Genomic DNA, 271,479 nt, shown 5'->3' with positions numbered 1-271,479 from the left:
AGTGATGCAGCAATGGGGAGCAATATGGATTGATCTCTATGTCTGGGAGCGGGGGAAACGGTAAAGGACTGGGAAATATTTTATCAGTTAGTGGTTGCTGATAAAACGAAAAAAGGTAAATTACGCTGATCAGAAATCTGGTAGAGCATTGGGCCCTTGAGCTAGGCAGGGGATATGGGGATTAGGACTACAGATGGTAATGTAGGTTAAGTAGTAGCACCACTTGTTGAGACTGAAATGCTTTTGAAGTTCCCTTGGGAAAGCATAGGGATATAGGGAGCTGGGGGGAGGAGAGACATGTTAATATTGGAGTGGATGCAGCATAGGAATTAAGTGGGCTGGGCAGCCAATGGCATTTTGATCTTAAATTTTGTGTGATGTACAAATGGTGAGAAGATATCAACCAAATTTAGAACAGGAAAAGGCGGTAAAAGGTACATGTAGGAGAGGAAGGACAAATACGGTAGGAGAGATGCAGTGCACGTGAGAACTTTTAATGAGAGGTAAACTTTTGGGTGTGCAGAGATACAAGCTACGATCGTAAAATGTGGGGTTGAATTGATAAGGCTTCTGTAGTTTTGGGGGATGGTGGTAGCATAAAGGCTAGTGAGAGCCACATAGAAATATTGATTCTTACTGGGGGAACTCATCGTCGCACGCCCCCCACCCCCCACCCCACCCCAGCATTTAAGTGGTAAGATAGCCCAGTCAAAAACTGCACACAGATCAAGCATGAAAACAAGAAGAAGATGTACTGAACTGTCAAAAAAGAAGCGAAATAGTGAACGCTCCAAGCTCAAGATGTGCAACATCGAGCGAATTGGCAGAAGTGCGGCGTCGTGGTAGTCTGGTCATGGTGTCGGACTACGTATCTCCGTCGCACCACTTTTTTTTCACAAAATTATGAAGTCCGTCCGTTCATTGACGTGTCAGTTCTCCTTCTTGGCAATTATCATACTACACATTGGTTATAGGGTATGTCATGTGATAAGAATATATCAGTAGCGCAAGTAAATGTGATGAAAACCGAGGACACGCGAGTACAGCGTTTGCAGACACTATCAGTAACTGATTTTCCAGCACGTGTACAGTTCTGCAAGTAGTTCATTCAACAATGTGTCAATCCTCACTTCAACGCAAACGTGCTGTTCACGGACGAGGCTTCGTTTCAACGTGATCAGATTGTAAATTTTCCATTGCGAGGGCGAGTTGAGGCGTGTATCCACGCTAATGTATGGCATTTTGAACATTTCGTTTAGGAAAGTGTTTCATTCTGTGTTGATATGTTCTTTTCGTGTGTGTGTTTCTCATAACTAATGTACTGCAGAGTTGTAGAAATTGAGCTGTAACATGGAAATAACGCGTTTCCGGGCACATATCTGTATAACATACACTACTCGCCATTAAAATTGCTACACCAAGAAGAAATGCAGATGATAAACGGGTATTCATTGTATAAATATATTGTACTAGAACTGGCATGTGATTACATTTTCACGCAATTTGGATGCATAGATCCTGATAAATCAGTACCCAGAACAACCACCTCTGGCCGTAATAATGGCCTTGATGCGCCTGGGCATTGAGTCAAACAGAGCTTGGATGGCGTGTACAGGTACAGCTGCCCATGCAGCTTCTACACGATACCACAGTTCATCAAGAGTAGTGGCTGGCGTATTGTGATTAGCCAGTTGCTCGGCCACCATTGACCAGACGTTTCCGATTGGTGAGAGATCTGGAGAATGTTCTGGCCGTGGCATCAATCGAACATTTTCTGTATCCAGAAAGGCCCGTGCAGGACCTGAAACATGCGGTCGTGCATTATCCTGCTGAAATGTACGGTTTCGCAGGAATCGAATGAAGGGTAGAGCCACGGGACGTAACACATCTGAAATGTAACGTCCACTGTTCAAAGTGCCGTCATTGCTAACAAGAGGTGACCGAGACGTGTAACCAAAGGCACTCCATACCATCACGCCGTTTGATACGCCAGTATGGCGATGACGAATACACGCTTCCAATGTGCGTTCACCGCGATGTCGCCAAACATGGATGCGACCATCATGATGCTGTAAACAGAACCTGGATTCATCCGAAAAATGACGTTTTGGCGTTCGTGCACCCAGGTTCGTCGTTGAGTACACCATCGCAGACGCTCCCGTCTGTGATGCAGCGTCAAGGGTAACCGCAGCCATGATCTCCCAGCTGACAGCCCATGTTGTTGCAAACATCGTCGAACTATTCGAGCAGATGCTCTTGCAAACGTCCCCATCTGTTAACTCAGGGATCGAGACGTGGCTGCACGATCCGTTACAGCCATGCGGATAAGATGCCTGTCATCTCGACTGCTAGTGATACGAGGCCGTTGGGATCCAGCACAGTGTTCCGTATTACCCTCCTGAACCCACCGATTCCATATTCTGCTAACAGTCATGGGATCTCGACCTACGCGAGCAGCAATGTCGCGATACGATAAACCGCAATCGCAATAGGCTACAATCAGACCTCTATCAAAGTCGGAAACGTGATGGTACGCATTTCTCCTCCTTATACGAGGCATCACAACAAAGTTTCATCAGGCAACGCCGGTCAACTGCTGTTTGTGTATGAGAAATAGTTGGAAATTTTCCTCATGTCAGCATGTTGTAGGTGTCGCCACCGGCGCCAACCTTGTGTAAATGCTCTGTAAAGATAATCATTTGCATGTCACAGCACCTTCTTCCTGTCGGTTAAATTTCGTCTCTGTAGCACGTCATCTTCGTGGTGTAGTAATTTTAATGGCCAGTAGTGTATTTTCTTCCCCTACGTGTGAAGAATGTTTCGTGGAAGTTTGGCGATACCTTTTTGTTACATTCTGTACGCTCTATCAGCTCTTGTAACAACACTAAACACGAACAACATTCATACCCTCCATTGGACGTTCTAGCTGTCACAGGTAATTACAACTCTAGTCGTTTACCATCTCCGCCAGTGGCGTGTACTTGAACGAAGTTACGTTGATATTCGAGCAAGTTCTGTGGGTGCTTCCATTTGTTTCTCAGGCTGCGTGTTTTCAAAGCATTAGGCTAAAAGTTATACTTACAGTAGAAAATTCCAAACTGAGTCTTTTGAGAAAGCAAACCAATGGTCTGAGTGACATAAATCTTCAGGCAGTACGGAGTTACGTACAAGCAGTGCATGTGAGACTGCGCTTTTAAACAGCTTATCTTCAAAAAGAAACGACCACCTTACGTTGGTGGCGCTACCTTGAAATGAAGTGCGCTGTCGTTCGTGCCTCGTCCACAATGGAATTTTTTTATGGTACACATGTCGTCATTGGTATATGAAATCTCGGTAGAAAATAGAGAGCATCTGGTTAGTAGCGTTCTGACAGCCTGTCTCATTTTACAACAGACAAAAGGTGTGCGTGAGAGGGAGAAACATTTTCTGTTGTGTCTAGACAAGACAGCCTAGACACAACGAGAGGAAGCCGAAAGGCACGCGCTAAGCCAAAGCAGGGTGCGTGAGGTCTGAAACAGGATACGTAAAGAATGCTATAAAGAAAAGTACGTAGCTTCTGGAATACTTAACTTTAATCCATCCTTTTGGTACATCTGGAGATTGTGGCGATACAAGTGAGACTCTTTAGATACATGCAATGTTACTAATGGCGCCTTGCTAGGTCGTAGCCATTGACTTAGCTGAAGGCTATTCTAACTATCGGCTCGGCAAAGGAGCGAGGCTTCGTCAGTATAGTCGCTAGCTACGTCGACCGTATAACTGGGGCGAGTGCTATTCCGTATCTCGAGACCTGCCTTGTGGTGGCGCTCGGTCTGCGATCACACAGTGGCGACACGCGGGTCCGACATGTACTAATGGACCGCGACCGATTTAAAACTACCACCTAGCAAGTGTGGTGTCTGGCGGTGACACGACATTTTCTGCGTCATTGGAACTCATACATTCTGTCAAGTCACTGTCGAATCAGCGCCCGGCATGTCAGCAACGCCGAGTAAACCTCCCGACCGCGTGTTTGCAGTGCAGGACTGTCCTCTGGAATACAAAGGCGCAGTTCCACAGGGGCAACATTTGGGCAACATGTGGGATGCAGCTATGACGCATACTACAATTAGCGGATCGACCAGGGCGACACATGGCAACATGCCACATGTGTGCGGCCTCATCGCATGCCTCACTAGGGAAATTTCTGCCAGCAGTATGCGCCACCTGTCAACAATAAAGGACGTTTTGTCCCCTGCCGCCAGTTATCCGATAGTCCGCGAATCCGTGCGGCTTGCTGGATGCGACACGGACTAGTAGATGATTGACAAAATGAGTTCTTTTTTTGCAATCTATCATAATTCGGCTGAGTTGTGGGACAATAGAAGTAAACTACAAAATTTAGTGAATTTATATAACAACAGCTTGATCATGTCAGTCTCAATGATTCACAGGAATAGGATGTTTTTAATTCATAGATACACACGTGTAAGTGTGTGTGGTTCCCTTTAAGTTTTCATTTCGTTTCATTGCAATAATCCGTATTTCCTGTTTCTGTGCACACGTTAGTAGTGATCTTGCCAAGACACACATTCTTAATGTGACGTGAAAGACCTCATAAACTAATCCCGTACTTCTTTTGCTTCTAAAGCTGACAATCTGTAGTCTGCGTTGTAAATTCTCTGAGGCAATATCATTCTCGGTTACGAACTTCCATGATCCACGAATTATGCTTCCCTTTTTGTGTCAGTGTCAAATGTTCCTGGAGGCGAGTACAGTGGTTGTGAAGTGGAGCTTTTTCTCAAATAAATATGAAGGTAAAAGAACGTTGTGGTAACCGTTTCTGCATTTTCCACAAGTAGCAACAGTGGTTTTTCAAATACAAGAAGCGCTGAAGCCAACAATCCAAAACTGTTCTCCACTATTCTGCAAGCGCTTTTAGTGTCTTTAGTTGTGCTGTCTTCTACAAGAACCTCTTTCGTGGTAGCCTGAAAATGGTTTCATAACGTGTTCCTGTAGTGCAGTGGTTCCCAACCTCTGGGTACTTACTCTCTGAGGCGTCAAATGAAATTTTGTGAGGGGTAAAAACGAACGATTCGATTCTGTTTCAGTCACGAAACGAGATTTTCAAAAAATCATTACTATTGTCACAATTTTGTAAGATTAAAGTTGGTTATATAAGTTCGCAATAATTACTATTTCTCAATTAGCAGCATTAATGTGGTGAAGGTTACAGGTTCCTCAAATACTCCACTCACTACACACATATGTTGTGCTTTGTCCCGTATATCACTGATTACGTAAGTGATACATATATGTAAGAAATGCTAAATATCTCAAGAAAATATCTTCTCCAAGTTGTAGAATTTAGATGTTAATTGCAGTAGTCCAGAAATTGCTTTATCAATCGTTTCGAGACAGATATTTAAACTAATTTTAGCACGACACAGCAGTAACTACGTAAGTGCTACTATAGGGCCGTACATAATTATTATTACAGTGGTTAGACACAAAGCATTAACAGCCTGAAGTCGTACAATTTCTGCCAGTTAAGAAGTGCACTGAGTACAGTGCACACATCTGAATCTGATTTTAAATGGGGTTGTTAAGGTGAAGTAAGTGCCAAAATACAGGGGTGCAACTCAGGAGAAGTACGTTTTGTAACAAGTGTGTAGCCTCACTGTGGTTAATTTGCTTTATTTTCTGGAAAGGTGTGTCTAGCACTTGTAATGCATGACGAATTCCTCCTTCATTCATTCTAAAGCACGCACACACACATTTATTTTAAAAATAAAGGCGTTCCAAGGAAGTCTTTCATTCTACAGTTTAGTTAGGTGCTAAAGTTCATGATAATGTGAGGGAGGGGAGGGGCTAAGGTAGGAGTACTAGCTAATGTCTGATTGCACTCAGGGGTAATGCTTTAAGAAAAGTTGGGAATCATTGCAGTAAAGCTGTGTAATCAGCCGTGCCTACATACATCGGACACTTTTTGCTTCCCAAATATGTTTCACAACGATCATGAGGTTTTTTTCATTCTAAGGGCTTGTTTTGTATCTATTGTGGGTTGTTTACGTTGTGTGTTGTACTTAGGACTACAGCAGGTCATCCTTGCTGTTGTAGTCAGGAGTTCGCAAAATTATAGTGCGCCTCTTCCACGTATGGGACACGCATTTGCATCTTAGCATTACACAAAAAGCAGCAGGCCCATAATATCAAACACACACAGCTTGTGTTAAACAATTATATTTACCTTACACAATTTAATACAAGACAGCTTGAAGTTTAATAACCTCAAAGTTTAACAAGCTCAAAGTTTAACAACCTCACCTTAATTACAATAAAGCGTTTTTCAAACCCATATGAACATTTACTTGAACCAATGTGTAAAGCATTAAAGTTGCTCCTAGCACGAACACTTAATAAAACCAACTTGTCAAACTCCAACCCGCAAGACTAGGCTATAGAATGACTTTCCTTTACAATAACATTTCATACCAAAGGAACAACGTAAATAAATATTACAAAACTCAAGGAATAAAAAGGCAACTTCTCAAATCTTAACGCTCCCTACTGAAGGCAGCCGGTGCCCAAACCTTTGATTAAAGAATAATCAAGTGGATGGCAGTACAGATAAACACTAATTACAATAACAATTAATAAAAGAGACCCTTGGCATTTGAAGATTGGTTGGTAACATACACACATAAACCCTTGCTTTATAAACACTTAAACCTTTACAACTCACACACAAAGTACAAATAACATCCTGGATGATAAAAAAGGACAATTAACCAAGCGGGGCCTTAATGAATCTGATCAGGCACTAATGACAGAGTGCCACTCAACCTTACAGGATCAAAGTCATACTTCAAGCCCAAACTACATTCGCTAGAGTGGTGGAGGAACGGGCTACCAAGGTTAACGACCTTACAGAGCTAAAAACAAAGAGCGACACAATACTCAAAGACGTGACCGAGGAAGAAGGCCTCAACATGGAGCCGGTCATACGAATCACAGTTCCACTAGCAACGGCCAAGTTTTCAAGCCCTGAAGCCATGCCCCACCGAACCGGACAGAATGACACTGCGCTCCTCGTAACTGAGACATAAATCAACTACAACAACATACTTGCACTTACGCATTCATACTACACAAGACTTAAAATCATAACATTTAAAACAGGAAAGCTTGCCTAAAAAAGATTTTTGACTCTGAAAGTTGCATTCATTTAAACACCATAACACCATGCGATAGTAACAGCTGAGTTTATTTTAATGACAATACCGAGAACTATTTTCATGATACATGATGTGATTTTACGAGACAGCACTGCCTTTCGTCACTCGTCACCAATGTGTAGATAATTGTACAAGAGCATGGTTAGCACCACCATAATCGTACCGTCACACAATTATGAGCAGCTCACCGGTCTTCATTACATATATCTGCAGATCCTTTATCAAGTAGTAAGAAACCAAGGTGGAATGCCTAAGCCCCGTTATCCTAGCATGTGTGACTTAACTTGCCGTGGCACACTCGGGACCAAATTAACACAGATGAGCAGGCGGACGGTTAATTCAGGTGACGCTCCGGCAACCTCTTCTTCTCAACGTTCACTGCGTGGTGAGCACAAAACCAAACACTGTGCGTCGTGCCAGAACCCAACTTCCCCGCCGTCTCCGGCCACGTCACCCCACTTGTAACACGCGGAATGAGCGTGCGCACCAAGTAAGGCCAACCTCCCAACTCTGTAGGACCTCGCTAACGAAAGACCACACTGTCAGTTGGTGCCTCGACGCTGCAGGCTTCAATAGCCGGACCCGCAGTGAACAACTGACTCGCGGCCGGCCCAAGGAAAATCGAAAGCAAAGACGACACTGATGAGACAGAAGTACCGGTGCCAGCCACGCGACGTATCAATGTCTTTTTGTTTAGCTAGTGACTTCTTGGTCAGTTCCAGCAGCAAAATTCATATTATCACAAGTGCAAAATGGCTCTGAGCACTATGGGACTTAACTTCTAAAGTCATCAGTCCCCTATAACTTAGAACTACTTAAACCTAACTAACTTAAGGACATCACACACATCCACGCCCGAGGCAGGATTCGAACCTCCGACCGTAGCGGTCGCGCGGTTCCAGACTGTAGCGCCTAGAACCGCTAGGCTGCCGGGAAGTTTCATATCAGCGCACACTCCGCTGCAGAGTGAAAATCTCATTCTGGAAACTTCCCCTAGGCTGTGGCTAAGCCATGTCTCAGCAATATCCTTTCTTTCAGGAGTGCTAGTTCTGCAAGGTTAGCAGGAGAGCTTCTGTAAAGTTTGGAAGGTAGGAAGCGACGTACTGGCAGAAGTAAAGCTGTGAGGACAGGGCGTGAGTCGTGCTTGGGTAGCTCCGTTGGTAGAGCACTTGCCCGCGAAAGGCAAAGGTCCCGAGTTCGAGTTCCGGTCCGGCACACAGTTTTAATCTGTCACGAAGTTTAAAATACGTATCTTTCTTTCAATGGTTTATTCGTTATCTCTCTTCCATATGTTGTTGTGGTCTTCAGTCCTGAGACTGGTTCGATGCAGCTCTCCATGCTACTCTATCCTGTGCAATCTTCTTCATCTCCCAGTACCTACTGCAACCTACATCCTTCTGAATCTGCTTAGTATATTCATCTCTTGGTCTCCCTCTACGATTTTTACCCACCACGCTGCCCTCCAATGCTAAATTTGTGATCCCTTGATGCCTCAAAACATGTCCTACCAACCGATCCCTTCTCCTAGTCAAGTTGTGCCACAAACGTCTCTTTTCCCCAATCCTATTCAATACCTCCTCATTAGTTACGTGATCTACCCACCTTATCTTCAGCATTCTTCTATAGCACCACATTTTGAAAGCTTCTATTCTCTTCTTGTACAAACTAGTTATCGTCCATGTTTCACTTCCATACATGGCTACACTCCTCTATGTTAAGCCATCACATAAAGATACCCATAACAGTAGGCCTCACCGACCAACATCGATACCTTTCCACAGTGAACAATGAGCTGCCATACCCCAAGAAACCCTCCAGCACCTGTTTAGACGTATGCCTGCGAGAGTAGAAGCTGTCATCAAGGCTAAGGGTGGGCCAACACCATACTGAATTCCATCATTACCGATGGAGGGCAACACGAACTTGCAAGTCATTTTCAGCCAGGTGTCCAGATCACATAATGAGGGTGGTCAGAGAGAGGGGGTGGAGGAGATGACAGAGGAGGGAAGGAGGAGCTGGACAGGGAGAGGGGGAAAGAGGGATGGGCTAATATGAGACTGAAATGAATATTGGTCAATGCTGGGTACCCAGCAACTTCTCAATATAGTTCGGTGGAGAGCGATGCGCCTTCAATCGTGAACGAGACAGTGCGGCTTGCGAACGCTGTTTTAGGCTTTCAACATTTCTTGAACTGTACTTCAAGCTTAGACAATGCCAGCGGTGTCGTGTTATGCCAAGGAGGGTTCTCCACCGAACTGACGTGCAACACAGTGACATCATTCAAAAATTCAGCTAATCTCGCAAGTAAGAAAACGTTGAAGGCCTGCCTTCAGTAGTCGCCCAGCAGGTGACTGACGCCCACAAATTATCGCTCGTAGGCGTCTCGAAGAGAAGGCAGAAGAAGCTGTAAAGGCCCCTATTCGTTTTGAAACTTTCGTTATTCTTTCTTTTTCATCAATTGGGTTGGGACTGTCTCTAAACTTTCTACGCTTTTAGAACTGCGCGTTTATTTGTGTTTAATTTATTGGTTTCATTTTCCTTGTACGGTCGCCTAACTAGCTTTGTGGAATGTGTTTGCATTAACTACGAAACTACATACTCTAGTTGCAATCCATTGTCACTTCTTCGCAGTATCTAACAAGCTAAGTATTTAAACAGTCGAAATCGGGATGTATTCACAACTCATAAATCAATCAATGCTAAGGTAGTCGAAATCTGGAGACACAACGACCGTTAAATTTTTCTTTCACTTCCTATCTGCTTAGCATCTTTAACATCATCACTGCTTTGTGGCAGTGCAAGTGATATAGCCTCAGCAGAAGGCAGTACTTATCACTAAACACACCTGAAAGTCATATTTTTGAAAATGCTGTAGATACTCTTTTCAGTCAGAACGTTGTCTGTTTTGACTGAACCATAAAAAGCAGAAATACTCCATTTACTACCATTTCAGACTGCATATTTATTGGAAATGATTCTTTATGCTTCTATCAATTAAAATAAGATGTCAGAACAATGGGTTGCTCAAGGCCGTTATTTTTTTGTTTCACTCAGTCAGTAAGGAGAAAAGAAGTTAACAACTTTACCAGTCCTCGCTAAACTCCATAGCTGTGAAGCAGCACTGATGATTTTGCTTCTCTCTGTACTGTTATTGAAACAAACGCTTAATGAAATTTGTTCATACATAACAGCATAGAAATTATAAGTTGGATTACAGAGTAGTTTGAAGTCCAACACTTAGAACTTGTTACATGATAGACTAGGGTCCTACAGATTAATAATATCACGTCTTCAGTCACAAATTTTTATTTTATAGTGACTGTTCAACGTGTTTCATAGCTACATCTGCAGTGTCACGGATTGTTGAAGCATAATGGGCTTTACGTCTGCTTCAGTTTTTCACATAACAGTAAAAGAACGACACAGTTCTCAGATTTAACGAGAAAACTGTAATGCCGGCGAGATTAGTGAGACAGCTCTAGAGAAATGAGAGAAATAACGTTCTGTGACACATTCCCTGCGTTGGACCACATAAAATTCGTCTTTGGCATTGATGAAAAACTTTCACGCTTCACTTACATTAGATTTCAAAGTGTAAGAGTAAATGTGGAAGCATCTTCATTTTGTCTTCTCTGAGATTTCTTCTTGCCTTGCACTCAGGGCACAACAGCTACTCGCATGCCTTTTCAGCAGCACGAACTGCTAGTCAGCCTCTTGAGCGCACGCCATTGTGCAGTGCATCTGTCTCTGTCTCAAGCTCCCTATCCCTCTCTCTCTCTCTCTCTCTCTCTCTCTCTCTCTCTCTCTCTCACACACACACACACACACACACACACACACACACACACACACACACATTTCTCCAACTTGCTGCGTCCGGTACACATCCAAAGATGTACAATTTAACTGCCTTACCTGGGTAAGATTACACGCTCCTCTCCACAATTATAATTTCTTTAATGTAACTATTACAGATTTCTACTGATGCAACTGACGTAGAAAACCTATAAAGCAATAAAATTACAATAAAAATTTGGACTCCATAAACATAATAAACAGTATTAAACAAATAAAGTGACAGTCACGGCAAAACAGATATAAAGCTATATCAGATACGTTTTTGTTGACACTGTAGTTACGTCCCAAACTGCGCACCTTTTTGAGTCAACTGGAATGTTTGTGTCGTTCCTCATCACGAACGATCTGGCCTCTACGCGTCCATTACGAACGCCAACAGGAGCCCCTCAGCTCCGTTGTGCGCAAAGAAGGAGGACAAGGTAACGTCGGAATGGGCCTAGAACAACAGTGTCAACAGTGTTTTCAACTACCAGTGTAGAAATACTCCAACGCGCGTTGATAGTCGCAGGAGAGTGTGGGGTCAACAAAAGGACGACGTACGCATCTCACTTGTTAGAAGTGCGGTCTTACGCGTCCAGCAGGGAGGGGGTTAGCGTGCACGAACGTCGGACGCCTGTTATCGCTATTGAGGATAAATTGGGGACTGTTCAGCATCTGGACAAGATCCTCCAAGCCTCTGTCCGACTCTACGGTCAACATTCCGGCGATGTGTTCATCTTTGAGGACTACCTCTACCTCTTGAACACCTTCCGCCAGCAGGAAGGAATCAAATGAAATGAGTGGCAAGCTGTAGCCGCTGACATGAAAAAGACTGGGAGACGTTGAGAACGGGTAAAACTTGTAACACGTCGTCGCAGAAACACTCCTCATACACGATATGAAATCTATCTTTTTGAACTCCGTTTTCTGTAGAACATAGTTTATTTCCTTTTCTGTACATACAGACTTTTCGAAACCTATGTGTCGTCTTACCATGTTATTTCTGTAAAATATCATGCAACGTTCATATTTTTTCTATTCCTGATTAACCTATAGCATGTGCATTTTATGTAATTTGTTTCAATTGCTCACCTGGAATTACATTACTTCTTAAAATGGCTTGCCATGAGGTAAGTCTCAATGTTGTTTGGGTCATGGCCTTGTGTGGGATGATCTGCAAAAGTAGCTTGTGTACTGCCACATTTTAAAGATCTGAGGTGCTTAGAATATCTTGTTTTAAAATTTCTGCATGTTTGACATATGCAGACAGATTGGCGCGAACTACAGGATAACTGATAGATTCCAGATTTGGGAAATTTGTCTATGAAGATGTTGGAAACTTGGGAATTTGTGGAAAGTTCTTATGGAACCAAACTGCTGAGGTCATCGGTCCCTAGGCTTAGACACTAGTTTATCTAATTTTAACTAACTTACGATAAGGACAACACACACACGCCCAAGGGAGGACTCGAACCTTCGACGTGGGGAGCCGCGCGGCTGTGGAGATGTTCTTAATGTTTAGAGAGTATACTGTGTTGTATCTGCGGATTGATATTTGTAGTCCTTTTTTCTTCAGAATGTTCTCGACCCTGTGGGCATTTTTGTTGCTGTATGTCAGTATATATAATGCTGTTTTCTTTGTAACCTACTGGAAAAACGAAAATAGCATGACGTAGACAAACACGAATCAGGAAATACTATTTCAAAAATAAGCAAAATTCTTTACGACTACTTTGCAGATGACGTGCTGTCAAAACGATAAAAAGACATAAAAACAAATCATCTGAACAAATAAAGTAATTCAAAGAGAGCAATCGAAACAAATTAATCAAAATACCTAAGCTATAGTTTTTTGACCAAAATATAAAAATAGTCATGAAATTTGTGTGGTATTTTACAGAAATAAATCGAGATCCAGAGAAGATAGCATACATACGTCGAAACATGGCTGGGTAAATAGAAGAGGCACATTTTGTTTTGCATAAGGCGAGTTTAAGATAAAAAAAAATCAATTCTCAACCATGGGAAGAACGTCAAATGGATCTTCAAAACCAAACAATATGATTCCATATGAACTCAGGATACATACCGTCGAAGAGTTTGACACCCTTGACAACATTATGGACAGTATGCGAAGGAGGATTGAAGCACGTTACGATGCGTGGGGTCGAGTAATTCGGTAATCAGTGTTACTTAGTAGCAAATGGTTTATCGTGCAAACCCGTAATAACTGACCTTTAGCTCCAACGACAAACACTAATTGCAAAAACTGTGGCCACAAAGATGATAAATAACCTGCATGCATTTTACAATAGTGGATATAATCGAGCTCGTGTTTAGTTCATACCTGCATGTCATCTGTAATTGCGCGCCAGTCTGGCGAGATGTAAGTCCCCGAACTTATGAGCTACATAGTAAAAAATAAGAAAAAAAATAGCAGCGAAGTTCAAGGAACACTATTACGTAACAGCGTAACACGATGTACTGCGAAAGATGTCCGTCGATTAGTGATTTGGAATCTCTCTGCATTAACGAACCACAGTCGACGTGCAGCAAACAATTAGCCCCATTTACATACGTGAACAAATAACGACTGTTAACGTACTTAATGCAAACGCCACGCATTAATGATATTGTAATGACATGTGGAAAACATGTTTGTCTGGAAAACTGCACTAACTCTACACTTTTACGATGCAGATGTTCTCTAACTATTCAGGCGAGGCTGTTTTTCATTTCTGAAGGCTAACATCATTAATATACATACCGTCGATATTTTCATGAATGCTAATACAACAGATTCCTTAACTAATAGTTTACCCGGTGATTTTGAAGGTACTAACAATTTTTTGACAGTGCTACATAAGGTGTTATGATCGCGAGACTCAAGAGTAACTGCCAGTCATTCTGGTCTCTACGTTGTTCACCTATCGGAAATCACGTCATATAACATTTCTTGAGGCTGGTGATGCTACGTGCATGACTACATCTTGTGGGTATGAACAATCATGCATGGGCTTGAGGGTATCGACCTAACCAGCTCCCCAAACCTGTTTAGATAGAAATATTGATTGATTGGACTACCACAAAATACTTAGCAGGTGTTTAAACTATAAGATCTGAGCAGATGTGTTCCGATTCAATATGATAAGATTATTGTCCGCTCTAAAAAGAAACAACCATATTACGATAATTGTAACAAAGTGTGTAGTATTCGGAGGAGGAGCTTCTTGAGTAATCTTGAGTTAGGAGCATATCTTTTTGTAAAGTCTTTGATTAAAACTATTCGGAACTACCCACTCATAAACATATTATCTTTGTTATTTTTGCAAGCGGTGCTCTGCAGTGGGTTTTCGCAGCCTATTTTTGGAATACCGTGTTACACATTCCGTCACTGATAGGTACAACTGCACCTGGAGGTCGCATCTTTGCCGACCTAAATTTAATGCATTCAGCTACTCGTCATGTAAATGGGAGGAAGTATTATAGTCCTGACTCATCTTAGAAAATGTTTTTTGACATTTTCCAGAGTAAGCTATTCTGTGACGCATTATTTCTTTTCTGTAACGTCTTCTACAGAGATTTATGGCGGTTTGGCCTACTGAGTGTCAGTGGACGTCCTTTTTTTATCGAAATAGACTCAATCGCAACGTGCTTCTGCTTCCAGCGAAATGGAGGAGTAATTCTCTTATATCTGGACACGAAGACACGTGCTAGACTCTTCATGCTCTTTCCAGAGTGTGGACGTTCGTGCACTCTTACACTTACGACGAGGCTTTTATCAACACCACAGGGTCTTGCGTCAGCCATCAACCATAAAACACGTGAGAAGTTACAAAAGTGACAGAAGTACTTTAGGCACATATTCATGCGTCATTCCATTTGCAAATTTTTTCTACACCTCAAATCTACACTCCTTGAACCGTCAAAGAACACAGGGTAGTCACTGTGGGGGCTGTGAATCTAGACGTGAGATAACGGTGGATAGAATTTTTGAAGCAGGTTCGTAAGTTCGCTGACTGCGAACAACAAAAACACAGCTTCCAGTCTTGGTCCGTTACACATTTTTGTTCATCCCATAAGGTGCCTAAAAGCCCGACTGTCTGCACTAGGATATTAACTGAGTCTTGCAGCAATAGTTCATGTAGGAACTCTCTTTCCCTGCAGTTCGTTCATATGCACGTAATCAGTAGCCCAAGTGTCTGTCACGTGAGGGGAGGATATTAGTTTGACCGCGGTACTGCTACGAATTTTTCCTTGATAGGTCCTTGTGAGATGGGTATACAGTCAACCTCATATAGACATGAGATCCTTGAACAAGAAGTATTGGCTCCGATTTGGAACAGCCGACATCATTGGCCGAGAGAGTGATGTGTTAGCCATTGCTTCTTCGTACTGACGTTTACTAACATCATATACAGAGGACGACACAGCAACAAGTGGGGATTGTAATCGCAAAAATGCATTAGTTAGCATTTTTATGTGTTATAAAAAAGAGAAGATTATCTTCAAATATCTGCCTACAGACTTTAACAAATTACCAAAGAATATAACTTGCACATTACAGTACCTAAAACTACAGTAACGGCGTTTCAGGGATAAGACCCAGTCTGTTCAAAGGTAATTATCAACAGAAAACCTATAGAACTAATCTCTCGTTTCTGCTATCTAGGAGCAGACATATACTACAATAAAAGGTAAGATATACGAGGAGACACTAAGGTTCAGCGTTTTGAACCGATATGTGGTACTGTAAACATAACGTCGAATAACAAGACAATAAATGACATCAAATCAAAATTTATAATGTAATGCAACACCAGTCTTAACGTACAGGGACGAGTCTCGGGTACCTACACAGAAATACATGGAACAGATCCAAACAACATAAATGAGATTTCTAAGCAAGGGTAAATGACGCTAAAGATTAGACAGAAGTAATGACCTGGCGTAGCTTTCGCATAACTAACAGTCACTATCTATGAAACTTCCTGGCAGATTAAAACTGTGCGCCCGACCGAGACTCGAACTCGGGACCTTTGCCTTTCGCGGGCAAGTGCTCTACCAACTGAGCTACCGAAGCACGACTCACGCCCGGCACTCACAGCTTTACTTCTGCCAGTACCTCGTCTCCTATCTAGGCTGCGGGGCGACTTGTCCGGCGTAGCGGCAATAAACTATACATACAAGCCTTCCTTGTGTATCAGTCTACCTGTTAGTGAAAACAGTCTCGAAATCACAGCAGTAATTCTTGAAATTAGCCATGACAGACAAACAAAAAAATGCAGACGGAACTTGATACACACTGAAGTGACAGAAGTCATGGTATAGCGACGCGCACATATACAGATGGCGGTAGTATCGCGTAAACAAAGTATAAAAGGGCAATGAACAGGCGGAGCTATCATTTGTGCTCAGGTGATTCATGTGAAAAGGTTTCCGAAGTGAGTATGACGGCACAATGGGAATTAACAGGTTTTGAACGCGGAATGATAGTTAGAGTTAGACGCATGGGACATTCCTTTTCGGAAGTCGTTAGGTAATTCAGTATTCCGAGATCCACTGTGTCAAGAGTGTGCCGAGAGTATAAAATTTCAGGCATTACCTCTCAACACGCACAACTCCGTGGCCGACGGCCTTCATTTAACGACACAGAGCAGCGGCGTTCGCGTAAAGTTATCAGTGCTAACAGACATGCAACACTGACTGAAATAACCGCAGAAATCAATGTGGGGCGTACGACGTGCGGCGAAATTTGGTGTTAATGGGCTTTGGCAGCAGACGACGGAAGCGAGTGCTTTTGCTAATGGCACGACATCGCTTGCACCTCCTCTCTTGGACTCGTGACCATTTCTGTTGGAGCCTAGACGACTGAAAAATGAGGTCTGGTCAGATGAATCCCGAGTTCAGTTGGTAAGAGCTGATGGTAGGGTTCGAGTGTGACGCAGACCCCACGAAGCCATGGACCCAAATTGTCAACTAGGCACTGTGCAAGCTAGTGGTGGCTCCATAATGGTGTGGGCTGTGTTAATATGGAATGGACTGGGTCCTCTGGTACAATGGAACCGAACGTTGACAACTTTTAATCGCTTCATGTTATTTCAAAAAACAATAACTCAGATGACAGCATCGCACTATAACCATAATCTCTGAAAGCTATGTATCTATTGTATTTCTTCATTACTTACGCCTTTTGTATCTATTTTACTATGCAAATGTTTTTCAGAACGTAATATTCTCCACATTTACACAGTAAGTTAACACAGCGGCAGTACCTCATATTTTGTTATATTTGTGTATTTCAATGAACAGTTTACTATTTTGCCAATAACCTTATTAAAATGCTGACTGGAAGTATTAAAAAACTGTGCTAATTTGTAAGGGGCCAGTTGTATGTGCGGTGAGCGCACTGGTGCAAGAAAACTGGATTGATTATTTATGGACAAATCTTTATCCATTATTATTGTAAATTATCCGAGTGTAACAGAGTTTTTATAACATTTCTTTATTTAAATATTGTTGCAATATATTAATTTAGTCCAGAAAGTGGTCAAGATGAGTCAAATCATATCTTTAGCATGTAAGAACAGTATATTGTTGGTGGGAATGGCCTCCAGCCACTGGAAAAGCAGACAGTAGCAGAGAACTATAGGAGTCAAGTAGAGACTGGGACATTTGGAGAATAGTTTAAGGGAGTAATTCTGGACAGTTTATGTCGAGTGCTGAAAGGAAAGAAGACAGACCAGCCTATGGTAACATGCTTGATTCAGTCATATAGGTGATTGATTCTGGGTGGTCAACGGCCCTGCAAATTCTAACTTTTGAAGGGACTCTTGACTCATTAGGGGTCTCAGTGTGCTCCGCTTGCATTATGGAACTGAGGATAGACCGTGTATGAGTATCACTTGTGTTAAATTGTAAATCGTCATGTTGAACACTGAACTGTTTTGAGCTGGTGAATATTTTGTGTAATTGTGATGATGAAAGGGACGATATGGACATTGTTTTCGCATATCTTTGAGGACTGTTTAGTTTCTCTTAACGCTCTCAACGTAAATATACTACATTTCACAAGATTATCTTTGTCTGTGTTTTTACTGAATATCGTAGGACCACTTCCCGTTTATATAAAATGTTCTTTCTTGAATAAACATTATTCAACATATTCTGTTGGCTAAATCAATTACTGACGATCAAATAGAACCCCCGTCATTAAATTATTAATTTAACTTTTATTTTGTATTTCTTTGGCATTTATTAACTCGCAGTTTTAGCTAATGCATGGGCTATTTGACTGCAGGACACAACTGCAGCTCATTATTTGCAGCGTATTAGCTGCGGGGCATGAAAGCAGACGTGCGCGGTTCGACTCTACGATTATATCGAGCTACTCTTTTTAAACAGAACTGTGCCTTGCCCAAGTACCTAAAGTACGAGTAATCACAGGTAAACATACAACTGGTTTGCTTGTATGGGGTGCTGGTTTGAAGAGCAACTACACTTAGCAGTAAGCGTTAAAAACTGTCCCACATTCAGGCTTCCTTGTTTTACCTTTAAAAATGCATACCAGAGGATCAAAGTTGCCTTCAGCATAGCAAAAAGTGATAATTTTTATGGTTTCTCCTTTTCTTCAGAAGTTACTTGACACATTGTAGGAGAACCTGTTCCTGCTATAGCTTTGTCTAGCCTAGGATTCATCTGAAAGCCGGTTTCAACCGGCCTAAGCTTATTCAATAAAGAATTTGCTGTTAATGCATCCAGAACTAAAAAAAGCTGCAATTGCTTCTCTATTCATTGCCATAGCCCTGTCAATACAGAGGCCTCGCGACTTTCTCGTCGCTTGATTTGAGTAACGTTTCAGAAAGGACTGTATCCAATCCCAACGAGCCATTTGAATTTCTTCAGAAAATCCATAATGAATCTCATTTCTTTCTGCATACTGGAACATCAGCCTGCGCAGAGTTTCTCCAATTGGTGGAAATCCACACATCTGCAACTTCTGTATGTAGGTGGCCAATAGTTTCTCGTTGTCTTCATCAAGGCTACCTTGAAATAACAGTAATAATAACGTGATAAATATTCGACACTGAGAAATGTTTGCAGATATTGGAAATGTGTAGTTGGAGCACCATAGTTAACCTCGAACAACTTAGTCTTTAAATCGTTAATTTTTAATTTAATAACATATTATGGGTAAAAGGTCTACTCATTCTGCCCCCAATCAAGGAAAACATTACAATTAATATAATACTGCTTACTTTGCAGGCTCATAGCATGCTTCTTTTCATCGTTCTTTTCTCAGATGTCGTTTCAGAGTTCTGTCTGGGAGGCCATATTCTTGGAAAGCTCTAAAACAATTCATTCCACCAATCGTTACGTCTCCATTGTCACTCGTAGTGGTTATTCAGACCACCTACTCCAATTTGATGTTCTTAGACACGTTCGAGGCATTTGCTATGAAAGTGACGTCTGTAAAAGTGAGCAATAAAATTCGTCAGCATAACCTTAACAAAACAGTGGCATCTCTCTTGAGAATCGGGATGAGATATCACTTTCCGTGATTAGCACAATATGTCCACCGCATGGAAACTGTAGACGGCATCATAGCCTACACTACAAAGTAGCCAATGTGAGTTAACGAGCATTTCGCTCTTATTTAAGTATATGGCCGAAAGACTCAGCCTTCAGGAACTGTGAAACGAACTCTGTCGTCCAGGACCAGGTGCCACAAAGGACTCAGAGCCACCACGAGATGGGGAAACTCACAGACGTCTATTGTCTATGAGACCTAAGCGCTGCAGTGTGCGAGTGAGGCAGACGAGAACCTGCATCATAGGGAAACCCAGCAGAAGCCCTTTGTGGCCAAGGAGCCGTAGCAGAGTTAAATATCGCGGGCCTAAGATCGGCCATAAAGGGAAACATTTATGAAAACTACTTAATTCTGTAGTAATGCAGGAAATGAAGCCACAGAAATTTTAATCTGCCATTCTCCATACATTTTCATGGTGATCCCAATAAAACTTGAATATTGATCATATCTATTATAGTTAAGGATTTACTGTTAAAGTGAAATTAACAAGTTTTGTAACAAAGACCCGAATGCTAAAATCTGAACGCATTGGTCGATCTTAACGATCGAAATTTCGTATAGAAGTGCATAATTAAAATGACAAAAGTTTAAATATCAGATCTGTGACTTTATTTGTTTACAAGATGTAATAAATTTAAATGATTAGTATTTTCAGGTAAACATCAGATCATCATTTCCTCCACACAAAACACAATGAACAATGACAGCATGACACCCTCTTGAAACAATAAGTAATAGAATATTTGTTGTAAAGTTTGGTGCATAATAGTTACTTTTGGTCTTTATTTATATATCATAAAGCACATTGCTGCAAGGGTACTGGGCATGACATTCAAAGTTAAGAAGGAAATTGTATTGGTTTTACCTGAAAGAATTTAACGTTTATTGTGTAATGGATATTATCGTTACTTTATTTAGAACGCGAAAGTGGTCAGGCTTTCATTATTTAAATATGTTAAAATGTAAAATAATGTAGAATAAGCTGTAGCCATTGAAATGGACGGCTTCAGGAAAGGGAACTGCCCTAGTCAGTTGAGCGAGGATACTGGTCGCGCGAAACGCGGTCGGGGAAGGGCAGAGACAGTCCTGGTGGAGATGCGAAAGCGGACGGTCGGTCTTTGAGTAGCTAGGAAGTGAAATGACTTAGAAAATTTCTGGTGTGAACTCTAATTTTTCACGAAGATAACGGGGTGGAATATTAGACTTGTATTTCGCGATGAGATTGTGGATGATCGAACTGTGCCAAATGGATATGCGCTCGAGAGTAATAGTAATTCTAAATACGACCGTTTTGGCTATTAGTTTGCTTTCTGAATAAACAGTATTCTAACCAAAGCGCAACTGTGTGGCCTACATCATTTATGGGTCGTTAATTTAGTTCCCGATATTATTATTACTGTTACTATATGTTACATTAACTTTGTATTTCGCAAACTTGCCATTAGCCATACAATTTATCCAAAGGGTCGTAAGTGTCTAATTTAGGGCGTGTAATGGGACACGTGTGGTTCAACCCCTAGACGAGTTTGAGAGAAGACATTTCGGGGAAGAGGAACCCCATGTGAACCCGAACATATTTGGGATGTTATATAGTGGGAATTAGTTAAGTTCGGTGGCAGGAGGAACAAGACTTTTGATCAGGTGATTACAGGGTTATAAATACAAAATCAAATAAGGGTAATGCAGGAGTAGGTTTAATAATGAATAAAATATAGGAGTGCGGGTTAGCTACTACAAACAGCATAGTGAACGCATTATTGTGGCCCAGATAGACACAAAGCCCATGCCTACTACAGTAGTACAAGTTTATATGCCAACTAGCTCTGCAGATGATGAAGAAATTGATGAAATGTATGACGAGATAAAAGAAATTATTCAGGTAGTGAAGGGGGATGAAAATTTAATAGTCATGGGTGACTGGAATTCGTCAGTAGGAAAAGGGAGAGAAGGAAACATAGTAGGTGAATACGGATTGGGGGGAAGAAATGAAAGAGGAAGCCGCCTTATAGAATTTTGCACAGAGCATAGCTAACACTTGGTTCAAGAATCATGAAAGAAGGTTGTATACCTGGAAGAATCCTGGAGATACTAAAAGGTATCAGATAGATTACATAATGGTAAGACAGAGATTTAGGAACCAGGTTTTAAATTGTAAGACATTTCCAGGGCAGATGTGGATTCTGACCACAATCTATTGGTTATGAACTGCAGATTGAAACTGAAGAAACTGCAAAAAGGCGGGAATTTAAGGAGATGGGACTTGGATAAACTGAAAGAACCAGAGGTTGTAGAGAGGAGAGGGAGAGCATTAGGGAACAATTGACAGGAATGGGGGAAAGAAATACAGTAGAAGACGAATGGGTAGCTCTGAGGGATGAAGTAGTGAAGGCAGCAGAGGATGAAGTAGGTAAAAAGATGAGGGCTAATAGAAAAAGCAGTAAATGAAGCAGGCAAAAAGGAATACAAACGTCTCAAAAATGAGATTGACAGGAAGTGCAAAATGGCTAAGCAGGGATGGCTAGAGTACAAATGTAAGGATGTAGAGGCTTGTGTCACTAGGGGTAAGATAGATACTGCCTACAGGAAAATTAAAGAGGCCTTTGGAGAGAAGAGAACCACTTGTATGAATATCAAGAGCTCAGATGGCAACCCAGTTCTAAGCAAAGAAAGGAAGGCAGAAAGGTGGAAGGAGTATATAGAGGGTTTATACAAGGGCGATGTACTTTAGGACAATATTATGGAAATGAAAGAGGATGTAGATGAAGATGAAATGGGAGATAAGATACTGCGTGAAGAGTTTGACAGAGCACTGAAAGACCTGAGTCGAAACAAGGCCCCGGGATTAGACAACATTCCATTAGAACTACTGATGGCCTTGGGAGAGCCAGTAATGACAAAACTCTACCATCTGGTGAGCAAGATGTATGACACGGCGAAATACCCACAGACTTCAAGAAGAATATAATAATTCCAATCCCAAAGAAAGCAGGTGCTGACAGATGTAAAAATTACAGAACTATCAGTTTAATAAGTCACAGCTGCAAAATACTAACGCGAATTCTTTACAGACGAATGGAAAAACTGGTAGAAGCTGACCTCGGGGAGGATCAGTGTGGATTCCGTAGAAATGTTGGAACACGTGAGGCAGTACTAAACTTACGACTTATCTTAGAAGAAAGATTAAGGAAAGGCAAACCTACGTTTCTAGCATTTGTCGACTTAGAGAAAGCTTTTGACAACGCTAACTGGAATACTCTCTTTCAAATTCTGAAGGTGGCAGGGGTAAAATACAGGGAGCGAAAGGCTATTTACAATTTGTACAGAAACCAGATGGCAGTTATAAGAGTCGAGGGGCATGAAAGGGAAGCAGTGGTTGGGAAAGGAGTGAGACAGGGTTGTAGCCTCTCCCCGATGTTATTCAATCTGTATATTGAGCAAGCAGTAAAGGAAACAAAAGAAAAATTCGGAGTAGGTATTAAAATTCATGGAGAAGTAGTAAAAACTTTGAGGTTTGCCGATGACATTGTAATTCTGTCAGAGACAGCAAAGGACTTGGAAGAGCAGTTGAACGGAATGGACAGTGTCTTGAAAGGAGGATATAAGATGAACATCAACAAAAGCAAAACGAGGATAATGGAATGTAGTCAAATTACATCGGGTGATGCTGAGGGGATTAGATTAGGAAATGAGACACTTAAAGTAGTAAAGGAGTTTTGCTATTTAGGGAGTAAAATAACTGATGATGGTCAAAGTAGAGAGGATATAAAATGTAGACTGGCAATGGCAAGGAAATCGTTTCTGAAGAAGAGAAATTTGTTAACATCGAGTATAGATTTAAGTGTCAGGAAGTCGTTTCTGAAAGTATTTGTATGGAGTGTAGCCATGTATGGAAGTGAAACATGGACGATAACCAGTTTGGACAAGAAGAGAATAGAAGCTTTCGAAATGTGGTGCTACAGAAGAATGCTGAAGATAAGGTGGGTAGATCACGTAACTAATGAGGAGGTATTGAATAGGATTGGGGAGAAGAGACGTTTGTGGCACAACTTGACTAGAAGACGGGATCGGTTGGTAGGACATGTTTTGAGGCATCAAGGGATCACAAATTTAGCATTGGAGGGCAGCGTGGAGGGTAAAAATCGTAGAGGGAGACCAAGAGATCAATACACTAAGCAGATTCAGATGGATGTAGGTTGCAGTAAGTACTGGGAGATGAAGAAGCTTGCACAGGATAGAGTAGCATGGAGAGCTGCATCAAACCAGTCTCAGGACCGAAGACCACAACAACAACAGCTCGCAATATGATCATCATCTCTGACATTTTCTTCTTGTACTTTATACATACGCTCTTAAGCACTTGTAAATATCTGTGCGACGTCCGCTTTAGTTCTTACCTTGTACTTATTGGATTAAAAGAGGAGGAACAATAAACACAGTGACATACGTAGAGCTGCCCTTCCGTCACCCTATAGTTAGGTCGGTATTAGACTATAATATTTCTGTGAAAAGGAAATATGATCAAATATTCGTCAAATTTCTTTCACAAAGATCTTCGAAGTCGCACTAAAAGGGAGTATTACGCTGTCATCATATTTTTCGTCAAAATTCAAGATGGCGCATCGACTTGTTGTTATTCGTTGCAGTTACTTGTACCACAGTTGCCAAAAAAAGGGAGCATACTTGGATGAAGCCGTGAGTATTATTATGTCGTGATAGTAAAAGCAGTCAGCAAAATTTGTTACGAGAGCTTCAAGTGAAGGACTTGAAGTCTAATACAAATTACTTTCGAACGGATGAGACAGCATTGCAGTATTTACTCAGCAAAGAGGCTTCTCCATCCGGTCTGCCGAGCGTTGTTGGTAAGCGGGGTTCACTCAGCCCTTGTGAGGCAAACTGAGTGGCTACTTGACTGAGAAGTAGCGGCTCCGGTCTCGGAAACTGACATACGGCCGGGAGAGCGGAGTGCTGACCACATGCCCCTCCATATCCGCATCGAGTGACGCCTGTGGTCTGAGGATGACACGGCGCCCGGTCGGTCCCGTTGGGCCTTCATGGTCTGTTCGGGAGGAGTTTAAAGTGGATTTTCATATTACAAAACAAGATACTCTCTTGAGAAATGCTGCTTGTACAGTAGACAGGCTCAGCAAATCACTGCTATTTGTTGGTACAGGAGACAGCTACTGTAATTTACAATACGGCACTCGAATATCACAGTGCACAGTAACAAAAATAATTCCAGAAATGTATGAAGCGAATTATAAAGCACTGAAGATAAATAAATGTTTAGTACACTATATGGGCAGTAATACTTATTTTTATTTTTGAATAATTTAATTAATTGAATTAGCGTTCCAACTACTACAAAATTAATAAAAAGTACGAAACGGATGAATCACTTTTAACTTGTGGTATTCAGAGTTAAAATACAGACAAAGTAGAACGTAAAGCTATGAAAAAAATTTATTTTAGATTGTGATCACCTTCTCTATTCTGGTTTGCTGAAAACTGTCTGGATGTTCCCAGATGTAGAGGTGAATGGCTGTAGCTCCGATTGTGGGTATGAAGGCGCCTGCAGCATATTCCACCTGCTCATCAGCATACGATTAATATTATGCATTGTGCCGCTTGCTCACCCCCTACCACAGTCGAAGAAAACTTATTAAAAAGAATCGAAGGAACACACCAACTTCGAAGTCATGTTTGTAAGCATCGAGGTCTACAGGTTTTGTCCACAGCGAGGCTCTAAATTTATACATATTTCTTTAAGGAAAGGCGAGATTTGTCAGAGTTCTCTATTACACTCTCAAGCTTATTTGACATAAATATTTGACGTATCAACTTTGACAAAGAAATATGATAGTCTAATACCGGCCTTAGCGCGTGTCCTACATAGTGGTGTCACCATCTGTCACCACCTTTCGGAAATGATAACTTAAGGCAACTCGCTCCGATAGGCATCTCATCCGATCCATTCTATGCAGTGTTAATTTAATGTTCTTCGACGTTTCTAGTTTCGGCATTGTATTGTAGTTTCGCGTCTAACAAATGAATTTAAAAATTCTATAGCACAATTGTCCGTTGAAATAGCTGGCGTATGAGTGTGAAGTCTTCTAGTACCACTTTCACAGAACTCTCGAACAGCCCATTATCAGTTAGCTTATCGCTTCTTAGCCTGAAAATTTCGCATCTAAATCTGTACTCAGCAAGCCATATTACGGTATGTTGTGAATAGTATTTTGGGTGCCACTATCATTTGTCCCCTACTCTGTTCCAATCACGAATATTGTTGCAGGAAGAGCTGAATGCTCGTTATGAGCTTCAGTTTCTCTGGTTTTACCCTCATCGGCATTCCGCAGTCGTATTTAGATGAAGATATAATGTTTTCCGTCTGTTTACCAGACAAATACTCTTTGAGATCTAACTGTACGTGAAATTGAATGTAAAAAATTGGATTCACGAGAAGCTCCTTTTTAATAAACATGCAATGAAGCGCCAGAGAAACTGGTATGGCATGCGTATTCAAATACAGAGATATGTAAACGGACAGAAGACAAGTGTCTGGCGCAGTTATCAAATCGGTTACTGCTGCTTCAACGGCAGATTATCAAGATTTAAGTGATTGAACATGGTGTTATAGTAGGCGCATGAGCGATGGGGCACAGCATTTGCGAGGGAGCGAAAAAGTGGGGATTTTCCAGTACGACAACTTCACGAGTGCACCGTAAATATCAGGAATCCAGTAAAACATCGAATCTCCGACATCGGTGCGGCCGGAAAAAGACCCTGCAAAAACGGGAAGAACGACGACGACTGAAGATAATCATTCAACATTACAGTAGCGCAACCCTGCTGCAAATTGCTGCAGATTTCAATACTGGGCCATCAACAAGTGTCAACGTGCGAACTATTGAACGGAACATCGTCGATACGGGATTTCGGAGCCGAAGACCGACTCGTGTACTCTTGATGTCTGCAAGACACAAAGCTTTACGTGTCACCTGGGCCCATCAACAGCGGCATTGGACTGTTGATGACGGAAACATGTTGCCCGGTCGGGCAAGTCTCGTTTCAAATTTTATGTACCATATGGACGTGTACGGGTACGGAGACAACCTCGTGTATCCATGACCCTGCATGTCAGCAGGGACTTTTGAAGCTGGTGGTGGAGGCTCTGTAACGGTGTGGGGTGTGTGCAGTTGGAGTGATATGGGACCCCTGACAGGTGACACGTACGTAAGCATCCAGTCTGATCACCTGCATCCATTTATGTCCATTGTGCATTCAGATGGACTTGGGCAATTCCAGCTGGACGTGCGACACCCCACACGTCCAGAATTGCTTCAGAGTGGCTCCAGGAATACTCTTCTGATTTTGAACACTTCCGGTGGCCACCAAACTCTCCCGGTCATGAATGTTATTGAGCATATCTGGGATGCCTTGCAACGTGCTGTTCAGAAGGGATCTCCACCTCCTCGTACTCTCACTGATTTATGGATACCCCTGCAGGATTCATGGTGTCAATTCCCTCCAGCGCTACTTCAGACATTAGCCGAATCCATGCCAAGTCATGTAGCAGCACTTTTGCGTGACCCCTGGAGCCCTACACGATATTAGGCAGGTGTACCTACTTCTTTGGCACTTCAGTGTATTTTCGTGGTATCGTCAGATATATACTGAGTAAATGTGACAGTCGAAATGAAAAACATCTAGGAACTTCTGCGAAAGTTACGTAGACCGAGAAGTCTAATTATAAATAATGAGGTGACATATTTCAAAAGCCAGGGTTAGCATTGGTCCAATCGGTTCGAAACAAAATAGAGTGTTCCATAGCACTGGTCCCCTCTCATTTCATTGCTCTTCATACCACAGGGGTCGCAGGAGGAATGGTCAACATTCAGGGATATGACAGGAGCGCTCATTCGAGGTAAAACTCGCATATGGACATATGTCCTATCCTGAATGGTTAACGAGATAGAACACATTTAATGTATATTTGTTTTGGGTTAGTGGCGAGCACGTACATGTCTTACCTACCCAACCTATGAGACGTTCTATTCTAGCCCAACCGACCTCCTTGTTTCAGCCTCTTTGCTCGGCATGTCTTTCTGCCATTAAACTAGCCCGTTGAAGACTAATGACCTCAGCAGTTGAGTCCCATAGTGCTCAGAGCCATTTTAGCCCGTTGAATGTGCAGTTGTTCGTGATGTGCTGTGATGAAATACTGCGAGGGATTGAGAGTATAACAAGAGAGAAGCCTTTATTAACAGTATCTGTACACGGGCTGACTAAAATGCGACACATCTATACTAACGAAGAATATGCAGACAAGATATACACTCCTGAAAATTGAAATGTGAACACCGTGAATTCATTGTCCCAGGAAGGGGAAACTTTATTGACACATTCCTGGGGTCAGATACATCACATGATCACACTGACAGAACCACAGGCACATAGACACAGGCAACAGAGCATGCACAATGTCGGCACTAGTACAGTGTATATCCACCTTTCGCAGCAATGCAGGCTGCTATTCTCCCATGGAGACGATCGTAGAGATGCTGGATGTAGTCCTGTGGAACGGCTTGCCATGCCATTTCCACCTGGCGCCTCAGTTGGACCAGCGTTCGTGCTGGACGTGCAGACCGCGTGAGACGACGCTTCATCTAGTCCCAAACATGCTCAATGGGGGACAGATCCGGAGATCTTGCTGGCCAGGGTAGTTGACTTACACCTTCTAGAGCACGTTGGGTGGCACGGGATACATGCGGACGTGCATTGTCCTGTTGGAACAGCAAGTTCCCTTGCCGGTCTAGGAATGGTAGAACGATGGGTTCTATGACGGTTTGGATGTACTGTGCACTATTCAGTGTCCCCTCGACGATCACCAGTGGTGTACGGCCAGTGTAGGAGATCGCTCCCCACACCATGATGCCGGGTGTTGGCCCTGTGTGCCTCGGTCGTATGCAGTCCTGATTGTGGCGCTCACCTGCACGGCGCCAAACACGCATACGACCATCATTGGCACCAAGGCAGAAGCGACTCTCATCGCTGAAGACGACACGTCTCCATTCGTCCCTCCATTCACGCCTGTCGCGACACCACTGGAGGTGGGCTGCACGATGTTGGGGCGTGAGCGGAAGACGGCCTAACGGTGTGCGGGACCGTAGCCCAGCTTCATGGAGACGGTTGCGAATGGTCCTCGCCGATACCCCAGGAGCAACAGTGTCCCTAATTTGCTGGGAAGTGGCGGTGCGGTCCCCTACGGCACTGCGTAGGATCCTACGGTCTTGGGGTGCATCCGTGCGTCGCTGCGGTCCGGTCCCAGGTCGACGGGCACGTGCACCTTCCGCCGACCACTGGCGACAACATCGATGTACTGTGGAGACCTCACGCCCCACGTGTTGAGCAATTCGGCGGTACGTCCACCCGGCCTCCCGCATGCCCACTATACGCCCTCGCTCAAAGTCCGTCAACTGCACATACGGTTCACGTCCACGCTGTCGCGGCATGCTACCAGTGTTAAAGACAGCGATGGAGCTCCGTATGCCACGGCAAACTGGCTGACACTGACGGCGGCGGTGCACAAATGCTGCGCAGCTAGCGCCATTCGACGGCCAACACCGCGGTTCCTGGTGTGTCCGCTGTGCCGTGCGTGTGATCATTGCTTGTACAGCCCTCTCGCAGTGTCCGGAGCAAGTATGGTGGGTCTGACACACCGGTGTCAATGTGTTATTTTTTCCATTTCCAGGAGTGTATGTTTTCGGCTTTGCGATGGCAGCCCTCCTGCTACTGTCGAAGAATACCGTCGACATTTTCTGACACGTCTCATTCCTGATTGTAGACTGTTCACCACAATTTTCTGTACATGGCTTGAAACAGGTATTCTTCTAAGTCCTTATTTTTCTTCTGAACGTTGTAATTAATTAAATTATATATATATATATATATATATATATATATATATATATATATATATATGTGTGTGTGTGTGTGTGTGTGTGTGTGTGTGTGTGTATATAATTATTCATATTTTTTATAATTTTTGTTGAACTGAATTGAGATGGATGGAAATATTTAAAAAATCAGTGAATATATTTAAACCATGACAAGGTGGCATCGGACACACACTTTGAGAATTACGTCGCCGTACGAAGGAGGTTCGAGGGCCACGTTATTTCTGAACTAAAATGAGATAAATACTGAAAATACAGTTTACATATAATGTTGAAATTTCAGGATCATGGATTAAACAAATAATGAAATCACAATAGCGTTAATCGTAACGAAAATTACTGAAGTGCACTATGCTACTTACATTGGGAATACAATATTAATCGCTAGTGATATGTTGATTATCCGCACGTCGGTATCTCGTCCGTGCGCAGTGCAAATTTCCTTATATAATTACTAGTATGCGCGAGTAAGCGTCCTGCAGTACGCAACGACTTTTTATAAGATTAAAGAGTTTAAATTAGAGTGGCCAGTCTAACGCGCGAGGCTCTCCCTCGACTCCATTCCAGAACAGATAACAGAAGAAGTAATTAACGAAAGACTAGACATTCTTTCTGTGTCTCACCAGCGATCACATGCGACCGCGCACAAGATAACTTGCATTGGCTTTCATGCTTTATTAAACAGGGTTCTCTGATTAAGAAAGCCGGCCGAAGTGGCCGTGCGGCTAAAGGCGCTGCAGTCTGGAACCGCAAGACCGCTACGGTCGCAGGTTCGAATCCCGCCTCGGGCGTGGACGTTTGTGATGTCCTTAGGTTAGTTAGGTTTAACTAGTTCTAAGTTCTAGGGGACTAATGACCTCAGCAGTTGAGTCCCATAGTGCTCAGAGCCATTTTTTCTGATTAATAAAAAATAGATTTACATGCTATGGCTAAATATGTGGCTTTAAACCGCCCCCAAAGTTACGAGGCAAAAGATCGCATCTTTAGACAAGAAACTTCCTAAGTGGGATGACAAAAAAAAAAAAAAAAAAAAAAAAAAAAAAAAAAAAAAAAAAAAACAAATAATAAATACTTACACAATTCCTTAAACATAACAACATATACAGATACATCATGATTGCATTTATTTACATTTTGATAAATCAAGTTCTTAGCCGGTCTTTAAGTTGCCGAATTATGTCCCTTTGTTGACCATAGTCTGTTATTGTAGTCCGCGAGCATGCGCTTCACTGTAGGTTGCTGCCGCGCCGCGATCGTTGCTAGATACTCCGTCTCGCATAGTTGCCGGTTCCAGTCTCTGTTGCCGCGCGTACATTCTCGGATGTATCTCGTCGTGATAACGTTGATATGACTGCATACCAATGTTCCTTGTAGGTAAGTACTTCATTACTTTGAAAAGAAAATATTTTCCATTGGTTTTCAATGTTCATTGTACTGGTATAGTTTATGATTTATTCATTTCTTGTATCCGTTAGGTTCTTGTGCCGTCAATTTACGTCAGCGGTCAAAGTCCATTTGTCGGTGTTACTGCAGATGTGATACAGGTTTGTATTGTTCATTAAAGTTCATTACAGTGCACCTTTTCCTCGCTTTTGACGAAGGAAATGGTTCATTTTTGTCGTTTGATTGACTATTTTGTCGTTCACAGATCCGGTCGTACATAAGAATTGAAGTACGTAACTACAGGTGTGCCACAAGTGTTTAGTCCCGGAGAAGGCATGGAAATCACTTCCGACGTCACACTGATTCGGTTAGCCAATGTTCTAAGGTTAGTGTTCGTCATACGTTGAATTATTAGCATTTTGAAGTGATCCATAAGTTGCTCCTCCGGTCGCTTGCATGGCATTACATAGTTAGTTTCTCATGTTGATAGTGAGTGCGGGCGAACTCCGACGATAATTGCTCGCGACAGCTTGCGCTCGTCGTCAAACATAATTGGCATAATGTCTTTGTTCGAAGTCGTTTGGACTGCAAATTTCACGGTATCACGTCGTTGTCATTGTTCGCATTCACACACAAGACCTAACAACGCACTTGTTCATACACGCGAATAACTTCACACGTAAACACACTGATCACATTGTGTTTGAGGACATTTATATATTCTGGTCCTTTTCTACACTCTTGTCCTTATTTACAGGTATAGATCAATACATTGATATGGAAATAAAATTAAGTATACAATAACAACTATATTTCTCACTCATTCATGGAGGGTTTCATGTTAGACATGTACAGTATTATTCACATTTCTCCTTCTGTTGTGATCTAGTTTTCACAACTAAATAACATAATGAAATAAGTATCCTTGGTCAACAGGGTATGGAAAGAATTGTTTGCAAATCAAAAAGTCAACAAATATATACAAGTTTAAATTCACCTGAAAATTGAGAATATAAGACAAAATACATCATAACTAGAGCACTGGACCCTGAGGCGCTTATTAAACACAAATGTTACCGCGTAACGAAAAGGAAATTTATTCAGTAAATCTTAATCCAAGGTAACCAAGCAGTTAATAGGCCACTGTGTTTGCGTCACTCAGTGTCGTGTGTCTTTGTCTCAAATCGCTCTGCTCGAGAATTTCTATTTGTTCCGCAGGCGTGCGTGTGAATCGGTGTCACAATCTACACATCGTACTGCAAACTTCTTTAGTAGATGTGCCTTGCACAATCATATATACTTAATAACAAATAATATCAATTACCTTCTATCTTAATGACTATAATATTCAGCATCAGCTTTCCGCAATTATGTCTTCTTTCTTCAGTCAGGTACATAAATATTACTTAATTAATATTAGTTTCCTCCGCCTGTCATCATTCAGTGCATTCCCTTAAAACTACTAGTTACGTATAGTTATGTTGTGTTGCACTTTTTAATGTCTTTATGCGGATATAATTCTACAATCTTGTCATTTCTCCTGTTCTTTAGTAAGTACGCTCCTGGATGCGGTATACCGTGGATTATGTATGGACCGTCGTAGAGAAGTCTCCACTTAGCATTCCTATCCATCAGAGCTGAGGATTTGTGGTGAGTACGCAAAAGTACAAGTTCACCTTGCTTGTAGTTTAGTCTTTTCTTAGTTTGTTTACTGTAGTGTCCTTTTCTTATCTTACTTTCCCTTACAATGTAATATAGATTTCTCTTAGCTTGTCTTCTAGTGGGATTTCTTCGTGTTTCAACTTCGGTATTGGATTACTCCATTCATTTCTTTCTGCTATGTTAAACATGATTTCCATAGGTGTATAGGTAGTGCCATATATGTTTAGATTATTGTGCACCTCCTCAAATGAGTTCAATAGGCTTACCCATTTGGTTTTGCTTATTTGGTACGTAAGTCCTGATAAACCGATTGAGTTCCCTAAATACTCTTGCTGCTGGGTTACCTTGTGGTGCAAATTTACTAATGAATATGGGTTGTATGTTGTTGTCAGATAAAAATTTCCTCCAACGAAATCCTGTATAGTATGTGGCATTGTCTGATAGGATTTTAACAGGTTTTCCTACATGTGGTATGTAATCGTTCTTAAATCTCCTGATAATGGCATTTGCTGTTGCAGATTTCAGTGCAAATAATTTTACATGTTTGCTAAAAACATCATAAAATAAAAGTATATATTTTGCTCCTCCAGAGCTTGTAGGATGAGGTCCAGATATGTCAGTACTAATTATTTCCAATGGTTTGGTTGGCAGTATTGAATGTAGTTCTGTTCAATGTGACTGGTTACTTGCTTTTGCTTTCTGACATATGGTACAAGTTTTGAGTGTGTTATATACTTTTCTCCTCATGTTTGTGAAGTAACAGCATGAGCTTAAATTAGAAAAACATTTCTGAGATCCATAATGACCAAAGAGAAAATGTGTATGTCAAATAAGATATCCTTCATATTCCTGGGAAATACAAACGCGCCAGTTTTTACTCAAAATGTGTCTTCTGCAAAATAATACTTCTCTATCTAGTTTATATCTACTACACTGTGTGTGCTGAGGCTGATCTGTGATAACTTACCTAATGTTTGACCAGGGAGGGTCTGCCATCTGTAGTGTTTCCATGTTTGTACCCATGTCTTTGTAATACTGAGTATAATTGCTATTCTGCATTAGCAAAATTCTGTAATGATGGAGGTTCTCTGGTTGTGTTGTATCCTTACTTAATCCTTGTGGAAGTCGTGATAGTGTGTCTGCTATGACATTATCTGTACCTTTAATGTGAATTATTTGAAATGAGTATCCTTGAAGGGAAATCGCCCACCTGACTAATCTGAGGTGTAATAATTTACGTGATATAAGAATTGTCAACGCATGATGATCTGTGTGTACCCTTCTGTGCTTGCCAAAAATATAATAGTTAAATTTCTTGAAACCCCAGACTGTGGCTAATGTTTCTAGTTCTGTAGTTGTGTAAGATCTTTCACATTCGGTCAAAGTTCTGCTGGTAAATCCTATAAGTCTAACTTCTTCCTTACTATCTTTATTTACAACTTGGAAAAGACATTCTCCTAAACCTTAGTTGGAAGCATCACAAGCTAAACAGAATTCTGAGCTAAAATCTGGATGGCATAATATGTCTGCATTCATTAGTGCATGTTTAATTTTTTTAAAGCCTTCCTGACACTCCTTACTCCAATGCCAAGTCTGGTTTTTCTTAAGTAGTTTGAGTAGATGTGGGTTGTTTAGAAGTGGGTGAGGTAACATTTTTCTAAAAAGTGAGGTAAAAACCCAATTAGTGACCTTAGTTGTTTCTTTGTTCTAGGTGCTGGGAGATTCTTCAGTGCATCCAGCTTCATGGGATCTGGCCTTATGCCTTGTGCATTTATTATATGTCCTAGAAATTTTATTTGTTCACAAGTAAACTTAGACTTAAATAGATTCACTGTAACACCACATTCCATAAATCTGTTTAATAGCTTGTTAAGAATGTATGAATGCTCTTCCCATGTGTGGGTGGCTATCAAAAGATCATCCACGTAGTGTGTGACAGAATGTTTTAAGTCTTCATTCAGTACCGTCTCTAAGACTGAGATGAAAACACCAGAGCTGAAATTCGAGCCAAAAGGCAGTACACAAAATTAATAACTCTTTCCATTAAACGAAAAAGCTGTGTATTTTCTACACTGAGGTTCCAGTCTTGTTTGCCAGAAGGAATTGACCAAATCTAAGGAACTAAAATATCTTGCATCTAGAAATTTCTGCAGTTGCTCTTCAAGGTTCTGAGGCTTAGTTCTAACAGGGAGTATAATCTGGTTTATTGCCCTAGCATCTAACACAAGTCTAATGCTACCACTAATAGTGGACTGCAATATGAAGATGTGCTGGGCTCAATAATATTCCACTCCAGCATCTGTTTAACTCTTTCCAGACAACTGCTTTCTGTGAGTGTGGTACACTATATGATTTGTGGTAAAATACTGTATGAGGCTTCACTTCAATGTTACAAGAATTCCTGGTCTATTTGAGAAAACACTGGCGTATCTATGCAATAGTTCTGCTAGTTCACTTCGTTCATCCTCAGATAAGGCCGATGATTGCTGTACCTTACTCTGTATAGTTGTATCTGTCTCAAACAGGTCTTGCTTAGGTACTGTTGTTCATGTCTCTGTATCATCATGTTCATGTATTATCTGTAACTTGTATCCTGGACAGCGTTTATCATTGGTTACTTCTCTAGTTTCTAAGTGCATGGTGTACTGATTGCCAAAATCCTTAAAACTATATGTTTGTGCAGAAAAGTCAATTATAGCGTCCTTTTCACACAAGAAATCCAGTCCCGGTATAGCATCACATATTAAATTAGGTACAACTAAGAATGCCCAATTGATCGATCCATTCTCTACTTGAATTGGTATATAAACTTGCTTCTTAATACTAATAGGCTTGTTACCTACAGCTGTCAGTATGTTGCATCCTTGCACTGGAAACATCCACTTGTCGAGGTTCGTGCATTAAACTGTAAGAATTCTCATATAATACGCTTACAGCTGCACAAGTATGTAATGTGAGACTTGTAGTTATACCTCCTACTTTTGGTTTAGTGGAAGCAAGTACTACTATTTTGTGTGATGAACAGCAAATATTGTCATCATTTTCAGTGAGTTCATCTGATAAATGTTGACCATAATTATAACGTAAAAATAACACAGGTTTATGTTTGTAAATACTTCTTACTTTTTCTTGTTTAGTACTTACTGTGTCAGTCTCAAATAATTCTTTTAAATCAAAGTCGCCTCCATAGTATTCCTCAGCCACAACTTGGGGTCTAGTAATGGCTGTCATTAGTTTAAATGTCTGTCCTGTGTTCCGTCAGTCTGTCTTGGTGGAGGTGGGTTATTGTCTACTTCTATTATGTTTACACTCGGGTACTGTCTATTCCAGTCACCCGCATTCCTTCCTTGTTGCTGTGTAAAAGTTGCATTAGGTGTCTGTTGTGTTGTGTTCTGTACTGCATTGCTGTAATTCCTTTGCGGCGGTGGCTGTGATTGAGTTTGATGTTGCCATGCGCCATTGTTTACATTCTGAGGCTGCGGATATGCTGGATATTGCATTCCGTAGTTTGGGTTATTACTGTACCAAACCTGCCCCTGTTGGTTTTGGTTACCGTTGTAATTAAAATTTTGTAAGTTATTTTGCCAGTTTTGGCCATTTTCATAATTGCGGTTTTGTTTGTTCCGCCTGCCCTTGTAGCCATTGTCGCTAGGCGAAAAGGTGGGGTTAATGTTCAAGATGGGTGGTTGCATGTTAGGTACACTGTTGCCGAGCGTAATTTCCATTCGCTGCAGGGCCAAATTGCGGCGCAACATATGCTACAGTAGGTGGTGTGTATTGATGAGGTTAGCTGTACTGCTTGTTTTGGTGGGAATTATGACTGTCATATTGTTTGTTGTCATGTCGGCTGCTACGCTGATCTTCAGATAACAGATCAACAGTATGTAGAGCCTGGAGAAAATATTCTATGTCGTAATCCCGGATATGTAACAATTTCTCTTTGATATAGAACGGTAAACGTGCTTTCAACGCACGGAGCAGATCTCTAGACGCGACAGGTTCTGACAAGAAATGCGTCATATTTATATAGTTCTCAAAGTAACGTCTAAGATTTCCGTACTTTGGATTAAATGGTTCGGGTTCTACGATCTGTCTCCTTATTCTTTCCTGCACGGTAAGTGACCAGAATTTTGACAGGAAAGCATTTTCGAATTGCTGAAAAGTTTGGCATCTGTCTACCTCGTTATAGGCCCAAATAGCTGCGTTTCCTTGTATATAAGATATTGCAAAATCAATTTTCCTCCGCTCACTCCACGTGCGAGGAAATGCGTCTGTGTAATCTTTCATGAAAATTACAGGGTGAATGGTTTTCTTGTCTGAAGTAAAAGGTTGAAAGGTTCGGTGTTTTATAAAACTTTCTTGCTGTCTGTCAGATTAATCTATGTTTCCTCTTCTCGTCTTTCGTCTCTGACACATTTCAGGACAAGAAGACTGTGGGTCAGAATCATTTACGAAATTTCGGTTTTGTTCTAGTTTTCTGTATTTACATCTGTCTGAGTTGTCTGAATAAGTTCCTCTCTTATGTCTGTTACGTTTCTACAATTTATGTCGGTTGTGTGTTTGAATGTAACCATCACTGTGATCTGAATTGTCTGTACTGTCAACATCGTGTACACGTTTGTTTATACATATTCTTGTGTGTGCGGCATCAGGTACTTTGCTCGCTTTCGTTACAACATATTCGTCTACAGTCTGTTTGACTACTGCCGGTAGGTTTGTCCTAATGCATTCGTCAAGATGTTTGTCTTTTCTGTCAATCCACTCACGAAATTCTTCATTAATTTTTGAAAAACGTCTGTCTGTCTCTAATTTGATTGTCTGGTCAATTGTCTTTGTCATGGTTTCCAAATCTATCTCTACTTCTGCGACACGCTTCGTAATGTCATCATGAGCAGTGATGCACATTTCTACTTTTGTCGTCACGGTGTCACACGTCCTACTTAACTGTTAGACATTGGTTTTAAGAACATTGATTTTCATTTCATTATGATTTGCTAAAACTGTTAGTTTTGAAAACTTCGTGTCCATTTCATCGATCCTTCTATTTAAGTCAGTACAAATTTTGGTTAATTTAGCGTCATTACCGTCAAGTTTTTTGTTTGTTTCCTGAAATTTTTCCGTAAACTGTTTGTCATTGTTTTGTAAACTTGTATTCATCTGCTGAAATTGTTGCATGGCTACATTGAAAAATTGTGAGAAATTTACTGTTTGAACATTATCTGCCCCCGGTAAATCGTGAGAATTTATTGTTTGTGATTCAGTTTCCATATCTTGTGACTCTATGTTACTGTCTGTTGCTACAGCTGGATTGTTTAGGTTCTGTATTTCATTTACTGTTTCGCTTGTTTGAGCATTAGTGTTTTGAGCAAGCGTAATTTTATTCTGTGCTTGTTCATTGGATACGGAACTTGCAGTAGGCGAACTGTTTATGTTATCCAATCTATTTGCCATATTATGAGTCATGACCATATCAATAGCAAAAATTTAATAAAATTTTTTGAAAATTCAGTAAAGTAAATTCGTGAAATATTTTTAACTCGTCTCTACAGCAAAGGAGTATCTACAATGTTTAGCTTGTATGTAATTGTTATTCAAACAATGCATAGAGTTGATCTATTATTGACGATGTATCTACAAGCCATGTTGTCTCTACTAAGCTGTGTATCGGCCATATTGCAATAATTATTGCTGTACTTTGAAAATGTGAATAAAATAGTGAAAAGAAAATCACACTCAGTAGTAAAAATCACTTCTTTTTTTCTTTTTTTTTTAAAAAAACTTTTGCAAAACTTCACTACATATTGCGAGTTAATGAAAGACTGCGCCAGAGTCAAATGCGATAGATCTGATATGTGTGTCCTACCTTCTCTGTTGTGGTGATTGTTGTCACAGTCTGACCAGATTTTCCATTATTCTTTCTGGATTTAATATTCTTTCCATTCCTTCTTGGTGATTTCTCAGAGTAATGTTTGCGATGAAAGATGAAACAAAAAAAATATATATTAGCTCACAAATAACTTCCTGTCACAGTCGCCAATGTGAATAATTAAATATATATATATATATATATATATATATATATATATATATATATATATGATTATTTATATTATTTTGATTTTTTTAAAATTTTTGTTGAACTGAATTGAGATGGATGGAAATATTTAAAAAATCAGTGAATATATTTAAACCATGACAAGTTGGCATCGGACACACACTTTGAGAATTACGTCGCCGTAAGAAGGAGGTTCGTGGGCCACGTTATTTCTGAGCTAAAATGAGATAAATACTGAAAATACAGTTTAAATATAATGTTGAAGTTTTAGGATCATGGATTAAACGAATAATGAAATCACAATAGCATTAATCGTAACCAAAGTTACTGAAGTGCACTATGCTACTTACATTGGGAATACAATATTAATCACTAGTGATATGTTGATTATACGCGCCTCGGTATCTAGTCCGTGTGCAGTGGAAATTTCCTTATATAATTACTAGTATGCGCGAGTATGCGCCCTGCAGTACGCAGTGACTTTTTATAAAACTAAAGAGTTTAAATTAGAGCGGCCAGTCTAACGGGCGAGGCTCTCCCTGACTCCATTCCAGGACAGCTAACAGAAGAAGTAATTAACAAAAGACTACACATACTTTCTGTGTCTCACCAGCGATCACATGCGACCGCGCACAAGATAACTTGCATTGACTTTCATGCTTTATTAAACAGGGTTCTCTGATTAAGAAAACATAGATTTACATGCTATGGCAAAAAATGTGCCTTTAAAACGTGTTGTTCAACAACCTGTGCAGAAACAGCAACGCATTGTTGAAATTACGTCGTGTAGTCCTGTTACCAGCTCTCGGCGACTTTCGAGATATACCAGTGTCCCACGACCACGTGTATGGCGTACACTACATGTGGAAAACCTGTACTCATTTCACATACAGCGTGTCCATAATTTTCACATTGGCGTCAATTCCACACTTCAGTTTTGTCACTGGTTGAATGACAGTGGTCATTTGCTTCCATTGACACGAAGCCACGTTACACGAATCAGATGAACAACGAACGTACATGAATGCAGAAGAATCCACAAGCTATAATAGTAACTAATTTCGAAGTTAGTTTTTCGGTCAATGTTTGGTGCGGAACGATCGATGACGTATTAAAACGTCCAGTCATTTTTGAAGAGCGAAGAATGGACAGAATTACTTGCATTTTTTTGGAAAGTCGTTTACTGGTGACGTTGAACTTGCTCCTTTGGTCACTTCGGCTACTTCTAGGATGACGGAGCCCCTCCGCATTTTACCATAGGTGTGAGGGAACAGCCTATCTCAACCACAGTTACTCTAATCGCTAGAAGTGACATGATAGTACAATTTACCGCCAGCCAAGATCGCCAAACGTTACACCACTACATTTTTGTTTATGTGGCTGGATGAAGTCTGAGGTGTAGAAAGGAAAGGTGAATAAGGGAGACGAGTTGCTTGGTCACATCATGGACACAGCTGCCCTCATTAGGGAACTAGCGGAGGCACTCAGAGAAACAACACAATGTTTTCGCAAGAGTGCACAAATGCACTGAAGTTGACGGTGGGATATTCGAACATCTGTTGTGAAAGGTACAACAGCTGTAATGTGACATGCACGATAACGCGTAGAGGAGAGTGCTTTAATATATGTATTTTTCAATTGATATTTTGTAAAACGCATGTTTACTAGCTTTTGCATATATGTAAATCTGACAAGGTATTGAATAATACAGAAGGTAAATAATAATGCACATTAAACGTGTTCTCTCTAGGAAATCAATCGGAATAGGGCATATGTCTATTTGAAGTTTCTTGCTTCAAATGATCGTTGATGTCATATCCCTGAATATTGACCATTCGTCCTGGGGGTTCCTATAGCTACTGCTGAGAGAACCTTTTCCTTATTTTTTTGCTTTTTCTTTTCTTTTCTTTTTTTTAAAGAAAACACAGTTTCAGCCTTTGGACATAAACTGACAATATTTGAAGCAGAATGCCTAAAAATAATCTGACAGATGGATATCAGTATTATGTAATATGACCTGAGTATGTCATGCAAATGGCGTGAGACTGACAATGAACAGGGAGAAACGTGACAATATTAACTAACGATACTGCAAGAGAAAATTAATATTATGCTCTGTCTCTTGATAACAAATGTGTAGAATTTAAACCAGAGAATGTTTGGCATCTTTATCACATTAAATAAGACGATTGCTCACCTCAGACAGCAAGATATTTAATAAAACGCGTATGGCCTGTGAGAGTCTTTACTGTACCTACCTGTGAGTCAAGAAACATATATACTTACATGAAAAGTTATGACTAGATTGAAAAAGTCGGTGGAAAAAGTGCTAATATCCAGATTCGAAACAGCTGGTGTGATTAAACTATTTACTGTGTTTTCAAATGCACTACATGTATCACTGGAAACAAATGACTGCTAAGTATTGTTTTGCCTTTTGACTTAGTATTCTTATATTTTAATTTAACCAACATACAACATGCAACAATTGAAATTGACGCTATCGTGGTTTAGCGCTTTCTATCGCCGACCCCTTCAATTGTAAGCTGCAGAAAGGAAATTTTTAACGACAAACCACCAAGCACTTTCGATAGCTTAACTGTGTGGCGTATTTTAGGAGATCCAACCCCGTTAATGTACGGCAGCTTAGACATATGCATAAATGCCTCTGCCCCATCCCCCAATCACCAGTTTGCGTTATTTTTCCTACAATAAGTTCCATGGGTGAATGTATCCGACAATAGCATTACTTCAACGAAGATACAAAAGGTATTTGCATTATAAATACGGCACTACCAGTGATCCATCTGTCACACAACAATCTCCAGCTATTCATTACACCCCAGAAATAGTATTAAAAAATCTGTCACACAACAGTCCCCAGCTATTCATTACACCCCAGAAATAGTATAAAAAAAATAAAGATGTATTTAGGAAATTATTACAGGTCCCTACGTATAGTTCCCTTAGGGACAGCGAAGACAAACTTAGATTAATTACAGTGCACACACAGGCGTCTTAGAAAGTCCTAATAACTGATACGAAAGTACCCTCTGCCATGCACTTTATAGTACCACAGTGGTCTGCAAAGTAAGGATGTACAGCGACCGGGAACTTTTAGGCCAGTCCTGCTAGTGGTGCCACCAAGCAGGGCGACGCAGAACTTAAAATGTACTACGTTCTGCAGCTAGGAAGCGCTGCTGTCACGCGCGGATGTTTACGACTCAGCGTACTGGAATAAACGTCGAAGTTTGCGAAGGACGCGGGCGAAAGGCTCTTAGTTGATACATTATGCCGGCAGAAGCTAGATGTTATACGTAGTTCAGCCCATCGTCGGGAAAGCCGCAGCGTCCACATAGAGGCGTGGTGCATCGTGACGCATAGGTAACAATGATAAGATTTGCAATGCGTGTCTACCATACTGCACATTAAAGGTGGATGATGATACTACGGTACCATTCTACTAATGCACTTTAGCTCTGCGTCCTTTCTCAGCTGTGTAATAATCTGTACAGAAAATGTGGATCAGTCAGAGTAATTCTACTTCCACGTACTTATAGCAGTTAGACCGAATTACTGCCACTCTTCTTCGACGCACACATTCCTCTTGCTCTACTTGCCATTATTTAGTGTAAATATTAGAATTGCTGCTTTAGTTCTGCAATTACGGTATTACAATTAAATATTTTCGGCCACGCTAAAGAATTGGTGTTTACTTTACGAGCGTGCTCTCCGCATATTGTTTTGACTGGTAATCGATTAATGAGAATAGAAACCAGTGGGAGCCGTCTGCTGATTAGCTCGCTGTTAAAGCTGATACCCAGTGGTTGGACTAACATGAGCAAATTGCAGAATAATTTCAATGATTAACTAACCAGTACGATAAAAATAGACTTCGGGATGCATGAATAGTTTTGTTGCCGCCATTCTGTCAGATACCACGCAGCATTCTGTGACTCAGAGATCATGTTACGTTTGACAGAATGCAATTTTTCAGGCAGCTGGAAAATGGATTTAATTCCTTCTCTCTATAAGATTCATCCAATTTGACTTGCTATTGCTACATATACCGGAAGCAACGCCGCATGCTCCTTTTTTGTTGATTAATCTGTTGTGCGTCCGGACGAAACAAAAGATGCTTCGCTCTATCAGAGGATAGTCATGGTCTCAGGCATTTAAAATGTTTTCCGTGAATGTGATATAGCTACTTGTGACGGACTACTGGAACCATAACCGTCTGCGGTTATGAAGAAGTATAGAAATCTAGAAAAATCGTCAGTGGTTGAATGAAGTCTCTAGAAAAAGCACAGGATCTGGTTAGGGCAGACACGGTTTCTAGCTTATGCTTCCAACTACCGGGATTCAGTCACCAGGCTGAGAGAATTATGATGTGAGTCAAGAACTTCAACAGAGGATATGTTTACTCAGAGACTTGGAAATGATAGGTTGGAGGCAACACACTACTGAGGAATATATCAAATATCGTACGCTATGAACGGTACAATGTCACTGCGGGCGATGTATCATCGCTGGCGCTTATATAACCTCTGGTCGCAGGAGACAGTATAGCATTTACCCCAGCAGCATCGCTTCACCAAATGACAGTCAGATATTCTGCTGACGAAGACAAGCTTTGACTTTGTAACGATCAGACAGAAATTTCTTCAAAATAGTGCTTTTGAATTCACTTCCTATTGTGCCATAAACATTTCGGAACTGATGTTTCATCCACTTTCTTTGATTGTGAAAGCAAGATGAATCTCTTGATACTATGTGCAATATGTTAACTTCTTTGTTAGCTCATATAAGAATTACATTGTGAGGGTGAAAGTAGACATGGTTGTTTACCTTTGATTGATATTTTATTAGGCTGTTTCGCATTTCTAGTTTGAATTCTTATACAGTTTTTTACATGGATAAATGGAATTACTGTAATTATATGCAGTAATATAGAAACATTTTCAAGGTTTTATTATAAAAAACTGTACTGTATTTTGTCCTACACTTTTACATACTTTATTCATACAAAATTCGTTGTTAAGTCAAACTATTTGTACTCTTCTTTTACTTATTTGTTTGAAAGTAAAAACATATCTGAGCATCAACTTTTTGAAGCAGCTTTGCTTTCTGACAAATATTCAGTTCCTCCCAATTATCATTACATTTTATTTAGAAAGTTACTATTATATTCTGTACCTGTAATTAAGGGGGAACTTGTTCCTCCACTGAACACCAGGGCTTATTATTCTGCTATATGACGAGTATAACAGTGTCTTTCTGTAAGATAATCATTCTGCTGGCATATATTCTTCAAATTGATAAGACTCTCTTCTTATGTTGGTTATTTGCTTGCTGCTATATTTCTAGCTTTCATACCTCGTGATAACCATTATTAGTGATTTCTTTTTGTTCTTGTCTTGCAATCCTTATAATCGTTAACATAAGCTTTACTCCAGGCCCATCTTTCTTAATTGCGTAGAACAATTTAAAATAATTTAACTATGTATAGGTTACTGTTTCATAGTATCAAATATCTTGTGACGTTATAAGATTCGTTTTTTTGCTTTGACTTATGTAGATTACGTACAATGTCACTGATGTAGCCTACTGATCATCTGTTACAGTTAATTTTATATTCATCTTTCTTTACTAAAGTTATTTTAATGTTTTCTCCCCAGACTTTTAATCTTATTCTGTATATTGTTTGCCCCTCGTATGTGATGGTTGATTACGTTACATACTATTATTACTGTAATTACAATCCACTCTTTGTTTGTGTTGTTAGTTTCACGAATCAGTTGACATTTGTTGTTAAAACTATTTGTCGCAATTCGTTCTTCGATTGTTTGCCATACATATTCAGATTTTGACACAAAAATCTTCATCTTTTCACATCTGTTACAAGAAAATATTCAACCAGTGTGAAGTTTCTAATGCTTGTCTATGTCTTTTTCTTCAGAAGAACTTGATTTACTGTGATGTGGGACGGTTTAAACACATTAATTTTCATTACCGTTATTGACTGTAGCACATTCTGTGACTTCCCCATTGTTATAAGGGAAGTTTTACCTTCCGTCTGTACTACTTAGATTTGTTGGAAGACTCAGTAACAAGTGTAAGTCATTCACGAAACAGAGTCGTTTATAAAACTGTCCTTTGACCAATTTTTGATTATTATTCTACAGCCTGGAATCCTTACAAACTTGGATTAGTGGAGGAAATAAAGAAAACTTGAAGAAGATTTACGCACTTCTTCAGGGATGCGTATAGTCAGCATGAGAGTCTCATAACAATGCCCAACAAAGAGGCATGCTTTAAGGATAGGCGTTGTGCATTACGGAAAATTTTGCAAAATCAGAGGGCTAAAGTCTCTAACCGCCAGTAAACGCATCAAAATTTCCAACACAAATCTATTGTACGAACTGCAAAGGCAAATTTAGGGCACTGTGGATTTATTAACGAGGTTGTCGACAGGCTTTCTTCACGCTTAACGTATGTGAACGGAGTGGAAAGGGCGAACAGGAATGTGGTACGATAGTTAGTGAAATGTTGGCAGTTAGCCAACACTACGCACACTAATTGAGAGAGGAGGCCGAAATGCACGCGTTAAACTCATGCAGGCTAGCGTGACGTCTGAAACAGGATACGGAATGAATGCTATAAAGAAAAGTACGTAGCGGCTGGAATACTTAACTTTAATCCATCATTTGTATACATCGTTCTTGACGGAATGGTAGAAAGAATATAAACTGTAATGGCGCCTTGCTAGGTAGTAGCCATTAACTTAGCTGAAGGCTATTCTAACTATCTTCTCTGCAAATAAGCGAGGCTTCGTCAGTGTTGCATCGCTAGCTAAGTCGTCCGTACAACTGGGGCGAGTGCTAGTAAGTCTCTCGAGACCTGCCGTGTGGTGCCGCTCGGTCTGCGATCACTGACAGTGGCGACACGCGGGTCCGACATGTACTAATGGACCGCGGCCGATTTAAAGCAACCACCTAGCAAGTGTGGTGTCTGGCGGTGACACCACATTCCTCCCCCGCAAATCAGCGAACGGTCGTGTTATAAGGCTTCCGCCCGCTGTGGGGAGGACCCCATGCTGGTGTATGCGATGAGGTGGGGAGCCTAACAACAGGCGAGGCTGTGCCACCCGCACCCGGCCATTCGGTCCGAAGGGAGCTAGGAAACGCCTGAAAACCTAGTCCAGGGTGCACGCCAACAAGCGGTGTATGCGCCCGAAAAGAGACAGGAGGGGCCGAAGGGTCGACCTCCAACGCGTCGGAGTACCCGACGCGCGAAGACGCCATGTGGTCCGGAGCGGGCAAGAGCTCCATGGCGGAGGACATCTGGTCACGGGAAGCGATCGGTGGCGCGTGACCCAGGGAGGCGCCAGGCGGTTGCAGCGACGCGTCCACTGCGGGCGGCGCCGGCGGGAGAACAGGCGGCGGCAGCGGCGGCGGCGCGTCGCCATGGGGCAAAATGGAAGGCAGCGTCGGTAACACCTGGGGATGAGGCGAGCCAGTAGATGGGTCCCCCAGGGCGCTGACCGGACGGCACCGTCGCTGAAAGCAGACGGGGAGCGGCAGAACCCGTGCGGCGACAGAGGCGCAGCTGATTGAGATGCCGACGCACCTTACCAGAGGCCCCCAAAACCAAATACATCGCGCGGCCGAGGGAGCGAAGAATGCGCTCTGCGAGCCAACGCCGTGAACCTCGATAGTTGCGATAGAATACAACGTCGCCTGGTGCAAAAACAGGTGTCTGCCGCTGCACAGGAACCTGATGCGGCGGATGCAGCAAAGACATCAAGGTTCAATGAGGACGACCGTGGAGCAACTCAGCTGGCGAGCGACCATCTCGGTGCTGAGAGCGATACGAGGACAAAAAGAGCAACAACGCGTCCTCCCGAGAATGCGACTCTTTCAACTTCAACATCTGTGACTTGAAAGTCCTGACCAATCGTTCAGCGGCACCGTTTGACTGAGGCGAAAACGGCGCGGATGTCAGATGTTGAATACCATTGGCCGTGCAGAATGACTGTAATTCTGGGGACATGAATTGTGGGCCACTGTCGGAAACAGTAGTCTGTGGAAGACCTCCAATGCAAAAGATAGCAGATAACGCTTGGATGGTGGCAGATGACGTCGTGGAAGACATCCGGACAACAAAGGGAAAACTACTGAAAGAATCGACCACAAACAACCATCGAGCATTCCAGAATGGACCTGCAAAATCTATGTGCAAGCGTTGCCAAGGGGAAGTGGCTTTCGGCCATGCAAAGAATTTCCACGGCGGTGCGGATTGTTGTTCGGCACACGCCATGCAAGAAGAGCACATATTCGTAATCGCAGCATCGATTCCGAACCAAGTACAGTGCTGACGAGCAAGTTGTTTCGTTCGCACTATACCCCAATGTCCTTGGTGGAGAAGCCGTAAGACAGAGGACTGTAACGAACGTGGGACCACGACTCTGGACTGATCATTATCAGAAGGCAACAACAAAACACCACGTCGTACAAAAAGTCTCTCCTTGTGAGCAAAAAATCGGCGAACCAACGGATCCTCGATCCGCGACTTTGACAAAGGCCATTGCGTAGCAACAAAACGCAAAACGGTAGCAAGGAGAGGGTCGGCAGCTGTGGCTGTAGCTACACGACAAAAATCAATCGGAAACGATTCGCCCACGTCATCAGTTTCCGAATCAATGAACATGCAAACAAGTTTGGAAGAATCGAATGCTCTATCCTCAGCAACAGGCAAACGGGACAACGCATCGGCGTTTACGTGCTGAGCAGTGGACCGATACAAGATATCGTCGCGGTACTGCGAGAGGAAAATAGACCAGCGAATGAATTTCTGCGCTGTACGTGGAGGTACAGGCTTGTTTGGATGAAAAAGCGATGTCAGAGGTTTGTGGTCTGTGATGATGGTAAAATGACGACCATACAAGAAATCATGGAACTTAGTAACACCAAATACGAGAGCCAAAGCTTCTTTCTCGATCTGTGAATAATTTCTTTGCGCAGATGAGAGCAATTTTGACGCAAAGGCAATAGGGCGATCATGCGATCCATCTTTGTGTGCAAGCACAGCACCGATCCCGAAATCCGATGCATCTACCATCAACAAAAGGGGTTTCTGGGGATCGAATGGCGTAAGGCAAGTATTTGAAAGTACCGCCGATTTCAACTGGCGAAAGGCGCATTCGCATTCCGTCATCCAGACGAACGGAACACCTTTACGGCGTAAGCGATGAAGCGGAGCTGAAATGGAAGAGGCATGCGGAATATGTTTATGGTAGTAATTTATTTTTCCCTGCACACTCTGTAGCTGCTTCAAATTCTGCGGCGAAGGCAAGTCTTGTATGGCACTGAGGTGCTCTGGACTCGGATGTATGCCTTGGGCATTGAGTACGTGTCCCAAATATGGTAAGTCACGAGCAAAAAACACACATTTGTCCTTCCGCAAGCGAAGACCATGTTGTCCTGAAATAATGTTCTGAGATTGGCTAAATGTTCTTCTTCCGTCTTTCCGGAGATCACAATATCGTCCAGATAGTTCGCTGCAGTAGGGACCGACACACAAACAGTTTGTAAATATTGCTGAAACAATGCAGGGGCGGATGCACACCCGAATGGGAGTCTTTTGAAGCGATACAAACCAATATGCGTGTTAACCACCAAGACGCGCTGGGATTCGTCGTCTACTGGTATTTGCAAGTACGCGTCTGCTAGGTCTAACTTCGAAAAATATTTACCTGGGCACAGTTTATCAAAAAGATCTTCCGGGCGGGGTAAAGGAAAAGTTGCAATCACTAGTTGTGGATTCACTGTTGTCTTGAAGTCCACGCAAAGTCTCAGTTTTCCGGAAGGTTTTGGCAAAATTACTAAGGGTGATGCCCAGAGAGAAGCCTGCACACGTTCAATCACACCTTGTGATTCCAAATCGTTTAATGTTCTTGCGACCTCATCACGCAATGCGTGGGGAACAATGCGCGCCCTGAAAAATTTCGGTTGCGCGTTTACTTTCAGTTCCAAATGTGCTTCATAGTTCTTAGCGCAACCAAGGTCCGGTGCAAAAATGTCTGCAAATTCTTCACATAGACGAGAAACACTGTCGGAAGGCGCAGTCTGGTTCACTGATAGGACCTGATTGACTATTGACAAGTTAAACAACTGAAATAAATCTAAACCAAACAAGTTCACTGCAGAAGAAGAACGAAGAACGTAAAATGACACAAGTTTTGTTTGTCCCTTGTATGTTGCAAGAAGGCTGCACTGTCCTAACACACGGATATTCTGACCAGAATAGCTATGTAACTTAATATTTGCGGCACGCAACGGAGGTTTGCCCAGCTGTTTGTACGTGTTGTGATTGGTCAATGAAACTGCAGCTCCGGTATCGAGCTGGAATGATGTCACGTGGCCATGAAAGTCCAAGTCTAGAAAAAGTTTATTGTCCTGCTGACGACAAGAGCGACTGTCTCGTGCAATTTGAACTGACACTGGTACAGAAGCACTCGCGACTTGACGGCATTTCCGGCGACGTCGACGCACACTATTTGTGGGACGAACACAGTCACTGTTAGAGAAAGTGGCACTGGGCGGAGTGGAATTAACTACATGAATGTCCATGGGCGAAGGTTCACGAGCCTGAGTATTCTTGGTTCGATTCCGGCGCGAAGCAAAGGGCCTGGAATTGTTGTAATTGTCTAATCTGAGCTTTTTCAGGCAAACACTTTGAACATGTCCTTTTTTATTACAGAAAAAGCAAATAGCTTGGCGTGACGGGCAATTGTCACGCGAATGTCTAGTTGCACACCGCGGACATGGTTTTAGCACTGCATTTGCATGCTTGCGCGGCACACCAGGTATAGAGCGTGGCGGCAGCTGCGCGGACGGGCGCGAGGGCTGTTTATCGTTCCGTGCAGCTCGCCCGGCGGGCCGGTTAATGTGACACACGGCTGGCGAAGTTGCAAAAGATTCCTGAGCAAAGTCAAGTGTGTCTTGCCTATCCAATATGTCTATCACTTGTTGAAGGGCGGGATTAACTAGTTTCAAACTCTGTTCCCATATACGAACATCAGAAATGTTCTGTGCAATTGCATCACGCACCATTGTGTCTGAATAAGGGAGTCCACACTCACACTCAAAAGCACAATCCCGAGTAAGGCCTTGCAAGGTTGCAACCCACTCCCTATTAGTCTGGCCGGCCGTACGTTTTGTACAAAAGAACGTATACTTTTTTGCAACACCATTGACTGTTTCTTTGAAATATGCATCTAACGCCGACAAAATTTCTTCGTAGGACAGAGTTGCTACGTCGCGTCGGGGAAACAATTTCACTATCACACGGTAGGTGGACACACCTACACAAGAAAGCAAAAAAGGCTGCCGCTCAATACCTTGAATTCTGTAGGCGGCGAGATGGAATCCAAATTGGCGTGACCACTCTGTCCAGCTTTCCATCGCCGCATCAAATTGCCAAAATGGGGGTGCAACAGCATGTTGTGGCTGCGGTAGCGGTGGAGCGGCGGCTGCCGCATCGTTTTGCATTGCACGTTGACCCTGGACGAGCTGTCCAAGGGCATCCAATAACGCCTGCGTCTGCTGATTCTGCAAGCGATAAAATTCGGACAGTACATCTGGAGATTGTGGCGAAGCCATGACACAAGTAAATTAAGAAAGAGAAAGAAGACCGTTTTTAGCCTCGTCGCCAAATATGTAGTGTTGGCAGTTAGCCAACACTACGCACACTAATTGAGAGAGGAGGCCGAAATGCACGCGTTAAACTCATGCAGGCTAGCGTGAGGTCTGAAACAGGATACGGAATGAATGCTATAAAGAAAAGTACGTAGCGGCTGGAATACTTAACTTTAATCCATCATTTGTATACATCGTTCTTGACGGTATGGTATAAAGAATATAAACTGTAATGGCGCCTTGCTAGGTAGTAGCCATTAACTTAGATGAAGGCTATTCTAACTATCTTCTCTGCAAATAAGCGAGGCTTCGTCAGTGTTGCATCGCTAGCTAAGTCGTCCGTACAACTTGGGCGAGTGCTAGTTAGTCTCTCGAGACCTGCCGTGTGGTGGCGCTCGGTCTGCGATCACTGACAGTGGCGAGACGCGGGTCCGACATGTACTAATGGACCGCGGCCGATTTAAAGCTACCACCTAGCAAGTGTGGTGTCTGGCGGTGACACCACAGTTAGCCTCTTTCACACGTCGCACGGGGATTTTTGACGACTTTTTACGATACTGGACATTTAAAGTTTTCAAGAAAATTTCATCGAATTTATGAATAGTTGCTTGCAACTATCGGAAACATTTCTCAGTATCTGAATTAATGGCTTCTGCTTGTGCAGAAGAGCAGGATATTTTAAAATACACTATGTGATCCAAAGTATCCGGACACCTTGCTGAAAATTCGTGGCGCCCTCCATCGGTAATGCTGGAATTCAATATGGTGTTATCCCACCCTTACCTTTGATGACATCTTTCATTCTCGCAGGCATACGTTCAATCAGGTGCTGGAAGGTTTCTTGGGGAATGGCAGCCCATTCTTCGCGGAGTGCTACACTGAGGAGAGGTATCGATGTCGGTCGGTGAGGCCTGGCACGAAGTCGGCGTTCCAAAACGTCCCAAACGCGTTCTTTAGGATTCAGGTCAGGGCTCTGGGCAGGCCAGTCCATTACAGGGATGTTATTGTCGTGTAACCACTCCTCCATAGGCCGTGCATTATGAACAGGTGTTCGAGCGTGTTGAAAGATGCAGTGGCCAACCCCGAATTGCTCTTCAACAGTGGGAAGTAAGAAGGTGCTTAAAACATAGATGTAGACCTGTGCTGTGATAGTGCCAGGCAAAACAACAACGGGTGCAAGCCCCCTTCATGAAAAACACGACCACACCATAACACCACCGCCTGTTGGCACTACACACGCTGGCAGATGACGTTCACTGAGCATTCGCCATACCCACACCCTGCCATCGTATCGCCACATTGTGTACCGTGATTCGTCATTCCACATAAGTTAACGTTTTAACACTGTTCACTCGTCCAATGTTTACGCTCCTTACACCAAGGGAGGCGTCTTTTGGCATTTACCGGCGTGATGTGTGACTTATGAGCAGCCGATAGACCATGAAATCCAAGTTTTCCCACCTCACGTCTAACTGTCATAGTACTTGCAGTGGATCCTGATTCAGCATGTAATTCCTGTGTGATAGTCTGGATAGACATCTGCCTATTACACGTTACGACCTTCAACTGTCGGCGGCTTCTGTCAGTCAACATATGAGGTCGGCCTGTACCCATTTGTGTTATACGTGTCCACGTTTCCACTTCACTATCACATTGGAAACAATGGACCTAAGGATGTTTTTTTTTTTTTTTTTTTTCATCAGTCTACTGACTGATTTGATGCGGCCTGCCACATCTCAGAGTAGCGCTTGCAACCTACGTCCTCAATTATTTGCTTGACGTATTCCAATCTCTGTCTTCCTCTAAAGTTTTGGCCCTCCACAGCTCCCTCTAGTGTCATGGAAGTCATTCCCCCACGTCTTAGCAGATGTCCTATCATCCTGTCCCTTCTCCTTATCAGTGTTTTCCACATATTCCTTTCCTCTCCGATTCTGCGTAGAACCTCCTCATTCCTTACCTTATCAGTCCACCTAATTTTCAACATTCGTCTGTAGCACCACATCTCAAATGCTTCGATTCTCTTCTGTTCCGATTTTCCCACTGTCCACGTTTCACTACCATACAATGCTGTACTCCAGACGTACATCCTCAGGAATTTCTTCCTCAAATTAATGCCGGTATTTGATATTAGTAGACTTCTCTTGGCCAGAAATGCCCTTTTTGCCATAGCGAGTCTGCTTTTGATGTCCTCCTTGCTCCGTCCGTCATTGGTTATTTTACTGCCTAGGTAGCAGAATTCCTTAACTTCACTGACTTCGTGACCATCAATCCTGATGTTAAGTTTCTCGCTGTTCTCATTTCTACTACTTCTCATTACCTTCGTCTTTCTCCGATTTACTCTCAAACCATACTGTGCACTCATTAGACTGTTCATTCCGTTCAGCAGATTATTTAATTCTTTTTCACTTTCACTCAGGACAGCAATGTCATCATCGAATCGTATCATTGATATCCTTTCAGCAGGATGTTTATGAGTGTGTAAATCTCACGTACAGATGTATACACAAGTGACACACAATCACGTTACCATCATCGAAGTCCGTGAGTTCCGCGGAGCGCCCCATTCTGCTCTCTCACAATGTATAATGACTACTGAGGTCGCTGATATGGAGTACCTGGCAGTAGGTGGCAGCACAATGCTCCTAATATGAAAAACGTATGTATTTGGGGGTTTCCGGATACTTTTGATCATATAGTGTATTTTCTACTAACTTTCAGATCTACGACTATTAATCTTTCCTTTCCAAAGGTACATGAATGTATTCCATCTTTAGGTGTTTTTCCTGTCATAATACATCATGGAAACTGTATTTTGTTGTAAAATTCTGGTTTAAACAATTAAATTGCTGTCACTTTGATCACATATATATACTTTTCCGTCATTTGAGAATGCTATCTTTAGTTTTCTGTTAATATCTCTGCTGTCGATATGAAATGGTCAATCAGGCGTAAGACTTGCTCGAAGGCTTCTGTGAGTGATCTGTCCCTGTCCTGCGTTGCGCAAGATCAGGGCCACGGTGCAGCCGTCGTCTTTAAGCTAGTCTCAGCTTCTCCTTGCAGGAAGCGTGCTGTTGCTTGTGATCTTTGATTTGCAGTAGCAAACGTCATTTCCCACTTCACAGATTTTCAGTAACTCTGTCTTGAGACGAGCGCCAGGTAATAGGATAAGTTTCCTTAAAGAACCGCTACTTCCTTCTGATTCTCATTAATCATTTTTGCTTCCAGATCTTACGTAATGTATTTTAGAAATGCAAACGGCGTTACTTGTCATAACTGATCCATTTACGTAGTAAGTAGGAATATTTAAAATATGTTTCCCTGATGTTTAAGAACAGTGGGCACATTTTTTAGATCACTAATAGTTTAAATTTAGCCTTTATATTTCATTTGCAAGAAATACGGAGTCCTCTTCGAGAGCGGAGCTTCCTTCTTCATACATTTTCAGCCACATGCTGGTACTACGTAATAGACTGGAATTGTAACTTATCTTTCCTTTCTACGTGACTATTACTCTGAACCCTACAGCATATTAATTTGTTATTTGTTATTATGACGTTATGTGAAAATTATTTTATTGTCTGTGAAGACGTAGGATGCGTTATAACACATAATATTCGGTACATTTTTATTTTTAATTGAATTTTGTGTTAAAAAATCCAAAGTGAGCAAAAACGCTATGTCGTGCAATGTGGCATTTAGTATTTACATTGTTTCAAGTTATCAAACTAATTGAAGAACTAGCACCTGCAAGTGGCAGTCAAATGAAGACCGAGCATCCCCCACGCACGTTAAGACATCTAGCCCACTGGGAGACGAGACGAGCAGTTATTACCTCGTGGAACACTGTCGGCCAGTGACGGATCCACCCACGCACTTCCTCGTGCGACTGAAACCGACGTCCACGCATGTCTTTCGGTCGCCAAAGGTGTGAAAATCGCAGCGTGGAAGATGCATGATGTATGAAAGGTATTGCAGTGTTTCCCAATCAAATCGGTGAAACGTAGCGCTCATCCGTTAGTCAGTGTGGGGACGGGCGTTGTGCAACAGTATGCTTCCGTCCGACAGCATTTCCGGGCGTTGCAAATCCTCCAGTGTCTCCATAGCGCTGTGCATTGATTGTGGTTCTACGCTCGAGGAAGACGACGAGCAGAGAGCCCCTGCAGTCGAAGAAGGTCGTCATGAGCTTCTAGGAACTTGTGGGAACAGTTTTGGATGTGGGATAGGTGTGGAAAAAATTAAATGAGAGTGTGGCACTGTTGGCCGGGAGGCCACATCCGGGGAAGTTCGGCCGCTGAGTGCAAGTCTTATTTTAGTCGTCGCCACATTGGGCGACTTGTGTGCCGGTGATGAGGATGAAATGATGATGAGGGCAACACCACACCCAGTCCACGAGCGGTGAAAATCTCCAACTCGGCCGGGAATCGACCCCGGGCCCTCTGCATTGGAGGTAAGCACATTACTAGCTAAGCAGGCGGACATAGGTGTGGAATGTTTCCATTGTTGGCTTTGCCTTTATCCTGTGTCTGTCGCAATGCTGTCGGGTGGAATTATCCTGTATCACTATAACGTACGCCGCCACACTGCCAATCAGACGAATGCTACCAGTCAGTGATATTGGTTTGAAGCACTGCAACATCCGTGTGTTTTTCTCCGTGTGATTTTCAGACATGCGTAGACGCCGGTTTCAGTCGGACGAGGAAGTACATGAGTGGGTACAGTTGTGGATCCGGCAGCGGCCGACCGCGTTCCACCAAACTGGAACTGGTCGTCTCGTCTCTCAGTGGGCTAAATGTCTCAACGCATGTTGTGATTACTTTTGAATAGAACCATTCCATGGTCCCGTTGGCAGGATGCCAGTTTTCATGTCACTGCCCCTCATAAGTACCTTCTGAGAGATGTATTTGTACAATGTCTTTGTTGTATTCTGTAAGGAACACTTACTATCTCATGTGTTTCTCGTTGCGACCGTTTCTTTCAATTGTACTCTTTAGTAGCTCCCGCGCATCCGTTGATCGCAGTTTGACACATTTATTGCATTTTTACTCTACAGACGATACATCGCTTCCACTTAAATTTGTTTGTTACACGTTCCACATGCTTTCTCCTGTGTTCCTTTTTCAATTTGTCGGCTGTTGGAACTTCATAGTCGTGAATTATTTGCCTCTTACCAGCTTCCACAGATGAAATCACTTGATGGTTGGTTGGTTGGTTTTGGGGAAGGAGACCAGACAGCGTGGTCATCGGTCTCATCGGATTAGGGAAGGATGGGGAAGGAAGTCGGCCGTGCCCTTTCAGAGGAACCATCCCGGCATTTGCCTGGAGGTATGGCCGGACGCGGGATTGAACCGTCGTACTCCAGAATGCGAGTCCATGAAATCACTTGGGAATATAGGTAAGGATGTGTAGTTGTTGACAAAATGTATTATAGACACTGAAAGCTGGCTAAACCCAAAGATACGTTCAGCTGAAATTTTTGCGAAGAACCTAATGGTGTTTCGAAATGAAGGGCTAAACACAGTTGGCGGTGGCGTGTTTTTTTGCCGTTAGAAGTAGTCTATCTCGTAGCGAAATTGATGCAGACAGTTCCTGTGAGCTGGTATGGGGAGAGGTCATTCTTGGCAACTAAAATAATAATTGGATCCCTTCACCGACCTCCCAACTCAGCTGATACAATTGCTGAAATGTTCAAAGAAAACTTGACTTTAATTTCAAACACATACCAGATTCATACAATTATAGTTGTTGCTTAGAGTAAATTACCGTCGATATGTTGGCTAAAACGCTACGGTCGTAGGTTCGAATCCTGCCTCTGGCATGGATGTGTGTGATGTCCTTAGGTTAGTTAGGTTTAATTAGTTCTAAGTTCTAGGCGACTGATGCCCTCAGAAATTAAGTCGCGTAGTGCTCAGAGCCTTTTTTTTTTGTTGGCTAAAATACATGTTTAAACACGGAGGTACGCATAAAACATCAACGGAAATTGTGCTAAACGCATTCTCTGAAAATTATTTCGAGCAGTTAATTCATGAGCCCATGCGAGTAGTAAACGGTTGTGAAAACACACTTGACCTCTTAGCAACAAATAATCCTGAGCTAATAACGAGCACCAAAATGGATTCTGGGATTAGTGAACACAGCGTTATCGTAGCGAGACTAAATATTCCAACGCCCAATTCCTCCACAAGTAAACGAAAAACATATCCATTTAAAAAATCAGATGAAAATTCGCTTAACACCTTCCTGAGAGACAATCTTCACTCCTTCCAAATTAAAAATGTAAGCGTAGACCAGGTGTGGTTTGAATTCACAGAAATAGTACCGACAGCAATTGAGTGATTTGTACCAAATAAATTAACAAACGACAGAGCTTATCCCTCTTCGTACACAAAACAGGTCAGAACCTTGTTGCAGGAACAACGAAAAAAAGCATGCCAAATTTATCGAACGCAAAATCTCCAGTGCTGGCAATCTTTTAAAGAAGCTCGAAACTTGGAGCACATATCAGTACGAGATATGGTCATATGTAAAGTACGCTAGCGGCAAGACACAGACAGTCGACGCCTTCTCTGCGGGATAGCAATGGAAATACTATCGACGACAATGCTGCGAAAGCAGAGTTACTGAACACAGCCTTTCGAAATGTCTCCACAAAAGAAGAAGAAGTAAGTATCCCAGAATTCGAATCAACAACAGCTGCGAACATGTGTAGCTTTAAACAGATATCCTCGGACTAGTGAGGCAACATGAATCATTCAATAAAAGCAAGTCTTCTGGTCCACACTGTACGAGGCTCCTATCACGGTATGCTGATGCAATGGCTCCATACTTAACAACCATATGCAACCGCTCGCTCGACGAAAGATCCGTGTCCAAAAGGACAGTAAAGTTGCACAGGTCACACCAATATTCAAGAAAGGTAGTACGAGTAATCTACTAAATTACAAGCCCATACCATTAACGTCGATATGCAGCAGTATTTTGGAACTTATACTGTGTTCGAACATTATGAATTACCTCGAAGAGAACGGTCTATTGACACACAGTCAACACGGATTTAGAGAACATCGTTCTCGTGAAACACAACTAGCTCTTGACACACATGAAGTTTTGAGTGCCATTGATATGGGATTTCATATTGATTCCGTATTTCTAGATTTCCAAAAGGCTCCACAACTGTACCACACAAGCTGCTTGTCGTTAAATTGCGTGCTTATGGAATATCGTCTTAGTTACTTGATTGGGTACTTGATTACCTGTCAGAGAGGTCACAGTTCGCAGTAATCAACGAAAGGTCTCGAGTAAAACAGAAGTGATTTCTGGCGGTCCCCAAGTTACTGTTATAGGCTCTCTGCTGTTCTTTATCTATGTAAATGATTTAGGAGACAATCTGAGCAGCCGTCGTAGGTTGTTTGCGGATAATGCTGTCGTTTATCTTCTAGTAAACTCATCAGAAGTTGAAAAGAAATTAAAACGATTTGGAAAAGATATCTGAATGGTACAAAAATTGGCAATTGACCCTAAATAATGAAAAGTGTGAGGTCATCCACATGAACGCTAAAAGGAATCCGTTAAACTTCGGTTACACGATAAATCAGTCTAATCTAAAGGCCATAAATTAAACTAAATACCTAGGAATTACAATTATGAACAAATTAAATTGGAAAGAACACATAAAAAATGTTGTTGGGAAGGCAAACCAAAGACTGCGTTTTACTGGCAGAACACTTAGAAAATGTGACAGATCTACTAAGGAGACTGTCTACACTACGCTTGTCCCTCTTCTGTTGGAGTATTGCTGCACAGTCTGGGATCATTACCAGATAGGATTAAGGGAGAACATCGTGAAAGTTTAAAGTAGAGTACCGCGTTTTTTACTGCCGCGAAGCAGGGGAGAGTGTCACGGACATGACACAGGATTTGGGATAGACACCATTAAAACAAAGCCGTTTTTCGAATATTAGATGATTATCGTAAAGGTTTGTCGATGAACCCTCTGCCAGGCACTGAAGTATGATTTGCAGAGCATCCATGTAGATGTAGATGTAGAGCCATAGTAGGTTTTATTCGATTGAGAAGCAGTTGTGCCCAGCAACTGTATTTATTTCAGTTAGTATATGGCAGTCTATAGCAATCATTGGCAAATAATGTTTATTGCATATCCCGATTTCGGTCACTGTGTGACCGTATTCAGTACTAGAAGACATATAAAACCAGTAAAAATAAGATAATATGCATGCCTTATTAAATGTACAGTTGTATAAGCTTTAAATATGGGTCAGTCATAAACACATATCAGTAAATGTAAGTTAAAACATTAAAACCACATAAATGCATGTCAAAGGTTAAATTCACACTGTGGCCGCTGTTTACAATTTCAACACGGCTGGCTTCAGTGTACATCATACCAATCCAAGTGCCCTCTTTACCATCGCGATGCCTTGACATGTGCAGGGTGACAATTATTGAACGATATGAAAATAAAAAAACGTAACTTAGTTACAAACTACGTCGTGCAAACACTTTATTCAAAACGTAATCGTCACTGCAAATATTCAGATCTGGTTTATGACATGTTAAATATGCCTGCCATGATTGGCGATAAAGTGGCGCAGATGAATAGCGAAATTCTGCATGACCCTCTGAAGTATCGGAACATCGATGCTGTCGATGACCTCTTGAATGGCTGTTTTCAGCTCAGCAATGATTTTGAGGTTATTGATGTACACCTTGTCTATATTAAAGACAAGCCCCACAAAATGAAGTTGCATGTGCTCAGATCCGGAGACTATGGCAGCAATCCAGGCCCATGCCAGTGACCTCTGGGTACCCTAGAGCCAGAATGCGGTCCCCAAAGTGCTTCTCCAGGACATCAAACACTCTCCTGCATCGATGGGGTCGAGCTCCGTCTTGCATGAACCACATCTTGTCGAAATCAGGGTCAGTTTTGATAATGGGGATGAAATCGTCTTCCAAAACCTTCACGTACCGCTCGGTAATCACCGTGCCATCAAGGAATGTCGCACCGAATATTTCGTGACTGGACATTACAAACCACATAGTCACCTGTTGAGGGTGAAGAGACTTCTCGATGGCGAAATGCGGATTATCAGTCCCCCAAATGCGCCAGTTTTGCTTTTTGAAGAACACATCCAAATGGAAGTGGGATTCGTGGCAAAACCATACCATATTCACATACTAATTCCCACCATGCCCCGTGACCAACTGTGCAGTTTGAATCTCCTAACGCAAACCGTTCACAAGTTATGACAATTTTATTTCATTTAGTTCAGTAACTGTCACCCTGTATTAAACTTCTTTTACAATTCGTATGTTTTATTGTTTGTACTTATGTAAAAAAACAAATACGGTGGTTGTAATTGAAAACAGTAAATAATGTTTTACAGCTGTGTATAATGGTAATTGTGTGAACTATCTAGTGGAAACAGTTGTTACTGCAGGCTTTACATGGACCATAGTTTAAAAAATACAAAAAAGTTAATAAATTTTTTATTATAATCGTGTTACACACTAATCACAGTTGAAGGAATTGGAGCGGACAAGACCGATGTTATAAGTAATCATACCAGCAGCGGTATGTCAAAAGGACCAGAGACCTTTATGCTTTAAACTGATTTCTGTCGTAAGCTTAACATAATTATATATTACAATTTACATTGTTTGGCGATAAAACTAATAGACTTTCAACAACAGCATGCAGTAGTATGGGAAAGACATCATATTTGTCTCCAGAAGCTTTGTATACATATGCGATTTACGAGGAGTGTAATCATGACTATGTCGTTATTGTAAGATCCGTGCGTCTGTTGGAATCGGCGCACTATAGTCGAATCCCAGAGGTTTTTAAATAGTTTCTAAAATTGGGAGCTCCTCCTGGCCACCTGCTCATTAAGCAGCGTCCCGCGAGGCGACGCCTGATGGTAAAAAATTTCAAACTCTACCAACAGGTCCATACGTCTTACTTTCTTGCATGGATGGAGTATCCTCATGTGTGAGAACAAAACACCATGCCCACTTTCAAGAAAGCGGGCAGCGGAGTCGGATCTTTCTGCCGTATTTTTATGATGTAATGCGACATGATCGCTAAATCTAGCTTGCAGCAATCTACCAATACGTCTTACATCTGGATGTGCAATAAACACTATTTGCAGCTTATTGCTATACGCTTTACTACTTATCATCCACATGTTTTGGAATGGATAGTGCCAATCTGACCATTATAATGCTACTGGCCGCTAAGTTGGGCTCGACTTGCATAAAAGTTTTGTAGCCCCATTTCTGCCACATGTTTTTGATGTTGCCTAAATTTTGTTGCACTTATTTGTTCTACCGAAACATATTCCTTAAGTGGTATTGTAGAAATTACTTCTTTAGTGATACTATGACTGAATGAATTATATGTAACCTACCACAGTTCGGACGTGTATGAGGAATTTTCAGGCAGTTAATACCGAAATGCAAAAACTGTCTCTATTTCTAAGAGTTCATTTAATGATATCGTTTCAGTGGTAACAGATAATCCTACAGCTGGTTCCCATTTCAGCGCCAGTAGTTGATGTATATATAGTTTCAAGCTGACAACGGGTACAAGCTGTTGCTGTGATGAAATATCTGTAAATGAGGTCAATCACTTGTACTCTTGGCGGCTGTCTTGATACCATGACTATATATTTATGGTAAATATTGAGGTGTGTGTGTGCAATTTTAATGATGTAGGCAGTTGTTGAAAACAGAGATGATACTATTGTAAATATTGTAATTTTTGTTATTTAAGATGGATTCAGGTTGTTTTGTTTGGTGTTTGTATATTTGGAGTGTTTCAAGGATGTCTAGTTTTCTGCCTTTTGGTTGGATGTGTAGGATGCTGATACTTGTGTTGTTAACATGGTGTTTTGATTCATGCAGGTGAGGGGCTATTGCTGATTTGTAGTATTTGAGATTAAAATTGTTGTTTCATTTAACCTTGAAATTGTTCTTGGTATATTCATCCATTTCAGAGATACAGAGATACACGAAATATGCGCAAGTAATATACGATGCGAGTTGAAAATGTGGTTTACAAAGTGGCGCAGAGGCTTCTAGCTGAAAAGTGGGGTAACAGCTGCCTCATTCTACCTTCCTCAGCACCTTTAAAAATTCTACCATAATTTTGGCGTCTGAACATATTCGCGCTTTTTTGTGTTGAGAGAGAAAGAGACAGTGGCAGTGGGAACAAGACGGAAAAGTAATAAAGATTGTAGACAGTGGTTGTGGTATGCAAAGAGCGAAGGAAGAATGTGAGAGAAAGAGAGGGATACAGTGACTGTGGAACATAGTTGACAGTGACAGAACAGTGCCAGCCGTAGAAGATTAAAGAGAAGGATAAAGTGGAAGTGGGTGAGAGCTATTGATAATGAGAAACAGTAAGGAACAGAGAGATAGTGACAGCGAGAAGAGACAGCAAAAATGACGAGACATGAATGACGTAGTAGCAGTAAGAGAGCGCAAGAGGGAGAAGGAACAATTAGAGTAGACAGTGATAGGCGGACAGAACGAAGGATACTCTCGCTGTGAGACCGGAGACGGCGACAGAGACTTAGAAAGAGATAATGACAATGACTTGGGCTGAATGAGTGTGCGAGAATGAGCAAATGGGTGTGGATGGGCATGAGCGACTTACAGCGATGGACTAGTGGGTGTGAGCGAGGTACAGTTAGGGGAGCTCTTGGGAGTGAGCGATGAGTTATATGTTGAAAAGTGCGTAAATATGTTGACATACCAAAATATTTGGAAAATTTATCAAATGTTCTGAGGAAGGTGGAATAACGCAGCTAGTGCCACAATTTACAATCAGTCTTCTAAAACTGGAGCATATTAGCCTATGTTTTCGCTGGTTCATCTACATCTACGTGATTAGTATGCTATTCGCAATAAAGCGCCTGGCAGAGGGTTCAGTGAACCACCTTCAAGTTGTCTCTCTACCGTTCCACTCTCGAACGGCGCGCGGGAAAACGAGCACTTAAATTTTTCTGTGCGAGCCCTGATTTCTCTTATTTTATCGTGATGATCATTTCTCCATATGTAGGTGGGTGCCAACAGAATGTTTTCGCAATCGGGGGAGAAAACAGGTGACTGAAATTTCACGAGAGGATCCCGTTTCAACGAAAAACGCCTTTGTTTTAATGATTGCCACTCCAATTCATGTACAAAGTTTCCCCTACTTCGTGATAATACAAAAGGAACTGCCCATCTTTGTACTTTCTCGATCTTATCCGTCAGTCCCATCTGATGCGGATCCCACACTGCACAACAATACTCCAGAATAGGGAGGACAAGCGTTGTGTAAGCAGTCTCTTTAGTAGACCTGTTGCACCTTCTAAGTGTTCTGCCAATTAATCCCAATCTTTGGTTGGATCTACCTACAGCATTATCTACGTGATCGTTCCAATTTAAGGTATTTGTAATTATAATCCCAAGGTATTTAGTTTAATTTACAGCCTTCAGATTTGTGTGACTTATCGTCTAATCGAAATTTAACGGATTTCTTTTAGTAGTCACGTGAATAACTTCACACTTTTCTTTGTTCAGGGTCAATTGCCACTTTTCGCACCATACAGATGTCTTAACTAAATCATTTCGCAATTCGTTTTGGTCATCTGATGACTTTACAAGGCGGTAAATAACAACATCATCTCCAAACAATTTAAGACGGCTACTCAGATTGTCTCCTTTGTCGTTAATATAGATAAGGAACATAGAGGGCCTACAACACTTCCTTGGCGAACGCCGGACATTATTTCTGTTTTACTCGATGACTTTCCTTCTATTACTGCGGACTGTGACCTTTCTGAAAGGAAGTCACGAATCCAGTCGCACAACTGAAGCAATATTCTATAGGCACGCAGTTTGGTTAGAAGAGGCTTGTGAGGAATGATGTCGAAAGCCTTCTGGAAATCTAAAAATGTGGAATCAATTTGACATCCCCTGTCGATAGCACTAATTACTTCATGAGTTGTTCTGGTGTAGGCTGTATATTTTTCGTTTTCCATTGGTCCTTTTATTAATTTCCACTGGTAAATTACAGCTGAAGATTCTAAGGAAATAGTAATTAACCAAATGTACTTTTATCCAGGATGAATACTCTGAATTCACACAACTTTTATAAAATACGATTGAAAATGTAGCTGAATTTTAATACCTGCCACGGTCCGTCCAAGAAACCATCTTCAGCAAAGTGATATGTCTATTGTCAGTTCTGGAGCACGAAAGTTGTAACTTCCTAACTACCTAACCATCGCTGGCGAAATTACGTGGGGGACGATGCAGGATGAAACAGATTTACGAGATGTACACATTAAGTTTTAAGAGAATCGCAGTTAAGCACTAGAAGAAGAAGAAAGCAAGACTAACGTTTAGCATCTCGTCAGCAGCAATATCTTTACATATGGGGCATAAACTCGTGTCGGGAAAGAATGGGGAAGTAATTCAATTGTGTGACATCCCTGCGTTTGTATTAAGTGCTTTAGAGAAACCACGGATAACCTAAATCTGAATGATCGGATAGGGATTTGAGTCTCTGGTCGCTCCACCTACAAGCCGTGCCATATACCGAAACTCATACAGTGCTTTGCTAATCGTGCACCTTCAGATGGTTCCAGTAGTTTAAACACCAACAACAAAGGAACTGTCCATCGTAAATAAGAAATGACTTATTATGGACAATATAACACACGTGTGTGTAAATCCAAAACTGCTAACGTACGCTATGTAGTGCTAATTTTTTGTCGTTACTGCCTGAGCTCCAAGCCAATACAAAAGGCTACTGAATGACTTACGATAAGCCCTGTGTTCAAAATAATGGGTGGAAGATATTTGCGAGCTTATTTATTAAGGTACTAATCATAGTGCGAAGAGAAAGATGCAAAGTACTATGTTAGTTTTTGCAAACTGTGCCCCATTTTCAACGCACTAATGGATATGCTATGCTTTAGCGTAACACTTGATCGATGGACTTGTGTATTTAATGCGGCGCACGTTACAGTGATTTGATGGAAGCAGCGGGATTACTTAGGAAACACGGAACTAGATTAGCACTCTGCAGTTTTCCAGATAACTCTTGGATACAATAATATTCCTGATAACGACATCCGGGATCGGTACCACTTCAAATGGTAAACGACGCATTATTCACGCTTCAGACAATTAATGGCGATGTGTGCTAACTTACTCGTGAATTATCATAGCGCAACCGAACAAAACTGATTGTACGGGTATCTTTCCGTCATTAATTCTTAAAAGTAAACATCCTTTACGTCTTCCTGTGAATAACCCACTTCATGACGCCGTCTGTTTGACCGCGCATATACTAGTGAATTCATTCACCAGCTTCATGCTATCTGAATGCCTCCGCGTCATTTCTGGTGGTAGCTCCATGTGTTGTCCTATTCTCTGTTCTTGAGAAGCCAAAAAAGTCCTAACATCTAATTCTATTGTTAGCAGTTTATTTCTGACCACCTTGCACTCGCTTTCGTTTGAAAGTGGAACATCTGCAGTAGTTACACAGAGCCAGTGAACTTTTTCTGCAAAGGCTAACCCCAACTCCAGTTAGTCAGTTCCACAGTAGCTGATGAAGTTTGGTCGAGAGTTCCAATTTCGTGACATTCACACTATACAGATTAGGGTGGCAACAGCAATAAAATAAGAACTTGTTATTGAGCTGGACCAGTTTCAGGAAATCGAACATCTAACTGAAAACAGATTGAGCATGAAAAGCCGGCCACTGGTGGCCGAGCGGTTCTAGGCGCTTCAGTCTGGAATCGCGCGACCGCTATGGTCGCGGGTTAGAATCCTGCCTCGGGCATGGATGTGTGTGATGTCCATAGGTTAGTTACGTTTAAGTAGTTCTAAGTTCTATGGAACTGATGACCTGAGATGTTAAGTCCCATAGTGCTCAGAGCCATTTGAGCATGAAAATAATTATAGAATTCGGGCTGAGATTGATTAATTTCAGATTTTCATTTAGTTTCATCTACATCTAAAGAGTGTCCTAGGAGGAATGGGCAGTATTCAGGATATGACAAGAAAGCTCAATCGAAGAAACAAAATATGCCATTTTACGAATGGTTTCCTTGATTGCACACATTTAATGTGCATTTCTTTTTGAGCTGGTGGCGTTCACTTATGTTATTCGTTGTTACCAGCAGCATTTTAGCTTCATAAGGTATGTTCTTTCATTTTCAGCAGCCGTCGATTCTAAGCACAGAGGTTTTCGCAAGATGCTCTTATGAAATTAGGCTTTCAGTCGCTTCATTTGCCGAAAAATTTGTTATAGGAATTACTGATTTTTTTTGGAAGTACTATCCTACCAATAACAAACGAAGTTAAGCAAACAGTGAACTCAGGTGCTTGAGCACGGACTTACAGATAAAATTTTCAGTTAACGTCTAATTATTAATTCAAACATTGGGATTTTATCGTATGATCTCATCCTGAAAATGAGCTATTTACACGACATCGTCCAAACAGTACCCCTGATTTCTGTTCCTGGGAAGGATCAATTAATTTACATTCCGTCGTTTCTCGTAGGATTCTTCGTACCCCATTTATCACTTTCTGTTTGATTGTCCCCCCAACTTTTTTGAGGAGTTTGCGTATTGCTGCCTCAGCAGACTCATTCACTCATTTAATTCAGCAATTATATGTACGTTGCACCTTACATTAGCGACTCCCTCCTTCAGATGAATGTGCTGTTAATTCATTTTCAGGACAGTCATTGTTTTCGTGTGATTAACATACTTTTAAAATTTAGCTACTTATGCTATTAGGGTTATTGCAAATTTTGCTGATAAACATAACAGTAAATTAGCCTACTAATACCTATTTTCATTCACTGCTTTCATATGGCATCATATTTTGGGGCAATTCGTCATTAAGAGAGAAAGTATCATTGCACAAAAGCGTTAATCAGAATAATAGTTGGAGCCCACCCAAGATCACCTTGCAGACATTTATTTAAGGAACCCGGTATATTCACAGTACCTTCGCAATACATATATTCACTTATGAAATTTGTCATTACTAATCCATCCCAGTTCAAAAATAACAGCGAAGTGCATAGCTGCAACACTAGAAGAAAGGATGATATTCACTATTCTGGATTATATCTCACTTTGGCACAGAAAGGGGTGAATTATGCTGCCACAAAAATCTTTGGTCATTTGCCAAATAGTATTAAAAGTCTGACAGATAGCCAACTAATATTTAAAAGCATATTAAAAGAATTTCAGAATGACAACTCCTTCTACGCAATAGATGAATTCTTAGATGTGAAGTAGTAACAGTAAAAAAATGTTAATTAATTATTTTGTATAAAGAAAACTTATGTTACAGTGACACGTTCCACATCATTACGAAATGTTGTATTCATGATCTATGGAACAAGGATTAATGTATGTATGTATGTATGTATGTAGAGAATCCAAAGATATGTCAGAATATATGAATCCTCTCTGGTGCCCCAGGAGTAACTCTTGGGGTTCCAGTTTTTGCTGTGATCACTTGCTTTGTTTTTAAATCGTGCTGTGTAGTACTTTGCAGTATTACGCAAGTATTCTGCAATTATGGGTGTTGTTGTATGCATTCTTCCATATTTTTAGACCTGTGAGCTGTTTACGAGTACTTGGTGGTGAGCACTTCTTTAAATTATTTTTGAATGTTTTATAAAAGCCCTTTGACAGAATTAAGGTTAGTTGATATTTTATATGTAGTGCTCTGATATTTTTGAGACCCTTTGATGCAAGCTTCCTGGCTTCTATAAAATTTTCCCTGCTCTTACTATTATTTTGTTGCGTTCCAGATATTCTAAGCTTATTATTAATGCATCACAATCATCATTCCACCAGGCATGATTACATTTCTTTTTAAGATAATAGCTTCTTCTGCAGTATAAATGACTTACTTCTGAAGCTGTCCCCAACACTTAGGTAATCTGTTTTCCAAAAGTGTGTTGAAATAATTTTTCTAGAAAACTTTTCTATGTGAAACTCTTTGGGTTGGTATGGTTCCTTTGTCCTAAATATTTGTATAATCTAGTACTGAATAATAGATATGCAGTGTTCTGAATGAAAACCGACACTTTTAGCATATTTTACATTGAGTACTTCCATTGCAGAGTCTGTGGTTATAGCAACGTGATCGAGTTGTTTTTCACCACAAATCGGATTTAGTGATAGCCATGTAGTTCGTTTTCTGTGAAGTTATTTAAAGAATTTAGATTTTAGAATTCTGTAATGCAGTCTGCACAGACTTAAGTCTTTCTTCGTTTTCGTTGGTTCTTTTACGCGCAAGGAATTTTCCGACTATGGATCTGTAAAGACATTCTTTGGCAATGTGTGCATTAAAGTCTCCAAGTAGTATTCCTGTATCTTTCGATGGAATGCGATACGTTTTGCCAAAAATTTTCTGGTTGCTCTTTATGTGTTCTATTTTTCTCTTTTGTTGGTGGATATGTATTTAAAATAGTGTAAACTTTGATGATTTAAATGTCAGGGTGCAAAGTCTTTCATTAATTGTTTTAAATTCTGTTATTGAGTTTAATATGTTATTGTATACAATGATACCTTTTAATGATTAAGGTATATTCTTCATAGTTTTTTGCGGATTTCCCATTAAATATCCTGAATCTTTCTGAATCGAAGGGATGTACATCATTAATTCTTACATCCTGTAGTGCTACTTTTTCTAGAAAGAGTAATAAATTTTTAATTTTTCCTATTTTTAAGAGTTAATTTTCAGTGGAAGTGGCTAGGTTATGTATGTTTCTGTGTTTGATTTTATAGGTTTGTTGTCTAAGTCAGGTTTCAGGATTCTTCGGCCCACCCTTTGCTCAGTGCTGTAGGTCCGTAGAAAATGAATATGTACTTTTCATTTCCTTGGAAATAGTTACTCCCTTGGAGTAAAATATCTTACAAAGTCCATGTCCATTGTTGACTGCTTATTGAGTTAGGGGGGCAAGTCTCCTAGATATGATACTCAACGTTGTTATCTCTGGGGAAGTTGTTTCCAGCCGCACCTCTGATGAAAAAACGCTGATCACTTTGCCGATTGTTGCAGTCAGACGGAATGCGGATTTTTTTCTTGAGTTGCTCCGCCGTTCTAAGAACCATTCTTTCCGCTTTGACTGCTGTTGAAGACTTCACTGCAACCCTAGCATGGAGCCCTCACAGGGTGCTGTCACCCTGACCAGACGACCTCCGCCTTTTTACGAGGATGTTGCTCATCACCCTCCATCATACTTGCATGAGGAGGCCCTGCCTTGGGACCGGCATAGCGGAGTTAATAATTGTGTGATAACAAACAATCAACAAATAAACATAATTACCGTTTTCTGTGAGTAAGGAAATCTGGATGTGTTAAATAAGTGCTACATTTTCTACACAGAACTGTGGTGAAATTTTGTGCCAATATGACGTCATTAATACGGAGGAATGGTGTACGCAACTTTGAGCCAAATTCCGAACTTACGCGTCTCAGTGGGAGACAGTTGAGCGGTTTCGAAACAGGGGTCTCGTAATTGGGTTGTGCAGTGTAAAATCTATAAATGATTTTAAAAAAGTCTTCATTTCATACTGTACCAAAGTCCTACGCTCATATTGTAGTATGTTATGGAATTAACGATCAAACCAAAACATCTATTTACATGTCAATAGATTCACATCTTGTACAAAGAAAAACAAGTTTAAAATTCTTTGTCTTATCCACTTACTTGCAAAATATGCAAACACCAGCAATGCGTTTTTCAGCACAACCTTTCCTAATTATAGAACACGTTTGGCAAACATATGAACGAAAATCCGCCCATGAACCATGGACCTCGCCGTTGGTGGGAAGGCTTGCGTGCCTCAACGATACAGATAGCCGTACCGTAGGTGCAACCACAACGGAGGGGTATCTTTTCAGAGGCCAGACAAACGTGTGGTTCCTGAAGAGGGGCAGCAGCCTTTTCAGTAGTTGCAGGGGCAACAGTCTGGATGATTGACTGATCTGGCCTTGTAACACTAACCAAAATGGCCTTGCTGTTTTGGTACTGCGAACGGCTGAAAGCAAGGGGAAACGACAGCCGTAATTTTTCCCGAGGGCATGCAGCTTTACTGTATGATTAACTGATGATGGCGTCCTCTTGGGTAAAATATTCCGGAGGTAAAATAGTCCCCCATTCACATCTCCGGGTGGGGACTACTCAAGAGGACGTCGTTACCAGGAGAAAGAAAACTGGCGTTCTACGGATCGGAGAGTGGAATGTCAAATCCCTTAATCGGGCAGGTAGGTTAGAAAATTTAAAAAGGGAAATGGATAGGTTAAGGTTAGATATAGTGGGAATTAGTGAAGTTCGGTGGCAGGAGGAACAAGACTTTTGGTCAGGTGAATACAGAGTTATAAATACAAAATCAGATAGGGGTAATACAGGAGTAGGTTTAAAACTGAATAAAAAAATAGGAGTGCGGGTAAGCTACTACAAACAGCATAGTGAACGCATTATTGTGGCCAAGATTGACAGGAAGCCCACGCCTACTACAGTAGTACAGGATTATATGCCAACTAGCTCTGCAGATGATGAAGAAATTGATGAAATGTATGATGAGATAAAAGAAATTATTCAGGTAGTGAAGGGAGACGAAAATTTAATAGTCATTGGTGACTGGAATTCGACAGTAGGAAAAGGAAGAGAAGGAAACATAGTAGGTGAATATGGATTGGGCCCAAGAAATGAAAGAGGAAGCCACCTGGTAGAATTTTGCACAGAGCATAACTTAATCATAGCTAACACTTATTTCAAGAATAATGGAAGAACCCTGGGGATACTAGAAGGTTTAAGATAGATTATATAATGGTAAGACTGAGATTTAGGAATCAGATTTTAAATTGTAAGACATTTCCAGAGATAGATGTGGACTCTGACCACAATCTATTGGTTATGAACTGTAGATTAAAACTGAAGAAACTGCAAAAGGTGGGAATTTAAGGGGATGGGTGCTGGATAAACTGACTAAACCAGAGGTTGTACAGAGTTTCAGGGAGAGCATAAGGGAACAATTGACAGGAATGGGGGAAAGAAATACAGTAGAAGAAGAATGGGGAGCTTTGAGGAATGAAATAGTGAAGGCAGCAGAGGATCAAGTAGGTAAAAAGACGAGGGCTAGTAGAAATCCTTGGGTAACAGAAGAGATACTGAATTTAATTGATGAAAGGAGAAAATACAAAAATGCAGCAAGTGAAGCAGGCAAAAAGGAATACAAACGTCTCAAAAATGAGATCGACAGGAAGTGCAAAATGGCTAAGCAGGGATAGCTAGAGGACAAATGTAAGGATGTGGAGCCTTATCTCTTGAGGGGTAAGATAGATACTGCTTACAGGAAAATTAAAGAGACCTTTGGAGAAAAGAAAGTCACTTGCATGAATATCAAGAGCTCAGATGGAAACCCAGTTCTAAGCAAAGAAGGAAAAGCAGAAAGGTGGAAGGAGTATATAGAGGGTCTATACAGCGGGGATGTTCTTGAGGACAATATTATGAAAATGGAAGAGGAGGTAGATGAAGATGAAATGGGAGATATGATACTACGTGAGGATTTTGACAGAGAACTGAAAGACCTAAGTCGAAACAAGGCCCCGGGAGTAGACAACATTCCATTAGCACTACTGACAGCCTTGGGAGAGCCAGTCCTGGCAAAACTCTACCATCTAGTGAGCAAGATGTATGACACTGCGAAATTCCCTCAGACATCAAGAAGAATATAATAATTCCAATCCCAAAGAAAGCAGGTGTAGACAGATGTGAAAATTACCGAACTATCAGTTTAATAAGTCACAGCTGCAAAATACTAACACGAATTCTTTACAGACGAATGGAAAAACTGGTGGAAGCTGACCTCGGGGAACATCAGTTTGGATTCCGTAGAAATGTTGGAACACGTGAGGCAATACTGACCCTACGACTTATCTTAGAAGAAAGATTAAGGAAAGGCAAACCTACTTTTCTAGCATTTGTAGACTTAGAGAAAGCTTTTGACAATGTTGACTGGAATACTCTCTTTCAAATTCTGAAGGTTGCAGGGGTAAAATACAGGGAGCGAAAAGCTATTTACAATTTGTACAGAAACCAGAGGGCAGTTATAAGAGTCGAGGGACATGAAAGGGAAGCAGTGGTTGGGAAGGAAGTGAGACAGGTTTGTAGCCTCTCACCGATGCTATTCAATCTCTATCTACATCTACAGTGTCTTGAAATGAGGATATAAGATGAACATAAACAAAAGCAAAACGAGGATAATGGAATGTAGTCGAATTAAGTCGTGTGATGCTGAGGGAATTAGATTAGGAAATGAGGCACTTAAAGTAGTAAAGGAGTATTGCTATTTGGGGAGAAAAATAACTGGTGATGGTCGAAGTAGAGAGGATATAAAATGTAGAATGGGAATGGCAAGGAGAGCGTTTCTGAAGAAGAGAAATTTGTTAACATCGAGTATAGGTTTAAGTGTGAGGAAGTCGTTTCTGAAAGTATTTGTATGGAGTGTAGCCATGTATGGAAGTGAAACATGGACGATAAATAGTTTAGACAAGAAGAGAATAGAAGCTTTTGAAATGTGTTGCTACAGAAGAATGCTGAAGGTTAGATGGGTACATCACATAACTAAATAGGAGGTATTGGATAGAATTGGGGAGAAGAGGAGTTTGTTGCACAACTTGACTAGAAGAAGGGATCGGTTGGTAGGACATGTTCTGAGGCATCAAGGTATCACCAATTTAGTACTTGAGGGCAGCATGGAGGGTAAAAATCATAGAGGGAGACCAAGAGATGAATACACTATGCAGATTAAGAAGGATGTAGGCGGCAGTAGGTACTGGGAGATGAAGAAGCTTGCACATGATAGAGTAGCATGGAGAGCTGCATCAAACCAGTCTCAGGACTGAAGACCACAACAACAACAACAACAACATGAACGAAAATACGCAGATGTAATGGTACCTGAAACAACTATGTTATAACTAACGATGAAGCACTCTGGATCAAGTAATGCAACCATCTTTTAAATCTTTACAGAGTTATGAGGAGAAATTTTCACACAGCAAAGTGTTGCACTGTGCACTGTGGGGATAAATTAATGTCCAATAGGCTTTGTGACAGGCATAAAATTATTTAATTTTTGAATGTTACGCAAGTGAGTGTGTTTTTTAACTCATAATGTATGAAATATTCTACGAAAAACCGACGGAACAATCAGTTAATACAGTTATTTGTTTAGTGAAGTGACTACGAAATATATTAACTTAGTATCCAGCTGCGTTTATCAGGTCATAGCAGGACATCACATTGGAAATTAAAATCAATAAAGATATAGTAATAGTAAACTGCTAAACAGGAAAAATGTGTCATAAGCGTTAGGTATTTTGTAACTGACCTGGGAATCAAAGCTCATTTGTTGCACTGTGGATAGTGTCTCGGATATCACATATTAATTTGTAAGACGTTTCACACCTTCACTGTCATCATTCAAAATAGCAGCAAGAATCCACACAACTGGTAGCATTATGAAACATGTGCACTCTTCAGTAAGTGGGGTACTGGTCATTGTACGTTGTAGATATCACACACTAATGACTGCACTCGTTGCGAATCAGTCTACACAACAAAGTGCAGAGCATTACTCGAAGAAGAATTAAAAGGCTTACCACTCATTCCAAGGAATGAAAGGAGCTGTACCTAGTTAAGCTCTTTCTTTGCTATAGTACAACCGTTGTTTTCGTGTGACGCACATACTTTTTAAATTCAGAAAGCCAAAGATATGTCAGAATATTTGAATCCTCTCTGGAGCCGCAGAAATAAATCTCGTTGTTCCAGTTTTTGCTGTGATCAATTGCTATTTTTTGAAATCGTATTAGTTTTCTTCGTCCCAAATCATTAGCGTGACAACAAACATATGTTTTTGAGAGTGTTTATGTGTATGGGGCAAAAAGGGAAAGAGAGTTAGAAGTGAGGAATTGCAAGATGCTTAAGAATCATTTGTAACTTGTTTTGATGTGTGTTTGATGCGTAATTGGTGAAAAAAAAACCGATCATTTTACCAAAGAAATGTGGAGGACTGCATGTTAAACTGTGGCTCACTGAGTGGCCCGTAAATTCGTCATGGGTTACTGACTGCCAAGGTGTTCCATATCTCTATCGTCAAAGGACATCCTCTGGTCGCCACTGTTTTCCACTCGTGAATCACTGGACGGACTTTGCATTGAGGATGTCTGTATAGATACGGGAAGCGCAGTTTCGCTTGAAGTGTCTCAGGTGCAAAGTCTGTACTTCTGGACCATGTGGCATGGGCGTCCCTTCCAGTTAGGTGATAAATTTTATCAAATAATCTGCAGAATGCCAGCTCAGAATTAGAGGCGATAAGGTCGTAAGGCAATACTGGCAGGGACATCCAGAGGGATTGCTCAATCCTTTAAGAGGAAAACTCTTTCTTACACCGCGCTTGTTAATCCTTTACTTGCAAGTGTGAGTCTACTCTCTTATGTATGCAATTATGATTACGGTGTGTAGAGTGTAGCTTCGTGTGCGCATTTTTTTTAAAAAGACGAATGAGAAGATAGAGCGAAACCCAGTACTAGCACATAGCCCATTCTTCTCGACTGTCACCAAGGGGGCAGCTAAACTTCATGTACCCATCCAACGGAGCACATACCCTCATTCCATAAAAGACTGAGGAAAGTTTTTGAGATTTAATTGTGCAGTGTACGGCGGTCAGCAATGTTACGTTTTCAGATTAAATATTGATGATGAATTTTCTTACTATCAGCAGGATCTGAATCGACTGCTTCTGGTTCGAATGACTCCTCAACAAATTGTACTACAGAATTCGACTACATATGTGTTTCCCCATTATTTCTCTCTTCGGCAGAGTAGACGTTGTCCGGCAAGGGTGCAGCATCTTCATTTTGCGTTAGGCACTAATACTGGTTTGTAGCAACAGAAAACATAATTATTTAAGTAGCTTCCAGTTATTCGCACAAGACTGAACGTACTTCGCTTCGATACCGGATTAGAACTAGATGCTTCCATACGGGTACTCAATTACTGTAGTGGACAACAGAATCAACAGTTAATTATTTTGAGCGGCTGGTATCATAGCTCATGCTCGTGGATAAGTTCAGTTCTTTACTTTCTATAAACGTCTAGCTTTGGAACTTTGTGCACTATCAGATCATCCAATTGGTAAATCTTAAGGGCCAATATATGAACTGACCATTGTGGTATATGTTTCTATACTGAAAGACGGCATCCCTGTATTACACACTTTTTAATCTGAGCACTGCTTTCTTGATCATACAATATTGTTCTTCCCTGTTGGCTCGTGTACATTACTAACCTTTCCCTAAAACTTACGTAAATTTTTCTAACATCTGGCTCTATTTTACATCGTGGAACAGTATATATAGGTCGACAACTCCCATTAATGTGTCTTGGTTCTTCTCAGGTCTTCCTTCCATTAAAAAGCGCAAAATTAGAACTGTCTCTCTGGCGCCTTTATCTTTCTTAAAACCAAATTCGTTATCATCCAACAGCCACTCAGTTTTTTTTTTTTTTTTTTTTTTTTTGCATTCTTGTGTATTTCATTCTTAACGGCAACTTAGATGCAGAAGTTTTTAAGTCGATTCTGCACTACCTCTAGTACGTACCTGGCTTGCCATGTTCTGGATCGTGTGGATCATACTTTTCCGAAAGTCTGATGGGATGGTCTTCAATCACATACATTCTACACACCGACTTGCTTACTCACTTGACTGCTACTTTCCATAATGATTATAAAAATTCTGAAGAAATGTTATTTATGCGTTCTGCCTTATTTCTTCGCAAGTCTCTCAAAGCTCTGTTTAAGTCTGTTTCTAATACTGTATCCCCTATGTCTTCCCTAATTCATCACATTTCTTCACCTATCACATCTTCCGACAGTTCCTCCGCTTCGTAGAAACCTTCGATGTACTCTTTCCGCCTATCCGCTCTCTTCTCTGTGGTTGACAAAGGAATTTCTCTTTCATTCTTAATACTGACGCCTTTGTTTTTAATTGCACCGAAGGCTGCCATAATTTTTCTATGCATACGAGGGTTGGAATTGTAATAGTGGCAACTATTTATTTACAGCTCGTACAAAATAGATGCGTATTTCAAAGTTTTACTGACCTTCGAAGGAGACACCAGCATGGTGTATAACCCGTTGCCAGCGATGTGGAAGTCGTAGGATATTCGTAGCAGTGCCAGTTGTGTTCACAGTTCGAGCGGCGCGGTCTATTGTCCGACGAATTGGTAGCAGTTCTGAAGCGAATGCCGTGAAGTGTTTCCTTCAGTTCAGAAATAGAGTTGAACTCACTAGGGCTTAAGTCAGCGGAGTGCAGTAGGTATTATAGCTCTTACAGCACCATTAGTCAAACAAATCAGTAACAGCTTTCCCTGTACGTGTTGAACATTGTCCTGCAAAATGATGGTCAGGTTCTGAAGAAAGTGTCGTCACTTCTGTCTCTATGCTGTTCATTTTTGGATCACAACCTACGACCAGCTTAGAGACAACCTTCTTAGGCTGTTTGCAGATGATGCTGTCGTTTATCATCTAGTAAAGTCATCAGAAGATCAAAACAAATTGCAAACCGATTTAGAAAAGATATCTGTATGTTGCGAAAATTGGCAGTTGACCCCAAATAATGACTAGTGTGAGGTCATCCACATGAGTGCTAAAAGGAATCCATCAAACTACACGTTAATTCAGTCATATCTAACGGCCGTAAATTCAAATAATACCTAGGAATTACAATTACGAACACACTTAATCTGGTAATAACACATAGAAAATGTTGTGGGGAAGGCAAACCAAAGACATCCTTTTATTGGCAGATAATAATGTAACACATCTACTAAGGAGACTGTCTACACTACGCTTGTCCGTCCTCGTTTTGGAGTACTCCTGCGTGGTGTGGGATCCTTACCTGACTAATGGAGCACATTGACAAAGTTCAAAGAAGTGTAGCACGTTCGGTATTATCGCGAAACACGGGAGAGAGTGTCAGTGACAATAACGGAGTACATCGACAATGTTCAAAGAAGGGCGGCACGTTGTGTATTATCGCGAAACAGGGGAGAGAGTGTCTGTGACATGTTACAGGATTTGGGGTGGACTTCATTAAAACAAAGGCGTTTTTCGTTTCGGCGGAATCTTCTCACGAAATTTCAATCACTAACTTTCTCCTCCGAATGCGAAAATATTCTATTGACGCCGACCTACATAGGGAGAAACGATCATACCCGTAATAATAAAATAACGGAAATCAGAGCTCAGGCGGAAAGGTAAGGTGTTTGTTTTTTCCAAGCGATTTTCGAGAGTGGTATAATAGAGAACTATTGTGAAGGTGGTTTGATGAAGCCCATGTCAGGCACTTACATGTGATTTGCAGAGTATTAATGTAGATGTAGATGTAGGTGCCGCCAAGCTTAATGTCCCCATCAGTAATGTCATATGCCCTCTGTGGAGAGGTTTGGCCCAAGGTCTGACAATCAGAAATTTTACACCAACGCCTCTCTTCTCCTTGCTGGCAAATAGTGGCAATGAAAACTTTTTCCATCACCAGGATTGGAACCGGCTTTCCCTCTGGTCGAGCAGCACTGCACAAGCGTGCGTTGGTTACCTCAGTAACAGAGGTGGTTTAAACGAAGGTGTATTCACGGACTCAAATAAAATGAATCGTGTAAACTTTATCGAGTATGGCTTTTGTTTTCTATGTTATTGTATGGACATGCCACATATGTAATTTCTGCGCCATTTACCTCAGATAGATTTCGTATTACTAAATACGATAAGGAGTTTCCATTTGATGTGTAATTACGGAACAGATCACTTTTGCTAATTTCGAAACTAACATAATCACTCTTGCTAGATATAATGTTTCGTGGGTTACGATAAAGATAATAATAATAATAATGATGTTATTATTATCATTATTATTATTCTTATTATAAAGAAAGTTATTGGGTTAATTGACTGTTTCTTTTGTGAGCGGCACCACATTTCAAGATAGGGAAAGTTAGTTTTGTGCGATACTCTGAGCACAAATTACAGCCAGGTGCAGGCCGGATTGCAGTGGGTTACACATACCAGCAGTTGCCAAATCAAATAGAGGCCACTGGGGCGTAGAACTGCTGCAGAAGGCACACCCAGCAGTTTGCATGGCGCAAGTCACAGGCAGAAGAGGGCTGCTGGCCAACGTAGTGTGGCCCCAGAGGGGCACAGTCGAATATAAATAGGTGCCGTTTTCTAACGAGAGTCATTTCAAGTGTGGCGGCTCTCCTGGATGGCGGGGTGTATCACACCACTGGGCTACATGCAGCAACAGATGGGGCACCAGCGTTCCAGTGTTCCAGTCCATGGCGGGTCGTTGGTTCGACCCCCTGAGGCCAACGTAGGATCCATAGTCAGCCAACCAGCCAGCGGAGGGTCACTCAACGGCTCGCTACCGCGGGCAGTCTTTTCGGTTCCTAATACATGCTGGAGACATCCCGAGGCGAGGGCCGCAGATTCGGACGCCAGATCACGGGCGCTTGTTCGTCGCCGCGATCTCAGCCACGCTGGCAAGAAGGACGAAGCTGGCTGCCTGCAGTTTACACCGAGTGGCGCTGAGTCGGCATAGATGCAGATTGCTGAGCCAACTCCTTGCATCCTCACGATGCCACAACTCCACTGGCGTACAAGGCCGGCTCGACACAGCATTACATTACATGGACCGCTGGGGTGCCTCCTCAGCATTGTGGGGCCCTGTGACACAGACCAATAGGAACGAGGGCACTGTCACTAAAAAACAACAAACCACTTGGAATGTTCTCGCCGAGTTTTAATACGGTACCTCCTAGCTTCCATCAACTACATTTGGTGTCTTCCTGTTACATTTGGTCATCCTGATACATTTGGTGGCAGAAGTCGCCACTACACTTCGATTCATTTATGAATATTTTATGTATCATGAATGAAAAACATGCAAACCTTGTGTAATATTCCACAATATTAATCACGCAAGTGACTGGTCTTTGGCAGAGAGGCCTTCATCGGTTACAAAGGTAAATACGTGTGGATATGGATTTTGTGAGATTAAAGATTTTAGACAAGATGCATCCAAAGAATCACTCAAAGACTACAGTTATTGGCATTTGATATTATAATAAAGCGAGAAGACTTATTTAGATTAAAATATTACATAAAATTTGTTTAGCTTGGATTAAACATGTACCCATTGAGTTAATGAAATGCATAACAATAATTGCTACACGCAGAAAAATAAATTGAGCAAAACACAATAAAATGCGTGACTGAATTAATGTAGTCTTAAACGGAGCAAGATTTCTAAAGTGAGGCATAAGATGAGACTAAACCGCAGTTACACAACTGTAACTATACAAAGTAAACTTGTATGGCGAGCGAGATCACAGTGAATGAAATAAGTAAACCATGTAAGTAGGAGGGATAATTTACTAAGTAGCTTATATGGATTTATTTGCAGTTAAAAGCGGTCGGTAAGGGAACTTTTTCTGATCATTCATTAGTAAGTTTGGGCAAACAAGTTTATTAATTTCCTTTACTTAAAGGTCATTCATCTCCTTCCCTTTGTGGGTGTTGTGTAGGACTACATATTCCACCAAATATCCGTGGCCTTTATTAAGAATGTTGTCTGGAAAGATAGAGTCTCAGTTTCTATGTCTCCAGCTTCTATGATGATTCTTCAGATGGGTATACATTGCCCTGCTAAATTGGTTCATGCAGATTTTGCAACAGTGGCAATTGTTTTTGTGTATTCCACTCTTTTCCAGATTTGATGTACTATCCTTATCTTTGGACGAAGTGTATCCAATAATGTTGTGCACATAAATTGATGTTTTAATGTTCCTAGATTTGAGCTTTCTGGCAACATTCTAAAAACTTTTCGTAAGTGTGGAATTGCGAACCGTATACTGAGATTATGGGGTGGTGTATCGAGCATGGTGTAAAGAAGTGTGAAGGCACAAAAAACAAAAACAAGAAGCTCAGTGGGTTAGTGATAAGATACTGAACTCGTATCCGGGAGGACTGCAATTCATACCTTCTTCCAACCAACAAACCAGCTGTGTTTTCCCTGCACTCCCTAAATCACTTAAAGCAATTTCCAAGATTGTTCCCCTGAAGAGGACAAGCCACATTTCCTTCAATAATCCGAACCTGTGCTTCGCCTATAAGAAATTCGTCGTCAACGGGACGTGAAATCGTAATTTCCATTCTTCCTTTCTTACAAACCGGTCAGTACTTATTGCAGTGCAATTGCCACAAAGATATGAGCCTCTGATCTCTGGATCAAGTTGTGTACGATATGCATTCTACCTACTGTGGTGGCTACTCTTGCATATACTACGTGTATACAGTTAACAGTTGTTAACAATCTTTAAACTGTCTCATTACGTAACACTAAGTCACGTTACAAAAATTATATATAGAACGCGAAAATATTTACCTAACTTCATTCGAAGTTTCGACGTTCTACAAAGTGACACTAGCGCACCAAACTGTAGCAACACAATAACTGCTGAGCTACTCTAGTACTTAATCTAAGTTCTTTTCTGGCAACCAACAGACTGAAGTCCGAAGAAATTATTTGCAACCTACAATGATGTTTGATTTTGGTCTTTAACGAGAATCGGTTGCGAAACGTTAAAAATATTTATATTGATTGTTACTTCGCATCAGCTGATGCTACATACTCTTATCGTGTACTTAGCCACCGGACCTTGTTATGATGTCATCGAATCTGGGATCCTGTTATCAGTGAGTAGATTTATGTACATGCTTTATCTGGGAAAGCGCAAGATACGAGTTCTGTGTTTATAAAGCTCTCAGCCTTTCTCAAATATTAGTGTCAGTCCACAGCAGGAGAACAGGTATGTACAGACGTTCCGTAGTTAACAAATACGTAGGGTACAAGTGTGCACTTGCTTTCTAAACGCTTCCCATGTTGTTTATGTGCGCTTCAAATATTACTGTTTTGTGCGTCGAATGAGTAAACGTGTGACACATGTCAACATGTCAAATACCCGCTGTGGCTTACAACCAGCTGCATTCATTTCCTGTCATTTTATCTCTGTTTCATAATTTAGTTTAGTGAACGGTCGGAAAGGAAACTGATGTTGAATTTGATACTACCAAAGTCTTGCCTTACCAAGCGAAGGCCAATTAAGTGCAACAGTTAATCATATTACTGAGCTCTAAGGACGAAATTAATCAGAATAGTAGCTAAATATATAATATGTAACATTTCATTTATTTTCTGAGTATAAGCTCTTCATGTTCCACTGGGTATTAGACCTTTTGTACTGATACCGGGATAATTGAGGATTAACGAGAACTATGTTAATACCATTCACGAAGGCCGCGCGGAATGGCCGCGCGGTTAGAGGCACCATGTTACGTATTGCGCGGCCCCTCCCGCTGGAGGTTCGATTCCTCCCTCGGTCATGGGTGCGTGAGTTGTTCTTAGCATAAGTTAGTTTAAGTAGTGTGTAAGTCTAGCGACCGATGGCCTCAGCAGTTTGGTCCTTTAGAAATTCATACACACATGTTCACGAAGGTTTAGATAAACGGATAATCTCTTCCTCATTTGCGCTGCTGAGATTTGATAATGTGCAGCAGAAAAAAAAAACTGGTTGAAACTATTGCAAATTCAGTTAAAATCATTGTCAGAAAGACTGACTCAACGTACGAAAAAGTGAAAACAACTTTGGCGAAACTGAAGGCAAGGCCGGTACCATTTCAGGTCAAGTGGGAATTCCGCTGTAAAATGCAGAGGACACAGCAGACACGTGGAAGAGTAAAATGGTGGCTTTATGAAGGGGAGGGGGTGGGGTGGGGTGGAGGACTTGCCTGAAGACGTGATGGAAGAAGAAACAGAAGTCGAAGGGAAGAGATAGGAGATCTAGTGTTAGAACCAGAATTTAAAAGAGCTTTGGATGACTTAAGATGAAATAAAGCACAACATTCCATCCGAATTTCTGAAATCTCTGGGGGATTGGCAGCAAAAAGGCTATTCATATTGGTGTGAAGAATGTACAAAAACGGCGATGTACCATCAGACTTTCGGAAATACATAATCCACACAATTGCGAAGACAGCAAGGGCTGTCAAGTGCGACAATTATTGCACAGTCAGCTTTACAGCCCGTGCATCCAAGTTACTGACAAACTAATATAAAGAAGAATGGAAAAGAAAATTAAGGATCTGTAGGTATCTGCAAGAGGACGCTCAGTTTGGCCTTGAAAAAGGTAAAGGCACCAGGGACGCACTTTTGACGTTACGGTTGATAATGGAAAGAAGACTGAAGAAAAATCAAGTCATGTTCTTACGATTCGTCGACTTGGAAAAGCGTTCGACAGTGGTGAAAGATGTTCGAAATTCTGATAAGAATAGGGGTACGCCATAGGGAAAGAAGAGTAATGTGTTACAATACGATCAGTCTATTGTTCAGTTTATACATCGAAGAAGCAATGAACGAAAATTTAAAAAAAGGTTTGAGAATGAGATTAAAACTCAAGGTGAAGAGATATAAATGATGAGATTCACTGACAACATTACTATTGTCAGTGAAAGTGAAGAATAATTACAAAGCCAGCTAAATAACTTATGGACGGAGCATGGAGGGCGTAGGAAGGAGACTAGCACTGGCCAAAAGGGCATTGCTGGACAAGAGTCTATTAGTAACAAGTATAGGTCTTTATTTGAAGAAGAAATTTCTGAGAATTTACGTTTGGAGCACAACATCGCCCGGTAGTGAAACATGGACTGTGGGAAAACCGGAACAGAAGGGAATCGAAGCATTTCAGAAGTGGTACTGCATAAGAATGCTGAAAATTAGGTGGAGTGATAAGATACGGAATGAGGAGGTTCTCTGCAAAATCAGCGAGGAAAGGAATAAGGGACAGAACGGCAGTACATCCGCTAAGACATCACTGAATTACTTCCATATTAGTAGAGGAAGCTGTAGAGTGTAAAAACTGTAGAGGAAGACAGAGATTGGAATAAATCCAGAAAATAATTCGAGGAAGAAAAAAGAAAAGAACATCGAAACAAACTGAAATAACATCTGATTGACAACCTTTTCGACTAATTGCGTTTTTAAGGTACAGTGAGAGTGAGCGAAAGGAAAGATTGATCAAAATCAAACATAAATAGCTGCATGTAAAAATAATAGCTTAAGAGAACCATGTAAGTGGTCAGTTTGCTGCCATATTTAACACTGAGAAGATGTGCTGTAGTTGTATGACAGCAAGCGTTCGCAGTTATAAACCACGGAAGATAGAAATAAGTATACTAAAATAAGCGAAAGGTCATTCTTTACAGCGCTGAGAATGGCTATGATGTGGGATCTGAGCGGGGAACGGCTAAATGGGGGGTGCCCAGGGATCAGTGGGGCCACTCCTGCTGCTTATTTATATAAATGATATGCCTTCTAGTATCGCAGGTGATTCTAAAATATTAGTTTGCTGATGACACTAGCTTGGTAATACAGGATGTTGTGTGCAACATTGCCACTGTTTCAAATTGTGCAGTCCAAGACATAAGTTCAAGACTTGTAGAAAATAAACTAACTCTAAATCACAGTAAGACTCAGTTTTTACAGTTTCTAACAAACAATTTAACAAAGCCTGACGTTCTAATTGCATGGAATAGGCATATAATTAGTGAAACTGAACAGTTCAAATTTCTAGATGTTCAGATAATTTAACTGTCGTGGAATGCTCATATTCAGGATCTTGTTCAAAAACTTAATGCTGACTTTTTGCTATTAGAACAGTATCTGGAGTAAGTGATAGTCCGGTTTTCATTCCTTTATGACGTAGCGTATCATATTTAGTGGTAACTCTTCCCATTCTCAAAGGATATTTTTGCCTCAGAAACGTGCGGTTCGGCAAATAAGTGGTGTAAGTTTGCGAACCTCTTGTCAACCCTGTTTATGACATTAATCTGGGTTTTCTGACATTGGCCTCTCAATATATATATATTCTGTAACGTCGTTCCTTGTTAGCAATATCAGCTTATTCGCAAGAATTAGCAGCTTTTACTCAGTTAATACTAGGCAGATATCTAATCTACATTTGGATCGCAACTCCTTGACTGTTATGCAGAAAGGCGTTCAGGGTTATGCTGCACCCATTTTCAATAAGCTACCATAAGAATTCAGACATCTTAGCAGTAATCCACGCGCTTTAAAATCTACACTGAAGAGCCTCCTCATGGGGCACTCCTAATCTGACGAGCAGTTCCTTGAAAAATTAAGCTAATTCCTGTATTACATTGTTGATCACAATTATTTAAGCTTATAGCGTCTCATGTTTTTAGAATTCATAAACATTTTATTTTATCTACACTCCTGGAAATTGAAATAAGAACACCGTGAATTCATTGTCCCAGGAAGGGGAAACTTTATTGACACATTCCTGGGGTCAGATACATCACATAATCACACTGACAGAACCACAGGCACATAGACACAGGCAACAGAGCATGCACAATGTCGGCACTAGTACAGTGATATCCACCTTTCGCAGCAATGCAGGCTGCTATTCTCCCATGGAGACGATCGTAGAGAAGCTGGATGTAGTCCTGTGGAACGGCTTGCCATGCCATTTCCACCTGGCGCCTCAGTTGGACCAGCGTTCGTGCTGGACGTGCAGACCGCGTGAGACGACGCTTCATCCAGTCCCAAACATGCTCAATGGGGGACAGATCCGGAGATCTTGCTGGCCAGGGTAGTTGACTTACACCTTCTAGAGGACGTTGGGTGGCACGGGATACATGCGGACGTGTATTGTCCTGTTGGAACAGCAAGTTCCCTTGCCGGTCTAGTAATGGTAGAACGATGGGTTCGATGACGGTTTGGATGTACCGTGCACTATTCAGTGTCCCCTCGACGATCACCAGTGGTGTACAGCCAGTGTAGGAGATCGCTCCCCACACCATGATGCCGGGTGTTGGCCCTGTGTGCCTCGGTCGTATGCAGTGTTGATTGTGGCGCTCACCTGCACGGCGCCAAACACGCATACGACCATCATTGGCACCAAGGCAGAAGCGACTCTCATCACTGAAGACGACACGTCTCCATTCGTCCCTCCATTCACGCCTGTCGCGATACCACTGGAGGCGGGCTGCACGATGTTGGGGCGTGAGCGGAAGACGGCCTAACGGTGTGCGGGACCGTAGCCCAGCTTCATGGAGACGGTTGCGAATGGTCCTCACCGATACCCCAGGAGCAACAGTGTCCCTAATTTGCTGGGAAGTGGCGGTGCGGTCCCCTACGGCACTGCGTAGGATCCTACGGTCTTGGCGTGCATCCGTGCGTCGCTGCGGTCCGGTCCCAGGTCGACGGGCACGTGCACCTTCCGCCGACCACTGGCGACAACATCGATGTACTGTGGAGACCTCACGCCCCACGCGTTGAGCAATTCGGCGGTACGTCCACCCGGCCTCCCGCATGCCCACTATACGCCCTCGCTCAAAGTCCGTCAACTGCACATACGGTTCACGTCCACACTGTCGCGGCATGCTACCAGTGTTAAAGACTGCGATGGAGCTCCGTATGCCACGGCAAACTGGCTGACACTGACGGCGGCGGTGCACAAATGCTGCGCAGCTAGCGCCATTCGACGGCCAACACCGCGGTTCCTGGTGTGTCCGCTGTGCCGTGCGTGTGATCATTGCTTGTACAGCCCTCTCGCAGTGTCCGGAGCAAGTATGGTGGGTCTGACACACCGGTGTCAATGTGTTCTTTTTTCCATTTCCAGGAGTGTATTATTAAATTTCTGTTGCATTTCATGTACTGACATGTTTCATGACTACGAAGATTTGCTCTGTGGTGTCACCGCCAGACACTACACTTTCTAGGTGGTAGCCTTTAAATCGGGCGCGGTCCGTTAGTATACGTTGGACCCGCGTGTCGCCACTATCAGTGACTGCAGACCGAGCGCCGCCACACAGCAGGTCTAGAGAGACTTCCTAGCACTCGCCCCAGTTGTACAACCGACTTTGCTAGCGATGGTTCACTGACAAAATACGCTCTCATTTGCCGAGACGATATTTTAGCATAGCCTTCAGCTACGTCATTTGCTATGACCTAGCAATTCGCCACTATCAGTTACTATTGATATTGTGAATCATGTACCGTCCAGACCGACGTTCACCATTAATGGATTAAAGTTAAGTATTCCATCAGCTACGCCCTTTTTTCTAAATTCTAATTTACTTGTCCTATTCCAGACCTCACGCCAGCCTGCATGAGCTAAACCACGTGCCTTTTGGCCTCCTCCTAGTAACATGGTGTTGGCTCTCCTGCCAACCAAAACATTGGCGATCAGGCAAAACCGCGTTCTTATCGATACTGCCCTGATTTACTTGTGTAATGGCTTCGCCACAATCTCCAGATGTACTGTCCGAATTTTATCGCTTACAGAATCAGCAAATGCAGGCCTTACTGGATGCACTTGGACAACTCGTCCAGGGCCAATGGGCAATGCAAAACGATGCGGCAGCCGCCGCTCCACCGCTAAAGCCGCCACAACACGCTGTTGCACCAACTTTTCGACGTTTTGATGCTGCACTGGAAAGCTGGACGGAGTGGTCACGCCAATTTGAATTCCATCTCACCACCTACAGAATTCAAGGTAACGATCGGCAGCCTTTTTTGTTATCATCAGTCGGGGTGAACACGTACCGTGTGATAGTCAAATTATTTCCCCAACGCGACGTAGCAATTCCGTCCTATGACGAAACTTTGTCTGCATTAGATGCATATTTCAAAGAATCAGCCAATGTAGTTGCGAAAAGGTATACCTTCTTTCGTACAAGTACGGCAGGTCAGACTAATCGGGAGTGGGTTCCAACCTTGCAAGGCCTTACTAGGGATTGTGCTTTTGAGTGTCAATGTGGACTCCCTTATTCAGATAGTATGGTACATGATGCAATTGCAAAGAACGTTTCTGATGTTCGTACAAGGGAACAGATTTTGAAACTGGTCAATCCCTCCCTTCAACAAGTGATGGACATATTGGATCGGCAGGACACACTTGATTTTGCTCAGGATTCATTTGAAACTTCACCAGCCGTGTGTCAGGTTAACCGGCCCGCCGGGTGAGCTGCACAGAGCAATAAACAGCCCTCGCGCCCAGCCGCGCCGCTGCCACCAGGCTCTCAGCCACGTGTGCTGCGCAGGTAAGCAAATTCAGTGCTAAAATCATGCCCGCGGTGTGCTACTAGATATTTGCGTGAGAATTGCCTGTCACGCCCGGCTATTTGCTTTTTCAGTAATAAAAAAGGACATGTTCAGAGTGTTTGCCAGAAAAAGCTCAGATCGGACACTCACAACCATTCCAGGCCCTTTGCTTCACGCCGAATTCGAACCAAGGATACTCAGACTCGTGAACCTTCGCCCATGGATATTCATGTAGTTCAATCCACTCCGCCCAGTGCCACTCTCTTTAACAGTGACTGTGTTCATCCCACAAATAGTGTGCGTCGACATCGCCGGAAATCCCGTCAAGTCGCAAGTGATTATGTACCAGTGTCAGTTCACGTTGCACGAGACAGTCGCTCTTGTCGTCAGCAGGACAATAAACTTTTTGTAGACTTGGACATTAAAGGCAAAGTGATACAATTCCAGCTCGATACCGGAGCTGCAGTCTCACTGATCAATCAAGACAATTACAAACAGTTGGGCACACCTCTGTTGCGTCAAGATATACCCATGTTAGGACAGTGCAGCCTTCTTGCAACATACAAATGATACACAAAACTTGTATCATTTTACGTACTTCGTTCTTCTTCTGCAGTGAACTTGTTTGGTTTGGATTTATTTCAGTTGTTTAACTTGTCTATAGTAAATCAGTTCCAATCAGTGAACCAGACTGTGCCTTTAGACAGTGTTTCTCGTCTATGTGAAGAATTTGCAGACATTTTTGCACCAGGCCTTGGTTGCGCTAAGAACTATAAAGCACATTTGGAACTGAAAGTAAATGTGCAACTGAAATTTTACAGAGCGCGCAATGTTCCCCACGCATTGCGTGATGACGTCGCAAAAACATTAACCGATTTGGAATCACAAGGTGTAATTGAACGTGTGCAGGCTTCTCTCTGAGCATCACCCTTAGCAATTTTGCCAAAACCTTCCGGAAAATTGAGACTTTGTGTGGACTTCAAGGCAACAGTGAATCCGCAACTAGTGATTGCAACTTTTCCTTTACCTCGCCCGGAAGGTCTTTTTGACAAACTGTGCCCGGGTAAATATTTTTCGAAGTTAGACCTAGCAGACGCGTACTTGCAAATACCGGTGGACGAAGAATCCCAGCGCGTTTTGGTGGTTAACACGCATCTTGGTTGGTATCAATTCAAACGACTGCCATTCGGGTGTGCATCCGCCCCTGCACTGTTTCAGCAATATCTACAAACTGTTTGTGCGTCGGTCTCTACTGCAGCAAACCATCTGGACGATATTGTGATCTCCGGAAAGATGGAAGAAGAACATTTAGCCAATCTCAGAACGTTATTTCAAGTCTTGCGACAAAATGATCTTCGCTTGCGGAAGGACAAATGTGTGTTTTTTGCTCGTGACTTTCCCTACCTGGGACATGTACTCAATGCCCAAGGCATACATCCTAGTCCCGAGCACCTCCATGCCATACAAGACTTGCCCTAGCCGCAAAATTTGAAGCAGATACAGAGTGTGCTGGGAAAAATCGACTATTATCATCAATATGTGACGCATGCCTCTTCCATTTCAGCTCCGCTTCATCGCTTACGCCGTAAAGGTGTTCCGTTCGTCTGGACGACGGAATGCGTACGCGCCTTTCCCCAGTTGAAATCAGCGTTGCTTTCCAATACTTGCCTTACGCCATTCGATCCCCAGAAGCACCTTTTGTTGATGGTGGATGCATCGGATTTTGGGATCGGTGCTGTGCTTGCGCACAAAGATGGATCGTACGATCGCCCTATTGCCTTTGCGTCAAAATTATCCACAGATCGAGAAAGAAGCATTGGCTCTCGTATTTGGTGTTACAAAGTTTCATGATTTCTTGTATGGTCGTCACTTTACCATCATCACAGACCACAAACCTTTGACATCGCTTTTTCGTCCGAAAAAGCCTGTACTTCCACGTACAGCGCAGAAATTCATTCGCTGGTCTATTTTCCTCTCGCAGTACCGCTACGATATCTTGTATCGGTCCACTGCTAAGCACGGAAACGCCGATGCGTTGTCCCGTTTGCCTGTTGCTGAGGATAGCGCATTCCATTCCTCCGAGCTTGCTTGCATGTTCATTGATTCGGCAACCGATGACGTGGTCGAATCGTTTCCGATTGATTTTCGTCATGTAGCTACTGCCACAGCTGCGGACCCTGTCCTTGCTACCGTTCAGCGTTTTGTTGCTACGCAAAAGCCCTTGTCAAAGTCACGGATCGGGAAACCGCTGCTTCGCCGATTTTTTACTCACAAGGAGAGACTTTTTGTTCGACGGGGTGTTTTGCTGTTGCGTTCTGATAATGGTCAGTCCAGGGTATGGTACCACGTTCGTCCTATGTCTTACAGCTTCTCCACCAAGGACATTGGGGTATAGTGAGAACGAAACAACTTGCTCGTCAGCACTGTACTTGGTTCGGAATATGTGCTCTTCTTGCATGGTGTGTGCCGAACAACAGTCAGCCCCACCGCGGAAATCCTTTGCATGGCCAAAAGCCACTTCCCCTTGGCAACGTTTGCACATAGATTTTGCTGGTCCCTTCTGGAATGCTCGATGGTTGGTTGTGGTAGATTCATTCAGTAATTTTCCTTTTGTTGTCCGGGTGTCTTCAACGACGTCATCTGCCACCATCCACGCGTTATCTGCTATCTTTTGCATTGAAGGTCTTCCACAGACTACTTTTTCCGACAGTGGCCCACAATTCATGTCCCCAGAATTTCAGTCATTCTGCAAGGCCAATGGTATTCAACATCTGACGTCCGCGCCGTTTTCGCCACAGTCAAACGGTGCCGCTGAACGATGGGTCAGGACTTTCAAGTCACAGATGTTGAAGTTGAAAGAGTCGCATTCTCGGGAGGACGCGTTATTGCTCTTTTAGTCCTCGTATCGCTCTCACCCCTGAGATGGTCGCTCGCCAGCTGAGTTGCTCCACGATCGTCATAATCGAACGTTGCTGTCTTTGCTACATGCGCCGCATCAGGTTCCTGTGCAGCGGTAGACACCTGCTTTTGCTCCAGGCGACGTTGTCTACTATCGTCACTACCGAGGTTCACGGCGTTGGCTCGAAGGGCGCTTTCTTCGCTGCTTCGGACGTGCTATGTATCTGGTTTCGGGGGCCTCTGGTGAGGTGCGCCGGCATCTCAACCAGCTGTGCCTCATTCGTCGCATGGGATCTGCCGCTCGCCGTGTGCCTTCAGCGACGGTGCCGTCCGGTCAGCGCCCTGGGGATCCATTTACTGGCTCACCTCAGCCCCAGGTGTTACCGACGCTGCCTTCCATTTTGTCACAAGGCGACGCGCCGCCGCCACCGCCGCCGCCGCCTGTTCTCCCGCCGGCGACGGCCGCAGTGGACGCGTCGCTGCAACCGCCGGGCGCCTCCCTGGGTCACGCGCTGCCGATCGCTTCCCGTGACCAATTGTCCTCCGACATGGAACTCTTGCCCACTCCGGACCATATGTCGTCTTCGCCCGTCGGGTGCCCCGGCGCGATGGAGGTCGACCCTTCGGCCCCTCCTGTCTCTGTACGGGCGCATACGCCGCATGTTGACGTTTCCTAGCTCCCCGCGGTCCGAATGGCAGGGTGCGGGTGGCACAGCCTCGCCTGTTCTTAGGCTGCCCACCTCGTCGCATACGTCAACATGGGGTCCTCCCCACGGCGGGCGGAAGCCTTATGCCACAACCGTACGCCGATTTGCGGGGGAGGAATGTTGTGTCACCGTCAGACACCACACTTGCTAGGTGGTAGCCTTTAAATCGGCCGCGGTGCGTTAGTGTACGTCGGACCCGCGTGTCGCCACTATCAGTGATTGCAGACCGAGCGCCGCCACACGGCAGGTCTAGAGAGACTTCCTAGCACTCGCCCCAGTTGTACAACCGACTTTGCTAGCGATGGTTCACTGACAAAATACGTTCTCGTTTGCCGAGACGTCGTTTGCTACGACCTAGCAAGGCGCCATTATCAGTTACTATTGATATTGTGAATCATGTACCTTCCAGTCCGACGTTCACCATTAATGGATTAAAGTTAAGTATTCCACCAGCTACGTCCTTTTTTCTAAATTCTAATTTCCTTGTCCTGTTCCAGACCTCACGCCAGCCTGGGTGAGCTAAAACGCCTGCCTTTCGGCCTCCTTCTAGTAACACGGTGTTGGCTCTCCTGCCAACCAAAACATGCTCCTCAATTTAGTCCTACGAAACGGGACTTGCCAAATAAAATAAAAGAAGGTAGGCTTCCTATATTCGAAATTATGCACTGCTGCGTGTGAATGTACAAGGGGTGGCAGAAATTCTTACTTATGAAGACACAAAGGACTTACAGACAGTGGCTGCGAGTTATTTATCACCTTGAAACAGTAAAGTAACGTAATTAATTTTGTGTTTGTTTATAGGCACATGTCTGCACTTATTGAAAACATATCACTTCACTACCATAGGAAACCCCTAGACGATACAAAATACACTGGTTCAGCCTACTGACATAGCGGAGTATCGCGCGACAATTCGTTTTGAGCTTTTGAGGGGGAATAATGCAGCAAGAATCCGTGATGGGTTGGTGAAAATGTGCGACAACAACACACCATCTTATGACGCAGTTGTTAGGTGGCCAATATACTTCCAATGTGGTCAAACGAAGTGGCAGACCTTCCCTCTGTAATGAACGGGAATCTCAAGTCGAGTTGAAGTTCTTGTGTTCGAATACCGAGACAACAGTGGAAAAGTGAAAATCAGTCACAGGTTTTACAACGACTTGCACGACATTTTGAACGCTACGCAGTTCTCCGCCCACTGGGTTCCGCGACTACTCACACCCATTTGCAAGAAACCGGAAGCACCGAGGCAGTAGCGGAAATGTTGCAACCGTCTCACACCAATGCATATAATTTCTTTAGCCATCTAAGCATCATGTGGTGGACGTAGCATTATGACCTCGAGACATTACCAATGGGACAACTGTTTTTAACAAACGATTGGTCCGTCGATTGTTTCTGCGTTCAGACGTTTTTTTAAGTCGAATGAAAGAACCGAATGAAACTAGTCTCTACGGTCATATCAGCTGCATGAATGACTTCACTCACTCAGCGGGTTTAAGTGGTTTCACTCAATGCGACACAACTGACCGAAAAATGTCTTTATCGGTTGCGGCCGTTACATGAATGTTTTCACTCACTCACCGGGTTTGAGTGATTTTATTTAAATACTGGTTCAGCCTCTTCGGTTATACATGAGTCATGAATAGGACTGACACTTTTTTGGGACAAATAAAGTATTTTATTTCAAGGACATGTGAATAAAAAATATATATCTAAGAGTAAAGTATTTTCAAAATGTATATATTTATTTACTCAAAACGAATTTTCGTTCTTGTGGCATTAAAAATCAAGTTTTGGTCGATATCAAAAGTTTAGCGTCTGGTGCTGCACTGTAAAAGTATTTAAATAAATGAATAATCACTTTGTAACACGTTTTTATTAGGTCGATTTGTTATCTCTCTGTTTCCCCAAAAATTTTGCAATTAATTTTAAGCTAATTTCCAGATAAGCTTTCAAGTTTCAACATAGCTCCAAATAGATGACAGTGCAATATTAACTCTCGTTATAGTCTGTTGTGTGGCGGAGGTTACTTTGTTTTACGGCCTGTCTACCTGTCTGTCTGTGCGGTACAAATTTTGCAACTAATTTTGAGCTAACTTCCCGGCGGACTAAAAGCCTGAAACTTTCAATTTAGCTCTGAACTAAATGACAATGCAATATGAACTCGCTTTCTTTTCTAGTGTGTGATGGAGAATATTTGGTGTAGCACTGCTATTTGCCAGTTTTTCTGTTCCAGTCGCGAATGTTTTGCAGTTAAAAGCGATTGCCGCTAAGCTTCTGCGTGAGCTGAATTCTCTCTAATTTTTATATTCGCTGTCTTTTAGCGGGATGTACGTAGAAGGAAGCAGTATGTTGGTTGACTCAGCTGAAAAGAAACTGAAATAACCGTGAAATTTACCACATGCCTGCTATGTAATCTTATCAAAATGTTTGAAATCAATTGAAAAATCTCACTCACACAAGGTTAAAAAGCAGAAAATAACTACTTAAATGAATTTTTTTGGTATAACATGTTTCTCACTTGAAAAAAAAAAGAAAGAGTAATTCAGTTATATGCAAAACTGCAACAGTGTCGAATGTTCTCATTCAGTTGCTCTCACAAACTGCTTCCATTCGAAAAAATAAAGGAATAATGATGCTATCGACTTACTCGATTGTTTTTATCCGGTTGCTCCTACAGATCGGCTTCAGTCGAAAGAATGAATGGGAAGTCCGACCAGCTGGGCAACTGTTTTCATTCGTTCGCTCCCAAAGATTGGTTGCTCTCAACAGAATGAATGAACGATTTTAACAATACCTAAAACTGCATTCGAATGCGTCATTTGTTTTTTAGCAACCGAATGAATCGATTGTGTTCATTCTGTTGTTCCATCACCAAGAGACGGTCCAGAGAAGCAAGTGGTGGAAACATACGGGTTCACTACCGCTGTGAAAGGCGAAGACGCAGGCATCGTCGGTCAAGGTCATACTGTGTGTTATTTGGGACTACCGTCGTGTGTACCTAACAGATTATGCTTGTAAGGGGGCAAACTGTCACAGAAGCGTACAACAGAAATCCCCTGAAAACATTACGTTACGCTGTCGAGACACCTTGCTGATTCTACATGTAACACATTCACACCAGCTGCTTCTTTGGGTAAAACGTTTCCTCACCTCCCCCCCCCCCCCCCCCCCTCCATTCTGACATGGCAATCAGTTCAGTGACTCGGAGGAAGAAACCATAGCGTGATCGGTTTCCAGAACGACAGCGAGGTGATTACTGAGGTAGAACACATTTCCTAAAGAGTTAAACTGCGGTCCTTCACAGTAAAGATCTCTGCCAAATCATTCAGCTTGTCGTACTGAAGGGTGTCTAACACCGTCACCAACTTTCATTTATTCCAAGGTGATAATTAAGGTTTTACGACTGCTCCGCATACACGTATATCGTTGCAGTATAAAGGGTGGTCCATTGATAGTGACCGGGTCAAATATCTCACAAAATAAGCATCAAACGAAAAAAACTACAAAAAAACGAAACTCGTATAGCTTGAAAGGGGAAACCAGATGGCGCCATGAATGGCCCGCTACATGGCGCTGTCACAGGTCAAACGGATATCAACTGCGCTTTTTTAAATAGGAACCCCCGTTTTTAATTACATATTCGTGTAGTACGTAAAGAAATATGAATGTTTTAGTTCGGCCACTTTTTTCGCTTTGTGATAGATGGCGCTGTAATAGTCACAAACGTATAAGTACGTGGCATCACGTAACATTCCGCCTGTGCAGACGGTATTTGCTTCGTGATACATTACCCGTGTAAAAATGGACCGTTTACCAATTGCGGAAAAGGTCTATATCGTGTTGATGCATGGCTATTGTGATCAAAATGCTATGTATGCTGCTCGGTATCGTGGACGGCATCATCCAAGTGTTCGGGACCGTTCGCCGGATAGTTAAGTTATTTAAGAAAACAGGAAGTGTTCAGCCGCATGTGAAACGTCAACCGCGACCTGCAACAAATGATGATGCCCAAGTACGTGTTTTGGCTGCTGTCGAGGCTAATCCACACATCAGTAGCAGACAAATTGCGCGAGAATCGGGAATCTCAAAAACGTCGGTGTTGAGAGAAATGTCGTTACACGTATTACTAAATGCACTGAGGTTGACGGACATCATTTTGAGCATTTATTGCATTAATGTGGTATTTACAGGTAATCACGCTGTAACAGCATGCGTTCTCAGAAATGATAATTTCACGAAGGTACATGTATCACATTGGAACAACCGAAATAAAATGTTCAAAAGTACCTACGTTCTGTGTTTTAATTTAAAAAACCTACCTGTTACCAACTGCTCGTCTAAAATTGTGAGCCATATTTTTGTGACTATTACAGCGCCATCTATCACAAACCGAAAAAAGTGGCCGAACTAAAACATTCGTATTTCTTTACGTACTACACGAATATGTAATAAAAATGGGGGTCCCTATTAAAAAAAACGCAGTTGATATCCGTTTGACCTATGGCACGCCATCTAGCGGGCCAACCATAGCGCCATCTGGTTTCCCCCTTCAACCTAGACAAGTTTCGTTCTTTGTAGTTTTCTCGTTTGACGCTTATTTCGTGAGATATTTGGCCCGGTCATGATCTATGGACTACCCTGTATACCATGACTGAATATATTAACATACAATTTGATTACATTAGACATTTTATTGTTTGACACCTCCGTGTGTGGCGTTTAATATTGTAAATGAGAATTAGAATGTATAAAGTGTTTATCTTCAGAGTTCTGAGGGGTGACTTTCACATCAGCGCATCTTGCGACAGTCTATGTACGGAGCGGAGCTTTCTCTCTCCCATCGAAACATATAATTTGCAGGTACTCAATCAACAGTGGGTAATAAACCAAAGTAACAAAAAAAAGTTTAGTCTCAGAGAGTTTATAGATTTTTTAGTTCAGTTTCATGAAATGTTCCGTTAAAACAACAGGACTTTGAGGTCATGGTTGATACAAAAATAATTCACAGACGATTTGTTTCTATTTACGTTGGAGATCTTCAGATATCTAGAGTCCTTACTGACACACTACGCTGTTTTGACAGACTTCAAGACAGGAGCCCAAGTGATATTAGTATTGATATAGTTTCCTTATTAATGTTGATTTCTACGAACGAGACTGTTTCACAACATGTTTTTCTGGTGCAGGTAGGAGCTTGGTCATACTAAATCGTGAATCTCTATTTTCTTCTTTTTCTTCTTCCTGTTCTTTCTTTCTTCCTAGGCTAAAGTCTGTTTCCTTCAGTATACCTGTCTACCCAGAAGTTAGCGTTTCATCGTTTCCTTGGACGGCCAATATTTCTTTTACCAGCTGTTGACATATTTCTTAAGATTTTCACAATCTTCCTTTCATTCACCCTGTACAAGCGTTCCTTCCACTCATGCTTTCTCGTATCTATCCATTCATTAATGGAGTCCAATTTACAACCTTTTCTAGTGCTTTCACTTCTCTCTGTCTTTCAGTGTCACCCCTGTAATCTTTCGTAGAATTTTCACTTCCGTGGGTTCCAAAAGTCTCTTCACTTTAGATGTTTCCGGTCTTGTCTCAGCTGTGCATGTCATAACTGGTTGTTTTGTATATTCTTACTTTTGCATATCTTCCTCAATTCTCGTTTTTTCCAAATAGTATCACTTAAACACCATGTTACTTTGTTTACTTCTGTTACTTGCTCTCTAACTTCGTTTTCACCATTTCCACTGCTGAACAGTTAAATACAACGCATTTAGATGTCATTTCCATTTTTCCATCCACTTCCACTTTACGTCTAAATGGTTCCACAGACGTCGCCATACATTTCGTTTTTTGAGTGTTATTGTTGTTGTGGTCTTCAGTCCTGAGACTGGTTTGATGCAGCTCTCCATGCTACTCTATCCTGTGCAAGCTTCTTCATCTCCCAGTACCTACTGCAGCCTACATCCTTCTGAATCTGCTTAGTGTATTCATCTCTTGGTCTCCCTCTACGATTTTTACCCTCAACGCTGCCCTCCAATACTAAATTGGTGATCCCTCGATGTCTCAGAACATGTTCTACCAACCGATCCCTTCTTCTAGTCAAGTGGTGCCACAAGCTCCTCTTCTCCCAATTCTATTCAATACCTCCTCGTTAGTTATGTGATCTACCCATCTAATCTTCAGCATTCTTCTGTAGCACCACATTTCGAAAGCTTCTATTCTCTTCTTGTCCAAACTATTTATCGTCCACGTTTCACTTCCATACATGGCTACACTCCATACAAATACTTTCAGAAACGACTTCCTGACATTTAAATCTATACTCGATGTTAACAAATTTGTCTTTTTCAGAAAGGCTTTCCTTGCCATTGCCAGTCTACATTTTATATCCTCTCTACTTCGACCATCATCAGTTATTTTGCTCCCCAAATAGAAAAACTCCCTTACTACTTTAAGTGTCTCATTTCCTAATCTAATTCCCTCAGCGTCACCCGACTTAATTCGACTACATTCCATTATCCTCGTTTTGCTTTTGTTGATGTTCATCTTATATCCTCCTTTCAAGACACTGTCCATCCGTTCAACTGCTCTTCCAAGTCCTTTGCTGTCTCTGACAGAATTACAATGTCATCGGCGAATCACAAAGTTTTTATTTCTTCTCCATGGATTTTAATACCTACTCCGAACTTTTCTCTTGTTTCCTTTACTGCTTGCTCAATATACAGATTGAATAATATCGGGGATAGGCTACAACCCTGTCTCACTCCCTTCCCAACCACTGCTTCCCTTTCGTGTCCCTCGACTCTTATAACTGCCATCTGGTTTCTGTACAAATTGTAAATAGCCTTTCGGTCCCTGTATTTTACCCCTGCCACCTTCAGAATTTGAAAAAGAGTATTCCAATCAACATTGTCAAAAGCTTTCTCTAAGTCTACAAATGCTAGAAATGTAGGTTTGCCTTTCCTTAATCTTTGTTCTAAGATAAGTCGTAAGGTCAGTATTGCCTCACGTGTTCCAACATTTCTACGGAATCCAAACTGATCTTCCCCGAGGTCAGCTTCCACCAGTTTTTTCATTCGTCTGTAAAGAATTCGTGTTAGTATTTTGCAGCTGTGACTTATTAAACTGATAGTTCGGTAATTTTCACATCTGTCAACACCTCCTTTCTTTGGGATTGGGATTATTATATTGTTCTTGAAGTCTGAGGAAATTTCGCCTGTCTCATACATCTTGCTCACCAGATGGTAGAGTTTTGTCAGGACTGCCTCTCCCAAGGCCGTCAGTAGTTCTAATGGAATGTTGTCTACTCCGGGGGCCTTGTTTCGACTCAGGTCTTTCAGTGCTCTGTCAAACTCTTCACGCAATATCATATCTCCCATTTCAACTTCACCTACATCCTCTTCTGTTTCCATAATATTGTCCTCAAGTACATCACCCTTGTATAGACCCTCTATATACTCCTTCCACCTTTCTGCTTTCCCTTCTTTGCTTAGAACTGGGTTTCCATCAAAGCTCTTGATATTCATGCAAGTGGTTCTCCTTTCTCCAAAGGTCTCTTTAATTTTCCTGTAGGAAGTATCTATGAGATAAGCCTCTACATCCTTACATTTGCCATCTAGCCATCCCTGCTTAGCCATTTTGCACTTCCTGTCGATCTCATTGTTGAGACGTTTGCATTCCTTTTTGCCTGCTTCATTTATTGCATTTTTATATTTTCTCCTTTTATCAATTCAATTCAGTACCTCTTCTGTTATCCAAGGATTTCTAGTAGCCCTCGTCTTTTTACCTATTTGATCCTCTGCTGCCTTCACTATCTCATCCCTCAAACCTACCCATTCTTCTTCTACTATATTTCTTTCCCCCATTCCTGTCAGTTGTTCCCATATGCTCTCCCTGAAACTCTGTACAACCTCTGTTTCTTTCAGTTTATCCAGGCCCCATCTCCTTAAATTCCCACCTTTTTGCAGTTTCTTCAGTTTTAATTTACAGGTCATAACCAATAGATTGTGGTCAGAGTCCACATCTGCCTCTGGAAATATCTTACAATTTAACACCTGGTTCCTAAATCTCTGTCTTACCATTATATAATCTGTCTGATACCTACTAGTATCTCCAGGGTTCTTCCATGTATACAACCTTCTTACATGATTCCTGAACCAAGTGTTATGATTAAGTTATGCTCTGCGCAAAATTCTACCAGGCGGCTTCCTCTTTCATTTCTTAGCCCCAAGCCATATTCACCTACTATGTTTCCTTCTCTCCCTTTTCCTACTTTTGAATTCCAGTCACCCATGACTATTAAATTTTCGTCTCCCTTCACTACCTGAATAATTTCTTTTATCTCATCATACATTTCATCGATTTCTTCGTCATCTGCAGAGCTAGTTGGCATATAAACTTGTACTACTGTGGTAGGCATGGGCTTCGTGTCTATCTTGGCCACAATATAGCATTCTCTATGCTGTTTTTAGTAGCTTACCCGCACTCCTATTTTTTAATTCATTATTAAACCTACTCCTTCATTACCCCTATTTGATTTTGTATTTATAACCCTGTATTCATCTGACCAAAAGTCTTGTTCCTCCCGCCACCGAACTTCACTAATTCCCACTATATCTAACTGTAACCTATCCATTTCTCTTTTTAAATTTTCTAACCTACCTGCCCGATTAAGGAATTTGACATTCCACGCTCCGATCCGTAGAACGCCAGTTTTCTTTCTCCTGATAACAACGTCCTCTTGAGTAGTCCCCGCCCGGAGATCCGAATGGGGGACTCTTTTACCTCCGGAATATTTTACCCAAGAGGACGCCATCATCATTTAATCATACAGTAAAGCTGCATGCCCTTGGCAAAAATTACGGCTGTAGTTTCGCCTTGCTTTCAGCCGTTCGCAGTACCAGAACAGCAAGGCCATTTTGGTTAGTGTTACAAGGCCAGATCAGTCAATCATCCAGACTGTTGCCCCTGCAACTACTGAAAAGGCTGCTGCCCCTCTTCAGGAACCACACGTTTGTCTGGCCTCTCAACAGATACCCCTCCGTTTTGGCTGCACCTACGGTACGGCTATCTGTATCATTGAGGCATGCAAGCCTCCCCACCAACGGCAAGGTACATGGTTCATGGGGTAGGGGGGGGGGGGTTGAGTGTATACGCACATATTTAGGATTTGGCTACCACACTGCATATACGTAAAATTTTCTGCGGGTTACTTTCACTGTTTGCAGTAAAACTGAATCGTCAGTATAACAAATTATTTTAATTTATTCGTCCCCCATTCTATAACCACTACCTACCAATATCTTCTTTATCACTGGCTCAAAGAGTCATTTTGAGTCACATTGTCTAGTACCACTAATAACTGCTATGCAGCTAGTTAATCTGGAAACAGTTTTTGCCTGGATATAGTTGTTACAATAAATGTTGAAAGGTCTCTGTGGGATTCCTTTCATGTTAATTTCTTAAATCTGTTGTCATTTACGGCATAAATTGTCGTATGACTATTAAAAGATTGTAATTAATGATAGTTTGGTTGGGAATTTGGTAAGCTAGATTGGATACCTGGTGAAACAGTTGCTCAATAATGCAAGGTTAACTTCCCCAGACAGCTCACAGCTTTTAACCCGCTTTTATTGGTTAGCAGCACCGCTTTCAAAACAAATTAAAGCAACAACGTTATAATGTCTTCAAGCGAACTTGAAGAGTCACACTGTCTAATACCACTATTAACTGCAACGCAGCCACTCAATTTGGAACCAATTATCGAGTGAATGTAGTCGTTGGAATAAATGTACAGGAAGATAATGTTCAATTTGTGATGAGCCAGTTTGTTTTCGTAAAACTGTTCTGTTTGCATTGGAACTCCTCAATAAGATCGTTGTATTTCTTGTGAATAAGTATCCCTACTGCTGCTTAAGCTCTTATCTGCTTCTGTTCTCCACTATAAATGTGTAAGTACTGGTCATATTGCTTCCAGCCTTTGCCTTTCTTTTTTTGTCTCTTGGGTACTACATACTGAGATTTCACGACGTTTCAATTCTTGTATAAGCTCTTGGTCTTTCATACTAAGGGTTTTATGTTCCATGTTTCAATTCTCAGACCATTTTTATTTTTCCATGTCTTAGACCTGTTCCTAACCTTGATCGTCATATTTACGGTCCTTTCTGAGGTCCAGTGCCGGTACTCTGAGCAGTGAAATTACAACACCGGTAGATCACTGGCCTGGCTGTCGGTGGTTCTGTTTTCAAGATTTTCCTTTCCCTCGGCTGGCTGTTTTTACCACAGCTAAGGAGCATAACTTTCCCCACCAGCCGTTATTTCTGAGTTCTGGCATATACTAGCCTTTGGTGCTTCCACATCTTTCATCCTGAAAGACAGCAGGTTGCGCTTATTTTTAATTCAGGATTTTCTACCGTTAGCCTTTTGTGATCCAACAACCAAGGCAACATCTTCGAAGGTCTGAATTGAGGACAAGAAAAAAAGACTCCTTTGGACCTCGAAACCTAACGCCACTGGCGTCGGAAAAATAAGAGTTGGCCGAGAGAGGCCGATAGAAACGAAATAGGAGTTTGCCACCAGTATGAGTAAGTAATGTCAAACTCAGCTCGGGGCTCCACACTTGCTAACCCACATACTCCCAAAATGGGAGCCCCCTAAGGGGAATCTCTATTTTTAAATACACAAAATGAATTCCACATGCGAACTGATGTGGTTGTCATTGGGATTCCTCTTAGTCCACCTATTTCCAATTATTATATGGAGATTGTTGAACAATGAGCTCTTCTGCACCCATTGAAAGATGTCCTTTGTAAGTCGTATCATTATGGGTTTGATGGTTTCATAATAAGGTCATAGGATGAAGACCAGTATTGTAGAAAAATACAGGCATTCTAGCAGTTGAAACGGAAGGGAAGAGATAGTTAAATAAAATGAAATACGGGTGCTGACTTTTTGCAGAGTCTAACTATAACGATAGATTACTTGAAATCGAGGATTATTACGAAAGATTACTTGAAATCAAGGATGATGTTACCTGTCGGAATGTCGGGGACAACTATAAGTATTTGGGATTATGGAGCTAACTGTGGCACCCTCCATACAATCCACAAAGCCCCTCCAGTTCTAAGGGCACTTGATATTTACAAGCGTTTGATAGTTGCCATGCAGATGGGGACGAAGGGTAGGAGTATAATTTCATCCATCGACCACAGAATTCTCAGCTGTTGGTGGAAGCCTTCCTTCCGTTACTGCATATAACCTCGTTACTAGATACATTCCCATAGTCACAATAAATCAGTAGCACACATTTACACTGATCAGCCAGCACATTATGACCACCTGTATAATAGGTAATATGTCCACATTTGGCACAGATAACAATGGCGACGCATCGTGGCATGGAAGCAATGATAATTTGGCAGGTCACTAAAGGGAGTTGGCACCCCATCTACACACACGTCACCTAATTCTCGTCAATTGCGGGGAGGGGGCCATGAGCTCTGACACCACGTTCAATCATGTTCCAGATTTCTTCGATGGGGCTCAAATCTGGCGGGTTGGGGGCCAGCACGTCTATTGGAACTCGCCACTGTGTTCCTCGAACCACTCCACCGCACACCTGGCCTTGTGAGAAGGCGTGCTGTCATTCTGAAAGATGCTACTACCATAGTGAAACATACTCGCTGTGAAGGGGGTTGCGTAGCCTGAAACCAGTGTATGATATTACTTGCCATCCATGGTGTCTTGCACAAGATTCACTGCGCCCATGGATGCCCACGTGAGTGTTTCCCCGAGCATAGAGAAGCCGCCACCAGCTTGTATCTACCCCACAGTACAGACGTCATGGAGCTGTTCCCCTGGAAGACGGAGGATTTGCGCTCTCTCATCGGCATGACGAAGCTGTCGGGATTCATCAGACAATGTCAAGGCTCTGCCACTGCCCCAACGTCCAGCTGTTGACGTTATGGTGTTGACATTGGCACATGCAAAGGTCGTCGGCTGCAGAGGCCCATCGTAGGGATGTTCGGTGCACTGTGTGTTCAGACACACTTGTACTCTACACAACATTAAAGTCTGATGTTAGCTCCGGCACAGGTCGCCGCCTGTCCTGTTTTACCAGTATGCTCAGCCTACAACGTCCGACATCTGTAATGAGGTGTGGTCGTCCAATCCCTTGACGTCTGGACCAGGTTTCAACTTGGTTTCGCTACGTGCTGAAGAAACATTTCAAAGCTCTCCTCGAACACTCAACAAGTCGTGCAGTTTCCGAAATGTTCGTGCCAAGCCTGCAGGCCATTACAATCTGCCCTCGGTCAAACTCAGGCAGATCGCCCCCCTTTCCATTTCTACACACGGCCAGCGGGCTCACTGATACTACGTGCACCGTGTGTATGTCTGACTAGCAGGGTTGGCAGGTGACGCTGCTATCGCCTGGATGGGTTTGTATCTATAGTAGGTCGGTAGTCATAATATTATGGCTAATCAGCACTGGGCTACTACAGTTGACAAGTGAGTATTCATTTCGAAAACTGTTTGTAGAGAGGCGGTGGGCTTGTACTTGGTTTCCGTCGACTTTTAGCTCCGTGACAACACGTTCCCCAAAGCAAGATAGTGATGTGCAATGTGCAATGTGCTGTTGCAGACTCGTCGAGATGCTGCAGCTGTTGGCAGCCCTGGTGGCCGCTTGCGCTGCGGTGGCGCTGTACGCCTACTACTGCTGGAGCTACTGGCCGCGACGGGGAATCCCGTACATCCCGGGGGCGCCCTTCCCATTTGGACACGCGTGGCGCGCCATGCTGTTCCAGCGCTACTTCGGCGACATCTGCTGCGACCTCTACAGTGCGGTGCCGCCCTCCGAACCGATGGTTGGAATCTACATGTTCACCCAGCCTGGAATCGTCGTCAAGGACCCAGAGCTTATCAAGAGCATGCTCGTCAAGGACTTCCAGCACTTCCACGATCGCGGCCTTTACGTCAACGAAGACGTCGACCCACTCACTGGACACTTGGTCTTTATGGCTGGTGAAAGGTGGCGTTTGCTAAGAAACAGGCTGACACCTACGTTCACATCAGGGAAGATGAAGATGATGTTTCCGGTAAGTCTGTTCACATCTTGCTCACAGCTTGCTGCGTAATACTATCTTAGAAATATTCGGAAACTACTGACGGATGGGAAAATTTGTTGTGTAAGTACAGTTTTGGAAACCATTACTGTCACTGATTCACTTTATATGTAACAGCTCCGCATTTTTAACGGCAATAATACACTGAATATGTCGAACAAGTCACAGACCTTACTCTGCATAGACAGACCAAACACACTTATACATGAACTAGTCCATTTTTTGTCTACGACTTAACGTTCCAGAATTGAATAAATATACGCTATCTAACACAAATGTGATGCCCCCTACAGGTGAGGAGGAAACGAAGTTAAACTTCACAGGTTGAGAGCATATGTGATGTTGATAGTTTTCATTTTAGCTGGAGACGCAGTCATGGTAGACTTTTTGAATGATGTTGTCACCATTTGAGTTTAACAATTTTTCTTTTATTAGGTTACCTTCCACTCAGAAGGCTGTTGCACGCAGCGACTGTTATATTGACTTGTAAATAACAGATTTCAGCTATCAGTCGTCCTTTTTAAATTTTATTGGCAGATCTAGATTTCAGCTAGCAACTAACCATTCTCAATGCACTATCATTTTTGATCAATGCTTGTAATGGCTGTTGGTTGGCTTTCGTCCACAGTTCATTGAATACTCGACCAACAGGCATTACAAGCATTGATCAAAAATGATAGTGCATTGAGAATGGCTAGTTGCTAGCTGAAATCTAGATCTGCCAATGAAATTTAAAAAGGACGACTGACAGCTGAAATCTATTATTTACAAGTTTTATTTTATTGTTGTACGATCCATATTTCGTCCGTAGCTACCTTGTTCTCTAATACACCACAGATTCCATTGTGCAGACTGTGATGTCTTTCAGGCGACCTTTGGAGCAAACGAAATGAAACGTCATAGGTTGAGAGCGTATGTGATGTTGATTGTTTTTATTTGGGCTGAAGACACAGTCATGGTAAATTTTTCGAATGATGCTGTCGCCATTTGACTTAACACTTTCTATTTTATTGTTGTACTATCCAGATTTCGGCCGTAGCTACCTTGTTCCCTAAAACACCACAGACTGCATTGTGCAGACCGTGATGTCTCTCAGGCGATCTTTGGAGAATCGTTTATGTATGTCCATGTGAGTTGTTGTGCCTGAACAAGTGGCGCATACCTATTTATTGGTGAGCGGTTTCATATAACAACTGTGCTGCAGGGTACAGAAATGTTAGTCTATAATATATTTAGGCGTTTTAGAGACATTCTCACGTTTACTATTGACAAATCTGGGCTGTATGACCAGATATGCGTTTTCGACAAGGACTTGTATTTTGTACAAGTCTGACGTCTTTTGATGAATAAATAACGTAAAGAAGCGTGGTATTTATATACTATTTTTAGTGGTTGCCGGCTTTCTTGTTTTTGTGATTTTACTTCTATTGTTTATTCCAGTTTTTGTTCTTGGAAATGGCCAAACACTGAAATTTGAATCGTATAACAGCAAAATAACAATTTTTACCATCAGTGGCGGCAAGCATCATTAAAAAAAGCGTGGTGTTGTTCCAGTGTTTGCAAAATGGAGTAAAATTTACTAACAATTGGCAGTAGAACTCCACATATCAGTACGACATTGAACCCCTCTGATTTGGTTCGTAAGTGTGTCGTAAGCTTCTGTGTCCTCTATTGAGGCAATGTCGGCCCACAATCTGATCCTTTATATCCTGGGTACTGGCTCCGAGATAGCGTCGCCATTCTACTGGAGGCCGATCTGGGGATCTTGCTGGCCACATGAGCACATCAAGATGACGCATACAGTTCACAGAGACACATGCCATGTGTGTACGAGCATTGTACTGTTGAAAAATGTCACCACGATATTCTCGCGTGAGGGATTGCACTTGAGGACTAAAGATGTACGTGACGTACTTTTGTGGCGTCAGAATTACTTCAGTCTCTACCAGCCGTGCCTGATGGCTCCCACAGAGAACACTGCTAAGCCTCCCCAAAACATTGGAGGGATGGAGACTTCTCGCCAGCTCGCCTCTGTACTCGCGATTGCAACACCATTCAACAGCAGTCGATGCTTTCCGGCCACGCGGGATTAGCCGAGCGTTGTAGGGCGTTGCAGTCAGGGACTGTGCGGCTGGTCCCGGAGGAGGTTCGAGTCCTCCCTCGGGCATGGGTGCGTGTGTTTGTCCTTAGGATAATTTAGCAGTTAAGTCCCATAAGATTTCACACATATTTGAACATTTGATGCTTTCGGGTCACAGCACCACTCCAAATGCAGCCGCTTGTGTTGGCAACGTATGTGTGGAAAGACAATTGCCTCGTCTGGCTGCTGCTAGTCTCCGACCGCTGGTGGAGGTTTAAACGGAATGTTGCTCAGAGTCCATTACTGCAATTCCCATTCTCACACCAGTAAAATTTCTACAATATCACGATAAATGTTCCTAGACGCAGCAATACATAGTAACAATAATTTTGAATAATTTTCTCCGTCTCCCTCCCCTCTTTTATCTGTTCACGTTTTCGTTCTGCCTGATGCTATTACACACACATAGTTTCAGTAACACGTAAGTCTTTCCGCGATGTTGGGCCAGCACATACTGGCAGATGTATTTTATTGATGAAATTCCGCTCCAGTTGGTTTACTCCACGATCGGCTTTTGCTTTTATACTGAACCCATTTTCTAGTGACATCAGAAACTCATCCTGTAAATGAATCAAACGTTGTACTTACGATCCTTACCGAGGTGGACAAAAATATGGAAACACAACACATTACCATGCCTAACACTGTGTAGAAAATCGTCGTCATTCAAAACAGTTTCCAGTCGTCTCGGGATGGATCAATACAGGTCCTTCATGGTTTTCAAGGGAATATTATACCTTTCGTCCTGCAAAACAGTGGCATGTTTGATGCAACTATGACTGGCGTGGATAGCGATCATGCACTTTTCTCTCGAAATTAGACTACAAAGGCTCAGTGGTACTGACATGTGACTGTGGCGACCAGGGAGGTATAACAACTCATCCTCGTGCTTCCAAAACCAGTCCTGGACTATGCGAGCTGTGTGAACAGGGGACCATCACTGGAAAAACAAACACTGAAATATGGGACGCATCTAATCAACAAAAATAAATGCGAACCTGCAGGGCAGTCGTGGGACCCATGGAATACCACGGTATAGCTGCCCAAATCATCAGCGAACCCCCAACATGTATCACTCCTGGGACGTAAACTCGGCCAAAAGTTGGAAACAGTGAACAAGACTCAACCGACGGAATACACTACTAGCCATTAAAATTGCTACACCAAGAAGAAATGCAGATGATAAACGGGTATTCATTGAACAAATATATTATACTAGAACTGACAAGAGATTACTTTTTCACGCAATTTAGGTGCATAGATCCTGAGAAATCAATACCCAGAACAAACACCTCTGACCGTAATAGCGGCCTTGATACGCCTGGGCATTGAGTCAAACAGAGCTTGGATGACATGCACAGGTACAGCTACAGCTGCCCATGCAGCTTCAACATGATACCACAGTTCATCAAGAATAGTGACTGGTGTATTGTGACGAGACAGTTGTTCGGTCACCATTGCCCAGACGTTTTCGATTGGTGAGAGATCTGGAGAATGTGCTGGCCAGGGCGGCACTCAAATATTTTCTGTATCCAGAAAGGCCCGTACAGGGCCTGAAACATGCGGTCGTGCATTATCCTGCTGAAATGTAGGGTTTCGCAGGGATCGAATGAAGGGTAGAGCCACGGGTAGTAACACGTCTGAAATGCAACGTCCACTGTTCAAAGTGCCATCAATGCGAACAAGAGGTGACCGAGACGTGTAACCAATGACACCTCATACCATCACGCCGGGTGATACGCTAGTAAGGCGATGCCGAATACACGCTTCCAATGTGCGTTCACCGCGATGTCGCAAAACACGGATGCGACCATCATGATGCTGTAACCAGAACCTGGATCCATCCGAAAAAATGACGTTTTGCCATTCGTGCACCCAGGTTCGTCGTTGAGTACACCATCGCAGGCGCTTCTGTCTGTGATGCAGCGTCAAAGGTAACCGCAATCATGGTCTCCGGGGTGATAGTCCACGCTGCTGCAAACGTCGTCGAACTGTTCGTCAAGATAGTTGTTGTCTTGCAAACGTCCCCATCAGTTGACTCAGGGATCGAGACGTGGCTGCACGATCCGTTACAGCCATGCTGGAAAGATGCCTGTCATTTCGACTGCTAGTGATACGAGGCCGTTGGGATCCAGCACGGCGTTCCGTATTACCCTCCTGAACCCACCGATTCCATATTCTACTATCAGTCATTGGATCTCGACCAATTCGAGCAGCAATGTCGCGATACGATAAAGCGCAATCGCGATAGGCTACAATCAGACCTTTATCAAAGTCGGAAACGTGATGGTACGCATTTCTCCTCCTTGAGGCATCACAACGTTTCACGAGGCAACGCCGGTCAACTGCTGTTTGTGTATGAGAAATCGGTAGGAAACTTTTCTCATGTCAGCACATTGTAGGTGTTGCCACCGGCGCCAACCTTGTGTGAATGCTCTGAAAAGCTAATCATTCGCATATCACAGCATCTTCTTCCTGTCGGTTAAATTTCGCGTCTGTAGCACGTCATTTTCGTGGTGCAGTAATTTTAATAGGCAGTACCGTAATTCTTCCATTGACCCTCAGTCCACGTTTGACGGCTTGTACACCATACTTTCCTAGTACGGGCATTTGTATCGCTGATGAGTGGTTTTGGAATTCCAGCTCGCCTTTCAGTTCCCTAGGTCTGCAGCTCCCTTTATTTTGTTTTTGGTGTTCACAGGGCTCGCGAGTGCGACATTCAGTCCTGCAGTGACTAGCAGCTGCCGTCCTGTTACTTTTCGTCAGAATCCTCTTCAATGATCGTCCGTCACGATCACTCAACTCATACTTTCGTCCGCATTGTGACTTGGCGGATGGTATTTTTCCGCTTCACCTGAATGCGGTGTGAATCTTCGACACGGTGCCTCTTGACACACGAAACACTTCGGCTGCCTTGTTTATGAAGCACCAACCATACGAGGTCCAACAATTTACCCACGTCAAAATTTACTTAGTACCGACACAATGCACCCACGACTACGCAGAACACTGTTCTGACCACGGCAGACACTTGCAACGTGTTGAGGACATTACACAGATGCCACAACTATACCGCTTGCAGGCATGCCCAACATCTGCGTTTATGTTCAAGCATACATTTCTCGTGGTGTTTCAATATTTTTGTCCAACACCCGTATATTTTACATTGCGTGGTGGTGTAGCAAAGTCAACTTGTTAAAAAAAAAAGGCAGCTCTCTTTAAAAGTGGTGACACATTCAATAATATATGAAAAATGGGTACATCAATATTATAAAAACTGTAAATTTTGTCACATTAAAAACACTGGTATGTTTCTGCATAAAAAGGGATTTTACTTTAACTTGAGAGAAATTTTAAATTGAAAATTTTATCAACGAAAAACTGAAGGTGGTTATGAATGAAAATACACACGACACTGTTGTAACATTCTATTGTAGAATATTACATTGTCGAATATTACGCCAGTGTCGTTGTATTTTCATTCATAATGTACAAAATATTCTATCAGGGGCTAACAGAACAGTCATTGCTAAAGGTAGTAGTTTAGATTTAACGAAATTCTGAAACAGTAGCAGTGGGCCCTGCGTCCAGGTGTAGCTTCAAGTTGCGCTTCCTAGCGTGAACGGGCAAAGGCTAACGTTGTAATTGGCAGAAGAGCCAACACCGTGTTACTAGAGGAGGCCGAAATGCACGCGTTTATCTCACGCAGGCTGGCGTGAAGAGGGAAGAACTACACTGACGTGAGGTCTGAAACATGACAAGGAATGAGAATTCAGAAAGCGGACGTAATTAGTTTGATACTTAACTTTAATCCATTAATGATGAACATCGCTCTTGACGGTACATGATTCACAATATTATCTGTTCAGAATAGTAACTGAATATGGCGCCTTGCTAGGTCGGAGGGAATGACGTAGCTGAAGGCTATGCTAAACTGTCGTCTCGGCAAGTGAGAGCGTATGTAGACAGTGAACCATAGCTAGCAAAGTCGGCTGTACAACTGGGGCGAGTGCTAGGGAGTGGCGACACGCGGGTCCGACGTATACTAAAGGACCGCCGCCGATTTAAAGGCTACCACCCAGCAAGTGTGGTGTCTGGCGGGGACACCACAGCTAGAACAGAAGGAAATGCCATGAAGGCCAGTGTCTTGTCATGTACGCTGCATGAACTGCTTACAACATAAGTGTTGTGGACTGGCAAGACAGCCAATCCACTAGGAGGAGAAGCCGAAAGGCACGCGTTTAAGCTCACGCAGGCTGGCGTGAGGTCTGGAACAGTACAAGGTAATGAGACTAACAAAAATGGTACGTAGCTGCTGGAATACTCAACTTTAATCCATAATTGGTGAACATCGCTCTTGACGGTACATGTTTTACAGCATCAATAGTAACTGGTAATGGCGCCTTGCCAGGTCGCCGCAAATGACGCAGCTGAAGGCTATGTTAACTATCGTCTCGGCAAATGAGAGCGTAATTTGTCAGTGAACCATCGCTAGCAAAGCCGGCTGTACAACTGGGGCGAGTGCTAGGAAGACTCTCTAGACCTGCCGTGTGGCGGCGCTCGGTCTGCAATCACTGATAGTGGCGACATGCGGGTCCGACGTATACTAACGGACCGCGGCCGATTTAAAGGCTACCACCTAGCAAGTGTGGTGTCTGGCGGTGACACCACAATAAGGACAAGTGAACTAACACCCGAACGTAGCTATAAAATTGTTGAGTGCCGGAAACTGGCGTTTCTTTATGTGTACTGTTCGTTGAGTACCTTCTGCCTGGACTTTTGCAATGGCCAGTGACTAAACTGTAATCAGAGCCATCGGAGGAAAATACAAAGAGTTTCACTTTGGAGTGGATGAAATCGCAGAAATTATAGGTAAAGGGACAGAGTCCTTCGTTTTTAATAAAACAAGGCAGTTTCTGTGTTAATAATAATATTCATCCTGGGAATCAAGAATATCAACGGTCTTTGCCTGTTATCGATACTGATACTGTAAAAATATCAAAATTTGTGGTATAAATGGCCTATTTCTGATTGCATTGAAGTAGAATCTTAGATTTTGTACAACGCCTTGGGACTCGATACGGCAATTCGTTCCTGAGAAAAAGGGCTCTTAGCAGACGGACGAACAGGCAGATAGACGGATAACAAATGAAAACTTTTTTCGTGCGACAGGATTTCAAATGAAAACTATTCGGATTTTTTCTCTTTAAGTGCACTGTGAAACCTTGCATCTTGCCAAATTTCATGATTCTAGGTTAATGGGAACTAAGTTACATGTTTTTATGAGTGAATATGCGAGGATCGAAATATGTGATATGAATGTCCATATCTTTTGGTTACATTTATTACAACGCTAAGAGGCTACAGATCTTAGTACTGGACATACATTTCAACTTGTTACGTCTGCCTCTTCCTCAGAAAAAAGGTTTTTAACAGTCGGTCAGACAGGCAGACAGACAGACAGACAGACAGCCGGCCGGAGTGGCCGAGCAGCTCTAGGCGCTAAAGTCTGCAACCGCGCGACCACTACTGTCGCAGGTTCGAATCCTGCCTCGGGCATGAATGTGTGTGATGTCCTTAGGTTAGTTAGGTTTAAGTAGTACAGTATCTGAAATAAGTTCAACACGAAAAGTACTTCGCATATTTTCATACGCTTATGTCATATGGTATTATTTTTTGGGGTAATTCTTCTGATTCAAAAGGGTATTTTTGGCTCAAAAACGGGCTGTTAGAGGTATGTGTGGTGAAAGTTCGAGAAACTCTTGTCGATCCCTATTCAATAGTCTGGGAATTCTAACAATGCCCTCACAGTATATATTGTCTTTAGTGTCGTTTGTTGTTAGCAATATTAGCTTATTCCCAAGAGTTAGTAGCTTTCACTCAGTTAATACTAGGCAGAAATCAAATCTGCATGTGGAATGCACTTCCTTGACTCTTGTGCAGAAATGAGTACAATATTCTGCTGCATCTATTTTCAATAAGCCACCGCAAGAACTCAAAAATCTTAGCAGTAGCCCAAACACTTTTAAGTCTAAACTGAAGAGTTTCCTCATGGCTCAGTCCTTCTATTCTGTCGAGGAGCTCCTGGAAGAGCTGAAAAATTAAGCAAATTCCAGTGTTACATTGTTAATTTTCTTTATTTAAACTTAAGAATTGTCGCCTGAATATGTTTCTTATATTTCATTTTATCTGTTTCTACTATCGTGTTATAATTTCATGTATTGACTCGTTCCATGACCATAAAGACTTCTCCTTAATTTGGTCCCACGGAACAATAAATAAATAAATAAATAAATAGTTCTAAGTTCTAGGGGACTGATGACCACCGCTGTTAAGTCCCATAGTGCTCAGAGCCATTTAAACCATTTTTGAGACAGAGAGACAGACGGACAATAGAGTCATCCTGTAAGGATTCCGCTTTTGCAGATTGAGGTACAGAACCCTAAAAATCATAATTGAGAAACAAGAAACAATCCACTGTCTGTTGCAGACGCTGGAGAAGTGCGCCCGCGAGCTGGTGGAGGTGATGGGTGCTGGCTCCAGAGACGTGGAGTTCTTCGACCTGCTGGCTCGCTACGGCACTGACGTCATCGCTTCCTGCGCCTTCGGCCTCGAGACGCACAGCCTGCAGAACCCGGACCAGGAGTTCCGCAAGTGGGCGCGCCGCCTCTTCGTCCCCACGCCCGCCCGAGGCCTCATCGGTACTTTCTGCAACATATTCCCCTCTATTGCCAACACCTTTCGGGTGAGTGGTCGACTGATCGTACCCCGGTGCATTAAGATATTGTTTGCCGAAGGTTGTGCTCTGCTAACCCGAGGAGCTGACACGATTGTCATGTCTCTGGTTCACTAAAAAGTACAGTTATTATTTCCATATTAAACGCAAAACATCATTGACGACTGCCTCCGTAACTGCCTTCATTGCGGAAGGACCCTGGCTCGATTCCCGGTATCGCCTCAATTTTTTCTGAGTTTCGTAGATCTGGAACGGGGTCCACTCAGCCTCATGGGGCTAGATGAGAAGCTGCTTGAATAAAGAAGCAGCGGCATAATTACGATGCGTTTACTGGCAATAGCGATAACACAGATTGAGGACACGTTGACCGCATTCCTCACGATCGTAGGTCGCTCATCGTACTGCCTTGTAGGCAGCAGTCAACCATTCGGGACACGCCTGTCCTTGAATGCTGTCGGTCGGCGAATGTCTTTAGTTGTTAATGACATATTGACAAAACAAGGAGTTACCACTTACACATACTGTGTCGCTTTAGTGTCAGAGGGTATTACGGGATCGTAACCTAGTACTATGAGATAAGATACTAATGGTAGGAAATTAAAAAGGCGATGCGCAGCCGCCGAAGGCCCAAATGTGCACATGGGAACTGCTGCGATAAACGCGACAGTGATAAAGCGGCCAAAGGTTACCAGCTAACAGCTGAAGAGTACCGCTCAGCCATATTGTGCCGCTGGTCCCCGTGGTCAGGTCACCGTATACAGACGGTGAATGTAAACATGTCTGCCTTGATTAGCTATTTTGATTTTGACGTTTTTTACAGTGGTGACTGTTTTATTCACTGTTTTGTTATGTAATAGCGTAAACTTCACATTTGATGCCACTTTTTTCTTTTGTATATTTTTATGGTGTCTCTTTAAGAAAAAAGAATCTGCGTACGTTGGGAGCACTTTTACTAAAGCTGGCCGCAGATTATGTGTATTTAAAGCATAGCTTTGATCTTTTCTCTTAGTACCTGACACACCTACCTCGGAAGTGAGATGACTGTGTGCCAGGCTAAGGAGCTACCTATATAATTTAGAGTTTGTCTCTACTTTTCTATCAAAGAGAAAAAATATTTGTAAATGTTTCTTAGATTATTATTTTAACTATGGACTATGATTTTTTTTGATCGTACGGTGGCCTGAGGATGGTACTGTGCACCTAAATCTGTAGCTACTAAGGAAAATTAGAAATCTTGACTACCGAATAGAACAAATACATTTTTCTGTTGTATTGATCGCTGTTCCAGCCGCCAGTACGTCGGGAAAATGTAAATTAATAACTTGTTTTATTGCCATGAATAACTTATAGCTTACAGCAATAACACAAGCTTATCTCAAATGGTCTACATCTACATACATATCTGTTAACCACTGTGAAGAACATAGAAGAGGGTACTTCCCATTTTACCACATATTACGATTTCTTCCCATATGGCGAGCGAAGGTACATTTTAATTCATCCAATCAAGTCTTCGCGGTCCACCCTGGGAAGCGGCAGTATGTAGCTTGATTCCTCCTTTTATACCGGTTCTTGAACGATTGATGTTTTGTTTTCTCGGAATACTTGGCACCCATCCTCAAGCATCTGCCTGCTCAGGTTTTTCGATATTGCCACCACGATTTCCTAACAAACCTGTGATTAATATGCCCTGTTCTACTTGGTGTGGGGTTCAACTTGAGCAACTGGCTTTTGCTTTGGTGTTATTGAGTTTGCTTGCCAGGAGCTTTCCATTATTTCTCTTTACACCTTTTATGTGTATTTTAAGTATGGATCTAACTCTATATTTTGTATGTTAGTTGCAGTTTTATTGTTAGACGCTCATATTGCCTTGTGAAGTAATTTTAATAAACGACTACTCAAATTGCACTCTAGCTATTAAATTTACGACTTGGTTAGTCGTGTTCTCTAGCTGTAGTGCCCTCCGCTAGCCTCAGATATTTCTATAAATACGAGACGCATCCTGCCCGTCACCAGCAGTTTTGATCTGATGTAATTTGATTTTATCAGGGAAGCAAAAACAACATTGGTCAAGCCCTCTGCTGCCCGCACCGAAACAGAGTTTATTGTGCCGTATCGTTCCCTGTGTCTCCAGCAAAGCTAACGGATGCCATTGAACAGTTCTAGGAGGCCCTTTACCAGTGCTTTTCCAGACATAATTTCTTCAGGTCTGGTTGATACGAATATTATGTGTCTCTTAATCTCCAATGCCTCGCGTTCGAAGATCAAATGTGATGCGGTTTCCTCGCCCACACCACACATCCTACATTTGGAGTCTTATTCTATTATCCCCATTGTATGTGGTGTTTTTTTGAAATTCCCATGACCTGTCAATAGTCCAATCACGAGTTTCATTTCTCTCCTGTTTAAGCTCAAGATTGAGATAATTCTCTTAGAACATAGCTTCGGCATCAATACCACGCCGTTATTGCTTTTGGACTTTAGCCCAATATTCTACGTGCTGTCTCCTTGTTCAGCCTCGTAGTTTTATTTTGTTCATCGCCTTGGTGATTATCAGGACAGGTTCTGGTTCAATAAATGGTGTCATCGCCCCTATCCTGGCAAACCTACAGGTTTACTCATTACTACTAATCCCTGAGTGACCAGGGACCCAAAATAGGTTTACCCTACTGCTTTCCCCAAGCACTACAAGGACTTTGTGGCATTCTGCCACGATCTTTGGTCTTGTTGCAGAGGCTGCCAGTGCTTTCAGGGCTGCTTGGCTGTCTGAATAAACCTCTGTAGCATCTCCGCAAATTCTCCTCCACACACACACCCTGATGGAAGATATTTCTGCTTGAAACACAGTGGCCATCTTCCCTAGAGAGACTGCACTCTCAAGCCTTGGCTGCACTCCATACATCCCGGCCCCAACATCTTGGTCTGTTTTCGAACCGTCAGTGCTCCAGACTATGTCCCCAGTACGGTGTCGAAATTTGTTCTCCCAGAGCTCTCTACTTCCAATTACTACATTGAAAGGCTTACTGAAGCAGATGGGAGTTATTATATAGTCGGCCGGCATTTGACCAACCATACCTAAGTCTGCCTCGCTCTGTATTTTAGTGTGAGAGCCTCCTGGCTATCCCAGTGAGTCCCAGTTTTTTCCAGTCTTTAACCTGTGTGCTCCACCTGCTGCCTCCATCTGTACCCATAGGAGTAATGGGGGCATGTTCAGCATGGTACCACATCCCAGCAGTGGATGTGTTGTTAATTCTGCCTGTAATAGCTAAGCAGGCCAGTCTCTGTACCTTTACAATCTCCTTAGCAGCTACCTGCTGTTCTACCTTTTTCCAACACACTGTAGGCCCATAAGTGATCATAAGTCGTGCTACCGCAGAGTATATGCAGTACACACCCTTGGGGCTTAAGGCCCAGGTTTTACCACAAGCTCTCCCATACTCATTAGAGTACCTTTCGCCATGGAATAGGTGCTCCTTACGTGAGGGGTCCACAATAGTTTCTCATCGAAGGTTACACCAAGATATTTCACTGTCCCCTGCATTGGTGGAGTTTCATCGAGAAGCTTGATATTCCAATATGAGTGTTGGATCTGCTTCCTCGTAAATGGTACTATAGCAGTCTTCTTAGGACTGACCCCTAGATCCTGTTTCGTGCACCAATTTTGCATAATGCTGTTGTTTTGGTAGAAGAGCCAACACCGTGTTACTTGAGGAGGCCGAAATGCACGCGTTTTAGCTCACGCAGGCTGGCGTAAGGAGGGAAGAACTATACTGACGTGAGGTCTGGAACATGACAAGGATTTAGAATTCAGAAAGCGGACGTAATTAGTTTGATACTTAACTTTAATCCATTAATGATGAACGTCGCTCTTGACGGTACATGATTCACAATATTATCTGTTCCGGATACATAGTAACGGAATATGGCGCCTTGCTAAGTCGTAGCAAATGACGTAGCTGATGGCTATGCTAAACTGTCGTCTCTGCAAATGAGAGCGTATGTAGTCAGTGAACCATCGCTAGCAAGGTCGGCTGTACAACTGGGGCGATTGCTAGGGAGTCTCTAGGCGAGACCTGCCGTGTGGCGGAGCTCGGTCTACAATCACTGATAGTGGCGACACGCGAGTTCGACGTATAACGAACCGCGGCCGATTTAAAGGCTACCACCTAGCAAGTGTGGTGTCTGGCGCTGACACCACAAATGCAGTGTGTGCCATAGCTCTGACTTTACTTGAAAATTTGCGAAGTACTACTATAACAAGATCGTCTGCGTATCCCGGGCAAAAGTACTGTCTATAATTTAATTCTACAGTGAGTTCATTCACCACAAGGTTCCGCGCAGTAGAGGGAACAGGACCCCTCCTTGTGGACTGCCTCTGGTGGTGCTGATTACCATTTTTTGTTGCATCACGGTGGCTTCTACCTTTCTACCTCTAAGTATGACTCTAATCCACCTGTAAACGGTGATCTCCAAGCCATGCACCTCTGCTGCCTTAACCATGGATCCAAAGGTCGTGTTGCTAAGACCCCCTTCGATGTCCAAGAAGATGCAGAGGGCTATTTCCTGATAGTGTAGAGATTTCTCCATCTTCCCAACAAGATGGTGGAGTGCATTTTCACACGATTTTTCTGGTTGTATGTATCTTGTTTTATGTGTAAACGGACCCCAGTTAACCTCCTCTCCCTAACACGCACGTTGACCAGTTTGTCTAATGTTTTAAGAGAAAAGGAGGACAGACTGATTGGTCTCATACCCTTGGCCTTGGTATGATCAATTCTCCCTGGCTTTGGAATGAAGACAACCTTCATTGCACCCCAGACGTTAGGAATGATTCCTACTGCTAGGCTAACTCTAAATAACATGCATAGGAATCTTGTGAAGTTCACTCCTGCTTGTTGCAAGAGCTCTGTAAAAATTCCATCTGGGCCAGGTGACTTGAACAGTTGGAATGTTCCCACCACCCATTGAATTTTACTATGGTTAACACATTCTCTGGCAGATTCCCAGTCCTCCCTTCGAATAACTAAAAATGATATCTCACAGAGAACTCTTCCTGGTCTATGTTGTCTCTCAGAGTACATTGAGGAAAATGAGTCCTGAGCTTCATGTGCGTTTCATGTACTTTCCTTGTATACTGCTCATCCTCTTTCCTTAAAGTTCTTCCTGGGTAAGTTGGTATCATACTGAGGATTTTATGAAGTCTGGCCTGAACAACCGTACCCTCTACCTCCCCACAGAATACCTTCCAGGACGCCTGCTTTGCTTGCTAAATTACAAGATTGTATTTGACCTTCTTGCAAAGTTAAACAGTCTTTAGCAGTTTCAACTGTGATTCCAGGTTGTTGTTCCACCAGGATACTTTCCTATTCTTGCACTTCTTGGTGACTGAGCAGTTGTCATGGTATGAGGTCATGATGGCAGAGGTCAGTGCCTCTGATACCTTCTCAAACTCTACCGGATTACTTATCAAAGCATCGAAGTGCCGACTTCCGATAGGCTTTAGTTGAGGTCCCTCCTGTACGCCTGCCAGTCAATTTTTCTGGGATTCCTATAGGACATGGTCTGTTTAATGCCCATTTCAACCTCGAGCTTAATATACATATGGTCTGACGAGGATGGCCCTAGAGCCACATGCCATTGTTTGACATAACTACCCCTCAAAGTGGAACTGAAGGTTATGTCAATTACCTCTTCCCTTATTATATTCCTGAATGTAGGTTCTGTGCCCTTATTGAAGATCTCAAAGTTATTAGCTAGAAGAAATTGTAGACTGTACTCACCTCTACTGTTGGTGTCAGTGCTGCCCCACAGTTGTGTGCATTAGAATCGCATCCAACCAGTAGTTGGTCCCTCTGTTGTGCACAGACTTCCATCAGTCTCCTCACCTCCTGTGAAGGAGGAGCACTGTCCTCGTAAGGAAGGCATTCTGAGGTCATTACAAACTCCCTCGTGATACCTTCCTCACGCTGCCGCATCCTGATGGTCACTAAATCCCTAGGACAAAAGTCCGCCATCGACATCAAAGGAATTCCATTTTTTTACGTAAATGCACGTTCTGGAGTTTCTTATATTTCTAGCATAAACCAGATTATCTCTAGTGCCACTGGAACCCGATACATCCCCTTTATATAAATAGTGTTCCTGAATCAAGGCTCTGCCCACTTCTTGTCTTCCCAGAAGACGACTCACGGCAGCAGTGGCCACTTTACTGTGTTGCAGATTTATCTCCAGCACATTCAGGCTCCATCTTGCCGCCATTGTCGCTTCTGATGTCTTTGATTACCCTGATTGCAACCTGTGAGAACCCCAAGAATAGTCTCAGGTACCATTCTCGCATTGCCTTCAAGGACTTCTCTCTGGCTTCCACCACAGGGGTTTCGTTGTTTGATGCAGCCTTCCGGTTGGTTACCTTCCAACCCTCTGTCGAGACTTTCATGTTTTGAGACCCTATTTTCTCAAAGACTCTGGAGAGGTATCATAAGGAGTTTTGGCACCCAGATTAAAATCTTTGCTGTCTCGAAGAGCTCAGTCGCTGTCTTTACCGGCAGATTTGCATCCTCCCACGTTGATATTAGGGGCACCTTTTGATTAAGCCTGTCCACTCTACCCACCCCCTCACAGACAAAGATAAGAGCACTGTGATCCAGATAGACTCTCCTGAATTTGGGTCCTGGACCAGTGCCCCCCCCCCTCCAATCTTCTCAAAGAGGGCCATCTGCACAAGCTCCTCCTGCTGTGAGGTGATCTTGACCAGTGGATAGCCTTGCTGGATAACCACCATGCTAAAAACCGAGACTGCAGTACTGTAGGTCTATTTCCCTATTTCTTGCTTCAGCTTTTTCTGGATACACTTATCCTGAGAAGTGGAAGTCTTAGATCCCTCCCTTGTTCTCTTACTGCCTGCCCTCGGTGTGGAAGGCGTTTGTACACTCCCTACGCCCTGGGACAGTCTTTCCTCGGAGGTCTTGGGCTCAAGCCCTTTTAGTCCCGTCCACTTTTGTTGAGGAAGCCACTCTTTTCATTCCATTAAATTTTGATCTCTAAGAAGTTTCCTCCTCTGAACCCCACACAAGTCTTTGATCTTAATCTGGTCCAACTTCTTGGTAATCATTTCCATTTCTTGAACAGATCTCTCCTCCTGTTTAGCTGAGGGGATGTTATCCATCAGTTCCAGCCACGATGTTTGGGTGTCTGAGGTCTTAACTTGCCCTTCAGTATTGCTATTTTTTGTGTCATTTTGGTGCCATGGGAGTTAGGGATCTAACCGGTCCACACCACGGAAACTCCATGCGGTGCAAGGCTAATTATTCAGGGAGGTCGCCTGGATCCCTGAGGCTCCTTTCACGACTCATCTTCCCATGTGCCACGCACCTCTCGGACCGCATCACACCTTGGATTGAGTACTGAGGAGTTGGGAAAGGACAAGGAATGGATGTGGGATGAGAGGTCGTTGTGGGCCATACTTAGTCTGGTTCATCGGCGAAGACCTTACTGACCGTCGGTTCCCACAGCTAGCCTAGCCTCAGCTTCACACTAACACACAAGCCTCTCCATGCACATGGACAGTGCTACTTCAAGGTTGTGTCCCCCAGAGAGGCACCAGCACTTAATATATCCGCAGGTATAGATTTTGACGTTAATATGTACATCAGAATATTTTATGATGTGTGTGGCTGGTATGCATGACTATTAATCAAATAAATATTTTATTTTTATGATGTATCACCAGACCTGTTATAGATTTTGCTTCAGTTAGTATAACTTAGTTGGTTACATGACTGTTTTTTATTTGTAACAGATCTGAAGAGGGCAGTAGCCGAAACCGCTAATAGTGGATCACAAAAAAAAAAAAAAAAAAAAAAAAAAGAGAGAGAGGAAAAGAAGCGTGATCAAGGCAGATCTTATTTTTAAGTGCCACAATATGATCATGGATAATTTACAGACTTTATACTTTATGACTGAATTTGGTAATATCGAAAGACTTGCGGGTGTTCTGTAAATAATCTACTTAGTGCACTGACTACATTTTATCAGTAGCCTCTCCAAGACTCACAGTCTGCGACCTGCACTAGCTAGCCGGAGCCTAATGGGTTTGTTGCATTTCATATCCTCACAAATTGCTCACAACCAATGTATGTGTTACATAGGCGCATAATATTTTCACCACTATTTCAAATATGCCTGTTTTGTGTTATACAATGACACAGAAAGCTAGGAACCTACCAACAAGTTTCCTTTCAATTCCTACTAGGTATTCATACATCAACGTCTTCATGACATTCGGTAGAAGTGAAATACGGTGATCACGCTGTCCGTGGGAAAGGAGTTTCCCTTCCAAATTAACGATTACGGTATCTGCTGTCGCCGTGTCCCACCAGTAGGAGGCGTACTCTATTTTTCAGGGTGTGTGTTTCACGGACAACTAGAAAGCTGGTTATTGGTGAATGATCTCCCAAGCGATTCGCAATCATCTCCTCAAATTTTACTCCCAGAACTATTTCTTTTTGAGAACCTTCATCGTTTCTCTGTGTCATAAGCTATCCAGGTCACGTAAGCTGTTGTCCACGGCGATAAATATCTTCCAGTGAGGACGAATCCTGTTGTCAAGCTTTTATCTTCATATTTGTTCTGCTTTCCGTTTTGTATTCTGCAGCACTAAGCATTAAATGCATGTTTGCAAATTCATGCATCTTCCCCGTGGACAGGTCACAGAAACTGTGTACTGATTTTGAATTAGTTCCTCTAATGTCGATGAGGCAAGTAGTTGTTTGTTATCAAACACAAGCGATTTAAAAATATGTCGAAATTTCATAAACATATAAAATTTCGAAATTTTGATAAAAATATTCGGTTTAGAATTGTCTTCTGTATAGGTTTGCCCCGAAGGCTTTCGGACACTCTGTATCTGTAAAATCATTCCAGTTTTGCAGAGACCATGTACCAAGTATTTTGACCGAGATATTCCGTAATGGCGTAATGTATTCGCCATTGGAAAGACCGTGCACGTTTTTGCTTTCACACGAATAAATGCACAGTTGATACTATGAACCACGTGGCTCGCAGAAAATTGACTAAGATTATGGTGTGATCAATACTCAGAGAATAGTTCTCTCAGATTTTTATACGTTACATTCAAATTTGCTTGTTACTCTGATTCAACAATTCCCACAAAGACATTCAGTGTTACCACTTTACTTGAGCTAAACACCCAATAAATAAATAAATAAACGCTCAGAAGGGGAGGATGAAACGAAATGCAACTTCGAGAATTGACAGGGTATGTGATGTTATTTCAGTGCCGTCGATGCATGCATGATTCGGTTGGGAAGCATGTCCTAAAGTCACTGTATCCTCTCGTGAAGTAAGCTGGCCCAGAAATTGTTGATTCTTGATATTCTGGATACTGACAGTGAGAAAATCTGGGGATCATGCTGACCCAGAAAGTAACTCATCATCCTGACAGTTCATAAAGAAACATGTTTAAGTAGTTCTAAGTTCTAGGGGACTGATGACCATAGATGTTAAGTCCCATAGTGCTCAGATCCATTTGAACCTAATGTCGTGTTCTTCCCAGTCACTCTATTTCTTGGCACACTTGACGGATTTTCGCCGTGCATCAAAATCGAAGTAGGAATACACAATCCATCTGACGTACAGGAACATCAGTCATGGTGCAAGTGTGATGTTCTGTGTGTGGTGGGCTGGCACACAACGTGGCCCCATCAGACTCTCGCATTTTTGCCGTGGATAGCACTACCCATGGTAGTGAAGACAGTCTTGTTACTACGCTCATATTTACGGTTATTACATACAGAATGCCACCAAATAGTGCGACATGATAATTGTATAGCAGTCTTCAATTCTTAATCTGAAGTTGACCAGTATGTATCCAGTTTACATGTAGAACTAGGCAGTAAACGACGATTGGTTCAAATATGGAAACAGTGTCGAGTATTAAATACCCCGGAAAAACTTAAAGGCCCACAAAAATATTTAACTTTAGGCCTTATTTTCTGTGCAGATCCATACAATATCTCCCGACGTGGATGAGTACTTCACCACTTTGGTGAAGGACGCCATCGAATACCGAGACTCCCACGGAGTGTCGAGAGCAGACTTCCTGCAGTTGCTCATGAACTTGCGGGACGACCAAAGCACCGACAAAACACCAGGATCAAGTAAGTACTTCTCAAATTTCGCTCTTTGTACACCAAGCGCTTCGATCTCACTCACAGATATATCTACAACGCTTATTTGAAACAAAATGAGGGAAAGAAAATAAGAACGAGGAACCAGAAGAAAATGTCGACTCAAAGTGCAGATTATTTGTCGTAAATAATTGGAAATGAAGTTCACGTAATCTTTATTCAATCAATCCTGTAGAAGACATAATGTATCGATTTGGTGGAGAGAAGCGGAAACTTTATTGAAGTCAACCAATGCTTTACACCTACTTTCACTCAGTTCAATCCTAGATGTTTATGCTACTATCTGTCTACACAACCTTACGTTACTCTTATATATGCAGGGTGTTCGAAAATCCCGTTACAAACATTTAGGATTTGTGGTGGTGGTGGTGGTGGTAAGTTCCTATCAGACAAAACTGCTGAGGTCATCGGTCCCTTGGCTTACATACTACTTAATGTAACTTAAACTAACTTACGCTAAGGACAACACTCACACCCATGCCCAAGAGAGGACTCGAACTTCCGACGGGGAGAGCCGAGCGAACCGTGGAAAGGCACCCTTAGACCGCGCGGCTAAACCACGCTGTTGGGATTTGTAGTGGGGTGTGTGTACTTAATATTTTGAATACGAACCAATGTCCGGAAACGTACCGTTTCCGTTCAACGACGATTTCAGTTCAGATCCTTAACTGTCCACTTCTGCTTCTGGAACTGAAGTAAGCGAAACATTCATTTATCACGTAAGCACATTTGTTTGTGTTAACATTTAAACATTGTATGTTTTCATTATTCCGAAGCAAAGAAGAACCCAGCGAATTGTATGAACAGAACAGTACTGATGCTTGACGAACTGAATTATGTGCTACGCAATACAGTTGTTATGCAACAGTTCGAAAGGAAACATAACGAAACATCTATTTATCATTTAAGCACAGTTGTTTGTATTAACATTTATACGTGTTTACATCATTCTAAAATGAAAAAGAACCCAGCATACTGTACGTACAGAATGATACTAATGCATTACAGCAGCGACTCGATATCACAACCACCAACTTTGTTACAGACAGTGTACCTATGAGCTTGTTCTGGTGCACCCTCTCCATCCCACCTGGTGTATCTTCAATTTCTAGTGCAGCGACCAAAACTCGTGGTAGCAGATCTTCCTCTATCCCTCCAGGAACCTCGTAAATGGAAATTGCCATGCGACCCCACAAGAAGTAGTCAATAGGAATCAAATCTGGCGATCACGGCAGCCACGCGGCTGGACTACCTCGGTCTATCCATCATTCTGTATATCGTCTACAGAAATCTTTCCGAACCGCACGTGAGAAGTTGAGATGGCTCTGAGCACTATGGGACTTAACTGCTGTGGTCATTAGTCCCCTAGAACTTAGAACTACTTAAACGTAACCAACCTAAGGACATCACACACATCCATGCCCGAGGCAGGGTTCGAACCTGCGACCGTAGCGGTCGCGCGGTTCCAGACTGTAGCGCCTAGAACCGCTGGGCCACTCCGGCCGGCAAGTTGAGATGTTGCACCTTCTTGCTGAAACCACGTTTCCTGACGGACATTCAGTGGCACAACTTCAAAGAACAGGTCCTATAGACCTACGTTTTAGAGGAGGATAAAGCATGCAAGACCAGTTAGCTTGAGCGGAAGCAGGCATGATACATTCACACGGCCGTCCAGGGTACCTGCCTACACGTCAATACCAAACCGGTGCTGAAAACCCTAAACAAACGCGGTACGAGGGTTTTCGTCTGCCCAGACATGGCTGTTTCATGAATTCAGAACACAGTTGCTAGTGAACTTACATTCATCTGTGAACAGAACTCGACGTGGAAACAGGAGTATGTCGATGCAACGGTGCAGGAACCACGTGCAGTAGGCAACGCGTTGTGGAAAATCGGCTGGACCCACAACGTTTACCATTTGTAAGTGATACGAATGTAATTGATGCTAACGCAGAACGTCCCAGACGATACTGTGGCAAACACCAACTGAACATGCAGTTGTTCGTGTACTAGTTGACGGATTCTCTTCAATGCGATGCAGTACATCTTCTTCGAAGTTGGGCCTGTGATATTTTCGTGGAGCACCACATTCCTCCCTGCTGACGGTGAAGGTACCTGTTTCTCGGAGCTGCTGTGTCACTTCGACAATAAGTTTGTACGATGGCTTGCTACGTTGTGGAAAACGTTTGTGATACAGCCGACTAGCAGCTCTTCTGATACCTCGAGCTTCGCCATACACAAGGAACATGTCTCCGTATTCCGAAAACGTGTACCGAACCATGTTTTCCGCATTGAACAGGCCTCGCGGGAAGGCATACGCTAAGTGACATCAGCTGATCGCCTGATTTAATACACGTCATCTTGTCTACCGTATTTCATACCACGACAAGCAGCTCTGAAGCTTCCCTCTTTCCCTCAGCGGATGTGGACACGTTGTACATCTGAACTGAAACTGTCGTAGAGCGGAAGCGGTACATTTTCTGCCGCGGGTTCCTATTTAAAATTGTACTCACTCCCCTCTACAAGCCCTAGAAGTTTGCAAGAGGAATTTTCAAACACCTTGTATTAACAATGGCTCCGATACGTGTTAGTAATGCGTGTCTTAATTTACAGTTACTTGTTCTAGTCAGACCTGCGGAGAAGTACGCACAGTGAGACACCGCTTCACAATATCACTGGAGATTGGTTCTTGTTTCTTAAAAAACTTACAAACTCAAACGACTTGCTGTGGTAGTCTTTACTTATGTTTGTCATCCATAAAAAGTGAATTTTTATCTTTGTTGGCTTCAGCCTCATTCATCTGGAAGAACAGCCACCGAATTCAGTACAGCCCTGGATTGCTTAAAGTTAGCTGTTACAGGCATCGAAAATTACAGTCTTGAAATAAAAAGTGAACTTCAATTGAAACACTGATTTTATTGAAGAACTAGCTGACAAACTCGGCATTGCCCAGGTAGTCATTTTGCCAATTTTCTATTAGAATCTAAAACAAAAAATGAAGTGTAATATGGAAAAAATTCATTTCCATGTATTCATGTAAAAACCTTTGAAATCATCAAACAGTCGTACAAAGATCCTGGATCGTTTCTGTGCGCAGCTGCTTCGCATGTCTACAACTCGATTTTGTAAACGTATCTATGGCAACACCTCTTCATAAGTCTATAGACAACTACTGATTCCGTCTACAGCCGTTTGCGCTTCACAGTTGAAAGCTGTCAAAAGCGCCGCCAAGTGTCAGAGTTTCTCTTAAGTTGACTCCACTCTAGGATTGTCTTAGTGCTAAAGAATAAATGTAATATAATTTTGTAGCTGCATTTAGCGGCATATGCGGTTACTGTTAGCGAAATATATTGCGAATAAAGTTATCAGCACAGAATTAACAAATGTAAACGACATGTATGATGCAGCGATTTTTCACGCAGCTAATTGTGTATGACGTGTATCTCCTGAACTATGATAGGTAGGCGGTGTCACAGGGATTGCTGGCTGACAGTAAGGAATATGTGTACCAAGTTTGGTTGAAAATTGGTCCAGTTCCTTAGGAAAAAATGTGGAACACACACACACACACACACACACACACACACACACACACACACGCACACACACAGACAGAGAGAGAGAGAGAGACACATGGATTATTCATTATGCACATCATCGCAGACGAACAGCATTAAGGCGCAGTCAAAATTGCATGCCTTTGGAGTACCGTCTCGATTGGGCGGACGGATTTGTGATCCCCTGTCCGAAAGGGGGCAGTTCGTAGTATTTGAGGGTGATATCTGACGTTTCCAAAGGAAGTGTTTGCCGTTCGTACTCTATATAAACAATTTAGGAGACACTTGAACAACCATCTTATATTGTTTGTTTGCAGATGATGGTATCATTTACCGTTTAGAAAAGTCATCAGAAGATCAAAACCAATTGCAAAATGATTTAGACAAGAACTTCGAAAAGTGTCAATTGACTCTGAGTAACGAAAAGCGTAGGGTCTCCAAATGAGTACTAAGAGGAATCTACTGAATTTCGGTTACACAGTAAATCACAAATCTAAAGGTTACCATTTCAACTAAATACCTAGAGATTCCAATTTTCTAACAACTTAAATTGGAACAGTAACCGTTTTATTGGCAAAACGCTTAGAAGACGCAGCAGGTCTATTAAAGAGACTGCCTACACTGCACTTGTCAGGCCTCTGCTAGAGTACTGCTGTGCAGTATGGGATCCTTACCAGAATGGATTAGCGGAGGACACTGAAAAAATTCGAAGAACGGCATCTCGCTTTGCGTTATGGCAAAGCAGGGGAGAGAATCTCACGGATATCATAAACGAGTTGACAATTATTAAAACAGAGGCATTTTTCGTTGCGGCGAGATCTTTCCACGAAACTTCAAGCACCCACATTCTCTACCGAATGCGAAAATGTTTTACCATCACTGACCTACACTGGAAGAAATGACCATCGTAATAAAATAACAGAAATCAGAGATCTCACGGAAAAATTTAAGCCTTTATTTTTCCCGCGTGATGTCCCAGACGGGAGCAGAGGAGAAATGGAGTGAAGGTGAGTCGATGCACCATCTCGCAAGCATTTAAGTGTTAATTGGAAAGTAGTCCCATACATGCAGATGTACTGTCACATTTTTCTACGATTACATTATAATTAAACAAGCAGATTATATACAGCTGTTCACCAACGTTAACAAATATTGCGGACCTCTTAAGAACCGATGTAAAGGAGCTATCAACTTTCTCATAATATCCTGCAAAGAACTCGGAAGTAGAAATATCTCACCCAGCCCTTTTCCCAGCAGCACAGGCGCTACGTATGGTAATGTAGACATGCGGCAGGTTGTCCAGTTATATTATCCACCACACGCAGCACAATACGAAACACAACAAAACTAAACTCGCATTCTGACCCTAAAGGCCACACGATACTGCCTGGCAGCCGTGTCGCATTCTCAGCACAGCCGTATTTAATTTAGTGTATGAGAATTCTGCTTTGTTTTCTTTATATTTCATTCCTAATTAACTTATCTATCACAGTAATTGCTTAGGTACTGCATTTGTCATCATGTTATTTGGTGGGTAGATACATAAATTCTTTGGGTTTCCCATCCCTAGAGCAAGCTACATCCAACTAACAGAGAGGAAAGCATGATTCTGTGAAATTAATACAACAACATCATAACTTTTGTCTTTGTGCCTTGCTTATACTGATGCTAAATGCTAATCTTACTGGAAACTGCAGTCTTTTGAACTGAAACTGCAGTTCGGTATATGTGGGCAGAATCCTCAGAATAAATATTGTTCCTCCTCTATATTTTCCTGGTGTTATTTTTGATCAAATTATATCGTTTAAGAATTTTTCATGAAGTTTTCTCGTTTTAAATTTTTAAATTAATATAAAAGTTACGAAAATAGAGTTATGAAGTATGTACCCCAATTTGGAACGTGTTTCATTCTAAACGAAACATATTAAACTCAATAATAGAATTATATCAATTAATGAAAAGTTATACACACTAACATTTAAATCATCAAATGAAGTTTACACTATTTTAAATACACAAACACCAGCAAATGAGGAAATCAGATCACAGAGAAAATAAACGAAAAATTTTTGGCAAATTGTGTCAAACACCGTAGATCGCATTCCGTCGAGAAACACAATATTACTACTTGGAGAATTTAATGCACAAATTGACAAAGAACATCGGCTCAATTCCATGGTAGTAAAGTTCCCTGCACATAAAAGAACCAATGTAAACAGAGAAAGACTCTTGAACTTGTGCAGGCAGCATAACATAATATTAAAATCTATATTCTTCAACAAACTACGTGGGTATCACGAAATTCGATTTGTGGTGAAAAACTCCTCGATCACGTTGCTATAAGTAGACACTCTGCAATGGAGGTACTCAATGTAAAAGTTATTAGGAGTCCTGGTTTAGGTTCAGAGCACTACATATCTGTCATTAAATTCAAGGTTAGGGCGTTATTTAGAAAAAAGAACCAATACAGACCCAAAACGTTTGACGTACACAAGTTGTCTAGAGAAAATGAGTACAAAATTCATTTGTAAAAAAGAATACTTAAATGTTGAGACAACTTCTAAAAGAATTATTCTGACTGCAGAAGAAACTATTCCTCTTACTACAAATCCGCGTTATTTTCGTTACCCATTATTGTATAACTATTGTATAACAAAGTATATTTGTAAATGTCTCCAATTTTCTGTAATTAATAAGATAAAGAGGGGAATTGAACTAACTGTGTGTTTTTTCTTTTCTTTTTTCAGAGGGCATAAAGCTGACCATTGGACAGCTGACAGCGCAATGTGCGGTGTTTTTGCTGGCGGGATTCGAAACGTCGTCGACCACCATGAGCTTGGCGTTACATGAACTAGCGTTCCATCAAGACATCCAGAAGAAACTGCAACAGGAAATCGACGAGGCACTGCAAAAATCTGGCGGCCAGCTTACATACGACAATGTCATGAACATGCCTTACCTCGACAAAGTTGTTTCAGGCAAGCAAGTCTACCATGTTTTATGTCAAAGAGTCCGAACTAGATCAATTGAGAATATTGCATATTACTGTACCAGTAACATTTTAGTATAGCCAATACGTTCTCAAAACAACAAACGTCAACGTATGACACCTAAAGTATTGTATGGTACTCATTTAGACGTCTTGTTCCTTCTAGATGAGATTTGAATTCATGATGGAACCAAGCAACGACAAACGAACGTTAATAGTCTGCAGAGAAGTTCATTGTTTACCCTTTCTAAGAATAAAGTAGGCAAACCTCATGTAGAGACTGCCTTCATGAGAAAAAAATGACATCGTATCACAATTTCGCAACAATATTGTGGTCTTCAAACATTAGTTCGAGTGACTAACGGTATAAAGATAGAGGCGATGTTCAAAGAAATATCCAAAAATGTACTTAAAATTAATTACGTTTAGAAGGAATCTGATCCGTTTTTTCTGAAAACTATTGTCTTAAACGACGACCGAACTGAGCGCCAATCCCATGAAAATAAACTGACTCGCCGATGCGTGTTTTCATGTACTGTGGAATCTAGTTCATCCGGGCTAAGTCATCCGCATAACCAAAAATCCGGAAATTTAGTAAAAAATGAGGGTGACATTGGATAAATACCTCAAATACAGACGCTATATGAATTTTTACATAATCACATAAACTGCACATTATTTTCACTTATTGCTACCAGATATTGAAAGAAACGTTTGAATTTGATGTTCTGAAATAATTAGTACCTTTTTTTGAGACGGATTTCTATTTCGTTTATGTACAGTAAGATTACGCAAGCGTTTCACCGGCATTATTTCGATGGAACTAGTTTCCGCGTGACGTTCGAATAAAACCATTACTTTTTCCTATGTATGTGTCATAATTTCATTAGCCTGATCGAGAAGTTTGTCTGTTAATGCATCATTACTATAGTCATTGTCTTCACGTGAAGAAACGGCGATACATTCACCACCAGAAATCATAAGGAGATTTACGTCACTAATACCTACACTGACGTACGAAAGAAACTGTTGTAGACACGCATATTCAAATACAGAAATATGCAAATGGACAGAGTACGGCCCTGCGGCCTCTAACACAAATATAAGGCAACAAACACGTATCTGGCGCAGTTGTTACTGCTGCTACAATGGCAGGTTATGAAGATTTAAGCGAGTTTGAACGTGGTGTTATAGTCGGCGCACGAACGATGGGACACACCATCTCCGAGGTAGTGATGAAGTGGGGATTTTTCCGTACGACCTTTCCACGAATGTACCGTGTATATCAGGAATCCGGTAAAACATGAAATCTTCGACACCGCTGCGGCCGGAATAAGATCCTGCAAGAACGGGACCAACGACGACTGAAGAGGATTATTCAACATGACAGAAATGCAACCTATCCGCAAATTGCTGCTGATTTCACGAGTATACCGTAAATATCCAGCAAAACATCAAATCTTCGACATCGCTGCGGCCGGAATAAGATCCTACTAAAACGGGACCAAGGACGGCTGAAGAGAATCGTTCAACGTAACAGAGGTGCAATCCTCCCGCATACTGCTACAGATTTCAGTGCTGGGCCATCAACAAGTGTCAGAGTGCGAACAATTCAACAAAACATCATCGATATGGGCTTTCGGAGCCGAAGGCCCATATGTGTACCCTTGATAACTGCATGACACAACGCTTTGCGCCTCGCCTGGGCAAGTCAACACTGACATTTAACTGTTGATGACTGGAAGCATGTTGCGTAGTCGAAGACTCGTTTCAAATTGTATCGAGTGGATGGACGTATACGGTCATGGAGACAACCTCATGAATAGATGGACCATGCATGTCAGCAGGGGATTCTTCAAGCTGGTGGAGGCTCTGTAATGGTATGGGGCGTGTGCATCTGGAATGATATGGGACCCCTGATACGTTCAGATACGACTCTGACAGGTGACACGTACGTAAGCATCCTGTCTAATCACCTGCATCCGTTCATGTCCATTGCGCATTCTGACTGACTTGGGCAATTCCAGCGGGACAATGCGACACCCCATACGTCCAGAATTGCTACAAAGTGACACCAGGAACACTCTTCTGAGTTTAAACACTTCTGCTGGCCACCAAACTCCCCAGACATGAACATTAAGCATATCTGGGATGCCTTGCAACGTGCTGTTCAGAAGAAATCTCCACCCCTCCCACTCCAGAATTCATGAATTCCCTCCAGCACTATTTCAGACAATAGTCGAGTCCATGCCACGTCGTGTTGCGGCACTTCTGCATGGTCGCTGGGGCCCTATACGATATTAGGCAGGTGTACCAGTTTCTTTGGGTCATCAGTGTATGACAATGCACCACTGTTGTTGCGCAATGATTTTATTGTGGGCCGAAATCTGTAACTTACGTGCTTGTGCTTTAAGAAGGGAAAGGCGTTTAACATCACATAATTATTTTCAATAGAGTCAGAATACTGGCAGTTGGCAAGAAGGCAGCTAGGAAGAGGAGGTATTCAGACAGTTTTACTTTGCGTATATGCAATAGATTTGACCAACTGTCAGAGCTGAGTGGAGTGCAGCCTCGTGTAGATCTAGATGTAGGGAACATGCAGCAGTCCTCAGCAATTAGGAGGACTAGGTTAGTTACAAAGTCTAGCAGAAAGAAGAAGGTTCTGGTGCTAGGTAGTTCTCACGGTAGAGGTGTGGGCCAGCAGTTGCAGGAAGTGTTGGGGAGTGAGTACCAGGTCACCAGCATTGTGAAGCCTAGTGAAGGGATGGCTCAAGTGACTGACAGCATAGGGGAGTTGCGTAAGAATTTTACGAAGGAGGAGCAGGTAGTGGTAGTGGGTGGAGCAGGGAACAGTCTTGATAGGGACGGGGAATATGTGTCATAGGTGATGACCTGATATAAATAGTTACTCAAACTGGTGGCACTAATGTGCATTTCGTGCAACTGTTTCAGCGTCGTGAACGGCCTCACCGTAATGCGGTTGTTAGGCGCGTTAACATGGGGCTGGGGAGAGCACTGATGGCAGAGGGCATGGGTCACATTTCAGTGATGCCAGTTGGGTCTATCAGTGGATCGGGTTTCACTAGGCATGTCCTGCACCTCAATAGGTATGGGAAGGGAGGCTGGCTAAGCTTATAGGTAACAGTGTAGTGGGTGGTGGTGGTGGTCAGGTCACTCATGGAAAAATTCCTGTAGTAGTTGGTGTTAGAGCTGCACCTTTTTTAGATTGAAGTCAGCTGATAGGTATACTTGCTTAAAGGAAGTCCCTCTAACTAAGGGCTCATCTTCCGAGGATGTAATGTTTCCTAGTAGAGAAGGAATTAGCATATTTCATCAAAATATAAGAAGTATTAGAGATAAAGTCAGTGAACTGCTTATAGATGTTGACTCTGAAATTATTGGTATATCAGAGCACCACTTAAATAATTTGACAATTCAGAGGCTTCCTTTACCAGGATACAGATTAGCTAGCTGTTTCTCAAGGAGTTTCTTGTGGGGTGGGGGAGTGGCTATGTACGTAAAAAACAGTATTACATTTGAGTCCATAGATGTATCACGACAATGCACTGAACAGATATTTGAGTGTTGGGCAGGGGCAGTTGAATTTAGTGAAACTAAACTTCTAATTGTTGTTGTTTATAGGTCCCCTAGCTCTGATTTTAGAGCATTTCTGCTCAAGCTAGAGAGGGTTCTTGATTCACTTTGTAGGAAGTACCAGAAATTACTTATATGTGTTGACTTCAATATTAATTTAATATATGATGGTGCAAGAAAAAGGATGTTGGTAGATCTCCTAAATTCTTATGATCTGATGCAGACTGTGTGTTTTTTCCAACTAGGGTGCAGGGTAACAGTAGCACAGCCATAGACGATATTTTTATTCATTCTTCATTACTAGAAGGGCATTCTGTTAGTAAGAGCGTGAATGGCCTCTCAGACCATGACGCACAAATTTTAGCACTAAAGGGATTATGTACTCTAATCAATGTCATATTTAATTACAAACGATGTGGGAAAGTTAATCCAACAGCAGTAGAGAGATTTTTACCCCTTGGCAAGGAACAATAGTAGCAGGATATTTATAGTGCCGATAACATAGATGATTAATACAATGCTTTCCTTAACACATTTCTCATGCTCTTTGAGAGTTGCTTTCCATTAGAACGTTCTAAACGGGGTACTAGCAGTAATAGGCAGCCAAGGTGGCTGTCGAGTGGGATAAGGATATCTTGTAGAACAAAGCGGGAATTATATCAAAATGTTAGAAATAGTCACAATCAAGCTACAGTAGCCCATTACTAACAGTACTGTAAGATGCTTAAAATGTTATTTGGAAGGCAGAGAGTATGTGGTACACAAATAGAAAAGCTAATTCACTGGATAAAATTAAAACCATATGGTCAGTTGCGAAGGAAGTGTCTGGTCAGAGCACAAGGTCCATGATATAAAGTCAGTTTGTAGTAAAAATATTTCTGTTACTGATAAATCAGATATATGTACAGAATTTAACAATCATTTTCTGAGCATTGCTGGTGAAGAAAATAAAAAATTAGTTTCTACAGGAAATCATATAACTCTCTTGGCAAATGCCTTTCCGAAATTGATATCTGAAATACTCCTCTGTGATACAGACAAGAGGGAGACTGAGTCAATAATTAAATCACTGAAGACTAAGGACTCTCATGTTTATATTAAAGTACGGTGCTGTACATGTTAGCCCTGTATTTAGCCATATTTGTAATTTTTCCTTTAGCAACGGTCAGTTTCCTGCACGATGAAAGTACTCAGTAGTAAAGACGCTTAATAAAAAGGGAGAAAGGTTATTGAAAAATCTGTGTATGTGAGGATAATTGATCATTTCATATCACAGGATTTGCTATCAAATGTCCAGTTCGGCTTTAGAAGTCGTTTAACAACTGAACATGCTATATTCTCTTTTCTCTGTGAGGTACTGGATGGGCTAAACAAAAGGTTTCGAACGCTTGGCATATTTTTTGATTTAACTAAGGCATTTGATTCTGTTGATCACAAAATATTGCTACAGAAGGTGAACCATTAGGGAATACAGGGAGTAGCTCACAATTGGCTTACTTTAGCAACAGGCAGCAAAATGTCATTATTCACAGTGTTGATAACAGTTGTGAAGGGGGGTTTGAGTGAGGTACTGTCAAGATTGGGGTGCCCCAGGGATCAGTGTTGGGGCCATGCCTGTTCCTTATTTGTAATAATGGTACCCTCTAGTATTATGGGTAACTCTAAAATATTTCTGCTTGCTGATGACACTAGCTTGGTAGTAAAGGATGTTGTGTGAAACATTGGCTCGGTTTCAAATAGTGCAGTCGTGACCTTGTAGAAAATAAACTAACGCTAAATCACAGTAAGACTCAGTTTTTACATTTTATAACACACAATTCAATAAAATCTGACGTTTTAATTTCACCGAATTGGCATATGATTAGTGAAACTGAACAGTTCAAGTTTCTAGGTAGATAGTAAGCTGTCGTGGAATGCCCACATTCAGGATCTTATTCAAAGACTCAATACTGCCTTTTTTTCTATTCGAACGGTATCAGAAGTGAGTGATCGTTCGACACGAAAATTAGTCTACTTTTCTTATTTTGATTCGCTTACGTTGTATGGTATTATATTTTGGGGTAACTCTTCCCATTCTATAAGGATATTTTTGGCTCGGAAACGGGCGGTTCGGCCAATAAGTGGTGTAAGTTCACGAACCTCTTGTCGACCTCTGTTCACGAGTCTGGGTATTTTGAGTTTGATCTGTCAATAGATATATTTCTTACTGTCATTTCTTGTTAACAAAATTAGCTTATTCCCAAGAAAAAACAGCTTTCACTCGGTTAACACTCGGCAGAAATCAAACCTGCATTTTTATCGGACTTCCTTAAGTCTTGTGCAAATAGGTGTGCAGTATACTGCTGCATCCATTTTCAATAAGCTACCACTCGAATTAAAAAATCTTAGCAGTAATCCACGCGCTATCAAATCGAAACTGAAGAGTTTCCTCATGGGTCACTCCTTCTAATCTGTCGTAGAGTTCCTTGAAAAATTAAGCTGATTCTTATTGTATTGTTGATTGCGTTTACTTAAACTTATGGACTAACTTTGTTCGTGTGTATAAACATTTATTTTTATCTGTTATTACTTTTATGTTTTAATTTCATGTACTGACTCGTTCCATGACCTTGGAGATTTCCTCCTCAATTTGGTCCTACGGAACTTGACGTGTAAATAAATAAATAAATAAATACTGTTGCTTGAAGTAATTTAGCTCAACAACTCAAATCCTTAATGGGGTTGGTCGAACTATGAATAAATTGGCCATCTCCAGACTTAAGCAGTGCAAAAATTCCTTCCATGTTTTCAGAATTGTTAATCAATATTTACTGCAAGCATTTGAAAATGTCTTAGTAATGGAGGTACGAGATAGGAAGCAGGTACGACTGTTGTGATATTGTGCCACATTCCTCGATACAGAGAAGCCGTTGAAAGGTAGCGTTGTATGTTGCTAAGAATCAGTCGGTGGTGGAGATGCAAAATCTGCAGCGGTAAAATAATAGGGAAGGCAATTACCGCGGAAGCAAGAATTCCCGTAACGTACTCATATTTTGGTGTTTTATTTTCAGAAACTCTTCGCAAGTATCCGCCTCTGCCGATGCTGAACCGAGTTGTGACACAGGAGTACACTGTGCCAGACAGGCAGTGGGTGCTGGAAAAGGGCACCATGGTCCTGATACCAGTGATGGCCGTTCACAATGATCCACAGCACTATCCTGATCCCCAGCGATTCGACCCGGAACGCTTCTCAGAAGAGGAGAAGAGCAAGAGGCACCCTTTTGCGTACCTGCCTTTCGGCGATGGACCACGGGTTTGCATTGGTACGTGGCTGTCTTGAATGCTAACACCATCATTACACGTACCACGTAATAATAAACGTGCTTTCTGCATCATTTTGCCAGAACATTACTGGTGGCGTGTAGGTCTTCGACAAGCACTAACCATAGTCACTAAAAGATGTTTCCTTCTTTTTTGTTCATACCTTTTACGCCAAACATTCTCGATTGTGATACGTATTGTAATATTTATGCGTCCGTAATATTGTCCTCTCTACAGCTGTTTCCAGTAAAAAAAAAAAAAACAGTTTATGAGTGTCTTAGCTTACTTGCCACGAAATTGTCTGTTAGTCTGGTAGTATTTTCCGTGCGAGTCTTCCACGCTTATTTATTTCCAGTACTTAATTAACTCGTTCTGTATCTAACCATTTATTACGTATGAACGTTCTCTTGTTTTCTCATGTTCCCATTTCCATTTCCACGTACCCCTCTCATGGTTTTGTTTCTTTTCTTTTTTCCAAATTACTCTTTTTTCAATAAAGTGACCTCTTACATGTGTTGCTTTGCTCTTAAAACAGTTGTACTGTTATTTTTTGTAACATGCCTCGAATGAGTAAAGCAGATATGTAGCATTCAAGTAAAGAAACCATCTACAGGAAACTATTTGATGTGACCATTGAACTGTTGATGTGACGGTTAAGCTGTTCAGTTTAACATTTGTAAGTAACGTAATGCCAGTTATCAGAGTGAAGAAAACCTCAATGCAGCTGCCGACCGCTGTGGCCGAGCAGTTCTAGGCGTTTCAGTCCGGATCCGCGCTGCTGCTACGGTCGCAGGTTAGAATCCTGTCTCGGGCATGGATGCGTGTGAAGTCCTTAGGTTAGTTAGGTTTAAGTAGATCTAAATCTAGGGGACTGATGACCTCAGATGTTAAGTCACATACTGCTAGAGCCATTTGAACAACCTCAATACAGCACCGGGTGTGAGTGGGGGAAGTGAAGAGTAGAAGAAACGGTGCTGAATGGAAATACTTCAATGGATGGATTTCAGTTGGCGTAGATAGACAGATATAAATAATTACAATTATTTAACAGCTTGAATCGGTACAGGAAAGAAGCAATGGTGAAAGTCGTTGAAGAAGTCGGTTGTCTATTCAGTACATTCAGACAGAATTTTAACAAGGGAGATATCAGTGGCGACAAAAATAATTCTGTATTGACATATCTATATATCGAATTGACTTATGACTGCTAATCTTGCAGTGTAAGTGAACGAACAAAAGTCAGATCCAAGTACCAGAAACGAGATCCACTTAGAATATAGAAAACAAGACGAAGGTATTTGGAAGAAAGTAAAGAAAAGCACAAAGCATCAGGGGAAGATTATCCAAGAGCAATGATTGAGTGCCCTAGACATGTACTTTGAATATAGATAATTTGTTTTCCACCTTTAATGGAAGAGGTAACCGGAGAAGAGATCGGTCAAGCAGGATGCTGGAAGAGGCGCTGCAATTGAGAGAGAAAACAGAGGCAGACTCAGGAAAACTCGAAGAACCCTCCCATTCTCACGGCTGTAGATTGTACGAGGAAAGCGCTAAATAAAGAAAAGTGTAACTTCTTTACAATTTCCATATCTCATTTAGTTTCATTGATCCAAGATCCTGTTTCTTTTTTCTAATGCAACGGATTCACTAATCGTAGAAAAGATAGGTAAAAATGGAGGGAGGACTTGTGTCATAGTCAGAGAACCAACATGAACAAGACAAGATAGACACTGTTCATGTAGTATTAAAACAATCATTTTAAAGAGCACAGAACAAGGACAATAATAAGTGGAGATAAGAAAGGTAACTGTGTAATAGCAGGCAAGAAGATGGGAACAACACTTGGTGAAACTCCATAGTTGTCTTGAGGACTTGGTATAAGACTGTGGTAGTGGAGGTTCAGTCCTAGCCTCTAAATTTCTAGAAAGCTTTGCACGAATTCAGTACATCTACATATACATGATTACTCTACATTTCACAATTAAGTTCCTAGCAGAGGGTTCATCGAACCACTTTCAAGCTATTTCCCTACCGTTCCACTCTAGAACAGTGTGTGAGAAACACGAACACTTAAATCTTTACGTGTGATCTGTGATTTCGTTTATTTTATTATGATTATCGTTTATCTCTGTTTAGGTGAGAGCCAACAAAATATTTTCACTCTCTGAGGAGAAAGTTGGCGATTGAAGCTTCATGAGAACATCCAGCTGCAACTAAAAATGCCTTTGTTTTACTGATTGCCGCCCCGATTCGCATATCCGATCCGTGGCCTCTCTCATCTCTTTCACGGTAATACAAAAAGAGCTGCCATTCTTTGGATTTTTTCGATGTTTTCGTTAGTACTATCTGATGCCGATTCGACGCCGCACAGCAACACTCCAGAAGAGGGCGGACAAGCGTATTGTAAGCAGTCACTTTAGTCGATCTGTTGCATTTTCTAAGTGTTCTGCCAATACACCGCAATCCTTGTACGCTTTTCCCACGACATTATCTATGTAACCGTTCCAATTTAAACAATTCGTGATTGTAGTCCCTAAGTATTTAGTTGAATTTACAGTTAATGTAGGTTGGTTCTTACAAAAGAAGAAGATAGCAACCAGCCACTATTAATACTGCTACTTATTTAAGTAAATAGCGCCGTAACCAGTTTCGAACTGACAAGTTCATCATCAGACAGCTGTTCACACGATTTAAAAGATACACTTTACATAATGGTCAGTTTTCGATTTTTATTCTTCCACTGTGGCGAAATATTCTTGGTGTGTTTGGTGCCCTACGGTAGAAAACAGTGGTAGAAGCGCCCTATGTGAACGTAACTAACCTCCAAACAATGAAATACAAAATAAATATGTGAGGTTAAGTGGTTATGGTACTTACACCGAAAATTCCGCGCGATTTTGTTGCAAAATTGCTGGATTGTATTTTTCAAATATTCCAAAATATATGCAGCACTTATATAATTTGCACATCACCATATTGTGCGAAGCACTGTGCGTGCACACACACACACCAGAAAGTATTTGCCACATGTGAGGTTGACACAGATTGCAGACTTACAAATACAACAGTGTCAGAGACATTCTCTCTCAGAGATATTACACTTCACAGATTGCTTTGATTTCACAGTATGACTGTTTTTAAAAAATATACATAACATAATGAAAATTAAAACATAAAGATAAACCTTACATTATGAGCATATAATATTACAGATAAAGTTAACAGATGTCGTAACCAGCTTGTGTGAATTCTACTTATATAGTATTATGTAAATACTGTGCTATATACAGGGAGCAGCATAGAGGTGAGATAAAATGAATAACATGACAGTAACAATTATATATAAATCATATGGCACACTGAAGTTTTGAATCAAGTATAGTTGCAATAAAGTGTGACTAAGCAGGTAGCTATATTTTGGTGTAAAGCAGTGCCAAAGAAGTTCTTGTATTATAATATACACATTGCTTAAATTTGACAGTGAATTTTTTTCCCAAAGAATCATGGTGGTATTACAAGTATTTATATCACAAAGAATAAGTGTTACATAGTGAGCATTCCATATTCAGTGAGCATTAATTACAAATAAATTGGGAAAATGTGGTGGCCATTAGTATGAATGTTACTTATATGATATTGTGTACATACAATGCCACAAACACTCAACAACATATACATGAGATACATTAATAATGTGACAGTAGTAATTATATTAAGATAGTATGGCACCCCAGTTTTTTTAAATCAATTTTACAGTTGCAGTAAAGTGTGACTGAGCAGGCAGCCATTTAGGATGCAATACTTTGCTTGGATTATTGATTGTATGTTATTGTTAAAAGGAGCAGTGTTTATTTATGTTTTAAACTGGATAATAGGTGAGTGAAATTTTGTAGAAAGGTTGCATTGGCTAGCTCTGTCTGTTCATTGAGAATATGATGTGGTGGTTTGCTTTTATGTGTATATATTTCTATCTCTTCAAGCAGATTTATGAGGCTTCCTTTCTCAGCATGATGCAATCTTTGGATGTGGTCTTCAATGTTTTTAATCCATGTTTACTGAGGGTTGTGTGCATTGCAAATGCAGATTTTGAAGGAGTGTTCAAGCGTATCTAAATGTTCTTTGAATCGAATCTCAAAGTTTCTCCCAGTGTGTCCAATATAGAAGGAGGGGGAAATTTTGGCATCTGAGTTTATGTATACCTGATCTTTTGTATGGGGGGTTGTTATTATTTATGTTATGAATGATTAGCTGCTGAAGTTTATGGTTTGTGTGGAAGCTTATATTTATGTTTCTGTTTTTGAAAAGATTACTTATTTTATGAGATATGCTCCCTAGAAAAGGAAGTGTGACATATTTTCTGCTGCTTTCTACAGACTTTTGTGTTGACTGCATAGGTGTCTGGTGTGGAGCTTTCTTGTCTGCGGTTTTTTGAATTTTTTCTGATAATTTATTAATCATGTGAGGGTTATATCCATTATTTAGTGCTATGGCTTTGATCATATTGTTTTCTTTATGTTGTTCAACTGGTTCCAGTAGAATTTTATGCAGGAGATTAATCATGGATCTGAAGTATGCCATCTTATGTTGGTCTGGACGGCAAGATGAGCTTTTGATGCACACATCTGTGGCTGTTTGCTTTCTATAAATTTCAAAGTAATGTTTCCGGTTTTTGCTTAAAATTTTTAAATATAAGGAACTGATGGTGTTATTGGATTCATGTTCAACAGTGAATTTGATGTTATTGCGCATGCTGCTCAGCTTGGTCGCTAGTATTTCAATTTCTTCATTAGTGTCATCAAAAAGAATGATTGTACCATCTACATACCTTTTATAGTAGATTATTTTGCTGCTGATGTGATTGTTAGTTTAGAAAAATGTGTGCTCTAAGTGCTTAATGTAAATGTCTGCTAACTTCCCAGCTAGGCTGCTACCCATTGCCAACCCATCATTCTGTTTGTAAATTTTGTTATTAAACCTGAAGTAATTGTATGACAGCACCAATGTTAGTAACTCAATGAGCTCATAGATTTCTGCCATACTCAGTTTCCTATGTCTAAGCAGATTGTTCTTGATTATATTTATGGTGTCCTGTATTGGGATGTTAATATAGAGATTTACAATGTCGAGCGATGCAAATCTAGTTGTTGGTGGAATGTGCACATTTTTAATTTTGTCAATGAGCTCATATGTGTTCCTAATGGAGTAGTTGGTTTCAAATGTATAATGGGTATTTAGAAGAGCTAGCAGTCTGTAATTTAATCTATATGAAGGGCTGTTCCTAGAGTTAACAATAGGCCTGATTGGACAATGCTTTTTAAGTATCTTAGGCTGTGATTAAATGTGAGGGGCAATGGGGTTCATGAGCAATGCAGTAATGCACTTTCCAATTACTTAGGAGGAAATTACATTTCTTAAGAGTTTTCTTAAGCTTTGCTTAAAATTTAGAAGTGGGATCAAAGCCTAATTCGATTATGTTATTACTACTGAAAAATTCCATGGTTTTGTCAACATATTCATTTTCATACATTATAACTGCACAGCTACCTTCTTCTGTCTTCACTATTAGAGCTTTACAGTTAAAAAGTTTGAAGTTGATACAATTCAGTGTCTTTTGGTCACTGTTTTGGTGTGAAGTACTTTTTAGGTGTCTTGTGATTATTTTATTGGTTTTGAAGGCTATTGCATTGGTTTCACTGGGATTTAATTTTGCAGAATCACATGCAAGCTCAGTGGATGCAATACGGCTTTTAAGGCTATTGCCATTAAGATACAGTTCTATGTTGTGCTTAAGACCTTTGTTTATAATAATCCAAACAAAGTGTCACATCATAATATGGCTGCCTGCCCAGTCACATATTACTGCAACTCTAAAATTGATTTTTTTTAAAAGTGGTGTGCCACACTATATTAATATAATTACTACTGTCACATTATTCATGTACCTCATGTATGTGTTGTTGCCTGTTTATGGCATTGCATTTACAGAATACCATATAAGTAACATTCATACAACTGGCAACCACATTTTCACAATTGCACGGTATCAAAAGCCTTCTGTAAATCTAAAAATATGGAATCAATTTGGCATCCTCTGTCGATAGCACTCATTACTTTGTCAGAATAAAGTACTTATTGTGTTTCACAAGAACGACATTTCTGAATCCGTTTTCACTGTTTGTCAATATATCGTTTCATTCGAGTTAAAACATAATGTTCGAACGCAGTATACGTTCAAAGTCCTTTTGCAAATCGACTTTAACGATATATGCCTGTAAGTCAGCGCATTACTCCTATTTCCATTGGTGGGTATTTTGTGACTCGTGCAACTTTCCAGTCTTTAGGTACGGATCTTTCGTCGAGAAAGCTGTTGTACTCGATTGCTAAATAAGGATCTATTGTATCAACATACTCTGAAAGGAACCTTATTCGTATAAATCTTGACCGGTACTGTTTTAAGCTGCTTCGCTACACCTAGGATATCTCCTTGTAAGTTGCTCATGGTGGCAATTGTTCTTGATTCGAATTCTGGAATATTTACTTCGTCTTCTTTGATGAAAGAATTTGAGAAAACTGTTTAGTAACCCTGCTTTAGTGGCGCCGTCATCAATAACATTCCTATTTTTATAGCGCAGCGAAGGTCCTGATTGCGCCTTATCACTAATGAGGTTGGTCTGCCAAATTTAGAGACAGAGTTCCGTTATAGAAACTATTAAAAGTACCTCGCATTGAAGTTCGCTCTAAATTTTGAGCTTCTGTAAAACATCGCCAATCTTCGGGCTTTTGTGTTCTTTTAAAACTGGCATGCTGTTTTCGTTGCTTCTGCAACAGTGCTCTGACATGTTTTGTGTGCCATGGGGAATCGGTACCATCTGTTATTAGCTTATGTGGTACACAGATGTCTCTCAGCTGCCGTCGATACTGTTTCTTTCAATTCAAACCAGAACCAGTCCACGCTTACGTTGTTAGATTGGAAGGAGTGGAGACTGCCTCCTAACGTCAAGCCAGTTGTTATCTATTTTTTTTAAATAAATGTATTTTGCTTTTATTTTTGGTGAGTTTGAATGTTATAGTATTCAGTCTCGTTAAACAACCTTGTACTTGTGAATACACACACCATTAGTTGAGAATTATTTGTTGCTAAGAGGTGAAGAATATTTTTGCAACCATTTACCCTCTGGGTGGACTCCTGAACTAACAGTTAAAAATTATTTTCTGAGAGCGCAAGTACGGTTTCAGACGATGTGTTATGCCTACCACTGACTTTAAACGTTATTTTCGCCAATATATCGACGGTAGCTCTAAGTCGCCACCAACTATAATGGCATGAGTAGGGTATGTATTTGAAATCAGACCCTAGCTTTCTTTGAACTGTTCAACGACCGTATTACCTGAATTGGAGGTCGGTAAAATGAACCAATTTTTTATATTAATTTATTCCTCTTTTGAAGTACACCTATATCCATAGTAATTCACAGGAACTATCTATTCCAATGTCACTACAAGATAAACTGCTTCAGACTGCGATAAACGCTACACCACAAACTGATCAACTGTATTTATTCTGTAGTTTCTGAACACGGTTAGGCTCTTTGTAAAAATTTCGACGGAACTTATTTCTGGCTTAAGCCAGCTTTCTGTACCTATAACGATTTGAGCTTTAGTGCTTTCTATTAGTGCTTGGAGCTCTGTTTTTTTTCCCAACTCAGCTACGACAGTTTACAGTTACAATACCGACTGTTGTAAGCCTACCTTCCTGTGTTTGCCATGTACCCCTTTATACTGACGCCCTTTCTGCCTCTAATCGAAAAAACCGCTCATTCCCCTCCACAAAGTAGGTACTAAAGGTGTTGATTAAATTTTGATGGGTCTCTTATGGACATCATGTCGAAATGTGGAGTAACATGTATAATGAATTTTAAATTTCTAAAACGAGAGAAATTCCATATGATTTTCAAAAAATTATTTCGTTTCAGAAGAAAAGAAGAGTAGACGGATAGGAAACGTAACACATAATAAGCATAGCGTAACACGCCTAAAAATATTCTAGTAATGAAGTACTTGAACGAGGAATGGCAGAGACAGTGGGAAGCAGATTAGGACAGGCCCGTAAGGTTTCAGATTAGTTCACTGGGAATCAATTACAGAACTGCAGCTAGTAACAAGTGACATATTTATGAATGACAAGGAAGCATACAACATATTAATAGATTTGGAAAAGGTTGTTGATGAAGTTTTAAACATTATGGTACCAATTATAGAGTATTAGAGGCTATAACCACTAACACCCCTTCAAGACCATCATGTTTCCCGACGGCAGTAGCATTTTTCAACAAGATCATGCGCCATATCACAAGGCCAGATGTGTGATGGAGTGGTTCGAGGAACGCAGTTGAGAGTTACAATTGATGTGCTAGGCCACTCACTTGCCAGACCTGAAGCAAATCGAACACATCGGGGATGTGATTGAGCGTGGCGTCAGAGCTCATCGCCCCCCTCACTGGAATTTACGGGAATTAGACGACTTGTGTGCAGATGTGATGCCAGCTCTCTCCAGCGACCTACCAGACCTCATTGCTTCCATGCCACGATGCGTTGCCTCTGTCATTCGTGTCAAAGGTGGAGATATCGGCGATTAGGTAGGTGGCCGTAACGTTCTGGCAGATCAGTGTATAATGCTGTAGTTATTTAGAAGTGAAGAAGGTAGATGGCAAGGATTACAGAACTTCGCAAACCAATCTGGGAGTGCGCCATCAAAACAAGAACCGTCCATCCTCACTCGTTTTATATATATATAAAAAAAAAAAAAAAAAAAAAAAAAAAAAAAAAAAAAAAAAAAACGATTTCTTTATTGGGTTGGTGCATAATTCGAAGCGTTTTCCCGTAGGTTTTAACATAAGAGAGACTTTAGTTGGCCGGCCGCGGTGGTCTCGCGGTTCTAGGCGCTCAGTCCGGAACTGCGCGACTGCTACCGTCCAGGTTCGAATCCTGACTCGGGCATGGATGTGTGTGATGTCCTTAGGTTAGTTAGGTTTAAGTAGTTCTAAGTTCTATGGGACTGATGACCACAGATGTTAAGTCCCATAGTGCTCAGAGCCAGACTTTAATTGTCAATAATATATTCTCCTTCACTATTTATAACATTCCTCCAACGCTGATCTTCCTTGAAGGTTATTCGACAGAGGGCGGGAAAGGTAAAGATATGAAGGCGCAAGATCAGGTGAATATGCCGGATGTGCAATGATTTCCCAACACTTCTCCTGTACAGCGTTCAGCGATTTTTTTTTATTTTTTTTTGTTTGTCTTGCAGATTGTGGGCGGGCGTTATCGGGGAGTAGCATCAATTAACGCTATTTTTCCTGGTCATTGTTCTTGGAGCGCGTCTGCAAGACGTCTCAGTTGTTGACAATAAGTGTGAGCATTGATGGTTACACCTCGGGGAAGCAATTCGTAGTACGCAACACCGTCGCTGTTCCACCAGATGTGTAACATTAACTTTTGTGGATGCGCGAATGTCTTTGCTCGGGGAGTTACTGCTTTGTTCGGGCTCAACCATTCCTTTCTTTTCTTTATTTACCATAAAAACAACATTTCTCGTTACCGGTGACGATACAAGATAGGAATAGTCGGTATTATTCAGGAGCCAGTTGACGACGAATATGCTGAGGTGCACATGTACATATACCCGCTGATTTTTTTGATTTTGGCTTAGAGTATGCAGTACCCATACACTCGATTTTTGTATCCTCCCCAATGCACGCAAATGTCGCACGATGTTTGAATGATCACATTTCATCGCATTTGCCATTTCCAGAGTACACTGATGTGTATATCGTGCACTAATGCGATTAAACGACCTTCATCAAACCACAAAAGTCTTCCTAACGTTGAAATGATTCTCCTTAAAATGAAAAACCATTTTCCTGGCGTGCTCTGTGCAATGGTATTATACCCAAACAAACCACAAATGTTTCTGGCTGGCTCCGCTGCTGTCACTCCTCTGTTGAACTCAAACAGGAGAATACGTCTGAAATGTTCCGATTTCTCAACTTAGCACTTCATTTTCTAGCGTTCACAGCTGTACTCACTATCTACAAATGACAATATCACAATATGTAAACTAAGATAGCAACAGTTAACTGCAAATAAAAAAATGACAATCAACAAATAAACTCATAGCAACCGCTATACCACCATGCAAAACAAAAGTGCTACCAACTTACGCACCAACCTAATATCATGAAAGCGATTCGTGTGTCATGAAGGTTGCTCTTTACAGTGACCATTTTCCCAACTCTTCCTTACTGGTGGAGGCGTGTGCTATGTCGTCTGTGTGTACCGCATTCTGTTTCCTTTCACTTTCATTTATTTACTTGGTTTTTGAGGAAATATCCAAGAGACTCCAGGCACGAGAAAGGCGATGTGTATTACCGAAAGGTTTACGCTTACTATTCCTAGTCTTCACAATTACCTACTCACAATTATCTTTCGCATAATGAATGTAATTACACCGTAGACAACAGCGTTTACTGAAAAGTACTGTCCTCCCAGCACATCATTCGTGGATGAGGAAGAGGAGGAAAAATAATAAAGGTACAGCATTTGTTTTTCTCACACACCACAGTTAGGTTTGCTGCGTAAAAATGTTACTGCCTCTTCCGGGATTTTAAACGCAAAGCTGGAAAAAATTGCACAATTTTTATAAATTTAGTCCCATTTCAGGCTTCAAATGGCTTTTCAGTCTAAAATCCAGTATAGAATAGTGCGTGTGTGTGTCGGAATGTTAAAGGGGAAAGAACAGTGTGAGGGACGGAAAGACTGCGATGGATGCTGCGAACGTTACGCTAACTGAGACATAAGCGACTGTTTATATATTTTTTCAGGTATGCGGTTTGGCCTCATGCAGACGAAAATGGGCCTAGCCAGTTTGCTCAGTCACTACAGTGTCGAACCCTGTGATCGTACTGTTCGGAAATTGGAGTGGACTAAACGTTCTCTCCTCCTGAATCCTGTCTCAGGAATATGGCTGCGCTACACTTCTAGGGAAAAATAAATGTAAAAGTAATTGTATACATAATTCAATGTTTGCAAATACACAGAAAAATATTTCTTTGCAAAATATTTATTTTACTGCCTCTGAAGACTGCTTTTTTAAAAGTGCTGTTGCTTTTTGTGTTATAAGCTATTTTTTCTCATTTCGTGTTTTAACACTCTATAAATCTCCACAAAGGACATATTACACACATTTTATAAAGAGAATAATCAAAGTATTTCATAAATATGACTGTAATTGGTGCTATTTTATATATGGGGAGAGCGATAACTTATTTTACAAGAAACAGATGGAGGAATGTTTTCTTATATATATGTGAGTATTGTGTTGTGGCTGTGTAACATTCAGAATTACTAATGAACACTGTTAGTTCTAGTCATGACATTTTAGGTTACATTACTTCTTATTGGTGATCAGTAAACCGTTTTTAAATTTTTGTTTTGCCTTTGCTTCTGTTTGGATGTATTCTCACTACATGGCAGCATTATATTTGATCATGATATGTTGTCAACTGGTAGATAATATATTTCAATTAAGATTTTGGTACCTGTGAGCTTTGTATATTTTTTGTTCGTGCTTGTGTCTGGATGTATTCACAATAAATGTCAGCATTACATCTAGACACCAAATGTTGTTAATACACATGTGATATTTTTCAGTAATACATTTTGTAACTCTGGGCTTTGCATTATTTCTGTAATAAACATATTTTTATATTCATCTATAGAATTTGATACAATCATTTTTCACAGCAAAATTCATATGAGTTTAGAAATTACTACATTCAGTGTACATTTGCAGCATCATTCTCACTTGTATCAGTATTCTTTTAGTTGTAAACAAAGTGACCAATGTAATACTATTGCTTTGATATAACGATCCCTATAGAAATTTTGTCAACGTGGTTTGATGACAAGAGAAGTATGTTGCAGAATAAAGTATGTGTTGAATTACAGTGTTACTACTGTTAGTGCAAAATTGGTTCTCAGAGTGTGTAATATATCATAGAATATTTGACTAAAATTGCAACTGAATTAAAAAGCAGAAACGCCAGATATCAGTCTCGTATGATAAGAGACCATTCATATGGCAGAGTTTCATCAGTTCTCACAGCTTAGGCCGACCTCTACTCCACTCTAGGACGTACTCTGTCACTGGAGACTTATGTGAACACTTTATGTGAGACTAGCTTTATACGTAATGAAAAATTTAAAAGTGCAGAGCGTTTCAGTGAATCACACATTTTCATATGATCCATCAGTAAACAAGTCTGGAAGTTAATTACAGAACACCTTTATTAATATGAAAGGCTGTAATGAATTGAATATGTTGTAAAATGACAAGGGTGGCAGGCATCAAAACAGCGTCATTTTCATATCAGAGAAGATAAAAATAAAAAATGTTTTATAATTGAAAAAGAAAAATTGCTTAAAATATTGTCCCACAGACAAATTTTTACGCACTATAGTTGCTACTATTTTTAGTCTGAAGACTGGTTTAATACTTCTCACCACACTGTCTTATTGTGTGCAGGCCTCTTCATCTCTCAATAACTATTTCTACCTACACCCATTTGAAGCAGCTTACTGTTTTTATGCCTTGGTCTCCCTCAGTAATTTTTACTTCCCACACTTCCCTCCGTTAACGAATTGACGATCCCTTGATGCTTAAGTACTTGTCCTTCCAACTGATCCTCTCTGTTAATCATTTTATGCTATCTACTCCTGTTTTTTTCGAGTTCATTCAGTATCTTATTATTAGTTATTCTATCTACCTGTCTAATCTTCACCGTTCTTCCGCAGGATCACATTTAAAAAGTTTCTCTTCTCTTCTTGTATGAACTGCTTACCACCCACATTTCACTTCCATACAAGGCTACACTTTAGACATATGTCCTCAGAACAGACTTAGTAACACTTATAATTATACTGAATGTTAACAGATTTCTCTTTGTCGGAAATTATTTTCTTGTTACTTCAGCCGTCAACAGTTATTTTGATGGCAAAACTCATCTACTAGTTTTATTGTCTCGTTTCTAACCCAATTTAATCAGTAAAACCTGATTTAATTCCACAACTTTTCATTACCCTTATTTTTACTGTTGTTGATGTTCATCCTATAATCGTTTCCAATACACTATCCATTCTGTTCAACTGTTTTTCCGAGTCCTTTGCCGTCTCTGACAGAAATATTGAGTCACTGGCAAATCACATACATTTTGTTTCTTGTCCCTGTACCTTAAATCCCTTTCCAAATTTCTTCTTGATTTCCTTTACTACTTGTTCATTGTACAACTTATAATATCAGGGATAGGCTACAGCCCTGTCTCAGTCCCTTGTAACCACGCTTCCCTTTCATGTACTTCGACTCTTGCAACCGTAGTCTGGTTTCTGAAAAGTTGTAAATGGCCTTATATGACTTTTTTTATCCCTACTGCATTCAGAACCATTCAGAACATGAAAGAGTGAATTCCAGTCAACATTTTCAAAAGGTTTGTCTAATGCTAACAATGCTATAAGCATAGGTTTGCCTAACCTAACTTCCAAGATAATTCTTAGGGTCAGTAGTGCCTCAGATGTTCCTACATTGCTCTGGAACCCAAACTGATCTTCTCTGAGGTTCGGTTCTATGTATCTCCCATTCTTCTGTAAATTATTCGTGTCAGTAGCGTCCGACTATGACTAATTAAACTGATGGTTCAGTAATATTCGCACCTGTCAGCAACTACCTTCTGGTATTTTTACATTTTTCTTGAATTCTGATGGTATTTCATCTGTCCTATATATCTTAAACAGTAAATGGAATAATTTCATCATGGATGGCTTTCCCAAGGATCTCAATAATTCCGAGGGAGTGTCGTTTACTCCAGGGGAGTAGTTTCAGCTTCGGTTTTTCAGTGCTCTGTCAGATTTTAGTTACAGTATCGGATCTCCGAACTGATTTACTTCCTTTCCCGTTTGAATATTCTGTCTTCAAGTTCATTTCCCTTGAATAGTCCTTCTGAACAGTCCTTTCACTTTTCAACTTCTCTTTTTCGCTTTCTACTGGTTTAGTATCTCAGTTATTTATATTCATACAGCTGCTTCTCTTTTGTGCAAAGATCTGTTAACTTTTCGTACAAAGGTGTCTATCTTTTCCCTACTCACACATGCTTCTGCAGCTTTGTATTTATTTATCCTCGAACTATTTCTTCTTAGCCGATTTGCATTTTCTGTCACTCATTATTTAGACTTCTATATTCCCTTGTGCCTGCGTCATTTGCTGCTTCGGTGTCTCCTACATTACCAAAGAATTTCTGATAGGCTGTGGCTTTATACCTATTTGATCCTCTGTTTCCTTCCTACCTAATCTATGAAAATTACCCACGCAGCTTCTATTGTGCTCTTTTCCTTTGTTTCAGCCAACCATTACCAAATGTCACCTTTGAAACAGTCCGCCCTCGGTAGCTGAGTGGTCATCGCAACAGAATGCCAATCCTAAGGGCCTGGGTTCGATTCACTGCTGGGTCGGAGATTTTCTCCGCTCAGGGACTGGGTGTTGTGTTGTCCTAATCATTATCTATTCATCCCCATCGACGCGCATGTCGCCAAAGTGGCGTCCAATCGAAAGGCGTGGACCCAGAGAACGGTCTACCCGACGAGGGGGCCCTAGTCACTCGACATTTACATTTATTTACCTTTCAAATGCTAACAACCTCTGCTTGTTTCTATTTACCAAGATACCATTTTCTTAATTATATACTTTACTGAAATTTCTACAGTTTTAATCTGCTGTTCGTAACAAGTAAATTATGGTCAGTCCAGATCTGCCCTTGGAAATTTTTGAAGCATTAAATTTGGTTTCAAAATCTATGTCTTACCTGTACAAACTCAGTCAAAAACTCTAAGTCTCCCGAGGTCTCTCCCATGTACATACTTTTTTTTCACGATTCTTAAACCAAGTATTAGCAATTAGGAAATTATGCTCTGTGCAAAATTCCACCATTCCAGTTATTCTTTCATTCCCTCCGTCCTTGTTATCCTGCTATTTTTACTTCTATTCCTCTTCCTGCTATCCAGTTCCAGTCCCCCATCATAATTAATTTTTTTAGGTCTCTTAACTGACTGAATAATTTCTTTTATTTCTTCATACATTCTTCCAACCTATTCGTCATATGCGGATCTAACCGGCATATAAACTAACTTGCATACAAACTTGTATTTCATTGGTGGGTGTTGGCTTTATATCAGTCTTGGCTGTGATAATGTGTTCACTTTGCTGCTCGTAGTAGCTTAATCGTATTTCTATTTTTATTATTCATTATTAGACTTACTTCTGCTTTCCTTCTGTCTGATCTTACATTTATAATCCTGTGCACACCTGACCAGATGTTCTATTCTTCCTGCCACCACGTTTAACGAATTCCCACTACATCTAACTTCAACTTATTCATTTCCCTTTTTAAATTGTCTAATGTGCCTAGCTGACATTCCACCCTCCGACTTGTATAACTTCAGTTTTGATTTCCCTAATCACATCATCCTGAATAATCTCTGTTTGGAGATGTGAACGAGGGCCTATTTTACCTCCGGAATAGTTTAACTGAGAGGATGACATCATCATTAAGCCACACAGCAGAGCTGTATGCGCTATTGAAAAGTAATGCCTGCAGTTTCCCCTTGCTTTCAGCCATTCACGGTAGCAGCGTAGCAACAGAATGTTGGATAATGCTGCAAGACCGAATCAGTGAGTCATTCAGACAGTTGCTCGTACAGCTACTGGAAAAGGCTGTTGCCGCTCTTCATGGACTGTGGTCTACTCTGGCCTCTTTCTGGATACAACTCCGTTGTGGTTGGACCTACTACATTCCTGCTACCTGTATTGTTAATACACACAAACCATTTTATCTTGGCAAGGTCCATGGTTCATCAGGGGTTACACACATTATGTGGTGAAAATAGCATTTACCTGGATAAGTAGGCTAACTGTCAGAACTTCTTTGTTCGTCAAAGTACAACCTGCGAAAAGAACGTTAATCACATTGATAAGATATCAGAATTGGAACACGGATTAAGACGTTCATGTTAATGAAACATCCATTTTCATTATTTGCACTTTATTTACAGAATTGTTAAATAAGACGATTGCAAATAAACCTCGAGCATAAGAAACAAGAACCACCTCTCGCTTTCACTGACTATAACTTCATATTTTCAGTCTGTAGCTCTGTCTAATCATGCTTAATTAATATTGCTTCACGCATATAATCGCACCCTAAAAAGTGGTCGCCTCTCACGCTTGTTGCCTTTACCATAGTATGTCCCTTTGCTCTTCGTACAAAGTTACCCTCCTCTGATTTACAGAGTATTACGTTTGTTAAAATAACCTCGTATTCTGGACGTGGCCAAAAGTTTTTGTTTTTAATTTGTAACATTTAAATTTGCAAGGAAATTTTCACAATCAATGCTAGACACCCGTGTTTTCTAACGCTGTACAGTACCAGTCTCCCACAGCTCACGGCCCTGCTCATACATTACAGCAGAACGTACTGCACGTCAATAGTTGCACGAATTGATGACGTGTAGCCTGTAGCAGTGAGTGTGACAAAGGACAAAGGTGTAAACCAAACCACCTAAAACAATAACAAAGAAAACTTTTATTTTAACTCCCAGAAAGATATCATAATTACGGACAGCCCGTTAGAATAATTCATATTCACATAGAAGCACAGGCATCATTCAGTGGTTTGATCCGATTTTCGCTTCAAACAATAAAAGGCATGAAATCAGGGATGAACCTCTTTCGCTTTCAGGAAACAAAGTTCCCATGTTCTCAGTTATTCAAGCAGTGCCTTCTGCGACAGCTGCCTAAGGAATCCGGTCATTTTCATCGAATGTTATTTGCTATAACATCCTGATTTGTAGAGCTGCTAGCATCACGTATTCTAATGGATAGTTCGAAATTTATATTGCTCTCTTACGTATTCGTGACTAGCTGTGTTTCTGTTCTTCAGGCTCTTCTTTCTTGTTTAATACGAGTAAATAAAAGAGAATACATACTTATAAATAATGACAGACAGAAAAGGCAGAATGGCAAAACAGAAATGATTAGGGGATAAATGCAAGGTTGTAGAAGCGTGCATGACTAGAGGAAAGATAGATGCTGTTACAGGAAAATTAAAGAGATTTTTGCAGGAAACAGAAGCAGTTGTGTGAATACCAAGAGCTGAGCTGATAAGCCAGCAATAAACAAAGACGTAAGATAAGATAGAGGTAAAGCAGGAGTAGGTTTAATAATGAATAAGAAAAAAAGAAATGCGCGTAAGCTACTATGAGCAGCAAAGTTAACTTATTGTCATAGCCAAGACTGACATGAAGCCAACACCCGCCACAGGAGTACAAGTTTGCACGCAAATACTGCGTGTGTTACGTCGCAACGATGGCAATAATTTACTTGTATTAAACAAGAAAGAAGAGCTTGAAGAGCAGAAACACAACCACTCCTGGGCACGTAAAAGAGTAATATAATTTACGAACTATCCGTTAGAGTGCAGAATGCTGGCAGCTCGAAAGAGCACAAAGTTATATCAGGTAACATCCATTGAGAATGACCGAATCAATTTGGTAGCTATCGCGGAAGACACCGCATGAATAAATAAGAACATGGGAATTTAGTGGCATGCAAGCGGAAAGGATTCATCCGTGACACTATGCTTTTTACTGCTTTAAGTGAAAATCGAGTCGACCCTCTGAATGATGCCTGTGATGACATCATCCATGTGGATATGAATGATTCTGGCGGGCTGTTCATAAACTTGACGTCTTTCTGGTGTTTCAAACAAAAATTTTCTTTGTTATTATTATTATTATTATTTTATGTTTTGTTTCGTACATTTGTCCTTTTGTCACACTCACTAGTAAATTAAATGTTTTCTTTGTTATTATTTTGTGTTTTGGTTTATACATTTGTCCTTTTGTCGCTCACTACTATAGGTTACAGAATAGATGGTGAAATGTTGACAAGAAAACTAAGCACTGACATCGTCGAAAAAAATTATGAATCTGAGAGGGGAAGGGAATCACTTTTATAGAGTTTTGTGCGTGTAAAGACACATCAGTTTCATCTGAAAGAAGTGCACGGCTGGTGACGATGCAAGAGGATAACACACGCAGTCGAAGCGATGTTTTGTCCCAAGGATGTTGAAACAGTATCTTCTTCTCCTAGGGTGCATTAGTCCGAAACTTCGGAAAGTCTGAACGCGAAATGTGATCCGTATGGGAAATCGCCCATCGGCAACGGCGCTCTGCTATGTGCTAATACCGGGTGGTTGTAATTAAACTATCCCTATTTAACACTTCATAACACGGAGACTAATTATCGTACGAGTACCAAACTTGGTGGCATTAATATCCCGAGTATGGGGTGCATGATTTCCACGCATCACAGCGCCACCGTCCAGCTCCCACCATGGTCAGTCATCGTGATTCATAGTCTCACACACCTGACCAGTCGCAATGCACTTGTTGACGTGACAACATGAGCTTGGACGAAAGGAGCGAAAGGATTACGGAAGGGTCCTCTTCCTCCACCTGCTGTGCGGAGCATGATGAAGAAGTTCGAGTCAACTGGAGAACTGGACGTCGCTCCGGGAAGAGGCCAACGACAGGTTGCACCACAGGTGGTTGATGAAATTGCTGCTGGTACGGCAGACAACTCTGAGCGCAGTTGCCGATCGAGGCTAGGCGCAAATTGAGACGCGTACAGCGCGTGTGGCGCGACGCAGCGCAGCGCGCGTTTTTGTAACTTCACAGGTTCAAATGGGAGCGCGCAAATTGCGACGCGACGCGACTGGGACGCGACACGCGCCTGCGCCAGGTCGCGCGGCGTTGTGGTTGAGGCACAGTTTCTCGCGCCGCGCGTCGCGCTTGCCTCGCTAGCACCGTGGGAAATTTGAGGAGGGGAGCGGAAAAGTAGCCCGGCCATATGCTCACATCGGAACGGCGCATATCAGCAGTGGTAGTATTGCCAATACGGTAAATTTTGCCTTACTGTGTACTGAATTTTATTGCCTTAGGGTAGTGTTTCGTTTTTCATTTAAACGCTCCAGCTTTCTTCGTTAGCACGTTATACTTTTCTGTTATTTGTATCTACATAGTTTTGTTTTTCTTCTGTCAAGAAAAAGGTATACTTCAGTAACTGATGAGCCATTGGCCGCTGGAATTGCACCATATGCCTCCGCGATGTTTTCAGATCGCAAGAAGGGACAGAGGGTAGTGAATAAGGAAGCAAGGAATATTATAAAATCATGTGATTAATAATCAAGGCAGGAAAGTAAAGCAAGGTTATATTCTCGCTGCCTAGTAAGCTAGCGCATCTGTACGATCTGTTACAAAAATTTAGAAAGGGATAATCTCCACAGGTGTGATCCCTTTGTTCTTGTGGTAAAAAGCGTCCAAGATCTGAAGCGTAGAAGTTTCACTGTGATTACTCTGATATGGATGTAATAATGTAATACGACACACTGTACTACATGCATGTGAACAACATATTTCCACTGCAAGCTAGAAACAGTCTAAAAGCAGTCACAAATAACAATGTTTTAATTGGTTCGCCGTGATGAGAAAAAGCATCTCAATTGTTGCATGGACATTATCAGCATTACTAAACTAATTACGCAACAGGCTACACAAATGAAAAAATAGTCGGTATTGTTATGAAAGTAGGATTATCCTAAAAGAGTGTTATGATTAGATATATTTAATTTGTTGAAATGTGCTGCTGACAAAGGCAGATCTACTTTCGTGACAATGTTTTTCGAACTCCATCTCACAAGGCACACATGGCTAGCTTATACATTCCTGTCGCGCGCATTATCCTTCGCTGCTGACAATACACTGACCATGGTGTTGTGCGACAGATCAATTATTTATTTTTCTAAATAACAACTATTTTATTCGCGATCACACATTGTCAGTTTGGCAAGCCCTAGATGAGTAAACAGTATCCGGCATGTGCCTATCATTCCGCCTGAAGGACCGCCCGTCACTATTTTAATACTGCTCAGATCAAGAGAAGGAATAAAATCCTTTGGTAAGTTTCCATTCCTGTCGCTCGGTGTTAAAAATACGATGGGTTACGGGGATTCCACCAAAATTCCAACAGAATTGCCAATCTGTTTTTGTGTGTGTTGTTAACCTTTTCTCATTCGAAGAAGCATCACCGTTTATGAGTAAAGGCCAAATATCTCTTGGTGACTGGTTTAATTGTACTTCCTTTGTCACAATGTAATTTGCCAAACTCATCTCACAGCAGCTATTGAGACAGAATTCCGAAACGGAGGGCCTCATTAAACAAGTAATTGGCAATCACAGAGCTCAATAGCTTACGAAAAACCCCATAGTATCGGTCTTCAGTAACATACAAGAAGAAATTTCATGTTTATTTTCATACTAGGAAGCTCTTGTTTCGCTAGCTGTCGATAAATCTTAAAAAACTACAGTCACTGGGGTGAAATAAATAAAAAAAGAAGTGTAAGTAGTGATATCTCGCCATAGATAAGAAAGTTCCGTCTGTTTAATAATTGGCTAAACACTCTCCTCCTTGTGTGCTATCACTCGCCAAACTTTCGATGTCTCGAGCGGTTTAGGAGATACGAGAGATGTTGCGAGTATTTCATTCTCGCGGGCGTGAGATCGGAAATGAGCGCGCTACATGGGATTCATTTTCTCGAGATCGGAGGCAAATAGAGATCTCTTCCCAAGTCTAAACAAAAATTCAGCATGTTAGCTAAATTTCATACGCAGCAACATATGGTGTAATACGCGCCAAACGCAAAATCATAGCGACCCCTAATTTTCGTTGCAAACTTTTTGAGTTTTGCGTAGTGTCTTACTAAAATGTGTACATCACAATAAGAATGGTCATTAGCGAGGTAATGGGCACTTCGTCACGAAGCTAACATATAACGCTACGAGTAAGGCAAAACTCATACATTTTCAGAGAATAGTTTCTGTAAAATCGTTTGAGAAAGATAAGAGGTTGCGCGCGCTTCGGTCCAGTCAGCGCAGAGCGTCGCCAGTCGGCGCGTGCGAAGTATGGTGTACGCGTCGCAATATGCGCTGGACCCGCGCGACCCGTGCGGCACGTGCGTGTCGCGCTGTAGTGTCGTGTCACGTCACACGTGCTAACCGTTTCTCAATTTACGCCTAGCCTGTCAGGCAGTGTGCGAGCTGTGTCACGACCGTTGAGCATCCTGTGGTCCTCTGCACAGAAGGTGCTTCGAACAATTCTCAAATGGTACTGTACAAGATCCATATCGTACAGCAGGCTTGCAGCACAGGACGCACAATGAGTTGTTGACTTCGCTCTCCACTTTCTCGCAAGGATTGAAGTTGCCGAGGGCTGGCCCTGGACCGTCCTATGGACACACGAAGCTCATTTTTCTCTGATGGGTGAGGTGAAGACACAGAATTGCCGATTGTTGGGATCTTCACCTCCAGTCACTGCGCACGAAGTTCCTCTGTATGGTGAACGTGACACAGTGTAGAATGCCTTCATGGCTACGTTCAATGTTGGACCATTTTTTTTGCGCAGGTTGGCGCCCAAGGACCAAAAACGCGCAGTGTAACTGTCCAGCGTTACTGTGATATGCTTCGCCAGGATGTCATACCTGATCTACAGGGGAGAGACGCTTTGAACTTAACAGTTTTCATGTAAGGTGGGACCCCACCGCACATCGCTCGTAAAGCTCACTTGCTTCTCCGAAACACATTTGTAAACTATCGAATTATCGGCCGATCGTTCCCAAATGCTTGGCGAACACGATCACCTGATCTCATTCACTGTGATTTCTGATTGTGGGGCTACCTGAACGACATGATTTACCAGGGGAACTGAAGCTCAGCATATCAAGAGAGGTAGCCAGCATAGCCAGCATACCTGCGCTTTCAGATTCTTCTGGAGACTGATGGGCGCCATGTTGAGTCTCTCTGGCAGCAGTAATGGTACTGGTATATAATGGTATGATGTACCGTAGCAGCACATTAAAATTGTTTCAATTGAATTGATTTTGCATTATTTCTTTTCCCCTTGTCCTTGACATTAATGCTACCAAGTCTGGTACTCACATTGTAATTAGTTAAATAGGGAAAGTTCAATTACAACCACCCGGTGTCTACTTCCTATTCTTCCACATTTATCTTTTTCCTTTTCATTTCTTTTCTTATTTTTCAAACTTCTCCTTCTCCTCTACCTCCTCCTTCTCCGTTCTCTTCTTTTCTCGATCATTTTTTGGCTATAACATCTTTTCTACTGATCCTCGTAAATAATACACTGCCCTGTTGTGATACTAGTGCAAATTGTTTTTAACACGCTATCTGACAAAAACGTGAAGCACCTAGAAGACATGGTTGGGTGTCAGTTTAAATTCCCACATGTACACAACCTCGGCGTTTATGTAAGTGAGTGGCGTTGCGATTCTCTATGACAGGTACAACAGCCAACATGGTACATCAGTGTCGTTCGCTCTTAGTATTATTGCCAAGTCGATCAGGACGTATAAAGAGGTGAACAGTGTCAGACGTAGAGTGATCACTCTGAAGGATACACAGATACTACATACTCGTGTGGGACACCGTTACTAGCGTCTCACTATTATTCTCCATTTGGCAGGCTGGCCGAATCGTGGAATATACACATTTTTATCGCATTCGGATGAGACAGTGGCTCGACGTTGGAATGAATACTCGTCATCAAATGTATGGTCAGCCACGTCTGAGAACCACAAGGGAGGTTCACCGCACTGCACACGAAGCACATCTTACCGCCCTCACATCTGTCCTTGCCATTCGAGAACAAGTGATGGACTCCCAGCAAAACTCTTCATCGTTCTGTTTCTTTGGTCGGAGGCTAGTAGCACTCGGACTTGAGTGGTTCAAATGGCTTGAGCACTATGGGGCTTAACATCTGAGGTCATCAGTCCCCTAGAACCTAGAACTACTTAAACCTAACTAAGGACATCACACACATCCATTCCCGATGCAGGTTTCGAACCTGCGACCGTAGCGGCCGCGCGGTTCCAGGTTGAAGCGCCTAGAACCCGCTTGGCCACACTGGCCGGTTCGGACTAAGGAATTACCGTCCCACACGTAGACTGCGATTAACACCACAACACAAACGGCTGACTTTGCACTGGCGCCATGACTGTAAAGCATGGACTGCTGATGAACAGGGTTGCATTGTGTTCAGCGATGAACTGAGGTTTCTGCACTACCATGGATGACCATCGTTGGCGATTGTGGTGGCTAGCAGGAGAGATGTCTCACTCTTGCAATGTTTTACAGAGGCAGAGCAGTGGTACTCCTGGTGTCATGGGGTGGGGAGCCATCAGGTCACGGCTGATAGTTTTTCAGGGGACTCTGACGTCACAGCGGCATGTGGTGGACATTCTTCATAATCATGTGTTTGTTACTACTCATATGACAGTAACATGGCGCCATTATATTACCGGTAAAATGACTCCTTATAAATTATACAAAGAATTTTTGTCCGAATTTTCGTTGGTGGATGTTGGAAATGGATAAATGGGGTATCAGACCGGGTGGTGTGAGTTGTAGAGCTGTAATGTGTGTGATGTCCTTAGGTTAGTTAGGTTTAAGTAGTTCTAAGTTCTAGGGGACTGATGACCTCAGATGTTGAGTCCCATAGAGCTCAGAGCCATTTGAACCATTTGTTACGACCCGTGGCTCTACCCTTCATTCGATCCCTGCGAAACCCTACATTTCAGCAGGATAATGCACGACCGCATGTTGCAGATCCTGTACTGGCCTTTCTGGATACAGAAAATGTTCGACTGCTGCCCTGGCCAGCACATTCTCGGGATCTCTCACCAACTTAAAACGTCTGGTCAATGGTGGCCGAGCAACTGGCTCGTCACAATACGCCAGTCACTACTCTTGATGAACTGTCGTATCGTGTTGAAACTGCATGGGCAGCTGTACCTGTATACGCCATCCAAGCTCTGTTCGACTCAATGCCCAGGCGTATTCAAGGCCGTTATTACGGCCAGATGTGGTTGTTCTGGGTACTGATTTCTCAGGATCTATGCACCCAAATTGCGTGAAATTGTAATCACATGTCAGTTCTAGTATAATATATTTGTACAATGAATACCCGTTTATCATTTGCATTTCTTCTTGGTGTAGCAATTTTAATGACCAGTAGCGTAATTAGTGATCTGGGATAAGATTTTTCCGAATTTTCGTAGCCAAACAAAGAGTAAGAAGTATTCAAACGGGTTATCAAATTGATCAGTGTGAACTCTTGTTTTGAAAAAAAAATATTTAGTTGCTTCAACATAATCAGTATACTTAAGAAAACTTAATTAGTTAGGCAGCGCAGAATTACATAATCTATTTTTGTTCGAATTTTCACAGTCAAACGAAAAACCGGAAATGGATAATGGTGGGTGAAATTGGACTGTGACATTTACTTTCGCAAAAAAATATTCCATTGAAACTTTCTAGGGGATTAAAACTATGTGCCACACCGAGATTCGGACCAGAGACTTTCGTCTTTCGTGGGCAAAAGTGCCCTACCAGATTTTTTTCTGTCTCCCCGTCGTCTTTCTTCCTCAGGAAGATCGGATCTATGCGGACTTTGCATGACGTCTTCACAACGTCTGTTTAGATACTTTTAAATAATCATTTATTACAGAACGTGGCCAGCCCCCCGGCCGAAAGTGCTGGGCTACCGAGACGGCATGAGGTATCAAATGCCGACTGATATATTCAAGCATGACTCACGATCTGCTCTTACAGTTTTTCAGCCTCCAGCAAATTTATTATGTTCGACCTCAGAATATGTAGTACAAATCTGCATCAAAGGATATTAAGGATGTTGGTTGTAATGACGCGGTTTCGTTCTTTTATCCTTCACATATACAGGAGTCACCTGCGTTCTTTTTATAGCACGGCTGCGAGTGGTACAACAATCTTTGTAGGCACACTGGACAGTCCGCATTGATATATCAAACAAACGTGCGACTTCATGCAACGTGTGGCCACCTGCCACTGGTGACGCTTTCCAAATCTCGATGCATCTGTCAGGAAAATTTGATATAACTATTGTTTACTGCAGCTTTCTAGCCATCATACAGGGTATCTTTTCTTCCTTTATTTATTTAGGATCTCCCCCCCCCCCCCCCAAAGAGGCGGGCGGGCTCTTCAGTCTACAGAATTGTTAAAACATAAGAGATAATAAACAATAAAGGTAGGCGATAAAACGGTGACTGGGTGTTGTGTGATCTCCTTAGGTTAGTTAGGTTTAAGTAGTTCTAAGTTCTAGGGGACTGATGACCATAGATGTTAAGTCCCATAGTGCTCAAAGCCATTTGAACCATTTTGATAAAACGGTGACTTAAATTGTAAAACGCCAGGAGAATATGGAAAGTTAAAACATAGAACAAAAGGGTTGGCGATGCTAATAAAATACACAGGAAGCAGATAGGTAAAATAGTAGACAGACAATTAAAAAACACGGCCACAGTCTGGTTTCTGTTTGCAAGAGATATAAAAATCACACCCAGCGACAGTATGAATTCCGTTCGCAACACTTCGGAAAAGACGCACTTATCACTCACGGAAAACACTGTACTAAAATGTCGCCACGAAGATGACGCACCACAGCCAAGGGCAGATGAGGGGGGGGGGGGCGGATGAGGGGAAAAAAAGGGGGCGAGGAGAGGAAAAACGAAGTGGGGGGAGGGGGGAGGGGGGAAAGATGTATCCAGCTGGATAAGTTTTTAAAAGTAATAGGCGTGGAAGATCATGTTGTTGCTGTTGTGGTCTTCAGTCCTGAAACTGGTTTCATGCAGCTTTCCATGCTACTCTATCCTGTGAAAGCTCCTTCATCTCTCAGTACCTACTGCAGCCTACATCCTTCTGCTGAATCTGCTTAGTGTACTCATCTCCTGGTCTCCCTCTACGATTTTTACCCTCCACGCTGCCCTCCAATGCTAAATTTGTGATCCCTTGATGCCTCAAAACATGTCCTACCAACCGATCCCTTCTTCTAGTCAAGTTGTGCCACAAACTTCTCTTCTCCCCAATCCTATTCAATACCTCCTCATTAGTTATGTGATCTACCCATCTAATCTTCAGCATTCTTCTGTAGCACCACATTTCGAAAGCTTCTATTCTCTTCTTGTCTAAACTATTTATCGTCCATGTTTCACTTCCATACATGGCTACACTCCATGCAAATACTTTCAGAAACGACTTCCTGACACTTAAATCTATACTCGATGTTAACAAATTTCTCTTCTTCAGAAACGATTTCCTTGCCATTGCCAGTCTACATTTTATATCCTCTCTACTTCGACCATCATCAGTTATTTTACTCCCTAAATAGCAAAACTCCTTTACTACTTTAAGTGTCTCATTTCCTAATCTAATTCCCTCAGCATCACCCGACTTAATTCGACTACATTCCATTATCCTCGGTTTGCTTTTGTTGATGTTCATCTTATATCCTCCTTTCAAGACACTGTCCATTCCGTTCAACTGCTCTTCCAAGTCCTTTGCTGTCTCTGACAGAATTGCAATGTCATCGGCGAACCTTACAGTTTTTATTTCTTCTCCATGGATTTTAATACCTACTCCGAACTTTTCTTTTGTTTCCTTTACTGCTTGCTCATTATACAGATTGAATAGCATCGGGGAGAGGCTACAACCCTGTCTCACTCCCTTCCCAACCACTGCTTCCCTTTCATGTCCCTCGACTCTTATAACTGCCATCTGCTTTCTGTACAAATTGTAAATAGCCTTTCGCTCCCTGTATTTTCCCCTGCCACCTTCAGAATTTGAAAAAGAGTATTCCAGTCAACATCGTCAAAAGCTTCTCTAAGTCTAAAAATGCTAGAAACGTAGGTTTGCCTTTCCTTAATCTTTGTTCTAAGATAAATCGTAGGGTCAGTATTGCCTCACATGTTCCAACATTTCTACGGAATCCAAACTGATCTTCCCCAAGGTCGGCTTCTACCAGTTTTTCCATTCGTCTGTAAAGAATTCGCGTTAGTATTTTGCAGCCGTGAATTATTAAACTGATAGGTTGGTAATTTTCGCGTCTGTCAACACATGCTTTCTTTGGGATTGGAATTATTATATTCTTGTTGAAGTCTGAGGGTATTTCGCCTGTCTCATACATCTTGCTCATCAGAGGGTAGAGTTTTGTCAGGACTGGCTCTCCCAAGGCCGTCAGTAGTTCTAATGGAATGTTGTCTACTCCCGGGGCCTTGTTTCGACTTAAGTCTTTCAGTGCTCTGTCAATCATATTGTGACATATAAGCCTTAACTGTACAGAATGATTTCTTAACTGGCTCGCGGGATTAGCCGAGCGGTCTTAGGCGCAGCAGTCATGGACTGTGCGGCTGGTCCCGGAGGAAGTTCGACTCCTCTCTCGGGCATGGGTGTGTGTGTGTTTATCCTTAGGATAATTTAGATTAAGTACTGTGTAAGCTTAGGGACTGATGACCTTAGCAGTTAAGTCCCATAAGATTTCACACACATTTGAATATTTGAACATCGATTTCTTAATTGTGTCATAAATGAATCTCCGTTTCACAACAAATTACGAGGACTTACTGAAAAGCAATGCTTCCGCATTTTTTATTCTGTTATCAACATCGGTTGAGGTATTGGATTCCACGAATACGTGTTACTCAGTCGATATTCCCGTTTCGCTGAGGCAAAATGCAACCGTCTGTCGCTAGAGGGGTCCGAATTGTGGCATGTAACATGGCGGTGCGTAACGGTTCTACATCAGTGTGTGAGAAACAGCACGCTGTAATCGAGTTCCGGCCGCAGAAAATATGCCTCCAATTGAAGTGTATGGTGATGACTGTATCAACGTCAGTAATGCGCGACATTGAGTTGTTCATGCAACTAGTGAAGGAAACGGTGGTGCCAACCTCAGCGTGTGCGATAGAACTCGGAAACGTACAGAACACCTTCGAGGACTTCACGTTGCCAGTGACGAATCGGTGCAAGTAAAGGTGAGACTGTGGCTCTGTCACCAAAGTCATTGTACAGCGACGGTATCCACAAACTGGTCTTCCGCTAGGATTTGTGTGTTCGTTGCTATGTTGAGGAATAAATATGTAGACGTGAAGAATAAAGATGTAGAATGTTAGTAAAGTTTGCTTTATTTGACAAGCTGTAAGAGTTTCCACATAAAAAACTCTGAGGTATTACTTTTTAGGACGTCCTCGCAGGAGGGATTTCTTCCATGTCTTCTTTACCAACGAAACTCAAGTGAACTAGAGTTCAGTCATTTGTGTTCGGTTACGGTACTCATTTCGTATTAAATATCTGTTGTAGCTGATTTTTCGTGCACTTCTTCTCAACTCCGTGCTCTATTTAAAAAGAAATATCTCACAAACGTCTGTTACGAATAATATTCCCTAATGTTTATGTAATCTTACTCCTTTTTTGTGTTCTGTGTGCAGTGTATGCATTTGTTTCTTATCCTTGACAGATCTATCGTGATAGAGTGCAAAAGTAAATCGCAGATTCGAAAGTCGTATTTCGCTTATTTCCCATGACGTAAACTTTAGTTTGAACGCACAGCTCATAGTGGTAACAACCTTGTAGTTCCGGTAAAAAACGCATTACGTAAATAAAAGTGGTACAAATGCCTTTTCAGATATCTGAAAAGTATCTACAGCTTTTTAAATCGCGGTCACTAGACATACATCTCACAGATACGACAGATGTAGTATCGAAAGGAAAGCTGTAGTGACACTTGCGCAGGAACATATAACGACAAGTCATTAGAGCCACACATGACGCAGCTGCTAATAATAAAGTATTGTGTTTCCTCATCATCATGACTGGCAGTTTCCATCGGTTACGTAAAGTCACGCTCCCCAGTCGCATTCGATAACAACGACCTTGAATATTAGGGAACACTCAGCAGATATGTAGTCCTTCGACATACAGGAAGCAAGTCAAGTGGAGAAACTGCAAAATGTTTGATTCATAATCCGGACAAAGTCCGCACGCCTGTGCGGTAGCACTCGACTCAGAGGTAGCCGCTTTGAATGTTGTTGATGGAAGAAAATTTCACTGCCAGTATTTGCTTAGAAAAAGGAGATGGAGTGATGATTAGCAGACATTGCGCCAGTGACCTGGATTAAATTCCATACCTCTCTACACTGTCTCATGGAGTAAGGTCGTGTGACACTATTGTTGGTGACCCGTCCGTTTGATAGTGACATTAAGCCCAAGGGTCTCGCAGGTGCTATTTCAGAGGAGTGAGCTGTGTCCAGGCGCAGGATTTCCCACTCTCCCTTCTTTCATCATGACACAGAACAAACATGACGGCACACTAAACACGCACATATTACAATCATCTACCCTCTCTCCACACACACACACACACACACACACACACACACACACAGAGAGAGAGAGAGAGAGAGAGAGAGAGGATAGCTGCCATCGTGCGCTGAGAAAGAAAAGTCAGGCGGTTGAGCATACCACTCGGGCTCTCACAGCCAACAGTGCCACACCATTCCTTCTTTTAGCACTTACGCTCATTATCACCCTCGCCGTGTATTAGTAATGGATCTAAGAAGTAATCTTACACCCTGCAATTGTGCCGGATACGCCGGCCGCTGTGACAGAGCGGTTCTAGGCGCTTCAATCCGAAACCGCGCTGCTGCTACGGTCGCAGATTCGAATCCTGCCTCGGGCATGGATGTGTGTGATGTCCTTAGGTTAGTTAGGTTTAAGTAGTTCTAAGTCTAAGGGACTGATGACCTCAGATGTTAAGTTCCATAGTGCCTAGAGCCATTTGAACCACTTTTTTTTGCGCCGGAAAGCATATACTATTTTGTTGTATGAAGCAACGGGTTGAACGAGTCTCTGCTTGCTCGCCGTAATAGTTCTAAGAACGGTAAGAGGACATTATTACTTCATATCGTTGTGAGCCTACAGACTGTTCGCGAAATTATGCATATTACTGAACTAAATAGACTTAATTCACACAGCGCCCGGGTTCCCGTTTTCGATTCCCGGCGGGGTCAGTGATTTTCTCTGCCTCGTGATGACTGGGTGTTGTGTGACGTCCTTAGGTTAGTTAGGTTTAAGTAGTTCTAAGTTCTAGGGGACTGATGACCATAGATGTTAAGCCCCATAGTGCTCAGAGCCATTTGAACCATTTTTTGAACTTAATTCACAACATAAATTCTTGATGTCCATGAGGTGCAAAACTGACTAGTATAGCATTAAATCACTTCTTTCTAGCACTTAACAAAGAGAAACTGCACATACAGTGGAGAGCAAGGGAATGACGCAGCAGCGTAAAACTGATTCAGAACACCCCAATGGATTATTAACACACGTGATACAGGAAGTAGCAAGGCACAGCAACATGTGCTAACTCCCTTAAGAGCTGGCCACACACACATATATATATATATATATATATATATATATATATATATATATATATATATATACCGGGCGATCAAAAAGTTAGTATAAATTTGAAACCTGAATAAATCACGGAATAATGTAGATAGAGAGGTACAAATTGACACTCATGCTTGGAATGACATGGGGTTTTATTAGAACCAACAAAATACAAAGGTTCAAAAAATGTCCGACAGATGGCGCTTCATCTGATCAGAATAGCAATAATTAGCATAACAAAGTAAGGCAAAGCAGAGATGATGTTCTTTACAGGAAATGCTCAATATGTCCACCATCATTCCTCAACAATAGCTGTAGTCGAGGAATAATGTTGTGAACAGCACTGTAAAGCATGTCCGGAGTTATGGTGAGGCATTGGCGTCGGATGTTGTCTTTCAGCATTCCTAGAGATGTCGGTCGATCACGATAAACTTGCGACATCAGGTAACCCCAAAGCCAATAATCGCACGGAGTGAGGTCTGGGGACCTGGGAGGCCAAGCATTACGAAAGTGGCGGCTGAGCACACGATCATCACCAAACGACGCGCGCAAGAAATCTTTCACGCGTCTAGCCATACATTTTTGTTTTGTTTTGTTCTAATAAAATCCCATGTCATTCCAAGCATGTGTGTCAATTTTTACCTCTCTTATCTACATTATTCCGTGGTTTATTAAGTTTTCATATTTATACTGACTTTTTGATTACCTGGTATATATATATCTTGATTTGGAGACGGGCGTAAAATCTTTGTACAGATTTCGAAATAGGTTTCCCTGAAGCTGATCTGTTGTTCAGTTCTGAACGTATATATATATGCCCATGACGGGCTCGATTCTGTACACTAGAAAATAAAATTTTATGTTTCGAAATTGATTGTGCTCTCAGCAAAGATTACCACAAAAATTTTAAATTAACCCAGGAATGTTCAGCGTAAACACAAAGTGACACGAAAAGTAAATGCTACATCACGCAGAAGGATATGAGTGTGACAGCAGGTACCACATGTAAGTTAAGGCAAGTATGCAGAAGTACAAGCCACGAAGTGTGTAGCAGACTGGCGGCAGCACTGCCCACGGACGATGTTGCACGTTGGTGGCCCATGACGTCTCCCCGCAAATAGACAGAGACAAACGACGTCTGTCTCGCAGGAGACACGCTGCACACGATGCGCCGAAGGGCGCACATTATGGGTACGTGCATTTTTCGCTAGGGACCGGCTTATCACTTGGACTGACATAAACAGTTTATAATATTCCTCTCTCAATCTTTTTCTGCTTTTTCCTTCCACATTTTCTTATCTTCAGATTTATTTAAAGATCGTAAGGTTGGCGTCACATACAGTAAATACTATAACATCTGAAGTCGTAGATTAGTAATTAATTCGAGAAAATTCTGCTGTTTACACTATCTGATCAAAAGTATCCGGACGCCCCAGTGTAATGCGGAACTGATCACTAGATGCTACGAAAGGCGGTCACGTCAGTACAAACGAACGCGGGGAGTATTGTGCTGTCAGCAGAGAAGAAGCAACAGCACAGTGATTCAGTCAGGAGAGTTCAATGACTTCGAACGTGGACTAGTCAGCAGGTGTCACCTTAGCTTGAATCTATCAGGGACATTTCAACTCTTCTGAGCCGGCTGGAGTAGCCGAGCGGTTCCAGGCGCTTCAGTCTGAAACCGCGCGACCGCTACGGGTCGCAGGTTCGAATCCTGCCTCCGGCATGGATGTGTGTGATGTCGTTAGGTTAGTTAGGTTTAACTATGAAACGTCCCCTTTGAAAAATTGTACAAGACTGTGCTTAACCTGACACAAAATATTTTTAGCGCAACGCAATCTGACTTTCAAAAATCCCTACAAAAGAATGACCCTGACTAACATTAACCTATACGTTTCACAAATCACTTACCTCACAAAAATCTTGCTTACTCGGACTACTGCAATATAGCGAGCACCACTACTGCCAGCTAAATAAAAGATTCAAACTACGGAAGGCACTAACTACTGATAGGGATAGTTAGCAAATGAAAGATATTAATAGAGAACAAACAATGTATTTACCTTGATAGTCATAATATATATAGCAGTTCATGACAAATTACAAAACTTCGCCATCTCTCTCCCCACATCCACCACTGCTGGCGGCTCACCTCCAACTGCGCAACGCTACGCGCTGTTAACATCCAGCTGCCGCTGCCCAACACTACAATGGCAGACAACAATGCAAACCAGCCACAGATTGCACACAGCACAGCCAGTGATTTTCATACAGAGGTGGCGTTACCAATAAAAAAACCTAAACAGCCTACTTACATAGCCCCCATGCTCCCCACAAAAAATTTTACAAATTGTTTTGGACGGTGGCCAATAATGATTTGATAAAATTTTTCATAATTACAATAACAAAGATATCAAATGCACACACTTATTGATACAATGTTGGTCAAAAGCTAAAATTTTCTCACAGTCCATAAAGACAGTCCTGATCATTCATCACAGTAACATTGCAGTGTTTTTCTCAAAGTCTGAGCAGTAAAAGAAAATGCACACGGAAGTAGTGGATTTCCATGCAGTCTTGAAGAAGTAGTGTTGTCCTTCCACTGGAAAGACAGTGCTGACTCTCGACATGCAGACAGGTAATGGGCCACAACAGAGCAAACCCACAGCAGAGTCAGTCGAAGTTTTGAAGACTATTGGTAGGTAGGTCATCACAGAGCAGACCCACTGTAGTCCTGGTAGAGATTACAGTATTGGTGGGCCACCAGAGGTGCAGACCCACTGCAGTCCTTGTAGAAATAATGGTATTGGTGAGTCAGCAAGGGTGTAGACCCACTGCAGTCCTTGTAGAAATAATGGTATTGGTGGATCATCAAAGATGCAGACCCACTGTAGTCCTTGTAGAGATGGCCAGCAGCCATCTGTTGTGACTGTGCAGGTGCACAATCACCATTGAAGAGTCTTGCGGATAGTATAGGAAGTCCATAACCACCACTTGTGCACTCACAAAGTTTTTGGAATTGTCCTTAGAACCAGCAATGCTGTTATCCAGTCCCTTGCGGAATTATTAACACACGTGCAAACACTAACAGTCCCTACTTCTCACATATTGTCCATATACTACGACCAACAGAAATGTGTGCAGTGAAATGTAACTTACAAGTTACTTAATTTGATGAACTGGTGTCAATTACAATTTTATAACATAAGAATACAATAACAAAGGTACAAAATACATCATTAAAAACATAATAATACAGATAACATTTGTAGTACAGGCTTTACAAAGGAATCGAAATAATATACACCTCAGTGTTACAGGAATTACGACATGAGTACATACATAAAAGATCAAAATAATTTTTGAAACATCAACTTCACACATGAACATTAAAACAAAACAGAACCAATAACCAGAATGAGATTTTCACTCTGCAGCGGAGTGTGCGCTGATATGAAACTTCCTGGCAGATTAAAACTGTGTGCCCGACCGAGACTCGGTCGGGCACACAGTTTTAATCTGCCAGGAAGTTTCAGAACCAATAACGTTTAAACATATTTACAAAGTAAATGACATAGTATTAGAAAAATTCTACAACATAAATCGTATTAGCTAAAAACATAAAGACAGGAAAAACACAAATACACAAGAGTACACACACATATAGCGGAATAATACAAAAGGAAAGGACAGGGTCTGTTTTACTGCAGTATTTTGCAAACAAAACTTCCTTTACTTCTTGGAGATCTCCCTTCATTCATCATTATTCCCAAAAAGTCCTATCTATACCTGCTTTCTGTATTCTATTCATATTTCTTTCAATATAATTATTTCTCAGTGTACAATACTCATTTTGGCCCAAATCTTTTTCATATAACTTCGCAACGCTTTCTTTACCTATTCTCCATAGTCAGTTTCTTATACAGTCTACCCCTCTTAAGCTAACTTAAATCTACTGAGCTCAGATGCTAAACTAAAGGACGAGGCAATGCAGCAGCACAAAATAATTAACGCAAACAGCAATGAAAAAAAATGGAAATTTGCAAAGCAAGCTACAGTAAATGTAAATTACCAAGCAATTCAACATTACAACTAATATGAGGCAATGCACAGCAAACAATAAAAATGAATCTGGCTTAGCAGAGTAACACAAATTGAAATTCAGTAGCACTATGCCTGGCAACCAACAACAGAAAATGAAATAACTTATACCTAAACATGACAAAGCTCAAGCAGAAAAAATTGTACACTAAAAATGGCCAGGTCTAATACCTATGTCACATCTTAACACTAGAGTGATGCATCACGAGAACTTACACTAGCAGATAAGTTACCAAATCGTAAAGAAATTATTTATGCAATTCCTGTGAAGGGAAATGTCTATTTAAGTGCCCTCGTTTTCTTGGAAGTAGATCATAAATTTCTTATTGACTGGATCTGTAGGCATAAAATAACTATATTAGTACATATATTAAATTTTATTTTAACCAATGCTGTAGTGCAGCTAGAAACTTGATATTAAAGAAAATGAGCAAATATGTACAAAGGACGGCATGAAACATCATTCATTAACCATATGGCATTTCATAAGGCAGTAAAAATTCTCTCAATTCTCGAGAAAAACGCTTGTCATAATCAGGTGTGCAGATGTAAGTATCTTTCCAAGCAATGAGCGTGTCGTATTTGCGGTGCTTTCTACAAAGGAATGTCGATAGCGAGGATAATGGCCTCCCTTTTTTTTTCTTCCTGTGCTCTGAATAGGCATGCGCTAATGGCTTTTTTCAAGGCGACTGTAGCCCAGCTGGGTGCCCACGACGCATTAGGTGCAGGTGGTCACTTAACTTTCTTACCGAAATATTTACGACACAAGTTTCCGCTACAGTGACAGTCTCATATAAAAATATTTCACAGGCCAAGAATTTGGGTTACAAATCTGTAGAAACAAAATCCTATAAATATAACAGCGTCCAAAAAATTTTCGCCAGCATTGTGATACATTCACGCATATACACACATTTCATAACCCTTAAAGTACGATTCTTGGTTTCCAACAACCTTTTTCACAAACCAGAGTCCCTAACCACTACTCATTATTCCTTACCTTATTCGTCGACACTTCTTCAATATTTCATCATTACAGATATGTAGCATAATCAAATAACTCATATAGCATCAGCTTACTGATCATAAACATACCGCAACATCATAATACACATAGTCATCGTAATAATAACATCATAACCCGTCAGTCAACTCTCAAAATCGTCGTAGCTTCCTCCAATAGTGCCAAAACCTAAAAAAAATTCTCTGCTAATGTCAAAAGTGTCGTCTGCCTCAAACATACTTTAAAAATCATGATCCCATACTAAATACATCATTCAAAGCTCTCATAGTATCACAATGGTTCCGAAAAAATATGAACAGTTTACAAAGTACAGACAAAATACAGTTTCATAAGTGTGAAGTTATCCAACTGTGTAATTGCGTAAACGTCTGTCACTGATATAATAAAAAAATGTTTGTTTCTCTGTTAAATAATCAGATAGCTGTGTAATTTATGTGTTAGAGAAATATGGTACCGATGTGTAAAGTTGTATAAGCAAATACCATATTAGCTAGGGCTCCTTGTGCTTGCCAAACACATGGTACACAAAGTAAGCGTGTACCCCCCTGAGGATTAATGTAATTATACCCTCAGGTGTTACAGATTACAACAATGGAATGAAATTATTACGGAAAACCTTTGTATCATTGTACTTCAATTATCTTTAAAAATAAATGTTTTAAGTATAAAATTAATCACACAAATACGTGTACTGTAGCGCTAAACTGTGCGTCTTGTTGTGAGACAATCTCTGTGGAAGTGTCGTAGTTATTGTCCTCCGAAAGCTAAGTTCTGCAGAAGTCAATGTACTTACCTCATGATAAACAAAAGTGAAATGCTTTGCGTATAGATATCTTAGTTATTACGCTTATTGCCGTGATGAGGAAAGTACTGTGCTGTCACGTATTGTTGTCCTACGGAAAAGGCTGTCTCCTTGTAGCTATAGCACAAAAGTTATTACTAAAACATGTTTTACTTTCCAGAATAATTCAGAAAAACTGTGCAGATATAAAACAGAAACACCGCAAAAGCAACATTGTAAATTGTCACTCATTAGTAGCGTCGTGATAAAATCGTGTAGCTGTCACATAAACTAACCACTGTGTCATCTGGTATCTCACAGAAAGTACTTTAATTCAGAATGTATTTTCAAGTAAACCAAAATGTTGCATTAAAATCTCATTAGCAGTACTGGTAAATGTTCTAAGTATGTGAGCCTTATAGTCGTTACGTAATCGTGCAACTAACAAGCAAGAATGTACAAATACTACACTGTGTCGTCAGTTCACTATAACAATGCATTCGTAATTTCTCTTTAAAAATGTTCCCTTGGTTCTAGACTGGATATTTAACTTCAAACATTGTTGTATGTTAACAGATTCTAAGTCTGACAAAGCATACTAGCAATGTAAAGTGAAAAGTTATATGGCAAAGACAAAGTTAAAAAGCAGATTATCTTTCATTAAACGGTTTTACATGTGAAATGTGGTGTAAACCTTTACTCTTCCTAGTATGCAGAGTTTCAACTTCAACGCAATTATCATGTGGTATACGTCGGATTCTGTAAGGTCCATTGTAAACTAGAAAGAATTTGTGACTCAAGTGTTTCTTCTTATGTGACAATGAATGAGCTTTAATGAGAACTTTCTGACCAATATACAATTTCTTTGCATTTGCTTTACCGCGTAGTTATCTCCTTTTGTCTGCTGCACATTTTATATTTTTAAGAGCCAAATCAATTATATCTTTGTGTCAAAGTTTACGTGCATTCGGGAAAGGTACAAGCTCTCTGATTCTGTTCGGTGGTTCTTCATTCTTCAGTACAAGAGTAGGTGGTAAAGCAGTGGAATCATGAGGCATTTCATTCAGCACGTTTTGAAATAAGTGTAAACATCTGTCCCAATGCTGATGCTTTCTGTGACAATAAAGTCTGCAAAGCTTATTGATTTCTTTCGTAATCCGTTCGGAGGGGTTACAATGTGGTGAGTACAATGAAATAAAAACAGATTTGATTTTATGGTTGCGAGGCATGCGTGACCAAACAGCAGATCTGAATTGCGGTCCGTTATCTGAAATGACTTTACTAACGTGGCCAACTTCACATAAGAAATTTTTAACAAAGGCGTTGGATACAGACCGTCCAGTGGCTTTACGTAACGGTGTGAAAGAAACAACTTTTGAAGTAAGTTCAACAGCGACTAGAACGTACGAAAATCCATTAGATGTTCTGACAAGCGGTCCCAAGAGATCAACAGCAGCAAATTCTTTTAATTTAGAAGAAATGATAGGAAACAGCGGAGCACGATGGGAGATAGTAGATGGTTTCGCCTTTTGACAAAGTTTACAAATAGACAAGACTCTTCGAATTCTCTTTTCCATATTGTTAAAATAACAAGTCGTTCGAAGAATATGATAACATTTTCGTGGGCCAAAATGTGCGTAGCTGAAATGAATGTACCAAATGAGCTTATTAACAAAATCGTCTGGAATGCAAAGTACCCATAGCTTGTCATCAACAGTGCAGCGTTTGAAGAGTATGTTGTTTCTAACCAGGTAATAATGCCGAATCTGAGTGTGTGTCTTTTCATGCCATTTACTTTTGATGTCTTTCCAAATCGGATCTTTATCTTGTTCATGAGCGATGTCCTTTAAAGATGTGGTGATGAAGTTTTCGAAGGCGACTTTCTGAATGTAAAGAATACTGAAATTTTTCTCAATGTTGCCTTCTGTGTTACTTTTCTCAAGCCCAGCCGGTGCGCGTGACAGCGCGTCCGCAACAATGTTCTCCTTGCCGGGAATGTAGACTATTGTGAAGCGGAATTCTTGCAGAAACAATGCCCAACGTTTTAACCTGTCATGATTTAATTTTGAAGACATAAGAAATTGTAATGCACGATGATCACTGTATACTTTTACGTGCTTACCAGAAAGAAAGAAACGGAATTTGTTAAATGCCCATACGATAGCTAAAGCTTCTAATTCAGTAACGGAATAATTTTTTTCAGATTTTGTTAGCACTCGGCTAGCAAAAGCAATGGTTTTCTGAACAGTAATGTCATTTTCTATGGCTTCTTGAAATAAATGGGCACCAAGACCGACTTTAGAAGAATCCGTGCTAAGGCAGAAATCTTGTGACAGATCTGGATGAGCTAATATTGGCACATGAAGTAACGCTTCTTTCAAAGAATTGAATTCCAACTGTGCTTGTTCGTCCCAGTTCCAAATAGTATTTTTTCCAGTGTGAGAACAAAGTTTTGGTGTAACAAGAATTTGCATATTCAGAAAACGACGGTAAAAATTTACGAGACCTAGAAAACTGCGGACTTGTCTTTTTGTGGATGGAACTGGAATGGCTCTGATTGCTTCTAACTTTTCAAGATCCGGCTGAATACCTTCAGAAGAAATAATATGTCCCAAAAACCTCACCTTTGACCTACCGAATTCAGACTTTTCCAAGTTAACTTAATTCCAGATTCTGCAAAAATACGTAACAAACTGTTGAGGATGCGATTATGTTGTTCCCATGAAGCTTCTGCTATTAGAATATCGTCCACATATAAGGTGATGTGACGTTTTAAGAACTCAGGTAATATGGAATTTAGCCCGCGAATGAATGCTGCCGAAGAAATGTTCAAACCAAAAGGAAGTTTCCGAAACTGATAACAAACGCCGAAACAAAGGAAAGCTGTGTATTTTCTACATTCTGGATGAAGTTCGATCTGATAAAAGCTGGATCTGAGATCAATGGAAGACAACACTTTTACACCATTCAAATTTTGAAGAAGTTCTTCCAACGTTTGCGGCTTGTCTGTTTCAGGAATAATGATGGTATTGATTTGTCTCGAATCTAAGACAAGCCTGATCGACACTTTTTTCTTCTGAACAACATGTAATGGATTGTTGTATGAGCTTACTGCAGGATCAATAATGCCCTCGTCAAGCATAGATTGTATTTCTGTTCTAACACGATCCCTATAATGTGCTGGAATTACGTATGGTCTAACACAAAATTTAGTATGCTCACGAACACGAAATTGGTATTGAAATCCCTTGATTGTTCCTGTTTTGTGAGTAAAAACTGTGGAATGTTCTTGTAAAATCTCAAAAAGGTCCTGCCTATCAGTGTCATTACAATTCTCAATTGTTTGAATTTTATTCTGAATTAACTCATTAATTTCAAATATGCCGTCGATATCATCCCTGTCAGTACTTGCAGAGTGATTGTTAGTGTCTAGTTCTGTAGAAAATTCCGAACTGTTGTCCAACAGAAGGTAAAGCCGATTAATTTCTTCATCATGGTTTGAGAGCCAATCTTCAAATTGCAAAGCTATTGACTTACCTTCCTTCTCTAAACTTATTTCAGCATCGTGAAAGTTTAAGATTGCTTTGTATTCATTCAAAAAGTCTACTCCCAATATAATTTCCGTCGACAATAATGGAACAATAAGAAAGTTCATAGAGAAGCTGTGGCTTTGACAAAAGAATTCTAAGTTGGTTTGTTGGCGTACATCTACACTTTTTCCAAAGATTGCACCTTGTAATTTAATCTTACGTAATGGAAATGTGGGACAATCGTTCAATTTGTTGCATTTGCTAAAAGCTGTTTCACTAATTGCTGAAATGGGACTGCCAGAGTCAAGTACTGCCGTAAATTTTACGTCATTTACAGTAATGTGAATCACAGGATATGCAATGTTGTTATGTTTTACGTCGTGTTCCTGGAGTAAGATGTCCCTAATGTCTTCCATTTTTACGTAATGACTAGCTACGGCAGCTGCGTCGTCAGTTTCATAAGTACGTTTTGTGGCTGCCAGCGGTGTGAGTCTTTGCCTATGGTCTCTTTATTGGCGCGCGTCGTTATTGGGAGTTGGAGACCTAACTTCTACAAATTCCCCGTGACGAGAGGGCCCTGCCCTGTTTAAATCCTGCCAGTTCTGATGCAATTCCGGTCTGTCGCTACGATCACATCGTCTGTCGTCATGTCGGTAGTTCCTGTAGTTTCTTTCTTGTCGGTTAAGTGGTGGAGAATTTCTCCTTGAATCGTAACTGCGCGCTGGACCGTTGCGTCTAAAGTTATTCTGTCTCCCTTGATAATAATTATTTTGGTTCCCAAATGGTCTGTTTCTCTGATTGTCTCTGTGATAGTCACTACCACGGAGAGGTGATCTTTCCCTGTAATTATTACTACTCTGCCAACGATTGTCATGCGGGTGGTGTCTGTTTTGGTCACGATATGTGTTGTGAGAATAGCCTTGTCGTGTCCAGTTATTATTTCTTTCATCGCGGAATTGTGACAGATGTGATCTGTAATTGTTGTGCTCCTGTTTCCGCGTTCCCCGGTTGTCAGTGTCAATTTCCAGTTGTTGTAACAGTCCCTGAAAAGCCTCAATGTCTTCTTTGCAACGTCCTGCTAAAATAATATGTCGTAAATGTTCAGGTACTTTGATTAAGCAAATACGGATGAGTTCTGAGGGGCTGTATGGGTTTGTCAGGTACTGATTCTTGTGCAACATGTCTTCAAAATATTTCACAAGACTGGAAAATTGAGATTGTTCGAAATGTTTCATCATTATGATGCTATGTTTTACTCGGTCTTGTCTAGCTTGAGACCAATAAGCTGAGAGGAAGGCATGATAAAATTCTCCTTCACTGTGACAATCGTGAATGACCGATCGCATTCTTACAGCTGGTTCATTCTTCAAGTAGCCACACATAAATTCTAACCTGTGCTCCAATGACCAGTTGGGAGGAAAACAATGAGAGAATTGATGGAGCCACGCTTGTGGATGAATGTCGTTGCCAGAATTCTTAAACGTTTTGAATTTAAGTGTAGTAATGAACAGCTTATAGTCAAAATCATCGTGTCGGCGAGTAGCATATCGGTCACTGTTACGTCGTGTCGGCGGTTCCATCTCAAAATTCGATGCACCTTGCCAATTTCTTTCATAATTTCCGAAATGCCCTGTGTTATTATTTTGCGGCTTTTCCGTATTTCTAAGTCCCTCTTCCCGTGTTGGAGCGCGAGTGTCCTCTGAAATACGTAATTCTTGTCAACTGATCTTGTACTTCCCGGATTTCTCTTTTGTACTGTGTATTGATTTGATTTTGATTTTGTTTGAATTTTCTAATTTGTTCATACTCTTCTGTGTCAGTGAAGGCTACAGGTCTTGTGTCATTCAGATCATCATCTACCTTTGTAGATAAGTTAGTGACCTGATCCGAAAGTTCGGCTACTTTCTCCGATAGTGAACACATTTCCTCAGTGTGTTTTTCTGAACCAAGTTTCAGAGTGTCCATTTGTGTTGAAATCGAATCTACTGTGTCCTTCAAGTTTTCCTGAGTTTTTGCAAGTTGCGTAACCGAATCGGTAGATGCAACTGAGTCAATTTTAGCCCACAAGGTCTCATGATTTTCATGAACAATGGTTTGCAGTTCTTTTATGGCTGCTTCGTGATTCTGTAATGCATTTTCATGCCGCGAAAAAATAGGTTGAAAATGCTCACAAATTTGTGTTTTTACGTCATTACAGACTTTTTGACATTTCGATTCAATGTTATGTAACTCAGTAGTTAAATCTTCACGTGTTTGTTCAAGTGTGGTGTCTAACTTTTGAAGATTTTGTTCCACTGTGTCTAACTTTTTGAGATTTTGTTCCACTGTGTCTAACTTTTGCTGTGTTTGTCTCTGGTGTTGTTCCATTGTGTCTAGCTGTTGCTGTGTTTGTCTCTGGTGTTGTTCCATTGTGTCTAACTTTTCAAGCTTTTGTCCCATTTGTTGCATTTATTGTAATAACAATGCACTGGTGTCTGAAACATGTTCCTCAGTGCTTTTCGGCAGTGAATTTGCACCGGCAACATTCACATTTTGACAAGCGGAAAACGTGTCTTGACTCATTTGAAAAAACGGTGAGGACGCAAAACCTGAATCTACAGTATTTGCAAAATTGTGTCCTGTCATTTCGGATTCCTGAGGCGAGCTGTTGCCGAGCGATCGATCGATAATGCTTCCCTGTTCACTACCTGTTTCACTGTCTATGCCATTGTTTGCAGCCCGCTCCATTTCCCTATGCACAGTTACCAAATTACTACTTTGAACGTCTGTTAATTCATTACACAGTGGTGCTGGCAAGCTACGCTCGTCGTCACTATTATTTCTCAGTTTACTTTGGAGCCTAGTGTTACGTTTTTCACACGCCATTATTGTCAGAATATTTCACACGACAACACAGAAGAACACAATTTGAAGAGCAAAAATAGGGGAACACATTAACATATCACTGAAAATAATATCTAGTTAATTTCAAGCGCAGCTGCGAAATACTTGCTGCAAATCTACATGCATGCCACAACTGCTTTACTGTACAACAATGAAAAACTACAACTACAAAGGAAATTCTCTCTATAATTACGCGCTAGCAATAAACAAAAACTACACTAATTACACAAACTACAAGAAAAAAATCAGAAGATTCCAGTGAGGTATCCTCGTCTAAGGGTCGATATATGAAACGTCCCCTTTGAAAAATTGTACAAGACTGTGCTTAACCTGACACACAATATTTTTGGCGCAACGCAATCTGACTTTCAAAAATCCCTACAAAAGAATGGCCCTGACTAACATTAACCTATACGTTTCACAAATCACTTACCTCACAAAAATCTTGGTTACTCGAACTACTGCAATACAGGGAGCACCACTACTGCCAGCTAAATAAAAGATTCAAACTACGGAAGGCACTAACTACTGATAGGGATAGTTAGCAAATGAAAGATATTAATAGAGAACAAACAATGTATTTACCTTGATAGTCATAATATATATAGCAGTTCATGACAAATTACAAAACTCCGCCATCTCTCTCCCCACATCCACCACTGCTGGCGGCTCACCTCCAACTGCGCAACGTTACGCGCTGTTAACATCCAGCTGCCGCTGCCCAACACTACACTGGCAGACAACAATGCAAACCAGCCACAGATTGCACACAGCACAGCCAGTGATTTTCATACAGAGGTGGCGTTACCAATAAAAAAACCTAAACAGCCTACTTAGAACTAGTTCTAAGTTCTAGGGGACTGATGACCTCAGATGTTAGGTCCCATAGCGCTCAGAGCCATTTGAACCATTTTTGAACTCTTCTGAAGTTGCCCAAGTGAACCGTTAGTAACGCAACTGTGAAGTGGAAACTCGAAGCTAAACCAAGACCAGGCAGGCCTCCTGAGCTGACGGACAGGGACCGATGAGCATTACGGAGGACGGTTATGAGAAGTCGCAACAATCAGCGGAAGGAATCACTCATGTGTTCCCAGGTTCTACTAGCAGTCCAGCTACCACAGTGACTGTGCATTGGGAGTTACAAATGATGGGGTACGATGGTCGAGCAGTTCCTCATAAGCCATACATATCCGTAGTCAACTTTAAGCGACACTTGTGGTGGTGTAAAGAGCGGTGGGAGTAGATTACTAGAAACGAGTAATTTGGAGTGATGATCCACGTTGTACCCTGTGGCAATTAAATAAATGGAACGGTTTGTGTTTAATGAATGCCTGGAGAACGTTACCTGTAGCCAGTTGTAATGCCGTCAGAGAACTACAGAGAAGGTGATTTATGATATAGCGCTGTTATTCGTGGTTAAAGTGTGTTTGTTCGCTTTATTAAGCTTCATCAAATGAACGCATTTTACAGCATCGTGTACTGCTATAGTAGATGATTGTATCAGTTCGATAATGCATCCTGTCATAAAGCAGCATCTGTGAGACAAACGTTTGTGTGCCCGGCCTGCCTAGAGACCCGATCTGAAACCAACGGAATAGTTATGGGATAAGTTAGAACACTGACTTTGCTCCAGACTCAACGTCCAACATCACTACGTTCTCTGGTTCTGGCGCTTGAGGAACAACAGGCTGCCATCCCTCCACAAAGATTCCCAGCACAGTTCAAGCCGTCACAAAAACGAAGGGTGGGCACACCCCTTTTTAATGTCCAATAATATGTGTCCGAGTGCTTTTGATCACGTAATGTAAACTGAACTAACGTTAAGCTCATTTGTCGTTTGAGATACAATGGTTAATGTTGCACGTTAGCACCTACTTAGAATAATTTGCTCTTAAAAAGTGTTTGAAATGAAGTGAAACCATTTTCCATTTGTCGTGTTTCGTTTCGGAAGTGACAAGCGAAGGAGACACTGGCAGCAGTGACTTCTCTGAGAAGACCTAGTGTCCTTGATGGAATAAATGTGGTAACTAAGCGATAGAACTATTCTCAGATCTAATGAAAAGATTAGTTTTACGTTTAGGAACAGTAAACATTAAAAATTACGTAAAACATTGTACAGGAGGGATTAACGGTTTTACTATATCCATTTTTTCTTCCTGCGGGTATCAAGATTCTGAATTGTGAACAGGCTGAGTGCATCATTTCCACAAAAGACTGATTACTTTTCCTCGCCGTCAGGTCTCTCATAGGTTTACAGTGTTTTCTCCCAAAAAGCGCTTGTTAACATGCAACACACAAATACATACAATAAATGGCAGAAAATGTTACAACACACAAGATTTCAAGTTTATTATGCAAGTAGGTGTCAATCTGTATTCATTGTCCCAAGATAATAGCAGAAATTTGGGTTCAGTCGTGTGGATTTACGTTGTATAAGTACTGCTACGTCTCTATAAACTTATTATTTGGTACAGTTGCTTGCTTCATTCCTATACTATGAAAGTTTTTTTGCGAATACTTTATTTTCAGCTCCTCGTACAGCAAATAAAAACCGTGTATGTTAGTTTGTTTGCTTCGAGAAATCCTTTGTTAACTCGTTAACATAAAGGTAGAAAAGGTTACACATGTTTATGTTCGTGCGTTTCACTGGGTAATTTTCATTTCTTCTTAAGCAACAGATTTCTTTTGCCCGAACTTCTTAATTTCTTGCTGCCGGATTGCAGGGATCCGTCGCCAGGTCATGCTGTCTGTTCGGAGACTGTGTGGGGAAATTGTAGATTTTAGTGATACACCACTGATCGTACGGAATTCCCAGCTCAACCGGCGAACTGCGTGCGATGTGTCGTATGTCAGTTCCCTCTGAGAAACTCTAGTTGAAATTACGGTATTCGTAAAGTTTTGCCTGTCGAACATTGTAGGGAGACGACCCACGACAGACCAGGACTGAAGTAGCAAACAAGTTATGGCCTAATTGTGCGTCACGTGTCTGCGATTATCCATAACAAAAATTAAGCAAAAATAATGGTAAGGGACTTCTGCAATAAAAGATGGTGTCAATAACTGATCACGCCTAACTCTGTCCCGCTCCTCCACGTTGATAAAATTCCCAAATCCAAATCTCTTCGCTCCGCAAAGCCACAGACCAATCAATCGTCCTAAATCATTTAAAAACGTCTCTCAACACAACAACTAACAGCTTTCCACTGTAATTTCACGTTTTCTTTTCCTTCGACTTTCATCAGATGCTCACTCTACCGTCACCAACCACTTCTGACTTCGTGCGTTCTGTAGTGCCTACATTATCTTCCCGACACAACAATTCCCTGAGAGTTATGGAAGCTAAGTCTCGCCAGCTAGCCTATGTGTGCGTAGCTCACTGGTAAGATTATAGACCACGATACTCTTACATCCCCTCCCTTAATTGTTTTGGAAAATGCAAAATTTGGCAAATATCAAACTACAAACCCCATTCAATTTACAAACACCTCATAAAAGAACAATTCTAAACTTCTAAACACTCGCTCAGTGTACATGGTTTCAGTGATACAACATTTCAGCTCATTCACACACCAAAAATCTACAGAAATGTATAGCTTTGGCTTGAATCAAATTACGGATATCCAAGCAGATATATCATTGTAAGTATGAAAATGATTACGTACAGAAACAAAATATCAGACACTATGAAGCACAATTCTTACACAAATTGTATACATAACAAGCATATAAAAAGATGCTCTGTAAAACTAGGTAAATATGTAATAAAATTGTTAAGGATTTCGTGGCCACTTGTTGACAAATTGCCTGTTGGCTTCAGTCTCGGGTTCTTCGGCCCGCGTTCGTCGAACGACGAAGAGGGATGCAAGCGGAAGATGAAGAGATAGAGAAAGTATGTGAGAATAGTGAAAGGGTAATTTAGTACGAAAAGGGAGTGGAAATATAATAGTCATGGGGACTGCAATGCGGGGAAGGAGTAGAAGAAAGGGTTACAGGACAGTGTGGACTTGGTAGTGGAAATGAGAGACACAATTATTGAGTTCTACAATAAATTTCAGCTAGTAATAGGGAGTACTCTGTTAAAGAATCACAACAGGAAGAGGTATAGTTGGAAAAGTTCGGTAGATAAGGGAAGATTTCAGTTAGACTACGTCATGTTCAGGGAGAGATATTGGATTGTAAAGCGTACCGAGGAGCAAATATAGACTCAGATCTCAATTTAGTATTGAGGAAGCGTAGGCTGAAGATTAAGAAACTAGTTAGGAAGAATCAAAGCGCAACGAAGTGCGATACGGAATTACTACGGCACGAAGAGGGACGCTGGAAGTTCTCCAAGGCTATAGACACTGCGATAAGCAATAGCTCAGTAGCCAGTTCAGTAGAAGAGGAATTGGAATCTCTAAAAAAAGTAACCACAAAAGTTGGAAAGACCGATAAAGGTACAAAGAAGATAACTGAGAAGAAACCATTTGTAACAGATGAAATGCTTCAGTTGATCAAAATGTAAGTCACATAGAAATGAAATAAATAGGTGGTGCAGGGAAGCTGAGGCGATGTGGCTGCATGAAAAATGCGAAGAAATCGAAATGAACTGATTGTTGGAAGGACTAACTCAACATATACAAAGATAAAACAAGCTTCGGTGAAATTAGAAGCTGAGAGGTGTAAAGACTACAGTGAAGGCCTGTATGAGGGAAAAGACTTGTCTGCTGACGCAATACAAGAAGAAACAGGAGTCATATAGAAGAGATAGGGGATCTAGCATTAGAATCAGAATTTAAAAGATCTTTGCAACACTTAAGTTCAAATAAGACAGAACGGATAGGTAAGTGTTTATCAGAATTTCTAAAGTTTTTGATGTATAGAATGTATGAATCTGGAGATATATCATCTGACTTTTGGGAAAACGTCATCCACATGATTCCGAACACAGCAAGAGCTGACTAGTGCGAGAATTGTCGCACAATCAGCTTAACGACTAATGCGTCGAGGTTGCTTCGAAGTTGCTGACAAGAATAATACACAGAAGAATGGAAAAAGATATTTAGGATGTGTTAGATGACGAACAGTTTGGCTTTAGGAATAGAAGAGGCCATTCTGACGTTGCCTTTGATAATGGAGGCAAGAATAAAGAAAAATCATGACACGTTCATGGTATTCGTGGATCTGGAAAAAGCATTTGGCAATGTAAAATAGTGCAAGATGTACGAAATTCTGAGAAAAATCTGAGTAAACTTTGGGAAAGATGGGTAATATATTATGTACAAGGACCAAGAGAGAACATTAAGAGTAGAAGACGAAGAACGATGTGTTCGGATTAAAAAGGGTGTAAGACTGGTATGTAGTCTTTGGCTCCTACTGTTCAATCTATACATCGAAGAAGAAATCACGGAAATACAAGAAAGGTTCAGGAGTGGAATTAAAATTCAAGGTGAAGGCATATCAACGATAGGATTGGCTGATCACATTTCTAACCTGAGTGAAAGTGTTGAAGAATTACATGATCTGTTAATGGAATGAACAGTCTAATGAGTAGAGAATATGGACTGAGAGTAAATCGTAGAACGACGAAAGTAATGAGAAGTACCAGAGATGAGAACAGCGAGAAACTTAAGGTTAGGATTGATGGTCACAAAGTAGATGAAGTTAAGGAAGTCTACTATTTACGCAACAAAATAACCAATGCTGGACTGAGCAAGGAAGACATGAAAAGCAGACTAGCAATGGCAAAAAGGACATTCCTGGATAAGGGAAGTCTACTAGTGTCAAACATAGGCCTTAATTTGAGGAGAATGTACGTTTGGAGCACAGAATTGTATGGTAGTGAAACATGGACTTTTGGAAACCGAAACAGAGATATGGTTCTACAGAAGAATGTTGAATATTAGGTGGACTGATAAGGTAAGGAATGAAGAGGTTCTCCGGAGAATCGGAGAGGACAGGAATATATGGAAAACACTGAAAAGAAGAAGAGACAGAATGGTAGAACATCTATTAAGAAATCAGTCAATAACTTCCATGGTACTAGAAGGACCTGTAGAAAGTAAAAACTGTAGAGGGAGACAGAGATCGGAATACATCCAGCAAATAATTGAGGACGTATGTTGCAAGCGCTGCTCTGACAAGGGAACCTCCCCATCGCACCCCCCTCAGATTTAGTTATAAGTTGGCACAGTGGATAGGCCTTGATAAACTGAACACAGATCAATTGAGAAAACAGGAAGAAGTTGTGTGGAACTGTGAAAAAATAAGCAAAATATACAAACTGAGTAGTCCATGGGCCACATAAGCATCATAATGGAGAGTGTGAGCTTAGGAGCGCCGTGGTCCCGTGGTAGCGTGAGCAGCCGCAAAACGAAAAGTCCTTGGTTCAAGTCTTCCATCGACTGAAACTTTTACCTTCTTTATTTTTGTATAGTTATTATCTGTCCGTTCGTTCGTTGACATCTCTGTTCACTGTAATAAGTTTAGTGTCTGTGTTTTGCGACCGCATTGCAAAACCGTGCGATTAGTAGACGAAAGGACGTGCCTCTCCAATGGGAACAGAAAACATTTGGTCGCAAGGTCATAGGTCAACCGATTCCTCCACAGGAAAACACATCTGATATATCCTATACGACACTGGTGACGGCATGTGCGTCACATGACAGGAATATGTTGTCGACCCACCTAACTTGTACACTTGGCGAATGGGTAAAAAGATTCTTCTACGTTGCCCGATTTAGGTTTTCTTGTGGATGTGATAATCACTCCCAAAAAAGTGATGAAAACATAAGAGTTTGTCACATAAACTGAAAATAACAAATTAAACTTTCCACTCGATGGAAGATTTGAACCAAGGACCTTTCGTTCCGCAGCTGCTCACGTTACCTCGGGACCACGGCACTCCTGCGCTCTCATCGTCCTTAATGTTGCCTATCTTCCTTGAACTACTCAGTTTGTATATTTTGCTTATTTTTTCACAGTTCCACAAAACTTCTTCCTGTTTTCGCAATTGATATGTGTTCAGTTTTTCAAGGCCTATTCACTGTGCCAACTTATAGTTAAATCTGAGGGGGGTGCGATGGGGAGGTTCCCTTGTGAGATGAAGAGGTTGGCACAGGAGAGCAAATCGTTACGGGCTGCATCAAACCAGTTAGAAGATTGATGACTGGCTGGTTGTTGAAGTGTTGCACGATGAAGAAATGCATCCATATCATGACACGTTAACTCAACACTAGCGGCCAGAAGACCGCATGCAGTTCTGTGAATGATTTTGCAGCAAGTGGAAGATAACGCACATTTTATAAATGACGTGATATGGACTGAACTTCGATTATAAAGGTATTTTCTACTTGCACAACAGCTATTATTGGCCTGTACACAACCCATATGTCAGCCGTGAACGTGGCCTCTGAATGGAATGAGATACTGCCAAATTCTTTGCGCTTAAAGACCTTAATTAATAACACGCTGGTGAGTATAATTAAAATTTAAAGTAACGCTTTGGCACAGACCTGTGGGCTGGAACTGTGGAAGTAGCGGTTTTGAGCCCATAGCCATAGCCGGACAAGTTGAGTGCGCCGCTCTGTAATACGCTTCTTTGCAGTATTTTGTCCGACGCATTAGGAAACGTTCCACTTGATGTTCGGCTACAACTATGGTTTCAGCATGATGGCGTACTGCCACACTTTCGAATGAATGTGCGTAACTATTTGAAGAAATTGTTTGGGTGTGGAAGTCTAGTGTTCTGGCCTCCACATTCCATGGCCCTTAATCCCCTAGTTTTTTATATGTGGGGATATTTAAAACAACAAGTTTGTAGTATTCCATCCATTGATGTAGACTCTTCAGCAATTGTGTGTGCAAGTGTGTTGCACAGGGTTCAGCAAAGTATGATTCAGCGACTGGCAAAGTGTTTTCGGATGCAAGCTAATCACTTCGAAAATCTTATCTAAAGCGAGCGGTGCTCGTACATGTAGGTACTGGATCTGTGAAGATAAGCCCCGAATGGAATTATTGTGCATAGCATAATATGAAATCTAGTATAGCCTACCTATTATGGTTTTTGTAGCGCACGGGATACAGACAATGTTACAGTATTCAGTAATATTTTATATTGGCCTTTTTTGGTATCACGGACGAAACAAAGTCGTCGTTTATGTCTGTAAGAAGTTCATGTCGTGTCTTAATGCTTAAATAAAGGTAACAGTAACAGAAATAAACACACAGGTTTGCCGGCCGCGGTGGTCTAGCGGTTCAGGCGCTCAGTCCGGAACCGCACGACTGCTACGGTCGCAGGTTCGAATCCTGCCTCGGGCATGGATGTGGGTGATGTCCTTAGGTTAGTTAGGTTTAAGTAGTTCTAAGTTCTAGGGGACTGATGACCACAGATGTTAAGTCCCATAGTGCTCAGAGCCATTTGAACCATTTGAAACACACAGGACGTCGCATTCTGGAGGTGTAAATTTGAGTGGAAAAGGGGATTCCGTGATCTACGGGCAGCGTCTTCGATTATTTATCAAAATGTCCTCGGTCCCGGGTTGAAAACCTGCCACCGTTTAAATTTTGATCAATAATCAGCATTCGCTGCCGAAGACTTCCGACATCCGAACTCACTCTCATTCTGCCAACGGCGTTGTCAAAGATGGCGGAGGAGTGGACAGAGATTCAGGGCACTCTCTTGTCCTTGGAATGCGAAACTGTCGGTGAAGACAGAAGCATCAGCTGTGATAATGGGATGAGGATGCTGAATGCAATGGAAATTACTGCATTAAACGCACATAACATGTATCCACAGGACATGTGGCCTTTAATTGTGTGGTGGTGATCTCTCCATTGGCAAAATGTACCAGAGTAGTCCGCTCTTCGGATCTCCGCGAGGGGTCAGCCAAGGGGGAGGAGACCACGAGAAAAAGACTAAATATTTTATGAATCGCTGCATGGAATGCCAGAAGCCTGAACATGGTAGGGGATGTAGAAAACCTGAAAAGGGAGACACAAAGGCTCAGTCTACTCGTAGATACAGTAGGTGTCAGTGAAGCGAAATGGAAAAAGAGACAAGGTTTTCTGGGCAGGTGAGTATGGAGTAATATCAACAGCAGCAGAAAATGGTATAAAGGATGTATGATTCGTTATGAATAGGAAGGTAGGGCAGACACTGTGTTAGTATGAACAGTTCAATGACAGGGTTAATCTTATCAGAATCCACAGCTAAGCAACACCGACAACGATGGTTCAAGTACACATACCGACATCGCAAGATGAAGATGAAGAGACAGAGAAAGTATAAGGGGATATTGTATTGAAATGATAATACAGTACGTAAAGAGAGATGGAAATCTAATAGTCACGGGGGGCCGGAATACAATTGTGTGGGAAGGAGTAGAAGAAACGGGTTACACGAGAGTATGGGCTTGGGACAAAGAAGGAGTGAGGAGAAAGACTAATTGAGTTTTGTAATAAATTTCAGCTAGTAATAGGGAATACTCTGTTCAACAATCACAAGAGGAGGAGGTATACTTCAAAAGGTCGGGTGATACGGGAAGATTTCAGTTGGGTTACATCATGGCCAGAAAGAGATTCCAAAATCAGATACTGGATTACAAAGCGTACGCAAAAGCAGATATAGACTCACATCACAATTTAACAGTGATAAGGAGTTGGCTGAAGCTTGCATGGGGGCTCAATTAGTTTTAATTAATGCAAATTCTTTTAGTTTTTAATTTTTTAGTAGTTGTCTGTCCGATTACGAAGTCTCGTAAACGGTTGGCCCTGACTAGTTTTAGTACGCAATCTGACTGCATAGAATAACAACAAAGAATGAAAGAAAATTTCCGTTAACGCAATTAATTAATTAAGTACCCAGCAACTATAAAACGTACGAAAGCAAAGCACAAGTGTAACTGTTCTGTGTGTGGAAGTGTGATTCAACGTACACATCTGGCACGGTTCTTCTTCAATAAGACAAGAAATTTTAAATACCATTTATACTGAAGTAATTAAAAAAAATAAAAATACTATAATTGAGTAAGGAAACCAGAATTACACTCTAATACAAGAACACAAGCCAGATGCTTTGTTGACTGAACCTGTAATGACGCATTATTTAAGACATTGGAATAATAAAAAGAAAAGGGAATTTTTTTACCTTCATATATATTGACGAAAAGCACTCTGATCATTACAATATCTCCATTCGAACAACATCTGCTGTCTAGCCCATCAAACAACTGCATAAAACATGGAACAAGCACTTCCTACTACAACGTCTCAGCACCGACTCACTACTACCACATCTCGATAAGCACTAACTACTGCCACATCTCGACAAGCACAGCCAGTGGAGGCGGCGGAATAAAACTCTTTGGCGCAATCTCTGGCGCTGTGGCTCAGTGTAGCCACCTTTCATATGCCCCTCCTCCACGGGCCAGAATTTGATGGTATTTTTGCCAGCATTGGTGGTGAAAATACCACCTAATTCGTCCACAAAAATACAGACAAAAATAAAAGATAATATTAATACGTAAATATCACATAATTAGATAAAATTTTGGCTTTGCACTGACCTTTCGATAACCTAATATATAAATTACAGTAAACAATACAAATTCTTTCATACATGTGACTTTACATAATAGTTTATACAATACACAAAAAATCAGTTTATACAAATGGTCACATAAAATGCTTTCAATGATTCAAAAAACAAGTAGTTGATAGTTCCAGCAGTAGCACCCAGCAATGGTCAACAGGTGCAAATACCAACAAGTGACATCATTTTAGTAGAAGCAGTTCCATCAGTGGCACCCAGCAATGTTGAACAGTTCCAGACACCAACAAGTGACATCATTTCAGTAGAAGCAGTTCCATTAGTGACACCCAGTAATGTTGACAGGTGCAGACAGCAACAAGTGACATCTCATCACTGGTTGAGCAGTTCCAACAGTGGCACCCAGTAATGTTGAGCAGGTGCAGACAGCAACAAGTGACATCATTTCAGTAGACGCAGTCCATCAGTGGCACCCTGCAATGTTGAGCAGGTGCAGACACCAACAAGTGACATTATTTCAATAGAAGCAGTCCATCAGTGGCACCCAGTAATGTTGACAGGTGCAGACAGCAACAAGTGACCTCCTCAGTAGTAGCAGTTGCATCAGTGGCACCCAGCAATGTTGAGCAGGTGCAGACACCAACAAGTGACATTATTTCAGTAGAAGCAGTCCATCAATGGCACCCAGTAATGTTGAACAGGTGCAGACACCAACAAGTGACATTATGTCAGTAGAAGCAGTCCCATCAGTAATGTTGAACAGGTGCAGAGACCAACAAGTGACATTTCAGTAGAAGCAGTTCCATCAGTAGCACCCAGCAATGTTGAGCATGTGCAGACAGCAACAAGTGACATCATTCAGCATAAACAGTTCCATTAGTGGCACCCAGCAATGTTGAGTAGGTGCAGACACCACAGGTGACTTCATTTCAGTAGAAGCAGTTACACCAGTGGCACCCAGCAATGTTGAGCAGGTGCAGACACCAACAAGTGACATCTTTCAGCAGAAGCAGTCCATCAGTGGCACCCAGCATTGTTGAACGGGTGCAGACACCAACAAGTGACATTATCTCAGTAGAAGCAGTCCATCAGTGGCACCCAGCAATGTTGAGCAGGTGCAGACACCAACAACTAAAATTATTTCAGTAGAAGCAGTCCATCAGTAGCACCCAGTAATGTTGAACAGATTGCAGGCAGCAACAAGTGACATCTCATCACTGGTTGAGCAGTTCCAACAGTGGCACCCAGCAATGTTGAGCAGGTGCAGACAGCAACAAGTGACATCATTTCAGTAGAAGCAGTCCATCAGTGGCACCTAGCAATGTGGAACAGGTCCAGACAGCACTCCACAATATTTACTATCACTAATCACACTGTTCATCAGAGTTTATCAGCAGAAATTAAACATGTCCTAGTGGCACCAAACATGTAGAAAAAGTGCAAGTAACAGTCCATAATATTCACTATCACTAATCACACAGTTCATCAGTAGAAATTAAACATTTCTAAGTGTCACACATCAATGTTGAACAGGTGCAGGTGTGAACAACAGTTTGAATGCACACACAATTGCTTTTACAAAATTATTATCAATGTTCTTACACTAAACATACAAATTATAATAAACACACAAATGATATCAGATAATTGTCATATTAACTATTACAAATACACAAATATCAGTAAACCTATAATATTTATGGGTGTCAGTGCAAGCCACAACAAACAAGTAAAATAATATTTAGGAGATAGGTCGGTACCAATTATCTGGGATTAGGAAGGGAAAACACACAAAACACACTCACTCATCTTTCATCCACATTAAGTGCTACTGTGTAGTTGAATAGTATTAACTGTGTAAATGCAATTCTGTCAAAATTTGATGTTCAACTCGTGTATCAAGTAGTAGTGGCACAGTGTATAACAGTCAATAATAGTTAGTCAACGTCATAGTCATCATGTCAAGTCCAATGTTTGCCAAGTCAAATCAAAATTACGGTTGCTGAACAACTGTCAGTGTGCCAGGATATGCAAATACTTCCTCTCTCCAAAAAAAAGTATATACTGCTTATTGATTTAACAAAGTGTGTGTGTAGACAATCCTCCTTCTACTTGAGTGTTCTAGTCTGCCATCTTCATCCTCCTTGTTCCATACAAACCAACAAAAAAAATATGCTCCTCACTTACTTTACCTCTTATCCACCATAACTCCAACAATCATCAGCATCAGATAATCTCAATACTTCAATAATACCTCTTACGTCGATACATATAAAACTTATCATCAATATCATTTAACTTACCTCTTGTCCACCAAAACTTCAATAATCATCAACTTCACACAATCTCAATACCTCAATAGTACCTCTTCAGTACGTCGATACATATAAACCTTAGCACCAATATCATTTCACTTCCATAACAACTCTTTCCTCTAGTCAGTCTCCTCGAACAAGTATAGATAAAATCCTATTGCAAACTTCAGTTCATCATCCCATACAATCTGAAGACAAATGTCCACACACAACCTCTGTGTAATCCATCTGACCCAAATCTTCTACTCATTATGAATCATAAAATACATTTTGGTTACCTTGTCCATCATTAAATAAAAGAAATGCATATATGACCTCTAACAGCCTTTAGTTTCAATAACTTTCAGTAAGTAAGTACGAGTACGGAGAGTGAATGATACTAATATTTCACAGTGTGTACACCACTTCAAAAATTATGGCAAACAGAAGCAAACATGTGGAGTATTTCTTGTGTCAAGTGTCACTTGCTATTTCAATTGCTCACGAAGAATGCACTGTAATGACTGTCAATGGTCTAAACCTAGTGTTAGTATGTCATGTCGTTAGCTTCCTACCTATTAGCATAAATTTATACAGCTTCCATAAACCTCCAGCTCATCTGACTTCTATGAAGTTTCTTGTACCAATGTCGTTCGTCGAATTATAGCAGTTCATTTTCTTATCTTAAAAATATAAGGCACTGAGCGTAAGCAAAACTTGCAATAGCTGGTAAATATACCAGTAGAGAACAGAATGTCAACAAGTGGATGCAGCACAATTACTACAATGAGGCTCTGCCAAGTAAACAATCTATAATTAATACCATAGTGTGACCTAAACTCTATGTTCATACACAGTATATCAGCATTTCTATATACCAAATTAAAGAAGAGTTATGACAACAAAACAGAAATATGTAAATATGCAATCCATACACAAACAGCAATTATATATCTTACATAATAAACAGGTCATTAGCATCATATCAGCATAAGCAAATAAATGTTCATATGTAATCTTAATAAGTAAACATGAAGGCGCAAGCAGATAACCATATCAGCACAATTAATCAGGTGACATTTATAATTTAAATAAATAAGCACAGCAGGCACATAATTAAAAATATGACATCAGTGAAAAAGCATAGCAGCCAAGCGATGCATAATATACATAAGTAACAACCCTGTTCATTAATCAATCATTGTCAAAATCAGTAAACACAAAGTATAAATCACATAATCGCGAGCAGCAAATTACGTCTAAAGTACGTACCTAAGTGGAAATACGTTACCTGAAAAATAAACTCAATTAATAGTTACCTTTTAAGTTTATTAGTTTCTTCTTGGAAATTACATTCTTCCTGAAATTTTCTCGATAGCAAGTCCTCTTAACGTCGGACACATACAGAATTTACCTGAAGTTCTTAAATATTTTACACAACCGTATCCTGAAAAATACTGAACGTTAATAAGATAATTCATCAAGTCACTATAGCTTTGTACTGAATTTAATCAGAGAAATTAAACTGTGTATTTGTTTACGGCTGTCAGTGCATTTGCACTGAGCGCTCGATCAGCTGTAGGCGCGTGACGTAGGAAGTAATTGTTTGCGGTCAACGACTGCCTTGTGCGGCGTGCAGACTTGACTGTTGCTTTGAGTATGTGCCGCCGCCGGAACACGGCGCGGTATCCTTATATTCTCTACATGTTTACATGTAACTGTTAGTGTCTCAAAAGTATGTCATTCCACAAAAATTTTAACGTTCGATATGTGATGTATTCCCTTAGAGCGCCGAGAGTTAAGAGTTTCTACTTCGACAGTGTTATCATGAATAATTTTGCGAATTCTATATGGACCGTTATAAAGCAGAAAAAATTTGCGACACAAGCCTTTTCCTTTGTGAGACAAACGATGAGACTTAATTAACACCATCTGACCAACTGACAAGATTTTTAAACGACCAGGATGTTTAGCTGATTTCTCTCTTCTAACAGCCGCAGATGCAATATTTTGCAGAGCCAGGTTGACAACTTCAGAATGCCACAGTTTCCGTGAAGGCGGAAAAGGAACGATTTCAGAAATGCGATTTGTCGGTGCTTTGTTTTTTAATATCAGTATAGGCGGTAAAGAAGTTGAGTCATTAGGAAGTTCATTCAGAATGTTTTGAAAAATATGAAGATACTGATCCCAAGTTCTGTGATTCTGATGACAATAAAGGCGACACAATTTATTGATTTCCTTCATCTATCTCTCTGAATGGTTAGATTGAGGGTGAAAAAGTGAAATGAAAATTGGTTTAATCTTACGACGCCGTAGAGTACGAAGCCAAATTTTAGAGCAAAACTGTGATCCATTATCTGATATAACCTTATCAACATGACCCACTTCTTTAAGAAAATGTTTGATGAAAGCATTAGATACTGAACGAGTTGTTGCTTTGCGTAAAGGTGTAAAACACACATATTTTGATGTCAGTTCCACTGCTACGAAAATGTATGCAAAACCATTAGTAGAACGAACCACTGGACCGAACAAATCGACTGCAGCCATGTCCTTTAATTTCGCTGGAATGATAGGAAACAACGGTGCTCTGTGAGAAATAGTTGGCGGCTTAGCCTTTTGACATAATTTGCATTTGGCAAGAACAGATCGAATACGTTTTTCCATATTACTGAAGTAACAATTTTCTCGTAATTTATGAAAGTATTTTCTGGGACCAAAGTGTGCATAACTGAAATGTGTGTACCAAATCAATTTATTAACCCACTCATCAGGAATACAAACTAACCAAACAGAGTTGTCGACCGATTTTCGTTTAAAAAGAATATCATTGCGAAGTAAATAATACTGTCTAATCGCTATGCTTTCCTTTCTCCTCCACTTCTCCTTAATGTCCTTCCAGATTGGATCCTTATTTTGCTCCTTAGCGATGTCCTGGAGCGAAGACGAAATAAAATTCTCAAACGCAACACCTTGAATATACATCAAACAATAATTGTTTTCTTTGCAGTCCTCCTCAGCACTTTGTTTCAAACACACGGGTGCACATGAAAAGCATCAGCAACAATATTTGAAGAACCCTGTATGTAAACAATTCTAAAATCAAATTCCTGTAGATACAACGCCCATCGTGACAATCTTCCATGAGTTAATTTTGCTGACATAAGAAATTCCAGAGCTCGATGATCGGTGTAAACCTTAGTATGTCTGCCAAACAAAAATGTCCGAAATTTTGTGAAAGCCCAAACAACAGCCAAAGCTTCAAGTTCCGTACTAGAATAATTCTTTTCTGATTTAGAGAGAACACGACTTCAAAATGCAATAGTTTTCTTTATCACAACGCCATTTTCTTCTATCTCTTGAAATAAATGTGCATCTACGCCTTTGTATAATGAGTCCGTCGCCAAACAAAAATCTTTAGATAAATCCGGATGTGAAAGAAGTGGAGCAGCAACTAAAGCATCACGAAGTTGTTCAAATTCTGACTGAGCTTCCTCATCCCAACACCAATTAGAATTCTTTCCAGATAGTTCACATAAACGAGGTGTGGCCAAATCGTCCAATCTAACAAAGCGTCTAAGAAAATTACAGACACCAAGGAAACTACGAACATCACGTTTTGTGGTAGGAACAGCATAATTACGAATAGCGTCTAGTTTCTCTGGATCAGGAAGAATACCCTCTGTAGAAATAATATGACCAAGAAATTTCACCTGAGAACGGCCAAATTCAGATTTTTCCAAGTTCACTGTAATGCCAACTCTTGCAAAAATATGTAATAATGGACCCAAAATTTTGTTGTGCTCATTCCAAGAACGTTTAGCAATAAGAATATCATCAACATAAGAAGTAATATTGTCACGAAGATAAACAGGTAAAATTTCATTTAAACTACGAATGAATGCTGATGAAGATACAGTAAGTCCAAATGGTAATTTCCGAAATCACTTTTAGGTAAAATAGTCATATCCGGTTATTCTTTACCGACTCTCTAGATAGATTGATAGTCGAAGAGTTGTTTTGATAGATGCAAAGAATAGTAGAAGAGTAGGCAGCAGTGCAGAAAACTAAAAGGGAAATAGCAGTACTACAGCTCAGGGCCCTATGCACGCTACGGCACGTATTCACTTAGTGTAGTGAATCCCCTGAGGACTTTAATAGCCGCACATAATTTCCAGTTTGTGACTTGGTGGCAAATTTGGCGGAAGTGCGTACATAAATTGATCTAACCATGAACATGGATGTATGTCATTCTTAGAATTGCGAAAGATCTTAAATTTCCGAACAGTCAAAAAGTGTTTATAGTCAAAGTTTTCGCCTCGTGGCGACAAAGACCTACCGCGCCTGTCCCAGTCCCAATGTCGATTATTGTCAAGTTCGCGCGCCTGGCGCTCTCTTGTTGCATCCCGTAAATGAAACAAATTACTTTCTTCAAACCCCTCTGCTATTTGTGATTCTAAATTTCTTTTGCTGTCTTTTCCTACAATTTCGCCTTCAATTTGTTTGACTTGCTTTCGTAATGCCTCAAATTCCCTTTTAACGCGTTCATTAAATTTTCCCTGTTTTTCAACATGCTTATTTATGTTCTGGTACTCTTCGGTTTCTGCAAATGGTAATGAAGCTGTATCATCTGAATCTCTGTCCCCATTTGAACTAAAACTTGTCAGTTTATCTGAAATCTCCTCAACTCTTTCCGATAAATCACCTATTTGTTCTTTCTGTTTATTTACGTCTTCCGTAAGTGTCGTGACTCGGGTTTCAGTATTAACACATTTGGTAGTTAACTGTTCATACTGTTGTGTTAGGTTATTCAATCTGTCATTTGGTACGGATTCCTCGATTCTCTCAAATATTTCTTCCTTATCGTGTGCACGTTGTAAATTTAACTCTGAAAATTTTTGTACTATCACGCGATCTCTTTCTTCCTGTTCGTGAATCTAACCGTGTTTACATTGTTCCCATATCAATTTTAATTGTTTCTATCTCTGTTTTAATTGTTCCTATTTGTGAGTCTAACCGTGTTTTTAATTCAGATCCCAAATTTAATATTGCACTCATCAACTGCTCCATATCTTCTGCCGTTAACCATGTATTCTGAAAATTTTTCGATTGTGAAAAATTTTGAACTGTTTCTGGACTATTTTCCCGACTTATTAAATTGTATTCAACTTCATTATTCATCATACTGTTCTCCTGTGTTGGCGAGTTCGGCATGTCAACAATTTCGTCATTCTGACTATCCATCATTTTTGCCTTTTTCATCGATCGCATAATCATTTACAAAACATACAAAACTCGTCACTGTACGAAAATTACACACAATGACTCTTTATCTCCAACAATACCATTCACACGAAATGTTTCCCTCAAACACGATTAACGAACAATTGAAATAATTGCACTAAATTGTCAAACCCATAGACAAGACAACAAAAATTAAATTCTGCAAAAAAAAAAAAAAAATACCATTAGAAGAATGACAATTACCAAATGTACACATGTAATATAGACTACAATTACTAAACTACAAATTACAACAACAATACTACTGTCTACTATTTTTACAATCAGAAGAATTCCAAGGGACGATCCGAAGCAGCGGTCGCCTCGTGCATGGGGACTTAATTATAAATATGAATGCAAATTCTTTTTAATTTTTTTTTAGTTGTTGTCTGTCCGATTACGAAGTCTCGTAAACGGTTGGCCCTGACTAGTTTTAGTACGCAATCTGACAGCATAGAATAACAACAAAGAATGAAAGAAAATTTCCATTAACACAATTAATTAATTAAGTACCCAGCAACTATAAAACGTACGAAACCAAAGCACAAGTGTAACTGTTCTGTGTGTGGAAGTGTGGTTTAACGTACACATCTGGCACGGTTCTTCTTCAATAAGACCAGAAATTTTAAATACCATTTATACTGAAGTAACTAAAAAATAAAAATACTATAATTGAGTGAGGAAACCAGAATTACACTCTAATACAAGAACACAAGCTGGATGCTTTGTTGACTGAACCTGTAATGACGCATTATTTAAGACATTGAAATAATAAAAAGAAAAGGGAATTTTTTTACCTTCATGTATATTGACGAAAAGCACTCTGATCATTACAATATCTCCATTCGAACAACATCTGCTGTCTAGCCCATCAAACAACTGCATAAAACATGGAACAAGCACTCCCTACTACAACATCTCAACACCGACTCACTACTACCACATCTCGATAAGCACTGACTACTGCCACATCTCGACAAGCACAGCCAGTGGAGGCGGCGGAATAAAACTCTTTGGCGCAATCTCTGGCGCTGTGGCTCAGTGTAGCCACCTTTCAAGCTTAAGAGATTAGTCAGGAAGAATCAATACGCAAGGAAGTGGGATATGGAAGTACTAAGGAACGACGAGATACGCTCGAAGTTCTCTAAGGCTATAGATACAACAAAAAGGAAAAGCACAGTAAGCAATGCAGTTGAAGAGGAATAGACATCTCTAAAAATGGGAATCACAGAAGTTGGAAAGAAAAACATAGGTGCAAAGAAGGTAATTGTGAAGAAAACATGGATAACAGAAGAAATACTTCAGTTGATTGATTAAAGAAGGAAGTACAAAATTCCAAGAATACAGAAATGCAAGTCGCTGAGGAATGAAATAAATAGAAAGTGCAGGGAAGCAAGAGGAAGTGGCTGAGTGAAAAATGTGATGAAATCGAAAAAGAAATGATTGTCATAAGGACTGACTCAGCATACAGAAAAGCAAAAACAACAAAAAATTAAAAGTAAGGGTGATGACATTAAGAGTGCGCCGGGAATTCCACTGTTAAATGAAGAGGAGAGGCGAATGGGTGGAAAGAGTACATTGAAGGCCTCTATGAGAGGGATGATATGTCTGATGTGATAGAAGAACAAACAGGAGTCGATTTAGAAGAGATAGGGGATCCAGTATTAGACTCAGACTTAAAAGAGTTTTGGAGGATTTAAGATCAAATAAGGCAGAAGGGATAGATAATACTCCGTCAGAATTTTTAAAATCTTTGAGGGAAGTGGCAGCAAAAAGATTATTCACGTTGGTGTGTAGAATGTATGAGTCAGGCGACATCTGACTTCCGGAAAAATCAAGTTACCTTCCATATGATCTCAAACGATGGTAATATGACTTACAAAATGGTGGAGCACAGAAAATCAGTCGTTCTTTCCTTTCACGTTTTATTAAAGCAAATCTGATTGACGTACTAGGACATATATTGAAACTATGAAATAGTGCATTGATAATGGCTAGGCACTAGCCAAAATCTAGATTCGCTTTAATAAAACCTGAAAGGAAAGAACGACTGATTGCTGTGCTCGAAAACTTTGAAATTTCGGAAAAATATCATCCACAGGATTCCGAAGACTGCAAGAGCTGACAATTGCGAGAATTATCGCACAATCACCTTAACAGCTCATGTATCCAATTTTCTGACAAGAATATGATACAGAATAATGGAAAAGATAGTCGAGGACATGTTAGATGACGATCAGTTTGGCTTTAGGAAAGGTAATGGAAGCGAGAATAAAGAAAAATTACGTTAGTAGGATTTGTCGACCTGGGAAAAGCTCTCGACAGTGTAAAATGGTGCAAGATGTTTGAAAACCTGAGAAAAGTAGGGCTAAGGTATAGGGACAGACGCGTAATATACAACAACCAGGAGGGGATAATAAAAATGGACGACCAAAAACGAAGTGCTCGCATTAAAAATGGTGTAAGACAGGAATGTAGTCTTTCGCCAATACGGTTCAATCTGTACATCGAAGAAGCAATGATGGAAAAAAAAGAATGGTTCAGGATGGGATTAAAATTGAAGGTGAAATGATATCAATGAAAAGATACGCTGATGACATTGCCATTCTGTGTGAAAGTGAAGAACAGTTGCAAGATCTGCTGAATGGAATGAACAGACGGCTGAGTATAAAATACGGACTGAGACTAAATTGAAGAAAGACGAAAGTAATGAGAAGTAACAGAAACGAGAAAAGCGAAAAATTTAACATTTAGATGAAGTTAAGGATTTCTGCCCCCAAGGCAGCAAAATAAGCAATAACTGAAGGAGCAAGGAGGACATAAAAAGCAGCAACCACTGGCAAAAAGGGCATTCCTTGATCAGAAAAGTCTACTAGCATCGACCTTAATTTAAGGAAGAAATTTGTGATAATGTACATCTGGAACACAGAATTGTATGGTGGTGGGAAAACTGGAACAGGAGAGAATCGAAGCATTTGAGATGTGATGGTACAGACGAATGTTGAAAATTAGGTGAGTAGTATGTCTATGTTCGTTCTGGAACACTTTGAAGACGTATATACGCAACGAGGACGCTTACTACACCGCACCGTACCCATCTGAGTCATCGCGCTCTGGCCGTTGTCCACGGTCGGGCAGCCGTCCAGATGAGTCGGTTACGTACACTCACACACACACACACACACACACACACACACACACACACACACATAATGTTTACAATTGCAGTTTGCTTTGAGATCAAGTATACTTTGTTGCCGACCGGTGTGGCCGTGCGGTTCTAGGCGCTTCAGTCAGGAATCGCGTGACCGCTACGGTCGCAGGTTCGAATCCTGCCTCAGGCATGGATGTGTGTGATGTCCCTATGTTAGTTGGGTTTAACTAGTTCTAAGTTCTAGGGGACTGATGACCATAGATGTTAAAGTCCCATAGTGCTCAGAGCCATTTGAACCATTTTTATTACCCTTTGTTTCTTTAAAGGTCTTTAAAGGACACACACACATACACACACACACACACACACACACACACACACATGCACATACATACACACATACATACACACACACACACACACACACGCACACACACAATGTTTACAATTACAGTTTACTCCCTGTGCGTGTACACGAGGTTAAAATTTGCATAATTTAATATGGGAATGTTGTGGACTTCCCTTTCTTACGAATTATCAGTTCAAGTATTCAAGGGGTCGATTTAGGCCGGTTGAGGTGGAAAAAAACACCTTGAGTGTGTCGTTTTTCAAGTATGTTGTGCAAATGTAGGTTAGTTCTATTTGTGTACCACGGAAATAGGTCGATCTGTCAACCACTAACAAAGTTCGGTTTAAGTACCACGTCCTGTGTACCACGAGTGATCAAGTCTGTCGCTATCCTTCGACTTTACCACAAGAGTGGCGGCGGCAAGGAGAACTGGCGCGAAATGTAGCAGCCGAGATTCCTCACCCCTTGCAGTAATGGGAACTAAACAAAAAAGGTAGCAGGTAAGAACTCGCCTGCGAGCTCGCAAATTTTGGAAATGGAAGGCGTACCACCAATATCTGCATCTGAGAAACTGCACTTTACGTATTCTGAAAATTTTCGTTGACCAGTTTGCAGTGTATCCTTTGTCAAAGACTGTCTTCTGTTTGATAATACTGACATAATCGCCAATTTTAAGTTTCGAAGGACGTGGATCGATCATTTTTATTTTATTATACACCTCCGCTGGCTGCATTTTAATTTTCCTGTGTTTCGTGTGATTATATTGTTTTACGAATCCTTGTACAATATTAATCAATTTGTAGGAGCCCTGAGCAGTAAATTTTCTGAACATAAGACTCTTGAGAGTTCTGCTGAAACGTTCAACTATGGAAGTTTTCATATTTGAAAAAGTGGACTAATGATTAATTCTGAGATGTTGCATTAACTTATTGAAACTAGTATTGTAGAATTATTTCCCAAGATCAGTTTGTAAGTGTACTGGAACCCGCCTGCTTTCTGTGTAATTTTTTTTAAGCGGATTTGAAACACAGCCTTTAGTCTTCAGAGCAGCAGCCCATGCGTATTTGGAATAAACATCAACCACTGTCAATAAATATTTATATCCAGAATTCCATTTAGAATATCCAATCATGTCAATTAAGTATGCTTTATGGAAGTTGCCAAATCCTTTTGTGATAACTGCCCACCTAGGATACGTTCAATGGGCAGGACGATGAAGCCCATCAGCAATCGCAGCTTGCATCTCTCTTTAACTTGATGCTTATTGAAAACATCTGCCCAAGCCTAGTTCAACGCAGTTGGCTACTCAACAAAAGGGGACCACTACTGTTGGTAATAACGTCCCTACTCAGGTATTAGGGGAAATGGAATTAATGATGGACGACAAAAATGAGAGAATCGCAAAGGCAATTACAATCTGTTCGGGAGGAAAACAAATAAATGTGGGAGGAAAACAAACAAATTCAGGAGAAAATAAAAACTAAATTGAACACGTTAACAGATACTGTCAATAATTTGCGATCCGAGCTTACTGAGACGTTCGATGAAAAACATGATCAGCTCAGAGATGGATGTAAAGTCAAACGGGAAGAAATCGAAACGGAAACCCAAGAATTTCGGACCCACGTTGACAAAAAAAAGCAAGCAAATAATTGAACTGGTTAGTAAAGCTCCTGAGAAAACACAGGCGCAAAATGATGAGATTATTAAAATCAATAATACAAGCAAGAAGGACAAAAATCGATGAGTATAATGGTTAATGGCGTACGGATCTAGTGCAACGAATTGAACAATGAAGTAGACAAAATCCGTAACATAACTACTGGCAGTGACGAAAAGTCAGTCGCATTTAGTAAAGAGAATTTGCGTAACGAAATTAATACTGTGAGTTCAGAACTCACAGAAGTTACGACTTAAAACCACAAATTTAATTGAAATATCTACAACTAGTGACAAAAGACTACTAGTGCTCCACAGAAATAAGGGCAAACAATACAAAAATTGCCAAGAAAAAAATTCGGAATATGAAAACAAGCTTATTTTTCGTAAGTCAAGTGAAAGTGCCATCTCCAGCATGTGGCCAGATGTGAAGAAACGCCGATTCCAAGAACTATCCCACTGAAGATGCATTAAAGTAAAATGCAAGACACGTCTAAAGAAAATAAAATACACTGCAGCAAGAAAAGACAGTTTTTGTTTATAAAACGAATATCTCTTCGCAATGTTCGCTCGAAAACTCGTTGAAACGTATCTGCGTTCACTGACAACAGAAATTCCTATCAATTTTAGAGCTTCGTAGGCACGTTGAACAGTCCGCGTTAATATACCAACAAATCTATCTTCTATGATACTGTATCTGTACATTGAGCAAATAGTATAGGCAAAAAGGAGACATTTGAAAAGGTAATTAAACTTCAAAGAGAAGAAATGAAAACTTTCGAGTTAGCAAGATTAGTATTTCTCAAAACACAAAATTTGCGTACATCGAATATGAATTAAAGTGCAACGAATTCATTTCACAGTTCAGACAAGGAGAGAATATTTGAACAATAGTGTTACAGAAAGAAGGTTATATACGTGGAAGAGACCTGGAGACACTGGAAGGTTTCAGATTGATTATATAAAGGTAAGACAGAGATTCCGGAACCAGATTTTAAATTGTAAGGCATTTCCAGGGACAGATGTGGACTCTGACCACATTTTATTGGTCATGAACTGCAGATTAAAAGCGAAGAAACCGCTAAAAGGCTGGAATTTAACGACGTAGGACCTGGATAAACTGAAAGAACAAGAGGTTGTACAAAGTTTCAGAGGGAGCATTAGGGAACGACTGACAAGAACAGGGGAAATGAATACAGTATAAGAAGAATGGGTGGCTTTTAGAGACGAAATAGTGAAGGCAACGGAGGAGCAAGTACGTAAAAAGATGAGGGCCAGTAGAAGCCCATGGCTAACACAAGAGATATTGAATTTAATCGATGAAAAGAGAAAATATAAAATTGCAATAAATGAGGCAGGAGAAAGGGAATACAAACGTCTAAATGAGATCGACAGGAAATGCAAAATGCTAAGCAGGAATGGCTAGAGGACAAATGTAACGATGTAGAGGCGTATATTACTAGTGATAAGATAGATGTTGCATAAAGGAAACTTAAAGAGGCCTTCGGAGGAATGAGAAGCACTTGTATGAATATCAAGCGCTCAGATGGAAAACCAGTCCTAAGCAAGGAAGGGAAAGCAGATAGCTGTAAGGGGTCTATAGTGAGTGTATACAACGGTGATGTACTTGAAGGCAGTATTATGGAAATGGAGAGGACGCAGATGAAGATGAAATGGGAGATATGCTACTGCATGAAGAATTTGACAGAGCACTAAAAGACCTAAGTCGAAACAAGGTCCCAGGAGTAGACAACATTACGTTAGGACTACTGATAGCCTTGGGTGACCCAGCCATAACAAAACACTTCCATCTGGTGGGCAAGACGTATGAGACAGGCAAAATACCTTCAGACTTCAAGAAGAATATAATAATTCCAATCCCACAGAAAGCAGGTGTTGACAAGTGTGATACAAGATAGGTTAAGGAAAGATAAAACCTACGTTTATAGCATTTGTAGACTTAGAGAAAGTTTCTGACAATGTTGACTGGAATCCTCTCTTTCAAATTCTAAAGTTTGCAAGGGTAAAATACAGGGAGCAGGAGGGTATTTACAATTTGTACAGAAACCAGAAGGCGGTTATAAGAGTCGAGGGGCACAAAAGGGGAGCAGTGGTTGAGAAGGGAGCGTGACAGGGTTTTAGCCTAGCCCCGATGTTATTCAAGATGTGTAATAAGCAAACTGTAAACGGAACAAAAGAAAACTTTGGAGTCGTAATTAAAGTTCAGGGAGAAGAAATAAAAACTTTGAGATTTGCCAGGGACACTGCAATTTTCGCAGAGACAGCAAAGTACTTGCAAGAGAAGTTGAATGGGATGGACAGTATCTTGAAGGGAGGATGTAGGATGAACATCAACAAAGGCAAAACGAGGATAATGGAATGTTGTCTAATTAAATCAGGTGATTCTGAGGGAATCAGATTAGGAAATGAAGCTCTTAAAGTAGCAGATGCGTTTTGCTATTTGGGAAGCAAGATAACTGATGATAGTCGAAGTAGGGAGGATAATAAAATGTAGACTGGCAATAGCAAGAAAAGCGTTTCTGAAGAAGAAAAATTTGTTAACATCGAATACAGATTTAAGTCTCATAAGTCCTTTCTGAAAGTAATAGTCTGAAGTGTAACCATGTGTGGATGTGGAACGTTTAGACAAAAAGGGAATAGATGCTTTTGAGATGTGGTGCTACAGTAGAATGCTGAAGGTTAGATGAGTAGATCACATAACTAATGATGAGGTACTGAACACAATTGGGGAGAAGAGATATTTGTTTGGTTTGATTTGTGGGGAAGAAATATTTGTTTTACAACCTGACCAAAGAAGGGTTCGGTTGGTGGGACGCATTCCAAAGCATCAAGGGATTACCAATTTAGTACTGGACAGAAGCGTGGGGAGTGAAAATCGTAGAGGGAGACCAATGGATGAATACAGTAAGCAGATTTAGAAGGATATAGGCTGCAGTACGTACTGGGAGATGAAGAAGCTTGCACAAAATAGATTACCATGGAGAGCTGCATCAAACCAGTCTTTGGGCTGAAGACCACAACAACACAACGACAGTTCCATAGAAGAACGCTATAGATTATACAGGTACATTCAATAACTAAAGAAGAGTTTTTAAATTGTATTGCTGAGAAAAGAAAATTACGACATAATTTCGCTGGAAGAAGAAATCAGCTGGAAAGCTCATTCTGAGGCATCACAGAAATGTCAATTTGGTGATTATGGTAAGTTTCAGGAGTAGAAATTGAAGAGGGAAACCGAGACTTGCCTACATTAAGCATGTTCAACTGGGTGCAAACTCTGTAGTTACAGAGAAAAAGAGCTTCGCACAGGATATACTAGCGTGAACACGTGCGTCTTCATTCCAAAGACCACAACAATGTACTTTCCAGTCACATTAATGTGACCTCCTATCAAAAGCCTGAATAACCACCTTTTGCAGTGCAGACCATTGCGAGAACATATACAGCAAGAGAGTGAACTAGGTATTGGAAGGTACTGACAGGGATATGGAGTAATGCCAACTCCAGTGCTGTGGTCAGCTGTGCTAGATTTCTCGGTTCAGAATCCATGACGCGAACTCCCTGATCAAGGTGGTTCCATAGATTCTAAATTGGGTTTAAAGTCTGGGAGCTTGGTGGCCATGGGAGTACGCTAAACAAATTCTGGTGCTCTTCAAACCACGCACGTACACTGCGAGCTGTGTGACACGTTGCATTGTCCTGCTCATAGATGTCATCATGCCTAGGTAAAACAAACTGCCTTTAGGAGAGGACATGGTCCACCAGGGATAGATGCGTACTTTTGTTGATCCATTACGCCTTCCAGAATGACTAGATCACCCAAGGTATGCCACAAAAACATTCCCCAGAGAATAAAGTTCCCTCCTCCAGCCTGAAAGTGTTGCTCTCAGACGTATCTCGCCATACACGCCCACGGCTATCTGTTCGAAGGAACATGATTCATCTGCAAAGGCCACATATCGCCACTCAGTTTGGAATATTAAATTGTACTTATATTTCGGAAATATAGGGGTAGTGCGCTCTCCAGACCAGATGAGAGGAAACGCAGATCACAGCAAACTGTAAGTAATTACCTACGAACCTTTTTGGAAATGCAGGGATAGTCGACTTCCAGACCATATGAGAGGAAAAGCTCTTGGTTGCCAACAAGAATTCCAGTGTAGGCTAGGAAAATATTTTGCATGGATTTGTCAGTGCTAGTGAACATAGGTTGTTCTGTTCAAACTGTTTTTTTTTTTTTTTTTTTTTTTTTTTTTCCAGCATCGGGGTAAGTAAGGTAATCAAGTGCCTCACACACAGGTGCCAAGGTTGCGTGATTTCTTGTGGCTTCGTCATTTCGACTGTTCAAGCGGTGGCCGAGTAAGCAGCAGGAATGGAACCTTGGTAAGCGCATTTACAGGCCTGCAGTCGGAGTTGGCACTACGCTCTCGGCGACGCGACGCAACGCGCATCAACAAGATAGCGCCATGACAGTTCTGCAGGCCTTGGTGGAGGGAAATGGCGACTCCATGCGCGTGGAATGTGCGCAGTGGGCTACGTAACAGCTGCAGCTCGACGTGTGTCAGCGGTAGGCACTGACAAAACAAACGGCCTTCCATCGTAAGACTACCCGAGGAATGGTTGTTTGCGTTGTCCTCATCATTTCATCATCATCATTTGGGACAGTGGCAAGAATGGACTGTGTAAAAATTGGGACTTTGTATGGGAGCTGATGGCGGCGCAGTTGAGCGCCCCACATCGTCATCATCGTAAGACTACGCCCTCTATTTTTTATAGTATTTTGGTTGAGAACATTCTGCCATGAATGACAAAAAGGATAAGACATCATATGTGTACCAACAGTGCTTCTTCGACGATCATTCAGCAAATTCTACCAAATATCAGCATCTTGGTTCATCTGGACGGTCAGCTGCTCCACAGCTGCACGTCTACTCGCCTGTACACATCTCCACAGTTGTCATTCACCTATGGCCCGTAATGCACTACAGCTGCTTCGTCGCCGGTTTTGGGTAGTGGTTTTTGCCGTGCACGGTACACTTTAACCACGGCAGCAAGCAATTCAGCCGTTTCGGTAATGCTTCCACCATTGGCCCAGAAGCCAATGATGAAATCCCTCTGGACGTCAGATAAATCACTCCGTTTCCACATTATGCCAACGACTGCACTGTTTTCCGCATTATACACCCTCCACTGCCAGTGCTCCCACCTGCCCTCTGTGAGTGGTTATTGCACGCTGACGTCGAACGTAGCCGGTGGTCACATTATTGTCACTGTATCATGTATTTTGGGCATTACCATGAATAATAGTTGTGGTGCCGTTGAAACCTTATTAGTAATTATTCTGTAAGACGTACAGAAACGTGTATGACATTTCCTAAAATTATTGCTATTGCAAAAGCATTTAAACTAGCTTTACCTGGGCACTGCTGGTACTGCTTAATCTAACATAATCTGTAATTCACAATTCGTACCTAACAACTGCCGCTAGTGCACGAAAAAAAACAAGAAAAAAAGAAAAAACGAAAAATCGGATCGCGATGTTTTCTTCGTCACACTGGGCGTTCAAGGCTATGTACGGTATCGCCCTTTTCCTTTGCTAGCCCCTTGCTTCGAATATTTTGGTGTCGTTTTCTTTTCTCACTTTTCTCCTTTTCAGTATCTCACCTTTTTGATACAGCTCTTTCACGTCTGTGTTTCTGTTTATTCGGTTTATTCCTTGCCGGCCGCTGTGGCCGAGCGGGTCTAGGCGCTCCAGTCCGGAACCGCGCTTCTGCTACGGTCGCAGGTTCGAATCCTGCCTCGAGCATGGATGTGTGTGATGTTGTTAGGTTAGTTAGCTTTAAGTAGTTCTACGTCTAGGGGACTGATGACCTCAGATGTTAAGTCTCATAGTGCTTAGAGCCATCTAAACCATTTTTGTTTATTCCTTCGTCTTCGTGTGTTCGTGGCGGCATCATTCGAAGTTTAGTTTGTCTCATCGTTATTCACATTTGCTCCATTATATCGTTCCGGACTGGATGCATTTCGACACTGGTGGATTTTGCAGCCTCATCCATTCAGATACCCCCTTGTTATCTTCCATCGATTTTCAGGGGTAAGCCCCTTCCCTCTCTAAGTGCTCTATTTTCAAATTCAAATGGCTCTGAGCACTATGGGACTTAACATCTGACGTCATCAGTCCCCTAGACTTAGAACTACTTAAACCTGAGGACATCAGACACATCCATGCCCAAGGCAGGATTCGAACCTGCGACCGTAGCATCAGCGCGATTCCGGACTGAAGTGCCTAGAACCGCTCGGGCACAACTGCCGGCGCTCTATTTTCGTTTTAATAGTTTCGGGTTGCTTCTTGTCTTTTACGTTTTCATTTATTTGCTTCGTACAAATGTTCCATCTCTTCCTTTCCGTACTTCTTCTTCAAAGCTCAGAAATTTGATTTCTAACCACGGCCTGTATTTCTTTAATGAGAAGTATCTTCTGGCTCTCATTCTGGAGGCGTATAATTCTGCCTGAATATATCTAGATTTCCTGTATTTGTGTACAACATGTCGGATAATGTTACAATGTTTGTCTCGTCCTTCTTCAAATCTGGTGTTTCTTCTTTAATTAGAGCTTGTGATATTGCAAATACCATTTTTGAGGCGGCATCTGCTCTCTTCCTCAGGGTCATAACCGTCTTCTACATCAACATCTGCCACTACTTCGAATAATGTTGCAAGGTCGCTTAAAGGCTCAGCATTAGAAGCACTTGATAGCTTTAAAACCACATTTTCAGTACTCCTGGATCATCTTCTTTGATATCTTCTTCGTCTTTCTCTTCATTAAACGTAACATCCCCATCTGACTGCACTTTGCTACCGCCCACGACATTGTCCTCTGCCTGACCTACTGAATCGTCAATTTTTTCGTTACTATTCACAGGCTTCTTTGTTGTATCGCCTTTATAACTAACTAATTCTTGAAGTCTATCTCTCTGATCGTATATCATTTTTGTGTTATGTTTGCCGGTTTTTATAAATCTTATTGACACAATTTGCGCCTCTCTATTAGGTCCAGGGTGGAGTCAAGGTGAAACTAATCTTGTTCCCATTTCTCTATTCTCTTTGCACCAGGACGTACACATTTCCTCTTCTACTATCGGCATGTAGTATTGTCTCTCGCTCATAGTTATCTTTATACCTTGTTTTGTCCGCCAGTGGCTTTCTCTTCTGATCGCCTGGACGAAAGTCTGCTCTCATATTCTTGTTGTATGCCCTGCAATCTCGCGAATTAACCCTTGCGTAGCCACCCCTGATTTCTCGGGTTCATTATGCTTCACTTCAAGCTGGCTACTGTTTCCACACCACTTACACACTGGCCGTTTACCAACGTATTCGTGATTTCGGTAGTATGGGACTCCGTTGTTCCTATTACAAACGTGAACTTCCCGCTACGCTGGGAACTGCAAGAAACAGAGTCTCAACGGCTGCTCTGAAATGTGGCTAGAAAGACGGTTAGCTTCTGCCCATATTCCCATCCGTGAAATAAACAAAAAAATCTCACTCTTGTTGGCACTCTGCCGAAACCTTGAAATTTCATAGGGGCAGTGGTCGTATTCTCATCAGATCTTGGCTGGAGATTGAACGGCACTCAGAATCAATACCGTCATTGATGGATGGCTTGGAGCTATTCCAGAACCTGAGGGAGACGTTAGAATTTCTGTTTAGACAAACTCAGCCTCCTGCCTTCTCGGGCGACGGTCTTCCTTATATCCTTGCTGGCCGTACACGCGTAGCTGTGTCCAGTACCCTATTAACTGCTGGCGCGAATACAGCGTAGTATTGGAAGTTTGTTTGGTGAGAGACAACCAGCAATCCTTTTCCGTTGAATAGCTCACAGGGCGCGGTGTTTGTTAACTTTCCGGAGTTAGTGGTTTCAGTAATCGATGACCACGCTTAGTTCTTTGATTTGCAGGATGCACTTTGCATCTGTGAACAATGTTTGTTCTTTCAAGTTCACTTTTCACTAGCACTTTCTGATTTTCTCTTCAATTGACCATCGACAATTTCCATTACGCGATTCTAAAGCAGGTACCAAGATCGAAATTAAACATAACGGTTCTCTATCTTGGCATTCATTGCTTTCTTGTTGGAGGTATTCTCACTTGAACGCTCATGAAGGGAAATCGATAGCATCTTTATAAGCGTGCAGTTTCATGTAATAGTTAGATACCTGCCTTTACTAAAACGTGCTATCATGTGGTGATTGACCTGTATTTTTCATGCATAACTGTCAACGTTTAAAGGTGGGCTTACCTCTGTTAAAGTCAGACTATATAATACATTATCCGTTGCGCAACTTGTTTCACTAACTTCCAAAAGAAAATTAGCGTCGTTGCCTAAGGAGTTTCACTTCGCTTTCTAGTCACGGTGGTTTTAATTTTGCGTCTCAAGGGTATACACTTCTGACGACTACAACCACTACACCTCTCACAGTATGGACAAAAACAGGAAAACATAACCAGTAAATATGGGGTGTAAAATACATACCTTAAGAGCTATGGGCCCTTGTTCGTCTTCGACAGTGTGAAACACATCTCTTCAACCGCAAACTCTTTGACTTCTTTATTGTTGGGAACGGTAATATAGACAATAACAAGAAAAAAATTGAGGGGTTGTTACGATATGAGAAGTGGCAAATTTTCCTCAATAAATAATTTTCCTGAGACCTTGTATAAAGGAGATTCTTTGTTTTCCAAAGTTTATTTTGTTCCTTATTCAAGGAATGCTGCCACAGGATGGTAGGTTCGCATCTGTTCTGTACAGAGGAAGTTGGATAATTTTTTATTTCGTCCATCTGAGTTGCACAGATATAAAACCCAGCTGTAGCGTTTATAGGTTTCGGTCTGACACGCCCATTTTCAAACCACAGGCCTAAAATACACTACAAGCCATTAAAATTGCTACACCAAGGAGAAATGCAGATGATAAATGGGTACTCATTGGACAAATACATTATACTAGAACTGACATGTGATTACATTTTCATTCAATTTGGGTGCATAGATCCTGAGAAATCAGTACCCAGAACAACCACCTCTGGCTCTAATAACGGCCTTGATACGCCTGGGCATTCAGTCAAACAGAGCTTGGATGGCGTGTACAGGTACAGCTGCCCATGCAGCTGCAACACGATAACACAGTTCATCAAGAGTAGTGACTGGCGTGTTGTGAAGAGCGGGTTGCTCGGCCACCATTGACCAGACGTTTCCAATTGGTGAGAGATCTGGAGAATGTGCTAGCCAGGGCAGCAGTCGAACATTTTCTGTATCCAGATAGGGCCGTACACTACCTGCAACATGCGGTCGTGCATTATCCTGCTGAAATGTATGGTTTCGCAGGGATCGAATGAAGGGTAGAGCCACGGGTCGCAACGCATCTGAAATGTAACGTCCACTGTTCAAAGTGCCGTCAGTGCGAACAAGAGGTGACCGAGACGTGTTACCAATGGCACCCCATACCATCACGCCGGGTGATACGCCAGTATGGCGATGACGAATACACGCTTCCAATGTGCGTTCACCGCGATGTCGCCAAAGACGGATGCGACCATCATGATGCTGTAAACAGAGCCCGGATTCATCCGAAAAAATGTTGTTTTGTCATTCGTGCATCCAGGTTCGTCGTTGAGTACACCATCGCAGGCGCTCCTGTCTGTGATGCAGCGTCAAGGGTAACCGCAGCCATGGTCACCGAGCTGATAGTCCGTGCTGCTGCAAACGTCGTCGAACTGTTCGTGCAGATGGTTGTTGTCTTGCAAACGTCCCCATCTGTTGACTCAGGGATCGAGACGTGGCTGCACGATCCGTTACAGCCATGCGGATAAGATGCCTGTCATATCGACAGCTAGTGATACGAGGCCGTTGGGATCCAGCACGTCGTTCCGTATTACCCTCCTGAACCCACCGATTCCATATTCTGCTACAAGTCATTGGATCTCGACCAACGCGAGCAGCAATGTCGCGATACGATAAACCGCAATCGCGATAGGCTACAATCCGACCTTTATCAAAGTCAAAAACATGATGGTACGCATTTCTCCTCCTTACACGAGGCATCACAACAACGTTTCACAAGGCAACGCCGGTCAACTGCTGTTTGTGTATGAGAAATCGGTTAGAAACTTTCCTCATGGCAGCACGTTGTAGGTGTCACCACCGGCGCCAACCTTGTGTGAATGCTCTGAAAAGCTCTGTCTGTGAAATTTCGCGTCTGTAGCACGTCATCTTCATGGTGTTGCAATTTTAGTGACCAGTAGTGTAACGAAGTATATATCTCAAAATAATGCATACATATCGTATGTACAGTGATAAGTCAAAACAGTATGACCACTGCCCAACGCGACTTTGGATGCCGCTTGGTGGATTTGCGGGCACGTGCGGAGATAAAACAGTATGTAAGCGGAGGAGGCACGGACGAGGAGTCACTCTAGAGAAGATATGGCTACAGAGGGGGAAATCCACCGAGATAAGCGACTTTGACAAACGGCAGATGATATATAAGCAGAGCTTGTGCACGAATATATTGGAAACGGCGAAGCTGGTGGAATTGTCCCGTGCTACTGTCGTGAACGTCTGTGGAAAGAGAAGTACATGAAACTACCACTGGGTGATAAGTGGTTGGACGCCCACGACTCTTCATAGAATGTGAGGTACGATAGATGGTGATCTGTGGCATCTCCGCCGAAAGAGCACAATGCTGGTGCACAAGTGTTTCGGACTACACCGTACATTGTACATTGTTGAACATGGAGGTCTACAGCAAGCCATTCCTACATCGTCAGTTACTATTGCGAATTTATAAGAATGGAATCGTTACAAATGAATGGTAAAAATTCCAGCGGATTAATGATGTAGGTCAAACTGGAAACCAAGTTTTCAGTGAAATGAGAATTATTAAAACAGTGTAAAACATACTGCGAACCGTGGCCTCATGAACTGATATACGGTAGCTGTAGAACTACGAGTATGTAGATATAAGATTTTCAAAATGTGCGAATTCCAGAAGCATCTTCCCTATACTGAGTAAATCGAGACGTTTCCCACAATGTGACTTTCTGTACAGATGTAGCCAACACAAATTTACTCGATATCCATTAAAGAAAATGATCTATAAGATTGTCCACAAAGCTGAAACGTAGTTTCAAGAAAGTGGTTTGCCTCTCTTGCAGTGAATCATAAAGGGTAAACAATACAAAAATAGCTCCTGAAACTGCTAATCAAACACCGACGGTAACATTGTGCTACGGTTGTTCGGCCAACTTCTGAGAATTTTATGATTCATAATGCCACCCGTTTTGTGAGTTGCAAACTCAGTTATGTCAGTCTCAAATTCGACAGTCTGCGTTAGCTCCGGTAGAGAAAGCTGTGCAAGATATGTCAACATCTGAAAGCTAAGCATGACTACTCTCCAAATAATAACTGATTTGTCACAAATATTGATGTGAGACCTTCTTCTTTAATAGTTCCTTAGACAATTTTTACAAGGACAACACTTTCTCAGCATAATCGCAGTACAGGTGCTTCTCATCATTTCTATATTTACAAAACACAGTCCTGAATATTGAATAAACACTGTCCAAATGCGGATGAGACAACAAAAGTCTGACGGCAGAGTCTGTAACTGCCTACTGCCTTATGAAGCCTAACATAAATTTGACGGTAGCATGTACAACAGACGCAGGTATCAGACACTACAAGATAACAATGGTAGCTGCAAAGTTATTTCCGTCTGAAGCTATAGCACTAGTAAGATCTGACACCGAACAACTAGAACATAGGAGAAATAAAAACGCATGGGAAAGTACTTGTCCAAAAATGTGGAACTGAAAAACTACAGCGTAAACCAAGAGGAAGGTTGTACTGGAGCTGAGGACAACGTCTGAATATATATTGCTTAAAATGGCAAGAATTATAGAGTATGTAAACGGTATGGACTTCAGAATGAAATTTCACTCTGCATCTGAGTGTAGGCAGAAATAAAACTACCTAGCAGATTAAATCATGTGCCAAGAACCTGTGCTCCTTGCTTCGCCTTTGCCCTCCAAAGACAAAGGCCACAGTCCAACAAACAGTTATAGTCTTTAGTAAGGAAGGAAGGATACTGACTTGTCTAGAATAAATAGAAGAGTATGGAAGATAGCGAGTAGGACGAGAAAAAGACACACAAATTAATATGCCAGAGAAAACTACGTGAGCGGATGGAGGGTCACCACTGAGGCGGACAAGATGAGGAGAGAGGACGCTGAAGTTCTAAGAAGAACAGGACAGAAGCAGATGAGTATGTAGATGTTCTAGAAAGAGGTTAAGAAAACCCCCTCCTTGAAGGAGTCACCTGTGATCGTACAGAAGACGAAACTAAGGAGCAGTAAGTAGAAGAAAAAAGGAGAAGATGATGAAGAATAGCATCTACGTACAAAACTCGCACAAATGTTCCCAAAGCCCACTACCTGATGAAAAATGATAGCATACGAACACTGGAAATTAAAGCAGTGCACTGAAACATGAATATTCCAGGCTTGAGCCTCTCTTGAATCTTCAAGTTTAACAGAATGACAGAACAACGTTAAAGCAGCAAAACTGTAGCTCACATCATACCCCCATAGCGCAAAATTCTGCATGGTTAATACTTATGGAATAAACTTTCAGTAAATGCTAATGTACTAGTTACAAGCTGAAGCTACATGTGAGTCTGCCTCATGGCCAGGAAAATTACAAACATCTGACAGTAAATAATCAAAAAATGATAGAAGATATTACTAGTCTCATTGATGATACTCAGGAAATGTGTGTGAAACATACAAGAATATAATTTAAATATAAGTCGCACATGAGAATTCACATTATAATAATGAATATAACTCCAAAATCGTATTCGTTTCCTATACATCACCTTAATGCTGCTGTAAATGATGTAAATTTAATAAACTTATGAATGTATTTTTGCTTCTGCTCAGTAATGTTTCGGCAAAATTGTGCAATAATTTGTCCCTGCAAATTCAGTACAGAATTTCTCATAACTTCTGTTGGTGAGCAGTGCATGCCAAAACATTATATATGGTGCAGTAAAACAGCTTTACATTGCAGCTCACACTACAGTCTGTAGGACTTTAAAAAAGTGTGGTGTATAGTTACAAATAAAACATTCTTTTTAGCTTGAAGTACCTGGAATAAAAATAAAAAAGAAGAAATGAATGTTACATCAGTAGCACTTTGAAATTATCTTAAAGACTGTTTTATTTTGCTTTCATTGATAGTTTTTGCGTGCATTGAGATGCACCGGTCGTCAGCGTTGTGTTCTTTTTTCCTTCACCTTATAATTACTCTGTGAGCTTGGCTAACGCTCATAACTGAAAAGAAAATAGAAGAAGATACGCTAGTTACTTAACATAACTGTGTCTGTTGCCTGAGAACAGTACAAGCATTTTCAGCAAGTGGAACACTAATTGAAATAAAACGTTAATTATGGGAATTATGCTGCCTTTAACGCGTTAAATGAGATGCACCGAAAGTTTTATAGTTGACTCATAGGAAAGAATGACAACGCACTGAACAAGACAGCCGTAGCCTTGGTTAAAGTTTCTTTCTAAATACGTTACGAAGTCAGCCTCCCTCATATATTTCTTCGTGTCACATGTTTTTCAGTATTTGCAATCAGTATGCCAGATGTCGACTGATATTCATGGTGTAACTAGGGATTATAAATACATCTGACAGAAGCACGAAGAAAAATGTTCGTCCTTGAGAACTGAAACAAATTTACACAAATATTGTTACTGTCATCCGGTATGCTTTCTGAGGCTCTCACGTTGTTTTCTAAGACAAAACCGCTGCAAATGAAGCCAAATTTTCCGCTCCCGAACGAACGTCGCGAATGGACGCATAAATGCTAGCCAGGGGGAACGATGAGCGAGGCCACCGGAAAGGCTACAGCGGTTAAAAAGTGCGTCCTTGTAAAACGTGTCACGCACGTTGCAGAAATGACGTCCGTGACAGACTTAATCTACTCCTCACAATGGGGCACAGTTGACAACAAGACTCCCAATATACTCACTATGTCAGCATCGTCTTTTAAAGCAGGGAAATCCGTGAATGAAAAATAAACTTCAAGCTTTGTACATTGTTTATGGGCTCTGAATTTGGTGAATTCATCTTACCAGTGTTTGTTCTTAATGTCTTATTTAGTTGCTGCGACGAATAGTTACTTACTCTTCTTGCCTATAGGAAACTATCGACATTGGAGTATGGTGAGAAGTGTAGAGCGATTTGAACTAGATTTTCACTTGGTGTTGCGAACGACAACTCTCTTTAAATGTTGATAAATGCAATATTATAACCACAATACAGTGAAAACAAAACAATGGTATCCTACTAAGTGGTTAGTAGTTAACACCTGTAGCATGCTACACCTTACAAATATATAGGCTTACTTCTAAGAAGTGATAAATGAAATTGGAGAAAAAGTGAAATATATAGTAGGGAAAGCAATTGAAAGACAGATTTGTTCGAAGGGTTAGGGGAAGGTTCAGAGCATTCGATTTTATTGCTTTTTCACGTATTTGCAATGAACATACAAAAGAGCACAGACCGTAGTTTATAACTTTAGTAAATGTAAACCATAGGTGGGTTTCACCAGATTCTCTGCTCAATTAATAGAACAAAAAGCCACCCCGCCCTACAGCGTTATTATGATTTGGGTGTACAGAGGAATGTATAGTACTAGAGACCACGAATCATGGAAGCGCTGTATTCTGTTGTTCTGATGGTACCCTTAGTTTCAAGTGCTCATCACAATGAATGTGATTACAGACATAGGAACATGTAGACATACGTACGATGGAAACCGACAACTGTAGTCCAAAGGTATGTACAGGCAGGCTTTGCAAGTCTTTAGTATAGGATGCTAGTTGAGTATAACGGTCTCTGACACAGTACTTGCTGTAGGCTTGTTCATCCGAATCTACTGGCTGGAATTCTTCTCGATACGGAACCCTTCTCGGTCTGGAACTGTCCTCTGTGTGGAAACATCTTACCTGACGTTTGAGAGCTGTATATATGGCATCTAGGGGTGTTTGCCTACAGTTAGCATGTGACTGCGTCGCTTTCTGCCTCCACTTCATAATCAGTGAGAGTGAAATCAGCTGTTTCCCATTGCGGTGATCTAAGGAACCTGGAACTAACTAACTCTGGATTCCAATTATACCTTACGAGGAGATAATCATTTCCTTCTCTTCTTTTACTCACGGCTTGTTGCTACAATGATCAAATGCACATTAGGTGTAACTTACGTGTTGACTTACCAAATAATTATTGAATCAAATAACAGTCATGACAATTTTACTGCTACAAAAGTAATACAAAACAAGTCAGATCAGAGAGGTCTCAGATACGATTTTTTTTTCTTTTGCTAAACACTTTGAGAACTTGAGTATGGCAATTAAACTGAAGTATACACAATTTTTGATATGTTTTTCTATATTATTGTTGTTATTAACATGTTTGTTTTTTAATACAATAATTCAGTTTCATGTAATTTTTGTAATAACTATATTAAATGGAACTACTACACAAGAGGGAGAGAGAGTGATACATTTATAGTGGGTGAGTCTAACAGGGAGTGTGCGAGAGCGAGTTCATGTGAATGCAACTTTGAAACTTTGTACCATAATAAAGCATTCCTTCGATAAAATCTCTGAAAGCAGTCCAAATTATTTACAACGTACCTTAATTTCAACTGAGTTTATAAAGAATGTTTCTGTGTAATAAATTTAGTTCTGTAGTCACTAAATTGAGTATCTAAGTTCTCTTTGTTAGCCACATCATTTACCTACCACTACTGGAAACTGAAGTAAATTGGATCAATATCTGAAGTTTTCTTAAGAGCTGAGACTTGAATGATTAATGAGAATCTGAAAAAAATTGGCTGGTATCGTACATTTATGATATTTCAGATGCGACTGACATAATACTTTAGCAGGACACCGTTACCAACATACAAATTTTAAAATTGTGAAGCGCTTTAGCTCACTACTTTGGGTAAAGTAGATCATCTAAATATTTTCGTATTTAAACCACTTCACCCAGTTAAAGATGGAAAGTGAATCACTGTAAGAATATTAAAAAATGGTATATATTTAAATGAAAAATACCTTCAACATTACAATTACAATTGAAAATACAGTTAAATAACAAATAATTTTAAGAACTTAAACTGAAAACCAATAACAATCATATATGTTATTTCTCAAGTCAACATTTCTTTTTCTCAACACATAGTAATCGTACAGGAATGAATAACGTATATTTATAAAGGTTTTTCAACCGGCTTTTGACACTTCATACCGATTTTACGTTAAAGCTTCAAGTTTGTGGAAAATTTTAACATGAAAGAGACTTTTAACTTTCACAGGCAGAAGAGACCTCATGGATGCCAAGCTTCATACCTACAGTATTACGGAGTTAGCTTCTTAATCAATTATAACAGACACTTTTTTCCTTTTATCTTATTCCAAATACCATTTCATTTGTTTGAAAGTACTCATTGACTGGATAATTTGTAAACAGAATTCCCACAGATAACAACTGTCACCACCACGATAGTCCGTTATCTCTACCCGTTGTACAGGTTGACTTTTCTAAACGAATATACTTCCAGAAATGACACATTCATCATCGTCGTCTTGAATTGTGATTTACGGCCTAACGTTCTTATTGTAGTGAAAATGTTTGTTGAGTTAAAGTTATAGATTAAACAACCCTACTGACAGACTCTGATCTCTGCCTGTCGTAAAACCAAGAACAAACATTCCGAAGGGAAAACTTATTTTTGGTCACATGGAGATGTACATACCGGGTTGTATCATAAATTCATGATTTTTATTTCACACCATTCGGTTCATTATTAAAGATGTTTTCTCTTCATTCACGCAACTACCCTTATCCCAACGACTACACTTATTCCAAATACTGTCATTATTTGAAACCATAAAAATGCAAAAGTTTCCCATGGGTTTCCTGGTAATGTTATTATGTTATGTATGTCAACTATATCAACTGCACATTGTTCACATTAATGTCTGCGACATTATATCGCCTCCTCCCCAAATCTTTCACCGTTATCTTACAAATATGTGTAATATGGAAACTGTTTGAATGTCAACAGCATCAATACATACAAAATGTATCCTCAACTTGCCACCTTTTTCCTTAAAAACTGATTGCACCACTGTCTTTATCTGCCTACGTGGCATCTATATATATTGTCAGTATTGAATGAAACGAGGAAATGATACCCCTTGTCGTAATGAACTTAAGAAGCTTTTCGTAAAGTCATTTCAATGATCTTAACTCTTCTCGTTGAGTCACGCAAATAACCTTAATTGTTATCTATTTTTTCCTCTGCTGCAAGCTTTATCTATTTTCAGGACCTGATCCACTTTACTCCCGAAATTGCAAAAATGTCATGTTTGGCAGAATAACGAAAAGAAAAACTACGGTAAAAAAGTGAGTTTCACTTGCATTGCATTTAATGTATTTCTTTGATACACATCAACTGGAAAAGATTTAGCTTCGCACATGTGGCCGCTGCAACAATTTGCTTTCATTGAAATCACTAAGCTTTAAAGACACCCTTGACGATAAATTCTGATCGCTGCCATAGTTTTAATTTCTCGTGTTGCTTATGACACATATAGCAAACGTACAGGTCACAGCTTTCTAAATGTGTGTCAAGTTTTGTTTTTCTCTCTCCTGTCACCCAGACGGTAGTAATTAAGTATAATAATGCGTCTTTAATCCGCTTTACCCAATTCCATGCGCTATACACAATTTTATCCTGTACCGTTACCCGACTTTGTGTCTTTTTGCTTCCGTTTGCCATCATATGTAACTTAAATGTCTTTTTGGAGATATGCTCTCGGAAATTCAGTGATGTAAAGTAATTTTACATATTTAAATGTTGTATTTGGTAAAATGTGTGTCGGTAGTGATGTCGACCATTAGCTTTCTGGCTCTAATCAGTCAGTATAATGAATAAAGTAGGTTGTTTCTGATTGATGCAAGGTCTAAATATAGCTGGAATTTTAAATCTGACAGATGTACAGTGACAGAAAGCCTTCTGCAAATCGTCATATTACAATATTCTTAAGTCATAAGTGATCTTACTTAAGTTTGCAACTGTCTATGGGCAATAGGACGATTTGTTTCGCTTACTTTTACGAAAGCATTCATGAGAGTTTTGTAATTTATATTTTTTATGGGTGTAGCCTCTCCCCGATGTTATTCAATTTGTATATTGAGGAAGCAGTAAAGGAAACAAAAGAAAAATTCGGAGTAGGTATTAAAATGCATGGAGAAGAAATAAAAATTTTAAGGTTCGCCGATGACATAGTAATTCTGTCAGAGACAGCAAAGGATTTGGAAGAGCAGTTGAACGAAATGGACAGTGTCTTGAAAGGAGGATATAAGATGAACATCAACAAAAGCAAAACGAGGATAATGGAATGTAGTCGAATTAAGTCGGGTGATGCTGAGGGGATTAGATTAGGAAATGAGACACTTAAAGTAGTAAAGGAGTTTTGCTATTTGGGGAGCAAAATAACTGATGATGGTCGAAGTAGAGAGGATATAAAATGTAGACTGGCAATGGCGAGGAAAGCGTTTCTGAAGAAGAGAAATTTGTTAACATCGAATATAGATTTAAGTGTCAGGAAGTCGTTTCTGAAAGTATTTGCATGGAGTGTAGCCATGTATGGAAGTGAAACACGGACAATAAGTAGATTAGACAAGAAGAGAATAGAAGCTTTTGAAATGCGGTGCTACAGAAGAATGCAGAAGGTCAGATGGGTAGATCACATAACTGGTGAGGAGGTACTGAACAGAATTGGAGAGAAGAAGAATTTGTGGCACGACTTGACTAGAAGAAGGGATCGCTTGGTAGGACATGTTCTGAGGCATCAAGGGGTCACAAATTTAGTATTGGAGGGCAGCGCGGAGGGTAAAAATCTTAGGGGGAGACCAAGAGATGAATACACTAAGCAGGTCAGAAGGATGTAGGCTGCAGTAGTTACTGGGAGATGAAGCAGCTTGCACGGGATACAGTAGCATGGCGACCTGCATCATACCAGTCTCAGGATGAAGACCACAACAACAACAGGGGTTTTGTTTACGAAATGCGAACGTGACTCTTACAGTAACTCTGGTATCAAAATGTAGTTTTTCCTCCTCTCAAGTCATTAAATGTCGCTTCATTACGTTTCTGGGTATTACTGTTAAGCACACTCACAATCAAAATTCGGTAGTTTAATCTCACCAGAGCCAGTTTCGTTACATCAGTCTCGTTTAGGTAATAACTGGCGACGTGCCCATGTGGTGAAACGAATAAACAAACGAATGTGTACAACGGTTCTGTCCAGCAGGTTCGCTTCAGCGGGAAATGTCATCCTGTTACGAGTGTTGTCCGCAGTCGCTGGAGCTTCAGCTAGCCGGCACTTGTCGCCGCTCGACGCGCAGCTCTATCCCGCCCTCCGGCGTTAGCAGGAGGTTGTTCGGGGCCATCCGGAGCTTGGATGGCTTCTCCCCAGCTGGCAGGAAGCTAAACTTCGACAGCAGGTGTACCATCGCCAGCTTCACTTGCACCAATCCGAAACGCATGCCTGCAATGAAATAAGCGTAGCTTCAATTCATGTAATTTGTGAATCTCAAAATTAGCTCCCCTTTTCCTCAAAGTAATGCTACACAACTGTCTCCTTCGACTAGTGGGATGCTACGACAAATGTATTTCACATTTCATTTCGTGTTCGTTTAAAAATATTTCTACTAGCAATCTAGCCAGCTGCAATCGACACCAATCATGGAGACACTAACATACGTATCTCTAAGTCAAGCGTTGTGTACAATTTCGGAACATTGATAAATCTTCAAAACAAATAAATCGGAGTCAGTTATGGTGAAAATATAATGGCGTTCATCAATTTTAACATACGATCTTCACAAATTATGCTTTTACCAGCAATTGAAGGATTGTCATATCCAGTTAATCGCCAAACCAGATTAAACAGGAAGCACGTGAATCTCTACAACACGAACCAGCACATGCCGCTCCATCGGACATAAAGAAATAGCTATACGAGTTCTAATTCGGTGCAAATCCCGAAAGAGTAAGTAAAAAAGAGGTGGTCGAATAACGAGAAAAGCTCTCCTTTCGAAATAGCGTCAGTTAATCGAAATATTTTGTGCAACTAAAATTGTCGTACTTCACAGTGTTAACGAAACTGCACTTCCCATGCAGGATAAACAAAAGTGAATTCATCAAGCCATAGTGCTATAAGAAATACAGATCATGTGTAGAGAAAAGAACCCGAAAAATTACAAGGACAAAAAAGTAATGAATCATTGTAATACTTATGAAACCTTGAGATGCCAAATATCACTGCGAGAGTGGTATCTAGAAACAACAAAAATTTTAAATAAATGGCCTTTCGTTACTGAATGTGGTGAAGATAACGACATGGACTAGGACCAATAAACGCGCGTATATGGCTACGCTCAGATAATCTTTAAAAATAACAGTGAGCTAGCAGAAGATGGATGTTTGAAATGATTCAGCAACAAACAAGATGCATAAATTATAAACGCGCAGTAACATGCAAAAAGAGAAGAACGAATAAAAAACCTGTCCACTTACACAATCTGAGAATGAAAAACATTACACACAGGAAAGAAACACAGTATTTAGTCTGTCATCATACGGAAGAAAAGCGGAATGCGGTTTTGGGTAATGTGTTTTGGTCCATCGTAAAATCAGTCAATACATCAAATTTTTTTGACAACATGCTCGTTGTTCGTGACGGTATAAACCGAAAGGCCGTAGAATGAACGCCGAACACTAAATTATTAAAGGTATTTCAAATCCGTCTTTGCAACATAAGAACTGTAAAGCGACTACGGACCTTATGGCCATAATGTCCACTCAACTAAAACAAAATTATATCATCCAAAACTGTTTCACTGAAGAAAATCACAACATAGTTCTTAATTTCAACATAATATGGATGCGAAATTTACATAAATAGTAATATGTGAGCCCAGGGGAAAATAGCTGAAATCGATGTATACTGAAAAGACCATTGGACTTGAAGTACCTTAACGCTTCAATAGAGTCAAAGAAGATTCAAGTTTACCGTCGTGTCCACAATGAAGTCATGAGAGATGGAACACAAGCGCCTGTTGGCGAACGATGAGGAAAAAAATGCACCGTATAATTCTCAAAGGGCCATCTCGACGTTAGATTCTATATTGAATATGAGAAAGAACTTATTCCTAGTCTATAAACAGTTCTTTGTTAATAATCATGTTCATTCACGAGATCCTTAAATGATGCATATGCAGAAATATTTCTTGAAGCCTCGGAATCACGTCCGCATCGTGGCCTAGTAAACAAAATAACAAAACGTGTTCAGACCATTAGATTTCATACTTCCTAGGAGATTGAACACAATTAGTTTTAGGGTACTTCAGGGTCGTGTATTAGGGCTCAAATAGTTGTTTTTTGATACGTATGGATCTGATGCCTTGAGAAAGTACTGACAACTTGAAGATGAAAGTTCGTCTTCAATTTTTAGTTGGCCCAACAGTTAAGTCAATAAATAACATCCAATATTTTTGTTTATGCGAGTGAAACTCCTGTGGCCACGCAGACGCAGGTGAAGTAAGTGGCAGACTTCGGTTCATTAACAGGAGGGGGAGATATGCTGTCACACTACAAAGGAAACTGCTTACAAAATACTTCAGCGGACAGTTCTAGAACATTGCTGAAGGGAAAAATGTTTGCGTTTACCTATGAAACCATGATTGTACACAGACGTGCTTCTCTTCGTTTGAAGCAAATCGACGGGCATGAATGTTCTTCTTCAGGGCTCCAAAAATACGGAAATCACATGGACAGGTATCGACACTGTATGGAAGATGTGTAAAGGCTTCCTAGTGAAACGTCAGCGCTGTAATCGATTCGACCTTGGTAACATGTGGTCGGGGGTTACCACTCAACAGAGTGAGGCCCTCCATCAATATCACTGGGCGTTTGGACTTCAGTTTTTGCAGTGACCACGTGAAGACGTGGATATCAAGTCCAAATGTCCAGGGATGATGACGGACGGCATCATTCTGTTGCTAGCCCAAATGTTGGCAAGGTCGTTTCGACTGCGCTGCAGAAGTTTCACGGGAAAGCCCTTACATACTTGCATACAGACCCGATCCCTCTCGAAGCGATTTCTGTGGTTTTGGAGCCCCGAAGAAAGACGTTTGTGAACGGTGATTTGCTTCGGACGAAGAGCTGCACGCGTGGGCACAATCATGGTTCCGTAGTATAACGACGCTATATTGTTGAACGTTACTTAAATTAACTTAACTTGGCCTGCAGTTAATTTGATGGATGAAAATAGCAGTTTCCAACTTCACAAAATTTATTGACAACTGAGCTGCAGACTCGTCATGTTAACAAAACACTGACTGACTTTCTTCACTGATCTCTTTGACTTCCAAAACTAACTTCAAAACTGACTGACTGGCAGCATCGCTGCTTTGTTTTATATAGAATTTTAACAATAAATTACAAAATACTCCATTATTAAAATCGTACAAATTCAATGTTACAGTTAAAATTCACGAAATGTAAAGAAATTGATGTTACAGCTGAATAAGGTAAAAAATACAATATTAATAGATCTAATTTTTATAGTATCATCACTAGTTTTCAATATGAAAATTTATCTGAACTTTAATTACAATAATGTCTCTTGTATTATTTTAGTTACATAATTAATTACAGTTTGGATTTGGTTTATAACATTCAGTGGTAGTATAGAACTCGTGCTTTATCCGATTACATACGTGAAAGTTATAAATAAGGCCTCAAATTCCAAAAATCAGAAAATTGTGTGAAGTAAACAATTCGAGGGTTAATTAGAAATGTAATTACAAAGGATATTAATTACAGAGGAGGACATAAAAATGTATAACAAATGAAAATACATCGCTTGGTAATAACTTTTAAGCTATTTCTCAAGATAAAGATGTATTCTTTGTTTACTCGTTATTCAATTCTAATTGTGGTAATATAGGCGACAGCCACTTATGCCAACATATCCACAGCCTTTTTATATTTGTTACTAAATATCTGTTATTTCAGCTTCTCAACTAGGTTTTTGATTTGGAACCTGTACATAATTTTGTTAATGACAACAATCCCTTTACAATCATGATAATATACTTTTTCCAGAACCTTCTATATGCTTTCACAATGAATATCAAGTGTTAGCAAACTGAACATAATCATACATAGAAAAACACACATACAAGGCCTTAGGACGCACTAAATTGTCCGATAATTATCCAGATGCATATAAAAAATGGTTTCAGACATTTAATTAGAGTTTTGGGGAAGGCAGTATCGTTATAGTAGGCAACTGCAAACATTTTTCTATGATAGCATTAACCGTCTTGTCTCACAATGGGATACATATAGTAACATTTACGACGATGTTTGAAATACTAAACAGCTTATTCACATATTCCATCTGTCTCGCTTCCTTCATATCTACAACCAACAGTGAAAAAATTGCAGTATATTGATACATATTTCCACTCAGACTACGCATGTGTCTACACTGAACTGATAGCCCATTTTCAAAACTAGAGAGGAAGCAATGACGAATTCCCAAACGTTTCCGAAGCAATAAAAGAAGATTGTAAGGAACTTGACATAGAAATAAAAATCCCAAGATTGGCGGGAAGCAAGACCCACAGGAGGAATGTGAATATCCAGTGCTCATCGCCCGAAGACTATTTCAAAGCGCCAGTTTACACACTGTGCATAGACAGGTAACTTATCATAAGATTTGAAAAAGATGAAGACGTACCTTTCAAAGGTGCATTATTCACTAACATGTAATGAAAAGGGGGAAGAAAGAAGATTTCAAGAGAGACGTAAAAAGTTTTAAGAAATTGGCAACTTGGAACTAGAAACCAGATTATAGTATGACACCTGGACAAATAAGGAGTGTATGAAAAAGAAGCTCCATGATATCCTTGCTGATACTATGTTTTATCAAGCAGTAAGGAGTTTGTATTCTACCAAACCATGCTTCCCAACATTTTGCACCGTAGAGCATTCCTTCAGCATATTGCGTAGAGTGAGAACGTGACTGAGAAGTAGTACTGGCGAGGACCGTCTGTCAAGCTTGTATCTTCTTTGGTTTCAGGAACAAAGTGTTTGATTTGATCAGCAGGAAGAATAGGAATTTACAGTTTCCTTTTCCCAATAAATATTAGTGTCAGATCCATAAACGAACCTATACTTTACACTTTTCTTTTTGTAACATTATCAGCGTAAAATCATATGAGGTGTACATTTTTAGTTCTTTCTGCTTTTTTGTTGCAAAATATCCACTTTTTCATAAAATAGTTAAAATAATGTGTTTTTATTTCATACACAGTATGACTGCCGCGATCTAGTATTTTAGCAAATTTTCAACCTTACCCATTGATTTAAATCAATGCCAAATCAATGCCAATGTTTGCAATTCCTTTGTGTCTTAAAAATATGTTAGTTGCTTAAGTGTAGGTGGGACATCGAGGATAAACAAAAAACAGTTTCATCCATATTATCATTCAGTTTTAAAATTATTTAGTTGTCAAAGTTACATAACCTGAGAATAAAATACAGAAGAATCAGATAGTTCATGACAGAAAGTACATATTTCGATTCATGAACGCCAACATATTTTCATCCGAGAGCGAGGCTCGTTAAGGAGATAAAATGTCTTTGCCCACAGAAAAAACTCGTTTTACTGCAGCACTCGAGGGTATAGGGATGTTATATTTAATAAGTAAACCTATTACAACGTACACCCCTGGAAACTCAGCATCGTTAGATGAGTCTTTTGATTTCAGGCACAGCCACACTTTGAGTAAACCCTGGGCTTTACTTTTTGCTGATGTGTGACCACGAGGCTTCTCTTTTGGTTGAATCACATACGTAAAAAAAAAAAAAATCTTCCTGTTCGTCTTCGTTATTGCTGCTTCAGCCACCGCCACTTAAAGTATTATTGCCATTTAAACTATCGGCGGGTTCATGCCTCAAAGCCTCTTCTACGACTTTTTCCGTACGTTTTCTTACTACTTTTACTCGATTGTTGACATACATACATTTCCTGCCGTGATTTAACTTCCATAGTTAATCTGATAACAAGAAGCAGTTTGCAGTAAACAGACAAAATAGACTCCCAACATTTATCGCTCACACTCGACTGTTTACGTCAACTACTCGCACCCAGCCGCAGACGTACACTCACATGGCCTGGACTTGTCAGAACATGACTTCCGCGGGCGGCGTTGCGTCATTTTTGTCTTAAAGGGCTGGAACCTAATGTACGGACTCAAAAGTAGTTAACGTAAGTTAAAGAGTCCATTATCGTTTTTTTAAAGTTAACTTAAAAGTTAACCAGGCAACCGGTCTTGTGCCCAGCTATGACTATCTGCCTTTCTGCATCGACTTCCATACTTTAAAAACACTGTGAACTGCGTGTCAGGGCTGCTTCTAATTGTACCATATCCTAAAGTTTCCGCGCGATACATCCGCGTATGAGCGCAGGAAGAATGATTGCTTAAATACCTCTGTGCGAGCTTTAATTAGTATAAGGGACAATACACTTCCTTTAGAAATCTAATAACTTCTTTTATTGTTCAGATGGTGTTACGAATTTTCTGCCACTTTTAAGGTCATTAGCAACTAAGTTTAGTCTGTTTGATGGATAGTGGAAACAAACAGCTGAAGGATACTTCCTTTAAACCAGGGTTCCCCAAAATGTGTTCCCCGTATCACTGGTGTTCCACGGGATCGTTTTCGACATGTTGACGATGTTAATTACTACTTAACAAATCTATTATGATTTCTGTGCTATTATTTATGATTTGAAATTGAAGTAATCACTGAATAAAACAAGTTCTTATTATTGAAAACGTTATTAACGTTGAAAATGAACAATGTGTCCCACCAAATTCATCCATCACAGGAAAAGTGTGGGAACTCCTGCTTTAATCCTAGCCTGTACTTAGATTTCATGGTCTGACATTGTCACGCAGCCATCAGAGCCGAAGCTAATCAAGTTATTCATGTCAACGCCCAAATTTTTAACAATTTTTAAAATATACGAAGAAATTGCCTCAGTATACAGCGTAGTCAGCTCTGCAAACCCTAAAGATTCTTCTTTATCTGTAAAGTTTAATTACTCGTCTACATACCGTACTGCCATGCACAGTTGATCTTTCCTACTAATGTCAGCCGTTTCATCATCCATAATGAAAACGATGGTGATCTCCTTACATCATCAACAATCTCGTGTTGTAACATAGAACCACATATATTTATTAAATTCTTTTGATGTCTTTGTGAAATATTTTTGCTTTTACACTACGATTTTATAAATGATACTCCAACACTTTGTCATCCAAACTTACTCTAAATAAAATTAATCTTCATGAGTGTCTGTAACCTTGGTGAGCCTCTACCACAAAAGCAACACATATTCCTCTTTTTATAACTGGTGTGAAAAGAGTGCAATACTTGTATTTCCCTCCCTTAAACTTAGGCGAGTATACTAGCCACGAGTACCTTTCTAGGCCAGTCCTTTAATATAATGTTTTCGTAGTTTTTCTCACCAATATCCTTTATGAAATCACGAATCAAATTTCATGTTGACAGTAGAAACTGAAATTGACAGGTTCAAATCATCCCAGTCAGTACCGATACCAGCAGACTTAGCACTAAAGATGGAAGAATATTGTGGCAATGAGACGCGAGATGATTGGCAGTGGAGAGATTCTATCGACAGATAGCGTGAAGGTAGAAGCTCATGTTGAAACTAAACTATAAGCTGTTGTAGGATGCACATCTGAAGGCATTGAACCTTGAACTTTTAATTAATCATGGAAGTTCCTTTTCTGTGTAGCAGAAACACCTTTTTGTTCGGAGAAATTCCTGATATGCATCTCTGTAACAGAAATTTAACTTCAAAATATTTAAGAACAATCCCGTTAAGAGGATTTCTAACATTCCATTCAAACCGGCTTAAGAATTTAGTGTCTTTTTTATTGGATAGAATAACATGCATCATTTATAAAAATGTATGTTCATCTGTAAAAATGTAAGTATTCTGAAACGATGCGACGAAAGAAAAAACAGAGGAACGCTACATAATAGCAATTACGTTTTTAAGGGTATTTACACTTTTCACCTGTTTGCTTTCTTTTATTCAAAAGTAATTTCCGGTGACTGAAGACACTAAACTAAGTGCAGATCACATGTAGGACACTACAGACATATACTAAAAATAACACGGTTTCGACATGTTAACGGTGATCATAAGCGTTGCCGTGTTGTGCTGTCTTGTTGGCTTGTGTGGGATTGCGGAGGGTGGATGACTCGTCAATGATGTTGCGTTTGCACGCTCTTTCTTGCTGAACGCTGCGCCTTGAGATCGCTTGAACTCATACAGGTATGTCATGGGTATAGGTGCAGGCATGTTTACGTAAGGTACCTTAATATTTACAGTCATCAGTGTGTTGGTTACTTTTCTCTGCGTCCAACAGTATTCCCACAAACAAGTCACAAGCTTTACAACCTGATGTTTTCTGTACAGTCGTACAGCACCACCAGGTGGGCTATGCCTGTCAGTATACACTAACCGTCCATGTATCCACACTTCAACAGCTGAGCTGCTGCCTAGGAGAAAATAAACATTGCTGGATTGATTGCTCTTGCCACATGTACTTGAAGGTACTGAACAGCCTAAAAACATCCGACTTCTAATGGCTACAATTATTCGTCTGCAAACAACGTGTATACTGATGAAATGTTGTTCAGTCAGCAACAAAAGTATCTGCACTTATAGGCTACTCATTGCTCCCTGCATAAAAAGAGAAGTATGCATGTAACGAACACTACTGGCATATAAAAAACATTTTATAGCATTTTCTTGAAAGAAAAACACCCGACTACATTTGTCTTTCTTCCTTTTTCTGAAAGCTGGGGGAGGAGGGGTGGTAACTGGGGGGAGGTGGGGAGGGGGGACTCCCCACACTTGCCCCAGGATGGGAACTCTCGACGATTCGACGATATATGCAAAATGTTAATTCACTCTTTGCACAAAGAAATGATATGGAATTCCGCAAATACGCGAATCACACATATTAGAGACGAAAAGACTAGTCATCATTCAGCGACATAAGTTACAGCCGCCGAGTATAATATGTTGTTGTTGTGGTCTTCAGTCCTGAGACTGGTTTGATGCACCTCTCCATGCAACTCTATCCTGTGCAAGCTTCTTCATCTCCCACTACTTACTGCAACCTACATCCTTCTGAATCTGCTTAGTGTATACATCACTTGGTCTCCCTCTACGATTTTTACCCTCCACGTTACCCACCAATGCTAAATTTGTGATCCGTTGATGCCTCAGAACATGCCCTACCAACCGGTCACTTCTTCTTGTCAAGTTGTGCCACAAACTCCTCTTCTCCCCAATTCTATTCAATACCTCCTCATTAGTTATGTGATCAACCCATCTAATCTTCAACATTCTTCTGTAGTATCACATTTAGAAAGCTTCTATTCTCTTCTTGTCCAAACTATTTATCGTCCATGTATCATTTCCATACATGGCTACACTCCATACAAATACTTTCAGAAACGGCTTCCTGACACTTAAATCTATACTCGATGTTAACAAATTTCTCTTCTTCAGAAACGCTTTCCTTGCCATTCCCAGTCTAAATTTTATATCCTCCTACTTCGACCATCATCAGTTATTTTGCTCCCCAAATATTAAAACTCCTTTACTACTTTAAGTGTCTCATTTCCTAATCCAATTTCCTCAGCATCACCCGACTTAACTCGACTACATTCCATTATCCTCGTTTTGCTTTTGTTGATGTTCATCTTCTATCCTCCTTTCAAGACACTGTCCATTCCGTTCAACTGCTCTTCCTAGTCCTTTGCTGTCTCTGACAGATTTAAAATGTCGTAGGCGAACATCAAAGTTTTTATTTCTTCTCCATAGATTTTAATACGTACGCCGAATTTTTCTTTTGTTTCCTTTACTGCTTGCTTAATATACAGATTGTATAACATCGGGGAGAGGCTACAACAACGTGTCACTCCCTTCCCAACCACTGCTTACCTTTCATGCCCCTCGACTCTTATAACTGCCATCTGGTTTCTGTACAAACTGTAAATAGCCTTTCGCTCCCTGTATTTTACCCTTGCCACCTTTAGAGTTTGAAAGAGAGTATTCCAGTCAACATTGTCAAAAGCTTTCTCTGAGTCTACAAATGCTAGAAACGTTGGTTTGCCATTCCTTAATCTTTCCTCTAAGATAAGTCGTAAGGCCAGTATTGCCTCACGTGTTCCTACATTTCTACGGAATCCAAACTGATCTTTCCCGAAGTCGGCTTCTACTAGTTTTTCCATTCTTCTGTATAAAATTCACGTTAGTATTTTGCAGCCATGACTTATTAAAACGATAGTTCGGCAATTTTCACATCTGTCAATACCTGCTTTCTTTGGGATTGGAATTATTATATTCTTCTTGAAGTCTGAGGGTATTCCGCCTGTCTCATACATCTTGCTCACTAGATGGTAGAGTTTTGTCAGTACTGGCTCTCCCAAGGCCGTCAGTAGTTCTAATGGAATGTTGTCTACTCCCGGGGCCTTGTTTCGACTTAGGTCTTTCAGTGCTCTGTCAAACTCTTCACGCAGTATCGAATCTCCCATTTCATTATCATCTACATCCTCTTCCATTTCCATAATATTGCCCTCAAGTACATCGCCCTTGTATAGACCCTCTATATACTCCTTCCACCTTTCTGCTTTCCCTTCTTTGATTATAAAAAAAATGGTTCAAATGGCTCTGAGCTCTATGGTCATCAGTCCACTAGAACTTAGAACTACTTAAACCTAACTAACCTAAGGACATCACACACATCCATGCCCGAGGCAGCATTTGAACCTGCGACCGTAGCCGTCACGCGGTTCCAGACTGAAGCGCCTAGAACCGCACGGCCACACCGGCCGGCCCTTTGCTTATAACTGGGTTTCCATCTGAGCTCTTGATATTCATGCAAGTGGTTCTCTTTTCTCCAAATGTCTCTTTAATTTTCCTCTAGGCAGTATCTCTCTTGTGATACAAATAGAAATGACGACATACATTCAGCGTGGCGAGGAACGTAAAGGACACACAGATTTGTCGGTAACCTACCAAGTAATCAGTCTTCGCTTGCTACATTTGTGAACGGAGCGGCAAGGAACCGTAATACATTGCACAACAGGAAGCAGTTCCTGAGTGGCAACAGGAATTTTCCAGGTGTCACTCCTATAAACTAAAATATTAGACTCTTGTTGACTCACCTACAAAACTCTCTTTTGACAAATTTTGGATAACTTTTTGTGAATCTGGCACCTTTCTAAGTAATATTATGTGAGAGATGGAAATTGAAGGACTAAATGAGCTATCGGTAACGGATTTGCTTACCTATAGAGAGAGCGTCAAAGAAATGCACAGACTCCTAAGGGAGGCGTTAAAAGAAAGATATTTTGCATCGCAGATAACTCCTTTCTTGAGATTACGGTAACCTATGTTCCAGTACGAGTGAACATACGTTTGCTTACTCCAGAGTTCCTCTCGGTTTAAAGATCATGGCGGTAAAATTAGAAAAAAAATTCAGTTTTAAAGAGTAGCAGCAGTCGTTTTTACAGCATGTTATCCGTGAGTGCGAGGGGAAAGGAGGCCGGGTTGGTAGGGGGATGGCAGGGAGACGACTCTAACACACTTTCCTTCTCCAAATGCGATGTTTCGAGGAGTCAATTATCTACTGATCTTCACATACATACGGATGCCGGTATAAATGACTCGAGAGTCGAAAGTTTGAATGAAAGTGTGAGCAAAAGAGGGCGAATCGTATAAAGAAAGAACTGAGCAACATGATTAATCTGCCAGTAATAAATAATAAACGGGAAGAGACTCACCAATGCAGATACGTGGCCCCTCGCCGAAGGGCAGATAGCAGAAGGGATGTCTGGAAGCCTTCTGCTCGTCAGAGAAGTGCTCTGGGTCGAACTGGTCAGGATTTCGGAAATACTTGGGATCATGATGAAGGCCCAACACTGGAATGACGACCTTAGTTCCTTTCTCCAGAACACAGTCATAGCCTGGCAGTTTGTAATCCTGCACCACCTCGCGGTTCAGAGCGGCAACCGGTGGATATACGCGAAGAGTTTCTGGAAAAAAGCGCACATTATAAGCCACTAAACTATAAGTACTCTACTTTATCTCACTCTCTGCTATAATACTTGTCACATCAATGTAAAATTATTTATCTTTTTAATAAATGCACTTCAACATGAGGCAAATTTGGAACAAATAGATCAAATGTTATTTGATTTGATGCTTCATAGCGCGATACTGTTGAACTTATTACAAAAGGTATATTTTTCTTTGGAAAAATAATAAGGGCAGGTAGAGTGCTTTCTATTTATTTAATCTCATAAGGTTCCACCATAACCATTTTCATGCCTGCTCCCTAAATAAAAGCGTAATCCATAAATAAAGCCAAGTATGTGCTGTGTGGAGCACTGAAGAATCATAACAACAAAGTCCAGAAAGTCAATTTATAGAGCAAGGTTGGTAGCCGAAAAGCAGCTAGGCGACTTTGGTAACATCTCATGTGGCATGCTGTGCAATGCAAAACCGGCCTGCTATTGGCTGGGCCCGCGTGATCTGTTGTTCACGCCTCTGGTGGTGTCGTCTATCGCTGACTCTGCCGCTTCCGAGCCCCAATCAATATCGTCTGCTGGTCAGGATATTACAATCATGATTACTGCTTATAAGAAATACAATCATGATTACTGCTTGAATTTTCTCATATATTTCCATAAGGATTACCATTTACAGTTTTACACCACACAAGTACTAATACATCTACCTGCTCTTTCCTCTCCTTCCTCTTTCTCAGTGTTAGTGCTTTTACTGCAGTGATTATTCTATGAGGTGTTTTATGTAGTACTAAAGCGGTTTCTGTGCTCCCAGACATTTTCCTTGGTCGCATATTGTGGTCTCAAAAGGCTGCTAATCCATATTCTGGACATTCTGTCTCAGCAGTACCGCGCTTATATGATCGGTGACACTATTATCGAATATATAGAGGAAAACCGATCTTCACCGAAAAAATCTCTGTGGTTGATTGGAGATATATTTTGGTATGAAGGGCCGCTGCTCTACAGTGGCTCATTAGAAAGTAATCATGAGTAATTATGATTTAGTTGGTTACTTATCCACAGTTGCCTTTGTATCTGGGTAAGTTCTGCGATATGCAACCACCAAAACGTACAACACAAAACACAGAGAAATGCAAGAAGCTTCAAGCAGATGAAGAAGCACTGTGACGCAGTTGCCACCTCTGTAGGAGCCGTTCGGCATTGGATTGTTCTGGCACTCTTTCTCTGCATATAGCGAACCGCTACCAGAGCGGTATATCGACCAACTCTTCATCGGTTAACTTCTGTATAACTGATGACGTACAACTAATACTGGCGGAAAACAAATCCGAAACAGAAACGAGCAAAACTGGATGCAAGTTTGAGGGCGAAGAGTGAAATCAACGCTACAATTCTCAACAGTAAGTACCATCAGAAACTGCCTTCTCCTTTTTTTTCCAAAAACGAAATATAGTACATACGGTCGAGAATTTCACTCCTGCGCAGATATTTTCAGTGCAGTGCAAAGATAAATGGTGGCAACATATCAAGTGAAAAGCAATTATTCTAATGAGCTACCCAAGAACACGGGTTCTGTATGCCAAAATGTTAAAAAAGTATCCCTGAACAATCTCCGAAATTTTTTCGATGGATTGCCGATGCACGCTTTAAAATAGTTGGAAGATTCCTAACTGAAACACAGTTCAGAAGATTGTTACGGGTCCTAATGCTTTATGGGGGCTCATTTCGACTTTTCTGTTTAGGTTATGGATTTGTATGAAGAGAGCACGAGGCTTGCACAGCAACAGTTGTAGTTATTTCACATGTAGAGTATGAAGAATTTAAGCCTTTCCAGAACAGAACGTGCAATGTGGAAAACATTTGGAATCAAAGATGCTACTGCTCTACTTCAGAAAACTCCTTACGGAATAACACCTGTAGACAATGAGAAAACAGAAGAACAGGAAAATGCAAGCAGAACTAAGTCACGAATGTGACAACTTGTTACAGACTGCAATTCACGCTTGGCTCAGGGTTCATACAACAACTTTTAGGTTATTTCTCGAATGTTACACTCTTGAATAGCACGTGGGAAAAACTAAAATCTAAATCTTTCGGTACGAGCTCTGATTTATTTTACTCCCATGGCCACTTCTCTCAATGTAGGGGGTGTAAACAAAATATTCTGGCATTCGGAGGAGAAAACTGCTGATTGAAATTTGGTGAAAGGTCCCGCCGCAGCGAAAAACGTTATTATTGCAATGACTGCGACCATAACTCGCCTATCACATCCGTTACGCACACTTCCTATTTAGCGATTGTACGAAACGAGCTCCCCTTCTTTTAACTTCTGCTATACTCTCCGTCAGTTATATGGCGGAGGATCACATTCCGTGCAGCAGTGAGAGAAAGGACAAGCGTAATCTAGGTAATATCTTCAGTAGATGTGTTGCATCTTCTATGTGTTACGCCGATAAAACACAGTCTTTGGTTCACCTTCCCCACACATTTTCTATGTGGTCGTTACAGTTTAAGTTGTTCGTAATTTAGGTGTGGTGCTGAATTCACGACCTTTAAATTTGTGTCATTTATCGTGTAACTGAAATGTAACGGTATGTCTCCAGTTTTCATGCGGAGGATTTCACACTTTTTATTAGTTAGCGTCAGCTGCCACTATTTGCTCAGTACAGATACGTGTTTGTAAATCATTTCGGAATTAGTTTTGACTTCTGAACCTTTACTAGACACAGGTTGTACACGACCCGGGACAACCGGGAAGTCCGGGAAAACCCCGGGAATTTTTTCATCCGGGAGATAACCGGGAAAAACCAGGGAATTTTTCAGAATTCCGGAAATGTTTCATTGTTGTTGCTTTCAGTTAAATTTTTGTAATTTTGACTGGTAAGAATTGACTCTCTAGCAAAGAATGTTACTATATCCTGCTACTGCAGAATGATAATGCAGCAATAAAATATAAACGAGAGAAAAAATAAAACTTTAGTGGCAAAGGAAATGCGCAATTTACAACAAAACACCGTGCACGCACAAGCGTCTGCAAATAGCAGTTTACGGAAAACCTACTGTCACTTAGCACGGAAAAAGTGTATTTTCGCCCGGGAAAAAGCATATCTTTTAAACGGCATATCCGGGAAAAATCCGTAAATAATCTGGGAATTTTTTTTCTTTGTCCCCGTATACACCCTGTTAAGACAACATAATCTGCAAACAATCTAAGAGGGCATAATCTGCAAACAACCTAACAGGGCTGCTCACATTATCTGCGGGATACTGGAGTTTATATAAAGAACATCAGATTGTGTAACATTTCCTTGGCGAATCCAAGAGGTCTCATCTCTTTCACTAGATGACTTTTCGTCAGTTACTACGAATTGATAGGAAATCATGAGCCCAGTCGGACAATTGTACAGGCACGTAATTTGAGCCGCTTGTGAGGAACGGTGTCGTTTTATTCGAGGTATTTAATAGTTTTATAACACAGTATATATCCCAAGATCAGACTGCAAGTTGATGCCATTGATATAGGTCAATAATTTCTTGTCTATTGTTGTGACCCGTGCAACTTTCCAGTCGTTAGATACCGATCTTATGTCGAGCGACAGGTTATATATGATTGGTAACAATGGATGAATTTCTTAAACATATTTCGAAAGGAATCTAATTGCTATACGGTCTGCAGCGGAGACATTGCCTTTATTAACTGATTTAAGCTGCTTCGCTACTCCAGGGTATCCATTCTGTTGCTCATGTTTGCAGCAATATGATGAAAGGGACAGTTGCTACACACCATATAGCGGAGATGCTGAGTTGCAGATAGGCGCAACAAAAAGACTCTCAAAAAGTGAGCTTTCGGCCAATAAGGCCTTCATCGGAAATAGAACACGCACGCACACACTCACACACACACACACACACACACATACACACACACACACACACACACACACACACACACACACACATATTCACGAAAACCCATCTCACATACTCACGACCACAGTCACCCTGGATTTCCCATTGTTTACTCATGTTTGCAGTTGTTTTGATTCGAATATTTCTTTGCTGAAGGGATTCCGGAAAAGCCTTAGCAACTCCACTTTAGTGGTGCTGTCATCGGTAACATTACCACTGTTATCTTGCAGTGAAAGTATTGATTGTATCTTGCATCTTGTATACGTTACGTAAGGCCAAGCTCTGTTCGGTTTTTCTGCCGTATTTCAAGACAGAGTGTCATTTTGAAATGTATTAAAAGTATCTCGCATTGAAGTCTGTGTTTCGAAATATTTCATTCCGTTAAATCTGGCATCCTTTTCTCGTCACTTCTCCAATAGTGTCCTGACCTGTTTTATTTATCATGGGGAGATCTGTTCTGTCTTTTATTAATTTATTTTACACAAGATTTTCAACTGCCGTAAACGCCGTTTATTTGAATTCAAGCTTTATCTGGTCGATAGTTGTATAGTCAGTATGGAAGAAATGAACAGTCTCTTAGAAAGGTGCCAAGCGAATTTTTATCTGCTTTTTTAAATAGATGTATTTTGCTTTTATTCTCGGTGGGTTTAGCTGTTACAGTATTCAAATCTCGTTACAACAGCCTTGTGATCACTACTTCCTCTATCCGTCATGATGCACTCTATTTGCTCAGGACCGTTGGTCGCTAAAAGGTCTAGTATGCTAACGCTACTATTTGCACTTGATATGGGTTCTGAACTACGTAAACTAATTGGTCAAAGTAATTTCCGGAGAAAGCATTTAGCACAATTTCGGACGATGATTTATGCCTACCACCAACTTTAGGCAGGATAACTTTAAATGATTCATTCGTTTTCAAAGCTCTATATTTTTCGAAGTATTACGTGTACAAATGTGATTGAAACATGAATAGAACTGTAAAGTCACCAAGTTTGCGTTTTGGACTCTACAAGTATTCTCTTAGTACTTTTCTGGTCACATGACACACGTTCAAGTGGTAGCCAATTTCCTGTCATACCTTAGGCAGTAAAATCCTGTCAGTGGTCATTACAGCGGCACCTATGCGATTTCTGTTCTTGGCAGTGGGGATACGCAAACACCGTCCATAATGTACTCCGAAAGGAAAAAGTCATCAGGCGTTAGGTCAGGCGACCTGGGAGTCCACAGGAACAGAGTCATCTTATCTTCGCTACTACACCTATTCCAGCGATATGGAAATTCGTCGTTTAGGTAGCGATGAAGATCGATCCTCCAGTGAAGAGCTGATTCGCCTCGTTGGAAGTTGAAATTTTAGCCATCTTCCACACAGTTTTCTACGGTGTTCCAAGCTCGAGGCTTGCACAGACCGTTGATTTTTTTGGACTGCGCACGAAATCGTCCTTCATCCTCTCAACGATTGCACCTGGCGCTACTTTTCTGTTAGTGTCCCTAAATTGCAGATACCAACGCTCAGTGCTCTGTTTGCATGGCGCTTCTTTTCCATAATTCATTCTGAATGTACGTTGCACTGTTATAACAAATAAACATCCCGCATGTCCTAACACACAAAAAGTCTTTTGTTGCTTTGTCGTCATTTTGTCAAGGCACTGCACTTGTAACGCTAATGGCGAGCACGATGCAAAGTGGTTGAGTTTACGGTTCTATTCATGCATAAGTCATATTTGTACTAGTAATAATTTGGAAAATATAGAATAAGTAATAATATAGAATAAGTAATTTATAGTATCCTGCATTTTCGCAAACAGATCGACGGTAGACTGAAGTCACCAACAACTGTAATTGTATGAGTGGCGTACCTCTATCCATGGTTATGGAGGAACCAGCTGAGACTAAACTAGGCATAGCTCATTGGACGTGTAAAACTACATTGTAAAATAGGCACTTTAAAAAATAAATCACATTTTATTTACGATGAAATGATAATACCTTTGTAAATGCATACGAAGCAAGTTATCCACCAGTAAACAGTATTTTACTTGGTGATTATTAGATCTGTTTCACTGTGAAAGGTTGTTGTCTTCGCCTTACCAAAAAGATTGAAAACCTTGAAGCTCACCGTCTATCACTTTCTCCAAATATGGCATATTTGACGTAATATCTTCATATGTCACTTCGCCGTTGGACTTCTTCAGTACGGCATCAATTTCGTCTTGCAGCCGCTTCTGGATATGTGGATGTTTAGAAAGCTCGTACAGACAGAAGCTTACGGTGGTTGAGGAAGTTTCGAACCCAGCGAGGAAGAACACCCACGCCTGTGCTGCCAACTCCTTGATCGTCAGAGATTTATTGCCTCCTGCTGGGAACAAGACAAGTTTGTAATCAGCTATTCACCTAAAGAGTAAATAACATTTCAGTTAAAAATTAAATGCGACACTCTAACATTAAATTTTTGAATGATAGAAAACGAAAATTCTGTACTGTGCTATAATGACGAAATCAATAATATTATTTCTCCAACGTGCTCTCAACATCGTAACGGAAATGCTACAAACAAACGCGTTTCTCTCTAAATCTGTTTAGTACACGCCTATCCTAAATACACAGTGCGAGGAAACTTTCAAAGGATGCACTTATAGATACAGTCTAAAAAGTTTCAAGATGAAGTTCGAAGGCTATTTGTTAACATATTGTGATCGAAAACTGATGAAGTAATGTTTCCTATCCTAGACGTTAAAATGAACTACAAGGTCTCGGTGGTTGTACGGTGGGGCGATTAGACTTGACAGTTCTACAAGTGCTTATTCACGAATAGTCATCAATATACACAGCAACTTTGTTTCGAAATGCTGTGTCACAACATAAACTACGTAATATGACAATAAGATGTGGCTAAATTATTAATTTATGGAATATTGAAAAAACTGCATTTTTTTTAGGAATGGCATGTTTGAGGAATCAGTGATATTTTGAATACTACTCAAATGTGTGGGATTCACGTTAGGATAAAGTAACGGAAAAAAATGGTTCAAATTGCTCTGAGCACTATGGCACTTAACATCTGAGGTCATCAGTCCCCTAGAACTCAGAACTACTTAAACCTAACTAACCTAAGGACATCACACACATCCATGCCCGAGGCAGGATTCGAACCTTTGACCGTAGCGGTCGCGCGGTTCCAGACTGAAGTGCGTAGAACCGCTCGGCCACAGCGACCGGCAGTAACGAAAAAATCGAACTTATAAGAGATAACGGAATCTTTGATGGTCACTGGCTTGTTTGATTCGGGGATGTACGTCACAGAAATTTCTGGTCATCTGAAAAAAAAGACATTTAACATTTTCCAATAACCCACTGGAAAAACTTGGAATACTACTTATCGTAGAATGGGCGTCTAATTGATTTCTTCAGAGTTTTTCGTATTGCTCCCAAAGAGACTGTAAAGAAAGAAGCAAACTGATAACAGTTTGCTCATTGGCATAAGAGGCTTAATTTTTCCAATGCTACATCCATGCACTGAACCGGAAGTATCTGTGATGTATAATACAATAAAATATACACTTCGCCACACTTACTAACTTGAGGACTATGGACGGATTACGTGCAGTAATAGGATCACTACACCACCCCCAGTGCTTTGCAAACAGCGCCAAGAACCAGCCGCAAAATTTACAGTACAGATCATGCTTTTTGGACCGTAAGTTCTCTCTGGATCTTCATTTGGAAACCTACTTTCTTTTTGTCGAGAGGCTGCAAGGCGTTTTGAAATTTCTTGACTTGATATTGATGATACATTCTCGATGCCATAACCGAGTACCTAGGTTAGCTGCATTGTTTAATGTGAAGTATTTTATGGAAACGTCAGGAAATCTTAATACGAGTGGCGGGCGTGACATTCAAAACACGACACCTGACAGGAAATCATTTAGCGCACTGATGTGTACTTTGGGTAAATTAATTCTGTGATACAGTCTTCCTGTTACCAATGACTCTTTATAGCTTAATTACACACGTCTGTGCTCTCAACACTATTCTCTTGTGCTTTTCTTCACAGCAAGGTGTACTGCGTTCAGAACTTGCCATAAAATGGTTGGGTGGGTTTGGAAAGCAGGATGGAAAATTAGGGTTTAACATCTCCTCAACGGTGAGGTCATTATAGCTGAAGCGTAAGATTCAACTGAGAAAGGAGGGGAAGCAAAATGGCCGTATCCTTTCAGAAGGTACATCATTTGCAAGGGCTGACATCTTTGGGTGACGGGTATACAACAGTGTGTTTAATTTGATACATTTTTTTAATAAGACGAAACACAAAATTACAACTTAAGGAGAACCGTCTCTGGTTTATTGACAGCCACGCTCATATCAAGCTTAGCAAAGACTTATTGTCTGTGTACAATAGTTTGTACAAATCTTCTGGTAAACCTTGCGGGATGTAAGGTCGTGGTCCATGAAACTCTTCAGGTCCTAACGTTTGTACAAACATTTGGAAAGACTGCGATAAGTCCATGCTTCAAGATAAATGCAGATACTAGGCAAGCCTGCAGGTTGCGCTGTTGTAGCTGAACACGAATGGGGCTTCTGCAGTGTCCCCAATACGTTACAAGCGTCAGTCGTGATCAGAACAGTGTTCTGTGTAGTTGTTATGTCGGAGCTAAGTGAATTTGAACGTGGAGAAAGTGTTGGAGCTCGCATGGTGGGTGCTTCAGTAACCAAGCTAGCCGGTGTTTGGTGTTCCAGGAGGCACCGTATCGCAGATTTATACCGCAGAAGAAAACATCATCCGCTATGTCACAACGCGGGCGAAAATGTGGTTGAGTGATCGTGAAAGACGGTCACGGAAGAGGATTGTGGCGAAAAATAAGACGCAGGCAGATGAAACCGTCACTGCAGAACTAAATGTTGTACTTACGAACCCTGTCAGCACCTAGACAACACGGAGAGAGCTCCAGAAGCAGAAAATTATAGGGCGAGATGAAATTCCAAAACTAGTCACCAGTGATGAGGATACCCGTAACAGGAAAACGTATTGCCAAAGCCATAAAACCGCGACTGTGGAGCAATGGAAGAAAGTCATTTGGTCAGATTAGTCTTATTTCCAACTTCTGGCCAGGTTTACGTCCCAAGAGTCAAACGTGGAGAGGGATTGGTAATAATCTGGACAGCCATATCATGGTATTCCATGGGCCTCGTGGTGACTGCATGGCTGCTGTACTGACAAGGGTTACGTGACCATTTTGGCTGACAGAGTCTATCCTAACTGATCTAAGGACATCCCACACATCCATGCCAGAGGCAGGATTCGAACCTGCGACCGTAGCGGTCTCGCGGTTTAAGACTGAAGCGCCTAGAACCCCTCAGCCACCCCGGCCGGCATGGGAGGAAACCTCCATGGTATACAGTCACTGTAAAGAAACTGCTGAAGAAACAGAGATTACTGCGTAATAGGTAAAATAAAGCGTAGGGCTATAGAAAGAGAAATTCTGAATGAAACGTCTTTGGCTGTCAAGAGAGCTAAGCGTGATGCCTTAAATGACTACCGTAGCCGAATATTGTCAAATGATATTTCCCGGAACTCAAAGAAACTTTGATTGTATGTAAACGTCGTTAGTGGCACCAAAGTTAGTGTCCAGTTCTTAGCGAATGAGACAGGGACTGCAGCTCAGGGTAGCAAAACGAATGCTGAAATGCTTAACTCCGTTTTCAAATGTTCTTTTACAAAGGAAAACCCAGGAAATTTGCCCAAATTTAATCCATATACCACTGAAAAGATGAATGAAACAGAAATTAATGGTGTTGAGAAACAGCTGAAATCGTTAAACAAAGCTCCAGGGTCCGATGGAACCCCTGTCAGATTCTGTACTGAATTTGCGGCTGAGTTCGCCCCTCTTTTAAATATAATCTATCGTATATCCCTCGAATAAAAAACCGTGCCCAGTTCTTGGAAAAAAACACAGGTCAGCATCTTATAACATATTCTGAATTCAAATATGACGAGGTATCTTGAATAGAATGACCTCGATGCCACGGAGCATGAATTCCGAAAACATCGATAATGTGAAAACTAACTTGCACTATTCTCACATACTTTTCTCACATACTGTAAGGTTTGAATTAAGGCAGTCAGGTAGATGCAGAATTTCTTGAGTTCCTCGATGGTCGTATTGTGAAGCTGCTCCGAAAGTAAAGCGACCTTAACTACAAATTCAGACGTGGTCAAAGCCTCCCGTACAAATAAAAATCGAAAAAGTCAAATAAAGAGAGCCATGCGTGAAGCGTTCAAATAATTCGAAAGTAAAATTCTGTCTACTGACTTGACAGAAAATCCTAGAAGGTTTAGGTATTACATAAAATTCAGCAAACGGATCGAAGTCATCTGTCAAGACACTACGACGACAGTAGCGTCGAAATGGAGGATCACAGAAGTGAAAGCCGAAATACGAAATTCCTTTCTTCAAAACTGTTTCACTGAGGAACATCGTACTGAGCTTCTCCCTTTAAATTGTCGTACGAAAGTCATACGGACAGATATGGAAATAAGTGACCACTGGATGGAAAAATCAGCTGAAATTGCCCAACAGAGAGAAGGTCACTGAATCTGATGGGATACCAGTACAGTTCTACATAGAATGTGCGAAAAAACTCACTCCTCTTCTAGCAGCAATGTACTGTAGATTACTGTAGATACCGGAGGAGCGAAGCACTCCTAGTATTTAAAAAAAAGCGCAGTCCGTTCCAGCTTTCGAGAAGGGTCGTCGGACAGATGCACAGAACTATAGGCCCATATCTCGCAAATTTTATGGTGGCATGTTAATGAAATTTCTGGAGACTGAGGAACTGCTCTGCAGCAATCAATATAAGTTCCGCAAACAGCGAACGTGTGAAACCCAGCTCGCTCTGTTCCTCTACAAGATCCAGAAAGCAGCAAATACCGGTTGTTGCCGTGTTACCTGAATGCAGTGTTGCTTGACTTCCATATGTCATTCTATACAGTTCCACAATGCTGGCTAATAAAGTACGAGCGTGTTTAATATCAGACCACCTGTGAAGTAAAATTCAGGAAGACCTGCAGAGGACCGACGTTCGGTGCAGGGATTTGCAGTTGATCGCAACATAAATGTAAGATGTTATTTTATACATGTTGGATGTTGTGAACTCCGAAGCGTTAATGGTAGTTGGTGAATGACGCAATCAGCCACAAATACTTTTTGAATGTTTTATTTTAGTGCCATAACCGGTGTCGGGCTACCATGCCCATCTTCAGATGGCTAGTACTTTTCGTTACATAGATGTTTTCATGAACAGCATGTCGTATGCTCCACGCTGCACATTAATTTTTTTAATGCTCAATTTTTAATTTTAATATTTCCTGCAATTAACTTATGAACTGTAGTGATAACCAAAATACGTATATATAAATTTTTGCAGATATATGTATACTTAATCATACGCAGTCGGTCAGGTTTGAAGTATTTCGTCAGTTTCGTCAATAATTTTCACTCACAGTTAAAAAAGTCCCACTAAAAACAGTTTATCCTACTGTCTTTAAACAATGAGTTTATACTTAGGGTACAAACATTTTTCGATTATTAACGTGTTACATATTGCACATCCCACACATCATCTTTGCTCTCTTTACATCCTTGATCAGTATTTAATGAATGGTATCTTTGCCTCATGATAATCTTCACATTGTAAAGAAAAACAAGTGTAGAACACATGTGCGACGCTCAACGGGCATTTTAAGAATATTATGAAGTGTACCACAGCAACTTATTTACAATACGTGTGGTGGAGCTAGAAAACCACATGGATCACAACAAATTAAATCGCAAGCTCCTGGAACGAATGTAAGTGAACACAACTATTTTGCTCTCTCTCTCTTCGCGTCCCATTACATGCCCCATCCACAAGGATCAGCTCAGTTTGCAGATAAATATAAGTTTAATTTAGTGTTTTGTGTATGTATTTGTAATATTTTGTTATGTTTGTAAAATATTTAAAGTTTTGTATTTTTGATTTGTATGTTTCATGTTTGGAGAGAGCAGCGCAACTCGCGGAAACAGCATCTTCACTGCCGGAACGAGAAAGAAAACTGCTGGCCACTAGACGCCGCGGGTCAACGGCCAAAGAGCAGCAGAAGATCCTGTGACCGGGTTGATGCGTCGAACCTCCAACATTCAAATAAATTAAAATTTCTTTATTTTTCCATTGTAATGCTGTCACAGAATGTTTAGTTCATGTTGTATTTTAGTCAGGTCTGTTTTGTCGAGTCTGATGTTCACATCTGTATGTAGCATATACGAAGACAATAAAACAGTGTATGCTCTAAAGCTTAAATACGTGTTCGAGAATTATTTATGAAGAGTTATATTGAGGAAGAGTTATTACTGAATTTTTCCAAGATATTAATTTCCAGAAGAGTTTGATTTCGATTTTTTGAATCTTAAAGGTTTTACAGTCTGATTGTAATATGGGAAAAATAATATAACTTGCAAGAATATAATTTCCAAGAAGAAACAAACTACACTTAAATTTCAAAAGTTTGTGCAAACCAGTTGGACTGAGTGACGTAATTTTGCACAAACGACTCAAGTGAAGGTGTTTTAATTACAGTTTCGTTCAAGAATCTTTTATAGAGAACTTTAAAAAAATTTAAATAATTTTTTTGAAGTGTTTTGTAAACGACGTAGGTGACGAAGTCTGCACATGGTCATATTTCAAACAAAAATCATTGAGTCATACGCGTCGTTACACTACACCGCTCGTATGACTTAATGATTTTTGTTTGAAATGTGACCATGTGCTACGTCGTTTACGAAAACACTTTTATATAAAGTGGCACTAAACATTCGAATATTCTTGTGCAGTGTGGAGAAGACGACATGTTGTTGTTGTTGTGGTCTTCAGTCCTGAGACTGGTTTGATGCAGCTCTCCATGCTACTCTATCCTGTGCAAGCTTCTTCATCTGCCAGTACCTACTGCAATCTACATCCTTCTGAATCTGCTTAGTGTATTCATCTCTTGGTCTCCCTCTACGATTTTTACCCTCCACGCTGCCCTCCAATACTAAATTGGTGATCCCTTGATGCCTCAGGACATGTCCTACCAACCGACCCCGTCTTCTGGTCAAGTTGTGGCACAAACTTCTCTTCTCCCCAACCCTGTTCAATACTTCCTCATTAGTTATGTGATCTACCCATCTAATCTTCAGCATTCTTCTGTAGCACCACATTTCGAATGCTTCTATTCTCTTCTTGTCCAAACATACATGGCTACACTCCATACAAATACTTTCAGAAATGATTTCCTGGCACTTAAATCTATACTCGATGTTAACAAATTTCTCTTCTTCAGAAACGCTTTCCTTGCCATTGACAGTCTACATTTTATATCCTCTCTACTTCGACCATCATCAGTTATTTTGCTCCCCAAATAGCAAAACTCCTTTACTTCTTTAAGTGTCTCATTTCCTAATCTAATTCCCTCAGCATCACCCGACTTAATTCGACTACATTCCAATATCCTCGTTTTGCTTTTGTTGATGTTCATCTTATATCCTCCTTTCAAGACACTGTCCATTCCGTTCAACTGCTCTTCCAAGTCCTTTGCTGTCTCTGACAGAATTACAAAACCTCAAAGTTTTTATTTCTTCTCCATGGATTTCTTCTCCATGGATTTTATTACCCACTCCGAATTTTTCTTTTGTTTCCTTTACTGCTTGCTCAATATACAGATTGAACAACATCGGGGAGAGGCTACAACACTGTCTTACTCCCTTCCCAACCACTGCTTCCCTTTCATGTCCCTCAACTCTTATAACTGCCATCTGGTTTCTGTACAAATTGTAAATAGCTTTTCGCTCCCTGTATTTTACCCCTGCCACCTTCAGAGTTTGAAAGAGAGTATTCTCTAAGTCTACAAATGCTAGAAACATAGGTTTGCCTTTCCTTAATCTTTCTTCTAAGATAAGTCGTAAGGTCAGTATTGCCTCACGTGTTCAAGTGTTTCTACGGAATCAAAACTGATCTTCCCCGAGGTTGGCTTCTACTAGTTTTTCCATTCGTCTGAAAAGAATTCGTGTTAGTATTTTGCAGCTGTGACTTATTAAACTGATAGTTCGGTAATTTTCACATCTGTCAACACCTGCCTTCTTTGTGATTGGAATTATTATGTTCTTCTTGAAGTCTGAGGGAATTTCGCCTGTTTCATACATCTTGCTCACCAGATGGTAGAGTTTTGTCAGGACTGGTTCTCCCAAGGCCGTCAGTAGTTCCAATGGAATGTTGTCTACTCCGGGGGCCTTATTTCGACTCAGGTCATTCAGTGCTCTGTCAAACTCTTCACGCAGCATCGTATCTCCCATTTCATCTTCATCTACATCCTCTTCCATTTCCATAATATTGTCCTCAAGCACATCGCCCTTGTATAGACCCTCTATATACTCCTTCCACCTTTCTGCTTTCCCTTCTTTGCTTAGAACTGGGTTTCCATCTGAGCTCTTGATATTCATACAAGTCGTTCTCTTATCTCCAAAGGTCTCTTTAATTTTCCTGTAGGCAGTATCTATCTTACCCCTAGTGAGATAAGCCTATACATTCTTACATTTGTCCTCTAGCCATCCCTGCTTAGCCATTTTGCACTTCCTGTCGATCTCATTTTTGAGACGTTTGTATTCCTTTTTGCCTGCTTCATTTACTGCATTTTTATATTTTCTCCTTTCATCAATTAAATTCAATATTTCTTCTGTTACCCAAGGATTTCTACCAGCCCTCGTCTTTTTACCTACTTGATCCTCTGCTGCCTTCACTACTTCATCCCTCAAAGCTACCCATTCTTCTTCTACCTTATTTCTTTCCCCCATTCCTGTCAATTGCTCCCTTATGCTCTCCCTGAAACTCTGTACAACCTCTGGTTCTTTCAGTTTATCCAGGTCCCGTCTCCTTAAATTCCCACCTTTTTGCAGTTTCTTCAGTTTTAATCTACAGGTCATAACCATTAGATTGTGGTCAGAGTCCACATCTGCCCCTGGAAATGTCTTACAATTTAAAACCTGGTTCCTAAATCTCTGTCTTACCATTATATAATCTATCTGATACCTTTTAGTATCTCCAGGGTTCTTCCATGTATACAACCTTCTTTCATGATTCTTAAACCAAGTGTTAGCTATGATTATGTTGAGCTCTGTGCAAAATTCTACCAGGCGGCTTCCTCTTTCATTTCTTAGCCCCAATCCATATTCACCGACTATGTTTCCTTCTCTCCCTTTTCCTACACTAGAATTCCAGTCACCCATGACTATAAAATTTTCGTCTCCCTTCACTATCTGAATAATTTCTTTTATTTCATCATACATTTCTTCAATTTCTTCGTCATCTGCAGAGCTAGTTGGCATATAAACTTGTACTACTGTAGTAGGTGTGGGCTTCGTATCTATCTTGGCCACAATAAAGCGTTCACTATGCTGTTTGTAGTAGCTTACCCGCATTCCTATTTTCCTATTCATTATTAAACCTACTCCTGCATTACCCCTATTTGATTTTGTGTTTACAACCTTGTAGTCACCTAACCAGAAGTCTTGTTCCTCCTGCCACCGAACTTCACTAATTCCCACTATATCTAACTTCAACCTATCCATTTCCCTTTTTAAATTTTCTAACCTACCTACCCGATTAAGGGATCTGACATTCCACGCTCCGATCCGTAGAACGCCAGTTTTCTTTCTCCTGATAACGACATCCTCCTGAGTAGTCCCCGCCCGGAGACGACATACTATTCATCAAAACACCTATGTAACGAAAAATATTAGCATGGTAGCCCGAACCCGGTTATGGCACTAAAATGAAGCATTTAAAAAGTATTTGTGACTGGTTGCGTCATTCACCAATTATAAGTTTAAGATTTTTGATATTGCGCGTAAATAGGGGCAAAGAGCCATTATTTTCTGATTACACGATTGCAGAACAATCGCTGGAAGCTGTCACACCCAGAAACTACCGAAGAGTATCCAGACTGAGCGATTTAAAGTGGAACAACAGCATAAAACTAATCAGACGTAGGGCAGACGCTCGACTGAGATGTATAGAAACAATCATCAGGAATTGTAGCACATTCACAAAGAACGCAGGATACAAAATCTCGTTTGATCAATACATGAATATTGCTCATCAGTTTAGAACCTGTATCAGATACGATTGGCAGAGGTGACAGAGAAGAGCAACTGCGTTTCGTTATACTTTTTTTAGCAATGGTAGACGTTCCATAAGAGCCGTTCTGCATAATGCGCAGTGTAATGTTAAAATTGCAAGAACATACGTTCCTAGAAGGATTAATCAAAATATTGCTTCCTCGGACGTTTTTCTCGCCGCAAGACCGTGGAAGTAAAATTAGAGAGATTGTAGACCACGCAGAGGCTTGCCAATAATCGTCCTTTCCGTGAAATATTCTCGATTGGACCAGGAAAGGGGAAAGTGACAGTGGTACGGAAAATACTCTCTGCCACACGCAATAAGGCCTTTGTGGTGTACTGATGTCGACCTAAATGTAGAAGTACTTATAACTATTTTCCATTTCTTTACCAGGCAAATCCTGATATGAAAATTAGTTCCACATGCGGATTCGAACTGGCTGTCTTCCCGTCGGTTATTATACTGTAGTTACGGACATGCTTCGTTCTGTTGTGCAGAATGCAATGCTGCGCTTTCAGACTCTTCTGGAGACTGATGGGCTTCATATTGAGCCCCTTTTGTAGCAGTAATAGCACCGGTACGTAATGGTTTGATGTATCGTAGCAGGACATAAAATGTTTTCCAATTGAATCTATTGTGCATTATTTCTCTTCCCCATCTCCTTGATATTAATCCTACCAAGTCTGGTACTCGTACGGTAATTAGTTTCCGTTTTATGACTTGTTAAACAGGGAAAGGTTACTTATAACCCGATACATGATTAGCAAATTTACAGAAAATCTCCGAGTTCTCGCCCAAATATTCTTCTACCATTGTTCCTAAGACGTGGGGTCTATAAAAGCATACGATTATCATGTTTGATCCACCTTTAACCCATATCTTTACCCAAATTATTTTGCTTCAAAATCTGTAATAACCTCACTAGATATTATCATATTATTTACGACTATGAACAAGTATCATCCACCGGTATTCCGCCTGTCTTTGGGGTACACATTCCAGTCAGATTTTAAAATTCCATTCCTACTAACATCTGCTTCCAGCCAGCTTGCCCTCGTTAGTATTATGTGGGCATTAGTACCATTTACAAGCGAGACAAGTTCTGGAACCTTTCTATAAAGACTTCTAAACTAATACTATATTGTTCAGCGCTTTTAATGACGTTAGCCGCATTTGAGCATTGAAATGTATCAATGGTAACAGCAGAAAATCTGTGCCAAACCGGAACTCGAACCCGGATTTCCCGCTTTACGCTAGCGATCGCCTTGATCGCCTCGGCCATCCGTGCACGCTTCGCTTCCGACCCAGATTCCCAGCCTGTCACTCACTACTGACAGAGTGACGGCGGCCCATGAACCCACACTCGCAGTCCCTGATTCCCATAACAGATCGGGCACGGTGTGCACCCGCACTGAAAATAGTATTGCTGATCGTTGTCATCCTATTTATTTAAGTTGGCGACAACCAACGATCCTGTCTACTTCATTGTAGTCACGTGCCACGTATGTATTAGTACTGCCTTTTTAAAAAATGGCACCAGAATACTATCTCATGAGAGGTAAGACGTGATGATACAGGATGTCTGTAACGTACCATTGTGCCATCAGTGTTCTCTCAGTGACTGTCAGACGTGGCTTGAAGTCATACCCGATGGTTCCTCAAACCACAGCGTCAGGAGTAACACTGATGTGGCTCACCAAAACACCGGAAGAACTCGATCTCTCCAAGGTCGCCCCATACTCGCCGACGACGGTCATCCCGAGCTGTGCAGAACTGCAATTCATCACTGAAGACAATGCGACGCCATTCGTTATCAGTCCACGCTTCTCGGACACGGTAGCACTCGAAACGTAGAAGTCTGCACTGTGGTGTTAACAGCAACCTACGAAGGGGGTGGTAATTATCTAGTCCTGCTGTTGGTAGTCTCCGACCAGTGGTGCAGGAGACAGCTGTTCTCGGATGCCAAGTGTTGTTGTTGTTCTTGTGGTCTTCAGTGCAGAGACTGGTTTGATGCAGCTCTCCATGCTACTCTATCCTGTGCAAGCCTCTTCATCTCCGAATAACTTCTGCACCCTACAACCTTCTGAATCTGCTTAGTGGATTCATCTCTTGGTCTCCCTCTACGATTTTTAGCCCCCCCCCCCCCGCCTCCCCCCCCCCCCCCCACGCTACCCTCCAATACAAAACTAGTGATCCCTTGATCCCTCAGAATATGTCCTACCAACCGATCCCTTCTTCAAGTCAAGTTGTTCCACAAACTCCTCTTCTCCCCAATCGTATTCAGTATCTCCTCATTAGTTATGTGATCTACCCATCCAATCTTGATCATTCTTCTGTAGCACTACATTTTGAAATCTTCTATTCTCTCCTTGTCTAAACTATTTATCGTCCATGGTTCACTTCCAGACAGGGTTACACGCCATACAAATACTATCGGAAAAGACTTCATGACACTTAATTATACACTCGATGTTAACAAATTTCTCTTCTTCGGAAACGCTTTCCTTGCCGTAGCCAGTCTGCATTTTGTATCCTCTCTACTTCGACCATCATCAGTTATTTTGCTCCCCAAATAGCAAACGCCCTCCCCCTTCCGTCCCTCCCTATAAACCATGTACCTCGCCGTTGGTGGGGTGGCTTGCGTGCCTCAGCGATACAGATAGCCGTATCGTAGGTGCAACCACAACGGAGGGGTATCTGTTGAGAGGCCAGACAAACGTGTGGCTCCTGAAGAGGGGCTGCACCCCTTTCAGTAGTTGTATGGGCAACAGTCTGGATGATTCACTGATCTGGACTTGTAACATTAACCAAGACGGCCATGCTGTGCTGGTACTGTGAACGGCTGAAAGCAAGGGGCAACTACAGTCGTAATTTTTCCCTAGGGCATGCAGCTTTGCATTTGGTTAAATGATGCCAGGTTAAGGGGTTAAAATGTGCTTGGTGCACAATGTAGCGATCCCGCTTTGTTGTGGTCAAATTTAATCGACCATAACCTTGACGACCAGTATATCTGCCCTCAAGTTTCTAGGCAGTCCAACATCGGGACACTGTCACATCGAAAGGCACCACAAATCTGGGTATTGCACATTTTGATCAGTTGTCCGACTGGAGGACCAAAATGAGGCTCGTTTCAGATTTTGTCAGGTGCTGATAACGCTGTCTCATACGAGTGCGTGTCATATCCGTGTCCTTAACAGTGATTACTCAACATATGATGCTGTTCATGATCCCAATATACCGAAAGAGACCTGGTAGCAGCACCAGATACGAACACACTCAGGTGGCCGTTCTACCTCTCACAGAGAACTGCAACTCTAATCATTTACACACCCACCAAAGGCGTGTACTTGTACGACGTTACATTGACATCCAACTATGTCTTCTGGGTGTCAGGCAGATTATATTCGTCTGCAGTGGTCTCAATTTCCCTGTGTAATTCAAAGTTCGCTTTTGGTATCACATAACCGACAGTCCTGAAAAATTTTCTGTGGGATTTATATGTATTCATGTATCTATTTCACCAGGAAAGGCGAGTAATACGGATTAACCTGTGGGGCCGGATTATAGAGCACTACCAGGTCTAAGGATATCTCATATATATATATATATATATATATATATATATATATATATATATATATATATATAATCAATTATATCTATTCTTCATAATGTAAGCATCTAAAATTTTATGTCTGTTACATTTATGAACTACGTACCCACTACTGTCACCATATAGGGACTGAAAGGTTGAATCCAATATTACTTAGATAACTACACCCATGAGTAAAGTGGAGAAATCATATCTATACCAACCCCTTGTAAGCAAAATGGGAAATATTTTCTGCACTAGGGTGACTTTATTTAACTAACTTCATCTCTTGCACCAACTTGAAGTAGGGTGCTAACTTGTGATACACTGAGTTGCCATATCTGTATGAAATCCACAACCCCCAGTTATCGACGGGCTGGTCTGCAACACCACCCAGTCAAATACTCTGTTCCACAGGTTGTCTCTCACATCTGAGAATGATCCCTGTTAGTATTTGAGTAACACAGCATGTGATTCTTAAAACATACACAACAAAATTTACACAATTAGCAGACAAACGTAATACAAAACTATTTTTAAAAACTGATTAAGTTTGTGTCACAATATCGGATCCAAATGAATCATACGGTATCTGAGGTGAAATATTTATACAGTTCATCCTGTTCATAAAATGTCTGTCTTTCCAAATTTAAATGTAGGCGATGGCACCCATGCAGTTTATGATAAGAGTTGTAACTGTGTAACTGTTTTTCACAGTGAAATGAGAATAGCGATATTTCCAATGGTTTGGGGGACAGTCAAGAGTGTCAGAATATGCAAAAACTGAAAAAAAATCTTACCTTCTTCACTCTTCTCCACACTGATTGAGAAGCTGTCATCAACATATCCTTTATTTTTCAGTTGTATCAGCAGCTGCATGAAATCCTTCCTGATAACGCCAGCCTCCTCTCTGTGTTTTACTGTGTCCTCGACGACTCGCGTGAAGTACTCTGTGATGTCCTTAGGCGTGAAGGCCACAGGTACCAGTTTGCGCAGCTTGGGGTTGAAAAATCCCAGCGCCTGGGTCATGTAGGTACGGAGAGATGGCTTGAAGAAGCGCCTGCCCCACTGCCGGAATTCCGCCTCAGGATTGTGCTGACTGTCGACATTGATCCCAAAGGCACAAGAGGCTATGACGTCGGTGGAGTAGCGGGCAATCAATTCGCGCACTTCCACGACCTTGCCCGCCGGTGTGACGTCAGACAGAACGCGTGCGCAGTCCTGGACGATGCCGAACATGGCCCGCATCTTGCCCGACGTGAACGTGGGCGTCAGCTTCTGTCTCAGAGACTTCCATTTGGTGCCACCGAGGAAGAATAAGTGTGCTGATAGGTGATCTGTCTCCTCGTCTATGTAGATGCCCCGGTCAGGGAAATAGTTAAAGTCCTTCACCATGATCGTCTTTATTAGATCTGGGTCTCGAAAGATGAGAATTGGACTGTTTATTGTGTAAATACCCACTACACTCTTTCCTTTGCCTTCAAAATACATGTCTCGCATACCCTCGCCTGGACTTTTTCTCATGAGCGTCGTATCCCAGGCATTCCCTAGTGGAAAGGATGGCTCTAAATAGGGCAGTCCCTTCTTCTTCCAATAGGTATAATTAATTTTGAATGTGACGTAGATAATCACAAAAATTGTGGACAGTAGAGCTAACATTTCATTCATCCAGGAATCAAAGATAACAGCCATTTTGGTTCCTGCAAAAACAAATGAAGCGTATGATCAGAAATATGTTCAGAGTCTTTTTGTGTCATAATATTTAATTTCTTATGTATCACAGTCAAATACATTGTGCAAGTCCATACTATCAGTGGTTAGCCATAAAACGAATCCCTCTACTGTTTGTTGCTGATTTCTTAAAGTAGAGGGTAAATTAAAATCACTCTATATCCAATCATGATTTAGTCACGCTGGTTTGCTGCTTTCACAATGCCATTCAACAACAAATAATGTTCCTGCATGTGGAAATAAAGTTAAACTTCATCTACTCACCGATTCTGATTTAAAAAAATGCATGAACACTCTACTGCTGGATATCTAAAAGTATGCAGGTACTGTTTGCTGTCACTCATAAAATGTAGCATGTAATACTTGTATACACAGGATAAACTTTACATTATTAAAGGCTTTATGTATTGTTTTGGTTTCCTCTATATGTTCTTTGTTGTTAGTGATTATACAGCCAGATGGGATATCATCATTGTTAATATGGTCCAAAAATAAATCCTTATTTCTAACTGCATATAATTTTCTTATATTAAATTTTATCTAGAATAACTAGCATGTCTGGTAGACTATAGTATGTTTATTGAGATTCAGAAAGGCTACAAGCAGTTCTAGCTTCTTAATTACAGAAGAAAGAATAAATTTGTTGATTCACACTTCCAAGACAGGTCATATTCCACGTCTATTGGAGTACTGGGTGTTGGCCATAGTACTGGACAACATAAAGTGTAAAATGAGATGCTAAGTAGCAGAGCAGTACAATAATCTTTAATGTTCGTTTGCATCATACTTCAACCAGCGGAAAAGTAGGAGCGCAAAAAAGGTGAATACGCTCCTGTTTAAAAAACTCCTACTGAATAGTGGAATACCACATTCCTCAGCACCTTTAACAATATTCACAAAAATTTTGTCATGCGAAAATATTCGCTCTGTTTTTAACATGCAGCTCACCTCTCACTCGCAAAAGCTCCCCTAATTATAGCTCGCTCACACCCACTAGTCCACACTCAGTTGCCCAGTCTCACTCACTCATTCAATCCAAGCCACTGTCATTATTTCCCTGTGTCTCTGTACCTGCCGCTGTGTCCTGTCTCACAGTCGCAGATTCCTTCGTTCTGTCCTACTACTGCAATCTGCTCTCGGTGTCGCTGTCTCACTCTTGCTCTCTCTCTTACTGCTGCTATCTCATTTATTCCTTCTCAGAGCTGCTGTCTTCTCTCACTGTCATTATCTCGCTCTTCCTCGTTGTCATCGTCATGGACTCTCTATCTCATTATCACTGACTACCATTCACTTTCATTTTCTCCTTCTCTTTATTTCTCTCCCACTGGCACTGTCTACTTTATTCTACTCCTAGCACAGTTCTGTCAGGTCAACCATGTTCCACTGCCACCGTGTCCCTCCCTTTCTCTCACATTGCCGTTGTCTCTTTCGTTCTTCTGTATCACAACCATTGTATACTATCTTTCAGCTTTTATTGCTTTTCCGTCCCTTTCCCTCCGTACTGTCTCCTTCTCTCTCAGTATAAAAATCCTCGCATATGTTCACAGGTCATACTTTTTGTGAACATTTTTAAAGGTGTTGGAGAAGGTAGAATGAGGAAGCTGGTACCCCGCTTTTCAGCCAGTCTTTTAAACAGGAGAATATTCGCCTTTTTTGTGTCCCTATAGTAGCAATTTTCCGATGGTTTCCTTCTTTTCGCTGCTACAGCAGGGCATATCACCCGAATGAAAAGAACTGTATGGGTCAGTAAGATGTTGACAGTTTACTTATGTGAAACCGAAATAAAGCGAAACTAATTTTACACCTCAGACCGGACGTTAAGAATTTTGCATTTGATTCAGTACTACCCTCTATACGATGGGGTTTTCAGAACCTTTCTGATGACAACGGAGTCACTTTACAGCATATTTCTCCGAGGTTCGCCTCTTTATAAACTACTTTTTCGCCTGACATCGGATTTAACGGGCGTATTTTAGTGTACGAGTGCAGTAACATGGAACATTTGAGTCTCTGAAACAGCTAAGTAAGTCAAGAAAATTTTCAAGGTTGTTCAGCTTGGGATCTTAGGAATTTATCGTAAAAATGTCAGTCATTTTCTGTGCATAACCGTCTTGGAATCCGATACTCTGTTATGGCACCCAAAAACCAATTTTTGGGGTGTTTCTTGGTAATGTACAAAGATTTTTGAAAATGAGGAGATGGTACTTCTGGACAAAAACCTAGAGAGTATATTGTTCCAGCTTGGATATAAAAAATGAATCTCCTGCAGTATGTCCCATAACTGCTGTTTCTGTTTGAAGTGAAGTTGATTCATCGGCTCAAAGTTCCAGAAAGGAAAACTTAAGAACTAAAATGTAATTGCTGCAAGAGAAAACTGACATTTACAAAACAAAGTAGATTCATTGTTATCTGAAGCTAAAAACAGTGGAACTTCATAGTTTGCACATTTGAATAGCAATTAATTTAAAAGCTTAAGAGTATATGAGATGTTTTGATTTACAGATTTACCACAACTTGTTGCATTAGCGTTTCCTTCCATAATAGTCTTCATTTAGCTGACTAGATTACTTCCGTACCGTAAGAACGTCCTTTCGAGCCGCAGTAGTAAGCTGTTGTTGTTTCGCGTTTCCACGGTTTCAATATGGCCTCGACAGCAACGCTTAACTGCATACTTAGTAGGGGACACGCTCTCTGCTTTTCTTTCCACATGCTGTTACTTTGCGGATTTTGCTGTGACTGTCGTAGCCAATGCGAACATTTAAAGTAATCGTAGCGAATTAATTTATGAATTTTTATTCCACTTGTTGGGAGCTGTCATCACCGATGGTAGTGGTAAGCGAAAAATTCTACATAAGCAAGCGAGACACGTAATTTGCAGGATACACGCTTTCTTCGACCGCAAAGCACGTGTATGCGCGTACCGCAGCTGTCGCTTTGAACCGCCGACTGTGTAACTCCGTCCGTGCCTCTACCAGCGAGAACCACTGTCGTTCGTGAATCGGACCGTAGTTGCCAACAAAACAGTTACGTGATACAAACAGATCGCCGGGTTTCTGTTTGACCATGGAGGACTGGATTGTGTTGGGCTGTTCGAGACTAAATACTTTTTACACAAAATCAGAGTCGTCATTAAAATAGAATTTCGCAATTTCAAGTTGTTCAGTTTATTCAAAACCTATCTACTTCCAGCCTATCTTCATCATCTGTTAATGAACATAAATAATATTATAGCGCTCAAATACGACAGGTAGTAGATTTGGTCACATTTCTTGATAACGTACGAGGGGTAGTCATAAACCTTCAGTTACAACCGTGCTATTGATTTTTTGTCTGTTTGCAGGTACATATGCAGCCTTGGAACACACTGAAATCCCCACACTGCAGTACTCTAGCACTGCGCTAGACGTGGTGTGACAAGAAGGCCCAGACAGTTACACCACATCCTACCGGTCAGTTTGCTGGTGAGTCAATATTATGCCAATATGATGACCTATGCTGAACTGCATTACTGTTAAATATTGTTGTTTTAGCTGAAAAGTGTTGGAATTGTATGCTCAATGTTCTGTTTGTATTCTGTTTCACATCCAGTAAAGGCGCCACAACTTGCAGTCGGCAGCATCTTCGACGCCGCCGTCAATGACCGTGAGGTGGCCGCTGTTGTCCTCCGCGCGAAGGCCGTCGTTCGAGAGAAGATCTTGTCGACGCGTGTTATCGCCTTTGACTTAAGTCAGATTAATGAATCAAAATAATTGTTGAAATATCTTGTAATAATGGAGAGTTATGCTGGAAATGGGAAAATGCCATGTCTAGGATCAGCTCTTGATTAAAACTGACACTAAGAATATAGCTGTTAGTTAATGCCTTCTGATGTCCGCCCCTGGTAGCTGAGTGGTCAGCGTGGCGGAATGTCATACCTAACGGCCCGGATTCGATTCCCGGCTGGGTCGGGGATTTTCTCCGCCCAGGGACCGGGTGTTGTGTTGTCCTTATCATCATAATTCATACCCATCGACACGCAAGTCGCCGAAGTGGCGTCAACTCGAAAGACTTCCACCAGGCGAACGGCCATTGGTGCAATGTTGGTAAAAGTCAAAGAGTTTTACTAATGTTTCATAGCCCAAAGCTGAATCTTCCTCTCTCTCAACTGCCGAACTTGAAATAAGTTAATCAAAACAATCCATTGAGTTAATTCAATTTTCGTTGTGGCACCCCTCTGGAAAAGAAGTCTTTTAAGGTCAAGATTTAGTGCTGTCCACACATGTTCGAAAGTGTTCATTACTACAGCTCATACTAGTCTTATAACCTATTCAAAAAGCAGCGTGGCGCCAAACCAAAATGGCGCAGTCCACTGATGAAAGGGAGTATCTCATGGTAATTCGTTTTCGCAGTCTATGCTGCAGTAGTGAAAGGGTGTCGGAACAATTCGCCAGCATATGACACAGTGGTGTGGTTGGTTGTACCGACGCTTTGTGTGTGGTCAAGCAGGCCACAACGACGAATTATGATGTCCGTTTTAATAAAAGAAGCTTTCAAATAATCTGTGGAATATGTAACCAACTAAATTACTAACCCATCTCTCTGTAAAGAACCGGGAATCGCAAGGAGTAGAGACCCTGGAGATGGCAGACCATTGTACTCGTATTAGAATCGTGACAACAGCTAGCGGAAAAGTGAAAATCAGTCATGAGTCAGTTTTCAGCATACTGCACTACACTGTAATCACGATTAAAGTCGCCGCGCTTTAGCTGTCTGATGACCATGAATGGTTGCTGGGGATATCACTGTGAGTCTGAAACAGAGGAGCAAAGCAAGCAGTGCAAATATGTGAAGACCCAGCCATTATCACGCGAGATGATGTTGAAAGCATCTGTGATTGCCATACTCGCGAGAGCCTATCGAGAAACTGTCCACGACATCGTCCCAGCTCATTCGACACATGAGTCACGCCGCTTCTTTCGCTTATATAATTCTGCCGCACGCAGCTACCCCCTGCCACCGATTCCCTCCTCCCCCTCCCCCCCCCCCGCCCTTCTGTGTTCTCCTTATATAAGACAGTGACTCTATATTCGTTTCTTGGATAAGGAGCTAGTGAGTGATAGAATGACGAAGTGGTGATTTTAGAGGTGAAAGCTTTCCTGTGCAGGAAAAAAAATCTTAAACCAAGGTCCCCGACAAGTCATCCATCCTTGAAAAAAATGTGTCGCATAGGACGCCAAGTTTCATGGCGGCAGCTTCATTTTTTCCTGCAAGATAATTAAAATTTCCTGACTATCCTTTAGAGGACACTGCTGTAGCGTACGTGGAATGTAGCGTGACTTCGATGTGGGTATATAAGGAATGAAATATAAACAAGGGATAACTGTGGCATTCGTGTCTTCCCGACGTGCCTGCAGTGAATCGGGAAACTTTCGAAGTCTGGCTACGTTGTTAAGAAATGCGTCCGTACAGGACTAACGTGCTGTTACCCTTGTTTTCGCTGCCGAATAGCAAACACTGGCACACAACCATCGGAGAATAAAGAATGCGTGTGCGGCAGCATGTCCCGTGCAGGTCGCGATTCGGCACAAGGCGCCAGTCGATCTGAGCGAGAAGCCTCAAACGGAAGACACTCGAGCACCCGTCCTACAGTCCTTATCTCTACCGTGCGAATATCACAACTTCGGTCCCTTAAAGAGAGCTCTCAGGGGTCGACGATTCCTGTCGGAGGGGGATGTTTAGCAGGCCTATACGGACTTCTTCACACAGCAGAACACGGTGTTTCACGATATGACGCGTCGATGGGATGCCTCCCTCAATGCTTACGACGATTTTGCCTGACAGTACGTCGATTCTGGACTCTACAGTCTTTGAACGGAAACGTTTTCATCGCCCCTTGTAGTAGTTCTCAAAGTAGGCGTATTTGACACATAAAGTTGCATAATAAGCTCAGAAACATACACATAGAAAAAATACATTGAAGGAAATGCACAATCGAAATTTTAGCTGCTAAGGCGCAGTGCAAGTGTTTATAAAGAATACTATAAAGTTACTCATATTTGCCACATGAAGGGCCGCTTATAACAGTGGTTTGTAAACTACTTCCTGCAGAGCGCGAAAATCGGCAAATAAACAGGGGTAGCTGCGCCAGCTGTACGTAGCATTGCGTAACGCGAAGTCCAAAGCGCTCGCATACGAATTTTAAGCATTTACTCAAAGCAAAACTGCCTCAAATCATTGATGATTTCTTGCGTGTTTGAGTACTTACTAGGCACAACCTTTTATTTTAATGAAGTATAGCGTAGAGTACCGCCGTTGTTACCGACCCTTGTATCGACCCACGTATTGTTTTGTTTGTTTTGGTTAGAACAGCTCAATGTCGGTTAGACCATCAGTGAGAGAGCACCGCGAGTTCCTGCTGCTGATAAGGCGAGTACACTGTCAGTTTATTACATGTTTTTACGAGCGTCAATGAGGAGCGACTTCAGTAATGGATAGGAACTGTGATTGCCGTGTACACATGCGAACTGAGCTGTTGATCCTTCGCTCACAGCTCCAGGCTGTGTTGGCTTCTGTCACACAGCTTGAGGCGGCTCCCAAGGGGAATCTGTGTGGGCTTTGGACACAGGGATGTGAGGGACATTGAGCACGTCCCACGTGTCCGCCGATCGGTCCATTGCTGTGGCTGCCCCAGGTACTGCCTGCACTGATGTTGATGCCTGACCTGTGGTCGAGTGGGAGATCATTTCGAAGTCTGGCAGGCAGTGAAAGACTTTCGGAGGGGTCAATCGTAGGATCTCTCTGGTTTTTAGACAAACAGGTTTCTGGCGTTATGTGTGGCTGATGTAGTCTCCGGGCTGGATGCAGAATGGTAAAGACTGCCAGTCTTGCTTCCGAGATTCAGGCTGAACTCACCATCAGCAGCATCGTCGACAGAACCGACTGTGGTCCTTTGGTGCTGAGCCGAGGGGAGGGCCTGAATCAGAGGCTCAGACGATTCTGTGACCGTGTAAGCTGCAGATTGCTTGACTTGCGCTATAGGGTGGTGACTTTCCAGGTTCTGCTTAATAGATCAGGAGTCCATTGCACACAGGAAGCCGCTATACGGGTAGCGGGGGACTGTGTGGAAGGGACTGGGTGGTTTTTTTAGGTTAGAGGGTCTCAGGAAACCAAAGAAGTGGCGTTCTTCTAAAAAGGGGCAGGTAAAACACAGTAAGGTATTTGTAGAAACGATCGGTATTGTTGTTGTAAATTGTCGTAGCAGTGATGGGAAAGAACTAGACCTCCAAGCCGTAATAGAAAGCACTGAAGCTCAAATGGTTATAGGTACGGAAAGCTGGCTAAAGCCGGAAATAAGTTCAGCCGAAATTTTTTCAGACGACCTAACAGTGTTCAGATAGGATAGATTAAATACAGTTGGTGGTGGAGTATTTATTGCTGTCAGAAGTAGTTTGCCATGTAGTGAAATTGAAGTAGACAGTACCTGCGAAATGGTATGGGTAGAGGTTATACTTGACAATCGGATTAAACTATTAATTGTGTCGTTTTACCGACCGCCCGACTCAGAAGGTATAGTTGTTGAACAGTTCAAAGAAAACTTGAGTCTCATTTCAAATAGGTACCCCACTCATAAAATTATAGTCGGTGGTGACTTCAATCTTCCCTCGATATACTAGAAAAATTATACTTTTAAAGCCAGCGGCAACCATAAAACGTCATCCGAAATTGTACTGAATGCTTTCTCAGAAAACTATTTTGAACAATTAGTTCATGAGCCCACTCGAAGCGTAAATGGTTGCGAAAGCATACTCGACCTCTTAGCACAAATAATCCTGGACAAATAGGGAGTATCATGAGGGGCGAATACAGGGATTAGCGACCACGAGGCAATTGCTGCTAGGCTGAATACCGTAACATCTACAACCATGAAAAAGGACGCAAAGTACATCTATTTAAAAAACCTGATAAAAATGCTCTAAACGCCTTTTTAAGAGACAGTCTTCACTCCTTCCGATCTGATCATGTAAGTGTAGAAAAGTTGTGGAATGTTTTCAAAGAGATAGTATCATCGGCACTTGAGAGATATATACCATATAAATTAATAAGTGATGTTACTGATCCCCCATGGTACACAAAACGGGTCAGATTGCTGTTGCAGAAGAAACGAAAAAAGCATGCCAAACTTAAAAGAACGGAAAATCCACAAGACTGGCAAATTTCGTAATATAGCGTGTACTTCAATGCGAGATGCTTTTAATAATTTCTGTCTCGGAAACTGGCAGAAAACCCAAAGAGATTGTGGTCATACATAAAGCACACCAATGGCAAGACGCAATCAATTCCTTCACTGCGCAATAATAACGGTGAAGTCACTGATGACAGTGCCACTAAAGCAGAGTTATTCGACACTGTTTTCCGAAATTTCTTCACCGAAGAAGAGAAGTAAATATTTCTGAAGTTCATTCAAGAACAACTGCCAAGACGAGAAACATAGAAGTTGATATCCTCGGTGTAGCAAAGCAGCTTAAATCACTTAATAAAGGCAAGGCCTCCGGTCAAGACTGTATACCAGTCAGGTTCCTTTCAGAATATGCTGATACAATAGCTCCATATTCATCAGTTATATACAACCGCTCGCTCACAGAAAGATCCGTACCTAAAAACTGGAAAATTGCTCAAGTCCCACTAATACCCAGAAAGGGAAATAGGAGTAATCCGTTGATTTACAGGCCCATATCACTAACGTCGATGTGCAGTAGGGTTTTGGAACATATACTGTGTTCGAGCATTATGAATTAACTCGAAGAAAACGATTTATTGACACACAGTCAGCACGGATTTAGAAAACATCGTTCTTGGGAAACACAACTAGCTCTTTATACTCATGATGTAATGAGTGCTATCGACAGGTGATGTCAAATTGATTCCATATTTTTAGATTTCCAGAAGGTTTTCGACACCGTTCCTCACAAGCGTCTTCTCACCAAACTGCATGCCTTTGAAATATCGCCTCAGTTGTGCGACTGGATTCGTGACTTCCTGTCAGAAAGGTCACAGTTCGTAGTAATAGACGGAAAGTCATCGAGTAAAACGTAAGTAATATCCGCCGTTCCCCAATGAATTATTATGGGCCCTCTACCTTTTCTGATCTATATTAACGACATAAGGGCCAATCTGAGTAGCCATCTTAGATTATTTGAAGATGATGCTGTCATTTACTGTTTTGTAAAGGCACCAGATTGCAAAATGATTTAGATAAGATATCTTTATGGTGCGAAAAGTGACAGCTGACCCTGAATAAAGAAAAATGTGAAGTTATTCACATGAGTACTACAAGAAATCCGCTAAATTTCGATTACGCGGTAAGTCACACAAATCTGAAAGCTGTAAATTCAACTAAATACTTAGGGATTACAGTTGGAAATAACCTAAATTGGAACGATCACATAGATAATGTTGTGGGTACAGCAAGCCAAAGACGGCGATTCATTGGCAGAACACTTAGAAGGTGCAATAAGTCTACTAAAGAGACTGCTTACATCACGCTTGTCCGCCCTATTATGGAGTATTGCTGTACGGTGTGGGATCCGCATCAGGGGGACTGACGGATGACGTCGAAAAAGTTCTAAGAAGGGTGGCTCGTTTTGTACTATCGCGAAATAGGGGAAATAGTGCCACAGACATGATGCGTGAATTGGAGTGGCAATCATGAAAACAAAAGCGTTTTTTGTTGCGACGGGATCTTCTCATGAAATTTCAAACACCTGTTTTCTCCTCCGAATGCGAAAACATTCTGTTGACACCTACCTACATAAGGAGAAATAAGGGCTCGCACAGAAAAATTTAAGTGCCCGTTTTTCCCACGCCGTTCTAGAGAGGAATGGTAGAGAGACAGCTTGAAGGTGGTTCATTGAACCCTCTGCCAGGCACTTTATTGTGAATAGCTGAGTAATCACGTAGATGTAGATGCAGATGTTTTGAACAACTTGCATCAATCGGGTCTTTAAATTGTAGACATGAAATGTTTGATAACAGTTCTTGTAGCACAGTTGTAATGATAATTTTTAAGGAACCTAGTTTATTCGTTGTAGTTGTCACAAAAAATGTGAAGTGTCTCTTTGATGTCGGAAACAAGAATTTTCCATACACCAGGCACACATGATAAACGAAAAATTAATGGACTTCACGGTAATTACCACTTTTATTTAGGCAAAATTGGGATGGAGGAAGAAATCGTCATGACTGTTGTTCTGCATATTATGGTGCGTACGAGGCATATTTCCTCAAATTCATAAAACGTGGTGATGCAAACTGACAATGCACAAATGTCTCAAGTTTAGCAATTCCGATCGGCTGATAAACCTGAAATGACAAGGAACTGTCGGAAATTTTATTAACTGACAATTTTCTAGAAAAGGCTTCACACTGTATAAAAATCTTTAGATTACACTATTAGTTCTGGTTGGTATCCAAATTGTATTAAAAATCTTCTCGTCATCTTCCTAAAGACAGAGGTTTTATTACGTCCAGGCCATGAGTCCAACAAAAGCAAATTATTGTCTGCAACTGGTAAGAAGGTGTAGCGCATATAATATTGAAGCTTAATCTCTCCCAGTTTTCCTGCTTTTACTACGTCGATTACAAGATTTTTACAACTAAACAGTAATTTTTTAAATTTTTGGTCATAATTTGCTCTGAGATTGCGGAAGAAAAATTTAAAGTTGCGGAAACAGTAATCCATTGATACTTATAACTGGCATTGTGGTATACGAATGTGCCACAGCTTTCATCGCCTTCAAAGCGACTCTGCCTTTTCCGCTCGAAATGATCAAGTGGGTTTTGTAGGCGGTTCTTGCATGAAACCTGACTGACTGGCTAAATACACGTTCATTTTGGGGGTATCGAGAAGGTTTGTCTCTACGTTAACTATGAGTTTCTCTAAAGAATTACCCATTAATGACGTCTCTTCTACACATTTAATTGAGGTAAACTTCGTAACTTTGCGGCTTCCTTTTCTGTATAGTTTCCTGAATTTGTTTAACTAGGTCGAAAAAGTCAGGAAGTGATTAATGTTCATCTCACTTGCAGGACGCACAGTCTCCTAGACCTCACTTGGAAACAGTGCATTGAATCCCATGAGCAGTTCTAATTCTTTCAAGTTAGTTTTCTTTCGCAGTTCTGTGAGTTTCATTTTGGCGCATATCTCGTACTTGGTGTAAATCACCAAATCATGTTCAGATTTTACGAAACGAAACCGGCTTTGCACACTGCTCATGTACAAACTTTTTCTCCCTCTTTTGTTTAATTAAGAATTTATATCCTATTCTTTCTCAACGAAAGCTGTTTCTGTACATGTGCGCTTTGTGCTTGGAAGTTACCTTGTTTTCGTTCTGGACTTTAATTAGCACAACAACCATCGTTCGGACCACAGTTCACGCAATCGACCAAGCTATTTTTCGAATCCACTAATGCTGCCACAATCTCTCACGAGATTTCGACATGATTCGAATGATGTTCAAGAAATTAACCAATAAGTAACACATATGTTGCTCCTCAGGAGGAGCAGGCAATTTCGATGGTGCAACACACTTTTCATATCTCATCTTTACAAGGCTGAAAACGTTAACTGAGTTTCACATTACTGTGAAACTCTAGAACCAGCACAATGACTTACGTGCGCCTATTAAGAAATCACAAAGAAAATTAATTTAGTTTTATCTCCATTGTTCACACTTAGCGATATCGCGAAGACAATTGGTAATCATTAGGGATATTAAATGAGTTGCAGATTTGAGTCAAAAGTAACTGAGAACATCGACGGAAAATGAAATTTGCTTTACAAATTGTGATTGCGTTGTCCGTGTTACTGTTTGCCGACGTGCCATCGACAAAGTATACGTGTCCGCCATATTGCCTGCGGCAGTTTTGGCAAGGGTATAAATTTCTCTAGCCACCTGACGAGCTACGACTTTGGCAAATACTGTCTTTTTTTTTTTTTACAAATGCTTACAATGTGTCTTAGCAGCTAAAATGACGTAGTATTTCTTTCGGTGTATTCTTCCTGTATAAACAAATTCTTGGCAGTTTTTAACATGTAGCCTTGTCAGTAACGAATTATCAACAAGTGTAGATACAGATCCAGGGTTCTGTCTTACTGAAACTCACGAAACTTTGAGTTAAATTTTGTGTCAGCTTTCTCAGAAGCAAGCGAGGCAGAAGGAGCTGGATGAAAAGTTAGTGTATAGCCTACACTATCAGACACTGAGTAAAATCAGGGAGTGTGGAAGCATTGCGGAGACGCATCTGTTTGGGACCGCCGTTGCGGGAACGAAACATGCAAATAATACCATTGTTGCCCGAGTCCGTGCGCATCTCCTTGCAGGGATTCAATAATGATCGTACAGAAATCTTATCCAGCACTAGAAAACTCAAACCTATAATTTGGAACAGTTCAGAATCTGTGTATATATTTCTTTCCAGTGAATAAATAAATAAAAGAGTTGTAGTAAGGGGTACATTACGGATTTCGTTATTTTGAAAGTTTCTGCAGTACGTATGATTTCGGTATCTAACACTGACAAAATAACTGAAATTTTTAAATACAAGCAATTGAACTAAAAATGTAATATTCTATGACGTAATGTAATGATCATTCGCCGAAAGAAGATTTTTTTCCACTTCCGTGCCAGTTGGCAATACAAGATAACGCTTCAAATATCCTTTGGGTTAAGCAGGTATGTACAATAGTGTGTGTATGTGTTTACTACATGTGACAAGCGCAGGGCAACAAATTGGTAAGAATACCACAGAGAAGTACTTGCCTCTGGCTCTCTTCGAGTCTGGCGTGGATGACACTGCGGGAAATTCTGCACGCAGCTTATCTTATATGTATGCATCCCAAGGTCAAACGTTGAACAAGATGTGACTTGTCAAAAAGCAACTACTTGGGTAGTAAGTAAAGTACATCAGACTGATGAAAGTAGTTGACTTAATTTGCAATTTGCAAGCTTTGAATTCGTTGCACGAATAACTCCTGCGTCTGGAGATCTTTTAGTACGTCTCATGACACCGAACTTACGCTATAAAGGAAAAGTAGCTATGAAAGTTCTCTAAAGTATTCCCAGTAGCTTATTCCATTATGTAATGTACATTGCGAGGCACAGCTTCCGATAATAATACAAGAATCTTTACTGAAATGAAAATGGGCATCTCAGAACTTTGTGACGAACGTTAAACGGGAAACTGTGTAAAAAAACGTTAGATTATATAGAGATCAAGTGTTGTGAAATTTACCGCCTTCTTGCGTATAACGTCAACAGGTACGACGTGGTATTAAAAAATTCCCGTCGTATGAATTTTGCGTGCATGTGGTTGCGATTACAAGAAATTGTCTTAGGTGTCTTCCCATTCATCCTTACTGAACATGTGAGGCAAATGGGTGCGAGCTGAATCGTTAGATACCTTGTGACTGCGATGTCTGACCTGAAAGATCAGCGTGACTGTGCAGATTTATTTTAAGTTTGGAAAAATTGTGCAAAAAAGCACTAAATGTTCAAGTAAGCACTTGAAGGGAAAAAGTAAGTCAGGCACAGACGTACAACGGGTATAAGCATTTCAAAAAAGAGTGGATACCGGCTGAAGATGATGATCATTCCGGTCGCCCATCAGTTGATATCACATGGGAAAATGTTCACTACTGAAGGAATCTAATTCTTCAGGATCGTTGACCACTAGAACACCTGGCAAATATATTAGGGTAATTTTGAAGGTATTCTGCAGAATAATTGAATATGAGAAGGACTGTGGCGAAGATTGTGCCACGAAAGCTTTCAGACAATAAGAAGAAACATCGAGTGAAAGCCAGCATAGAGCTAAAACAACTGTTCCAAGACGATCTAATATTTCATTCAAATGTTGTCACTGGTGATGAAAGCTGGCTATGGCCCTGAAACTAAGCCCCAATGGAAGAATCCATCTTCCCCTCGGCTGAGCTCAGAATATCAAGAGTGACTGGAATAAAGAATTATATCGTTGTTCTAAGACGTTTGAGGAAGACTTCGTAACAAGGAAATATTTTCAATAGAAAAGTTCCAGAAGTGATGGGAATCGTGTATTTGCTTCCAGAAAACTTCTGAGAAGTGATCGTACAGGATAAAATCTGTGGAAGACGTAATAATTTTAACTGATATATTTCGAGAACTTTTGGATATCTCCTAGTAGTTTCTTTCTCATGTTATTTACACTTTTTGCATAAATGCTGGTTCAGTGCAGACGTTACAGGTTCAAATAACATCGCTATGTACGTTCACTCTCTCATAATGCCCTACAGCATTCCGTAACCTGTTAATTTGGTCTGTGAATGAAGGGAGCTATTTATTGCACTTTAGGCTAAATCTTATTGTTAGATATTTACGGAACGAGAATGTACGTGTGAAGTGTAATATTATTTGAACTAGTGGTGTTATCTGGAAACAGTTCACTACAAAGCCGAAAGAAAATAATGTTATCCTATACGCCTAATGCTAATCTAAGTTACATATCATGTTTCAACTCAACTTGCAGGAGGCCTGCGAGCACAAAATCAATACCGAGAACTTATTATTGGCCGTTAATAAAAATAGTCCACTTGTTGTTAAAACTTGTTTTATTTATACGTTTCGGGGATGAACCATCATCACAGTATCAGTCAAAACATCACAATACCAGCCAAACACTTAAACTGATTGACAAACTTATTTTCACACTAGAGAAAATGCCTTCACACAGAATACCGTGTCAAGTGATGTCTGTCGTATTGCTGACAAATTTATTCATAGGAACAGGCTCTCAAAAAGGAACATTTTAAGTGTATTTTGATTTGCACTGAGCTACAAACGACATTTAATCCACAACAAACTGTTCTTTGCTCAAAAATGATTTTTAGTTGATTGATACAGTTCCAGGCATAAAACAGCAATGCTGCAATAGTAGCTGACCATGAAAAAACTGGAACATTTGTTTCGTTTCTCGTTTTAGCAAATGTTTTGTGTAAATTTTAAACATTCATACTAAATCTTCCACCAAGAGAGTCCCAAATTGGGGGCACTGCTTTAAACTTAGATGCATCTGTACTATTTCTGGGCTTACTTTGACGTGAAATGAACTTGATTATTACACCTGAAAACTGAGCAACGAAATTTGTAAGATCACTAAACATTTTAAATGACTCTGGAGAGAGCATGGAGCGCTGATATATATATTTTCTTGTGTAGTTATGTAGTTCATATGTGATATCCCTTGCTGATGATGTCCACCATGAAGTCATCAGGCTGTCGATAAAGTAAAGTCGGAGAGACTGGCTTCTGAGAACATGTTTAGAGGCTGAGAAATCATCACCCTAAAAACAGTAGCACTTTCGTTTTGAGCCCTGTGAATACTAGCTTTGCTAACATAATCTGACATTTAGTACGAGTGACGATACAAATGAAAAATTTTGGGGGTATGCTCAAAATTGGCCACATCTGCTCAACTGGATGTCTCAGACCTCAAGGTAATGAGCCAAAAATAGAATAAATTATCACTGTGGCTATTTCAGAAAACCCAGAATAATTTTTAGCTTGACGGGGAAGAATAACCTTGTACCCCACACTTCCCTGTTGCAGGAGGTGCTACATTCTTAACAAGGCCAGAGAACCTGTACTTGGATTAATCAAGATTCATAGAGTTTCCCTCAACTAATAATGAACTAACATGTGATGCACTCAAAACAGCGGAAGATCCATTGTCATTGAACAAATGCTAGGTGCTAATCTCTGAACTGTACCATGTAGCCAAAATACCTTACCCCCAGAAGAGATTTAGGTGCTCAACTGGTGACTTCATTGAGAAATGTTGGACATCACAGAACCAACACATCTGCAATCTAGGCACTAAGGAGCAGCGCCACAACGCCACTGGCTGGTCACTCTTGCTCGTGGAATAACATATTCTTCCATTCTTCCAACCCATACGTTTGTTACCACTTATATATATATATATATATATACTCCTGGAAATGGAAAAAAGAACACATTGACACCGGTGTGTCAGACCCACCATACTTGCTCCGGACACTGCGAGAGGGCTGTACAAGCAATGATCACACGCACGGCACAGCGGACACACCAGGAACCGCGGTGTTGGCCGTCGAATGGCGCTAGCTGCGCAGCATTTGTGCACCGCCGCCGTCAGTGTCAGCCAGTTTGCCGTGGCATACGGAGCTCCATCGCAGTCTTTAACACTGGTAGCATGCCGTGACAGCGTGGACGTGAACCGTATGTGCAGTTGACGGACTTTGAGCGAGGGCGTATAGTGGGCATGCGGGAGCCCGGGTGGACGTACCGCCGAATTGCTCAACACGTGGGGCGTGAGGTCTCCACAGTACATCGATGTTGTCGGCAGTGGTCGGCGGAAGGTGCACGTGCCCGTCGACCTGGGACCGGACCGCAGCGACGCACGGATGCACGCCAAGACCGTAGGATCCTACGCAGTGCCGTAGGGGACCGCACCGCCGCTTCCCAGCAAATTAGGGACACTGTTGCTCCTGGGGTATCGGCGAGGACCATTCGCAACCGTCTCCATGAAGCTGGGCTACGGTCCCGCACACCGTTAGGCCGTCTTCCGCTCACGCCCCAACATCGTGCAGCCCGCCTCCAGTGGTG

The 271,479-nt window shown here is 41.1% G+C and overlaps 2 protein-coding genes and 1 non-coding gene across 3 annotated transcripts; 1 reads left to right on the top strand and 2 right to left on the bottom strand.

Annotated features, from left to right (window-relative positions):
• Positions 1-16,062: 16,062 nt before the first annotated feature.
• Trnas-cga lies at positions 16,063-16,137 on the bottom strand. The gene has a single exon. It is a non-coding gene; the product is annotated as a tRNA-Ser (tRNA).
• A 25,871-nt stretch (positions 16,138-42,008) lies between these two features.
• LOC124616356 (probable cytochrome P450 6a14) lies at positions 42,009-147,708 on the top strand. The gene is made up of 7 exons (XM_047144666.1): positions 42,009-42,084; positions 102,936-103,389; positions 112,047-112,301; positions 122,314-122,470; positions 128,805-129,035; positions 135,691-135,942; positions 146,821-147,708. The coding sequence occupies exons 2-7, from the start codon at positions 102,946-102,948 to the stop codon at positions 146,988-146,990; spliced, it is 1,509 nt and encodes a 502-aa protein (XP_047000622.1). The 5' UTR covers positions 42,009-42,084; positions 102,936-102,945; the 3' UTR covers positions 146,991-147,708.
• A 73,658-nt stretch (positions 147,709-221,366) lies between these two features.
• LOC124615919 (cytochrome P450 6k1-like) lies at positions 221,367-267,644 on the bottom strand. The gene is made up of 5 exons (XM_047144100.1): positions 267,622-267,644; positions 253,894-254,793; positions 239,435-239,674; positions 233,161-233,412; positions 221,367-221,734 (listed from the first exon to the last, which is right to left on the bottom strand). The coding sequence occupies exons 2-5, from the start codon at positions 254,783-254,785 to the stop codon at positions 221,556-221,558; spliced, it is 1,563 nt and encodes a 520-aa protein (XP_047000056.1). The 5' UTR covers positions 254,786-254,793; positions 267,622-267,644; the 3' UTR covers positions 221,367-221,555.
• Positions 267,645-271,479: the final 3,835 nt, after the last annotated feature.

This window comes from Schistocerca americana, chromosome 5 (assembly GCF_021461395.2).
Source record: "Schistocerca americana isolate TAMUIC-IGC-003095 chromosome 5, iqSchAmer2.1, whole genome shotgun sequence".
Taxonomy (NCBI): domain Eukaryota; kingdom Metazoa; phylum Arthropoda; class Insecta; order Orthoptera; family Acrididae; genus Schistocerca; species Schistocerca americana.
Note: the sequence above shows the minus strand (reverse complement) of the source record. Positions and strands in the feature narration are given on the sequence as shown.

Bases quoted from the DNA above. Each gene is read 5' to 3' on its own strand.
- LOC124616356 (XM_047144666.1), top strand. From the start codon at position 102,946: ATGCTGCAGCTGTTGGCAGCCCTGGTGGCCGCTTGCGCTGCGGTGGCG. The intron at 112,302-122,313 runs GTGAGTGGTCGA...TTTTCTGTGCAG, and splicing joins CTATTGCCAACACCTTTCGG to ATCCATACAATATCTCCCGA. The intron at 129,036-135,690 runs GCAAGCAAGTCT...TTTTATTTTCAG, and splicing joins CCTCGACAAAGTTGTTTCAG to AAACTCTTCGCAAGTATCCG.
- LOC124615919 (XM_047144100.1), bottom strand. From the start codon at position 254,785: ATGGCTGTTATCTTTGATTCCTGGATGAATGAAATGTTAGCTCTACTG. The intron at 239,675-253,893 runs GTAAGATTTTTT...TCTTGTTCCCAG, and splicing joins TGTGGAGAAGAGTGAAGAAG to CAGGAGGCAATAAATCTCTG. The intron at 233,413-239,434 runs GTGAGCTTCAAG...GCTTTTTTCCAG, and splicing joins TTTGGAGAAAGTGATAGACG to AAACTCTTCGCGTATATCCA.